Source organism: Pseudophryne corroboree, chromosome 2 (assembly GCF_028390025.1).
Source record: "Pseudophryne corroboree isolate aPseCor3 chromosome 2, aPseCor3.hap2, whole genome shotgun sequence".
NCBI classification, from domain to species: Eukaryota; Metazoa; Chordata; class Amphibia; order Anura; family Myobatrachidae; genus Pseudophryne; species Pseudophryne corroboree.
This window is the reverse complement of record NC_086445.1, coordinates 396,149,540-396,358,866: the sequence shown is the minus strand read 5'-3', so window position 1 is coordinate 396,358,866 and position 209,327 is coordinate 396,149,540. Positions and strand designations below refer to the sequence as shown.

Here is a 209,327-nt window from a genome sequence, read left to right as displayed (position 1 = left end):
GGTGGCCGATGCCCTGGTGTCCTTGGTCTTTGCTGGTACGGTTCCGCGACCGCCTCGTTGGGACTTCGCCACATATTTATCCATTATAATAAAAAGGAAAGGTGCCACATCACAGTAAAGAAGTAGATGATACCAGATATCCTGCCCTGCAGGGAGTAGTGCAGTGATTTTCAACCTTTTTTTACTCGCGGCACACCAAACAATATTTTAAAATTGCCAAGGCACACCATCAGTTCACCCACAGGAAAAACAAAACAAAAACACACATTGGCCCTCACAGCAAAAAAATAAATAAATTCATACATACATTGGCCTACACAGAAAATACAATCACATTGCTCCCCACATAATCCTATTGCTTCCCACATTAATTATTCACATTGTTCCTCCCATAAATACTATTGCTCCTCACAGGAGAAATAAGATAACAAATATAAGCCGTTACCGGTCAGCTGTCCTCCTCCCTGTCCATCAGTAGCAGGGGTTATTCATAGGGGAGTGCTGCAAATACTGAGCAGCGGGTGGTCGGGCAGGTGTGGATGTGGGTGGACAAGGAAAGCTGTGGATGCAGGCGGGAACTGGAAGTTGTATATGCAGGCGGGTGGGCTGACTGAGTGATGAGACGCGGTAGCCGTGACCTATGATATCACGCACCGCCGCGTCACAAAGGCATAGGTCATGGCCGGAGCATGACTGATCCTCTAAGAAGAGCCCGAGCCAACAGTTCATTCTGAAGGTGCAGGAAGCTGCTCTGGCTCCGCGGCACACCTTGCAACTGGTCGCGGCACACTAGTGTGCCACGGCACACTGGTTGAAAAAGACTGGAGTAGTGAATCAGTTGAGTTATGAGCACGCAGTCACAGCAGATGTTAGTGGAGCACTATGGAATATGTTCTGGCGGTGTCAGCATACAGCAGCCCCCGGAAGATAGATGAGTATCAGCGGTCTCTCTCCTCTCCCCGTTGGCGAAGATGTCGGCACAGGTGGTAGGGAGGCGTCTGCTCTAAGTCGGTGTCTGTAGGATCAAAAGTATATTTGCAGTATGTATATTCTCTCCCTGATTGGGGGGAGCGGATAAGGAGAGCTGCAATTATGTAGGGTCTGTGTTGTTATTGATGCTTGGATAGGTCTCAGGCAGCAGGGCAGAGGTAGCTGGGTATGGTGCAGCCAGCGGTGTCAGGGAGCAAGCTGCCGGTAATCATGGACTGTGTGGGCCCAGCTAAGAGGTCAGGTGCTGGTAGAGGCCGCAGACACAGCGGGGGGGGGGGGCTGCATGGAGCCCTCGTCCGTCCCCAGGCAGCGTCTCTTCTCGGTGGACGGAGCTCCCGCCCGTCGCCTAGCAACGCCCGCTACCACGAGCCAGAGCACGGAGGTGCAGGGAACCGCCCGATGTCACCCGCGCCGCTCATCCCAGGCAGCAGGTAGGACGGGGAAGTAGGGGAGCAGGGCGCCCAGCCACTCTCAAGATGGCGGCCGCGGGCAGTCAACGCCACAGCTGGCGTACGAAATCCGGGGAAAGGAGGCGGTGGGGAGCCGTGGTGATGATGCCCTCTTACCCACCTCTATCTCTGCCAGGCCCCGGGATATTTTGAGAGTCCGGGGCGCAGTGTATACCCCACTATTAGGTGGTAAACAGCAGGGGGACAGAGAGCTCAGCTAAAAATGCAGCCAGCCGTAGGTCCGCCCACCGTAAGTCCTACTCCTTATTCTTAAATGTTGTGAGGTATGGGGAGAGACAAGGAGGGAGAACAGAGGGCATGTGTTAAGATTGTGAGTATTGCTGTTTGGCTTTGACAAACAAGTGTGTTTCAGGGCATGTTTGAAACTCTAAAGTCTTACAGAGAGTCTTACAGAGCGGAGGAGGGAAAGAGTGCAGGAAAAGTCTTGGTTGTGGGAGTGGGAAAAGGTAACCTGATTATAAAAGGTACTACAGCTTTATGGGTATTTAGTAATGCTACTTTTACACCAAAATCCCGTATCCAACTCGCGATTTGGAACATGGTTCCAATGCAGGTCGGACCCAGGAATTACCCCGTTTACACTGCGGTGCCGACCCAGGATATTCCAGGGCTGGCACCGTTCACATGGCACATGGGTGCAGTGTCTTTAAAGTCAGCGCTTGGAGATGACATCGGGAAATCCATAGTTCGGGAACCCGGGGGGCCTTCATCACGCTGGGAGCAAGCCCAGCACTCTGGCAGCTGCTGGGCTGCCCCCAGCCTCTGTCTGTGCAGTTAATGGGCTCCGCACTCATGTGCGCGGCATCCATTCACCTTAACCCTGGCACTGCTGCTGTCTGCAGTGGAGACTACTTGCGCTATATCCCCCAACCTTTCGACTACCCGCAGGACGCTGCAGTTGGGATGTAAGGGCTTTCCCATTGCTGCAAATGGGTCACAGGTCGGGTGACGCATTTAGACTGCCCTGAACACGGGTTCTACCCATGTTTAACCCTGGTTGAGATCCGGGTAGGATTGCCGGGTAAATCGATCCAGCAATAATCCAGGTTTTTTACTTAGTGTAAAAGCGGTATAAGTATCTGACAATTGATTTGTATTGATTTATATGTAAGAGTGGGAGAGAAAAAATCTGAGACAAAATTATTGGCATACAGCTCATTAAATGTATTAAATTCAGCCCCTCACTCTTCCGAAATGGTTGGTTCCCCTTGAGCCATCTACACCATCCCAACCCTGTAAGAAAACATTGCACAAGGTCCGTAATTCCAGACGGCGACCCTATAGTGGCTGCTACTTTTATGGTCGCTAGAACAAGGACTCAGTTTCCCTATTGGGTAATCCTTTATTTTATTCAGTCCGACATGTTAGTTTGATTCTCTAGTATGTAGATATACTGTCTATTTTCTGTTCCATCTTCCGCTGTGGGAGATCATCAAGAAATTGTTGCATGCCTCTAATTGTCACATGCTTCTGTGTTGATAACTCTTTCAAAAGTGATGCTACCCTGAGCTATATTTTTGATGTGTTATTCTAATGTTTCTGTTTTTCTATTCCTGGGTTAGCCCTGCATACTTTTACAGATTATGTCTAGGCCTATTATGTGATGCTATGTGTTGTTGGTTTTTTTTTTTGGTCGCTAAATACTGGCAAGTCTATTCATAAAGTATTGAAAAGATTGTAAAAGTGAGCCAGTGGAGAAGCTGCCCATGGTAACCAATCATCTGCTACGTATAATTTTATTGAATGCACTTGATAAATGTTACTTCAATGCTGATTGGTTGCTATGGGCAACTTCTCCACTGGCCCACTTCTCCACTCTTTTCACTGCTTCCTGAATAGACCCATGGGTGTCATGTTCACCAGTATCCCCAGAGTCCCCCTTCTTTGCTGTACATATATTGATCATGGAGCCACACAAGGCTCCCATAGTTTTTCATACAGAGTATCTATGCTTTTACTTTCTCTCTATGCTTAATTTGTTTTACACTGTGGGAAGAGATATTGTATTACTATTCATGACAATTTGTTGCTATTGTTCGTGTGTGTGTGTGTGTGTGTGTGTGTGTGTGTGTGTGTCTATCTTACCGTCTTGTCTGTCCACCCTCTTATCTTTTCCCTCCCTCTTTTGCCTCCTCATTCATCCCGCAGGTGATATCACTGTTTTCTACGACTGATTTTTTGAGAATTGATAGTTGGAGGCTAGCTCATTTGTGGACTACTCTATTATAGCTTGTGAAAGGCCTCAATGTTCCCGAGAAGAGATCTCACTGTTAGGGTCTCCTGCCCTGTGCTGCCACGTCGTCATGGCAACCGGGAGACAAGTGCTAGTGGAGTAACCTGAGCGCAGCTGATACTCCGGTTCGGGTCTTTTGCTGTGCAGTGGTTATAGGCTCTGTGCACGGCAGGGGATCCGGTGCTGGTTTTTGTGCTCACAGTCTGTGAGGTCTGAGTGGGGCGTGGACAGCACCTGCTTTATAAGGCCTCTTTTCAGGGTAAGCAGATGCTGCTGAATCTTTGTTGGTTAGTCAGTTCATGAAAGTTAGCCAGTACTGTGTAGCTTTGTATTTGTTTGTTGCTTACTGCAAATAGGCCTGGGGATTTGGTATTACACTCTGCCAATCCAGACCTAGCAGTAAGACTGGAGTCAGTCGTTTAGCTTGCTGGTGTTCTGTTACTACTCTGTGAACTTAGCAAGTTTGCGGCTGTATTCTAAGACTTGCCTGTCTAATCCTGTCTCACTGTGCTAGGTGTCAGGGGTCAGTTTAGTGGCAGTAAGCTAAAACCTGTGCACCGCAAGTGAGAATCAGGATTGTGGAGACTCTCCTTGTGTCTATCATTCCATCTCTGACCAAGGAGTTTACTGCCACACCCGTTGGTAACCCTTTAGGGTTTTGCTGTTGCCCTTAGCAACAGCATTTCGGGTTCTCTACGTATTAAAACACAACATCTTGCTTTTTACATCTGAGCAGTTCTAATACAAGGGAGATACCCAGTTCCTTAGCCTCTGGGCTTCTCTGTTCACTTTGTGTGTATTGTGTTACCCTATCACCTTCTGTGTACGTTATGTCATATTCCCCAGTCTGTCTGTAAGTCCATTTGTTTTGCATAACAGTTCAAACACCAGTACATTCCTGCAGACACTGGAGTGCATAACAGTTCTGACACCAGTACTTTCCTGCAGGCACTGGTGTGCATAACATATTCAGCAGCCTAATACTCCTGTTGAAATTTTGTGGGAATATGGAGCATACCCCTCAAAATACGTTGCAACAGGTGGTCGATCAGGTGCAGGTTCTGACTCGACAATTTAATGATTTGTCCATTAAAATGCACACCTCCCAGGCTGCTGGCGGAGCTCCCGCAGCAGCAGCACCTGCAGGGGTTAAGGAGCCGAAAGTAAATCTCCCGGATCGTTTTTCTGGAGATCGCTCGCAGTTCTTTTGTTTCAAGGAGAGCTGCAAGCTATACTTCCGGCTTAGGCCTCAGTCTTCTGGGTCGGAGATTCAGCGGGTGGGCATAGTGATTTCCTTGCTACAAGGAGACCCACAGGTCTGGGCATATGGGTTGCAGCCTGACTGTCCGTCGCTTAAAAGTGTTGATGCTTTTTTTACGGCACTGGGCATGTTGTATGATGACCCTGACAAGACGGCCTCAGCCGAGGCTCAGATTTCGATCCTTAAGCAAGGGCGAAGGCCAGTTGAGGTTTACTGTACGGAGTTTCGGAGGTTGGCCCATGATACCCAGTGGAATGACCCAGCCCTGAGACACCAGTACCGAAGAGGTCTTTCTAACCAGATAAAGGACCAACTGGTACAATATCCCTTGCCTGATAGCTTGGATCAGCTCATGCAGTTATCCATCCGGGTGGATAGACGGCTGAGAGAGCGTAGGCTTGAAAGGGAGACTGAGATTTCCTTCCTTCCCAAGGGAACCTCAGACTCTGAGGAATTTTCTGAGGAGCCTATGCAGATTGGGGCTACCCGCCTCTCCTCGCGTGAGAAGATGCGGAGGAGACAGCAGGGGTTGTGTTTGTACTGTGGGAATAAAGGTCATGTGGTAGTATCATGCCCAGAAAAGCCGGAAAACTTCAGGGCCTGAGGGTGATGGGAAATATCCTGTCAGGCCAGAAGTCAGAATTTCCCAAGAAGACTTTTATCATTCCGGTGACCTTGAAGATCCTCGGTCAAACTGTCAAGACTGAGGCCTTTGTGGACAGTGGGGCCGACGGGGTTTTTATGGACCGCCAATTCGTTCTGAAACACTCTGTTCCCTTAGTACCCTTGGCATCGGAAATTGAGATTTGTGGGTTAAACGGGGAACCATTATCCCAAGGTAAAATTACCTCTTGCACTAGCCAGATTTCTTTGTTTATTGGAGCCACACACTCTGAAAAATTGTCCTTTTATGTGACTGTCTGTACTTTTGCCCCATTGGTGTTGGGGTTACCCTGGTTAAGGGCCCACAATCCTCAATTTGACTGGGTCTCTGGGGAGATTCTTAGTTGGGGTACTGATTGTTTCAGGAGTTGCTTGAGCCTTCCAGTCAGGCTCTCGCAGCTAAGTTTGCCAGGATTGCCAGGGTGTTATGCAGATTTTGCGGACGTGTTCTCCAAAAAAGTTGCAGAGGTACTACCTCCCCATCGCCCCTATGACTGTGCCATTGATTTGTTGCCAAATGCTAAGCTTCCCAAGAGCAGGTTGTACTCCCTGTCACGTCCTGAGACTCAGGCTATGGCAGAGTACATTCAGGAGAACTTGGCTAAGGGATTTATCAGACCTTCACAGTCTCCAGTTGGGTCGGGGTTCTTCTTCGTGGGTAAAAAGGACGGTTCGTTGCGACCCTGCATCGACTTCAGGGAATTGAACCGTATCACGATTAAAAACTCATACCCACTGCCTCTCATTTCGGTCTTGTTTGACCAGCTTCGTACTGCCACCATTTTTTCTAAGATTGACCTACGCGGTGCGTACAATCTAATCCGAATAAGAGAGGGGGATGAATGGAAGACTGCCTTTAATACCCACTCAGGGCATTATGAATATTTGGTGATGCCTATTGGGCTCTGTAATGCCCCGGCAGTCTTCCAGGATTTCATGAATGATGTGCTCAGGGAATATTTGGATAGATTCTTAGTTGTATACTTAGATGACATCCTAATCTTCTCCCATTCCCTGGAGGAACATCGGAAGCATGTACGCTTAGTCCTCCAGAAACTCAGAGACCACCGGCTTGGGGCGAAGCTGGAGAAGTGCGAATTTGAAGTTCATCAAATCGCATTTCTAGGATATATTATCTCCCCAGAAGGTTTCCAAATGGAGGGTTCCAAGGTACAGGCAGTCCTGGATTGGGTGCAGCCCACTAGTTTGAAGGCGCTTCAGCGTTTCCTGGGCTTTGCGAATTTTTATAGACGATTTATCGCTGGATTTTCGTCTATAGTGGCACCCTTGGTGGCACTCACTAAGAAAGGGGCGGATGTTGCTCACTGGTCTTGTGAGGCTAAAGCGGCTTTTGCCCGTCTCAAAAGGGCATTTGTTTCGGCCAAGGTGCTGCGACACCCAGATCCAGAGCGTCCTTTTGTGGTGGAGGTGGATGCCTCTGAGATGGGTATTGGGGCAGTGCTTTCTCAGATGGGAGTGTCTGATAATCGCCTTCATCCCTGTGCTTACTTTTCCCGTAAATTTTCGCCTGCCGAGATGAATTATGACGTGGGTAACCGGGAATTGTTGGCTATTAAGGATGCACTCGAGGAGTGGAGACACTGGCTTGAGGGGGCTAAGTTTGTGGTCTCAATTCTCACTGACCATAAGAATCTGGCATATTTAGAGTCAGCGAAGCGTCTCAATGCCAGGCAGGCACGATGGGCTTTGTTTTTTGCTCGCTTTAATTTTTTGATAACATATCGCCCTGGGTCAAAAAACATCAAGGCTGATGCGCTCTCGCGGAGTTTTGCTCCAATCCAGGAGACCACCGAGGAGCCGTTGCCCATTGTTTCCCCATCATGTATTAAAGTGGGCATTACCCAGGACCTCTTATCATTAGTCCTTAGAGCACAGGAGCAGGCTCCTCCAGACCTTCCGGTAGGTCTTTTGTTTGTGCCTCCTAGGTTAAGACAGCGAGTGTTCCTGGAATTCCATGCCAAGAAGTCGGCAGGTCACCCGGGTATTGCCAGAACTCGGGAGTTGCTATCTAGGGCGGTGTGGTGGCCCTCGGTGGCTAAGGATGTGGATCAGTGGGTTCGGGCATGTGACATCTGTGCCCGAAATAAGACTCCTAGAGGGGTTCCTGTTGGCCCATTACATCCACTCTCTATCCCATCTAAGCCATGGACCCACATTTCAATGGATTTTGTGGTGGACTTGCCCAAATCCTCGGGGATGACAGCCATCTGGGTTGTCGTTGACAGGTTTTCGAAGATGGCGCACTTCGTTCCACTGGTTGGGCTGCCATCAGCCAGACGCCTGTCTGAATTATTTATGCTGCATGTTGTGCGTCTCCACGGGTTGCCGCTTGATGTGGTCTCTGACCGCGGATCCCAGTTTGTGGCCAAATTCTGGAGGGCATTTTGTTCCGATCTCCAGATTTCTGTCAGCTTGTCGTCAGGCTACCATCCGCAGTCTAATGGGCAGACTGAAAGGGTGAACCAGTCCTTGGAGCAGTTCCTCAGGTGTTATGTCTCCAAGTGTCAGACTGACTGGGTTGCTCATCTGTCCATGGCGGAGTTTGCCTATAACAACGCGGCTCACTCTGCTACAGGGATCTCTCCCTTCCTTTGTGTGTATGGGCATCATCCTAAGGCCAATTCTTTTGACCCCCTGGACTCCACGCCTGGTGGTTCCTCTGTGGTTTCGGTCCTTAGAGGTATTTGGCGGAAAGTGAAGAAAGCCCTTGTGTCTGTGTCATTAGTGACCAAAAGGGTTTTTGATAAGCGGAAAAGACCTTGCAGCTTCAAATTAGGAGACTTCGTCTGGTTGTCTACCAAGAATTTGAAGTTGAGACAGCCATCTCATAAGTTAGGCCCCCGGTTCATCGGCCCTTATAAGATCACCAGGGTTATCAATCCGGTGGCATTTCAGTTAGATCTGCCCCGTTCTTTGGGTATCAATAAAACATTTCATTGTTCCCTTTTAAAACGGGCGATTAGTAATCCTTCTTCCAGTGGAAGACCTTCCCCTCTTCTGATACGTGGCCAGAGGGAGTTTGTTGTTGAAAGGATTCTTGACTCCAAGGTGGTTCGGGGTCGGCTGTCATTTTTGGTGCACTGGAAGGGGTATGGCCCGGAGGAGCGGTCGTGGGTGCGCAGTTGTGATCTTCATGCCCCCAGACTGATACGCTCTTTCTTCTCGCAGTTCCCCGATAAACCCGGTGGTAGGGGTTCTTTGACCCCTCGTCAGAGGGGGGGTACTGTTAGGGTCTCCTGCCCTGTGCTGCCACGTCGTCATGGCAACCGGGAGACAAGTGCTAGTGGAGTAACCTGAGCGCAGCTGATACTCCGGTTCGGGTCTTTTGCTGTGCAGTGGTTATAGGCTCTGTGCACGGCAGGGGATCCGGTGCTGGTTTTTGTGCTCACAGTCTGTGAGGTCTGAGTGGGGCGTGGACAGCACCTGCTTTATAAGGCCTCTTTTCAGGGTAAGCAGATGCTGCTGAATCTTTGTTGGTTAGTCAGTTCATGAAAGTTAGCCAGTACTGTGTAGCTTTGTATTTGTTTGTTGCTTACTGCAAATAGGCCTGGGGATTTGGTATTACACTCTGCCAATCCAGACCTAGCAGTAAGACTGGAGTCAGTCGTTTAGCTTGCTGGTGTTCTGTTACTACTCTGTGAACTTAGCAAGTTTGCGGCTGTATTCTAAGACTTGCCTGTCTAATCCTGTCTCACTGTGCTAGGTGTCAGGGGTCAGTTTAGTGGCAGTAAGCTAAAACCTGTGCACCGCAAGTGAGAATCAGGATTGTGGAGACTCTCCTTGTGTCTATCATTCCATCTCTGACCAAGGAGTTTACTGCCACACCCGTTGGTAACCCTTTAGGGTTTTGCTGTTGCCCTTAGCAACAGCATTTCGGGTTCTCTACGTATTAAAACACAACATCTTGCTTTTTACATCTGAGCAGTTCTAATACAAGGGAGATACCCAGTTCCTTAGCCTCTGGGCTTCTCTGTTCACTTTGTGTGTATTGTGTTACCCTATCACCTTCTGTGTACGTTATGTCATATTCCCCAGTCTGTCTGTAAGTCCATTTGTTTTGCATAACAGTTCAAACACCAGTACATTCCTGCAGACACTGGAGTGCATAACAGTTCTGACACCAGTACTTTCCTGCAGGCACTGGTGTGCATAACACTCACTTGCTGCTTTCATTATATGTGGACAGGTTTGATGTAGTATACCTGCAGGAGACACATTTTAAGAAGAGTTCCACCCCAGGTCTTTGCTGCCGTCACTTTCCTCAGAAAAATTACTTCTCTGGTGCTAAAGCTCAAGGGGTGGCTATTTTATTTTCTAAACACTTTAGGCTTACTGATATTACAGAGTTGCCCATTGGAAATGGTAGGGGGATACTGTTTAAAGCTACTGTTGCACATCAGAAACTCACATTTGTTAACTTGTACCTCCCTAATCAAGGCCAGTCCCACTTTTTCAGTGAATCTTTGAAATTAATTAAGCCACACGTAGAGAGGTCCTAGTGGTCGGTAGGGACTTTTATTGGGCTTTAGAACCCCTGCTGGACAGTGGACACCTCACTTAAAGAGGCTAGACAATATCAATTTCCCAGGATTTTCAATTAGCGGATTCCTGGCGATTGCTACATCCAGCAGAGAGGGACTTTACATTTTATTCACACACACACACACACACACACACACACACACACCCCGCCCCCTCCCAGAACTCATATTCTTGTGTAGACTGTTTTTGTGTGAACCACTAGTACTTAGATCTTTTTTTTTTTTTTTTTCTTTTTTCTTTTTTTTTCAAATATAGTTATTGGCTTTTTTGGCAGAGAGAAACATTAACACAAATAATCCCAAAAGGTACATAGTTAAGAAAATGCAATACTGCATAAAAAGGGGGGGAAGGGGAATTGTGAATACGTAGAAAGAAACAAACTGTAAATGACTTCTTTGAAATATACAGTATCTCAACATATCACTATGCTCAATAGACCCTATGCAACAAAAATAAGTTGTCTAAGAAAATCCACATTTGTCTCATATCGCTCTGGTTATTTTCTAGTAGAAACACACAATAACAATAACCATTCAAATACAAGAGTAAATCATAAAATGAGAAGGGGGGGGGGTTGGATTAGGGTATACAGTAGTTATCTGATCTGGTGGTGTTATAACAAATATAGTCTACCTAATCGAGCTAGAATGGCATTTAGCAATATAAGTAAAACATTCCAAATTAGACAGAAGAGCAAGAACCTGTATATACCTGACTTTTTCAGTTTCCAGGGACATTAAGCATCGGACCCACTATCGATACATCTATATGTCCACCAGTTCGTCTTATCAAAGAGTTTAAAGATCCGTGTTTGGGTATTATCATCTAGAGTGTCTATGTATGGACCCCATTTTTTATAAAATGAAATAGCTCCTTTTTCTAGATCAGGTAAAACTGTTTGTCTATCCATGAATAAAGTTTTTAACAGCAATGTCTTAAGCTCCGAGAGAGTAGGAGAAGTCTTTGCGATCCAATGTGACAAAATTATTTTCTTGGCAATAGTTCCTATATTGACCATTACAGGAACTACTGCTTTCGTCATACCTTCAGTAAGCCACTCAGTAAAATTAGCAAAAAGTAAAGGTAGTGGCAACAAAGATAAACTAAAACCAAAAGTATTATTTATAAACACTAATACTTTATTCCAAAATTTCTTTATTACCCCCCACCAAACTGATGTATATAATCAGTAGTGGCTCCCTTACATTTCAGGCAATAAACAGTGGAGTCAGGGTGAAGTTTATGGTAAATAGCTTGTGAGGTATAAGCCCTGTGCACTGTCTTAAAATGTATTTCCTGCAGATAGGAGGATTTTAAATGTTTCAAAGCCGTGTCATAATAGGATAAAACCTGTGCATGGAAATCAGTAATGGAAAGGTCTCGTTGCCATGAACTTTCTAAACTACACCATATTTTAGGAGATGATTTTTGAAGGAGGTCTTCATATAAATATTTCATTTTATATGGGACACTCTTAAGAAGATCAGTAAGTATTGACAATGAATCCGGGACAGATCGGGGATCAGAGGACGGAGATAGTGAATGAACATAATGCCTAATTTGAAAGTACGCAAAAGAAGTATTAGAGGAGAGGCCATATTTCTCTCTTAACTCCAAGTAATCATACATCCGTCCTTCTGGATCAAAAACATCTGCTGTAGAGCATATGCCTTTGTGTCTAAGTCTGAGAAGTGTGGTCTCCATCACACCAGGTAGAAACAACGGGTTTCCCCACAGAGCAATATGTTTAGAATAACCTGAGTGTCTCCCGAATTTTTTATTGATCATTTGCCATACTCTACATGTGTCTGAAAACAACGGATTCAGCAAACACTGAGGAGGCAGGTGAGTTCTAGGGGTGTGAAGCAAAGCATTTGGAGAGTAAAGCCAGCAATGCACAATCCAAATCATATAAAACAAAATTACTCCGCTCATATAACCAGTCCGTGATATAACGGAAGAAAAAAGCATGTGAATACAACTTAAAATCAGGTCCCCCATGTTTAAGTTTGAGACACAGTTTGGTTCTGACCACTCTAGGCTTCCCTCCCCTCCACAAAAAAACGACCAATCATAGACTCAAGACCCTTTATGTCTGCATTAGACAACAGAATTGGCAACAACTGCATAGTATAAGACATTTTTGGAAATATTATAGACTTAATCACTGCTACCCTGCCAAATAGAGAGAGAGGCAACAAGTGCCAAGCCTCAAGTAATTTAGAAATTGCCAAAATAAGAGTGGAAAAATTAACTTTATATAAAGAAGATAGGGTAATCGGTATGTGTATCCCGAAATACTTGTAGTGTGTCCGTACTACCTTAATAGATCGAAAATCAGTTACAGTGGATAGAAAGGAGAGATCGCCAGATAATGGCATTATCTCGGACTTATCTCTATTAATCCTATAGCCAGACAGCTTGCCAAATCTGTCGATTATGTCCAAAATAATTGGCAAAGAATGGGAGGGTTTGGAGAGAAAGAGCAACATATCGTCTGCGAATAAAGCCACACGTAAATCGATATCACCTATAACAATACCTTGAAACAAAGGGGATTGGCGCAAGGAGAGGGCTAAAGGTTCTAACGCAAGCGCGAAGAGAAGTGGAGATAGTGGGCAACCTTGTCTAGTACCACGGTTTATGGTAATTGGCTGGGTTAAATAGCCATTGCATGATATTTGAGTGCAGGGGTCAGTATACAAAGTAGATATAAATCCTATAAATTTAGCGGGGAATCCAAATTTCGACATGGTGTCATAGAGATGATCCCACAACACCATGTCAAAGGCCTTCTCAGCATCCAGGGACATAATTGCTCTATCAGACGTAACAGTAGGTCGTGTAGAGTCATAAATAGCAGATAATACCCGTCTAATATTAGTTATAGAAGTTCTACCCGTAATAAACCCAGTTTGATCACAGTGTATGATATCTGGGAGAAACAGCTTCAAGCGATTGGCTAAAATGTTTGTGAGTAATTTATAATCGGTATTAAGAAGGGAAATGGGTCTATACGATCCAGGATTATTGAGGTCCTGACCAGGTTTTGGTAGGACTTTTATTATGGCAGAATTAAAGTGTAAAGGCATCTGACCGGATCTCAATATATCATTAAATAGTGTTGTGAGTATTGGCGTAATACGTTCATCAAGGAGTTTATAGTGTTCTGCCGTGAGGCCATCTGGGCCAGGGGCTTTTCCAATTTTTAAAAACTTAATTGCTCGATGAACCTCAGTCTCAGTAATCGGAGAAATTAGGAATACTTCCGCCAAAGGTGACAATTGGGGGACAACTATAGTGCCAGCTACACATGACATGCCCCCCAGCAGTGCCAGCTACACATGACATGCCCCCCAGCAGTGCCAGCTACACATGACATGCCCCCCAGCAGTGCCAGCTACACATGACATGCCCCCCAGCAGTGCCAGCTACACATGACATGCCCCCCAGCAGTGCCAGCTACACATGACATGCCCCCCAGCAGTGCCAGCTACACATGACATGCCCCCCAGCAGTGCCAGCTACACATGACATGCCCCCCAGCAGTGCCAGCTACACATGTCATGCCCCCCAGCAGTGCCAGCTACACATGATAGTGTTCACTTTTTAGTGCAGGGTGCTGATCACAGGGAGGGCACATTTTTAAGTTAGGATGGCAAAATGATGTACATACTGTAATGCTTGGTGCTCCCCTACCTACATGCTAAAGCATGGACAGTGCGCGCCTAAGACGCGCAGCAAAAATTTAGGGGCGTTGCTTCGTGGAGAAGGGGTGTGGCCACATAATAGTGGCAATTCGCATTACACCACACAGTAGTGCAGCTAATACACATTGAACCAGGTAGAACCTCCTATACACACTGCGACAGGCAGAGCACATTAGACACTTTGCGCCAGGCAGAGCACTGAGACACATTGCCTAGCCACAGATGCCTAGCGGGAACACTACATGATATGCTCCCCAGCCGTGCCAGCTACACATGACATGCCCCCCAGCAGTGCCAGATACATAAATGCCCCCACAGTGCAGATATGCCCCCACAGTGCCAGATACATAAATGCCCCCACAGTGCCAGATACATAAATGCCCCCACAGTGCCAGATAAATAAATGCCCCCACAGTGCAGATATGCCCCCACAGTGCCAGATACATTAATGCCCTCACAGTGCAGATATACCCCCACAGCGCCAGATACATAAATGCCCCACAGTGCAGATATGCCCCCACAGTGCCAGATACATAAACGCCCCCACAGTGCCAGATACATAAATGCCCCCACAGTGCCAGATACATAAATGAACCCACAGTGCCAGATACATAAATGAACCCACAGTACAGATATGCCCCCACAGTGCCAGATACATTAATGCCCTCACAGTGCAAATATACCCCCACAGTGCCAGATACATTAATGCCCCCACAGTGCAGATATACCCCCACAGTGCCAGATACATAAATGCAGCCACAGTGCAGATATGCCCCCACAGTGCCAGATACATTAATGCCCCCACAGTGCAGATATACCCTCACAGTGCCAGATACATAAATGCCCCCACAGTGCCAGATACATCAAATGCCACCCACAGTGCAGATATACCCCCACCATTCCAGATACATAAATGCCCCCACAGTTCCAGATACATAAATGCCCCCACAGTGCCAATATGCCCCCACAGTGCCAGATACATAAAATGCCCCCACACTGCAGATATGCCCCCACAGTGCAGATATGCCCCCACAGTGCCAGATACATTAATGCCCCCACAATGCCAGATACATAAATGCCCCCACAGTGCCTGATACATAAATGCCCCCTCAGTGCCAGATATATAAATGCCCCCACAGTGCCAGATATGCCCTCACAGTGCCAGATTCATAAACGCCCCCACAGTGAAAGATAAACCCCCACAGTGCAGACATGCCCCCACATTTCCACATACATAATTGCCCCCACAGTGAAAGATATGTCCCCACAGTGCCCCCACATAGAGCCCAATCCATATACTGCTTCACGATACCTGCGGTGGTGGCGGGAGGGGGAGTGCCGCTGAGGACGCTGGCGGCTCTTCTAAAACTCGTGTGCGCGGCTGCCCGGCGTCTAACGTCAGACGCCGGCGCCACACAGCCGCATACAGGGAGCACTGCAGGCTGGCTCCAGGCACAAAGATGGCGGCGCCAGCGCGCGGCTCCCATTAAGGGTGGCGCCCCGCGCGGCCGATCTAGTCGAACGTGCCTGGAGCCGGCCCTGGTGGTCGGGATTCTGGCGCCGGTATTTCCACCGCCGGGATCCCGTCCAGCGGAATTTAGTACTGATCCCGAATAACCATAGGGGGGTTTTGGCCTTTCAACAAATTAGACAGCAGCTTACCAGTCTTATTACCAAATTTATAATATCTGGCATCTTTTTGAAATGAATAAGCCATTTCCATTTTTGTGAGTATTGCATCAAAATGTGCCTTTGCTGCAAGGTATGATTGTTTCGTAGCAGCGATCTGGTGGGTATGATAAGAATGGTAAGTAGAGGTTAACCTCTGTTGTGTCTCTATAGTATTGGGATAATGCCCTCCTCTGAGCAGTTACATAAGATATTATGGACCCCCTAATAACTGCCTTTGATGCCTGCCAATAAATTGCCGGTTTGCCCTCTAACATGTCAGAATTATGCATTTTATAGGTTTACCATGCCCCCTCCACCTTGTCTCTGAAATCTGACATTAGCGATAGACCAGATGGGTACCTCCATTGTCTGTATGGACCAGTGTCAATCCCTGTCGGCAATACCGCCCACAATATAGCATGATCTGATAGACATATCGATTCCATCTCAACCTGCTTCAGTTTAGGAAATAAAGAACTAGATGCCGCGGAAAGACATGAAAATACCTTTTCAGTTGGATGGAAAGAGCGCCATGAATCCAGCAAATGCAGCCGCCTCAAGAAGGTAGGAATACCTAACCTCGGGAGGCGTCGGCATCTGTTTGTTATATTTTGTCTGTCTAATGAGGACGAAGAAATCAAATTAAAATCACCACAAACTAAGTTAGGCTGATTACCAAATAATTGCAGTTCTGCTTTAAGTAATTGGAAACATTTTACAGAATAAATATTAGGAGTGTATACATCACACAATAAATATCTAGTACCAGCTACTTTCGCATCACAGAGAAGATAGCGACCTTCAGGGTCAGATTTAGTGGTAAACACTTCATAGGAAATATTTTTTTTAATCAATATTGCTACTCCCCTTTTCTTTGAAGAATAAGAGGCTGAGCCAAGTATAGTCCAGCCCAGCATATTAAAACGAATAACATCCTGGTCAAGTAAATGCGTCTCCTGAAGAAAAATGAGAAAGATTTTCCTATGTTTTTGTGGAGTATTCGCTCCCTCTATGGGGGTAATTCCAAGTTGATCGCAGCAGGAAATTTTTTAGTAGTTGGGCAAAACCATGGCCCTCATTCCGAGTTGTTCGCAGCGGTTCATCGCATCGCAAACGGCGGAAACCCGCAAACTGCGCATGCGCGGGTGCTGAACAGCGCGTGCGCAAAGGCAGCGATACGACGCCTGTGCAAAATTACTAACAGAAATTTCTCTCTTACTACACCACCGAAAACAGGGAGTGACGAAGGCGTGACAGAGGCGCGGCTTCGCAATCTGACGACATGGGCGTGAAAGTGGGCGTCTAGTGTGGGAGTATGCAACCAGCAGTAGGCGTGTTTTGAGCAGAAATGCGTTTCCGATGGTAAACTTAACACAACAAATGATCACTATCTTGACGCAGCATAGGAGTAGGTCTGCAGTTACTCTGCATTTGCGAAGTACTGTTAAAAGTGTGTTTGCAATAATTAGCAGTTAATTTGAGAACCCATTCATCTGTTGTCCAATTACTTCCTAAACACTGCTCTGCTGAAATACTGCAAACAGCAATTGTGTGGACACATTACATGTTTATTGTAAGCACCTATAAATCTGACACGCTGCCAAATAATAGGCCCTACACACTGGCCGATTTTTGGAAAGATATGAACGATCTCGTTCATAAATGAACGAGAACTCGTTCATATCTTTCAGTGTGGAGGCTCCAGCGATGAACGATGCGCGTCCCCGCGCTCGTTCATCGCTGGTCTCCCGTCGGCTGTGCATGCAGGCCAATATGGACGATCTCGTCCATATTTGCCTGCACTTCAATGCAGCCGCGTGACGGGGGGAGTGAAGAAACTTCACTCCCCCCGTCACTGCCCCCCCGCCGCCGGGTCGCTCGTCGGCCGTATCCGCCGTCGGGCAGCTCGGCGGCGGATCGGCTAGTGTATAGGGCCCCTAAGGCATGAATTGTTTTAGTTATTAACTAAACATTGATGTTAAATGCATGTTTTAATTTTGTCTTAAATACTACCAAATGCAAACAAGTGGAATTAACCAAACTTCAAAACTACATCAGCAACATCTAAACTACATAAAAAATATTCCTTTGTATATCACAAATATCATGAGCAACATAATGCAGCATACACTTTTTTTTTTTTTATAAAAATGTTTAACTTTGGTTCGAATATCTGACAATGTTTAATATTATGTCATGTTGCCCCTAGTAACCCAAGAACCTAGTTGTAAATACTATTTTAATATGGCCAGTAAAGTGTTGTGCAAGGCAAACCTGTTACATTTTGAAAGATGCAATGTTTGTATGAATAATCGGATTGTTCCCTTGTTCCACAAGTGTCTATATGCCATGCTAAACTTTACTGGGCTAAGTTTTACATAATGCATTAACTTTAATGAAGTACACAAACATAATTGTTTAAAATATTTTTTTACTGCAAAAATATATTCATTGGTCCAAACAACATGGCTACAGGTGAGCATCACAGGCAAAGATAGACATAGCAGCAAGCAGATGCCACTGACACAAATCACATAGCAGAACTCAGTACTAGGGAAACTCCATCTTCTGACAAAATAATAATTTTAATGTTAATAAATAATATAGTGTGAACACCCAGCCAGACATATTTTTTGGGGGAACTGAGTTAGATTCTGGAGGCAACACACAAACACAACAATACACAGCACGCTAGGAAGAGGAAGATGGCTCTGGTGTACAGGAAAAAAAGCTCACAGGCTACAATATACCAAAACAGAAATATATCTTTTCACTAAGAGGGAGTTTGCCATTCTGGCCACACAAGCCAACACAAAAAATACATCAAGCCAACATGAAAAACATGGGTGCTGCCCATCTGGAGAGACATCACTTTCTCTTTTTTTTCCCCGCCTGATGATGTTCTTCCTGGCTTGGTCTACGAAGCGACCTTCGAGGGTTCTGCCCAGTGGGATGTTCTTCCTGGGCAGAGGGAGGGGAGGGAGCAGATGTGGCTGGCTCTCTGCCACTGTGGGCAAGGGAGACAGCGATGTCCTGGAGCCCTTGCAAGATGGAATTTGCAACATCTTTGAAGGAGGAGGCGAGTTGCTCTTGGCCTTGCCTGATCTCTGCCAGACCTTGGCAGAGTTGAGCTACACCTTGCTCCACACTGGTTCTGTGCTCAGTGAGCTGGACAGGTATCTGGCTAACCTCCCGGATCATCCTGTCTTGAAACGCATTCAGGCTCTCACCATACCTTGCTATTTCAGACAGGATGGCCAGGATAGCAGAGGGTTGGGTGGGGGGTCCAGTTGGAATCTGGATTGGTGGGATTTGTGCCACAGTCACTAGGTCCCTCCACCTCAGCCTCAGCCACATAACCCTCCTCTGACTCTACCTGCTCACCCACCTGTGCTGTGTTATGTTCAAAGGAAATAGAAGAATGAGTGGAAAAAGATTTTTACAATTAAACATGAGACTTTTTGAACCACTTAATTAGTTGTTTATGAATATGTGTATAAACTTACCTGGCAAGTCATGTGCCGTCAGTATTTCAGGCAGGTCCATGTCCATATGAGACACCCCTACCCCCTCCTCGTAACTGACACAGTCCATCGCCACCTCCTCAAGTTCTGTGTACTCCACAGTGGCAGCTGGCCCTCCCCCAGTTGCCCTCGAGGCATTCCACTCCACAGACCTCTTGCCCTTCAGGTGGGATTTGAAGACGGCCCAACTACATATGTGGGGTAAAATAGGGGCAAGGTAGAGTAAAATAATGAATACCTGCTTTAATATATAGTACACATGTTATGCATTTGGTTGCTATAGGCAACATCACATCTAACTAACTTTTTAAGAATACTTGGCACAGATAATGGACTGGCAATATATACTTACCGTCTTCGAACTTCCTGTGATGTTCGGACTATTGAGCCGACTTCATTAACAGAATCAGTGATGTCCCTCCAAATTCTATCTTTGGTTGCAGCACCCATGTTTTTTGGTGCTCAATGTATTTTTGACATGGCCTGTATGACCAAAACACGCAACTCCCTCTTAGTGAATGCGGGCTGCCTTTTTTTTCTCTTTGAAGTAGCCTGTGAGCTTTGGTCCTGTTCCTCCTCACCATCTTCCTCTTCACTAGCTGCTTGTGTAGTTTGTGTTTGTGCGGCTAATGCAGAATCTCCCTCAGTTACCCAAGTATGTATGTCTGGCAGGGTATCCTCTCCTAACTGCTGGGTATCAGAAGTTGGAATGTCTCTAGTACTGGGTCCTGCTACTTCAGAATCCGCCTCTGCGGATTCCATCATCTGCCTACGCAATACTAGGCGCCTTTGTGTCAATGCAGACATCTGCTGCTGCACACCGTCCATCTCTGCTGCCAACTGCTCACGAGTAGCCATGTTGCTAGTGGCATGTCTGTTCGCACAGGTGTGTAGCTATTTATAGCTGCGTGTCCATTGCGGTAATTCACACAGGTGTAAATTATGCTAATTCTGAGACTAATTGTACTGCTTATTTAACAGTCTGGATTGCAGCCTGTGTGAGAGGGTGTATGATGCCAGAAGCAGCTTTGTGCTCTTTCAGAGAAGGTGGTCGTGTTTGCTTCAACTGTGCTGAGTGAGTTTTATTTTCAGTATATTGCAGACAAATGGGCGTTTGTTAGCTTAAAAATGTATTAATGTTGTGTTGCGTAGTGCGTATTTTTTGCTAAGTTTCTTTTGTTATGATTACTAAATTAGGCAATTGCCAAACCAAGTATGTATGGGTGTGCAATTGAAGTTTCTACTTTTTAAAACAGGGTATAACTATTTTGGTGGTTAACTGTTTGACATATAAATGGATTCTTATGGCATATGTTAGATTTTTGTTACCTGTACTTTACAGTGTGTCTGTTCCATTGTTCACACTGGATACTTCATTTATTATAGTCCTTTTCTGTCTCTTGTAGGTGTCTCTGTGATTATTAATTTCCATACATTTTGTAGGCCAAGTCGCCATTTTTCATTTTATTTTCAAACCCCAATTGGCTGCCTTAATATATTGAGCAGGTAAGTAGCCTATCTCAGTGTGTCCTGCTGTTTGTTGCAAGTGTCTATCTGATCTCTTAGACTCCTTTTCTGTCTCTTGTAGGTGTCTCTGTGATTATTAATTTCCATACATTTTGTAGGCCAAGTCGCCATTTTTCATTTTATTTTCAAACCCCAATTGGCTGCCTTAATATATTGAGCAGGTAAGTAGCCTATCTCAGTGTGTCCTGTTGTTTGTTGCAAGTGTCTATCTGATCTCTTAGACTCCTTTTCTGTCTCTTGTAGGTGTCTCTGTGATTATTAATTTCCATACATTTTGTAGGCCAAGTCGCCATTTTTCATTTTATTTTCAAACCCCAATTGGCTGCCTTAATATATTGAGCAGGTAAGTAGCCTATCTCAGTGTGTCCTGCTGTTTGTTGCAAGTGTCTATCTGATCTCTTAGACTCCTTTTCTGTCTCTTGAAGGTATCTTATTTTTTAGATTTTAAAGCATTTACTTTTGACAAATTATGGCTGATTTTTGCAGTATTTGCAAATAAAGGCCACCCATTTTATTGTTGCATATGTGTTTTTTTTTTTTTTCAATTTTGTTTTGTATTTGTTTTCATAAAATGAGTCAAACTTATTTTCAATACTATATATTGTTGCATTCATTAAATGGGTAGTGTTGTTTTGCATTTTTGATTTTTAATTTGTGATGTGAACCTATGTTGTGGAGAATTAGCAAATTTTTTAAATTTTGAATTTTATTTTTTTTCCAGATCCTAATGAAATTTATAAGAAATGGAGTACGCACAAGCAGTAAGTTAACACCTATACACTTTTATTTTGAATATGGGTGACAATGTTTTTTTTTTTTCGGTTTTTTTTTGGTGTCATGATTCTTACCTTCTTTTTAAGTTGGTGATGTCTATCCATGTTGGTGCGGAAGCACTCCCACCCCAACCCACAGAACCACTCCCACCCCAACCGCCGCAAGCCCTCCAACACCAACCGGCTCCTCATCATCCAAGGCAACGGAGGCATGCAAGGCCACCAATTTTCCGTACCCGTGTCCTTCTTTTTGGGATGCCTGATGATGTAGTGTTGCGTAGATACAGACTGCCACCTCATCTAATCCTAGACACTCTCTCCATAATAGAGAGTGATCTAGAACAATCCATTAGGTATCCTACAGCAATACCAGCATTGACACAATTCCTTGCTGTGTTACATTTTGTGGCCACTGGTTCATACCAGCATGTTGTGGGAGATCTGGTTGGCATGTCGCAGGGCCAGTTCAGTAAGGTCCTGCGGCGTGTCAGCCAGGGTTTCCTTAAGAGAGTGAAGCAATTTATTTCTATGCCTTTGGATGTTGGTGCCCTGGATGTGGTGAAGCGGCAATTTGAGGAAGGTGGTAGTCGCTTCCCACACGTTATTGGGGTTGTGGATGGCACACATGTAGCTATTGTACCACCAAGACATAATGAAGAAATTTTTCGAAACAGGAAACTGTTTCATTCTCTGAATGTAATGGTTGTTTGTGGGCCATCCCTCCAGATCCTGTCCCTGAATGCTAAGTTCCCTGGGAACTCCCATGATGCCCATGTCATTAGACAATCAGGGATATGGCAGAGATTAAGATCGATGGAAGGGCAAGACATGTGGTTATTGGGTGAGTATTGTTGCATATTTAAAAAAAAATTTTTTTTAATTTTTAATTATTAAAATATAATTTTGTTATTTTATTCTCATCAAACAGGAGACCGTGGATATCCTTGCACCCCCTGGCTCATGACTCCTTACAGTAAGCCCAGGCCAGAACCACAGACGGCATTTAACTCCGCGCTTACTGCTACTAGACAGCTGGTGGAGCGCACGATTGGTGTCCTTAAAGGGCGCTTTCGTGTGCTCCACCGCACTGGTGGCGACATCATGGCGACAGAGGAATTGCCTGATGAGGAGCCAGGGGTTGGGCGGACAGTCGGTGGGGGGAGTGTTTCCCGGAGGGGAAACGAAATAAGGGCACGCATTGTGCGAGATTATTTCAGGTATAGTGAATTTTTACATATTTTAAAATATTTCCCAAAGTCACTGTATGTTTATGTTCAGTTTGCTCAGATGTCATTTAGGTAGCTATTGAAAGTTCGTAGTGTAATTGTTTTGGTGTGTGTGTCTATATTATTCGTTGTTTATGTTAAAAATCTTACATATTAACCTTACAATGTATTATGAAATAATCTGCTGTTTTTTTTTTTTATTATATTTACTTTGCATAATTGGTTTAATAACTGTTTGATTATTGTTTTTTTTTTTTTTGTGCTTCTGTTTTCATTACAAAATACACAACATATGATCCTAAATGTTGTAAACTTTGTGACTTTGTGCAGCTGATTGTTCTTGTAAAATGTGGTGAGTACACAGATTGTAACAATTACTTTTCTAAAAATGTGTGTGTGTATGTGAGTGTGTGTGTGTGTGTGTGTGTGTGTGTATGTGAGTGTGTGTGTGAGTGTGTGTGTGTATGTGAGTGTGTATGTGAGTGTGTGTGTGAGTGTGTGTGTGTGTGTGTGTATGTGAGTGTGTATGTGTAATTGTGAGTGTACATATTTTTTTGGATGTTCTTCCGCGGCTGCGAATGTCCACTATAGCGAACTACCCCCGCCGTCCTTCACAGCAATGCACAAATCAATAAAGTTTATGCAATGCACACATCAATAAAGTTTATCATATGACACCATAAATCTACCACCAATCACATGCCACCACACACTATAAATATAAGCCCATATATGGAAAACGCCATTGCCATCATGCGCGCAGCAGCTTTCACACAACGCGAGCTGCACGTCTTGGTAGCGGTAATGGACCGCCGCATAGGCCGCGCAGGGCCCTTTATCCCAAAGAGGGTAAAGTGCGAGGCCTACGCGAAGGTCCGCCGCCTATTGCGAACCCGCGTCCGAAGCAGAAGGAGCATCATCCAGCTCGAGAGGCGCTGGAGTGACCTCCGCCGACGCACGCCGGACCTGTTGGCGGAACTCCGCCAACAAATCCGAAATAGACGTCGTTGCAGTAAGTTTCAGATTAATTACATAACACTGAAATTATTAGCATAAACTTTGCTAAATTACAATTAGTGATAGTGTGAAAATTTGCACACTGACAATGAACTCTTGTAGACTAAACATGACACAGTGTGTGTGGTTAGGGCAAGCAGTACTGACTGTGTAGCAAGGGGCTTCTGAAAATGTGAATGTTGTTGTCCACAGTTGCTACACAGCCTGACAACTGAACCCAATAACTTGCTCAGTGGGTTTAAATTTATAAGGTGGGAGGATTTTAGAACTGGTGATGTTGCCTATATCAAACAATCAGATTCTATATATTATCTGATAGAAGCAGCTTAATAAATGTTACGTATAATCTGATTGGTTGCTATGGGCAACATCACCAGTTTTAACATTAAAAAAAACTTATTAATGTTACCCCTGTCTCTTTAACATGGGACAAAACAGAGTAAAAGGAATATGCTGATGTTATAAATTTGTATGCTACAACCTAAATCTTACATATGTCATTCTAGGGCGAGCACAACTGCAAGCTGCTGCTGCTGCTGGGAGCCCACGCCAGTCCCCTTCTCAGGCCCCCTCCCCTTCTGTCGGCCCATCCCCCTCTCCTTCCCAGTCCCCTTCTCAGGCCCCCTCCCCTTCTGTTGCCCCATCCCCCTCTTCTTCCCAGACCCCTTCTCAGGCCCCCTCCCCTTCTGTCTCCCCATCCCCCTCTTCTTCCCAGGCACCTTCTCAGGCCCCCTCCCCCTCTCCAGCCCACTCCCCCTCTCCGGCCACCTCCCCCTCTCCTGCCCACTCCCCCTCTACGGCCACCTCCCCCTCTCCGGCCCACTCACCCTCTCTTTCCCAATCCCCCTCTCCGGCCCAATCCCCCTCTACGGCCCAATCCCCCTCTCCGGCCCAATCCCCCTCTCCGGCCCACTCCCCCTCTCTGGCCACCTCCCCCTCTCCGGCCCACTCCCCCTCTCCGGCCACCTCCCCCTCTCCGGCCCACTCCCCTTCTTCGGCCACCTCCCCCTCTCCGGCCCACTCCCCCTCTCTGGCCACCTCCCCCTCTCCGGCCCAATCCCCCTCTCTTTCCCAATCCCCCTCTCCGGCCCAATCCCCCTCTCCGGCCCAATACCCCTCTCTTTCCCAATTCCTCTCTCTGCCCCCCTCCCCCTCTGTGTCCCAAACCCCCTCTCCACCACCCTCACCCTAGCAATCTCAACCACCCTCTGTAAGGTCCTCCCCCTTCCATCCTCTTTCACAAATCGACCCTCCTTCCCCCATCCTGCCTCCTTCCCCCATCCAGCCTCCATCCCCCATCCAGCCTCCGGCCCACTCCCCCTCTCCGGCCACCTCCCCCTCTCCGGCCCACTCCCCTTCTCCAGCCACCTCCCCCTCTCCGGCCCACTCCCCCTCTCTGGCCACCTCCCCCTCTCCGGCCCAATCCCCCTCTCTTTCCCAATCCCCCTCTCCGGCCCAATCCCCCTCTCCGGCCCAATACCCATCTCTTTCCCAATTCCTCTCTCTTCCCCCCTCCCCCTCTGTGTCCCAAACCACCTCTCCACCACCCTCACCCTATCAATCTCAACCACCCTCTGTAAGGTCCTCCCCCTTCCATCCTCTTTCACAAATCGACCCTCCTTCCCCCATCCTGCCTCCTTCCCCCATCCAGCCTCCATCCCCCATCCAGCCAACCTCACCCATCCAGTCTCCATCCCCCAGCCAGCCACCTTCGCCGCCATCAGAATGGGCAGCAGAGGCCCCGGAGCCACTTGAGGGAGGTGGGCAAGTGGCAGAGGAGAGTAAGTTCACACACATTGGGGTAAATTTACTAAGATTCGTATTTTCCCGTTTCAGGTCAAAGTTCAATCACGAATGACATCGAAAGTGTAAAACTGCAACTTTTTGAATTGATTACGACTAATTTACTAAGCTGTCGTATTCGGGTTTTTCTTTTGTTCCGATGTCGATGTCATTCGTGGTTTTTTTTCTATTTTTACGGCAGTGATTAGCAAAACACTGCCGACTTTTTTTACAATCAATCTCGGCCGGATCTGTGTGATCCGTGCTGGGGTTTATTTTTTTTTTTTTTTTAAATTAAACACTGTAAAATAATAAAAAAAAATGCGTGGGGTCCCCCCTCCTAAGCATAACCAGCCTCAGGCTCTTTGAGCCGATCCTGGTTGCAAAAATATGGGGGGGAAAATGACAGGGGTTCCCCCATATTTAAGCAACCAGCATCGGGCTCTGCGCCTGGTCCTGGTCCCAAAAATACGGGGGACAAAAAGAGTAGGGGTCCCCCGTATTTTTAAAACCAGCACCGGGCTCCACTAGCTGGACAGATAATGCCACAGCCGGGGGTCACTTTTATATAGTGCCCTGCGGCCGTGGCATCAAAAATCCAACTAGTCACCCCTGGCCGGGGTACCCTGGGGGAGTGGGGACCCCTTCAATCAAGGGGTCCCCCCCCCCAGCCACCCAAGGGCCAGGAGTGAAGCCCGAGGCTGTCCCCCCCCCATCCAACGGGCTGCGGATGGGGAGGCTGATAGCCTTTGTTGTAAAAGAAAAGATATTGTTTTTAGTAGCAGTACTACAAGGCCCAGCAAGCCTCCCCCGCATGCTGGTACTTGGAGAACCACAAGTACCAGCATGCGACGGAAAAACGGGCCCGCTGGTACCTGTAGTACTACTACTAAAAAAATACCCAAAAAAAGACAAGACGCACACACCGTGAAAGTATAATTTTATTACATACATACACACATACATACATACTTACCTTAAGTTCCCACGCAGGTCGGTCCTCTTCTCCAGTAGAATCCAAGGGGTACCTGTTGAAGAAATTATACTCACGAGATCCAGGGGTCCAGGCTCCTCGGGAAATCCAGGGGTAATCCACGTACTTGAAAAAAAAAAAAAAAACGGTGTCCCGACCACGAACTGAAAGGGGACCCATGTTTGCACATGGGTCACCTTTCCACGAATGCCAGAAACCCACTTTGACTTCTGTCTAAGTGGGTTTCTTCAGCCAATCAGGGAGCGCCACGTTGTAGCACTCTCCTGATCAGCTGTGTGGTCCTGTCCTCACTGACAGGCAGCACACGGCAGTGTTACAATGTAGCGCCTATGCGCTACATTGTAACCAATGATGGGAACTTTCTGCTCAGCGGTGACGTCACTTTAGGTCAACCGCAGGGCAGAAAGTTCCCATCATTGGTTACAATGTAGCGCATAGGCGCTACATTGTAACACTGCCGTGTGCTGCCTGTCAGTGAGGACAGGACCACACAGCTGATCAGGAGAGTGCTACAACGTGGCGCTCCCTGATTGGCTGAAGAAACCCACTTAGACAGAAGTCAAAGTGGGTTTCTGGCATTCGTGGAAAGGTGACCCATGTGCAAACATGGGTCCCCTTTCAGTTCGTGGTCGGGACACCGTTTTTTTTTTTTTTTCAAGTACGTGGATTACCCCTGGATTTCCCGAGGAGCCTGGACCCCTGGATCTCGTGAGTATAATTTCTTCAACAGGTACCCCTTGGATTCTACTGGAGAAGAGGACCGACCTGCGTGGGAACTTAAGGTAAGTATGTATGTATGTGTGTATGTATGTAATAAAATTATACTTTCACGGTGTGTGTGTCTTGTCTTTTTTTGGGTATTTTTTTAGTAGTAGTACTACAGGTACCAGCGGGCCCGTTTTTCCGTCGCATGCTGGTACTTGTGGTTCTCCAAGTACCAGCATGCGGGGGAGGCTTGCTGGGCCTTGTAGTACTGCTACTAAAAACAATATCTTTTCTTTTACAACAAAGGCTATCAGCCTCCCCATCCACAGCCCATTGGATGGGGGGGGACAGCCTCGGGCTTCACCCCTGGCCCTTGGGTGTCTGGGGGGGGGGGACCCCTTGATTGAAGGGGTCCCCACTCCCCCAGGGTACCCCGGCCAGGAGTGACTAGTTGGATTTTTGATGCCACGGCCGCAGGGCACTATATAAAAGTGACCCCCGGCTGTGGCATTATCTGTCCAGCTAGTGGAGCCCGGTGCTGGTTTTAAAAATACGGGGGACCCCTACTCTTTTTGTCCCCCGTATTTTTGGAACCAGGACCAGGCGCAGAGCCCGATGCTGGTTGCTTAAATATGGGGGAACCCCTGTCAATTTTTTCCCCATATTTCTGCAACCAGGATCGGCTCAAAGAGCCCGAGGCTGGTTATGCTTAGGAGGGGGGACCCCACGCAATTTTTTTTAATAAAATAACAACTTTCCCACCCCTTCCCACTGATATACATGCACGGATCTCATGGATCCCTGCATGCCTATCCAATCACGGAAAAAAAAAGTAGGTCTGTTTTTTTTTAGCACTTTTTTACGAGTTGTAATTTTTCACGGCAGTGTTTGTTTTTTTTTTGCTGTGCACTTCTTAGTAAATGACCGAGATTCATACTTAAACAGCCGCGTTTTGACCGATGGTGTATTCATTCGTGATTTTTTTCTTGGACTTCAAAATATTACAAATGCCCTCATCACTGCCGTGATTATTGCTTAGTAAATTACCGAGATGACACTTTGATGAAAAAACGGCATCTCGGTCAAAATCGGGAGCTTAGTAAATTTCCCCCATTGTTTTTATTTTAAAAAAAGTATTTTACGACACATTCAAATAAATGCAGTGTTGTACTGTGGCCAATCTTTTGTCAAGGTTAAATGCTTGTCTTCTTCATCATGGTATGGATGATGCATTTACATTTGTGTGAGGAACATTATATGTACAGTGTCTACATCTGCAATGTTGAGGATGCCCACTCTGGGTCGCCAATCACTATGTCGACAGGTTTGCCTGCACAACAGGGTTTGTAAGTGAAACATTATATGCCAAACATTTAGACCTGAGTGGTAGTTTTTGTGTGGTTTTACTTTTACAATTGTGCCTGGTTATTGCAATATTTGCACATTAAAGTCGCAGGAGTCACTTTGTTAGGCAGGCTAAGGACACAGTGATTTGTGTTGTGAAAGTTACACTCCTACTATTTAGGCATTTTACTTTTTGAAAGCTGTTAGACCTTATGTTGTAAGGCAGGCTTTCATGGAGGGTGGGCATGCTAGGATATGTGGTCCTTCTGAAGATGTGGATATGCAGTGTGATGATGCAGGACTAAAAACAACAAAGAAAAGACTGCTTCGCTCCAGATGTGAATGAATCCCTGCATGAGGCTACATTTACTAAGATGGTATTACTATTTAAGTTGGGATGTTGCCCATAGCAACCAAGCAGATCATACTTTGCTTTTCTTTTGCACCTTCTACAAGATAATATGTTGATTTTGATTGGTTGCTATGGGTAACGTCCCATCTAAAATATAACTCCCATATTACTGTATGTACCCCATGGTGTTGTACACTTTGTTTTTTTTAAATACCCAAAAACCTTGCTGAGCAGGCTTGTGTGTTGTTCTGCTAATGTTTTCTCATTAAAACATCCATGATGTAGTTACTTGGCCATTAAAGCAGGCCTGCCAAAACTGCGGACCTCCAGCTGTTGAGAAACTACACATCCCAGCATGGCCAGACACAGCTTTTGCATTCTCTGACAGCAAAACTGGGTCAAGGCATGCTGGTATATGTATTTTCGAATCAGCTGGAGGGCCGCAGTTTGGACATGCCTGCATTAAAGTGTGCTTTGTGCCTTGTTTGTAGAATAGGTAATGTGAGGAAGTTAGTAATGTTTATTTTGGCTCTTAATTTCAGATGTTGCGGTTGGAGATCCCACAAGTTTTGCTGGAATTCTGGCCAGCATGAGCCAGCAACTACAACATTTAATTGAAAATGTTAACATGCTGGAAAAATGTGCATAAAAAAATTTACAAATTTCTATGTTAAAAAAAAAAATATGATTTACCAAAAAAATAAATAAATACATTTTTTTAGTTTCAAGTTAAGTGGGTGTTGTGTTTATTTATGCAATAAAGGAACTGCAGATTGGCTAGCAGAAATTGGTTAGCTTAAAAATTTCAGACATCTAACTTAAGAATGTTATTTTAAAATAAAAACCGAAAAATATAACTCAAAATAGTTAGGAGCTTATTGCTTTAAAAAACATGTTAACACATTTATTCACACAATACACCTCTACACAAAATAATTTAAACATAAAAACCAGCCACATATACCACATCTCTATTTCATTTTACTTTTTTTTTATGTTGATGGCCAATTATGCCTACAAAGTGTTCTTCAGGTATTCTTTGTAGACTTAATTGGTCATGACCATTAACATTCATTACACTAATTGGATTCGTAATTGAGGAAGGCTTGTGGAGCCTTATTTAACTTAAAAGAAAAAAAAAACATTGCTGTGCGTCTTTTAGCAAAAGCGTGTGCAATTTTAAGAAGAATGTGTAAATCTACTAAAAGTTAGTATTTTTACGATGAGGTTTGTGTTAATGCGATGGGTTCGCATTAGTGCGATGTCATTTGGCATACGCCCACTTTGTGTAATATTGCGGACGAATTAGCAAAAATACGTTGGAGGCGGATATTCGCTATTTTGCAACATGTTCGCAATTTTGCGCATACCTTGTGCGAACGAAAGAAATAGCGAACAACTCGGAATGAGCACCCATGTGCACTGCAGGTGTGGCAGATATAACATTTGCAGAGAGAGTTAGATTTGGGTGGGTTATTTTATTTCTGTGCAGGGTAAATACTGGCTGCTTTATTTTTACACTGCAAATTAGATTGCAGATTGAACTCACCACACCCAAATCTAACTCTCTCTGCACATGTTATATCTGCCTCCCCTGCAGTGCACATGGTTTTGCCCAATTGCTAACAGAATTCCTGCTGCGATCAACTTGGAATTACCCCCACATTCCATGATCCAATTTTAAGAACAGACATTGCAACAGGGTAAATGTGTAATAAAACAATAGCACATATAGAAGTACTGATGACAGGTGTGCTCAAACAGTATCTGAAATAAAGTCACCACCGGATCAAAAGAAACCAAGAAAAGAGGGTGGGGAAAGGAAGGGAAAAGGACAGATAAAACAACATATAAACAAAAACAACCAATGAACGTAGAACCAGTATGCTTCCAACAAGGGGAACAGAGGGCCTGAGAAGGACCATTGGAACACGTGTAATAGCATCAAACAGACTTCCCGGGCTTGCTAGCATCACAGCCAGCAACACTTAGCCCGTTGGGTCTTTCAGCCGGCCAACTGCCGGCAAATATATAGAAAGAACATCAGAATAAACCTAACCCCAAATAATTACTTATACTCAGTCCTCCCCCGTATCAGAGGGTATATTATTATGTCGTGCTTCTGTGTCAGCTTGTTGAAGATGGGCATCTGCATCCTGCACTGTGGTAAAGTCAACATGTGAGTTTCCTTCATATAAGCGCAGACGTGCAGGGTATAGCAACGCAAACTTCCGCCCTTTCGCCACTAATTGGGAGCACAATGGTGAAAATTCCTTTCTAGCCCTAGTCAGCTCAGCCGAACAGTCCTGGAAAAGCATTATCTTTTGGCCCTGCCACATGAGGCCACGTTGACGTCGAGAGGCCGACCAAATAGCATCTTTATGTAGGTAGTTAAGTGTCTTAAATATGACCACACGGGGTCTAGAATCAAGTTTCCGCTCCGGACCAATCCTGTGTGCATGTTCTATCACCATATCAGTACAGGATTCGGTAATATTCAGAAGTGAAGGTAAGGTAACTTTTAAGAAATTTAACAACTCTGTGCCTTTAAGGGATTCTGGTATTCCCACTAGTCTCAGATTATTAGGCCATGATTGATTTTCAATATCGTCGATCTTCAGCCACATCTGCTGCTGCGTTTTAACTTGTTTAGCATGAGAGACTTGCAAGTCAGAAACATCACCAAATAGAGCACCAACTTGACATTCAGACTTATGGATTCTTTTAGTGAGGGAATCAATCTGTTTGGCTATATCAGCTGTCTGAGCAGCTAAGAGGGGGGGGGGGGGGGGGGGCTATAGCAGCCCTCACAGCAACTACCATGTCTCCATATGTCACTGGCATGGTGAGTGCTGGCAGGGAAGTGTCTGTGTGCAAAGTATGCATAGTGGGTGATGGTGCAGTATACTCACTCCCTCACATCTCCAGCCATCTCTGTGAGCCCAGAGGGGAGGCACAGGCACTGTCAGTGTTCTCCCTGGGAGTAGGGGTCACCGCTGCACCCGGTGCCATGGTGGGCGCCATCTTGGAGTCCACCTTCCCGGACCTTTAATTCTTATTACGGGGCATGGAGGCACAGAGGAATTTATCCATGCAGTTCCCCTTGCTCAACGGGGGTTCCGCTGCAGATGGGTGAGGTTTGTGGAGGCTCTAAGAGCCTTGAAATAGCGGATGTTGGCGGCGTGTGGTAGGACCTGACCTGCTGCACTGCTTACTTAGACCTTCTTATAGATACAATCATTGGCCAGATTTCAGGCTTCTTGACCCCCCACCTTATCATTGTGACTCGACTTGCCGGACACAACTCGTGGAGGCCATTGATGGAGATATCGCCTTGAGCACCATCTTCAATGTTTCCACGGTCACAGTTTGGAACACACACAAGTGTGTAGTCAGGGTCAGGTATATACAGCTGGGTTATTTTCTCAAGAAACAAAAAAAAAAAAAGAGTGCAGAAATGCTGTGCTCTCCAATATTAAAGTCATTTAAATGGCCCACAAAAGTACCCTTGTCCCTGACACATACATTCTGCAGGGCTTCAAAATGCGGAGACTACCTTGAACAGTTTGCTTAACGATGGAATCTGGCGAACGTACCAATGTTGCCATCACAAATATCACCAGTGGGGCAACAAACCTGGCAGGATGTTAGCGAGAGCCCCCAGGGCTCAGAGGTTGCTCATGTACATTTCCAAAATTAAAGACACTACTCGTACTCTTTGTGTTATGGATGGGGCGATTTCCGGGGTTTTTCAGGCATATTACTTAGAATTATATAATCTGACCTCAGATCACTCGGAGTCTGAACAAGCTGACCACAAATTGGCAGCTGCAAAATTCTTGAACGAGCCCAGGCCCTGACGGCTTTCCCATTTCGTAGTATAAGGCCTTCCAGGACAAACTTATGTCCCTATTGCTGCGGGCTTGTAAAGATGTATCTCAGCAGACCCCTTTCTCTGACCAGTCCCTTGGTGCCCATATTACTGTCATACCGAAAGAGGGCAAGGACCCGTGCCTTCTGGACAGCTATGGGCCTATTTATCTTTATAAATGTTGAAGTTAAATTGTAGGCCAATCTTATTTCAAAGAGCTTCGGCCCGCTGCTTCAGAGCATGATCCATCCTGATTAGGTTGGTTTTGTCCCTGGCAGAGAAGAAAGGGAAAATCATTTCAAAGTGTTTGACATGATAGCCCATGCTCAGAGTACAAATGTCCCGATGATGCTTCTCTCTACTGATGCCGAAAAAGCCTATGATCGGGGGGACTGGCTTTATGGAGGCGAACCTGAGGACGCTGGGCCTGGGTAAAGTGTTCTTGCATAAGATTTTCTCTCTGTACCGGTCACCTTCGGCACAGGTCAGCGTAAATTAGACATTATCTGAAAGGAAATCTCTAATGATGCATGCCAGGGATGCCCTCTCTCGCCTCTGGTCTTTGTATTATATATGGAGGCCCTGTCGAGAGCGATTAGAAGCAATCCGAACATCACTGGGCTGAGAATTGGTACTAAAGATCACCCCTTGGCTCTTTTTGCTGATGACCTGTTAGCAATTATTAACAACCCGGTGACTTTTCTGCCTAACCTCATGGAGGAATTTGACCAATTTGGTTGGTTGTCCAATTTCAAAATCAACTACATGAAATCCATGGCATTAAATATTACCGCCTGAGTTGAGATTGTTTCTGCCCTTACTGCATCATTCCAGTTTGCCTAGCATCCTTCATCAAATATTTAGGTGTACTCATCCCAAAGAGTCCTCCTACAACTGTAGCCCTAAACCATATGCCTCTTAAGGAAAATACTACAGGAGCTGACACAATGACTTGGTGCGCATAAATATAGTTAAAATTAACATACCCCCCAGCCTTATACACCTCTTCCAAGCAGTACCCCTCAAACTCCCCCACACACACTTTTTGTTGGAGGCACACAAGGTTATCCGTAACTTTGGAGTGGAAGGTAACCCAAATTTAAGCATCTCAATCTTTTTAGACGTAAACTTCAGGGTGGCCAGAAACTTCCTATAATTTCAGCCTACTATTAGGCTTCAGTCTTGCACAGGATATTAGATTGGTACAGGGGATTGGGAGGGAAGCAGTGTGTGGAATTGGAATCCTCTTCTACTAATCTTCGCCTGAACAGCCTGACGTGGTGCTCTAAAATTATAAGATCAGCTCACTTGACGGTAGACCCCACTCTAAGGATAATCCTCTCTTTCCTCCTGAGACATCAGGCTGGATGAGGTCCTTATGGAGGGAAGCAGGTATTACCAGATTGGGTCATTAAATTACTAATGGTGTGCTTAGGTACTTTTCAGATCTCTGTGTGTCTGCTGGTATTCCTAAGGAAGGCTACTGGTGTTACTTCTCCATTCAATAGGTCAATAGGAACCTTACACCATTTGAGGCTACGTGCTCACACCCCACAGACCCCACCCATGTCATCTCTGGTATCTCTCAGATCCTTTTACAGCCCTAGAGAAGCACTCTGACTTTATTGCAACTTGGTTTCGCTGGATGGAAATTAAGTCTTCTTCCTGTAAAGCCCTAGTGCCTCGGCTAGGCTCCAGATGCAGTCATATTTTATTTAGCTCCTACCCTCTTTAACCATCATACTTCTTTAGCCTACTAATTTACCTGTGTTTCCTGCAGATATCCCATAACCCCGTTCTTCCCATTGGGTATAGTATGTTATGCCGGCGGTCGGGCTCCCGGCGGCCAGCATACCTGCCTCAGAATCCCGACCGCCGGCATACCGACAGCTGGGCGAGCGCAAATGAGCCCCTTGCGGGCACGGTGGTGCGTTACGCGCACCACACTATCTATTCTCCCTCCAGGGGGGTCGTGGACCCCCAAGAGGGAGAAAAGCTGTCGGTATGCCGACGGTCGGGATTCCAGCGCCGGTATGCTGGTCGTCGGGAGCCCGGCCGCCGGCAAACTGAAGACCACCCTTCCCATTAACCTCCTCCCTTTGGGCCTAATTAAAGGTTGATTGCAAAACATAATTTTCCTCTAATGGGCAAAACCATGTGCACTGCAGGTGGGGCATATATAATACGTGCAGACAGAGTTAGATTTGGGTGTGGTGTGTTCAAACTAAAATCTAAATTGCAGTTTAAAAATAAAGCAGCCAGTATTTACCCTGCACAGACACAATATAACCCACCCAAATCTAATGCTCTCTGTACATGTTATATCTGCCTCACCTGCAGTGCACATGGTTTTGCCCATTAGAGGAAAATGTTATTTTGCAATCAACCTTGAATTAGGTCCTTTGTCTCATCTTCCCCTTTTCCTTATATTTGGTTTGTTGTATGTATATTTGTTTTTCGATGTTTTGTATGTACATGTTGGTAAATCTAAATTCAAAAATAAAGAATTTCTAAAAAAATTAAATATTAAATTCAGTACATGGTACTCACATATACATATTTAAAAGAGAAAAAAGCACAAATATTGCTTGGTGAAAACTTTTGATATGTGAGGCCCAGGTGAAAATACTGTCACAGTCAACAACATTTGAGAGAAATGAGGATCAAACTACTACTGTCCAATAGAAAGTGAGAATGTCTCACCCAGAACAGAAGACGTTTGACCTGGGAGGTAACCACAAATAAGCATTACTGGTAATTACCCATTTCTAATAGTAAAAAAAATAAAATGAGCATGAAATAATGACTTCAGCCTGTGTTATTTGAATTGGAACATGAGTAAGAAGAGAAACTGTCCATTGTGATATGGGTGATATATAATCAGGGCTGTACTGGCCCACAGGTGCCCTGGGGAAATCCCAGGTATGCCCTACTGCCTGAGGGGCCCATCCCGTCTTCTAGGGTTCAGGCTCCAGACCATGCACTCAAATTACAGATGTGGCCCTGCACATTTTACAGTCTAATCGTGGCAAACGCGACTCGTTTTCTGCGATTAGCATGTCCGCGGACACTGCGCATGCACCCGCGATCCATAGGATTGCATGGTTTGTACTCTCCTGCAAACAGGTCTAATATGCGTGGCATATTCGTACACGTGAACTTGTTGGAAGGAGGGAGATGACCGCGGGCACATCTGTATACATTGTCACTCTATTAGAGGGTCAGTAACTTGGTGGAGCAAGACTATGGATGAACATGGTTGATTTGTTTATTTGAAAACTAGACAGATTAGCATATTAGTTCTCCTGCCAATCAAAGTGGGAGGTCCTGACGGAATGTAGTTGGGATCCTGGCGCTCGGGATCCCGCCAGTCAGAATGCCGACACCGGAATCCATACACCTGTCAGAATACAGACGCCATCATCCCAACAGGCACATAAGTATCCTTGGGAGGCTAGGGTTAGGCTGCAGGGGGGAGGTTTAGGCTGCAGGGAAGGAGGTTTAGGCTTAGGCTGTGGAAAGGGGAAGTTAGAGTTAGGCTGCGGGAACCGAGGGTTAGGTTTAGGCTGCGGTGAGGAAGGGTTAGGTAGAGGGAGAGGATTAGGTTTAGCTGTCTCCTGCACCCCTGTCAGCATTTACAACAGTCGGGATGCCGGGATCGGTAATATGACCGCCGGCATCCTGACTGCTGGCATCCCGTACCCAACCCGTCCTGATACCCTTGCCCCCTCCTTTATAAAGTGGCTCTATTCTTTGCAGGCTATGGTCTCTTTAATGGTTGGCCGCACCTCTAAATATAAACTAATTTACTGCCTTGCCCCGGGTGCCGAAAATCCTAGTTTCGGCCCTGCTATCAAATTCCTTTTGAATAGAATTGTAATGGATGAGATTGAACACTACTTTTTTGTCAAGTGGCACATTACATTTTTAGAACTTACACTGCATGCTATAAAAACACAGTATATAGATGCCAAGGCACAGTATATAGATGCACAGTATATAGATGCCAAGCAGCAGCAGCGGCCTCTTCTCTACTCCTGGCTGGGGTATGCAACAGTGCCCCCCCCTGTAGAGCGCGTGGCGCCATAAATACTAGTTTTAACTATATTTTACAGGAAGCAGGCATGGATACACACCCCATAGCCAGATTAAGGGTGGGGGGTATGCAGGGCATACTGTACCCAAGGACCCCCTTTGTCAGGGGGCCCGCAGGCCAGAGCACACTGATATCACTAGCTTTCCCTCTTAAGCAGCAGCAGCAGAACCAGCAGCAAGAATGTGAGCAGGACAGTATGCAGTGCAGGCAATGACACAGGAATAATAGAATTTTAATTACCTACCGATAAATCCCTTTCTTGCAGTCCGTAGAAGATACTGGGAATCCATTTAGTACCATGGGGTATAGATGGGTCCACCAGGAGCCATAGGCACTATAGAAGTTTGAAGTATGTGCTGGCTCCTCCCTCTATGCCCCTCCCACCAGACTCAGCCTAGGAAACTGTGCCCGAGAAGACAGACATATTTTGAGAGAAGGATATAGATGAGGAAAGTGGTGAGATTTCGAACCAGCACAACCAAAACAATAGGAAAGCCATGCTAACCAAACTTGAAAACCGGTACAGCAACCGCTGAACCAAACAACAGTACTGAAACAAGTAACCATGCAGGAAGAACGAAGCACCAGGCGGGTGCCCAGTATTCCCTACGGACTACGAGAAAAGGATTTACCGGTAGGTAATTAAAATCCTATGTTCTCTTACGTCCTAGGGGATATTGGGAATCCATTTAGTACCATGGGGAAGTACCAAAGCTCCCAAACCGGGTGGGAGAGTGTTGAGGTTCCTGCAGAACTGACTGACCAAACTGAAGGTCCTCAGAGGCCAAGGTATTGAACTTGTAAAACTTAGCAAACGTGTTCGAACCCGACCAAGTAGCTGCTCGGCAGAGCTGTAAAGCCGACACACCCCAGGCAGCCGGCTAAGGGGAACCCACCGACCTAGTAGAGTGGGCGTGAACAGATTTCGGAATCGGCAAACCTGCCGTAGAATAACCATGCTGGATAGTAAGCCTGATCCAGCATGCAATGGACTGCTTCGAAGCAGGAAACCCCATTTTATTGGGATCATAAAATAGGAATTTAATACTTACTGGTAATTCCTTTTCTCCTAGTCCGTAGTGGATACTGGGGTCTTGTACTTTAGTACCATGGGGTATAGATCGGGTCCACTGGAGTCTGGCACTTTAAAAACTTTTAGTGTGTGCATGTGTGTGCTGGCTCCTCCCCTCTATGCCTCTCCTATCAGACTCAGTCTAGGAAACTGTGCCTGAGGAGACGGACATAATCTGAGAGAAGAACAAAATAACTGCAGAGAGGCAATAAGCCAAAACACAACCATAAACGAAAGGAGGGCGCTAACCAGAACAGAGGATAGCAACACCAACCTAACCAGGATAGCACAACTATCCCAACACCAGAAGAGGACCGCAACAACGGTACAACCAAAAACTTACACAGGTAAGCAGGAACGAAGCACTGAGGCGGGCGCCCAGTATCCACTACGGACTAGGAGAAAAGGAATTACTGGTAGGTAATAAATGACTATTTTCTCTTACGTCCTAGCGGATACTGGGGTCTTGTACTTTAGTACCATGGGGAAGTCCCAAAGCTCCCAAACAGGCTGGAGAGTGCTGAGACCCCTGCAAAACCGCCTGACCAATCTGAAGGTCATCCTTGGCCAAGGTATCGAACCTACAGAATTTAACAAACGTGTTCGAACCATACCAAGTTGCAGCTCGGCACAATTGTAGGACCAAGACACCACAGACAGCTGCCCAGGAGGACCCCACCGACCTCGTCGAGTGGGCCTGAATAGACGTCAGCAAGGGCAGAGCACGCCGAAGTATAGGCCTGTTGAATGGTCAACCTGAGCCATAGGTTGCTTAGAAGCTGGCCGACCAATCTTTGAGGCATCATAAAGGACAAACAGTCAGATTTCCGATGACGTGCCGTCCTTTTGACATAAATCTTTAGAGCCCTGACCACATCCAAAGACTCAGGGCTCACAGAAGCGTCAGACAACACTGGAACCACAATAGGCTGGTTCGCAAGAAAGGCAGACACCACTTTAGGCAAAAACTGAGGAAGGGTCTGAAGTTTGCTCTCTGTCTTCATGAAAAATCAAGTAAGGGCTTTTATAGGATAAGGACCCTAATTCAGAGACACGTCTGGCAGACGCCAATGCCAATAACATCACCGTCTTCCATGTGAGAAATTTCAACTCCACCCTATGTAAGGGTTCAACTTCAAACCAATCTGATTGGAGAAAGGACAGAACCACATTGAGATCCCACAGAGCCGTGGAAGGAATAAAGGGTGGTTGCATATGAAGAACTCCCTTCAGGAAAGTGTGTACTTCTGGTAACAGGGCAAGTTGTTTCTGGAAGAAAATAGAGAGCGCCGAAATCTGGACTTTAATGGAGCCGAGACGTAGGCCCATATCCACTCCTGCTTGTAGGAAAAGCAGAAAACGACCACATTTAAACTCCACAGGAGAAACCTTTCTACTTTCACACCAGGAAACAAACTTTTTCCAGATACGATGATAGTGTTTTGACGTAATCATCTTCCTGGCCTGGACCATGGTGGAAATAACCTGATAGGGGAGACCTTTCTTTGCTAGAATCTCCCTCTCAACTTCCAAGCCGTCAAACGTAGCCGCTGTAAGTCTGGATAGATAAACAGACCTTGCTGAAGAAGAACTTCTTGGAGAGGCAGAGGCCAGGGATCCTTCAGAGACATGGTCAGGAGGTCCGAGTAAACACGCCCGTCGAGGCCAATCTGGGGCAATTAGAATTGCCTGAATGCTTTCCCTTCTTAGTCTTTTGAGAACCCTTGGAATTAGTGGTAGCGGAGGGAACAGGTACACAAACTGGTACATCCACGGTATCAGCACGTCCACTGCTACAGCCTGCGGATTCCTCGTTCTGGAACAGAAACGGCATAGCTTCTTGTTGACTCGAGAAGCCATCAGATCTATCTGTGGACAGCCATACCGGTGAAATAACTGTTGAAACACCTTGGGATGAAGGCCCTATTCCCTCGGATGGAGGTCGTGCCTGCTGAGGAAGTCTGCTTCCCAGTTTTCCACCCCCGGAATGAATATGGCGGAGATGGCCCTTGCGTTTGCCCAGAGGAGAATCTTCAACACCTCTCGCATCGCCGCTCTGCTTCTTGTTCCCCCTTGTCAGTTGATGTACGCCGCTGCCGTGGCATTGTCCGACTGAACCTGGATCGCCTGATCCTTCAGGAGATGAGAAGCCTGCAGAAGAGCATTGTAAACTGCCCTGAGTTTCAGGATGTTTATTGGTAGGGCAGATTCCTGTTGTGACCAAATCCCCTGGAACTGGGCCCCATGGGTGACAGCCCCCAACACCGGAGGCTGGCATCCGTTGTCAGTAAAATCCACGTGCGGATATTGAAACTCCTGCCCTCCACCAGGTGAGGAACCTGTATCCACCATAAGAGAGAAATCCAGGCTTGCGGGGACAACGTCACTTCCTGATGCATGTGAAGGTGAGACCCTGACCATTTGGCCATCAGGTCCAGCTGAAATGGTCGGGCATGGGATCTGCTGTATTGGATTGCCTCATGAGCAGCCACTATCTTGCCCAGTAATCAGATGCAAAGATGTATGGATACATTGCGAGAACCGAGCACCGAGCGAACCATAGCCTGGATAGTCAAGGCTTTGTCCCTCGGGAGAAACACCTTTTGAGACACAGTATCCAGTATCATTCCCAGGAACTGAAGACGTTGGGTCGGTTCCAGGTGAGACTTCTGAAAATTTAGGATCCACCCATGATTCGTCAGTAGTCGAGTCGTCAGATTGATGCGGTCCAGCAGACGCTCCCTGGACACAGCCTTTATTAGGAGATCGTCCAAGTAGGGGACTATGTTCACTCCCATCATGCGCAGCTGCAGCATCATCTCCACTATGACCTTGGTGAAAACCCTCGGAGCTGTGGATAATCCAAAGGGTAAGGCCTGAAACTGGAAATGGTCATTCAATATGGCGAACCTGAGGTAAGCCTGATGAGGGGGCCACATGGGAATGTGTAGGTAAGCATCCTTGACATCCAGAGATACCATGAACTCCCCCTCCTCCAGTGCGGACACCACCGCCCGCAAGGATTTCATCTTGAAATTGAATACCCGCAGATACGGGTTTAGAGAATTCAAGTTCAAGATGGGGCGTACCGAACCGTCTGGTTTGGGTACGACAAAAAGACTGGAGTAAAAACTCAGGTTGCATAACTGGGATGTACAGGCACCACCACCCCTGGCGGCAAAAAGCTTTTGAATAGCCTCTTGCAAGGTAACTCTTGTTGCGGGTAAAGCTGGTAAGTCTGACTTGAAAAACCTGTGAGGAGGGAGTGTCTGGAATTCCAGCTGGTATCCTTGGGAAATGAGATCCCTCACCTAAGGATCCTGGCAGGACAAGGCATCACCTGTAAAGTAGTGATGTGCACCGGAAATTTTTCAGGTTTTGTGTTTTGGATTCGGTTCCGCGGCCGTGTTTTGGATTCGGACGCGTTTTGGCAAAACCTCCCTGAAAATTTTTTGTCGGATTCGGGTGTGTTTTGGATTCGGGTGTTTTTTTTACAAAAACCCCTCAAAAACAGCTTAAATCATAGAATTTGGGGGTCATTTTGATCCCATAGTATTATTAACCTCAATAACCATAATTTCCACTCATTTTCAGTCTATTCTGAACACCTCACAATATTATTTTTAGTCCTAAAATTTGCACCGAGGTCACTGGATGGCTAAGCTAAGCGACCCAAGTGGCCGACACAAACATCTGGCCCATCTAGGAGTGGCACTGCAGACAGGATGGCACTTCAAAAAAATAGACCCCAAACAACACATGATGCAAAGAAAAAAAGAGGCGCAATGAGGTAGCTGTGTGACTAAGCTAAGCTACCCAAGTGGCCGACACAAACACCTGGCCCATATAGAAGTGGCACTGCAGTGTCAGACAGGATGGCACTTCAAAAAAATAGTCCCCAAACAGCACATGATGCAAAGAAAAAAAGAGGCGCAACGAGGTAGCTGTGTGACTAAGCTAAGCGACCCAAGTGGCCGACACAAAGACCCAAGTGGCCGACACAAACACCTGGCCCATCTAGGAGTGGCACTGCAGTGACAGACAGATGGCACTTCAAAAAAATAGTCCCCAAACAGCACATGATGCAAAGAAAAAAAGAGGTGCACCAAGGTCGCTGGATGGCTAAGCTAAGCGACCCAAGTGGCCGACCCAAACACCTGGCCCATCTAGGAGTGGCACTGCAGTGTCAGACAGGATGGTAGATTTAAAAAATAGTCCCCAAACAGCACATGATGCAAAGAAAAAAAGAGGTGCAATGAGGTAGCTGTGTGACTAAGCTAAGCGACCCAAGTGGCCGACACAAACACCTGGCCCATCTAGGAGTGGCAATGCACTGTCCTACTACTATATATATACTGCGCACAACTTAAATGCACCACAGGTATGGATGGATAGTATACTTGACGACACAGAGGTAGGTAGAGCAGTGGCCTTCTGTACCGTACTGCTATATATTATATACTGGTGATCAGCAAACTGTGCAAAACTGAAATGCACCACAGGTATGGATGGATAGTATACTTGACGACACAGAGGTAGGTAGAGCAGTGGCCTTCTGTACCGTACTGCTATATATTATATACTGGTGGTCAGCAAACTGTGCAAAACTGAAATGCACCACAGGTATGGATGGATAGTATACTTGACGACACAGAGGTAGGTAGAGCAGTGGCCTTCTGTACCGTACTCCTATATATTATATACTGGTGGTCAGCAAAATTATGCACTGTACTCCTACTATATACTACAATGCAGCACAGATATGGAGCGTTTTTCAGGCAGACAACGTATAATACTGGTGGTCACTGGTCAGCAAAACTCTGCACTGTACTCCTCCTATATAATACTGCTGGTCCCCAGTCCCCACAATAAAGCAGTGTGAGCACAGATATATGCAGCACACTGAGCACAGATATGGAGCGTTTTTCAGGCAGACAACGTATAATACTGGTGGTCACTGGTCAGCAAAACTCTGCACTGTACTCCTCCTATATAATATACTGCTGGTCCCCAGTCCCCACAATAAAGCAGTGTGAGCACAGATATATGCAGCACACTGAGCACAGATATGGAGCGTTTTTCAGGCAGACAACGTATAATACTGGTGGTCACTGGTCAGCAAAACTCTGCACTGTACTCCTCCTATATAATATACTGGTGGTCCCCAGTACCCACAATAAAGCAGTGTGAGCACAGATATATGCAGCACACTGAGCACAGATATGGAGCGTTTTTCAGGCAGACAACGTATACTGGTGGTCACTGGTCAGCAAAACTCTGCACTGTACTCCTCCTATATAATATACTGCTGGTCCCCAGTACCCACAATAAAGCAGTGTGAGTACAGATATATGCAGCACACTGAGCACAGATATGGAGCGTTTTTCAGGCAGACAACGTATAATACTGGTGGTCACTGGTCAGCAAAACTCTGCACTGTACTCCTCCTATATAATATACTGGTGGTCCCCAGTACCCACAATAAAGCAGTGTGAGCACAGATATATGCAGCACACTGAGCACAGATATGGAGCGTTTTTCAGGCAGACAACGTATACTGGTGGTCACTGGTCAGCAAAACTCTGCACTGTACTCCTTCTATATAATACTGCTGGTCCCCAGTCCCCACAATAAAGCAGTGTGAGCACAGATATATGCAGCACACTGAGCACAGATATGGAGCGTTTTTCAGGCAGACAACGTATAATACTGGTGGTCACTAGTCAGCAAAACTCTGCACTGTACTCCTCCTATAATACTGCTGGTCCCCAGAATAAAGATATGCAGCCCCCTGAAACAAAGTGAGAGGACGCCAGCCACGTGCTCTCACTATCATTTCCAATGCACGAGTGAAAAATGGCGGCGACGCGCGGCTCCTTATATAGAATCCGAATCTCGCGAGAATCCGACAGCGGGATGATGACGTTCGGGCGCGCTCTGGTTAACCGAGCCATACGGGAGAATCCGAGTATGCCTCGGACCCGTGTAAAATGGGTGAAGTTCGGGGGGGTTCGGTTTCCGAGGAACCGAACCCGCTCATCTCTACTGTAAAGAGAAGATTTTCTACACCCTTTTTGGAGTCAGCGTCAGCAGACCACTGACGTAACCACAGAGCCCTGCGTGCTGAAACAGTCATAGCAGTAGTGCGGCCATTTATATTGCACAACTCCTTAATAGCTGTGCTCATAAAGTTTGCAGCATCCTGTATATGTTGCAGCAGAGTAATGACCTCATCCCAGGGTAAAGAGTCTAAACCTTCAATAACAGTGTCAAACCACCTGACTACCACCCGAGAAATCCACCCACAAACTATTGTGAGGCGCTGTGCCACACCCACAGCCGTATAAATTGCCCTGCCTCCTTCAGGGATACAGCTCTTGGTACCGGTAGTACTAATTTTTTGGACAGTCTGGATACAGACTGTCCATATCTTCCTGTCCTCAGCAGGGAGGGGAAAAGTAGTTAAAAATCTCTGAGGTATCTTACATTTTTTTTTATCAGGGTTCAACCAAGCCTCCCTGGCCAGGGAGTTTAATTCCTTAGACACAGGAAAAGTTGCTGAGGTCTTTGATCTAACATTAAAATATAATTCCTAATCTGGTTCCGCCTCCTTATCTGGTATGTGGAGGACCTCTCTAATAGCAAAGATGAGAGCCTCCACTCCAGGGGACAGAGAGCTGTCCTCATCAGAATCATCATCATCTACATCCGGCTGATCAGAGTCAGAATCAAATTGTAATAGGCAATGAGTGTTTATGGGATACCACTAGAGGGGGCTGATAAGTCTTCTTGGCATCTGCAGCCTTAGCCACACAATCAATAGATTGTCTTAGCACCTGTCTCTCTCTTTTAGCAGCCACCAATTCTGAATTTACATTCTGAATCATGCTTTTGAAGCTATCTAGCCAGTCAGGTGCCTGTGAACTATGTCCCTGTGGTGATAAAGAACATTGGCCCTCATTCCGAGTTGATCGCTCGGTAATTTTCTTCGCATCGCAGTGAAATTCCGCTTAGTACGCATGCGCAATATTCGCACTGCGACTGCGCCAAGTAATTTTACAATGAAGATAGTATTTTTACTCACGGCTTTTTCTTCGCTCCGGCGATTGTAGTGTGATTGACAGGAAATGGGTGTTACTGGGCGGAAACACGGCGTTTTAGGGGCGTGTGGATAAAAACGCTACCGTTTCCGGAAAAAACGCAGGAGTGGCCGGAGAAACGGGGGAGTGTCTGGGCGAACGCTGGGTGTGTTTATGACGTCAAACCAGGAATGACAAGCACTGAACTGAACGCAGATGCCGAGTAAGTCTGAAGCTACTCTGAAACTGCTAAGTAGTTTGTAATCGCAATATTGCGAATACATCGGTCGCAATTTTAAGAAGCTAAGATACACTCCCAGTAGGCGTAGGCTTAGCGTGAGCAACTCTGCTAAATTCGCCTTGCGAGCGATCAACTCGGAATGAGGGCCATTGTTCACACATAAGTGACCCCGCTGATGAGGGGGTTGTGTTACAAGCAGTACACATAACCCTGTCCACAGACATGTTGAACAACTGTAATACAGCTTAGCCCACTGACTAACACCTCCACACAGACCCTAGGGAGCCCCTGGAGTGACACTGAGGAGCGGACACCATCACACAGAAACAGAGCAGCACAAAGTGTGAAAGTATGTGTATGACCTGATAGGAGTGCAGCGGCGCTACCGCTGGCGTGCTCCCCCCTTCTATGACCCCCTGGTACCAGTTTACAGTCTGTAGCAGTGTGGGTCCCTGGAGGAGCAGCATTTATGTAGCCTGATGATCTGCAGCAGCAGGAAATGGCGCCTTCCCACCTCTGTTCCTACTCCGGGAAGCCCCGCCCCCTGTAATGGCGTGCGGTCCCTGACAGTGATTTTTACTGGCAATGTTAAAATTAACATTATACATCCATATACAGTCCACACAAAGCCTTAAGACAGTGAGCACTGTGGGGCTTGTCGCCCAGAGCCAGTTTGTCCGCAGCGTGACCGCCGCATGACTTGCCGCCAGCACTGCACCGGGGACCCGCTAACCAGGACCCCGGTGTAATACTCACTGCACCTGGATCTTCGGCATCTGTTAGAGGATGGCGGCTAGCTGCCGGCGTGGGCACACACATTAACGGAGTGTGATCAGCACCTCAGGAGCTCAGTGTCCTGTCAACTGGAATTATGAACCATTAACTCTCAGGAGGTTGGTTCGAGCCTCCCTTTAAGTCCCACAAAGCAGGTAGTCTGGTTGCCAACCAGAACTAACTGAAAATAATAAACTTAAAAGAAAAATCTCTGAAGCTCCAGAGAAGCGCACCCGGGCACATTTTTCTAAACTGAGTGTGATAGGAGGGGCATAGAGGAGAGGAGCCAGCACACACTAAAAGTTTTTAAAGTGCCAGGCTCCAGTGGACCTGATCTATACCCCATGGTACTAAAGTACAAAGCCCCAGTATCCACTAGGACGTAAGAGAGAAAACGAATAGCGAGTCCGATTTCCTGTGACGAGCTGTTCTCTTCACATAGACCTTCAAAGCCCTTACGACATCCAAAGACTTTGAAGTAATAGAGGCATCCGTAACAGCCGAAACCACAATTGGTTGGTTTATGTGAAACACAGACACCACCTTAGGAAGAAATTGCTGGCAAGTCCTGAGTTCAGCTCTGTTCTCATGGAAAATCAAGAAGGGGCTCTTGTGAGACAACGCCCCCAGCTCCGACACACGTCTTGCTGAAGCCAAGGCCAACAGCGTGACGGTCTTCCGCGTAAGGAACTTTACGTCTACCTCCTGCAACGGTTCAAACCAGTCCGATTGAAGGAACTGCTACACCAAATTGAGATCCCAAGGTGCCGTAGGAAGCACAAAAGGAGGTTGTAAGTGCAGAACACCTTTCAAGAACATCTGGACCTCAGGGAGAGAAGCCAATTGTTTCTGAAAGAAAATAGACAAGGCCAAAATCTGAACTTTAATGGAGCCTAAGCGTAAACCCACATCCACTCCCGACTGCAGAAAAAGCAGGAAACGTCCCAGATGAAATTCCACTGCAGAATATTGTCTGCTCTCACACCAAGAACATATTTTTTCCAGATACGTGTCAGGAACTGGTGCAGAATCCGGAATTCGGGATCAGGTACCAAGTGGTTGACGTTACCCAGAACAGAGGCGCGGAGTCTAACACGCCGGAAGGTTTTAACCAGGGAACCCCGCAAGGGGATATGGGCTTTGCGGCTTCCGGCGTGCAGGTCGCGGCCCCCTGTCTGGGTCACTTGATACCTGAACTGGACTGGAGTTATGGTAGAAGTGTTGTATATGACCAACCGCAGGGATACACAGGAACAAACAGGAACTGGAGAAGGTGGCAGGGTGCACACGGCCAGATGGTACGCTGGGGCCGTGGAGATGGAACAGCAGCAGGCACTCCAGGGGTGACACAGGAGGTAGCGGCAGTCGGCAGACTAAAGTCGTCAGCAAGATGTTGAAGCTGGAATTCAACATTGGAACAAGGCAATACCCACTGGACAGATGAACTGAGACCAGAGAGGAACCAGGAAGCAGAACACCACATGGAGTAGTTATAACTGGCAAAGCCTCTTGGGATTGAGAGGCTTAAAAGAACAGGCTGGACCAATCAGTTGTGAGCACCAGACAGGCCCCCAGTAATTGATATAACATGCAGCTGCAGTGCAGACTGAGCAGGCTGACAAGCTGAATAGTAGTTTCCAGGTAACGAGCTGTAATTACAGAATCCAGACACCTGTGAAGTCAGTTGCTGAGTGCAGGAGCAAAGGCACTGGGAGACAACTATGCAGGAGCTAGCTGTGACCTGTAGTTCCACAAACTGAAGCAAAGGTAATTTATAACAAAAACAAAACATGAGTGCTCAGGATTGTAACAGTACCCCCCCCCCCCCCTTGAAGAGGGGTTAAGAACCCCTAGAACCAGGCTTATCCGGAAATTCACAGAAGAAAGACCTCTTAAGTCTGGGTGCATGAAGAAACCGCTCTGGTACCCAGGTTCTCTCTTCCGGACCGTAACCCTTCCAATGCGCGAGGAAATGAACTTGACCCCTCCTGAACTTGGAATCCAGAATCTTTTCCACAACAAACTCCTTGTGACCTTGAACTAACACAGCGGCAGGCCTTCTGGAAGGAGATCTTCTAAATCTCTGGGACACAAATGCTGGTTTCAATAAGGAACAGTGGAAAGTGTTATTGATCTTAAGTGATTTTGGTAAAAGGAGTCGAAAGGCTACTGGATTAATCTGTCTAATAATCCGGAATGGACCAATGAACCTAGGCCCAAATTTTTGAGAGGGCTGGCGTAACTTGATATTTCGAGTGGACAGCCACACCATGTCACCCACTTTAAGAGTACAAGGTCTTCGTCGTCTGTCAGCAAATTGTTTGGAACGAACAGAGACTTGGTTGAGTGCCAGACGTACTCTCCTCCAAATTTTCCTCAGACGAGCTACAGGATCAAGGGAAGAAGTCTGTTGCTGCAGGATGTCAAAAGCGTTAGACCTAGGATGGAACCCAGAGAGACAAAAGAAGGGTGACATGGATGAAGAAGAGTGACTGGAATTATTATATGCAAATTCAGCAAATGCCAGATGGTCCACCCAATCGTTATGGTACTTGGAAACATAACAACGGAGATACTGTTCAAGAGACTGGTTCACTCGCTCAGTCTGTCCATTTGATTGCGGATGATAACCAGAGGACAGACTAAGATTAATATCCAAGGCTGAACAGAAAGCTCGCCAGAATTGAGCAATAAACTGAGTTCCTCTGTCGGAGACGATGTCCTGTGGTAATCCATGTAATTTAAAGATATGTTGGATAAACAAGGTTGCCAATTCCCTGGCACTGGGGAGCTTGCGAAGAGGAACAAAGTGAGCCATCTTACTTAACCGGTCTACCACAACCCAAATGGTATTGTACCCCGATGACTTGGGAAGATCAACCACAAAGTCCATAGAAATATGGGACCAAGGTCTTGAGGGAACCGTAAGAGGCGTAAGATGTCCCATGGGAGCTTTACGAGGAGTTTTATGTTGAGCACAGATCTCACAAGCAAGAATGAACTCTCTAACATCTTGATAGGCCACCAAACTGAGCGAGACAATAAATCCAGAGTCTTAGAAATCCCTGGATGCCCAGAGACTCTTTTTACATGAAATTCAGATAAAACTGCTTTCCTGTACTCTTTAGGGACAAATAGGAGTCTTGAGGGAGTCCCCATGGGTGCAAGAGACTGTTTGGCTTGAATCTGGGAGACTAAATCTTGAGCAAGACCAGCATGGATATTGGAAACAGGAATAATTGGTTCAGAAGAGCAGGATGAATTTTGAATTGGAAGGAAGCTTCGTGACAAGGCATCTGCTTTAAGATTCTTCGATCCTGGCCGATAAGAGATCACATAGTTGAATCTAGTGAAGAATAATGCCCATCGTGCCTGTCTTGGATTCAGTCTCTTGGCTGACTCAATATAGGATAAGTTTTTATGGTCAGTGAGGATTGTAATCACGTGTCTCGCCCCTTCCAACCAATGCCTCCATTCTTCTAGAGCCCACTTGATAGCAAGCAGTTCACGATTTCCAACATCATAGTTGGCTTCGGCAGGAGAGAACTTTCTGGACAGAAAAGAGCACGGGTGAAGTTTAGAATCCACTGGATCTTTCTGTGATAGGACTGCTCCCACTCCCACTTCAGAAGCATCCACTTCCATAACAAAAGGCAGGTCAGGATTTGGATGACTAAGAACAGGTGCAGATATAAAGGCTTTTTTTAACTTGAGAAAAGCTTGTAGAGCTGAAGGTGACCAATGTGATGGATCCGCACCTTTCTTGGTCAAAGCTACAATAGGTGCAACAATGTCTGAAAATGAACGAATAAATCTCCTGTAATAATTAGCGAACCCAAGAAAGCGTTGTATAGCTTTAAGGTTAGTAGGTTGTGCCCAATCTTGAATTGCTTGAAGCTTACTGGGATCCATGGAGAACCCCTTGGGAGAGATGACGTATCCTAAGAAAGCGACTTCCTTCACTTCGAATTCACATTTTTCTAACTTGGCGTATAGATGGTGCTCCCGGAGCTTTTGCAACACCATCTGGACATGGACTCGATGCTGCTCAAGTGACCGTGAATATATCAGGATGTCGTCCAAGTAGACCACAACAAATTTTCCCAGGAATTTTCGGAGCCCATCATTGATAAAATCTTGGAAGACGGCAGGAGCATTTGACAATCCAAATGGCATAACAAGGTATTCATAATGCCCAGAATGAGTGTTGAAGGCCGTCTTCCACTCGTCACCGGCCTTAATTCGTATGAGGTTATATGCCCCCCGAAGATCAATTTTAGAGAAGATTACCGCCATCCGGAGTTGATCAAACAACACGGAAATCAAAGGCAAAGGATAAGAATTCTTAACCGTGATTTTGTTGAGTCCTCTATAATCAATGCATGGACGTAAGGAGCCGTCCTTTTTTGCCACAAAGAAGAATCCTGCTCCTACTGGTGATTTTGAGGGACGAATAAACCCTTTGCTTAGGTTCTCCTGAATATAGTCTTCCATGGCTTTAGTTTCTGGCAAAGAAAGAGCATATAATCTACCCTTAGGTAATTTATCTTCGGATACCAGACTGATGGCACAGTCGTAAGGTCGATGGGGGGGGAGAGTATCCGCCTCTTTCTTGGAGAAGACATCCGCAAATGAATGATATGGAGTCGGTAGCCCCTCTGGTATAACTTGAGAGCATCGCACTGGCAAGGACAGACATCTTCCTGTACATTCTGTTCCCCACTGTAAGAGTTCTCCTGTCTTCCAGCAGATGGATGGATTATGGGATTTCAACCATGGAAGCCCTAGGACTATGGAGGCCATGGGGCAATTGACAAGGAGGAAAATAATCTTCTCCGAATGCAGAAGACCAGTAGTTAAATGAACAGGAGGAGTTTGCTGAGACACTTGCCCACTGAGGAGGGGGTTACCGTCAAGGCCACAAATAGTCACAGAAGGCTTCATCTTTAGTATAGGAATGTTCCAGGACCGGGCGAAAGAGATATCCATAAAGTTGGCAGCTGCACCACAATCAACAAAAGCCTTGACTGCAACTTGCTGAGTAGGTAGACTAATTTGAACTGGAAGCAAGACTGAATTTTTTGGAGAGATTCCAGCCAGACCCAGGAGTAACTCCCCTTTTACCCCTGGGTCTTGTCTTTTCCCGACTTCAGGGTGCAAACATTAGCAAAATGACCCTTTGCTCCACAATATAAGCATAGGCCCATCGATCGTCTATGAGATTTTTCCTGAGCAGAAAGACGAAAGGCCCCAATCTGCATGGGTTCACTGGAATCTTCGGCTTCTTCCAAGGCTACTGCTGAGAGAGATGGTGACCCTCCACCTTTCTCCATCCTCCGTTCCCTGATCCGACGATCTACTCGAATTGCTAACTGCATGAGCTTGTCCAGGGTTTCAGGAGTAGAATACTGGACAAGGTAATCTTTAATTTGCTCAGTGAGGCCTAAGCGAACTGACTTCGGAGGGCTGGGTCATTCCAACCACTATCACCTGCCCATCTGCGAAACTCAGTGCAGTATACCTCGGCCGTGTTTTTCCCTTGTCTCAGGGCTCGTAAGTGAGCCTCTGCAGAAGCTGCTCGGTCCGGGTCATCATAAAGAATTCCTAGGGCGCTAAAAAAGGCATCCACTGTGTGCAAGGCGGGATTCTCCGTTTTTAATCCGAACGCCCAGTACTGGGGTTCCCCCTGCAGGAGGGAGATGATGATACCTACTCGCTGAGCCTCAGAACCAGACGATAATGGCCGGAGTCTGAAATATAGCTTGCAGCTATCACGGAAATTCTGGAACTGTTTCCGGTCACCTGTAAACCGATCTGGAAGATGCAGCTTTGGTTCAGGCCCAGGAGCTCTGGTTACAACCAATGACCTGCTAGTTTCTTCCTGGGTGGAAACTCGGAGCTTTAGATCTTGCAGTTGCTGCGTCAAATTTTGTATTTGACCAGCCAAGATTTGAGCCAGATTTTGCTGTGACGGGTCCATGCCCAGGAAGTGGTGGGCCAGTTATAATGTCAGGAACTGGTGCAGAATCCGGAATTCGGGATCAGGTACCAAGTGGTTGACGTTACCCAGAACAGAGGCGCGGAGTCTAACACGCCGGAAGGTTTTCACCAGGGAACCCCGCAAGGGGATATGGGCTTTGCGGCTTCCGACGTGCAGGTCGCGGCCCCCTGTCTGGGTCACTTGATACCTGAACTGGACTGGAGTTATGGTAGAGGTGTTGTATATGACCAACCGCAGGGATACACAGGAACAAACAGGAACTGGAGAAGGTGGCAGGGTGCACATGGCCAGATGGTACGCTGGGGCCGTGGAGATGGAACAGCACCAGGCACTCCAGGGGTGACACAGGAGGTAGCGGCAGTCGGCATTCTAAAGTCGTCAGCAAGATGTTGAAGCTGGAATTCAATACTGGAACAAGGCAATACCCACTGGACAGATGAACTGAGACCAGAGAGGAACCAGGAAGCAGAACACCACATGGAGTAGTTATAACTGGCAAAGCCTCTTGGGATTGAGAGGCTTAAAAGAACAGGCTGGACCAATCAGTTGTGAGCACCAGACAGGCCCCCAGTAATTGATATAACATGCAGCTGCAGTGCAGACTGAGCAGGCTGACAAGCTGAATAGTAGTTTCCAGGTAACGAGCTGTAATTACAGAATCCAGACACCTGTGAAGTCAGTTGCTGAGTGCAGGAGCAAAGGCACTGGGAGACAACTATGCAGGAGCTAGCTGCGACCTGTAGTTCCACAAACTGAAGCAAAGGTAATTTATAACAAAAACAAAACATGAGTGCTCAGGATTGTAACAATACGATGGTTATGTTTAGACGTTACCCCCTTTCTGGCTTGGATCATAGTCGGGATGACCTTGTCAGGAATCCCTCTCCTGTCTAGAATCAGCCGTTCAACTTCCTTGCCGTTAAACGTAGCCGTGATAATGTAGAGATGTGCCCTGTGTCCCAGGGCACATCAGAGGTGCAGTCCCTGGCTGTGGACAGCGCTGGGGCAGCTTGTCTGTTCCCAGCGCTGGGTGTGCAGCAGCAGCGGGTGTCTGGTGCAGGGATCAGACGTTTTCCTGCACCAGACTGTCGGCGGCGATGGGCAGCGGCGCAGCGGCGTTTTAAACTTGGCGCCAATCTGGCCGCCAATGAAAAGCGCCGAGGGGCGCCGGCCAATCAAAGACAGGCGCGGCGAGCCAATCGGCGCTCGCCGCGTCATAGGCCCGCCCCCGGCGCCTGACATCAGACGCCGGGCGGGAGCCGAAGAGGAGAAGCGCGGAAGAGCGCGGAAGAACAAGAAGAAGCGGCCGGGACCCGGAGAAAGAAGTCGGCGCGCAGGAGCGCAGAAGAGAGACCGGCGCGGAGGAGAAGACGACGGGCGTTTGAAGAAGAGCTCCGGTGGCCGCTGAAGAGGCCAGAAGACGGCGGGCTGCAGAAGGAGGATGTCCAGTGGCGGCTGGACGCTGGAGAGCGGAGGCGGCGCCGCTGGCCAGGACGGGTCAGCGGCAGAAGAGGGCGCCGGAGACCCCCGGATCAGGTGAGGCCTCAGTGAGGCTACTCGCACCCCCTCCCCTTTTCCTCCCTAGACCATCAGGGTCGGGCAATAGGCCCGGGGGCACAGTTCAGGCACTAGGCCTGTGGCGCAGATAGGAGTTTGGGGGTCACCATTCGATTTGGTGGTTTGGGCGTTAGGCCAAAGCCACCGTAAAGGTGTATTAGGCCGGAGGGGCAATTCAGGCAATAGGCCTGTGGGACATTAGAAGGCATTAGGCCCTAGCGTATTTTGAAGGTTAGGGATATAAGGTGACCCAGCGCAGTAGGTCCAGGTCACCCAACGGGCGACCAGTTAGGCGGGCGCTAGGCCCGTGGGTGATGTCAGGCCTCTGGCCTGTGCGCAAATAGGGGGCACTAGGCCCAGTCAATAAGTGGCCCTCCCCAAAGGTGGATAAAGGTGGCACTGGTCACTAGGCCCAGTCCACCGCAAGGTGTTTAGGCAGGCAGGCCCGCTCGGCCTGAGCCCCTGGAAAGACAGTGTACGGGAAGTGGGTGAGCTGTGCGGCCCCCATTACCTGGTGTTCTGATTCAGGCACTTAAAGGGACAGCACCGTGGTAGTTGCTTGCACTGTGTATTGTGATTGGATATGTGTGTTACCGTGCAGGGCAAAGTGTAAGTTTGTTAAGTCTGTGTTTAGTTTTGTTGCACCACACCCACAGAGCTAGTTTGAGGGCTCTGCCGTTGTAGTTAGTATAGGGGTGTGACACTAGGTTAGACTTAGGCCCTGCACGGCTGTTTGTTGTTTGTTTGCCTCCTTACAGGGACCTGTAAGAGGAGAAGACGTTCGCAGTGCGGAACGGACGGTGAGTAGCATCTGTGTACGTTTGTCCCTTTGTCTGTCCCCGAGCGCCGGAATAGGGGTTTGCTCACGGACGTGAGAACCCCTTCATCACACTACGCGTGAGAGTGCGAGTGTGTGAATTCTGGGTGGCTGAGGCTTTGTGCCAGTGATGACCTTTCACCCAACCGGTGAAGGTCGCCGTCACCCTTGGGGTATCCCTTTTCCGGTGGAAGAAGGGTTGATACCCCCCCTTAAGGTAGACTATTTTTTCCTCAGCTCGTTCGTCCGTCAGCTCCGAGAGGGAATCGCCGTGTCCGGATCCGACTGAAGATTGCCAGGTCCGTCGAAGGTTCCGGTACCTGAAGGTGAGAGAAGAGCGGCGCCTGGTGAGTAGCGAAACTACACCTGCACGGCAGCAGGCATCACCACACCGCACCGCCACCCCCCTCTCACAATAAGTCTTGATAGACAAACGGGCCCTGCTGCAGAAGATCCTCTCGAAGAGGCAAAGGCCACGGATCTTCGATCAGCATCTTGAGAAGATCCGCATACCAGGCCCTTTGTGGCTAGTCCAGAGCAATGAGGATTGCTTGAACCTTTTCCCTTTTTATTATTTTTAGAAGTCTTGGGATCAGAGGAATTGGAGGAAACAAGTACACCAGCTGGTAAACCCACGGATTTGTCAGGGCGTCTACCGCTACTGCCTGTGGGTCCCTTGACCTGAAACAACACCGCTTGAGCTTCTTGTTGAGGCGAGAGGCCATCATGTCGATTTGTGGATACCCCCACTGACGTGTTAACCACCGAAACACCCCTGGGTGTAGATCGTGTCTGCTGAGGAAGTTTGCTTCCCAGTTGTCTACTCCCGGAATGAAGATCGCCCACACGCCACAACGTGTTTTTCCACCCAGAGGAGAATTCTTGACACCTCTGACATTGCGGCTCTGCTTTTCGTTCCGCCTTCTTGGTTTATGTACTTTACCGCCGTCACATTGTCCAGCTGGACCTGAATGGACAAAATGCTCTCTACCTGCACTTCCTCTTAATGTATGATTGCAATCACCTGTATTGAAGTACCTTTCTTATCAATTAAATAGTTCAACACAAGTGACGCCAATCATATATTAAGAAGGAAGTCCAGGCAGAGAGCATTTTGTCCCCCCTGGAATGGGACCTGTTGGGATGTATGCACAATTTAATATGGTATCCGTTCACATGGTCGACCATGTTATGGTCGACAGTCATTAGGTCGACCACTATTGGTCGACATTGACATGGTCGACATGGACACATGGTCGACACATGAAAATGGTCGACACATGAAAAGGTCGACATGAGTTTTTTAACTTTTTTTTCTTTTGGGGAACTTTTCCATACTTTACGATCCACATGGACTACGATTGGAACGGTAAAGTGTGCCGAGCGAAGCGGTAGCGGAGCGAAGGCACCATGCCCGAAGCATGGCGAGCGAAGCGAGCTATGCGAGGGGACGCGGTGCACTAATTGGGGTTCCCAGTCACTTTACGCAAAAAACGACACCAAAAAAAGTAAAAAAAAAACTCATGTCGACCTTTTCATGTGTAGACCTTTCATGTGTCGACCATGTGTCCACGTCGACCATGTCAATGTCAACCAATAGTGGTCGACCTAATGACTGTCGACCATAACATGGTCGACCATTCATACCGGAACCCACTGAGCAAGAGCTGGTATTTGGCCGTGTCACCCCTTGGCAGGTGACACCCCAATGCGGCCTGCACCCCACATAGTTACGCCTCTGGTTACTATAGTGCGCATGTGCAGATCTCGGGAAACATGGCCTTTGCGCTAAGTTCCCGGTGATACCAGCGGCTCAGAGGGAGAGGTATTTTGAATGGGTGCAGGGTGTGCGGTGTGGGCTCCCCTGAACCCAGGGGCCCATGTGTACCACACACCCTCTATACATTATACAGTAGATACACCCAGGGGTTAAAGTGGGGGGGAACGAGGTGGAACTGAGTTCCACCACCTGTTATGGTAGGGAGAACTAGTTCCACCTCCTCCATTGCCCTGCACAGTAATTCCAACAGAAAAGCCCACCCCATCATCTGCGTCAATCGATGATACAGGCGGCACTAGTGTTGCTGATGAGCTGCAGCCATCTACTCCTTCCTCAGGTCCTGGTGGCTCCATGGTCCTCCTCCATGAGTTCCACCACCTCACCAGGACCACTTTAAGCCCTGGATACACCCATAGAATCTGTACACTGACCAGTGTTTGGGCATGAATTACAGTCTTGCGAGACAAGGAGATTTCTGCTGTATTTAAAGAGGTTTTTTTAGTAGTTGATGCCGGATAGCGAACGTATAGTGTATGTTGCACACAAAATAAAACGGCTTACACATGGGTGCAAGTGGAACGTAAAAGTGTCCATGACGTGTGCCTGGCATAAGTCAGTCACATATGCTAGCTACTAATGCTGACCAAAACGAAAATGCGCAATTTTTATGTGCAACAATTGCATTCATAAATTACTATTTTTGACCAGCTCTGCGTCAGGCAGTAACGTCAGTCTCTTTTCTTGCTGTGCAGGGACTGACTGCTCTCATACACACTACTAGTACAGTACTACGGGAGGCTGAGGACGGAGAGCCTGACTGTCACTGACTACATGTCCTGGCGGGACATGAGCCTCCTGTCCCCGGGCTGGGGCTCAGGCGGCAGGTGTATGCAGCAGTTCCACTATTTCCCCAGCAGGGAGGGAGCGAGTGCTCCTGGCAATAGCCAACTCCGTGTAGCCTGCCTGCAGTGTCTCTCATGTAGAGCCTGACCCCGCCCAGCGCCGGACTCTGAGCCCCAGCTGCTGCTCTCCCCGGTGCTGCCTAGTGTACACACAGTCCCTGCCGGACAGGGAGCCTCTTCCATACAGCCGCTGCAATGAGCTCGCCGCCTGGGCACTGACATCCCGGATCTCCGCTCTCGTAGGTTACCTGTGCCTGCCCTGCCGCCTGCTCAGGAACCAGGTGAGACCTCTGCCAGCCCCGCAGTGGGGGTGATCGATGTACGAGGCTGGTACTCCAGTGTGGGAGCGTAACAGGTGTCTCTGCTTTCTTGTATCATCAGATGCCTGCATGTGCTCTGACTTGTGAGTGGGCATCCTCTGTTACTTTTCCATCTCTCTCTCATGCAGAGTGTTCAGTAACAGACCCTATGCGTGTGCTTGCACAATGATGACATGGTATTCCTAGCTACCTGTACATGGGTGACACCTGTGTGTCTGACTGATGCACTTTGTTCTGTTATTCTCACCAGGAGCACAGGTGTCTACATAATAACACAGTCCTGCTGTGTACTGTGTCAGCCTGTGTTCAGGGTATAACCACCATCCAACATTCCTCTCTACCTATCTGTATTGCGGTCTTGCGGAGAGGTGGGGTAATTTTAAGCAGAACTACTCTATGCTGACGTTCACAGGTGGGAGCTATATAGACAGCTTCTTTTATAAGTAGTAGAGTGCACCTGTGTTTTCAAACATACACTACAGTATATAACTTGGATTTCCCTGTATTATTTATAACAGTATCTAAAATCCTATTTTTTTGTAAAGCGGTTTTAACCGCTTTCCCCGCATGTCACTTATTGATTTAAGGTTAATCTGTTTGAACTACCGAACTTGTGTATCATGTGAGATCGGAGTTCTGCCAGGCAGGAAACAATACACCTTTCACATTTATTCTGTCTGAATAGTGTCTGGGTTTCACTGGAGAACTTGCTCATTGTTTGCAAATCTTGAGAACCTGGTGCAGGCCTCGCATTTCCAAGTGATGTGAGATTTTTTTATTTTTATGCGGTCTAGTTGTTTGCCTAGATCTGTTACACAATACGTTGGTTTCTGTTGATGTTAATGACTACAGTAGTTATGGCTGTTCAGCAAATCATGTTTAGTTATTTTGGGATTACCTGACTCGCATATTCCACTTGAGAGTAATTTATTACCATGGCGTTTCTTAGTTTAATTACTTAATGTATGAAAATTGTGTTTAACAACATATTATGTGTAAAAAAAAAGAAGTTGCATTTATATGTAATAGCTTCTAGCCTTTATTATATAACGCAGTTAGTGCAGAAAATGCAAGAGCTACAGAAATAATTGCCAAGAGACACCAAGCTCGCTTAGAGAAGTTCAAAAATGGCATCTCACAGCGCACATTACATTTTGTCACATGATGCGCCAGTTTATGTACAAATGTGAGTTTTTACAGGAAGCACATTATCCTCCATGTCAGGACACTGACGTCGTATCTGGGTGCAAATGTTAGCAGTGTGTGCTGGAAGGAGCTAGGTCAGGGAACAGGGGTAAATTACCCAAAATGGGGTAAAAATGAAATTCCTGGGGGTAATGGACAGTCGCGCTGCCGAGACACAGCCCCGTCCAGCACCGGCTGGCTCGCATTATGACGTGCTGACGTCACACCACGCTCCCTCCTGCTGCCCTGTGCTGTGTTCCTGGCCGTGGTGTGATGTGCTGACGTCCCCCCTTTTCCCTCCCCCCCTTTTCCCTCCCCCCCTTTTCCCTCCCTTCCTTTTCCTTCCCCCCCCTTCCCCCCCCTTCCCCCCCCTTCCCCCCCCTTCCCCCCCTTCCCCCCCCTTCCCCCCCTTCCCCCCCTTCCTTTTCCCTCCCCCCCTTCCCCCCCTTCCTTTTCCCTCCCCCCCCTTCCCCCCCTTCCTTTTCCCTTCCCCCCTTCCCCCCCTTCCTTTTCCCTTCCCCCCTTCCCCCCCTTCCTTTTCCCCCTCCCCCTCCTTCCTTTTCCCCCTCCCCCTCATCCATCTTTCTTACATTCATTCTGGTGTTTTGGGGAGAAAGCGTTAATTAACCCATTCATTGTCAAAAAATAATTGGAGAAAATAATAAAAATGAAAATAAATTATATATATATATATATATATATACATACATATATTCTCAGAAATTCCATATAAACAGTGATAACCAGTAATATAATATAATTTCCTTCCTTTTAAATCAAGGGGGTAACGTCGGCATATCTAAATATATTTTGGGGTAACGGGTAAAAAAGTTCCCTGAGCTAGGTGGTTTAGGATGCTTATATCTAATGCGCATTGCTGCCAGTATGCGCCTCATATTACAGTATTATATGTAGTAATAAACTTTTTAAGGGAGGAGAATGCATATTATACATTTATTGGGGTGGTGATACATGAAATAAGAGCGGTCTCTACAGCTCTTTGTTTTCATGATCTATAAGAGACATAAGTATTTTAATTACTGTAGGGGCTGGTTATATAGGCAGTGACATGTTACATCTTCTGCAATGTGCTATTCTATCTTACCCAATGTCCAAACTGGGAGCGACCCCAGGGTCGCACACAGGTTCATTTGCTGCCCTGATGCATATATTTTGGTTGCAAACTATTATGGGGTATATTCAGTTGAAGTCTGATCCATTCCGACATTCATTTGACGGAATGGATCCGACCTGGGCTATTCAATGCATTATCAATTCAACTGTAAAAAAAAGTTGAATTGAGATGCGGGGGGAAGGGAGGGGGGATGGGGGAGAGCCGCAGGCAGACGGGGGAGAGCAGCGCTACAGCAGCGGCTATATAGCTGCTGCTTTAGTGCGGCTCTCCTCCGCCCCCCCCCCCCGCCCCCCATATCTCTGTCTCTCCCCGTCCCTCCTCTCCACGGCCCGCATCACGGCAGCGTCTACCCGGCTCCAGCAAGCGAGGTTTCGCTTGCTGGAGCCGGGTGGACGCTGCTGTGAGCGGCGGCTGTGACATCCTCCTGCTCTCCCCGTCTGGCTGCCCGCGGCTCTCCCCGTCACTGCTCCCGCATCCCATTCACTTCGACTTTTTTTAAAGTGAGATGGTCGAAAAGGGGGCCCCGTTTTCGACACAAGCGCATGGATCCGGCAGCTATTCCGCCGATCCACGTGCTTTTCGACAATTCGAATTCCTCGACTTGTCGAATATATTGAATAGGTCGGAACCCCTTCTGACCTATAAAAAAAAAAAAAAAGTCGAAAACTGCCGTCTTTTCGACAGATGGCAGCTTTTCGACTTCAATTGAATATACCCCTATATCTATATCTAGACTGGATTGGTACCTGCTCCCTTTGCAGTGGAAACAGGTAAAAGGAAGGCCATGTGGTCTTTACAGTATATTGCAATTGACTCTGTTTTGGGGACATGTTTTCATTTTAATTTACAAAGGAGATATTTAATGAAAGCACAGGAGCTAGCTCCTTTACCTCACAGCACTGGGGCCTTGTTCTCCATTTCAGACAAAGTGCTATCTGCTTTGAGTTAATACGCCCTGTTGTGTCTGTCTTAAATGGGTTTCTCTTAAAATGTAGTTAGCCCCTCTGAGTGCACCAAGCCTTTGATTCTGAGTCAGACACATCTGCAGAAGCCTACTTACTAGCTTACGCTAATGACTGACTCCGCGTGTGTTTTACCAACGATCCATGCGTCTGCCTGTGGAATTCCATACTGTCTACTGTATCTCCATCAGCAGACGCAAACATCATCATTATGTGGACATGCACCCACTCCATGCTGGGTGTCCAATCTCTGCATGCTACTGAAGTTGGCTTACACGCCACCGACACTCCCACTAGACAAAACAGTTCCGTGCGTCTGCAGTTAGAATGCCCATTTCACATAGAGAGTGCACTGCCGATCAGTCCGTCTCCACTTGAGATTTCCATTAGTGTGGAAACACCTGATCCAGCATATGCAGTCGTTGATTGTTTTCAGCGGTACATGCGCAGTATGCTGAGATCTGTCTGCAAACCCACTTGTGTCCAACTCAGAATCTGGCCCAAAATCTCTTTGTAATGTTAGCAAATCGCAGTAGACATCTGAATGCTGTGGCTGGTCTATGTTTTGCTCTAACAGCTGATAACTACAATTCAATGTCTTGCTCTATTCAGACAAATAGAAAACGACATCATGCAAATATTCTGTAATTGGAGGAGGCACATCATCTAGATGTTAGGCAGTGGGTACACTCATTCTCCTATTTGGACAGGTAGTTAATATCTCTGCACAGTTTCCAACCATGGGGGTATAGTTACTAAAGTGCGGGTTTATAGAAGTGGAAATGTTGCCCATAGCGACTCAATCAGATTATTTTTGTTGTTTATCTAGCATGCTGATTGTCGGGCTTTTAAGTGAACGGGATCCCAGCAGCGGTATAGTGTCCGCCGGTCACATAACTAGATCCCCTAATAACTTGTCAATACTTTTCTTGGCTTCTAAGTATGAAGTATGAGCATATTTTCTTGTAAATTGCAAATATTGATCTGCAAAAGAAGTAAGCGGTTAAATCATCTTCTTGCAACTATTCTTATGTATTTTTTGTGGCAATAGATGCTGTCCCAGTTATAATAGAAGTCCGAACGCACCAAAACTCTGTTAAATCACACCCTGGTGACAGGAAGCATTGCCTGTCTGCTGGCATTGCGGTGGGCCCTGGCTTCTACTAGGTGCAGGCTCATAAAGTTTGGAGAGACTGAAGTGATGTGTGTTTACAGCAACTGTGCCAGTTATTCTGGCCTCCAACTCGTCACAGTACAGTGCTCAGCAATTCTGTCTGGATGGGCAGTAAAGTGGCAGTAGCCATTATTAGCTGTTTTGGTACAAAGGCTGCCCTCCGCTGCTGTAACCTGCAGAGGATAACTTCTTACTGAAAATGGCAGTCACGGTTAGAGTCTCCTGGAACTACAAGCAGAGCAGGGTGAGAATGAGTAACATTCTGAACAAGGCCCTATTTTTGTGGAGTTTATATGTTCTGTGTTTTTGTGTGGGTTTGCTGCAGATACTCTGGCTTCCTTCCACACACTTAAAGTACAAATAACAAATAAGCAGGTGCGCGGCCAACAGCAGCAGGTAGGAGGAAGGTCAGTTCCTCAAAAGCTAAGTAGTAGAAAAGAAAATGGGTACCAGCGCTGGCTGAATGGGGTCAAGTTGATAAATTATCAACAATACTAAAAGTAATAATAGTAATAATCACAACAATAATTTATAATGATATTAATAATAATAATGCGGATGGTTTGTTCTATGTAAAAAATATAACAATTTAATAACATCTCATATAAGACAGTTCTAAAAGAAGAGGAATTCCTCTTGCCACTAGGTGGCAATAAAAACAAAAATAAAGCTTATCTGGACAAAATTCATAAATTCACATTCTCCAATATTGAAGTATGTCCAATCCTAAAGGCTAGGACAGCCTCCCTCTGTGCATTCACTGTACTGGGTGGATATTTACCAGATCCCCTTGTTGATGTGCATCAGCATTGGAGCAAGTCCATAATGTAGCTGTAGGGCAGGCCTGGCCAACCTGTGGCTCTCCAGATGTTGTAAAACTACACATCCCAGCATGCCCTGCCATGGTTTTAGCATTCCTTAATAGCAAAACTGTGGCAAAGCATGATGGGACTTGTAGTTTTACAACAGCTGGAGAGCCACAGGTTGGCCAGGCCTGCTGTAGGGGTATAGCCAGTTGAATGGAAAAATCCAGTGATGGGAGAAAGTCCAAATAGTGCCAAGGAGGACACGGCTTTTGCGGGCCGGTTAGGAGAACGGAGTCCAGATAAAGCAGATGAATTCAAATCCAGATAGGCAGGGCTCAACGCGTTTCGCTGGTACCATCCAGCTTCCTCAGGAGCATATGCTCCTGAGGAAGCTGGATGGTACCAGCGAAACGCGTTGAGCCCTGCCTATCTGGATTTGAATTCATCTGCTTTATCTGGACTCCGTTCTCCTAACCGGCCCGCAAAAGCCGTGTCCTCCTTGGCACTATTTGGACTTTCTCCCATCACTGGATTTTTCCATTCAACTGGCTATACCCCTACAGCTACATTATGGACTTGCTCCAATGCTGATGCACATCAACAAGGGGATCTGGTAAATATCCACCCAGTACGGTGAATGCACAGAGGGAGGCTGTCCTAGCCTTTAGGATTGGACATACTTCAATATTGGAGAATGTGAATTTATGAATTTTGTCCAGATAAGCTTTATTTTTGTTTTTATTGCCACCTAGTGGCAAGAGGAATTCCTCTTCTTTTAGAACTGTCTTATATGAGATGTTATTAAATTGTTATATTTTTTACATAGAACAAACCATCCGCATTATTATTATTAATATCATTATAAATTATTGTTGTGATTATTACTATTATTACTTCCTTCCACACACTGATAGGTTACAATATGAACACTTGTGTGTATGTGGTAGGGAACATAGATTGTAAGATCCGTGGGGCAGGCACTCCTGTGAATGTTCAAATATTTTCTGTAAAGCTTTTCATAATAAAGGTGCTATAAATGTTAACTACAGGAACATGCTGGGTAGGTAGGTGGGCATGAAAGCTGGGTAGTTATTTAGGCACCAAAGGTGAGCCAAACTGCTTTGCATAGACTAGAGGTGGGCAGAGCTGCTAGGTGTTAAAGGAAGCTCATGCGTTCTGGGCACCACAGATGGGCAGAGTTGTTTGCAGAGTTTGGAATGCTACAGGCAGCACAGGTAGGTAATTTTGTGTATGCTACAGGCTTTTGCTGGGTAATTATTCTGTGTGATATAGGCACATACAGGTCATTTTTCTGTGTGATATAGGCAAATACTGGGTAATTCTGGATCATTTTCCTGTGTGCTTTGCTAGACACCAGAGATAGGCAAATGCTTCAGGAAGCACAAGTTGAGATTTTGTTTGTGTGTATATGCTGGGTAGTTTTTCTGTTTGATATTGTCACTTTCTGGTTTCTGCAGAGCAACATTCTGAGTGCCACATACAGATATTGGGCATTGCTGGGTAATTGTGTCAGGCATTGCTAATACATGTTGTACACTGTTGGGTAAATGCGTTGGACACTGCTGCTACACTCTGCTATTGGTCGATTGAGTGTGTTGTTGGTACATGCTAGAGACATACAGATGTGTCCACATACATCTTTGATATATCCTGCCATGTATGGCACAGTTTTGTATGCCATAGACTCAGAGATTTAGCCATGCCTTGTGATTTTTCTTAATTTGCTTCTTTAATATGTTACTTTATACATATTCTATTATGGCAAGCAAAAATTTTAAAATTCATCCACTCGCTACTCGTGAAAAACAGTTTAGCCGTGTTTTGCATGTTGTGCCAAATTTGTAAAAAAGCAAAGATGTAAGTGGACACATCTGTAGGTTGTTTCAGTCTTAAATTTTATTACTGGACCAAAAAAGGGAAGTACCTGGGTAAAAGTTTATTTAAAAGAAGCACCTCAATCCAGAATCTTTTTTTTTTATATCTTATTTATTTGATTGGGCAAGTAAGTGTACATTATAAAGAATATAGGCTTCATACAAAGTTTGCAACATTGAGGCAGTGAAAATAATCTAAAAAAAATATTGTACAGTAATTAGGTTAATAAGGGGTGGGGGGTTGAGTGCAGATAGGATGCCCTGGGGCTGGGGAGGAGGTAAGTCTGACGTGATGATGTAGTGGACCAGACTTTTGAAGAAGTTAATTCGAGAAAGGCAACATTGTGGTGAATTATCCATAATTCCATGTTTTAGAAAATAGCATTGCAGAGTTGTTAATGCTGTCTGGTTTTCCATGCGGTAAGGGCACCGTAACAATTAATTACAGCTGTAATAGAAGGGGAATTTTGTTATAGTTCAGCTGCTAGTTGACAGTAGGTGGCGGCTAGTGTTACGTGATGGATGACCATAGCATGGTGCTTAGTTGTATCTGGGGTGGTCAGGGACAACTAATAGTATTTATCGGATAAAATTAGGAATTTTTGCACTCTCAATAAATCCAGATTATTGATCAGACCCCCTCCGTAAAAGACAAGCTTCCTTTCGTGGGCTTGTTTCTATCTGTATGCATAGGTCTCTGTCTCTAGTTTGCTACCTGATGTTCCAGTTCCTCACAAATTGGCATGGTAGTTGGACATTGGAAAACCTAATGATAGAGAGGGATGGCTGGAGATTTGGGAAAACCATGTGTGTTCAAATTAAAGTGTATGCTTACAAGCTCATGTATTGTCCCATTCGGGCCTAGCAAATGTCTCCTGATACCTTGGGCACATTGGAGAGGATGCCCGCCCTCTGGTACTTTTTTGATAGATCTGGTAACTAACTGGAAATTGTTCAGCCTTGAGATATAAGATTCTGTCCATCCTTTCAGTAAATCTTCTAATTAAATAGAGCTCTACAAATTGGAATAAAGAAGATGTACGAGTGAGGTCATTGGGAAACCTGATACCATCAGCCAGACAAAGGGGTCTATTCATGAAGCCATGAAAAGTGTGGAGAAGTGAGCCAGTGGAGAAGTTGCCCACGACAACCAATCAGCATTGAAGTAACATTTATAATTTGCAAACTATAAAATTATACAGAGCAGCTGATTGGTTGCCATGGTAAACTTATCCACTTGCTCACTTCGCCACACTTTTCACTGCTGCATGAATAGACCCCAAAATGTAAAAAAATCTGAGGTAAATGTAGGGTAACCAAAAATGTGAAAGAGTGGAGAAGAATCTGGAGCCATAGTGTAAACCTTACTGGCTCTGTCCAAAACTGACCAAGGGTTACTACTGGGTGAGATTTTAGTGTGATGGTTTGAGGAGAATGGGAGAGCCATTTATTATTATTATTATTATTATTATTCTTTATTTATATGATGCCACAAGGGTTCCGCAGCGCCCAATTACAGAGTACATAAACAAATAATTAAAACAGGAAAACAGCAACTTACAGTTGACAACAATGTTGGACAAGTACATGGTAAATAAACATAGCTACATCAGCAGATGACACTGGAATAAGTATCAGGTGGCAGAAGACTGCTGGATTTGGTGCAGTTGATGATTAGTAAAGTAAGAAAAAGAAGCACATGAGGGAGGAGGGCCCTGCTCGTGAGAGCTTACATTCTAAAGGGGATTGGTAGACAGACAGGGGTGACACAGACGGAGTACATAGAGAGCGTGCAACCATAGAAAGGAATAGCGTGAGGATACAGAAATGCTATCTGCTTCAATAAAGTCTCCTGTAGTAAAAGGAGCCACATTCCATTTGAATCACTGGGTGATATGTGCCTACTGGTAAATCTTTTAAAGTTGGGCAATCCCAGGCGAGTCTATATCTTTTTCTCTACCTCCAAACCTAGACCTTTATTGAAATGGTCACATTTTCCTGTGCAGAACAATTTGTGGTATTGCCAGTATATAGAAATTCTGTCCTTCCTTAAACAAGGGATATCCTCTGGAAATTTGAAATGCCTCTGGGATGAAACATTTAAAGTAATTATAGCAATCTTAAAATAATTTCATGACCTAAACATTTCTTTTCAAGTGTAAAAAAGTTATTATTACAATGTTTCCTTTTAACTACAAATATCCAGTGTAATTTACTTAACTGTGCTATTAGTCTCTCTGTACCAGTGACTTGTTCATTGGTTACGAGGAAGCTATTTATGACAACAATATTCAATTGACTAAAATAAGTAATCTATTCAATCTGAGAAATATTCAAGTTATGCATACAGGTAGGATTTAAGCCTGTGACTCGAAGTCCACAAGCCTTAATCATCTCATGTTCCCTAGAATTCCACAAAACTGAATCTTGGCAGTGAAGAGTTCTTCAGTACAGCATGTGTAGTCATTGGTAATCTGGTCTTCATAAATTAGAGAGTATTATCAGTTGTTACAAGCCTGGTATAATAACAATTAAGGAGTCTTTTATGTTTTTTCCTGGTGGCACATCAGTTGGTGCAGAACTATATTTCCACCTTGTTACAGACCTGTCTCAGCTATAACTGCAGTGCTAATAATAAAATGAATAATGTCTTCTTCATCATTCTTATTATTATTATTATTATTATTATTATTATTATTATTATTAGCTGTAGTATTATTTTCGGTAAGCATTTTTTTTTACTTTTACATTTTTTAGTCACTGTTTTCTAACCGTGTAAATAACGTTCAAAGGGGTGTTATACTAATGCAATTTTTTTTAAAATAAGGCATCTTTTCTTTAATAATGACTGAGAAAGCACCAACTCTAAATACAGCTCTATTTGGGAGTTGTAGAATAGAATAAGTTGAATTGGACGGGAGGCCATGTTGACTATGTAGATGTCTGCTGCTTAGGTAAGTATGCCTCATCCTAAACGTAGCTGCAGCCTAACCCTAAAATTTAAAAGAAAAAAAGTAGAAATTCTCGGATTGTAGTCATTTACACAATGTTGACATTATTAATGTATACCCTCTATTCATAGGTTACAGGATTGGGCCTAATTATTATCACTTTCATTTAGGCATAAAACTTGGCCGATTGATAGTGAATGGCAGCTGTAACCGCAGGTGTCATGTGTATGAGAGGATAGGTGTAAGTGTGACGTGGCTTATAGGTTACATACGTGGTGGAACTTGAAGCCTGGACTTGGTCTTCCGCTTCCACTTGATAGGACAACAGTATCTGAGATGGCTCTAGCGAGATGAGGATGGGGTCTGTGTTTGTACCACTGTAGTCCTTGTAAAATAGGCTTCCCCCTGCCAGTTTTACTGGAGAAAGTCAAGATAACATGGGGGGTAGGTAGCCTTTGATGGATAGAGAAGGAAGGGCTTTTCTCTGTTAGCTAGATATACCCCATAGAAACTTATGGATGAAAGAAGACCTTGTACCAATTGTATTTATCACTTGTGTTTGTGTTTTGTTACTAGTCAGACCACTACTTATTTCATTTACTGTGGACTAGAAACTATCATGTAGTCTAATCCCAAGAATACACAGCACCTTGTTTTTGCCGTTACTTTCTGTATCTCTCCTTGTTTCACCTGTTGTGATTGGTGACACTTTACAACTCTCTAATTATGCAATTGCCCAAATACCAGATTTGATGTACACTGGTATTGACTGAGGCTCATATTTACTTTGTATAGTCTCACTGATATGGAGTTAATTGCTACGCGATAGTGGGGGCTGAGATAGCATAGCTGACATGCCTGGCCAACCTGTGGCTCTCCAGCTGTTGTGAAACTACAAGTCCCAGCATGCTCTGCCACAGTTTTAGCATTCCCTAATAGCAAAAATGTGGCATGGTATGCTGGGACTTGTAGTTTCACAACAGCTGGAGAGCCACAGGTTGGCCAGGAATGGCATAGACGATAAAGAAATTTGGACTCTTCACCATATATAACATTTGGTGAGCACTTTGATCCACTTTGTTATTCTGGGAGGAACCTGAGCTGCTCGCGCAGCACAAGGGAGTAACCCATTTCTCACAGCTCACCTATACTAATGCCTTTTTAGTCTTATGGAGTGAAGACTTATTGTTCATATTCTGTATATCTGTCTATTCTTAATTATAAAATTGTCTTGAATCTAAACTGTTTTTTTTTGTGGCTAATTATGGTAACAGCATTCCAATAATGAACCCATTTTAGCAGAAAAATGACTGTTTCCAAATCACTTCTCTTTGATGTAATTTCTACACATGAAATATTTCTGAGTAGTATTACTGTAGTAGAGTTAATCGGCAAAATCGCAACTATGAAAGTAGCCTTTAGCTTCCCACCGATCACTCCCAGGCTGTATCCCCAGGCACTCCTTTTGTGTAGGGATTAAAATAGTTCCATGGTTGTCCGATCAGATAACAAACAGTTGATACGCTTTGGATTCCCGTTCACTGTAGAAATGCAAACTGACTTCAGAAATAACTCTTGAGGACTGAATTTGTCACCATGGAAGCATCAGAGTCTAATAAATATTTAACCATCTCTTTTGTCCCCGTACAATTTGATACCATTGTTTCCAATATGTTTTTTCATGGGTTTAGAATGGAGGAGAGTGCTTTGAAAGTTTGTGTGATGCCGCAGGTTAAAACAAGAATTGCCACGGCTACCACTGCATGCTTATACAATTGTGTGTTGGGGCACACTGGGAATGGAGACAACTTTCTCTTCTAGAACGAGCGTAGCCAGTGGAATCCTTATCTCCCTTGTTTATTGCAGAGTAGTGTGATGCAGCACAATAGTTCAAGGATAATAAAATAAAGTTTTTTCTATGTACATATACAGTAGGATCAAGGACATTAGAGACAAACAGTAAACACACATCTGTACTGCCTTTACCTTTTATCCTTACTGTACTTGGACTACTCTTGCACACACCTTCCCTCCCTTGTTCTTCCAAACACAAGGAGGTGCAAGTCCAAAGCAGGCAAAACATGTTGACCCTGGGATGCACCTATTTGATGCACATGCATAGTACAAAAACTTATATACCTATATTTTTCACTTATGTATGGGGTTTGCGCCCAACTCTGTAATCGCACACACAATTTACTGTTCGTCTTTGCTGAACAGTACCTAGGTAATCCCTGGAGGATATTTGTGTATATATACACACAGCTGAGAGATGGACTGTTGCTTATGAGCAAGAAATATTTACGTGAACAACGGATATGACTAATGCTTTCACTGCAAGTTTGGTGTATACTGTACTTATACAGTATTTTACTATCAAGAAGAGCTTGTCTGCCAACTGCTAATGACTGTACAGCACCTTTATTTGCTGAGTGCTACTTTAAAGCATTACTGTACCAATGCAAAAGTCAACATAGCCCAACTGCAACATAAACAGCACTGATATGTATGTGGAACAATGCTGTATCACATTACGTTCATACTGTACGTTCAGGCTGTTCAGTAATAATCAACCCTGGTTTACAAGGCCAGGGTGAACCTTTAAAGTTAGAAAATCACCCATATAACTTTTATCATGTATAGTAATAGGGGAGTACATATTTTAATCCTTTCAGTATTTGTGAGGAAACTCCAAGGGTTGGAAAGGTTAGGGTACCAGTCCCTATCCTCCTGCATCACATCAGTAAATATGCTCTCTCTAGTGAAATTATAGATAGCCTGGGAATATGAAGGCAGCTTTTGGGAAAGTGTGAGAGTCTGTATATATATTCACTAAATAGGTTTTGGGCCACCACATGCAAGGCAATACATTGACGAGCATGTTTGGATGTGCATGAGAGAATGAGTGTTGGGGGACTAACTGTTCTTTGACAAGTGGAGGTAAGTCATTGGAAGAGGAAGTCAGATCAGCACTCGTTGTACCTGTGCTTATCAAAGGGCAAGAACACAGAGACGCTGAAAGGAACAAGGAGCACTGGAAGCAAGGATAGTGCAGGAGAGGAACATGAGGGCGGAGGATACTGCTTGTGTGAGAAATGTACATGCTAAAGGGAGGTGAGACCAGTTGGTGTGTGAACTGGGGAGAAGCGAAGGACAGGAAGGAGATACAATAGTTGAGTCGGGAGATGATGATGAGTGCATGGGCAATGGTTTTGCTGGCATCAGTGGTGAGAAAGGACCTCATCTTAGACATATTTTGGGGATTGAAGTGGCAGGAATGACATACAGATTGAATGTGCTATGCAAAGTTAAGGAGGAATCGAGGAATGATACCCAGGCAGTGGACTTTGGCAAAAGCCTGGAAGGCAATGTTGACGACAGAGCGAAAAGTGGGTAGAGAGGATGGGGCTCTGGAAAGGAGGGATGAGTTATGATATGGATATACAGTATCTAATTTGAGAAAGCACTAGGAAATCCATGAAGAGATGGCAGAGTGGCAAGAAGAGACTTGAGCCAGAACTGGTGGAGAGAGGTCAGGGGAGTGAAAAAATGTTTTGAGTGTGATCAGCATAATGGTAGTAGTGGAGATCGAAGGTGCTGATGAAAGGGAGTAGAGGAGGAGCTCAAGGATGAATCCTTGAAGAACACCAACAGATAGAGGAAAGGGGGGAGTGGAGTTGTAGCAGAGAAAAAAAAGTAATGGTTGGTGATTTACGAGCAGAACCAAGAGAGGACCAATGGACTGGATGATTTGAAGAAGTGAATAGCAAAGCCCGCAGATAAGTAAAGTAGAATGGATTCGCCCTTAAACTCCCATTGATTTTTGGGAATGTGAAGGTCATTTGTAACATTAGTAAGGCGATTTCTGGAGAGTGAGGGGAGAGCAAAACCCAGTTTTGAGAGGATCTAGAAGGAAGTGAGAAGAGAGAAATTAGGTCAGAAAGAGACAACCAGGGTTAAGTGAGTGTTTTTAAAGGATGGGTGAAACAAGTGCATGTTTGGGGGAAGATGGTACACTGCCGAACGAGAGGGAAATGTTGAAGAGATGAGCAAGATGAGAAAGTGCTTCAGGGAAAAGAGAGTGAAGGCGATAAGGGGGACTATGTCAGGGGTATTCAACATGTGGCCTTCCAGCTGCTTTAGAACTACACATACCACATTAATTACTACTGACTCAATAGGTTCACAGAAACACACAATTTGACGGCAGATAATAATCACGTGGCCCATCTAATCTGACCATGTTTATACATACTAGGGTTATTTTCGGAAGTCAATTAACCTACCAGTATGTTTTTGGATTGTGGGAGGAAACCAGAATTTTTACCTCAGTGCAAAATGAGCCCCATTTATACACGTATTCAATATAAGGCTGGCAATGTATATTTAGATTTCTCTAACGTCCTAAGTGGATGCTGGGGACTCCGTAAGGACCATGGGGATAGCGGCTCCGCAGGAGACTGGGCACAAAAGTAAAGCTTTAGAACTACCTGGTGTGCACTGGCTCCTCCCCCCATGACCCTCCTCCAAGCCTCAGTTAAGATTTTGTGCCCGAACGAGAAGGGTGCACACTAGGTGGCTCTCCTGAGCTGCTTAGTGAAAAGTTTAGTTTTAGGTTTTTTATTTTCAGTGAGACCTGCTGGCAACAGGCTCACTGCATCGAGGGACTAAGGGGAGAAGAAGCGAACTCACCTGCGTGCAGAGTGGATTGGGCTTCTTAGGCTACTAGACATTAGCTCCAGAGGGACGATCACAGGCCCAGCCATGGATGGGTCCCAGAGCCGCGCCGCCGGCCCCCTTACAGAGCCAGAAGACAGAAGAGGTCCGGAAAATCGGCGGCAGAAGACGTCCTGTCTTCAACAAGGTAGCGCACAGCACTGCAGCTGTGCGCCATTGCTCTCAGCACACTTCACACTCCGGTCACTGAGGGTGCAGGGCGCTGGGGGGGGGGCGCCCTGAGCTCAATAAAAACACCTTGGATGGCAAAAAAATGCATCACATATAGCTCCTGGGCTATATGGATGCATTTAACCCCTGCCAGAATACATAGAAAAACGGGAAGATAAGGCCGCCGATAAGGGGGCGGAGCCTATCTCCTCAGCACACTGGCGCCATTTTCCCTCACAGCTCCGTTGGAGGGAAGCTCCCTGGCTCTCCCCTGCAGTCACTACACTACAGAAAGGGTTAAAAAAGAGAGGGGGGGGGGGCACTAATTACGCGCAGTATTAAAGATACAGCAGCTATAAGGGGAAAAACACTTATATAAGGTTATCCCTGTATATATATATATAGCGCTCTGGTGTGTGCTGGCAAACTCTCCCTCTGTCTCCCCAAAGGGCTAGTGGGGTCCTGTCCTCTATCAGAGCATTCCCTGTGTGTGTGCTGTATGTCGGTACGTTTGTGTCGACATGTATGAGGAGAAAAATGATGTGGAGACGGAGCAGATTGCCTGTAATAGTGATGTCACCCCCTAGGGGGTCGACACCTGAGTGGATGAACTGTTGGAAGGAATTACGTGACAGTGTCAGCTCTGTATAAAAGACAGTGGTTGACATGAGACAGCCGGCTACTCAGCTTGTGCCTGTCCAGACGTCTCATAGGCCGTCAGGGGCTCTAAAGCGCCCGTTACCTCAGATGGCAGATATAGACGCCGACACGGATACTGACTCCAGTGTCGACGGTGAAGAGACAAATGTGACTTCCAGTAGGGCCACACGTTACATGATGGAGGCAATGAAAAATGTTTTACACATTTCTGATAATACGAGTACCACCAAAAAGGAGTATTATGTTCGGTGAGGAAAAACTACCTGTAGTTTTCCTGAATCTGAGAAATTAAATGAGGTGTGTGATGATACGTGGGTTTCCCCCGATAACAACTGATAATTTCTAAAATGTTATTGGCATTATATCCTTTCCCGCCAGAGGTTAGGGTGCGTTGGGAAACACCCCCTAGGGTGGATAAAGCGCTCACACGCTTGTAAGGGCTCTACCCTCTCCTGAGATGGCCGCCCTTAAGGATCCTGCTGATAGAAAGCAGGAGGGTATCCTAAAATGTATTTACACACATACTGGTGTTATACTGCGACCAGCAATCGCCTCAGCCTGGATGTGCAGTGCTGGGTTGGCGTGGTCGGATTCCCTGACTGAAAATATTGATACCCTAGATAGGGACAGTATATTTTTGCCTATAGAGCATTTAAAAGATGCATTTCTATATATGCGTGATGCACAGCGGAATATTTGCCGACTGGCATCAAGTCTAAGTGCGTTGTCCATTTCTACCAGTAGAGGGTTATGGACACGACAGTGGTCAGGTGATGCGGATTTCAAACGGCATTTGGAAGCAACATGAGAAGACGCCGTATTATCAGGCGCAGTCTTTTCGTGGACAAGCGGGCAAAAGGTTCCTCATTTCTGCCCCGTGACAGAGGGAGAGGAAAAAGGCTGCAGAAATCAGCCAGTTCCCAGGAACAGAAACCCTTTCCCGCCTCTGCCAAGCCCTCAGTATGATGCTGGGGCTTTACAAGCAGAATCAGGCACGGTGGGGGGCCCGTCTCAATGAATTTCAGCGCGCAGTGGGCTCACTCGCAAGTAGACCCCTGGATCCTTCAGGTGATATCTCAGGGGTACAAATTGGAATTCGAGACGTCTCCCCCTCGCCGTTTCCTAAAGTCGGCTTTACCGATGTCTCCTTCTGACAGGGAGACCGTTTTGGAAGCCATTCACAAGCTGTATTCCCAGCAGGTGATAATCAAGGTACCCCTCCTGCAACAGGGAATGGGGTATTATTCCACACTGTTGTGGTACTGAAGCCGGACGGCTCGGTGAGACCGATTCTAAATCTAAAATCTTTGAACACTTACATACAGAGGTTCAAATTCAAGATTGAGTCACTCAGAGCAGTGATTGCGAACCTGGAAGAAGGGGACTACATGATGTCTCGGGACATCGAGGATGCTTACCTTCATGTCCAAATTTACCCTTCTCACCAAGGGTACCTCAGGTTTATGGTACAGAACTGTCACTATCAGTTCAGACGCTGCCGTATGGATGGTCCACGGCACCCCGGGTCTTTACCAAGGTAATGGCCGAAATGATGATATTCCTTCGAAGGAAGGGAATTTTAGTTATCCCTTACTTGGACGATTCCCTGATAAGGGTAAGATCCAGGGAACAGTTGGAGGTCGGTGTAGCACTATCTCAGGTAGTGTTGCGGCAGCACGATTGGATTCTCAATATTCCAAAATCGCAGCTGGTTCCGACGACTCGTCTTCTGTTCCTAGGGATGATCCTGGACACAGTCCAGAAAAAGGTGTTTCTCCCGGAGGAGAAAGCCAGGGAGTTATCCGAGCTAGTCAGGAACCTCCTAAAACCGAGCCAAGTCTCAGTGCATCAATGCACAAGGGTTCTGGGTAAAATGGTGGCTTCCTACGAAGCAATCCCATTCGGCAGATTCCACGCAAGAACTTTCCAGTGGGACCTGCTGGACAAATGGTCCGGGTCGCATCTTCAGATGCATCAGCGGATAACCCTGTCACCAAGAACAAGGGTGTCCCTCCTGTGTTGGTTGCAGAGTGCTCATCTTCTAGAGGGCCGCAGATTCGGCATTCAGGACTGGGTCCTGGTGACCACGGATGCCAGCCTGCGAGGCTGGGGAGCAGTCACACAGGGAAGGAATTTCCAGGGCTTATGGTCAAGCCTGGAGACATCACTTCACATAAATATCCTGAAGCTAAGGGCCATTTACAATGCTCTAAGCTTAGCAAGACCTCTGCTTCAAGGTCAGCCGGTGTTGATCCAGTCGGACAACATCACGGCAGTCACCCACGTAAACAGACAGGGTGGCACAAGAAGCAGGAGGGCAATGGCAGAAGCTGCAAGGATTCTTCGCTGGGCGGAAAATCATGTGATAGTACTGTCAGCAATTCCGGGAGTGGACAACTGGGAAGCAGACTTCCTCAGCAGACACGACCTCCACCCGGGAGAGTGGGGACTTCACCCAGAAGTCTTCCACATGATTATAAACCGTTGGGAAAAACTCGACAGGTATTGCGCCAGGTCAAGGGACCCTCAGGCAATAGCTGTAGATGCTCTGGTAACACCGTGGGTGTACCAGTCAGTGTATGTGTTCCCTCATCTGCCTCTCATACCCAAGGTACTGAGATTGATAAGATGGAGAGGAGTAAGCACTATATTCGTGGCTCCGGATTGGCCAAGAAGGACTTGGTAACCGGAACTTCAAGAGATGCTCACGGAGGACCCGTGGCCTCTACCTCTAAGAAGGGACCTGCTCCAGCAAGGACCCTGTCTGTTCCAAGACTTACCGCGGCTGCGTTTGACGGCATGGCGGTTGAACGCCGGATCCTGAAGGAAAAAAGGCATTCCGGATGAAGTCATCCCTATCCTGATCAAAGCCAGGAAGGATGTAACCGCAAAACATTATCACCGCATTTGGCGAAAATATGTTGCGTGGTGCGAGGCCAGTAAGGCCCGACGGAGGAAATTCAACTGGGTCGATTCCTACATTTCCTGCAAACAGGAGTGTCTATGGGCCTGAAATTGGGGTCCATTAAGGTTCAAATTTCGGCCCTGTCAATTTTCTTCCAAAAAGAACTAGCTTCAGTCCCTGAAGTTCAGACGTTGTAAAAGGGGTACTGCATATACAGCCTCCTTTTGTGCCTCCAGTGGCACCTTGAGATCTCAATGTAGTTTTTGGGTTCCAAAAGTCACATTGGTTTGAACCACTTAAATCTGTGGAGTTAAAATATCTCACATGGAAAGTGGTCATGCTGTTGGCCCTGGCCTGGGCCAGGCGCGTGTCAGAATTGGCGGCTTTATCCTGTAAAAGCCCTTATCTGATTTTCCATTCGGACAGGGCGGAATTGAGGACTCGTCCTCAGTTTCTCCCTAAGGTGGTTTCAGCGTTTCACCTGAACCAACCTATTGTGGTGCCTGCGGCTACTAGGGACTTGGAGGACTCCAAGTTGCTAGACGTTATCAGGGCCCTGAAAATATATGTTTCCAGGACGGCTGGAGTCAGAAAATCTGACTCGCTGTTTATCCTGTATGCACCCAACAAGCTGGGTGCTCCTGCTTCTAAGCAGACTATTGCTCGTTGGATTTGTAGTACAATTCAGCTTGCACATTCTGTGGCAGGCCTGCCACAGCCAAAAATCTGTAAATGCCCACTCCACAAGGAAGATGGGCTCATCTTGGGCGGCTGCCCGAGGGGTCTCGGCTTTACAACTTTGCCGAGCAGGAGCAAATACGTTTGTAAAATTCTACAAAATTGATACCCTGGCTGAGGAGGACCTGAAGTTCTCTCATTTGGTGCTGCAGAGTCATCCGCACTCTCCCGCCCGTTTGGGAGCTTTGGTATAATCCCCATGGTCCTTACGGAGTCCCCAGCATCCACTTAGGACGTTAGAGAAAATAAGAATTTACTTACCGATAATTCTATTTCTCGTAGTCCGTAGTGGATGCTGGGCGCCCATCCCAAGTGCGGATTATCTGCAATACTGGTACATAGTTATTGTTACCAAAAAATCGGGTTATTGCTGTAGTGAGCCATCTTTTCTAGAGGCTCCTCTGTTATCATGCTGTTAACTGGGTTTAGATCACGAGTTATACGGTGTGATTGGTGTGGCTGGTATGAGTCTTACCCGGGATTCAAAATCCTTCCTTATTGTGTACGCTCGTCCGGGCACAGTATCCTAACTGAGGCTTGGAGGAGGGTCATGGGGGGAGGAGCCAGTGCACACCAGGTAGTTCTAAAGCTTTACTTTTGTGCCCAGTCTCCTGCGGAGCCGCTATCCCCATGGTCCTTACGGAGTCCCCAGCATCCACTACGGACTACGAGAAATAGAATTATCGGTAAGTAAATTCTTATTTTTTTTACTTGGATGTGTACAGTTTAATACACTTCAATTCTAGTCTCTGAGCTAATAATTTTGCCTGTGTCTTTTAATAGGACATTGTTTTGAGATGTGTCCTCATACACTATTGCTGCAGTCACGCTAAACATCCCTTCTCAGCATGCCAGGTCCAATGCAACTCTACTTGCACCAGGCATCTTTTTCGTGCTTTTTTTTTTTTTACGGGGAGAATATACAAACTCCACACATTTAAGGCTATGGGGTATATTCAATTGATGTCGGATCCTTTCTGACGGAAAGGATCCGACATTTCAGTATTCAATTTTTTTAAAGTCGGATTGACATTGTCAGAAATGGGGCTAAAACCTGTCGGATTTGGCCACGAATCCGACAAAACACTTGGATCCGCGGCTAATCCATGGACAAGTCGGGTTTTCTGACTTGTCGGATAAATGGGAGTTTGATTGAATAGGTTGACTCTGGATTCGCCCTTAAACTCCCATTTTTCCGACAAGTCGGGAAATCCGACTTGAATTGAATACACCCCTATGGTGGAATCAAACTTATGACCTCAGTGCTGTGAGGCAGTAATGCTAACCATTATAAAGCACAGATGATAAGGAAATAAGGCTGCATCTATATAGATTAAGAAACCTTTTATTGATTAAAAATATACAGGAAAGGGTCTGATTTATACTTGGACGGAAAAAAATGTGGTCCAAACGTAGACTCAGGAATACCTCTGTATACTTCTGTCTGTATTTTCAGTTTTACACTACGTTTAACTGAAAATCAACTCCTGACTGCTAAGTACAGGGCTTGAGCTTTTTAGGGCAGTGTTTCCAAAATCTGTTCCTTGCGCATCCCTAACTGCTCATATTCTAAAGATTTCTATCTATGGAAACAGGTAGGATAATTGCTAATTTAGCCAAGTGGACAAAAGACCTCATTCAGAGATGGACACAGATCACTGCGGACACAGATCGCTGCGTACGCAGCCAGATCTGTGTCCATCTCATGTGCTGGTGGCCGCCCATCACAGGGCAAGGTCGCCCAGCAGGTTTGAATGGCCGCCTCTCAAAATTTCGGACGCATCGAATTAAGGTTGACCCCTGGCAGCGCAGCCTGGTTGCATTGTCAGACGGGCCTCCGCCATTTTTTAATCTGAGCAGCTGCGTGTGATGTCACGCAGTCGCCCCGAAAACACTCCCAGAATTCCCATTCGGCCCACCATGTCCCCCCAAAGCCACGTCGCCGCCCAGCGAAAGCCCGCCGCCGTCGATCATCTTGCAGCCGCATCTCCGCAGGGAGAAGGGTCACGCACTGCGGCCAGTGCGCATGCACAGACCAGATAGACGCGCCCATTGCATAAGGACGCGCGGCTGCATCCATCTCTGAATCAGCCCCTCAGTCACGTACATTTTTAAAGAAATCCTGAAACATCCTGGTGCATGAGGACCAAGTTTGGGAAACATAGCTAAAAGGGATGAGGAACTAGGGAGTGGTGGGCCCACGTGCAAAAATATGCTTTGCTTCTCCCCGTCTTCACTCTCACCGCAACCTTACAGCCTCCCCCCTGGAATTTGTACCTCAATGCAAAATGAGCCCGATTTATACACGTATTCAATATAAGGCTGACAGTGTATATTTAGATTTTTCTACTTGGATGTGTGCAGTCTGATGCACTTCAATTCTAATATCTGAGCCAATAATTTTGTCTGTGTCTTTTATAGGACATTGTGTCAGATGTGTCCTCATACACTATTGCTGCAGTCACGCTAAACATCCCTTCCCAGCGTGCCAGGTCCCATGCAACTCTGCTTGCTCCAGTTGTCTTTATGGTGCTTTTTTTGTGCTTCTTAATTGTGATGCGACAAAATTGCTTCACAAGACTGCAATGATTAATCTGATGTGCGACACTTGTATATCTGTGTGCGCCTGAATCTGTATATTTGAAGGGATACCATACAGTGTTTTGTTTTTTTTCATGCCTTGTTCTGTTGTACTTTGTATACTGATTCAGACACACACGGATATACAAGTGTCTTATATCTAATTAATTAACCCATTAGTTTTATAGGGGTGTAAGACACTCCTGTGTCCATCATGATTTATCCCCCAATTCCCGCACAACATTGATCACTCTTTCTCTACCCTACCGACACAGCTAACGTCTTCGTTGGCTGCTCTGCAGGTTCTCCTATGCTCTCAGAGAGAAAGTACACGCATGCATTTTAAGCATAGTTTGATTCGACTGCATACTAGATTTATCAGTCATCATTAGCTTAAGTAATTTAGCACTCATAGGGGATATTCAAATGTTTGAAACAAGAAAAAACAGACACCAAGCTGACTTTTCAAACAGTTGAATACCGCCCATAGTCTTGTCCCAGCCTATGTAGGGGGAAGAACTTCGGGACCTGCATATCCTATGAAGCATATCTAGAGATGGTTCTTGGTGAAACCAGGCCTCATTTTGAGGGATATGGTCGTTAGGTTGACACAGCTTAGGTCGACAGTCATCAGGCTGACCACTGAAGGTCGGCGTGGTCATTAGGTCGACATATACTAGGTCGACAGGTCAAAAGGTCGACATGCGTTTTTCATTTCTCATACGTCCTTAAGGATGCTGGGGACTCCGTAAGGACCATGGGGTATAGACGGGATCCACAGGAGACATGGGCACACTATAAGACTTTGAATGGGTGTGAACTGGCTCCTCCCTCTATGCCTCTCCTCCAGACCTCAGTTAGACTTTGTGCCCATGAGTGACTGGACACACACTAGGGGAGCTCTACTGAGTTTCTCTAAAAGACTTTATGCTAGGTTTTTTATTTTCAGGCAGACCTGTGGCTACAGGCTGCCTGCAGCGTGGGAGAGAAGCAGACCTACTTCTTCTTAGTTCAAGGGCTCTGCTTCTTAGGCTACTGGACACCATTAGCTCCAGAGGGTTCGATCACTTGGTTCGCATAGCTGCTTGTTCCCGGAGCCGCGCCGTCACCCCCCTCACAGAAGCCAGAAGAAAGAAGCCGGGTGAGTATAAGAAGAACAGAAGACTTCAGTGACGGCAGAAGACTTCAGTTATGGAGGTAACATGCAGTGGTCACACTGCGCTCCATGCTCCCACACACCAACGGCACTCACAGGGTGCAGGGCGCTGGGGGGGGTGCGCCCTGGTCAGCAAGTTACTGTAAGTTGTTACCGCTGGCATATGTTCTTTTTAGGTGCCTGGCCACTGTTTACGATACCCCCGCCGTATTCCGCAACGGCCGCGCTGCGCGCCATTGCTCCCACTCGCCAACGGTTGTTACAAGGGTGCGGGGCGTTAGGGGGGAGCGCCCTGGGCAGCTATATAGGTGTATATATACATTTGAGGCACCTATACAGTATGTGACACTGTATAGGCACCCCTGATTGCATAATTAAGGCTATATTGTTAGAGCGCTGAAGCGCGCCGAGAAGGGGAGGGGCTTAGCCCTCACTTCGGGATACAGCGCCATTTTCTATATGTCCCCGCCAAAAACAGTGCAGTTGTGGGGGGCACGGTGTTTAGTGCTACACAGTGTAAGTTATAACACTATTTTAGACATATAGGCATGTACACTGTATATTATGCGTATGTGTATAATATATATATTGGTGTGCTCCCTGTCGGTTATCCAATATAGCTTTAGTCAACATGTGTCGTCAGGAGTGAGTGCTCTGTCATAGATGGGGATCACTGTCGGCATCGCCGACGCCTGTTTTTCAGCGGGTCGGTAGTTGTGTACTTGTTAACAGTAATTACTGTAGGGGAGACACAGTTAGTATGTGGCCGACACTGTCGGCACTGAAGGGTTAGCTCTTCTGTCTTTGTAAATATTACTTTTTATATGATCAATTTCCTTATAATAAGTATAGTGTAAAAGTGAATATTTCTACCTCCCTAATGAAGGGTTAAACATGCTATATGAATTGTTATGTGTTTGAATAGACACGTACGCACTCTCTACAAGATGCCTTTGTCTGTTCATATAATATAAGGCTTGTGTGTGTCTTATCTTCAAGGACAATTACATACCAGATCAAAACTGTTACTTCTGTGTGTTACTAAAATATCCTGCATGTAATGTCGTATGCTACTTCTATTTATCCAATCATATGCTTGCACATATTGTATACACCCATGTTTCTTTTCTATATAGTACTCTGTAATTTATTAAATAAACAGTGTGAATTTTTACTGCTTGTGTTGTGCATGTAACTGATAGCGTAAAGGTTTACACTCCCAGACGTCTGAGAGGCCATCACATCGAGGGTTAAGGTATAAGGGCAAATCCTTTCAGCTGGGGGCTACGTCCGCGATTCAGTGATCGTCCCTGAATGGTAAAAATAGAGAATTTATTGTCTGTCTTTGCCATACAGGATTGCGGTCATACACTGAAGCTGAATCCGTGTCAGTGTTCCGGGAACACGTGACAAGGTAATATTTAAGTCCGGGACTTAATATTACGAAGTTTTATGTAAAAGCATAAAACAGGTATCAGGGATACCATAGAATCTTTAATGTCTGGGACTTAAAGAATACGTCTGAGAAAGGACCCGGGGTCCAAGCGCAATTCTCCAAAGACGTCAGTATCTGGGATACTTAAAAAAAAACATAGACCTGGGGTCTATACGTAACGTAGAGAATACCCCGATTTGATCGCCTATATATTTTTGTATGTTGTAGTGAGATAAGTTCTTATATTTGGTCCAGACGGCTGGTAAGTTTTCGTCTGCCAGATATCTTCACTCAAACACTTTTCTTGCTTCCTGTTTAAAACGCTGTATTTTTCTGACATCTTGTACGAAGGTAAGCGTACCCGTCAAAAGATTTCATGTTCTCACTATACAGATAATATTGTGATATTGTCAATGACTAATTAACTGGTTAAGCTGATGCATGTATAGTAAGTAGAGTGTTGTATATTTTAGATAATTTTCTTTTAAAAGTTGTATTGTTGATTTATATTACTGTCTGACAATGGGCTCTAGTCAGAGTAAAAAACTGCATATCCCCCGCCCCTCCCTGGTGAGACATGCAGGATGTATGTTGCCCGTAACTCTACCTCAGAGTATTATTTAGTTAACCCATGGGTGGATAATTTAGCGGGATGGACAGAGAAAGCAGGACAGGACCCATTCCTACGGGAAGGCAGTAATTACCTTTTCTATATGGAGATTTAAGAAAAAATGTCAGTTCCCAACAGCACAGAAGCGAGGCTGCAAAAAAAAAAAACCCTCTCCCTCCCCCCTTTGCATTCCAATGTATCCTGCGCTCAGAGACACAAATCTCTTGGCAGCAGTAACCCTTTCACACTAAATGGGATTGCCTCCAGCTCCACTGCTGGAGGGTGCGTCCACTAGCTCTATCCCTAGCACCAATAACCCAGAGTTTAGATAATAGTAAAACACTGCCACCATTACCCTCGATGGCTGTATATCTTATTTGCGCAAAGCTTGCAAAGGACGCAGCTATACACATATGAAGGAAGTCTTTAAAGCCTGTGCTTTTTGCCTGTCGCTGTAGCTTGTAAACAGAAACCTTCATAGTCTGTTACTGCGTTTTGGAAAAGGTTTAAGGACTGCTGGACAGATGACGCTGGCTTACCTTTGCTTAACTCAGAAAGCTTACTCACTTCCCCACTCACTCATAACTATCAGAACTCCAGACGCTTTGACAGACAGAACCAACCCCGCAGTCAGGGAAGATTCCAAAGACCCCGCGCACTGACGGGGCCCGGAGGAGGGTATCCCAGCCTTTATTCAACTCTCCCGTCATAGTAAAGATTCACCTCTGCTGCCACTTATTATAAATGGAAGTAAAATTCCCTTTTTAGTGGACAGCGGTGCAACAACCAGTGTTTTGTGTTCTGACTTATGCAGTGTCCCCTCTCACCAGAAAAGATAGAAGGTCTCCGCCCCGTGATACAGCAATTCTTACAACAGGGTATTCTCAGACATATTGTATCACCATACTGTACTCCTGTGAACCCTGTTGCCAAAGCTGATGGCAGTATAAGATTTGTACAGAATCTCAGAGCGATCAATCAGCCAATTGTCCCGATTGCACCAATTGTTCCAGATGTAAACTCACTCATTTCTGCAATCCCTGCAGATGCTAGTTCTTCTCTGTAATTGATTTGAAGAATGCCTTTTTTTCAGCATACCTGTAGATTCACAGACACAATTACTTTTTGCCTTTTCTTTTGAGGGTAAACAACTTACCTGGTGCAGATTATTGACGCACCTGTTGTCTCCAGGCCACATTGAGGCCCTGGCAACCTCACCATGGTTCAGTCCTGCTACAGTATGCAGATGATCTGCTGCTCTGTAGTAAAACTGAGGAGGCCTGCCGAGAGGATGGTGTTTCATTACTAAACTGGCTTTGTGAATGTGGACACAAGGTGTCCAAAATAAAAATGCAATGGTGTAAAAAGCATGTTGATTACTTAGGTTTTGTGCTCACTCAGGGAGAGAGGAAAATCAGTCCACAACGCATACAGTCTGTATTGGGCCTGGTCACCCCAACTACCCAGAGGGAACTACTGTCCTTCCTGGGTATGGTAAATTACTGCAGACAGTGGATTTCTGATTGCTCCTATTATGATAACATTTTGAGACAAGCCACACTGAAGGACAAACCTAAAACTGTACAATGGTCACAAGAAATGTTAACTGCATATGAAAGTTTAAAATGTATGTTGATGAAAAGTCCGGCACTTGGCCTCCCCAATTATGTACTACCTTTCCATCTATATGCAAGGGACAATTGTAAAACCATGGCGGGGGTGCTCACACAGTTTCATGGAGGGAAGTTGCGCCCCGTGGCATTTTTTTCCCAAAGTCATGCCAGTGTCTGTGCAAGGTATGCCTGCCTGCCTCAGGGCTTTGGCAGCCTGTGCAATGGTTGCAGAAATGGCCACTACCCTCACTTTAGGCCACATCACAGTACTCCACACCACACATGATGTCCTGGCAATACTTAAAGGCTTACACACACAGTACATGTCAGCACAACGCCTTAGTGGATATGAAGTACTCCTTTTGAGTAACCCTACCCTTACCATTAAGTACACTGCTGGTTCTTCTGGCCCTGCACCCATTCTCAATGCCCTTTTAGGCTTGAAAGGTCCCGAGGATGAACCACCCGACCTACATGACTGTGCTGCTTCCATTGAAGCTGAAACTTCTCCCAGACTTGACATGTCTCCCGTTCCCATACCAGGCGCAGACGTAGTTTTTGTTGACGGCTCATGTAGTAGGCCCAATGACAATACATACCAGGCTGGCTATGCCATTGTCACCCTCCCTGATACTGTGTTGGAAACCCTACCAATACCTTATCAGTCCGCGCAAGCTGCAGAACTCGTTGCACTCACTAGAGCATGTCCCTCCCTTGACAACGTCCATCTGCTCACTCAACTTCAAGCTGCTGCGACTAATGCTGATCTCTCCGACTGAACTTACCCAATTCTGCAGAAAAAATCCTAAATCAGGATTAATCTGCAAAGAGGGGAAACCCTGTATACCCCAGTCCAGTGCCCCTTTGCTCGTTGCCCAGTGCCGTGGTGTTGGTCACCGTGGTGAAGCCACAACACTCCTCCTACTAACCAATGATTTTTATGTTACTAATGCCAAATCACTTGTGGACCAGTATGTTAGCAGATGCATCACTTGCCTCAGGAACAACCCTAATAAAGCTAAACACCAGCATCTTGAATACCCCACAGAAAACTCTAGGATACTCACCCTTTGAAATACTAATGGGTAGACCCTTTTCCTACACCCTGGGCTAAGAAACCACTAGTAATACAGGAAGGAGATCTAGAACTCATCAGGGAAGAGTATGTCAGGTCCCTGATAACAAAACTGAATGAAATTGAACATGAGGTTGTTTGTAAAAACCCTTTGAATCCACAGGAACCTACACACCCCTTTAAAGTCGGAGACAGAGTCGTGGTGAAGGTGCTCCCCAGGAACAAGAGCCCAGGAGACTTCACCTATGGTCCAGAGACAGAGGTCGTAGCAGTTACCCGGACAGCAGTCCTGACAGAGGAAAGTCCTACCTGGATCCATGCATCCCGAGTAAAAAAGGTTCCTAGACCAGACCTAGAGAGGGAAGCAAGTGATTCCAGTGAGGTACGAACCGGGGCAGACAGCCCTGACCTCCCACCTAGCGAAGAAAGAAGAACAGAAGAAGATGAGGAACCTGTCCCCTATCTTTATCCTGGGGACTATCTCGATAGCCCTACTGGCCCTCATTCACCTCACAATATGTGAAGTCGACATCACACAAACAGATGGGGTCCCCACCTTGTGGTACAATTCCTCCAATACACACGTAGCCACATACATCCTTGATTATTTCATGTTCCCTAAACTTGCTGACAACAAACATTTCATACAGCAGAAAAGGAAATCAGGAATGTCTGAGACAGTATATATTTGTGTTACTGACGAATGGTACTATAGTGCAAGACAAATGTTTTATTTGTGGGACATGTATAAAAACCCAAAACAAACCTTTAAAGCCCCATATTGCCACTTCTAAAGATATGGTGGCTATTACTAACCCTACCTTTGAAGACACCCTAGCTATTGAAACTGGTTTCCCTGACATTAATTTTTGGTTGGAATGGATGAAGTATAGTGCTAACAAACACAATAAAAGCAACTGTTATGTCTGTGGCAAATCTAGGCCCCACCTAGGTACAGTGCCCCTTAATATACCCCTAGAACAGGAAAATTGTTTTTTCAGCCTTTTTAATGATCACCGATGACCCCACTCCTCCCTCTAATACTCCTGTTAATCGAAAGAAAAGAGCACTCCCAGGAGGTAGCTTTGACCCCCACGTATACATTGATGCTATAGGGGTCCCAAGAGGTGTTCCAAATGAGTTCAAAGCTAGAGATGAGGTGGCTGCGGGTTTTGAGTCATTGTTCCCTATAGTAACTGTAAATAAAAACGTAGCCTGGATTAATTATATATATTATAATCAACAAAGATTTGTTAATGATACCAAAGATGCTCTTAAAGGTATAGCTGAACAGCTAGAAGCCACTTCCCAAATGACATTTCAAAATAGAATGGCCCTTGACATGATCCTAGCAGAAAAAGGCGGTACATGTGTTTACATTAGTAAGGTGGAAGGCTGTTGTACATATATTCCTGACAACACTGGTCCCAATGGTAAGGTTACTTTAGCCATAAACGAGTTAGAAACCTTATCCATAGAACTTAAGAAAAATTCAGGTATTGATAACCCATGGAGCCAATATTTTGGGTGGTTTGAAAATTGGAAACAGGCTCTTGTGCAAATAAGCATATTTATACTTGTAACTTTAATTCTTGTAGGCATTATAGTTTATTGTGTAATCCCCTGTGGAAAGAAACTTACCTCCAAAGGCATTGATAAGGCCCTGATGTACTATGATATAACCACCAGTCCTGTCACCTCCTCTGATAGTAAGGGACCCGACGATTATGTCCAATATCTCAAGAACTGGAGGAACAAGAAAGGACCCTCACTCAAGAATCATGTCATATAATAATCATGATTCTAAGAGGGGATTGAAGGGTTAGCTCTTCTGTCTTTGTAAATATTACTTTTTATATGATCAATTTCCTTATAATAAGTATAGTGTAAAAGTGAATATTTCTACCTCCCTAATGAAGGGTTAAACATGCTATATGAATTGTTATGTGTTTGAATAGACACGTACGCACTCTCTACAAGATGCCTTTGTCTGTTCATATAATATAAGGCTTGTGTGTGTCTTATCTTCAAGGACAATTACATACCAGATCAAAACTGTTACTTCTGTGTGTTACTAAAATATCCTGCATGTAATGTCGTATGCTACTTCTATTTATCCAATCATATGCTTGCACATATTGTATACACCCATGTTTCTTTTCTATATAGTACTCTGTAATTTATTAAATAAACAGTGTGAATTTTTACTGCTTGTGTTGTGCATGTAACTGATAGCGTAAAGGTTTACACTCCCAGACGTCTGAGAGGCCATCACATCGAGGGTTAAGGTATAAGGGCAAATCCTTTCAGGCACCAGCTGTTTTTACTGGGTGTAAATTAACATGCAGTAACTAGCTTAGACCTGTATATATGTTTATATGTATATAGGGTGCGGTTGCCATGGGCCTGTAACCCGAGCACAGACATGGTAGTATAAGGAGGGGGGAGTGTAATTAAATTTATTTCTGTATACTTCCCTCGGTCCCCTCGGAGTCGCATGGCTGTTATTTTGCCTGCTTACTACTCCCTGCTGTCGACGAATACTTGTTTCTGTCGACCATACTGTTTACTAGTAGATCCACAACTGGGGCATTCAGTACATGGTCATACACATTCAGAACACATTAATGTCACTTGGGAACCGATGGTTCCGGATTATATGTAATAATAAGAATTTACTTACCGATAATTCTATTTCTCATAGTCCGTAGTGGATGCTGGGGACTCCGTAAGGACCATGGGGAATAGCGGCTCCGCAGGAGACTGGGCACAAAGTAAAAGCTTTAGGACTAGCTGGTGTGCACTGGCTCCTCCCCCTATGACCCTCCTCCAAGCCTCAGTTAGGATACTGTGCCCGGACGAGCGTACACAATAAGGAAGGATTTTGAATCCCGGGTAAGACTCATACCAGCCACACCAATCACACCGTACAACCTGTGATCTGAACCCAGTTAACAGCATGATAACAAAAGAGCCTCTGACAAGATGGCTCACAACAATAATAACCCGATTTTGTAACAATAACTATGTACAAGTATTGCAGACAATCCGCACTTGGGATGGGCGCCCAGCATCCACTACGGACTATGAGAAATAGAATTATCGGTAAGTAAATTCTTATTTTCTCTAACGTCCTAAGTGGATGCTGGGGACTCCGTAAGGACCATGGGGATTATACCAAAGCTCCCAAACGGGCGGGAGAGTGCGGATGACTCTGCAGCACCGAATGAGAGAACTCCAGGTCCTCCTCAGCCAGGGTATCAAATTTGTAGAATTTAGCAAACGTGTTTGCCCCTGACCAAGTAGCTGCTCGGCAAAGTTGTAAAGCCGAGACCCCTCGGGCAGCCGCCCAAGATGAGCCCACTTTCCTTGTGGAATGGGCTTTTATAGATTTTGGCTGTGGCAGGCCTGCCACAGAATGTGCAAGCTGAATTGTACTACAAATCCAACGAGCAATAGTCTGCTTAGAAGCAGGAGCACCCAGCTTGTTGGGTGCATACAGGATAAACAGCGAGTCAGATTTTCTGACTCCAGCCGTCCTGGAAACATATATTTTCAGGGCCCTGACTACGTCCAGCAACTTGGAGTCTTCCAAGTCCCTAGTAGCCGCAGGCACCACAATAAGCTGGTTCAAGTGAAATGCTGAAACCACCTTAGGGAGAAATTGAGGACGAGTCCTCAATTCTGCCCTGTCCGTATGGAAAATTAGGTAAGGGCTTTTATAAGATAAAGCCGCCAATTCTGAAACACGCCTGGCTGAAGCCAGGGCTAACAGCATTACCACTTTCTCTATCGTCCTAGTGGATGCTGGGGTTCCTGAAAGGACCATGGGGAATAGCGGCTCCGCAGGAGACAGGGCACAAAAAGTAAAGCTTTTCCAGATCAGGTGGTGTGCACTGGCTCCTCCCCCTATGACCCTCCTCCAGACTCCAGTTAGATTTTTGTGCCCGGCCGAGAAGGGTGCAATTCTAGGTGGCTCTCATAAAGAGCTGCTTAGAGAAAGTTTAGCTTAGGTTTTTTATTTTACAGTGATTCCTGCTGGCAACAGGATCACTGCAACGAGGGACAGAGGGGAGAAGAAGTGAACTCACCTGCGTGCAGGATGGATTGGCTTCTTGGCTACTGGACATCAGCTCCAGAGGGACGATCACAGGTACAGCCTGGATGGTCACCGGAGCCGCGCCGCCGGCCCCCTTGCAGATGCTGAAGTAAGAAGAGGTCCAGAATCGGCGGCTGAAGACTCCTGCAGTCTTCTAAAGGTAGCGCACAGCACTGCAGCTGTGCGCCATTTTCCTCTCAGCACACTTCACACGCAGTCACTGAGGGTGCAGGGCGCTGGGGGGGGGCGCCCTGGGAGGCAAATGTAAACCTATATAAAGGCTAAAAATACCTCACATATAGCCCCCAGAGGCTATATGGAGATATTTAACCCCTGCCTGTATTCACAAAATAGCGGGAGACGAGCCCGCCGAAAAAGGGGCGGGGCCTATCCTCAGCACACGGCGCCATTTCCTCTCTCAGCTCCGCTGGTCAGGACGGCTCCCAGGTCTCTCCCCTGCACTGCACTACAGAAACAGGGTAAAACAGAGAGGGGGGGCAAATTTAATGGCAATATCTTGATATATATAAAGCAGCTATAAGGGAGCACTTATTATAAGGCTATCCCTGTCATATATAGCGCTTTTTGGTGTGTGCTGGCAGACTCTCCCTCTGTCTCCCCAAAGGGCTAGTGGGTCCTGTCTTCGTTTAGAGCATTCCCTGTGTGTCTGCTGTGTGTCGGTACGTGTGTGTCGACATGTATGAGGACGATATTGGTGTGGAGGCGGAGCAATTGCCAAATATGGGGATGTCACCTCCTAGGGGGTCGACACCAGAATGGATGCCTTTATTTATGGAATTACGGGATAGTGTCAACACGCTAAAGCAGTCGTTTGACGACATGAGGCGGCCGGACAATCAATTAGTGCCTGTCCAGGCGCCTCAAACACCGTCAGGGGCTGTAAAACGCCTTTTGCCTCAGTCGGTCGACACAGACCCAGACACAGGCACTGATTCCAGTGGTGACGGTGACGAATCAACCGTATTTTCCAGTAGGGCCACACGTTATATGATTTTGGCAATGAAGGAGGCGTTACATTTAGCTGATACTACAGGTACCACTAAACAGGGTATTATGTGGGGTGTGAAAAAACTACCTATAGTTTTTCCTGAATCAGAAGAATTAAATGACGTGTGTGATGAAGCGTGGGTTGCCCCTGATAAAAAGCTGATAATTTCAAAGAAATTATTAGCATTATACCCTTTCCCGTCAGAGGTTAGGGAGCGCTGGGAAACACCTCCTAGGGTGGACAAGGCGCTAACACGCTTATCAAAACAAGTGGCGTTACCTTCTCCTGAGACGGCCGCACTTAAAGATCCATCAGATAGGAGGATGGAAAATATCCAAAAAAGTATATACACACATGCAGGTGTTATACTACGACCAGCTATAGCGACTGCCTGGATGTGCAGTGCTGGGGTAGTTTGGTCAGAGTCCCTGATTGAAAATATTGATACCCTGGACAGGGACAATATTTTACTGTCGTTAGAACAAATAAAGGATGCATTTCTTTATATGCGTGATGCACAGAGGGATATCTGCACACTGGCATCACGGGTAAGTGCTATGTCCATTTCGGCCAGAAGAGCTTTATGGACGCGACAGTGGACAGGCGATGCGGATTCAAAACGGCATATGGAAGTTTTGCCGTATAAAGGGGAGGAGTTATTTGGAGTCGGTCTATCAGATTTGGTGGCCACGGCTACAGCCGGGAAATCCACCTTTCTACCTCAAGTCACTCCCCAACAGAAAAAGGCACCGACTTTTCAACCGCAGCCCTTTCGTTCCTTTAAAAATAAGAGAGCAAAGGGCTATTCATATCTGCCACGAGGCAGAGGTCGAGGGAAGAAACAGCAACAGGCAGCTCCTTCCCAGGAACAGAAGCCCTCCCCGGCTTCTACAAAAGCCTCAGCATGACGCTGGGGCTTCTCAAGCGGACTCGGGGACGGTGGGAGGTCGTCTCAAAAATTACAGCGCGCAGTGGGCTCACTCGCAGGTAGATCCCTGGATCCTGCAGATAATATCTCAGGGGTACAGGTTGGAATTAGAGACAGATCCACCTCGCCGTTTCCTGAAGTCTGCTTTACCAACGTCCCCTTCCGAAAGGGAGACGGTTTTGGAAGCCATTCACAAGCTGTACTCTCAGCAGGTGATAGTCAAGGTACCTCTTCTACAACAAGGGAAGGGGTATTATTCCACTCTATTTGTGGTACCGAAGCCGGATGGCTCGGTAAGGCCTATTCTAAATCTGAAGTCCTTGAACCTGTACATACAGAAGTTCAAGTTCAAGATGGAGTCACTCAGAGCAGTGATAGCGAACCTGGAAGAAGGGGACTTTATGGTATCCTTGGACATCAAGGATGCGTATCTCCACGTTCCAATTTACCCCTCACACCAGGGGTACCTCAGGTTCGTTGTACAAAACTGTCACTATCAGTTTCAGACGCTGCCGTTTGGTTTGTCCACGGCACCTCGGGTCTTTACAAAGGTAATGGCCGAGATGATGATTCTTCTTCGAAGAAAAGGCGTATTAATTATCCCATACTTGGACGATCTCCTAATAAGGGCAAGGTCCAGAGAACAGCTAGAGATGGGATTAGCAATATCTCAAGAGGTGCTAAAGCAGCACGGATGGATTCTGAATATTCCAAAATCCCAATTAATGCCGACAACTCGTCTGCTGTTCCTAGGGATGATTCTGGACACGGTTCAGAAAAAGGTTTTTCTTCCCGAGGAAAAAGCCAAGGAGTTATCCGACCTGGTCAGGAATCTCCTAAAATCAGGAAAGGTGTCTGTACATCAATGCACGCATCTTCATCCGCCCAGCGAAAAATCCTTGCAGTTTCTGCCATTGCCCTCCTGCTTCTTGTGCCGCCCTGTCTGTTTATGTGGGCGACTGCCGTGATGTTGTCCGATTGAATCAACACCGGCTGACCTTGAAGCAGAGGCCTTGCTTGACTTAGGGCATTGTAAATGGCCCTTAGTTCCAGGATATTTATGTGAAATGACGTTTCCATGCTTGACCACAAGCCCTGGAAATTTTTTCCCTGTGTGACTGCTCCCCAGCCTCTCAGGCTGGCATCCGTGGTCACCAGGACCCAGTCCTGAATGCCGAATCTGCGGCCCTCTAGAAGATGAGCACTCTGCAACCACCACAGGAGAGACACCCTTGTCCTTGGAGACAGGGTTATCCGCTGATGCATCTGAAGATGCGATCCGGACCATTTGTCCAGCAGATCCCATTGAAAAGTTCTTGCGTGGAATCTGCCGAATGGAATCGCTTCGTAAGAAGCCACCATTTTTCCCAGGACCCTTGTGCATTGATGCACTGACACTTGGCCTGGTTTTAGGAGGTTCCTGACTAGCTCGGATAACTCCCTGGCTTTCTCCTCCGGGAGAAACACCTTTTTCTGGACTGTGTCCAGCATCATCCCTAGAAACAGCAGACGAGTCGTCGGAATCAGCTGCGATTTTGGAATATTTAGAATCCACCCGTGCTGTCGTAGTACTACTTGAGATAGTGCTACTCCGACCTCTAACTGTTCCCTGGACCTTGCCCTTATCAGGAGATCGTCCAAGTAAGGGATAATTAAGACGCCTTTTCTTCGAAGAAGAATCATCATTTCGGCCATTACCTTGGTAAAGACCCGGGGCGCCGTGGACAATCCAAACGGCAGCGTCTGAAACTGATAATGACAGTTTTGTACCACAAACCTGAGGTACCCTTGGTGAGAAGGGTAAATTGGGACATGGAGGTAAGCATCCTTGATGTCCAGAGACACCATATAGTCCCCTTCTTCCAGGCTCGCTATCACTGCTCTGAGTGACTCCATCTTGAATTTGAACCTTTTTATGTAAGTGTTCAAAGATTTCAGATTTAGAATAGGTCTCACCGAGCCGTCCGGCTTCGGTACCACAAACAGCGTGGAATAGTACCCCTTTCCCTGTTATAGGAGGGGTACCTTGATTATCACCTGCTGGGAATACAGCTTGTGAATGGCTTCCAATACCGCCTCCCTGTCGGGGGGAGACGTTGGTAAAGCAGACTTCAGGAACCGGCGAGGGGGAGACGTCTCGAATTCCAATTTGTACCCCTGAGATCCTACTTGTAGGATCCAGGGGTCCACTTGCGAGTGAGCCCACTGCGCCCTGAATTTCTTGAGACGACCCCCCACCATACCTGAGTCCGCTTGTAAGGCCCCAGCGTCATGCTGAGGACTTGGCAGAAGCGGGGGAGGGCTTCTGTTCCTGGGAAGAGGCTGCCTGCTGCAGTCTTTTTCCCTTTCCTCTGCCCCGGGGCAGATATGAGTGGCCTTTTGCCCGCTTGCCCTTATGGGGACGAAAGGACTGAGGCTGAAAAGACGGAGTCTTTTTCTGCTGAGAGGTGACCTGGGGTAAAAAGGTGGATTTCCCAGCCGTTGCCGTGGCCACCAGGTCCGATAGACCGACCCCAAATAACTCCTCCCCTTTATACGGCAATACTTCCATATGCCGTTTGGAATCCGCGTCACCTGACCACTGTCGCGTCCATAACCCTCTTCTGGCAGAAATGGACAGCGCACTTACTCTTGATGCCAGGGTGCAAATATCCCTCTGTGCATCTCGCATATATAGAAATGCATCCTTTAAATGCTCTATAGTCAATAAAATACTGTCCCTGTCCAGGGTATCAATATTTTCAGTCAGGGAATCCGACCAAGCCACCCCAGCACTGCACATCCAGGCTGAGGCGATTGCTGGTCGCAGTATAATACCAGTATGTGTGTATATACTTTTTAGGATGTTTTCCAGCTTTCTATCAGCTGGCTCCTTGAGGGCGGCCGTATCAGGAGACGGTAACGCCACTTGTTTTGATAAGCGTGTGAGCGCCTTATCTACCCTAGGGGGTGTTTCCCAACGCGCCCTAACCTCTGGCGGGAAAGGGTATAATGCCAATAATTTTTTAGAAATTAGCAGTTTTTTATCGGGGGAAACCCACGCTTCATCACACACCTCATTTAATTCATCTGATTCTGGAAAAACTACGGGTAGTTTTTTCACACCCCACATAATACTTTTTTTTGTGGTACTTGTAGTATCAGAAATGTTCAAAACCTCCTTCATTGCCGTGATCATGTAACGTGTGGCCCTACTGGAAAATACGTTTGTTTCCTCACCGTCGACACTGGAGTCAGTGTCCGTGTCTGGGTCTGTGTCGACCACCTGAGGTAACGGGCGCTTTAGAGCCCCTGACGGTGTTTGAGACGCCTGTACAGGTATTAACTGATTTGCCGGCTGTCTCATGTCGTCAACAGTCTTTTGTAAAGTGCTGACACTATCACGTAATTCTTTCCATAAGACCATCCAGTCAGGTGTCGACTCCCTAGGGGGTGACATCACTAACACAGGCAATTGCTCCGCCTCCACACCATTTTCCTCCTCATACATGTCGACACAACGTACCGACACACAGCACACACACAGGGAATGCTCCGATAGAGGACAGGACCCCACTAGCCCTTTGGGGAGACAGAGGGAGAGTTTGCCAGCACACACCAGAGCGCTATATATATATATATATATATATATATATATATATATATATATATATATATATATAGGGATAACCTTATATAAGTGTTTTTCCCTTAATATAGCTGCTGTATATATTTATATGCCAATTTAGTGCCCCCCCTCTCTTGTTTTACCCTGTTTCTGTAGTGCAGGACTGCAGGGGAGAGTCAGGGAGCCTTCCTCCAACGGAGCTGTGAGGAAAAAATGGCGCTTGTGTGCTGAGGAGATAGGCTCCGCCCCCTTCTCGGCGGCCTATCTCCCGCTTTTTTGTGGAAAACTGGCAGGGGTTAAATACATCCATATAGCCCAGGAGCTATATGTGATGTATTTTTAGCCATTTAAAGTATTTTCATTGCGTCCCAGGGCACCCCCCCCCCCAGTGCCCTGCACCCTCAGTGACCGTAGTGTGAAGTGTGCTGAGAGCAATGGCGCACAGCTGCGGTGCTGTGCGCTACCTTAGTGAAGACAGGACGTCTTCTGCCGCCGATTTTCCGGACCTCTTCAGTCTTCTGGCTCTGTAAGTGGGACGGCGGCGCGGCTCCGGGACCCATCCATGGCTGGGCCTGTGATCGTCCCTCTGGAGCTAATGTCCAGTAGCCTAAGAAGCCCAATCCACTCTGCACGCAGGTGAGTTCGCTTCTTCTCCCCTTAGTCCCTCGATGCAGTGAGCCTGTTGCCAGCAGGTCTCACTGAAAATAAAAAAAACCTATTTAAACTTTTACTCTAAGCAGCTCAGGAGAGCCACCTAGATTGCACCCTTCTCGTTCGGGCACAAAATCTTAACTGAGGCTTGGAGGAGGGTCATAGGGGGAGGAGCCAGTGCACACCAGCTAGTCCTAAAGCTTTTACTTTGTGCCCAGTCTCCTGCGGAGCCGCTATTCCCCATGGTCCTTACGGAGTCCCCAGCATCCACTTAGGACGTTAGAGAAATATATATATATATGTATATGTATTATATATGTATTTTATATATAATATATATATATATAGGGAAAAGAAGGAGCGGCACTCGGCGTCTTGAAAATAGCGAAGTGTATTAAAAAACACAGCAACAGATACCGACGTTTTGGGGGTTACATGCCCCTTTGTCAAGGTGTGTACAAATGTGCAAAGTGTAGAACATACCTTTATAGCGTGGAAGAAGCCCCATGTGTTCACTCCGTGTGCGCCAAACAGTCCCGTCGTCCGGCGCCGTTCAGTGACGTCATCAACAGGCGGCCGCCCGGTACCATGGTAACTGGGTACACGTCGTTGCCGCGCTGTATCGTGGGTAGTGTAGTGCACTAAAAAGACATAAAACATACATACAGTGCCCGTCATCTGCTAAAACTGCACTAAATCACAGCAGCTTGTATTGGAACTAATAGTGCCACTAAGTAACTATCAATTAAAGGCAATTAGTTTAACTGAGGGGGTGCGTTACGCTCCCTGCTTATCAAAAAGGTTGAGCCTGTGACTTCAATATTACACAAGCTCTGAGTAGCAACAATTGATCATCTGCTGGGATTGAGTGACAGGGGAAACAGAGGAAGTACTATAATAGCCAGACCCTTAGGAGGTATATTCGTGCGTAAATATATATATATACACCTGGTTTCATTAAGGGTGCTTAAAGTTGTAACAGAGCAAAAACAGAGCAAAAAGGGGACAGAAATAGAGAGGAAGTAGTGTCCTAGAAGAGAGGTTCCGCATATATATGTGTATATATAGAAAAGTCCCGGTTTATCTGTCAATGGTGTATGAACAAGTTCCAAGGCATCATCTCGTTCAATCCTCCTGGGCTGATGGTACCCAATCGGTGGATCCATCTAGCTTCCAATCTAAGGAGTCTACCCTCTCGATCACCTCCCCTTAACGATTTTTCCACATGGTCGATAACCAAGTGTTTAAGGTCATTGATGGAGTGTCCTGCTTCCAAGAAATGCCTGGCGACAGGCTGATCTGGTGCTTTTCCCACGCCGGCTTTTTTAATTGCAGAACGATGGAGGGCCATCCGTTCTCTCATAGTCCTGATAGATTTCCCCACATACATCAAGTTGCACGGACACACTATGATGTAAATGATGAATGAAGACGTGCACGTAAGTGTATGCCTAATAGCGATGTCTCGGTCGACATGCGGGTGTTTAAACGTGGATCCGGTAAGCATGTGAGAGCAGGTGGTACATTTTATACATTTGTAGCAACCAGGCGCTTTACCCCGCTGGGCATTCAGTCTTCTTGGTAAAGCCTGTCACGTCCGTATGGACTACAATGTCCTTAATATTACGTCCCCTGGTGAAACAAGCCATAGGACGTTTGTTTTTAAAGGTTGAAAGGGTAGGATCTGACGAGACCAGTGGCCACAATGCTCTAGAGGCACGTGGTACCACTGCGCTAGTGGTGTTATACTGCGTGACAAATGGAATCACTTCCCCTCTGGCTTTTTTGATGTTGGAGGACAATAGTGTGTTTCTTGGTATCGCCATGATTTCCAATTTTTGTTCCAGTAGTTTCTTGTGGTCGTATCCTCTCTGTAGGAATTTGAGAATCAAATGGTCAATTTCCTCTTCCAACTTGGAGCGGTCGCTTGTAATTCTGGCGATCCTTATCATTTGTGATCTGGGCAACCCTTTTATTAGGCCTTTGGGGTGATGGCTATTGGCCCGAAGGAGGGTGTTTTGATCAGTAGGTTTGGTGTAAAGTCCTGTGTGGATTCGTCCATCCTTAATGGTCACCTGAACATCCAAGTAGTTGATGGTAGAATCATCAGTGGCAGTGGTTAAAGTGGGCCGGAACGGGGCGGAACTGCGTTCCGTCACCTCTAATTGCAGGTGGAACCAGTTCCGCCTCCGCCCGGCCACAGCATCAGGTCCCAGCTGCATTTTAAAGGTGGCAGCGGCCGCCAGCCAATCCCGGTTCGCGGACCGACTGCAGCACCAATCAGAAGTAGGGGCGGCTATTTCAAGCCTGAGCCAATCACGGCTCGCGGACCGCCAGCCAATGAGAAGCTGCCAAGTGGCAGCTTCTCATTAGCTGGCGGTTCAGGAGCCGTGAATGGCGCATAATCAAAGTGCTCTCTCTCTCCCCCGTTGCCTCAGCCGCCGGAGTGTGAGCCGCGGGCTTTAACACCCGATCCCCCCCACCACAGCCGCCGGAGTGTGAGCCGCGGGCTTTAATACCCGATCCCCCCCACTACAACCGCCAGAGTGTGAGTCGCCGGCTGTAACGCCCGATCCCCTTCCCTGCAGCCGCCGGAGTGTGAGCCGCTGGCTTTAGCAGCCGCGATCCCCCCCCGCAGCCGCCGGAGTTTACTGTGAGGCTGAGCAGCGGGCATCCTTAAGGAGACTCTCAGTTCACTGTGGAGGGAGGTGAGGGGAGGGGTGGGTACTGTAATGGTGGGTACTGTAATGGTGGTGACAAAGGCTGTGCTGTGTGACACAGAGGTGGAGCAGTTCTGGGGGACACAGAGGGAGGTGCTGAATGCTTACTGACACTGTGGGGGTGCTGGATGCTATGTGACACAGGGGGTGTAGTGCTGGGGCAAACAGGGGGATGCTGGATGCTCTGTCTCTCTTACTGTGTTATGGGGGACTCTGCCTGCCATACTGTGTTATGGGGGACTCTGCCTGCCGTACTGTGTTATGGGGGACTCTGCCTGCCGTACTGTGTTATGGGGGACTCTGCCTGCCGTACTGTGTTATGGGGGACTCTGCCTGCCGTACTGTGTTATGGGGGACTCTGCCTGCCGTACTGTGTTATGGGGACTCTGCCTGCCGTACTGTGTTATGGGGGGCTCTGCCTGCCGTACTGTGTAAAATGGGGACTCTGCCTGCCGTACTGTGTAAAAGGGGTCTCTGCCTGCCGTACTGTGTAAAATGGGGCTCTGCCTGCCGTACTGTGTAAAATGGGGACTCTGCCTGCCGTACTGTGTAAAAGGGGTCTCTGCCTGCCGTACTGTGTAAAAGGGGTGTCTGCCTGCCGTACTGTGTAAAAGGGGTCTCTACCTGGCATAATGCCTGATAGGGGCTCTACCTGGTGTACTGTGTGTAAGTGGCGCTACTGTGCGCCGTCATTTGAATAATGGAGATTACTGTGCAGCATAATATGAATTGGTATTATTTTGTGACCACGCCCCTTCCCCCTAAATTTTTGTCACTGGTCCTATTTTAAATATGGGGGGGGGGGAGAACGCTGATGCTGTTTCTTACACACAGCGCTAAAATGTATGGACACATGAGGAGAGTGACAGACAAAGGAAACATGAAAGCAGAAGGGACACATAGAAGACCTAAGAGAGGTGAGCAAAGGTTGTTCAATATATACATTGTGAACCAAATCTAAAATTAGGAGGGGGAGGACACTGCTGTGGGCATTGTGTGTGTAAGTGGCTCTGCTATTGTGGGCATTGTGTGTGTAAAGGGCACTAGTATGTGGGGCGGGCAATGTGAATAAGATTGTGCTACCGTGAAGCATTATTTTGAATTGGTGGTACTTTTGTGTGGCCACGCCCCTTCCCTGTGAGGCTACACCCCTTTATGCGGCGTGCGCGCCTTCGGCGCGCACTATGCAGAAGGGATTGCGGGCGAGGTGAGTTCCCCCACCTCTCCAGGACCACTTTAAGCCCTGATCAGTGGTATACATAAATTTGATTGTTGAATCCCGTAAATTTACTGTGGCCATAAGTGTTTCAAAAGTAGCCAGAGGGCCAGTCCACATAATAAACAAGTCGTCTATAAAACGCGTGTATAAAAGAATATGCTGGGCTATTCCTGGATCCTTGAAAAAGATATCTGCTTCTTCTTTGAACATGAATATATTATAGTACTTCCTCTGTTTCCCCTGTCACTCAATCCCAGCAGATGATCAATTGTTGCTACTCAGAGCTTGTGTAATATTGAAGTCACAGGCTCAACCTTTTTGATAAGCAGGGAGCGTAACGCACCCCCTCAGTTAAACTAATTGCCTTTAATTGATAGTTACTTAGTGGCACTATTAGTTCCAATACAAGCTGCTGTGATTTAGTGCAGTTTTAGCAGATGACGGGCACTGTATGTATATTTTATGTCTTTTTAGTGCACTACACTACCCACGATACAGCGCGGCAACGACGTGTACCCAGTTACCATGGTACCGGGCGGCCGCCTGTTGATGACGTCACTGAACGGCGCCGGACGACGGGACTGTTTGGCGCACACGGAGTGAACACATGGGGCTTCTTCCACGCTATAAAGGTATGTTCTACACTTTGCACATTTGTACACACCTTGACAAAGGGGCATGTAAGCCCGGAAACGTCGGTATCTGTTGCTGTGTTTTTTTAATACACTTCGCTATTTTCAAGACGCCGAGTGCCGCTCCTTCTTTTCGCTTTATACTACAATTCATTTTGGAAAAGGCACCGGCGCAGCCTTGAAACAGTCCAGGGAGTGCCAACTCACCTATGTTCGTTATATATATATATATATATATATATATATATATATATATATATATATATATATATATATATATATATATATTAAATTTAGGATATGCGTGTAATTGTGTATTGCTTTATGTATATTCATATAATGATTTATAATGAATGCTGAAGTAACAGTATTCCTTGTCATGTGCTGGTCGCTCTGTTGATAAAGCTCTAGGTCGGCCGTGACGAGTTGGTCTCAGATCATCTCAAGGAGTCAGAATGGTTATTCTTTTCCCACCGCGGCTAGAATGCTGGGAAGGTCAGCTCCTGCTCGACACGGGGCCCTGTCTCAAAGGATCGTATACAGCAGGGGTGGGGAACCTTTTTTCTACCAAGGGCCATTTGGATATTTATAAAATCCTTCGGGGGCCATACAAAAATTATCACCTTAAAAATTAGCCTGCCCCCGGTCACTTGTCATGCCCCCAGTCACTTGTTATGCCCTGTCAGTTGTTTTGGCCCATTAGATATGCCCGGTCAGTTGTTATGCCCCATTAAACATGCCCCATTAGATATGCCCCCTGTAGTTATGCCCCATTAAATATGCCCCCTAGTAGTGCCGCTTATACACACACACACACACATTAAAAAGAAAAAAAACACAATGCTCACCAGCCCTGCTCCTGCTTCCGGACCGCTGCCCTCCCTCTCCTCGGAACTATGGGAGAGATGTCATGACGTCTCTCCCATAGTGCCGCACAGCCACACATGTACACTGCCTGAGCCAGAAGCTGGAGCTCAGGAGTGAGCTCCTGCCTTCGGCTGCTGCTGAGGAGCCGGGCGCCCGCTGGTGGTAAAATCTCAGCGGGCGCTCTGCATCTCCTCTCGTTTAGGTGAGCCTTGCTGGGCCGGATTAAGTGGCTTTGAGGGCCTTATACGGCCCTCGGGCCTGAGGTTCCCCACCCCTGGTATACAGGAAGCTAAGTGATATTTTATTTCTATGCTTTGATGTTATTTGCATTACATGCGCATGGGGGAGTGTTTATATTCGTATAGGCATCCAATAGATTTACCCTAAAAGGAGAGGGGATGTTCCTTATGTGGGTTCTTCTCTATAACATTGCGGCAGACTGCCGTGCGTATACAGGAGGTGGCCGGGGGACCGCTGAGGCTGACTCTGAGAGATACTGGAGTTTTTCCCTGGGACAGTGAACCGCTGTTTGGGGATTCCTCAGTTTAGTCAATCTCGGCGGATACTGCTGGTAAATCTAACGGTTGGTGACGCATTCTTTTGTGGGATGCAGTCACTTTAACCGGTTCGATACCATTCTTTTTTCCTTTTCTGTGCAGACAATGGAAGGTGATAAGGTAGGTGTTCTGCAGCCTTGTTAGGTTCGCAGAAGCGGATGGCGTTTTCTGTTTCTACCACATCCACCACATGGTGCTGAGTCTATCTGACTGGACCCCACTCGGGTGGGGACTCATCTACTACTTTTCCGTTAGTCCGGGAATAGACCAGGACCTGTGAGTTACTTGTAGAATCCAAAGGGGGACATTCTGGAGTTACAGATGTTCCCCTCACTGATTTTCTAATAGATCTTGCCGTTTCCCCTCTGGAAGGGGAGGTAGTACGCGACGCCATACCAGAGGTGCGTCAGGTTCAAGGCATTGTCCTGCTGTCCCCTGTATAAAAAAAAACAAAAAAACAAAAAAAACTAAGAGGTTTAAATGCGTTGTTTTCCGCATTCAGATTACCTGGCTGGAGATCCAGGATTGTATTTGCCATTTCACCAGAGTGATGGCAGTATGATGGTTTACTTTCAATAATAGGTATTCTGTACTGAGACGCTCTCCTGATTAAGGCGAGGTCAAGAAACAAGTGGTGCAAGGCGTTGTTTCTCTGACTGTTCTTCAACACAGGGAATGGCTGTTGTTCCCAACGACGCAGATGTCGGGGGTGGGTATCAGAGTAGATACTGAACGGTTGAGGTTCTGTGTTTTTCCTGTGGAAAGAGATCTGAGGATCCAGAGTCGGATCAGTTTTGCAGTGACAATCCATCATTATGTTCCGTTATGAAGCGGATGGGTGCGGCCTAAGAGGCCTTTTCGGTGAGCAGGTAAAATGCCAGAGTGTTTTCAAGGGACCAGTTGGAAATGTGGTCCGGGTCTCACCTGCACATGCACCGGAATGTGATCCTACTGGCCAGGACGTCGCTCCTGTGGTGTCTGCTCGGTTCTCACCTTCTGGAGGGACGAAGGTTCGGAATCCAAGATTAGATCCTGGTGTTCATGCATGCAGATCTCCGAGGCTGAGGATTAGTCCTTGCAAGGGACGTATTTCCGGAGGAAAAGGTCAAGCTGGGAAGCTTGTCTGTACTATGCTTTCTTGAATTAAGAGCTATTTTCGACGAACATGTTATTTGTGGTCTGTCCGTGTTACTTCTGTCGGACGACTTGACAGCAGTGGCGTAAGTAAGCCGCTAAGGCGGAACAAGGAGCAAAGCGGAAATGGCAGAAGGTGCAAATATTTGCCGCTGGGTGGAAAGATTGGTAAACGCTATATTAGTGGTCTTCGCTCCGGAGGTAAACGACGGAGAATTAGATTTCCTCTGCAGCTGCAATCTCCTTCCGGGAGAAATACAGTCGTCATCGAGAAGTTTTCACAGAAGTGACAAGTCTTTGAGGAGTACCTCAATTGGACATGTTGGTGTTTTGCCTCAACGAGAGGCCTCAAGGATATTGTTCCAGGTCAAGGGACACTCAAGCTATGGCAGTGGATGCCCTTGTGACACCTTGGGTGTTTTCAGTCTGTATAGGTGTTCCCTCCGTTTTCACCCTTTCTGAAGGGATAACCGTAAGACGAACAAAGGTTCAGGAGATCCTCATTGTTCCGGTCTAGCCAAGGAGTGCTTGGTTTACAGGTTTTCATGATTACTCATGGAAGATTTCTGGCCGCTTCGTCTACGTGAGGAACTGTTACAAAGATCCGGGAGTGTTTCAAGACTTACCGTGGCTGCGTTTGACGGCGTGGAGGATGAATGCCATATTCTAGCCAGAAAGGGTATTCCCAGTGAAGTCGTTTCCACACTTCTTCAGGCTAGAAAAGAAGTAACGGCAAAGCCTTACCACCGTAGTCGGCGTAAAGATGTGTCTTGGTGTGAATCCAAGAAGGCTCCTACGGAAGATTTTCAGCTGGGTCGTTCTTCTCCATTCCTTGCAAGCAGTTGTGGATACAGACCTAAAGTTAGGCTCCATTTCAGTGCAGTTTTGGCCTTATAAATATTCTCAAAAAAAAAAAAAGAATTGGCCACCTTCCTGGAAGTTCGGACTTTCGTGAAAGCAGTACTGCACATCCAATCTCCGGTTGTGCCCCCATTGGCACCATGGGACCTTGACGTGGTGTTGTGTTTTCTTGTGTCACACTGTTTGGAACCTTTATGAAAGGTTGTGTTAAAAATTTCTCTCTGTAAGAGTGGTCATGTTACTGGATTTGGCGTCCGCAAGGCGTGTGTCGGAAGTAGCGGCTTTGTCTCACAAGAGCTCCTGTTGGATCTTCCATGTGGATAGAGCGGAATTGAGAACTCTGATAATAGTTCTGCAAAGAAGGTGGTTCTGTGTTTCGCAGAAACCAGCCTATTGTGATGCCTGTGGTTACTTAAGCTTTGGCTGATTCAAAGGCTCTCAATGTCGTCGGGGCTTTGACTATTTTTGTCGCCATGTTGGCTCAGGTTGGGGAAACGGACTCTGTTTGTCTGGTATGCTCCTAGCATGATTGGGGCACCTGCGTCTATGCAGTCTGTTTTACGCTGTATCTGTGATATAATTCGGTGTGCTCGTTCTACGGCTGGATTGCCGTTACCGTTGTTGGTGGAGACCCATTCTGCTAGGAAGATGGGCTCTTCTTGTGGGGATGCCCGAGGAGTCTTGGTGGTTCAACTTTGCCGAGCGGCTACTTGGTCGGGTTCAAACTCTTTTTTGCTAAACTGTACGAATTTGATACCCTGGCTGCTGAGGACCTCATGGTTGCTCAATCGGTGCGGCAGAGTCGTCCGCACTCTCCCGCCCGGTCTGGAGCTTTGGTCCCCAGCATCCTCTAGGACGTATGAGAAAATAGGATTTTAATACCTACCGGTAAATCCTTTTCTCTTAGTCCGTAGAGGATGCTGGGCGCCCGTCCCAGTGCGTACTGTGTCTGCAGTTCTTGGTTATAGTTACACTCTGGTGGTGTTTATTTCTGTCAGGCTGTTGCTGACGTGGTGCTTGCCATGGCAGGCGGTGTTTTATTATTGGTTGTGTTGACACACTGGTTGTGTTGCATATTCTCTCAGCATGTGGCTGTGTATTTTTCATGCCGTTGGCTGGTATTCTATTGAATGCCACGTTCTGCGGTATGTTCGTGGTGTGAGCTGGTATGATACTCACCGTGTTTAAACAATAAATTCTTTCCTTGAAATGTCCGTCTCCCTGGGCACAGTTTTCTAACTGAGGTCTGGAGGAGGGGCATAGAGGGAGGAGCCAGTTCACACCCATTCAAAGTCTTATAGTGTGCCCATGTCTCCTGCGGATCCCGTCTATACCCCATGGTCCTTTACGGAGTCCCCAGCATCCTCTACGGACTAAGAGAAAAGGATTTACCGGTAGGTATTAAAATCCTATTTTTTTTTTTTTACTTTTCAGTCTTGACAATCCACGTAGACCACAATTGGGAACGGTAACCTGCCCAAAGCATGGCGAGCGAACACGGTACACTAATTGTGGTTCCCCGTCACTTTTACGAAGAAAGCGACACCAAAAAAAAGTCCAAAAACCCATGTCGACCTTTTGACCTAGTACATGTTGACCTAATGCATGTCGACCTTCCATGGTCGACCCAAAGACTGTCGACCTAAGTTGAGTCGACCCAATGACCCATACCCCATTTTGAGGGGGTATGTTTGCCATGGGCCCACTATACTGCTAGAGCAAGCTACTTTAATTTTAAACTCTAGCCATATTTCTGCGACCCGCAGTTTGACTTGGTCCCAGTGGCAAACGCAGGATTTCTAGAGGGGGGTTTCCAAATGCAGTTCACAATCTCCTACTCTGCAGAAGTCTGGGGGATGTACAGAAGAACCTAGTAAAAACCCTGGACATTAATGTAAACATTGGTCTTTTTATACACTGTATACTGTATGGAAAAGAGTATTAAAATGCAACATTATAGATGGTCTATAGTAAAGGCTGTATCAAACATATTTAAATAATCTAAATGGCCAGGAAAAGGTTTACATACCATAAATAAATAAATAAATAAATACACAAACATAATAGAACCAGCACTGCACTTTCTAAGAACACATTCTTCCACCTCATAGTACAGCTCCTGTCTTTTTCCTGCTAGCTACTCTCTGGTCCAGTGCACTGACTGAGCACTCAGATCCACACACACAGTAAACTCTGTAGAAGAAGCTGCTACCATTGGGCATGTGCAGCAGCTCTGCGCTGTCCCTTACACTGCATGATGTGGCAGTAGCTCTAGTACTCGTATTATATACCATTGCTGCTGTTGTCATAATTTGAGCCACTTGCCAAGAGGAGGTGGGTTTCTGGGCAACTGGAAACCCTCCTGCGTTTGCCTATGGGTCCAACTCTAAAGTAGGCCATATTTGTTATGAACAATGCTAAATTGTAGCACATACGGATCGCTGTATCTGCTTCCTGTAACTGGATACAAACTGCTGCTAGCTATGTCACAAAGGCTGGCAAGTTACTTAGTGCTACATTTCACTTAATTCTATACCCCCTCCCTTCCTTATTTGACTCAATAAAGAGCTGGAGAGAACAAGTTACAAATATATACAGGTGTTGATGTCACAATGTATGCTGTTTTGTTTGAGCTTTAATGACATAGTGGGTGTGGATCTCACTATGATGTGTCATAATATTTGTTGTCTCCTTATTGCATGTCATTGCTAGTGAATGGGAGCAGTGTAAGAATGGTGACCAGCTTCCTTGCCTTTTATACCTATTTGAGTATTTGTTTTTGCCAAGTTAAAGTGGACACGTCCTCTCTGTACAGTGCCTGCTGCCATTTTGATGGCTAAAGAGTCAATCCAATTCCGGGTGCAAACTTTGCCCGGCTGCGAGTCAGTGCAGTGCGGCAACAGTCACATTTTCCATCAGCCCAAGCACGCACAGAACTATTGGTCTGTGAGCACTTTTGAAAGAATTTGGGCTGAAATTTGGCCACGAGAGGGGTGGCGACTTTACCAAGTGACATCAGTGAAACCTCAAGCACAATGTGATATATCACCTTAAATAGCTGCCATCAGTGTGTCTACAGATGTGTGGTCATACCTCTTTGCTGCAATTATGCCAAATAGCCCCTTTTGGTACACTAGGTTGTGTGAGAATCTTCTAGTACCAGGTGTCTTTTTTGCTTCTTTGTTTTGCCAAAAATGCATCTTAGTCCAAATGTATGGCAACTAGTATGCACAAAGAGACTGTGCTGATTAATTTGATATGCCACTTGTGTATCTGTGTGCGACTGAGTCTCTCAGTCTCTACACTGAGTGCTACAATGTAACAGCCACAGGTTTTCTCAAATACAAGTTCTATTTTGCTCTGTATACAGACTCGGTCGCACACAGATATTTGTCATTAATCCTCAGTCTCCTTGTGCGTCCAAGTCGCTTTGCGTTGCAATTAAGACGCATTTTTGGCGAAAGAAGACACCCGATGTTAGCATAGTTGAACGGGACCTGGTGGCTCACTCACGCCAGGCATCTTGTGCTGCATGGCATATAGTGGCTGGATGTATGAGGACATGTTTGTAGGTGATGGCTCCACCTTTAAAGTTAAATAGGAAAAATTTTTAGTCACCACTTGAAGCTAGAAGCTAAAATGTCTGTCCTAAGAATGACATAGCATAGTTTAGTGCTTCATGGATACGTAATGGTTTAGGAATTGGTGATGTTCCAGCTAGAAACTGCTGCAGCACATTATGCACTTTGTAGATGACAGAATGGAAAGCATACAGTTGTATAGTCATTGTTGGGTGTTTTTGTCCTGTTACAGTGTACAGTGTGACAAGTAAAACAATAACACCAGGCATTCCATTCTGCTTCAGAGAGTCAGGACATCAAATCCCACAGATCTGTCCTGGAGTTGAGTTGGCTGCAGTCTGTGTTCTGTTTGCCTTGCATAACCCCCACTACAACCACAACCTCCCCCATCCCCCTACACACCCACATTTTTTTTCCTTTATACCACGCCAGACAACGTGTAGCAATCATTCACAATAACCTTTTCTATAATACCAATTTCCGTGGGTGGTTTGATGGGGATGGGGGGATTAAAATGTGTTCACTACTTTTTTTTAGTTGTCAGTAGGACTATAAACTAAAGCTAGTCAGTAACTTGTGCACTACATTTAAACACAGGCATCAGTTTCCTGTATATAAAAATACAGCTTGCCCCTCTTGTTAAGTGGTATCTAGGGGAAGATACAGAACAAAATGACAGGGGGGCACCATTACAGGGGAAGAGGTTGAGGGGATGTGTTTACAGCACAAGCACTAGTGCAGCATACCTTGCTTCTAGCCGGAACCCAGCACTAAGGTCGGCAAGCAGGATAGCCGGGAAGGACTGGAAACAGCCACAAGGTGCCCAGTGCAGCACTCCACACGGGGCTCCAGGACACCACCCACCAACGAATATATGTGTGTATGCACGAGCGTTAGCCAATAAACGTCTTAAAACACTCTTACAGTTGTTGGGTTGGGAGGTCGCATCTTACGTGGTGTTTAATAGTTTAAATGCCGATCCCATAGAAGCCTATACCCTAATACCCTATAGCCATTTTTAACTCAGTGGGTATAGGGTCATGGGGTCAAGCTGGATACACACTACAGGGCTAATTGTTAAGTGTGTGTATCACAGTAAACAAAATGTCTGATCTAATATAAGTCACTCGTGTAACAGAGTAGGTCATGTGATCATTATCTTGATGTTGGGGCAGATTTTCAAGTCTGTTCACTACCTACAACAAGTACATGATATTGAGGAGAGAGAATTCATATTAAAGTTGTGGGCAGAGAAGGAAATAGCCAAAGTTGTTATTGGCATAAAATGGCAATATTAAGGTACAACAAGGGTTTTCAGGAGCGTGTTTTCTAAGGATGCATTTCCAAGAATACACAGTGGTGTGCTATTTCATACTTGTCTCCATGTGACCAGTAATTATTATTCACAGGCTTAATTCACCACGTTACAAAAACAAGACATAAAGTTGAGCAACCATGGCTTTACTATCCGCATTAATCAAAACCCCTTTGGTAAGCTGTTACTAGGTCAACGTTAATGCTGTCAACGGGACGATGTTGATGCAGTTGTAAGGTTATTTCAAGCATCTTAGCCTTGTTTGGATTATAACGTTAAACATGAAAGCAAAGCAACAAATTCTAAGTTATAATGCCGACACAGTTAAAATGCTTGAAATAACTTGACGGGGAAATGCTGATGCAGTTGTAAACAGCATCATATATAATGTATCAATCAATCCAATCAATCCAATCAATCCAATCAATCCAATCAATCAATCAATCAATCAATCAATCCATATATTAGTGTTCTAAACCAAGTTAGTATTGCTACCATTGCCAGGTAGCATACCTTACCACCTGCCTAGTATTTACTCTATGCGCCTACCTGGAGAAGCATCATTCAACCTAGTTTCATACATACCAGTTCTAACCAGCCCAGCGGTCCCAGTAGAGTATAAAACAAACCCAGAATTTGACAGACCACTCCTAATTTGCGCTGGAGAGTGCAGGACAGCCTGGCAGAGATTGTTAGGCTGCTACCTGTGGACACAGTCAGACAGTCCAGGTCGGGACTGTACAATCAGAGCACGGTGTGCACAGAGGCCAGTGGGGGATAAGAAGTTGGGGTTCTTACCTCTAAGACTTTATTGAGAAGTTGTGGCAAACAAGCAAAGCCAGAGCCTGTGGATATACCTGCAAGACTGAGACGTTGTTATTGAGACTAGCTGCCTGTATAGTAAGGGGCAAGGAAGTGAGATAGTGCCCTTCACAAGGGCCAGGCTGTTTGTTATTTTGTTTCATTTATGCTACCAGTAAATAATTATTTTAATTTATTTAAACACGGAGAGTTGCATGTGGACCCTTTTCGATCACCTAGACATTGCACCACTAACCAATCTACTTAGTTAATTTCCCCAGATCACTACAATATATCAGCCAAACGTTAAAACCACTGACGGGTGAAGTGAAAAATATTAATTATCTCGTTGGAATGGCACTTGTCAATGGGTGGGATATATTATGCAGCAAGTGAACACCCAGTTCTTGAAGTTGAATTACATAATATGGAAATAGTTAAGATATGAGCAACTTTGACAAGGGTCAAATTGTGATGGCTAGACAACTGGGCAGGAGTATCTCCAAAATGGCAGGTCTTGTGGGATGTCCATGCAAAAGAGGTCCATGAAAGTGCAACCGGTTAACCAGCAACAGGGTCATGGACGCCCAAGGCAAGTGGAGAGCGGAGGCTAGTCCATCTGCCCCGATCCTACACATGAGCTACTGTAGCACAAATTACTGCAAAAAGTTAATGTTGGCTATGATAGGTTACTGAGAAAGAAAGAAAAGTATTCTGACTCCAATCTTATGGGTGCACCTCCACAATTTACTATTTTTATGCCTATATAAGCAAGATTTTTCTCGTATATGGAATTCCCTGCTTTATAGTTTTAATCCGTGTTGGTAACAATGCTTAGATCCCTCTTTTCCTCAATTCCCTTGGCATGTCATATGTTAGAAAGGTGTCAGAACACACAGTGCATCACAGCTTGTTGCATATGGAGCTCCGTAGCTGCAGACTGTTAGAGTGCCCATGCTGACACCTGCCCATCACAGAAAGCGCTTACATTGGTCATGTGAACATCTGAAGGAGCAATGAAAGAAGGTAGAATGATTTGATGAATCACGTTTTCTTTTATATAATGTGGGCTTGGCCTCCAAATTCCCCAGAACTCAGTCCATTCAAGCATCATAGGATGTGCTGGAAAGACCAGTCTGAGCCATGAAGGCTAGTATTAATGTTTTGTTGCCAGATACTGTCACGGTCCTAGGCACGACTATTCCCCAGATACGCCAATCTGTGAATCCCTGCCACGTGACACCATTACTGGATACCTGAGCGCATGCGTTAAATTCAACATGGTCACTGCCACCAGCCAAAGTACAAACGTTTAGGGTATGACCCAAGGCAAACTTACGGCTTTTGCCTGCACCCAGAATTAATATTTTGGTAACGCCTCTTTCGGAGAGCTGGGTTGGATACACAACAAAAACCAGATCCAAAATTAGATTATTTAATTTACGTAAAACACTTCAAAGCTTATGTTACAGAAAAGAAAGTTACAAGATATAATGATAAAAAGTCAGTCACACAAGTAAAGACAGTTTCAAGAAAAATAAAAATAGGGAGATAAAACCCACCGATCCTAACACATGCAGAGTGGAACGATAGGATGAAGTGAAGCCTCTTCAGATATTATCGGGACATTACAGAGCCAGGATGTTTCTCCTGACTTGTTTCTTTGATAATGGACAACTTGCAGTCTGTGTTTCTCCTATATAAAACTCAGGCTGCCCCATCAGCCCCCCTCACTCTGGAGAGTTTGTTTTAACCCTTCCAAAGCCAGAGAAGGTATTGAGTGTCAGCTCATACCGGGCTTCCCAGCCACTCTCTCAGGGGCAAATGGCCTTATCTTCTAATAGCCTTTGAAGCTCTAGCCATGGTTCTTGTGTAAACAAATGGCACAAAGACACAGAACAGAAAGGGCTTAACACCTTTCTGGCCATAGCTCTGGTTCTGGGGTAATTAAACCAGCTCTGGTCAGGAGGAATTTCACACCTGAGTTGCCAGTGTGTCTCTGAGTTCTGTGGCTGTAATGAAATGCCAGCAAATCAAGCTTCAACGATTTGACATGTAAAGACAGTTATCACACACACTGGTACATTGATACATCGATCAGAATAGTGATATCACATACACTGATTTTAACAGGCCTATTTCTACTTGTAATAGCCTGAATCATGGCACCTCCCCCTTTAAGATCAGCATGGGAGCAGTGGCACGTCAGGCCGCAGTCTCCTATGCTGTATTCTGACAACTGTCAGTACCTTGCCTGGATGGGCTGATGTCCTCTCCCTGACGAGACAGCCCGTCACAGTTCCCATGGCGTGCACCCTGTCTGTGCTGAATGGTGAAGTTATATTGTTGCAATATCAAGCTTCACTGAAGCAGTTTGCAGTTGTCACCTGCACCTCTATGTAACCAGCGCAACGGATGGTGATCTGTAACGAGATACTAGCCAGGCCAATACTATTCTTACATTTGTCCTGAGAAGGCATTTACAACACATACAATACAATTGCAGTTATGCACATTCTGGCATCAGAATGGCGTCCAATCATGAGATACCATCAGGGTATTTGTGGAGTCTGTGCCTCAATGGGTCAGAGTTGTTTTAGTGAGTGGCACCTACACAATATTAGGCAGGTGGTTTTAAAGTAATGACTGATCAGTCTATCTATCTAAAGGGGCCTACACACAGTGCAATATTTCTTCCGATATGGACTATATAGTCCATATCGAAAGAAAACATAGTGCATATCGCACCATGTGTATGCACCTTGTGATGCCAATGCGCGGTCCCACGAAATGGGCATTGCAAGGAAATTAAGTGGCTGCAGGCAGGACTGATACTGACTAGACTTAAGGCTTATGCCTCCGGCCACAATATAGTCTCTATTGGCTGCCGCACGGGTCGCACTGTGTGTACAGGCAGGGCCGGAGCTTCCACTATGCAGCTTTAGGCAGCTGCCTAGGGGCGCCAGGACCTGAGGGGGTGGCCTGCTACAGCTGCCTAAAAAAGGTAGCATAGTCCTTCCTTTCACAGCCACTGCAATCCCCCAGAATGCGTATCTTACAGTAGCCGTAGCTGCTAAGATCCCGTATTGCCGCCTCCAGCTCAACCTCCACCCGGCACAGGCAGTAACTTTGACAGCTCCTGGAGTCCTGGCTGGGGGTGACATGCAGCACTGCTCTTCATTCCAGGCTCTTTCACAGACTACTCAGTTCCAACTCTGCACTGCAGCCTGCAGGTAAGGTGGCTGCACAGTGCATTCTCTGCATTGATAAGGAAAGAGGGCGAGAGCATCGGTGTGGTGGTGGGGTGGGGGGGGGGGGGGAGATAAGGAGCAGGCATGCACACACTCTGGGGGAATGAGCAGCAGCATGCACACAGATTTTTGGGGGGATAGAACAGCAGACATTTAACAGAGTAGGGGGGTGGGGGTGAGCGCAGCATGCCTTTCACCTGAAGGGTGGGTAGGGGGAAGGGGCAGAAGGCAGAAGTTTTGCCTAGGGTGCCGAGAAACCTTGCACCGGCCCTGTGTACAGGGCATAATATAGAGATATAGTTAGACAGAGAGAGAGAGATATATACGCAGCATCTACGAACGGCGCTCCTGATATAACAAAATTGCAAATCCGTCCCTAAACTATAGGGTTTATAAAGTCATAAAATGTTGGATATGTAATTTAATCAGGAATCAAGATACTTGTAGAAAACGTACCTTTTTATATATTTGTTCTTTTACTCTAGTGCACAATTGCGGTGCCATTCCTTCTGTCTGAGATGCAGTGACACCATAACAATGTGTGTGAGCATCCCCACGGACTCCAATGGGTGTGGCCCTAATATATGTGTCCATCACTATAGAAACAAGTGTACAGACCTACTGAGATGAAAAGTACTGTAGAACAGCAGGCCATCTTACAGTACCAATCAATCACCCTGTTGTGTGTGTGTGTGTGTGTATATATATATATATATACATACAGAGGGGTCTGGCACAGGACCCCACCCCTCCACCAGTGCACAGTATGTGTATATATGTGTGTGTGTGTGTATATGTATATAGAGATATAGATATAATAGTGCTGAACCATTTATCTGTTTCCGCCTCACCTGCATCATCTGCAGCCCCACACGTCTATTAATTTAACAGTAAGTGGAAATCAAACGATTGGACATAAAATTCAATCAAATTTGAATATGAAAGCTCATTATAAGTAGCAACTGCCACACCAAAAACCTACCCCTGATTGTAAATGTGGTACTACATCTATATAACAGCCCAGATCTGTGACTCTGTGCCTGTGTGTCTAGCACTGGGCGTGGCTAGGAGCTCTCATTGGGCTAGCAGCTGATCTATCACACCCAGTCCACAGCTGATTGGGCAAGAAACGCCTTCCCACACAGGTTACATCCAATGGGAGACTCTGCCCTTTGGCTGCTGTGTGTTCCCAGGATTAACAATGGGGCTGATGGAGCTGCAGCTCCAGGTCCACACCCCAAAATAGGCCCACTGCATCTGCAGCAACATACCCTCCAACAATTTACACACAAAAATCGCTACACATTCGAAAAGGGGACGTGACCACGGGTTAAGTGGTGTGACCATTCCCCTTTTCCTATACTTTCAATGGAAGTTTGGAGAGCCAGAAATCTGTACAGACCATAAAAAAAGGTACTGTACCTGGCCAAAAAGGTACAGCGGGATGGTATGCCACTGCATCTGCAGCAAGCCTCTGCGCTGTAGATAGGGAAAAAAATCCTTTTACTGCAGCGTCATATGTCCTGCTGCCAGTCCGCCTGCCCCCTCCGGCATCAACACTCCCCACTCCCTAGCCAAGGCACAGGTGGAACAAAAGTTGCTGCTGCCACCGGCATAGATGTGTATGAAAGCGGCGCAGCGGAAGCATACATGCCTACATTGTGGCTGCTCCCTCCGGGAGGGAGCAATCTGTTCATTAGCGGGGGCATGGAGAAGGCGGTACAGGGCGCGGTGATGTGATTGCATCATTGTAACCCCGCCCCCCGCTTTACAATGCCCACATTACCAGGATTGCAAAGCGGGGGGGCACTACTATGACGCAATGTAACACGAATTGCATCATTGCCCCGCCCCCTTCTTCGTGATGGGATGCCGCTGTACCCGCCCCTCCCCCAATCACAGTACCTCCGGGCCCCATCCACTGCACCCCCACACCCCACCTCCACCACCTGCGGTGGCTCCGGACCCCCTCCCCCAACTGCAGCACCCCTGCATCGGCACCTGCCCCACATGTGGCACCACCGCACCTGCCCCTCCTCCACCCAATGCACACCCGCAACCGCTCTGCCCCCACCCACGGTGGCTTTGGACCACCATCCGCAGCACCCACACACCCGCCCCTCGCACACCTGCGGCACCCCTGGACCCTTTCCCCAATCCGCGTCTCCCCTCACCCGCCACTCCCCCAACCACAGCACCTACTAAGTGATTCATCAGGCCCTGCGTGCGCTGTTCACGCCGTTGCAAGGGGCTATGACCCCTTAACCATCGCACCCCCTTTATTTGTGCAATATTTAACCACTCGCACAATTATGATTGGAGGTAATACTCCATATAATAAACATATTGCATGCCCCAAGGGCGTGCAAGGGCTAAGGGTGGCGTAGTTCCTTGCGACGGTGTGAAGAGTGCCCGTGGGGCGTGATGAATCACCTGGTTTATTATATATATATATATATATATATATATATATATATATATGTATATGTGTGTGTGTGTGTGTGTGTGTATATATATATATATATATATATATATATATATATGTACAAATGCGGTTCAATCCGGCACTCAGTATATTATGGTCTCCTTGTATACTTGCTCCGGTGCCCTCCCTGGGTCAATAACCCTGTAATAGTAGGCAAGAAGGATGGGCGGCACTCTCCAGGCTTCAAAGTATTAAATAATGTCCTTTAATCCTTTTATATATATGTATGTGTGTGTGTGTGTATATATATATATATGTATGTGTGTGTGTATATATATATAATGTATGTGTGTGTGTGTGTATATATATATATATATATATATATGTGTGTGTATATATATATATATATATATATATGTATGTATGTGTATGTATATATATATATATATATATATATATATAATATTAATTACACATACACTGCTCAAAAAAATAAAGGGAACACTAAAATAGCACATCCTAGATCTGAATGAATGAAATATTCTTATTAAATACTTTGTTCTTTACATAGTGGATTTGGAGTCACACTCAAAATTAAAGTGGTAAAACACACTACAGGCTGATCCAACTTTGATGTAATGTCCTTAAAACAAGTCAAAATGAGGCTCAGTAGTGTGTGTGGCCTCCACGTGCCTGTATGACCTCCGTACAACCCACACAAGTGGCTCGGGTAGTGCAGCTCATCCAGGATGGCACATCAATGCGAGCTGTGGCAAGGTTTGCTGTGTCTGTCAGCGTAGTGTCCAGAGCATGGAGGCGCTACCAGGAGACAGGCCAGTACATCAGGAGACGTGGAGGAGGCCGTAGGAGGCCAACAACCCAGCAGCAGGACTGCTACCTCCGCCTTTGTGCAAGGAGGAACAGGAGGAGCACTGCCAGAGCCCTGCAAAATTACCTCCAGCAAGCCACAAATGTGCATGTGTCTACTCAAACGATCAGAAACAGACTCCATGAGGGTGGTATGAGGACCCGACGTCTACAGGTGTGGGTTGTGCTTACAGCCCAACACCGTGCAGAACGTTTAGCATTTGCCAGAGAACACCAAGATTGGCAAATTCGCCACTGGCGCCCTGTGCTTTTCACAGATGAAAGCAGGATTTCACTGAGCACATGTGACAGACGTGACAGAGTCTGAAGACGCCAAGGAGAACGTTCTGCTGCCTGCAACATCCTCCAGTATGACCGGTTTGGCATTGGGTCAGTAATGGTGTGGGGTGGCATTTCTTTGGGGGGGCGCACAGCCTTCCATGTACTCTCCAGAAGTAGCCTGACTGCCATTAGGTACCGAGATGAGATCCTCAGACCCCTTGTGAGACCATATGCTGGTGCGGTTGGCCCTGGGTTCCTCCTAATGCAAGACAAATGCTAGACCTCATGTGGCTGGAGTGTGTCAGCAGTTCCTGCAAGACGAAGGCATTGATGCTATGGACTGGCCCGCCCGTTCCCCAGACCTGAATTCAATTGAGCACATCTAGGACATCATGTCTCGCTCCATCCACCAACGCCACGTTGCACCACAGACTGTCCAGCAGTTGGCGGATGCTTTAGTCCAGGTCTGGGAGGAGATCCCTCAGGAGTCTATCCGCCACCTCATCAGGAGCATGCCCAGGCATTGTAGGGAGTTCATACAGGCACGTGAAGGCCATACACACTACTGAGCCTCATTTTGACTTGTTTTAAGGACATTACATCAAAGTTGGATCAGCCTGCATCTGCAGGGCTCTGGCAGTGCTCCTCCTGTTCCTCCTTGCACAAAGGCGGAGGTAGCAGTCCTGCTGCTGGGTTGTTTCCCTCCTACGGCTTCCTCCACGTCCCCTAATGTACTGGCCTGTCTCCTGGTAGCGCCTCCATGCTCTGGACATTACGTTGACAGACGCAGCAAACCTTCTTGCCACAGCTCACATTGATGTGCTATCCTGGATGAGCTGCACTACTCGAGCCACTTGTGTGGGTTGTACGGAGGTCATACAGGCACGTGGAAGATGCACACTACTGGGCCTCATTTTGACTTGTTTTAAGGTCATTACATCAAAGTTGGATCAGCCTGTAGTGTGTTTTTCCACTTTAATTTTGAGTGTGACTCCAAATCCAGACCTCCATGGGTTAATAAATTTGATTTCCATTGATAATCTGAAACTCCTACACACATGGTTGCAGTTTGAGAAATCCTCTGGATACAACTGTGGGTCCTATGTGGGAGTTCCAGTGCTTATAGCAATTATTGACTCTGTTTCTGGATATACCAGTTGATACACTATTGTACTTTTAAAATAGGCATTTTAACCGAGTGTACCGAACTAATCCATATGTTCAGGCGGACTTAGTAAAGTCTGACCATGAAGTCAATTTTGAAAGGAACATTACCCTTTTTTTATGCAATGAGTTTAATTATATAAAGGTTGATCATAATACTCTTTATGCAGAATTACAGAGTTTATATGTGTTTTAACACACAAATATTTTTTGTTACCCCTGATGAAGTCAAACTGACGAAACGCGTTGGATTTATCAGTCATTAGTCAGTATTCCAGATAGGAAAATTACTCCCTTTGCCAAGCGCACACCTTGCTAAGGTGAGGGAGTTTATACACCTACCTACTGGATGTCTCTGTTGTCAGAGTTATTAAAATCTATGTATAACCTGTTGTAAAATTCTCATGCTAAAGACTTTTATGAATTTCTTTGCATTAAATATTTTTATTCTAATTGGCCTTGGGCCATTTGTTTGACTTTCTGGTGAGGGGTTATCCACTGCAGGAACCCAAGAAATTCACTTATCCATAGTATAAGATATACCTACTTGGAAGGACTTCCGCTATATCTATACATCCAACAGAGCGCGCTCAGAATCTGTGTTTCTATCCTATGTATGTTTGAGATCTGGCAACGGAGGTCTCGCCTGTAGTGCTGCTGGTTCTATGAGCGCAAGATAAGGATATTTTTGTGTTATATATATATATATATATATATATATATATATATATATATACATACAGAGTGTGGTCCGGCTCTCCCTTAGATTCTCTAAGCGCCGGGTGCCCGAACGAGGAGACAGCAACAGCAAGAGGTAGAAGGTACGGCACTCCAGGCGACTTGAATAAAACACTCTTAAGCCAGTATGAAATTAAGACAACGTTTCAGGGCTTTTATTCTAGCCCTTTCGTCAGGTCAACATATACACAAATGATTTAAACATACCTTTATAGAAGTCATGTATCCCCCAGTGATTCGCGTCTTCCGGAAGGCGGATCACCCGCCCGCCCCGGCCGGCGCTCTAACAACGACGAGCCTCTAAGCTACGTCATCAGCGTGCTCCCCATCACCATAGCAACGCGGTACAATCTATTGAGACAGAATCCACAGCTAAACAGGAACTGTAGTGTACCATCCATAAACTAGATTAGACTAGCCTTGATTGCTAATCAAAGACAATAATAAACATATGATAAACACATAAATAACAATATGCTAAGCAATGAAAAAAATAGAATATAATCCTGGCAGTGAATAAATCATGTTTACGATTAACAAAACCAATTAGGTCCTACCAATTTTAGTTTTAATATTTACGAGTTATGTTAGTTTATTGGTAGATGTACTAATAGTACTGCTAAAGAGGTACAAATTTTTGAAAGCATAAAAAACATTTATTTCGGAACCAATTTTTTGGTATATCCTAGAAAAAACAACTAAGACCAATGGATTCATAGACTGGATACGGTACATCCGCGAGGGCTGAATGACCATATTGGTCTTAGTTGTTTTTTCTAGGATATACCAAAAAATTGGTTCCGAAATAAATTTGTAGGACCTAATTGGTTTTGTTAATCGTAAACATGATTTATTCACTGCCAGGATTATATTCTATTTTTTTCATTGCTTAGCATATTGTTATTTATGTGTTTATCATATGTTTATTATTGTCTTTGATTAGCAATCAAGGCTAGTCTAATCTAGTTTATGGATGGTACACTACAGTTCCTGTTTAGCTGTGGATTCTGTCTCAATAGATTGTACCGCGTTGCTATGGTGATGGGGAGCACGCTGATGACGTAGCTTAGAGGCTCGTCGTTGTTAGAGCGCCGGCCGGGGCGGGCGGGTGATCCGCCTTCCGGAAGACGCGAATCACTGGGGGATACATGACTTCTATAAAGGTATGTTTAAATCATTTGTGTATATGTTGACCTGACGAAAGGGCTAGAATAAAAGCCCTGAAACGTTGTCTTAATTTCATACTGGCTTAAGAGTGTTTTATTCAAGTCGCCTGGAGTGCCGTACCTTCTACCTCTTGCTATATATATATATATATATATATATATATATATATATATATATATATACACACAAAACTGATGAGGTCGGCACTCACTTATGTGGGCATCTGCCTGGGTGCCGTCCTAAGGTCCAATGTATATCAAATGTCGTTCTAATAGAGAGGGGTATGCATCCATCCACTCATCATGTATATAGAACAGGCGGCACTCTCAGGTCTTTGTGAAAAAAGTGTATTATCAAAAAAAATTTAATGAAATAATTGGCACATAGCGCCAACGTTTCAGCGCCGCACAGGGCGCTTTTTTCAAGGCTGTGTGCAAGAGGCTACAAGCTTGTAGCCTCTTGCACACAGCCTTGAAAAAAGCGCCCTGCGCGGCGCTGAAACGTTGGCGCTATGTGCCAATTATTTCATTAATTTTTTTTTTGATAATACACTTTTTTCACAAAGACCTGAGAGTGCCGCCTGTTCTATATACATGATGAGTGGATGGATGCATACCCCTCTCTATTAGAACGACATTTGATATATATATATATATATATATATATATATATAATATATGTGTGTAAAATAAATGTAGTACCACATTTGCAATTACAATCGCCATATCATACACAAACTTCTTAACTGGGTGACTAAAATTTTATATGTCTCCGACCTTAATCTCTCTCTCAGGCAATATAGCCTTATAATTTTGGGATTTAGGACCAAAAATTGATTCAAACTGTCATTTGACAGTCCAACAGTGGCGTAACTACTGCCCCCGCAGCCCTCGCGTGGGCTTGGGGGCGAGGGGCTGCGGGGGCGCCACTGACTTAGAACAGATTGACATGCGGACGAGCGTCCGCATGTCAATCTGCAGGTCTCCTTCCCTCCGCTGCTGAACGGAGGGACACGGAGCGCACAGCGCGCGCCTCTCCTGTGTCCCTCCCTGGCTCTCCGGCTGTCTAATAAAGGAAGTGCCGGTTCGTGAGCTCTGATTGGCTCACGAACCGGCACTTCCTTTATTAGACAGCCGGAGACCCAGGAGGGACACTGGAGAGGCGCGCGCTGTGCGCTCCGTGTCCCTCCAACACAAAGGAGGGGGGGGGGGGGAGAGCAGGCACTGTGGGGGAATATCTGTCACTGGGGGCATATACCTGGCACTGTGGGGGAATATCTGGCACTGGGGGCATATACCTGGCACTGTGGCGAAAATATCTGGCACTGGGGGCATATACCTGGCACTGTGGGGGAATATCTGGCACTGGGGGCATATACCTGGCACTGTGGGGGAATATCTGGCACTGTGGGGAGCAGGCACTGAGGGGGCATATGTGGCACTGGGGGCATATACCTGGCACTGTGGGGGAATATCTGGCACTGGGCGGAGCAGGCACTGAGGGGGCATATGTGGCACTGTGGGGGAATATCTGGCACTGGGGGCATATACCTGGCACTGTGGGGGAATATCTGGCACTGGGGGGAGCAGGCACTGAGGGGGCATATGTGGAACTGTGGGGGAATATCTGGCACTGGGGGCATATACCTGGCACTGTGGGGGAATATACCTGGCACTGTGGGGGAATATCTGGCACTGTGGGGGAATGGGCACTGAGGGGGCATATGTGGCACTGTGGGGGAATATTTGGCACTGGGGGGAGCAGGCACTGAGGGGGCATATGTGGCACTGGGGGGGTATATTTGGCACTGGGGGCATGTACCTGGCACTGTGGGGGAATATCTGGCACTGGGGGGCATATACCTGGCACTGTGGGGAGCAGGCACTGAGGGGGCATATGTGGCACTGTGGGGGAATATCTGGCACTGTGTGGGAATATCTGGCACTGGGAGCACGGCCCTAGCAACAAGCACTACCCTCTAGCAACGTGCATGACACCCAGTGCATGAAACCCCTGGCAACGAGCATGACACCCAGTGCATGAAACCCTTGGCAACGAGCATGACACCCAGTGCATGAAACCCCTGGCAACGAGCATGACACCCTGAGCATGAAAACCCCTGGCACCGTGCATGGAACCAAGAGCATGAAACCCCTGGCAACGAGAAGGTAATTTAAAAGTAATTAGAAGCCTTACTGTAGAACTTAATGTGTAATGGGCATTACGGTGTGTGGCATAATGTATCACGGACATTGCGGTGTGTGTCATAATGTGTCAGGCATTACGGTGTGTTGTTTACTATATCACGGGCATTGTGGTATAATGTCTCGGGGTCATTGCGGTGTGGCATAATGTATAACTGGCATTGCGGTATGTGTCATACTGTGTCACAGATACGGTGTGTAGCATAATGTATAACGGGCATTGCGATTCCTGTCATAATGTGTCGGGGGCATTACGGTGTGTGGCATAATGTGTCGGGGGCATTACAGTGTGTGCATATTGTGTCATGTGCATTGTTGTGTGTGGCATAATGGCTAAGGGCCATTGCAGTATGTGGCATAATGTATACTGGGCATTACTATAAGGAGGAAAAATGACAAATAATGTAAGGGGCATGAATCAGGATTATTTTTCTTTCCTGTGGTGGCCAACGTCTGGGCGTGCAGGTTGCAAAACTGGGGTATAAGGTAGTCTTTTCCTGCAATACCTCGCCCCTTTACGCGAAGCCACGCCCATTTCAGCGAAGTCACACCCCTTTTTTTTTGGCGGGCGCGCATATTTGTCCCTTTACTCGTGCCAATTATGGGGGGGGGGGGGGCAAATAATTTTTTGGCTTGGGGGAGAATAATTTCTAGTTACGCCACTGCAGTCCAGGTTGTGAGTACTTTCATGTATGTATTTAAATAGGGATTAATAAAATATTAATTCTGTCCAAATTAACTCTGAACTTTGAATCAAGTTATCCTGACGCAGTAAATACCACAAGCAAGACAGTAATAACAAGTGGACATTGCTTTTTAACTCTTTATCACACTCTGTAATTTCTTAAGCACATATTTGTATGTCTGTTAAGGGCCCTACACACTAGCAGATAACATGCAGGATATGAACGTTCTTATTCATTAATGAACGAGAACTGGTTCATATCATGCAGTGTATAGGCACCAACGATGAACGATGCGCGGCCCCGCGCTCGTTCATTGTTGGTGCCCCGTCGCTTATGCATGCAGGCCAATATGGACGAGATTGTCCATATTAGCATGCATTGCTGTGCCACCGGGTCGCCCGTCTGCCGTATCGGCGGTCGGACAGCTCGGCAGCAGCACGCCCAGTCTGTAGGGCCCTCTAGTCTAATTTTAACCTCTAATTTTCGCAGCTCTATCCAGCACAATTGTGAGTTACTATCACAAGATATTGCATATTGATGATAATAAAAGTTAAGTTTTAAAAAATTAGTCTTTTACGTGCACCTACTATATAGTACTTTTTCTCTCTCCTTCTTATGATACCTTTTATTGTATAGGATGGCTGCATAAATCTTGACTGTAGCAGCCTATAGTTGGTACATTTTGTATCCTTTTGCCTCTGGGTATTCAAATACCAGCAATTCTTTTTCATTATTTAGAATGTACATTTTCTTTGTACATATGCGTGTTGTCCTTCTGTTTGCATTGTTACATAATGTTGGACATTTTGTTATTTTTTTTATAACAGATTTAAAACTGTGAAAATAAATGACTGCTGTGTGTCATCTTCCCTGGGTTCCCCTAATTGTAAATCATGTTCTTTTGACATCAGCATCAGCTGATTTTACTTTGCTAAGCCTCTTTTTCAGAGGTTTGGAAAACTGGGCCAGGATTAGGAATCAGTTGAGCCACAGCTCATTTAAATCTTTAAATGTCCAGAATTTGGCCGACATCCCAGAAGCTACTGTAGTGTACAATCACACAGAGCAGCTAAAGTTACAGGGTTTCCTTTAGAGTTGGTCGGAAGTCCAAATGAAGTCAAGCTAATTGAAAATGTAAATTATTATTATTCTAACATTGTGTTTTGTTTAACTGCACATACAGTACAAAGCGGAATTAGCGTTACACATAACATAACAGCAGAGCCGGCCCTAACCAATATGATGCCCTAGGCAAGATTTTGGCTGGTGCCCCCTAGCACCACCGCTGGTTCTGCCACTGACCTTGCACCTCTTTCCCAGCACCATCACCCCTCACCCATAGCAGTCCTTGTACCCCCTATATCTTAAATAGGAACAGTTCGCACATTTAACGCACAGCCCAAAAAGGGGCATCTTCTTGCTGTGAAGGGGCATGGCCACACAATAGTAACCCCAATTCCAATTATGCCACACAGTACTGCAACTTTATTCACATTTTATCTTGCGATAGTGTCCATAATTCATATTACATACCACAGTAGTATCACTTTACCTTATAAACGTTACTCCTCACAGTAGAGCCACTTCTTCACATTACATCACACTGAATTGCTCCTTATTCACATTACACCACACCCTATTGCTCTTTATTCACATTAGACGACACAGTAGTGTCCTTTCTATACGCAATGCCACATAGTAGAGCACCTTATACACATAATGCCACACATTAGTAATGCATTTATACACATAATTCCACAGAGTAATGCCCCTTACACCTATGAGACACATTAATATCCTTATAAACATAATGCGCCTTACACATTATGACAACCTTTATTAATGCCCTTTTACACATAATGTCCCTTACACATATGGCGCACATTATTAATTCCCTTATACACACAATGACACATAGTGCCCCCTACACATTTGCTGCACATTATTAGTGCCCCTATACACATAATGACACACATACAGTAGTACCCTGTTACACATATGCCGCACATTATTAATGCCCTTATACACATAACGACACACATAGTGGCCCTTTACACATATGTTGCACATTATTAATGCATTTTTACATGACACACATAATGCTCCTTACACATATTCCGAACACTACTGCACAACCAACCCACTCACATGCACACAGCACTCACACTGCCACTAACACTGTGACCTCTGCCTCTGCTTGGATACAGAGGTGTCCTCACAAATCTTGCATCAATTCTAACGTCGGGCACCTTTTTTTTTATGAAAATGCATCTTATTTGCATTGCTATGTGGCTAGGATGCACAAGCAGCTTCTGCTGATTAAAATTATATGCAGCATGCCTATATACTGTGTGAGACTGTGGCTGTATCTGCATATGAAATGCTACATACAGAATATAGGCATGCCGCATATCATTTTAATCAGCAGAAGCTGCTGATGCCCCTAGGCATATCAAATGCCCTAGGCAATTGCCTAGTTTGCCTATGCCTATTGCCGGCTCTGCATAACAGGTTTGGGTACAAGTATTGGCATTAATGATGATGTTCTTTTAACCATGTCTACATCCAGTGTTGACCTGATGTTGACATAGGCCCTCATTCAATACTGATTGCAATAGTCCACAGACTTTCACAATGCAATCGCATACCGGAAGAATGCGTTTGCACTGTGCTTGACGGGACGGCTGTTGGAGGGAGTGGTCCGGACTGTTTTAGGGGAGACCACATGACGTCACATGCGGACGCTGCAGTGTAAAACGTGGCACTGATGTGCATGCATATGCAGCCATGCTGCGTATGCAGGGGTCTACCTCTAATTCCCAGTTATTGTGATCGCATCGCTGGGTGGTAATTAGTATGCTGTACAGCAGGCCTGGCCAACTTGGGGCTCTCCAGATGTTGTGAAACTACACATCCTAGCATGCCCTGCCAAGGTTTTAGCATTCCTTAATAGCAAAACTCTGGTAAAGTATGATGGGACTTGTAGTTTTACAACAGCTGGAGAACCACAGGTTGGCCAGGCCTGCTGTACAGCCTCGCCCTGTGCTATTTAGCAGAATCTGCTACTGAAGCTGAATGAAGCCATAGTCCTCTGACACATGGTGACTGCATACCAGGCATGGGTACACCCTATATGAGTGCTGCCTATATGGAGTGGGACATACAGTTTGTGCAATCTGATGGCCTGGTGTAAAGGTGCTGATAATAAGGAATATATCTTTGCTGTGTTTAAAGAAGAAGAATTAAAAACCTGGAGTTGATATTGAAGGCTGCTGTATCTTCATGTGGCTGTGTATTTACAGCGTATTTGGAGGTGCACGCAACTTAAAATACATATGTATGGGCAGTATGGACGGTATAATGGTTAGTATTACAGCCTCACAGCACTGAAGTCATGGATTCGATTACCACCATGGCCCTAACTGTGCGGAGTTTTTTTATATTCTCCCCGTACTTGCGTGGGTTTCCTCTGGGTACTCCGGTTTCCTGCCACACTCCAAAAATATACTGGTAGATAAATGGTCTAGCATGAATGTGTGTGCGTGTACACGTGGTAGGGAATATAGATTGTAAGCTCCACTGGGGCAGGGACTGAAGCGAATGGGAAAATATTCTCTGTAAATCGCTGTGGAATGTGTGTGCGCTATATAAATAACTGGTATTAAATAATAAATGTAAGGCCTCAATTGTTCATCTGTATTGTTACGCCTATGTTATTGCGTCAGAAATTCAGTCTACTCTGAATAGTAAAAATACAAAGTATTGATAAAAATGAACAGATAATCCTCTATGTAGTTAGCATAGATCCAGGAATAATAGCATTCCTAGGGATTTAATGGAATTACACATAGACTTCTGACCTCACATTGCATTTAGATGACATTTTGCACCAAATGATTGCAACCAATAAGCAAGTCTATTCCTAGTAAGTTTGTGCTTTAAAATACAGGCCAAAATCATAAGCTGTACACCTGTGTTTCTGCAATGACAGTAAATGTATGATTGTTTTGGTTTAATCCAAATGCAATGTAGTTTTTAATAGCAATGTATAGTCAGTGCGCACGTACACCCCTATCCGTTTGATAGATAGACAGTGTCTAGTTAGACAGTCAATAGATAGACAGCATATATTAGACAGACATTAGGTCGACAGGGTCAAAATGTCGACATGGTCAAAAGGTCGACAGGGTCAAAAGGTCGACCAGAAAATGGTCGACATGCAAAATATAGACAAATGTTTTTTTATGTTTTTGGATTATTTCATACTTTCTCTATCCATGTCGGCATAGAGTTTGTTATAAACGTTGTGGCGAGCGCAGCGAGCCACCGTGCCCGAAGCGAGCCCCGCGAGGGTATGCCTTTCTACAATTGGGGGTCCCAGATGACAAAACTATCCACACAAACCACAAAAATGCAAAAAACATGGTGTCTACCTTTTTCATGTCGACCATTTTCTTGTCGACCTTTTGCCCCTGTCGACCTTTTGACCTCGTCGACCTAATGTCTGTCTAACATATGGTGTCTATCTATTGACTGTCTAACTACACACTGTCTATCTTTCATACCGGAACCACTTATACCTACCTCTATTTGGAGCAAAAGATACGCCTGGAAGCAGTCATATTTTTGTTTATATCCTACGCTATGGAGACTTTAGTATTTGTGACCTGTTCTCACTAAACCTTGCCTATGTGAGAACACCCTGTTACAGCCCATATACGCCGCCTCAGTCAGTAGTGTACATGCAATTAAAATGCATAATCTGTACTCAGAGGTGTAGCCAGAACTTTGTGGGCTCTCTCTCTGGAGCAGTTGTTAATTTTATGACGCATATGTGCCCTGGTTCCGGTATGAAAGGTCGACATATGAAAAGGTCGACATGGATTTTTGTACTGTTTTTGGTGTCATTTTTTCTGTAACATGACCAGGAACTCCAATTAGTGTACCGTGTCCCCTTGCATGGCTCGCGCTACCGCTGCACTCTGCACAGGTTACCGTTCCAAATCGTAGTCCACATGGATGGTAAAGTATGAAAAAGTTTTTTAAAAAATGTAAAAGCCATGTCGACCATTTTAATGTGTCAACCATTTTGACCATGACCATGTCGACCATTAGTGGTCGACCTAATGAGTGTCGACCTTAACATTGTCGACCATCTGAACGGATACCATGTGCCCTAGTTTATATGACCTACAGTATAGTTGTGCCCTAGTTCACATTATGTCACATTGTAGGGCTGCCAGTACACATTATTCAACACAGTATCCCAAACTAACATTATGACGTACAATGTTCCCAGCTCATATTATGCCTCATTACAGTGCCCCAGTTCATATTATGTAACATTATAATGCCCTCCTGTTTATATTATACCACATTACAATGAGCAGGTCCAGGGGTGTAACTAGATATATTGTAGGCTACCAGCAAAAGTTTGTAAGGTCCCCTATGAACCGCCTGATGGTAAAACTGGGGCCCCATAGCAGCTGCACTCCCTGCACCTATGGAAGCTACGCCCTTGTCTGTAGTGCTTTTTTAAACTGTGATTTTAGTAAGTTAGCAACACCAAGTTGTTCTTTATGCATTACCTATATTTTTCAGATTTACCTTATATTAACATATTGTCTAATTAAGTTGATGTGCGACAACAGCTAAAGCTGCATTCAGTTTTCTAGGATGCTTAGGTGGATACAAGCCTGAAATAAACCAGTGTATTTTGTTGAGCTTTTCATGCATTATGGATGCAAAGTATTGTTTTTGCTGTTAAATAAAAAAATGTAAGTGGGTCATTCAATGTGACTCATGTTACATTTCATGTTGGTTTTTAGAAGTTTAAATGCACCACAAACAAAAATGAAGCTGAAATTCAACATTTTAAAAATATGACCCTAATATATGGGGTAGGTAGTCATACTTAATGCTTAGAAGCAGAACGAAAATGTCCACTCTCGGTAGTTACATTTTACTGTTTATATGTGTGACTCATGTTACAACAGAATGGACATAGGAACTGAGAGGACTTAAATATTTAAGTCTGCTCTCCTAATTATTTTTACAATATGATTGTTATGATATACACTAGTAAAACCCTAAACTTATGATTGACACAGAAACAAAAATATTAATGTTAACCAAACTGTGCAACTCCAGAGGCGGGGCTGCAGCGCAGTTCAAAATTCAGATTGGTCAGACCAGGCATTCCCAACCGCGGTTATCAAGGCACACCAACAGTGCAGGTTTTAGTGATATCCAGGCTTCAGCACAGATGGTTAAATCAAAATAACAGGTACTAATTAAGTCACCTGTGTTCAAGCCTGGATATCACTAAAACCAGGACTCTTAGGGCTAAAACACACTACCCGGCTTTTGCCGGCCGGGAAAAAGCCGGACGGCGTTTTCCCGTGCCGGCATTGTAGTTAACAGTGTGAGGGGTAGGGTCCCTTCACACTGCACGGCCCCGGCCCGGCTGCCGGGTTGCAGCCGGGTCTCGCCACTGGAAGGTCCGGCTGCCGGGCGGGCGCCGGGCCGTCTTTGTAGCCAGTAAACCGTGTGTGTGAAGGGGAGCTTTCACACACAACGTTTTTTTCTGAAGCCGTGTCTGATTCTGCGCATGCGCACAGCTTCACACACGGCTCAAAGCCGTCCTATGTGACAGACTCTGCCGGTTTCTCCCGGATGGCAAAAAGCCGGACAAAGTTTGTCTGGCTTTTTGCCATCCGGGAAAAACCGGAGTGTGTGTTACAGCCCTTATAGGCCCTACACACTGGGCGATTTGACTGCAAGATATGAACGATCTCGTTCATTAATGAACGAGATAACGTTCATATCGTGCAGTGTGGCGTTCATCGCTGGTGCCCCGTCGGCTGTGCATGCAGGCCAATATGGTCGATCTCGTCCATATTTGCCTGCACTTCTATTTAGCCGGGTGACGGGGGGGAGTGAAGAAACTTCACTCCCCCCATCACTGCCCCCCTCTCCCCCCCCCCCCCCCCCCCCCCCCCCCGCCGCCAGGTCGCCCGTCGGCCGTATCTGCCGTTGGGCAGCTCGGCGGCGGATCGCCAATTTTTCATCCACTTCAACAGGTTCCATATACTGTATGTTAAATGTTTACACATGCAGGAAATTGATACGTGATAAATATATATACATTTTTAAGCTGCAACATCCTAATGTAAATTGTGATGTAGTTGGGATCCTGCCAGTCAGAATACCGTCGCTGGCATCCTGACCAGCGTGATCCTAAATGCAAGCATCCCAGGGGAGGGTTAGGTTTAGGCTGTGGAGGGATGGGGGGGGGGGGTGCAGGTTTAGGCTGCGGGGATTAGGTTTAGCTGCCCCCTGTCATAATTTAAATCAATCGTGTTGCTGGGGTCGGTATTATGACCGCCGGCGTCACAACTGCTGGGAACCCGTACCCAACCCTGTAAATTACTGGAGCAGGTTCATTGTGGGTAATTATGAAAGGGAAACCCTCACATGTGTTTGTTCGCATCACCATGGGATGTGAGCAGATGCTAGCAAGGTTATCCTATCCTGATATAATACTTTAGCGTTCCACATAACCTTGCCACCAATATCATGTGTGTGTGTATGTATGTATGTATGTATGTATGTGTATATATATGTGTGTGTGTATATATATATATATATATATATATATATATATATTATATATAAAATATCTATAGCACTTTCCTCGTCTGGTCCGGCTATCACCGTACTGAATGATACCTATCCGGGTGCCCTCATGGAATATGTGATAGCCGAGTCCTCTGGTGAGGCACTCACAGACATGTCAATAAATCAAGTGTCAAGTGGTAAATTTTCAGTTAACATTTCAGTGCCCGTTTATTGTGCAGCGGCACTTTCCTCAGACAATCTGAGGAAAGTGCCGCTTCACAATAAGCAGGCACTGAAATATTATTGACGTGTCTGGGAGTGCCGCACCAGAGGACTCTGCTATGTATATATAACAAAATATCCATTTTAGTAACACTCTTTTTTAATATGATCCATTTTAATGGCACTGTATTAGAAGTTACCAAGCAAGCAAGCAACTGCCTAGGTTATTCCTTTGTTAAAGTCTAATATGAAGCCTATGTGAACCTCAGACATTGAGTCAACTAGTAAGGAGTTCATAAGTAACATCCTATTCGTGTCACTGGTTAATAAGTATCCTAGCAACTCCCAGATGGATGTGTTTCCTTACCTGATTACGTCATTTCTATAAGAGATACCATAAGTGTGTAGATGAGAATTTCACACGCCATTATCCCACATTCCCTCCCATTAAACATATTGCTTATCTATAAGAATTTATGGTTACCACATAGTGAGTGTTAATATTAATTTTATCTATCAATGATCTTATAGGCTATTGGCAGACACAAAGGGCTCAATTCAATTAAGCACGAATTGAACAGCGCCGGAAAATAGGTCTTGGAGCTATTCAATCCAGCACATCGTCATGTCCGACTGGAGGATTTTTTTCTTGTACCCTCCTGGGATGCGAGCAGGAATCCGACGAAACTTAATGGAACAATGCTGTATTCTGTCCTTAGCTTGTCAGAAACTCACCAACACTTAAGTCGTAGAATGCCGGTTCTCTCGATTAAACACCATGTTTAAGGCGCGAGAACAGACATACTCTGACATAACAGCGCATTGAATAGCTCCTTCCCGGCGCTATTCAGTTTGCGCTAAATTTAATCGATCCCATTGATTAGGTGCACCGTTGACCAATTTACTTTTCTCTTTAAATGTAAACTAAGATTATAATGTTGCTTCACTTGTAGCATAGCACCTTGAGAAAAACGCCTTAATGGCGTTGAAACATCGGTGATATGTTCTATGCCTGCACTATGCCGTAATACTCTTTAATACAATTTACTTGCACTGAAAATGCAGAGGAGTGCCGTCTGGTTCTTGTTTGAAGGGGATGCCAGTCAACCCAGGGAACACACACATTATTGTTTCTCCTGAGGAAGGCACCCCGGTCGCTGGTGATGGAAAGAGAGTGCCATAAGTAACTGATTGGAGTGAAACCAACATGAGGTGGTCCACTTGGTGCCTGACCAGGTTTTAGGGGGTTTGGGTTTTGGTTGGACTGACCATTGGTGTACGCTGGGCAGAACTTTGACCCGGGTTCCTGTTCTGAGCCTGCCACTAGATTGATTTGGATAAAAACTTCACAGAGTGGTAACATTGGATCCCAGAAGACATACTAGGGGCTTGAGGTTTGACCCGTTGGTATACAGCAGATAGAACTTTGACACAGGGAGCCTGTTCTGGGCCTTCCACTGGATGGATTTGTATGAAAACTTTAATGAACTAATAACTGACCGAAATAACCATAATTCAATGACCTGAAAAAACTGACTGAAATAACAATGAATCAATGAACTAAAAATGGAGGTGGGAAGACAAAAATGGAGAGAATGGGTAGAAATGGAGGACCAAAAATGGTGTGTACCCAATAGCCTTGGAATAGCATCGTTTCTTATGTAAGCTCCCCACTTTGGTTATATTGGGTCACAAGACAGGCAAAATGATTGTCCAACTAATCTATCTTAAGCAGGAATTTAGTTGCTTCAGTGTCCACTACGGCTATCATGCTCACAGTATACAGTACATGCTCCTGTTCTACAGTATGTAAGGATGACTTGTCCTCCATATACAGTACAGCTCCCATGATCACCATATTTAGTTAGTACATGCACTTGTACGCCGTAGAGATGCCATGCCCTCTCTATACTGTGCAACTCCCAGACGCGTGGTATACAGTACTTGCTTGTACTCTATAGAAGCTACTTGCCCTCAGTATATAGTACAGCTGTACTCAATATACATCATAGTTCCCATGCTTACAGTATGCAGTACATGCCTCTGTATTCCTTAAATATATCATGCCCTCAGTACATTGGGGATCATTCCGAGTTGATCGCACGGCTGCAAAAAGTAGCTAGCAAGCGAACGCATAGTCGCCGCTCACTGGGGAGTGTATATTTGCTGTGCAAGGGTGCGATCATATGTGCAGCCGAGTGGTACAAAAATAGTTTGTGCAGTTTCTGAGTAGCTCAGAACTTGCTCAGCCCTTGCTATCACTTCAGCCTGTCCGGTCCCGGAATTGAAGTCAGACATCTGCCCTGCAAACGCTTGTACACGCCTGCGTTTTTCCAAACACTCCCAGAAAACGGTCAGTTGAAATCCATAAATGCCCTCTTCCTGTCGGTCTCCTTTCGATCGGCTGTGCAAATGGATTCTTCGCTTAATCCATCGCATAGCAACGATACGCTTTGTACCCGTACGATGCATCTGCGCATTGCGGTGCATGTGCAGTAGTGACCTGATCGCTGCGAAAAACGGCAGCGTGCGATCAGGTCGGAATGACCTCCATTGTACGGGATCCGGTCAGGATCCCTGCTGTCGGGATTCCGCCAGAATAGGTTCACCATCCTGGCGCTGGAATCCCGACAGCCGGTATGCCGAACGAGCAGACACCGGCCTGCAGGAAAGGTAAGCCGGGGGTGGGGAAGGTACGTTTAGGCTGCAGGGGGAGAGTTAGGTTTAGGCTGCACAACTGGGTGGTTAGGTTTAGGCTAGGGGTTGTTTGGCTTAGGCACCACTGGGGTGGGTTCGGTTTATGCTGTGGGGAGGGTGGTTAGGGGACTAGGGGGTAGCAGAAAATCAAATCAAATCCAACCTCATTATACAGCTCTCATTTCCTTGTCTCATATACAGTACAGATTCAAAAGCGCTTAATATACATTAACACTACTCTATACTACTCTATACCAGGGGTTAAAGTGAGCCGAAACGGGGCGGAACGGCGTTCCGTCAGTTCCACTTGCAGACGGAACGCTGTTCCGCCTCCTCCGGCTCACCTAACCCATTGTGTGCTGCCTGGAAGGTGCCGGGCGCCCGCTGAGATTGTGTTACCAGCGGGCACCCGGCTCTCTCTCTACAGCGTCAGCCGGAGGCAGGAGCTCAGTACTGAGCTCCAGCTTCCGGCTCTGTCACTGTGCACTATGGGAGAGACGTCATGACGTCTCTCCCATAGTGCCGAGGAGCGGCTGCACAGTGGACTCTAGCGGTCGGACGCGGGAGCGGGGCGCGGTGAGTATGGTGATTTTTTTCCCTATGTGTAGCGGCGCTACTGTTGGGTGGCATTACTACTGGGGGCAAACTACAAGGGGGCATTACTAACGGGGGCTAACTACTGGGGGCAAACTACAGGAGGGCATTACTACTGGGGGTATAACTACAGGGTCATTACTGGGGGCATAACTATAGGTGCATTACTACTTGGGGGCAAACTACAGTGGGGCAATACTACTTGGGGCTAAACGACAAGGAGGCAAGCTGCAAGGGGGCTAACTACTGGGGGCATTACTAATGAGGGCATTACTAATGGGGGCTAACTACTGGGGGCATTACTAACGGGCTGACTACTGGGGGCAAACTACAGAAGGTCATTACTACTGGGGGCAAACTACAGGAGGGCATTACTACTGGGGGAAAACTACAGGAGGGCATTACTACTGGGGGCAAACTGCAGGAGGGCATTACTACAGGGTGGCTAAACTACTGGGGTTAAACTACTGGGGGCAAACTACAGGAGGGCATTACTACAGGGGGGCTAAACTACTGGGGGCATAACTACTGGGTGCTAAACTACAAGTGGGCAAACTACTGGGGGCATTACTAACGGGCAAACTGCATGGGGGCTAAACTACTTGGGTCATAACTGCAGGGGCATTACCACTGGGGGCATTACTACTGGGGCTAAACTACATGGGGCTAAATGACTGAGGGCATTACTACAGGCAACATTACTACTGGGGGCAGGAGAGTGGGGACTCCATTCGGAGTTGTTCACAGAGGTAACAGATCTTTAGGGGGTACCTCAAATCGACATGATGGCCTCTCGTCTCAACAAGAAGCTTCAGCAATATTGTTCCAGGTCGAGGGACCCGCAAGAAGTGGCGGTGACTCAGTGGGTTTTCCAGTCGGTATACGTGTTTCCACCACTCCCACTCATTCCAAGAGTGCTAAAGCTCATAAGGAGAACAAGGGTTCAAGTGATCCTCATTGCTCCAGACTGGCCAAGAAGGTCTTGCTACGCGGATCTTCTGGATCTACTGCTAGAAGAGCAGAGGCCTCTTCCTCTTCGGGAGGTCCTGCTGCAGCAGGGGCCGTTTGCCTAGCAAGACTTGCTGCGTTTGATGGCATGGAGGTTGAACGCCAAATACAAGCTCGGAAGGGATTATTCCTACCCTGATACAGGCTAGGAAAGGAGTTACGTCTAAACATTACCATCGTATTTGGAAAAAATATGTATCTTGGTGTGAGTCCATGAAGCTTCCTACAGTGGAGTTTCAACGGGGATGTTTTCTCCTCTTCCTGCAAGCAGGTGTGGATATGGGCCTGAGGTTGGGATCCATAAAGGTCCAGATTTCGGCCCTATCCATTTTCTTCCAGAAAAAATTGGCTGCCCTCCCTGAGGTTCAGACCTTTTTGAAGGGAGTACTACACATCCAACCTCCCTTTGTGCCGCCTATGGCGCCTTGGGACCTTAACATGGTGTTGCAGTTCCTCCAATCGGACTGGTTCGAATCTCTACAGGGGGTTGAGGTCAAATTTCTTACATGGAAGATTGTCACGTTGTTGGCCTTAGCTTCTGCTAGACATGTGTCTGACTTGGGGGCTTTGTCCTGTAAAAGCCCATACTGGATCTTCCACGAAGATAGAGCTGAGCTCCGGACACATCAGCAGTTTCTTCCGAAGGTTGTGTCGGCATTTCATATCAACCAACCTATTGTGGTGCCAGTGGCTACTGACTCCTCAATTGCATCAAAGTCCTTGGATGTTGTAAGGGCTCTGAAAATCTTTGTGAAGAGGACTGCCCATCACAGAAAATCGGACTCTCTCTTTGTCCTGTATGATCCCAAGAAGATTGGGTGTCCTGCTTCTAAGCAGACAATCTCTCGCTGGATCAGGTTCACTATCCAGCATGCGCATTCTACGGCAGGATTGTAGTGTCCTACGTCTGTTAAGGCCCACTCTACTCGTAAGGTGGGGTCTTCCTGCGCAGCTGCCCGGGGCGTCTCGGCTTTACAATTTTTCCTGAGCTGCAACTTTGTCTGGGTCGAACACGTTTGCAAAGTTCTACAAGTTCGATACTTTGGCCTCTGATGATCTGAAGTTCATTCAGTCTGTTCTGCAGGAGCCTCCGCGCTCTCCCTCCCGTTCTGGGAGCTTTGGTACATCCCCATGGTACTAATGTGGACCCCAGCATCCTCCAGGACGTAAGAGAAAATAGGATTTTGGTTACCTACCGGTAAATCCTTTTCTCGTAGTCCGTAGAGGATGCTGGGTGCTCGCCCATTGCTTAGTTTTCCTGCTATCGTTATCTGGTTCAGTACAACTTTGTTTTAGTTGAGTACTGCATTGTTACTTGGTAAGTAATGTTTCAGCGGTTGCTGAGTTTTCAAGCTCGGGTAGCTTGATGTGCCTTGTATGTGTGAGCTGGTATGAATCTTACCACTATCTGTGTTAAATCCTTCTCTCGAAGATGTCCGTTTCCTCGGGCACAGTTTCTAGACTGAGTTTGGTAGGAGGGGCATAGAGGGAGGAGCCAGCCCACGCTCCCAAACTCTTAAAGTGCCAATGGCTCTTGGTGGACCCTTCTATACCCCATGTTACTAATGTGGACCCCAGCATCCTCTACGGACTACGAGAAAAGGATTTACCGGTAGGTAACCAAAATCCTATTATTTCTCTTTCCCCCTATTTTAAATGATTGACCTATTAAAAGTTATCTGACATAAGAGATTGTACTGAAATGTAGATACCGAGCAACAAATGAAAACTTTGGTCTTAAGAAATGGTGATCATAACTATCCAGATATAAACTGAAACAATGTATGTAGTGATTTTGCCAAATGAAACAAAATTTTATCTGTTTAAGTCAGCTGAACTACAGGAACCAACTATAAGTAGTAGACTGCTGGACTTGGTGTCATCTAATAGAATAGATATTATAGCTAATGTACAGCTAATGTGGTATTTAGGGAATACTGATCACAGCATACTAAAGTCTAATGCTGAATTGCAGTTAACAAATTGTGGGGCAGATGTATTAAGCCTGGAGAAGTGATAAAGTGGAAGGTAATAACACAGCAGCCAATCAGCTCCTAATTGTCAAATTACAGGCTGGGTTTAAAAAATTACGGCTAGGAGCTGATTGGCTGGTGCGTTATCACCTTCCATGTTCTCACTTCTCCAGGCTTAATACATCTGCCCCTGTATGTCAATCTCTGAAGGGCCCCATACACTAGGGAGACGTATCTCAGCAATGATTTGAATGCAATTTTCCTGCAATCTAGCCGGGAGCTTCCCGGGAGGCCTGCGATTGCAATTTCATACTTGAGTGTATTTTTACATGTGATTTCTCATGCAATCTAATGTTATTGAACCTATTTCCATGGAATTGAGATAAATCCCACGTGCAGCACGTGATCTGCGATTGCGATGGGTGACACACGGGAGCGTGCAATCGTAAGAAAAGTACATGCAATTTGAAATTTTTCTTGTTATCCATCTCAGGAACTTGTCGCAATTGCACAAAAACGTGCAATATTGCACTAGTGTATGGGGCCCTTAAGTCTGTATTGTACTCTATAAATCCTAAGTATTCAAATTTAATATCTAATTTCATCCCAAAATGATGCAGTTTTTCTATTTTCACTTATTTAGTGCTCCTCTGGCGCTGGAGTGGACAACCAGTCAGAGGCAAAACTATCTGTAGTCAAGTTAAAGAGCCTATATCATGCGCACATAAAAATTGGGGCGTGGCCTAACTGGCACAAAGCAACGCCCCATTTTTGTGCGACCACCTACAGTATGACGTTTGTAGGAGCATGACCATGTGTCACACCCCCGTTTTTAGTCACACTCGGGGCGAGAAACAGACACAATCCAGATCCGCATAAAATACACTGAAACAAGCCAGCCTCCCCCTTTACTCTGTGTCTTCCAGCCTGCCCCCTTTCACTCTGTGCCTCTAAGCTGCCCCCTTTCACTTTGTACCTCTCAGCCTGACTCCCCTTTGCTTTGTGCCTCTCAGCCTTCACCCCTTCACGCTGTGCCTCCCAGCCTTCACGCTGTGCCTCCCAGCCTTCACGCTGTGCCTCCCAGCCTTCACGCTGTACCTCCCAGCCTTCACGCTGTGCCTCCCAGCCTTCACTCTGTGCCTCCCAGCCTTCACTCTGTGCCTCCCTCTGCCTGCTCCCCCTTTACGATGTGTGTCTCTCTCTCTCTCTGCCTGCTCCCCCTTTACGATGTGTGTCTCTCTCTCTGCCTGCTCCCCCTTTGCGATGTCTCTCTCTCTCTCTCTCTGCCTGCTCCCCCTTTGCGATGTGTCTCATCTGTAAATGCTGAAGGAAACCACATGAGGTAGCACCAACGGGTTTGGTATGATATACTGCTCGTCTTGATCCCGGCAGTCAGATGACCGACACTGGCACACCAACATGAGGAGTTAAGCACTTTTACCCCCCCTGCTACCCTAACACCCCCCAAAGGTGGCGGCCACTGGCGCTGGTCTCCAGATCAGTCACATGACCGCCGGCATCCCATCCAGCACCAACATATTCCACAACATTTTGCAGAGAATAGTTCAGACATTCACCTCTGTCGCTGTGCAAGTGGAGCTAGCAACATTGCCTAACATGCAAACACAGATACACATACTAGGGTTAATTTTGCCAGTAGTCAATGACCCTACAAGTATGGAGTGTTTAGGATATGAGCTGTTTATTAAATGGGCACAGCTTAAGCTCTGTGAAATCGTATTCCGAGAACAGCCTTTTGTTTCATAGTATTTGTTCTTTTTTTTATCTTTCTTCTTTTCTACTCTAATGTCAGGCTGGCAGGGCATATCTATTACCTTTCCATTACTTATGTTCCTTGCCAGCATTCTTCGTGTTTGTCTTCGTTTCTGTGTGCGTCAAGGTGGGGACACAGTACACTATTTTATTGTCCTGCTAACAGTCTTATTCTAAATATGCTATTGGCCATAGAGAACGGTTTATTGAGGGTTTCTATATGTTGAGTTTGAATGATAGAATATGATGAAAATTCAATGAAAATTAGCTGCACACACTACCATTTTAAGAATTGGTTTATGTCCACATTCATATACCAGTGAGATTTCCTATGATCTTGAATAAGATCCAGTACAATTTTATTAACTCTGATTGGACTGTGATTGTTTAGGATATGCCAATATACTGTATAAATGTTTATCAGCCCAAACCCAGTATCTTTCATTATGAGACTCTTTTTAGTTTCCATTGCATGTAGTTAATACAAATCATCTGCTACTAGCTGGTGTGCTTGGTTTCAACCAGGCTAAGGTTTGTTGGGCAGAACATTTAATCTCTTTTTACCCTCTAAGGAGTCGAATTTTTAAAAATCCCTGCTTAATGGACAGCTGCAAATAACTGTCACAGTTTCCAGACCTCCTAGCAGGTCACATGTTCCAGGTTACCCACTTGGTGCACAGGGAGAGTTCGCCAACTGTCACATTTTCCATAGCACACTAGTGATGCATTGTAAATGGCAGACAGTCATTTTGCTACATAACTCTGAAACGAAGCAACCAATTACCACGCTGATATTTGTTTGTGAATCTATGTACCAAGACCTTTACTTTGCTCTGCTCAACGGCATCATAGAAATATGTCACTCATAAAAGTAGTCATTCTGCTGTTAATATATAGGGTATGGGTATCTGTAATAGGGCGAGAATGCCCATATTTTTAAAGCACCAGTCATGTACAAGGCAAAACCAACCTTATTTTGCTTTGTAAATGATTGGCACTCTAAAAACACAGGCCAAAGTCCTGCACCTCTGATGGGTTGGGTTCGATATGCTGAAGCTTGGGATGTCGGCAGTCAGAATCACAGGGTACTTACCTTTCCCCAATGCCCCCCCAACCCTCCCTTCCTGCAGCCTAAACCTAACCCTCCCTGGTGATGCCTAAACCTAAGCCCCCCTTCCCACAGCCTAAACCTAACCCTCTCTCCCTCCCTGGGGGTGCCTAACACTAACCCCCCTCCCCGCAGCCTAATCCTAACCCCCTCCCCACCCCAGCAGTCGGCTTTCTGGTGCCGGGGTTGTGTCCCTAGATGGGATGGCGGTGCCATCATTACGAGCAGTGACGGGATTCAGGGGTCGGCTTCTCGACTGCCGAGACCACGATAGCAGGAATCCTGACCGGATCCCTCTCCGACCACTGGGACCCTCAATATGTATTGGCTACTGTATGCATGCAGATTATTTGTAATGGATCATTGCAATCTGATGAAACCTGTGAGCTATGTGATCATGCTTTGGTACAGGTTGCTACACTACTTTTTTAAGGATTTTTCTCTGACATGGCTCAGCAAATCCAGGGCACCAGGTCACCATGGGATCCAAGATTTTAGTCCTGACTACGTTTTACAGGAGCCAGGTACTAATAAAGCTAATGGTGTACAAAAAAAAAGTGCTGTGCTCCTCTGTGGCTTGGTACATGAGTAGGCGGGGACGTGCCTGTCACATGAGGAAAAGTCAATCCGTGTGGCTTCGCCTTCTCCCTTCAGCCCGTGAAACATGCCGTCCGGTTTGTCTACCTGCCAATGTAGACTGCTGACACAATAAAGGAGGAGTGTGATCCCTGGGGGAGCTGGACACTGCTGGAGCAGGAGCAGCTTGTTGATAGGATCCTTCAAAGAATGGCCTTCTTAACATACACAGTAATGTTTGTCTGCTGAAACAGATGTTGCAAGCTTCACTGTTTTGTCTGCCTTCATGGTTTTTGCTGTAACCAGTTGCTTTATTGTCTATACAGACAGCCACCTCTAGTGTTCTTGTCATTGTTGGGTTACTACTCTACTTTCCCATTTCTTCTTGGGTGGGAAGCTGTACTGTGTGGCATACTATGAATTTGGGGCATACTGTGTAGCATCAGTTTGGGTCATACTGTGTGGCATAATATCAATTTGGGGCCTATGGTTTTGCATAATATTAATTTGTGGCATACTGAGAATCTGAGGCTTTACTGTGTGGCGTACTGTGAATTTGAGGCCCTGCTGTGTGACATAATATCAATTTGGGTCCCTACTGCATGGAATATTTTGAACTAAGATCAGTTATGGGCATGGTAGAATTGTTGAACATTGAAGAGACGTGTGTGTTAGTCCGATGGCATGTGGAGCATTGACGGGGCATGTATGGTGGTCTATATAAGTTTTCATATATTTTGCATCCGGACGATGGTCTGGCACCTAGATTTTACTAAAATTCCAAAGATGGTCTACACTGCTGTGTGCTACTTAGATTATAAGTGCAGGTGTACCTCTTTCATATAACTAGCAGAATCTTAAAGCTTCTGCCAGCATTTAACATCACCAGCAGGTAGCCTAGGTACACACTACACAATTATCTGGCAGATAACCTGCCAGATTTAGCTGGTTGGAATGAAAATCTGGTAATGGATGAGAACAAATGGAAATCGACCATTTGCTCCCAAAACTGCAAAATGGACAAAAACAGTTGTTCATCCAAGTTGGTTAAATTTGTGTTTTAACCAATTTGTATGAACGGCAGGTTTTGTTAGTTTCTCTAACGTCCTAGAGGATGCTGGGACTCCGTAAGGACCATGGGGATAGACGGGCTCCGCAGGAGACATGGGCACTTTAAGAAAGACTTTGGATCTGGGTGTGCACTGGCTCCTCCCTCTATGCCCCTCCTCCAGACCTCAGTTTGATACTGTGCCCAGTGGAGACTGGGTGCTTTCAGGGAGCTCTCCTGAGTTTCCTGTAAAAGAAAGTATTTTAGTTAGGTTTTTTATTTTCAGGGAGCCTGCTGGCAACAGGCTCCCTGCATCGAGGGACTGAGGAGAGAGAAACAGACCCACTTCTCTGAGTTTCAGGGCTCTGTTTCTTAGGCTACTGGACACCATTAGCTCCAGAGGGATCAGTACGCAGGTCTCACCCTCGCCGTCCGTCCCAGAGCCGCACCGCTGTCCTCCTCGCAGAGCCGGAAGATAGAAGCCGGGTGAGTATGTGAGGAAAAGACTTCAGAGGTGGCAGAAGACACCTTGAGCTTCATAGAGGTAACGCACAGCAGTGAAGTTGTGCGCCATTGCTCTTATTCACCTCACACACATCGGTCACTGTAAGGGTGCAGGGCGCAGGGGGGGGGGTTGCCCTGGGCAGCAATAAAAACCTCCTGTGGCAAATACACATATATACATGTACAGCTGGGCACTGTACATGTATAAAAAGAGCCCCCGCCATGTTATTAAGAAATTTGAGCGGGACAGAAGCCCGCCGCTGAGGGGGCGGGGCTTCTCCCTCAGCACTCACCAGCGCCATTTTTCTCCACAGCACCGCTGAGAGGAAGCTCCCCGGACTCTCCCCTGCTTGACACACGGTGAAAGAGGGTTTTAAAGTAGAGGGGGGGGGGGGGGGAACATAATTGGCGCATATACATGCTACAAAAGCGCTACTGGGTAAACATTCTGTGTTTAATTCCTGGGTCATATAGCGCTGGGGTGTGTGCTGGCATACTCTCTCTCTGTCTCTCCAAAGGGCCTGGTGGGTAACCTGTCTTCAGAAAAGAGCTTCCGTGTGTGTGGTGTGTCGGTACGCGTGTGTCGACATGTCTGAGGTTGAAGGCTCACCTAAGGAGGAGGGGGAGTGTATGAATGTTATGTCTCCGTCGGCAGCGCCGACACCTGACTGGATGGATATGTGGAATGTTTTAAGTGCTAATGTTAATTTATTGCACAAAAGATTAGACAAAGCTGAAGCTAGGGTACAGTCAGGTAGTCAACCCATGTCTGTCCCAATGTCGCCGGGACCTTCGGGGTCTCAGAAGCGCCCACTATCCCAAATAGTTGACACAAATACCGACACGGATTCAGACTCCAGTGTCGACTACGATGATGCAAAATTGCAGCCAAGGGTGGCTAAATGTATTCGATATATGATTATCGCAATTAAAGATGTTTGCATATCACTGAGGAACCCCCTGTCCCTGACACGAGGGTACACATGTATAAGGGAAAGAAACCTGAGGTCACCTTTCCCTCTTCACATGAGCTGAACGAATTATGCGAAAAAGCGTGGGAAACTCCAGACAAAAAACTGCAGATTCCCAAAAGGATTCTAATAGCGTATCCTTTCCCGTCACAGGACAGAATACGGTGGGAATCCTCCCCTAGGGTAGACAAAGCTTTGACACGCTTATCAAAAAAGATAGCGCTCCCATCCCAAGATACGGCTACCCTCAAGGATCCTGCTGACCGCAAGCAGGAGGTTACCTTGAAGTCCATTTACACACATTCTGGTACGTTACTCAGACCGGCAATTGCGTCGGCCTGGGTTTGTAGTGCTGTAGCAGCATGGACAGATTCCTTATCAGCGGATATTGAGACCCTTGATAAGGATACCATTTTAATGACCCTAGGGCATATAAAAGATACTGTCTTATATATGAGGGATGCTCAAAGAGACAATAGATTACTAGGTTCCAGAATAAACGCTATGTCTATTTCTGCTAGGCGAGTCTTATGGACCCGACAGTGGACGGGTGATGCCGACTCAAAGAGGCATATGGAGTTTTTGCCTTACAAGGGTGAGGAATTGTTTGGAGAGGGCCTCTCGGACCTCGTCTCCACAGCTACGGCAGGTAAATCTAATTTTTTGCCTTATATTCCCTCACAATCTAAGAAAGCGCCTCATTATCAAATGCAGTCCTTCGTTCAAATAAGAGCTAAAGAGTACGGGGATCGTCCTTTCTTGCCAGGGGTAAGGGCAGAGGAAAAAAGCTGCACAACACAGCTAGTTCCCAGGAACAGAAGTCCTCCCCGGCCTCTGCAAAATCCATCGCATGACGCTGGGGCTCCCCTGAGGGAGTCCGCTCCAGTGGGGGCACGTCTTTGACTTTTCAGCAACATCTGGGTTCACTCACAGGTGGATCCCTGGGCAATAGAAATTGATTCCCAGGAATACAAGCTGGAATTCGAAGAGGTGCCTCCTCGCCGGTTTTTCAAATCGGCGCTACCAACTTCTCCCCTGGAAAGGGAGATAGTGTTACATGCGATTCACAAAGTGTGTCTTCAACAAGTGGTGGCCGAGGTTCCCCTGCTTCAGAGAGGGAAGGGGTACTACTCAACTCTGTTTGTGGTCCCGAAACCGGACGGTTCGGTCAGATCCATTTTGAATTTAAAATCCCTGAACCTTTACTTAAAAAGTTCAAGATGGAATCGCTCAGAGCGGTCCTCGCCAGCCTGGAAGGGGGGGATTTTATGGTATCTCTGGACATAAAGGATGCATACCTGCATGTTCCCATATATCCTCATCAGGCGTACCTGAGATTTGCGGTACAGGATTGTCATTACCAATTTCAGACGTTGCCATTTGGGCTTTCCACGGCCCCGAGAATTTTCACCAAGGTAATGGCGGAAATGATGGTGCTCCTGCACAAGCAGGGTGTCACAATTATCCCGTACTTGGACGATCTCCTCATAAAAGTGAGATCACGGGAGAAGTTGCAGAACAGCGTATCCCTTTCACTGAAGGTGTTACAGCGACACGGCTGGATTCTCAATATTCCAAAGTCGCAGCTGAATCCTACGACTCACCTGCCCTTCTTGGGCATGATTCTGGACACAGACCAGAAAAGGGTTTTTCTTCCGATAGAAAAAGCGCAGGAGCTCATGACTCTAGTCAAGAACCTGTTGAAGCCGAAACAAGTGTCCGTACATCATTGCACTCTAGTCCTGGGAAAAATGGTGGCAACATACGAAGCCATTCCCTTCGGCAGGTTCCATGCAAGGACTTTCCAATGGGACCTATTGGACAAATGGTCCGGGTCACATCTGCACATGCATCAGCGGATCACCCTGTCCCCCAGGAGCAGGGTATTTCTCCTGTGGTGGCTGCAGAGTGCTCATCTTCTAGAGGGCCGCAGGTTCGGCATTCAGGATTGGATCCTGGTGACCACGGACGCGAGCCTCCGAGGTTGGGGAGCAGTCACACAGGGAAGAAATTTCCAAGGCCTTTGGTCATGTCAAGAGACTTGTCTTCACATCAACATCCTGGAACTAAGGGCCATATACAACGCCCTACGTCAAGCGGAGACCTTACTTCGCGACTGACCAGTTCTGATCCAGTCAGACAACGTCACCGCAGTAGCTCATGTAAACCGCCAAGGTGGCACATAGGAGCAGAGTGGCGATGGTGGAAGCCACCAGAATTCTTCGCTGGGCGGAGAATCATGTAAGCGCACTGTCAGCAGTGTTTATTCCGGGAGTGGACAACTGGGAAGCAGACTTCCTCGGCAGACACGACCTGCATCCGGGAGAGTGGGGACTTCATCAGGAAGTCTTCGCACAGATTGCAAGTCGGTGGGGACTGCCCCAAATAGACATGATGGCGTCCCGTCTCAACAAAAAGCTACAAAGGTATTGTGCCAGGTCAAGAGACCATCAGGCGGTAGCTGTGGACGCCCTAATTAGTGTGCACTCTAGGAGTAAAAAGGGGCATGGCGCCGGACTCCGGGGGCATATGTGTGGGAGCGCGGTGAAGCCGCGCACGCGCCCAAAACGAGGGCGCGGCCACGCAAATTGGGGGTGTGGCCACGCCCACTTCATTTTAGGGGGCGGTGCGGCCTACAGATGCTACTATAGAGAGCGTCTGTGGCCGGCGACGTCACTGTTGGGGGCGTGCCCAGCACCTCCGTCGGTGCTGGGCTTCCCCCAGCTCTCTCCCAATGCGTGAATGGATGCCGCGCGCATGCGCACGGCATCTATACACGCCGGGAGGGCAGGAAGCGGGCGGCTGTTCTAGCAGGGCGCCGCAAAAGGGGCAGGGCGGGTTTTGCCTGCTAAAAAACGGGCAGGGCGCGGCGTCCTGCTAAAACAGCCTAGAGTGAACACTACCCTAATGACACCGTGGGTGTTCCAGTCGGTCTATGTATTTCCTCCTCTTCCTCTCATACCCAAGGTGTTGATAATAATAAGAAAAAGAGGAGTGAGAACAATACTCATTGTTCCAGATTGGCCACGAAGGACCTGGTATCCGGATCTGCAGGAAATGCTCACAGAAGATCCGTGGCCTCTTCCTCTAAGACGGGACCTGTTGCAACAGGGTACCTGTCTGTTCCAAGACTTACCGCGGCTGCGTTTGACGGCATGGCGATTGAACGCCGGATCCTAGCGGAAAATGGTATTCCGGGTGAGGTCATTCCTACGCTATTAAAGGCTAGGAAGGACGTGACCTCTAAACATTATCACCAAATATGGAGAAAATATGTTTCTTGGTGTGAGGCCAGGAATGCTCCTACGGAAGAATTCCATCTAGGCCGTTTTCTTCACTTCCTACAAACTGGAGTGAATTTGGGCCTAAAATTAGGCTCCATTAAAGTTCAGATTTCGGCCTTATCCATTTTTCTTTCGAAAGGAATTGGCCTCTCTGCCTGAAGTACAGACTTTTGTGAAGGGAGTACTGCATATTCATCCTCCTTTTGTACCTCCAGTGGCGCCTTGGGACCTTAACGTGGTGTTAAGTTTTCTTAAGTCACATTGGTTTGAACCACTTAAAACAGTGGAGTTGAAATATCTCACTTGGAAGGTGGTCATGTTGTTAGCCTTGGCTTCGGCTAGGCGAGTTTCGGAATTAGCGGCTTTATCACATAAAAGCCCCTATCTGGTTTTCCATATGGATAGAGCGGAATTGCGGACCCGTCCGCAATTCCTACCTAAGGTGGTCTCATCCTTTCATATGAACCAACCTATTGTCGTGCCTGTGGCTACACGTGACTTGGAGGATTCCGAGTCCCTTGATGTGGTCAGGGCTTTGAAGATTTACGTGGCCAGAACGGCTAGGATCAGAAAAACAGAAGCACTGTTTGTCCTGTATTCAGCCAACAAGGTTGGCGGCCCTGCTTCAAAGCAGACTATTGCTCGCTGGATCTGTAACACGATTCAGCAGGCGCATTCTACGGCAGGAAGGTGGGCTCGTCTTGGGCGGCTGCCCGAGGGGTCTCGGCACTACAGCTGTGCCGAGCTGCTACTTGGTTGGGGTCAAACACCTTTGCAAAGTTCTATAAGTTTGATACCCTGGCTGAGGAGGACCTCCTGTTTGCTCAATCGGTGCTGCAGAGTCATCCGCACTCTCCCGCCTGTTTGGGAGCTTTGGTATAATCCCCATGGTCCTTACGGAGTCCCAGCATCCTCTAGGACCTTAGAGAAAATAAGATTTTAAACCTACCGGTAAATCTTTTTCTCGTAGTCCGTAGAGGATGCTGGGCGCCCGTCCCAAGTACGGACTACTTCTGCAAGACTTGTATATAGTTATTGCTTTCATAAGGGTTATGTTATAGTTTCGTTGGTTTTGGACCGATGATATGTTGTTGTTTCATACTGTTAACTAGATAGTATATCACAGGTTATACGGTGTGATTGGTGTGGCTGGTATGAATCTTGCCCTTAGATTAACAAAACTCCTTTCCTCGTACTGTCCGTCTCCTCTGGGCACAGTTTCTCTAACTGAGGTCTGGAGGAGGGGCATAGAGGGAGGAGCCAGTGCACACCCAGATCCAAAGTCTTTCTTAAAGTGCCCATGTCTCCTGCGGAGCCCGTCTATCCCCATGGTCCTTACGGAGTCCCAACATCCTCTACGGACTACGAGAAAAAGATTTACCGGTAGGTTTAAAATCTTATTTTTCCAGTGTTTGGGAACAAATGGTCGATTGTCATGTGCTCTCATCCATTACCAGGTTTTCATTCCAACCAGGTAGATCTGGCAGATTATCTGCCAGATAATTGTATAGTGTGTACCTAGCTTAAGACCAGCATTAACTTGTCCAAAAACAGTGTGAACCTGGCATCCACTGACTAACTGGTGGCCACAGCTGTCAGCATCAGTGCGTCACTTTGTTTCCATGCCCCCAGTTGTGATTGGCAGGGTGGTAATTTCAGTTGCATTTATTTAGCCCTGGTTTACATACTATTCCCAAATAATTACTGTATATCCTCCAGTCTGGTGAATTTTTCTTAAAACAATTTGTGAATGTCACACAGAATGCATTTGGTTCCAATCCGACAAAATACAGTGCAAACCTGCTAAGTTTTGTGTTTTGTCCAATTGCAGCCTTACTCCCATTTACTTCCCATCTTAATAATTAGTGCACAAGAGCAAGGGCAAACTACGGTGGGCGAAGGAGATGTGGTCTGTACAGAGCCGGCCTTAGCTATAGGCAGGCTAGGCATTTGCCTAGGGCATTCAAGCATGTCTAGGGGCATCCAAGCATGTCCCTGCAGCATCTAATGCTGAGAGGGACAGTCCGCAAACTAACTGTTACTTTCCAAATGTATTCAATCAGTACTTGTATACACTGCTGTTTACATTTGTCAAAAAAAATGCACACTGTGCCTTAAACTTCCTCCGACATGCTTGAATGCCCCTGACTTGTGAGACCTCAGACAGACAGCAGAAGCCCAGTAAATGCAATTCCTGGACCTGTGACATTTTTACTGACTATATAAGGTTATTACTGGATGGCTTCTTATGATAACACATGTGTATTTTGGAAGACTGCTTCACAGAAACCTGACATCACCTATACTGCTTGTGCACATGGGGGAGGGGGACCCTGCCATCCTGTGTGTGTCCCTTATCCCTGTGCAAACCCCAGGAGTCTGCAGGGACATAACATAGGCAGTGTTCTCCCCACACTTTATTTCCTAGTCAGTCCATACCGTAAAATGCCCCTGCCATCTAGCACTGTAACGTGGTCAGTAAGTTGCGTTGTGCTATTTCTATATGAAACATCAGTGCAGCGTGACTTTTGGACACATCAGACTGGAGGGCAGAGCATTTAGCTCCCACAGTATAAAGTAAAGTGCATGCAGTTAACGGGAGTAACAGACACCAGCAAACACACTGAATAGTGAAGAGAATGGACAGTTTCTACATGTTTGATACTGATCTTTTTGTATAACCAGCAAGTGTGGCAGTATCTGTGGCAGTATATGTGTATTATGGGCATTACTAATGTGGGGCATATGTGTAAGGTGCATTACTGTGTGGCATTATGTGTATTATGGGCATTACTAATGTGGGGCATATGTGTAAGGTTCCTTTACTGTGTGGAATTATATGTATTATGGTCATTACTGTGTGGCATTGTGCAGAGTTGAACTGGCCCACAGGGTAACCCCCCGGTGGGCCCCACTACCTGAGCGTTGCAGGTACAGATGCAGAACTAGCGGCGGAGCTAGGGGGCACCAGACAAAATTTTGCCTAGGGCATCAAATTGGCTAGGGCCGGCTCTGGGTCTGTACGAGGAAAGACAAGCCCAGAAATGCCTGATTGCCCCCCACCATCTCCACTAATGGCCCCTGCTCTGCACTCAGAAGAGCTGAGGACTTTTTTGAGCAGTGGGCTCAGGAGAGTACAGCAACATCAACGAACCCCTGCTCAAATTATGCTGTGTGGTTTGGCAATGATGCACTGTTCTGCCCCTGCACATGAGCATCTGTGGAAGATATATGCCAAGATTTATCAAGCCTTGGAGAGTGATAAATAGCATGGTGATAAAGTATCAACCAATCAGATCCTAACTGTCATTTTTCAAACACAGCCTGTAACATGGCAATTAGGTGCATTTATCACTCTCCAATGCTTGATAAATCTGGGCCACTATATGCTTTCAATGGGAAAAAGCTTAAAGAATGAATATGTTGTGCTTCAGGAGTTGTATGCATACATATTTTGTAATGTATTGGGGTTTCACAAGTTTCTGGAAAGTAGCTTTGAAAAGAGTCATGGCAAAGTGTATTATTTACATATTTAGATGTAACTGATATATATGTTCTATTATACAAACGTATTAATTTGAATATCCAAAAAAGAAAAATCATGGCAATTCTTACCTTTACAAAACCTGAATTCTTCTGATCATTTGTTTTTGCTTTGTGGTTTTAAATGATTTAAATTTTTAGATTTTCTTTAATACAGAATTGGAGGAAAATATAGTCCTGTTCATGTTCTTTGAACAGATCATCATTGCACCATTGTGCTGCTGTGGGCGAGGCAGGGGTGGGCTGCTGTGGGCGTGGCAGGGGGGGGGGGGGCTGCAGTCGGCGAGGCAGGGGTGGGCTGCTTTTCTGGGAGTAGTGTCTCTGTGAATGATACAGTGCTAAAATGTCTAGTTACGGCACTGTTGCTAGGTATCCATTTCTCTGGCCCTGAGCAGGTCCCCCTCACCAGATCCTCTCCAGGGGTGAGGGGGTGGACTTGAATGGGGGGGGGGCAAAGCATTTTGTCGCACCTGGGCCCACCGCTCGCTAGTTCCGCCACTGACTTATTGACATTGGTTCAGTGGTTTCAGAGTGCAGGGTGTATTCAATAAGAGTCAGAAACTGCCGTCTTGTCGGAAAGACTGCAGTTTCAACAGGGGCACACTTTTTCCGACAAGTCTGGAATACCCACCGATCCACCTGCTGCTGTCGGAAACGGTGCCAAATCTGACAGGTTTTAGCCCCCTTTCCGACAAACTCAATCCGACATGAAAATAAGTCAGATTGAGGTGAGGAGACCGGGGAGCGGTGCGGCGGGCTACGGGGATGAGAGGTACCTTGATGACTGTCCCCCGGCCAGGCACCTCTCTCCATGTAGTGCCTCCCCCGCTGCCGCAGACATCACTCCCGCTGCCAGCTCCGGCCGCCGATCGCCATACTGCTCCCCCCGCCTGCTCTCCCCGCCGGCCGCCTCACGCTGCTCTACCCGCCGGCTGCCTCACGCTGCTCTACCCGCCGGCTGCCTCACGCTGCTCTACCCGCCGGCTGCCTCACGCTGCTCTACCCGCCGGCTGCCTCACGCTGCTCTCCCTGCCGGCTGCCTCACGCTGCTCTCCCTGCCGGCCGCCTCACACTGCTTCCCCCCCCACCGGCCGCTTCACGCTGGTCCCCCTGCTGGGCGCTGCACGCTGGTCGCCCCCCGCTGGGTGCTGCACGCTGGTCGCCGCACGCTGGTCCCCCCCCCCCCCCGCTGGGTGCCGCACGCTGGTCCCCCCCCCCCCCGCTGGGTGCCGCACGCTGGTCCCCCCCCCCCGCTGGGTGCCGCACGCTGGTCCCCCCCCCCCCGCGCTGGGTGCCGCACGCTGGTCCCCCCCCCCCCCGCTGGGTGCCGCACGCTGGTCCCCCCCCCCAGCTGGGTGCCGCACGCTGGTCCCCCCCCCCCACTGGGCGCCGCACGCTGGTCCCCCCCCCCCCCCCCACTGGGCGCCGCACGCTAGTCCCCCCCCTGCTGGGCGCCACACGCTGGTCCCCCCCCCTGCTGGGCGCCGCACGCTGGTCCCCCCCCCTGCTGGGCGCCGCACGCTGGTCTCCCCCGCTGCCTGCCGCACGCTGGTCTCCCCCCTGCCCGCCACTCTCTGCTCCCCCCACCGCTGCTGACGGCAGGACAGGACACAGGGTATGGCCAAATCCGACAGTCGGATTTGGCCGCTCTTTGAATAGGGGTTGTCGGGTACATTCCGACAACTGCATGAATATACCCCTGCATCTCCATTAGACTAACAGACAGACTTTCATTTATAAGAAATATAGATAAAGTAAAGAATAAGGCAGTGATCAGGACGATGGGTTAATATTAGAGATGAGCGGGTTCGGTTTCTCTGAATCCGAACCCGCACGAACTTCATGTTTTTTTCACGGGTCCGAGCAGACTCGGATCCTCCCGCCTTGCTCGGTTAACCCGAGCGCGCCCGAACGTCATCATGACGCTGTCGGATTCTCGCGAGACTCGGATTCTATATAAGGAGCCGCGCGTCGCCGCCATTTTCACACGTGCATTGAGATTGATAGGGAGAGGACGTGGCTGGCGTCCTCTCCATTTAGATTAGGGTTGAGAGAGAGAGAGAGAGATTGACCTGAGGCTGTGATACTGTAGAAGAGAGTGCAGAGTTTAGTGACTGACGACCACAGTGACCACCAGACAGTGCAGTTGTTTGTTTTATTTAATATATCCGTTCTCTGCCTGAAAAAAACGATACACACAGTGACTCAGTCACATACCATATCTGTGTGCACTGCTCAGCCCAGTGTGCTGCATCAATGTATATATATATCTGACTGTGCTCAGCTCACACAGCTTATAATTGTGGGGGAGACTGGGGAGCACTGCAGTGCCAGTTATAGGTTATAGCAGGAGCCAGGAGTACATAATATTATATTAAAATTAAACAGTGCACACTTTTGCTGCAGGAGTGCCACTGCCAGTGTGACTAGTGACCAGTGACCTGACCACCAGTATATATAATATTAGTAGTATACTATCTCTTTATCAACCAGTCTATATTAGCAGCAGACACAGTACAGTGCGGTAGTTCACGGCTGTGGCTACCTCTGTGTCGGCACTCGGCAGCCCGTCCATAATTGTATATACCACCTAACCGTGGTTTTTTTTTCTTTCTTTATAGTCATACTAGTTACGAGTATACTATCTCTTTATCAACCAGTCTATATTAGCAGCAGACACAGTACAGTGCGGTAGTTCACGGCTGTGGCTACCTCTGTGTCGGCACTCGGCAGCCCGTCCATAATTGTATATACCACCTAACCGTGGTTTTTTTTTCTTTCTTTATACATACATACTAGTTACGAGTATACTATCTCTTTATCAACCAGTCTATATTAGCAGCAGACACAGTACAGTGCGGTAGTTCACGGCTGTGGCTACCTCTGTGTCGGCACTCGGCAGCCCGTCCATAATTGTATATACCACCTAACCGTGGTTTTTTTTTCTTTCTTTATACATACATACTAGTTACGAGTATACTATCTCTTTATCAACCAGTCTATATATTAGCAGCAGACACAGTACAGTGCGGTAGTTCACGGCTGTGGCTACCTCTGTGTCGGCACTCGGCAGCCCGTCCATAATTGTATATATCACCTAACCGTGGTTTTTTTTTCTTTCTTTATACATACATACTAGTTACGAGTATACTATCTCTTTATCAACCAGTCTATATATTAGCAGCAGACACAGTACAGTGCGGTAGTTCACGGCTGTGGCTACCTCTGTGTCGGCACTCGGCAGCCCGTCCATAATTGTATATACCACCTAACCGTGGTTTTTTTTTTCTTTCTTTATACATACATACTAGTTACGAGTATACTATCTCTTTATCAACCAGTCTATATTAGCAGCAGACACAGTACAGTGCGGTAGTTCACGGCTGTGGCTACCTCTGTGTCGGCACTCGGCAGCCCGTCCATAATTGTATACTAGTATCCAATCCATCCATCTCCATTGTTTACCTGAGGTGCCTTTTAGTTGTGCCTATTAAAATATGGAGAACAAAAATGTTGAGGTTCCAAAATTAGGGAAAGATCAAGATCCACTTCCACCTCGTGCTGAAGCTGCTGCCACTAGTCATGGCCGAGACGATGAAATGCCAGCAACGTCGTCTGCCAAGGCCGATGCCCAATGTCATAGTACAGAGCATGTCAAATCCAAAACACCAAATATCAGTAAAAAAAGGACTCCAAAACCTAAAATAAAATTGTCGGAGGAGAAGCGTAAACTTGCCAATATGCCATTTACCACACGGAGTGGCAAGGAACGGCTGAGGCCCTGGCCTATGTTCATGGCTAGTGGTTCAGCTTCACATGAGGATGGAAGCACTCAGCCTCTCGCTAGAAAAATGAAAAGACTAAAGCTGGCAAAAGCAGTAGCACCGCAAAGAACTGTGCGTTCTTCGAAATCCCAAATCCACAAGGAGAGTCCGACTCCAATTGTGTCGGTTGCGATGCCTGACCTTCCCAACACTGGACGTGAAGAGCATGCGCCTTCCACCATTTGCACGCCCCCTGCAAGTGATGGAAGGAGCACCCGCAGTCCAGTTCCTGATAGTCAGATTGAAGATGTCAGTGTTGAAGTACACCAGGATGAGGAGGATATGGGTGTTGCTGGGGAGGAAATTGACCAGGAGGATTCTGATGGTGAGGTGGTTTGTTTAAGTCAGGCACCCGGGGAGACACCTGTTGTCCGTGGTAGGAATATGGCCGTTGACATGCCTGGTGAAAATACCAAAAAAATCAGCTCTTCGGTGTGGAAGTATTTCACCAGAAATGCGGACAACAGGTGTCAAGCCGTGTGTTCCCTTTGTCAAGCTGTAATAAGTAGGGGTAAGGACGTTAACCACCTCGGAACATCCTCCCTTATACGTCACCTGCAGCGCATTCATAATAAGTCAGTGACAAGTTCAAAAACTTGGGCCGACAGCGGAAGCAGTCCACTGACCAGTAAATCCCTTCCTCTTGTAACCAAGCTCACGCAAACCACCCCACCAACTCCCTCAGTGTCAATTTCCTCCTTCCCCAGGAATGCCAATAGTCCTGCAGGCCATGTCACTGGCAATTCTGACGAGTCCTCTCCTGCCTGGGATTCCTCCGATGCATCCTTGCGTGTAACGCCTACTGCTGCTGGCGCTGCTGTTGTTGCTGCTGGGAGTCCATGGTCATCCCAGAGGGGAAGTCGTAAGACCACTTTTACTACTTCCACCAAGCAATTGACTGTCCAACAGTCCTTTGCGAGGAAGATGAAATATCACAGCAGTCATCCTACTGCAAAGCGGATAACTGAGGCCTTGACATCCTGGGTGGTGAGAAACGTGGTTCCGGTATCCATCATTACTGCAGAGCCAACTAGAGACTTGTTGGAGGTACTGTGTCCCCGGTACCAAATACCATCTAGGTTCCATTTCTCTAGGCAGGCGATACCGAAAATGTACACAGACCTCAGAAAAAGAGTCACCAGTGTCCTAAAAAATGCAGCTGTACCCAATGTCCACTTAACCACGGACATGTGGACAAGTGGAGCAGGGCAGGGTCAGGACTATATGACTGTGACAGCCCACTGGGTAGATGTATGGACTCCCGCCGCAAGAACAGCAGCGGCGGCACCAGTAGCAGCATCTCGCAAACGCCAACTCTTTCCTAGGCAGGCTACGCTTTGTATCACCGGTTTCCAGAATACGCACACAGCTGAAAACCTCTTACGGCAACTGAGGAAGATCATCGCGGAATGGCTTACCCCAATTGGACTCTCCTGTGGATTTGTGGCATCGGACAACGCCAGCAATATTGTGTGTGCATTAAATCTGGGCCAATTCCAGCACGTCCCATGTTTTGCACATACCTTGAATTTGGTGGTGCAGAATTTTTTAAAAAAACGACAGGGGCGTGCAAGAGATGCTGTCGGTGGCCAGAAGAATTGCGGGACACTTTCGGCGTACAGGCACCACGTACAGAAAACTGGAGCACCACCAAAAACTACTGAACCTGCCCTGCCATCATCTGAAGCAAGAAGTGGTAACGAGGTGGAATTCAACCCTGTATATGCTTCAGAGGTTGGAGGAGCAGCAAAAGGCCATTCAAGCCTATACAATTGAGCACGATATAGGAGGTGGGATGCACCTGTCTCAAGCGCAGTGGAGAATGAGTTCAACGTTGTGCAAGGTTCTGATGCCCTTTGAACTTGCCACACGTGAAGTCAGTTCAGACACTGCCAGCCTGAGTCAGGTCATTCCCCTCATCAGGCTTTTGCAGAAGAAGCTGGAGACATTGAAGGAGGAGCTAACACGGAGCGATTCCGCTAGGCATGTGGGACTTGTGGATGGAGCCCTTAATTCGCTTAGCAAGGATTCACGGGTGGTCAATCTGTTGAAATCAGAGCACTACATTTTGGCCACCGTGCTCGATCCTAGATTTAAAGCCTACCTTGGATCTCTCTTTCCGGCAGACACAAGTCTGCTGGGGTTCAAACACCTGCTGGTGAGTAAATTGTCAAGTCAAGCGGAACGCGACCTGTCAACAACATCTCCTCCTTCACATTCTCCCGCAACTGGGGGTGCGAGGAAAAGGCTCAGAATTCCGAGCCCACCCGCTGGCGGTGATGCAGGGCAGTCTGGAGCGACTGCTGATGCTGACATCTGGTCCGGACTGAAGGACCTGACAACGATTACGGACATGTCGTCTACTGTCACTGCATATGATTCTCTCCCCATTGAAAGAATGGTGGAGGATTATATGAGTGACTGCATCCAAGTAGGCACGTCACACAGTCCGTACTTATACTGGCAGGAAAAAGAGGCAATTTGGAGGCCCTTGCACAAACTGGCTTTATTCTACCTAAGTTGCCCTCCCACAAGTGTGTACTCCGAAAGAGTGTTTAGTGCCGCCGCTCACCTTGTCAGCAATCGGCGTACGAGGTTACATCCAGAAAATGTGGAGAAGATGATGTTCATTAAAATGAATTATAATCAATTCCTCCGTGGAGACATTGACCAGCAGCAATTGCCTCCACAAAGTACACAGGGAGCTGAGATGGTGGATTCCAGTGGGGACGAATTGATAATCTGTGAGGAGGGGGATGTACACGGTGATATATCGGAGGATGATGATGAGGTGGACATCTTGCCTCTGTAGAGCCAGTTTGTGCAAGGAGAGATTAATTGCTTCTTTTTTGGTGGGGGTCCAAACCAACCCGTCATATCAGTCACAGTCGTGTGCCAGACCCTGTCACTGAAATGATGGGTTGGTTAAAGTGTGCATGTCCTGTTTATACAACATAAGGGTGGGTGGGAGGGCCCAAGGACAATTCCATCTTGCACCTCTTTTTTCTTTTCTTTTTCTTTGCGTCATGTGCTGTTTGGGGAGGGTTTTTTGGAAGGGACATCCTGCGTGACACTGCAGTGCCACTCCTAGATGGGCCCGGTGTTTGTGTCGGCCACTAGGGTCGCTTATCTTACTCACACAGCTACCTCATTGCGCCTCTTTTTTTCTTTGCGTCATGTGCTGTTTGGGGAGGGTTTTTTGGAAGGGACATCCTGCGTGACACTGCAGTGACACTCCTAGATGGGCCCGGTGTTTGTGTCGGCCACTAGGGTCGCTTATCTTACTCACACAGCTACCTCATTGCGCCTCTTTTTTTCTTTGCGTCATGTGCTGTTTGGGGAGGGTTTTTTGGAAGGGACATCCTGCGTGACACTGCAGTGCCACTCCTAGATGGGCCCGGTGTTTGTGTCGGCCACTAGGGTCGCTAATCTTACTCACACAGCTACCTCATTGCGCCTCTTTTTTTCTTTGCGTCATGTGCTGTTTGGGGAGGGTTTTTTGGAAGGGCCATCCTGCGTGACACTGCAGTGCCACTCCTAGATGGGCCCGGTGTTTGTGTCGGCCACTAGGGTCGCTTATCTTACTCACACAGCGACCTCGGTGCAAATTTTAGGACTAAAAATAATATTGTGAGGTGTGAGGTATTCAGAATAGACTGAAAATGAGTGGAAATTATGGTTTTTGAGGTTAATAATACTTTGGGATCAAAATGACCGCCAAATTCTATGATTTAAGCTGTTTTTTAGGTTTTTTGGAAAAAAACACCCGAATCCAAAACACCCCCGAATCCGACAAAAAAAATTCGGTGAGGTTTTGCCAAAATGCGGTCGAACCCAAAACACGGCCGCGGAACCGAACCCAAAACCAAAACACAAAACCCGAAAAATTTCCGGCGCTCATCTCTAGTTAATATTCAGTAAACTGCATGCAGACCCTGAGCTCCATGTTACCAATCTCTGCTCCAAGGCCTCCATATGCATACCCTCCAACATGACCCCTTCCATTAGGTACAAAATGCTCTGTTCCTGGACTTCTTTGCTAGTGACCGTTACAGAGATAAGGCTACACCACAGTCCAAAATTCAAATAGGGGAGCAACACCAACTGCCATTGAGTCCTGGCCGGTGATGTCTGACAGTGTTTGGTGTGGCTCCCGTATTTGAATTTTGGACTGTGGTGCAGCCCCACCTCTGTAACTGCCACTGGCAAGAAAGTCCAGGAACAGAGTATTTTGTACCTGATGGAACGGGTTATGTTGGAGGGTAGGCATATGTCTTTGTTCTCTGCTCCAAGGTCTACATACAGTACACCTTTGTCATACCCTCCAACATTTTACACTTAAAAACCGGTACAAATAAAGAAAGGGGGCGTGACCGCGGGTAAAGGGGCATGGCCACGCCCCCTTTCCTATACTTTCAATGGAGATGCAGTAAGTCAAAAATCGGTACACAGCCCTTTTTGGCCGGTACAGACCTTAAAAAAAACGGTACTGTACCAGACAAAAAGGTACAGTTGGAGGGTATGCTTTGTTTGTAACAATTTATAATTCAGTCTCCTTGGGAAGTGCGGTTTATAGAAGTGGAGATGTTGCCCATAGCAACCTATCAGATTCTAAGTATTCTACACGGTACAATATAAATGATAAGTAGAATCTGGTTACTATGGGCAACATCTCCACTTCTATAAGACTGCACTTTAGTAAATATACAGTGTCCAATTGAGTTAATGTTGTACCTTAGTAAATCTAGATCCAGAAATCTGTGAACATTCATCTGATTGATCTGCAGATATCACCGTTTTCTCTGACGTCCTAGTGGATGCTGGGAACTCCGTAAGGACCATGGGGAATAGATGGGCTCCGCAGGAGACTGGGCACTCTAAAAGAAAGATTAGGTACTATCTGGTGTGCACTGGCTCCTCCCTCTATGCCCCTCCTCCAGACCTTAGTTAGAATCTGTGCCCGGCCAGAGCTGGGTGCTCCTAGTGGGCTCTCCTGAGCTTGCTAGAAAAGAAAGTATTTGTTAGGTTTTTTATTTTCAGTGAGATCTGATGGCAACAGACTCACTGCTACGTGGGACTGAGGGGAGAGAAGCAAACCTACCTGCTTGCAGCTAGCTTGTGCTTCTTAGGCTACTGGACACCATTAGCTCCAGAGGGTTCGAACACAGGGCCTGACCTCGATCGTCCGTTCCCCGAGACGCGCCGCCGTCCCCCTTGCAGAGCCAGAAGACAGAAGAAGAACGATGAAATCGGCGGCAGAAGACTCCTGTCTTCATTAAGGTAGCGCACAGCACTGCAGCTGTGCGCCATTGCTCCCACTGCACACCACACACTCCGGTCACTGTAGGGTGCAGGGCGCTGTGGGGGGCGCGCCCTGGGCAGCAATTATATTACCTTTTGGCAAAAAATACACATAATACAGTCAGTTAACTGTATATGTGTAAAAACCCCCGCCATTAAGTACAGAAAACGCGGGACAGAAGCCCGCCGCTGAGGGGGCGGGGCCTTCTTCCTCAGCACACCAGCGCCATTTTCCCTTCACAGCTCCGCTGGAAGCACGCTTCCCAGGCTCTCCCCTGCAGTATCCAGGTACAAGACGGGTTAAAAAGAGAGGGGGGGCACATAAATTTAGGCGCAAATTGATACAGACAAGCAGCTATTGGGAAAATCACTTATTAGCAGTGTAAATCCCTGTGTTATATAGCGCTGTGGTGTGTGCTGGCATACTCTCTCTCTGTCTCCCCAAAGGACTTTGTGGGGTCCTGTCCTCAGTCTGAGCATTCCCTGTGTGTGTGCGGTGTGTCGGTACGGCTGTGTCGACATGTTTGATGAGGAGGGTTACGTGGAGGCGGAGCAGGGGCAGATAAATATGGTGTCGCCCCCGACGGGGCCGACACCTGATTGGATGGATATGTGGAAGGTCTTAACCGACAGTGTCAACTCCTTACATAAAAGGTTCGATGACGCAGCAGCCTTGGGACAGCCGGGGTCTCAGCCCGCGCCTGCCCAGGCGTCTCAGAAGCCGTCAGGGGCTCATAAACGCCCGCTAGCTCTGATGGTAGACACAGATGTCGACACGGAGTCTGACTCCAGTGTAGATGAGGATGAGACAAATGTACAGTCTACAAAAGCCATCCGATGCATGATTACTGCAATGAAAGATGTATTGCACATTTCTGACATTAACCCGGTTACCACCAAGAGGGGTATTATGTTTGGGGAGAAAAAGCAGCCAGTGACTTTTCCCCCATCTGATGAATTAAATGATTTGTGTGAAGAAGCGTGGAGTTCCCCTGATAAGAAACTAGTGATTTCTAAGAGGTTACTGATGGCGTACCCTTTCCCGCAAACGGATAGGTTACGTTGGGAAACATCCCCTAGGGTGGACAAGGCGCTAACACGCTTATCAAAAAGGATGGCACTGCCGTCTCAGGATACGGCCGCCCTAAAGGATCCTGCGGATAGAAAGCAGGAAGCTATCCTGAAGTCTGTGTATACACACTCTGGTACTCTACTGAGACCTGCTATTGCTTCAGCCTGGATGTGTAGTGCTGCAGCAGCATGGACTGATACCCTGTCAGACAACATTGATTCCCTCGACAGGAATACTGTTTTGCTAACCATTGAACATATAAAAGACGTCGTCTTATATATGCGGGATGCACAGAGGGACATTTGCCTGCTGGCATCTATAATTAATGCAATGTCCATTTCTGCCAGGAGAGTATTATGGACTCGGCAGTGGACAGGTGATGCTGATTCTAAAAAACACATGGAGGTTTTGCCTTATAAGGGTGAGGAATTGTTTGGGGACGGTCTCTTGGACCTCGTATCCACAGCAACTGCTGGGAAGTCGACTTTTTTACCTCAGGTTCCCTCACAGCCTAAGAAAGCACCGTATTATCAAATGCAGTCCTTTCGGCCTCAGAAAGGCAAGCGGGTCAGAGGAGCATCCTTTCTGGCCAGAGGCAAGGGTAGAGGAAAGAATCTGCACCAGGCAGCCAGTTCCCAGGAACAAAAATCCTCCCCTGCTTCCACTAAGTCCACCGCATGACGTTGGGGCTCCACAGGCGGAGCCAGGTGCGGTGGGGGCGCGTCTCCAAAACTTCAGCAACCAGTGGGTTCGCTCACAAGTGGATCTCTGGGCTGTACAAATTGTATCTCAGGGATACAAGCTGGAGTTCGAGGCGACTCCCCCTCGCCGTTACCTCAAATCAGCCTTGCCAGCTGCTCCCAGGGAAAGGGAGGTAGTACTGGCGGCATTTCACAAGCTGTACCTCCAGCAGGTGATAATCAAGGTCCCCCTCCTTCAACAGGGCAGGGGTTACTATTCCATAATGTTTGTGGTACCGAAACCGGACGGTTCAGTGAGACCCATCCTGAATTTAAAATCCTTGAACACTTATATAAAGAAGTTCAAGTTCAAAATGGAATCGCTCAGGGCGGTTATTGCAAGTCTGGAAGAGGGGGATTTTATGGTGTCGCTGGACATCAAGGATGCTTACTTGCATGTCCCCATTTACCCACCTCACCAGGAATACCTCAGGTTTGTGGTACAGGACTGTCATTACCAATTCCAGACGTTGCCGTTTGGTCTCTCCACGGCACCGAGAATATTTACCAAGGTAATGGCCGAAATGATGATACTCCTTCGGAAGAAGGGAGTTATAATTATCCCGTACTTGGACGATCTCCTCATAAAGGCGAGGTCCAGAGAGCAGTTGCTAATCAGCGTAGCACACTCTCAGGAAGTGTTGCAACAGCACGGCTGGATTCTGAATATCCCAAAGTCGCAGCTGATTCCTGCGACGCGTCTGCTTTTCCTGGGCATGATTCTGGACACAGAACAGCAGAAGGTGTTTCTCCCGGTGGAGAGAGCCCAGGAATTGTCATCTCTGGTCAGGGACCTCCTGAAACCAAAACAGATGTCTGTGCATCACTGCACGCGAGTCCTGGGAAAGATGGTGGCTTCTTACGAAGCAATTCCCTTCGGCAGGTTCCATGCAAGGATCTTTCAGTGGGATCTGTTGGACAAATGGTCCGGATCGCATCTTCAGATGCATCGGTTGATCACCCTGTCCCCAAGGGCCAGGGTGTCTCTGCTGTGGTGGCTGCAGAGTGCTCATCTTCTCGAGGGCCGCAGGTTCGGCATACAGGACTGGGTCCTGGTGACCACGGATGCAAGCCTCCGAGGATGGGGGGCAGTCACTCAGGGAAGAAACTTCCAAGGCCAGTGGTCAAGTCTGGAGACTTCACTACACATAAATATACTGGAACTAAGGGCCATTTACAACGCCCTGAGGCAAGCAGAGCCCCTGCTTCAAAACAAACCTGTACTGATTCAGTCAGACAACATCACGGCAGTCGCCCATGTAAACCGCCAGGGCGGCACAAGAAGCAGGATGGCAATGGCAGAAGCCACAAGGATTCTTCGATGGGCGGAGAATTACGTGCTAGCACTGTCAGCAGTGTTCATTCCGGGAGTGGACAACTGGGAAGCAGACTTCCTCAGCAGACACGACCTCCACCCGGGAGAGTGGGGACTTCATCAAGAAGTCTTCACACAGATTGTAAATCGCTGGGAACTGCCACATGTGGACATGATGGCGTCCCGCCTCAACAAAAAGCTAAAAAGATATTGCGCCAGGTCAAGGAACCCTCAGGCGATAGCTGTGGACGCACTAGTGACACCGTGGGTGTACCAGTCGGTTTATGTGTTCCCTCCTCTTCCTCTCAAACCCAAGGTACTGAGGATAGTAAGAAAGAGAGGAGTAAGAACTATACTGATCGTTCCGGATTGGCAAAGAAGAACTTGGTACCCAGAACTACAAGAAATTATCTCAGAGGACCCATGGCCTCTGCCTCTCAGACAGGACCTGTTACAACAGGGGCCCTGTCTGTTCCAAGACTTACCGCGGCTGCGTTTGACGGCATGGCGGTTGAACGCCGGATCCTAGCGGAAAAGAGCATTCTGGATGAAGTTATTCCTACGCTGATAAAGGCTAGGAAAGACGTGACAGCAAAACATTATCACCGTATATGGCGAAAATATGTTGCTTGGTGTGAGGCCAGGAAGGCCCCTACAGAGGAATTCCAGCTGGGTCGATTCCTGCACTTCCTACAGTCGGGAGTGTCTATGGGCTTAAAATTAGGATCTATAAAGGTCCAGATTTCGGCCCTATCTATTTTCTTTAAAAAAAAACTGGCTTCACTGCCTGAAGTTCAGACGTTTGTTAAGGGAGTGCTGCATATTCAGCCCCCTTTTGTGCCTCCAGTGGCACCTTGGGATCTTAACGTTGTGTTGGATTTCCTGAAATCACACTGGTTTGAGCCACTTAAGACCGTGGAGCTAAAGTATCTCACGTGGAAGGTGGTCATGCTGTTGGCCTTAGCTTCGGCTAGGCGTGTGTCAGAATTGGCGGCTTTGTCATGTAAAAGCCCATATCTGATCTTCCATATGGACAGGGCGGAATTGAGGACTCGTCCCCAATTTCTCCCAAAGGTGGTATCAGCGTTTCATTTGAACCAACCTATTGTGGTGCCTGCGGCTACTCGGGACTTGGAGGATTCCAAGTTGCTGGACGTAGTCCGGGCTTTGAAAATTTATGTTTCCAGGACGGCTGGAGTCAGGAAAACTGACTCGCTATTTATCCTGCATGCACCCAACAAGCTGGGTGCTCCTGCTTCAAAGCAAACTATTGCTCGCTGGATCTGTTGCACGATTCAACAGGCACATTCTGCGGCTGGACTGCCGCATCCTAAATCAGTAAAAGCCCATTCCACAAGAAAGGTGGGCTCTTCTTGGGCGGCAGCCCGAGGGGTCTCGGCTTTACAGCTTTGCCGAGCTGCTACTTGGTCGGTTTCAAACACGTTTGCTAAATTCTACAAGTTTGATACCCTGGCTGAGGAGGACCTTGAGTTTGCTCATTCGGTGCTGCAGAGTCATCCGCACTCTCCCGCCCGTTTGGGAGCTTTGGTATAATCCCCATGGTCCTTACGGAGTTCCCAGCATCCACTAGGACGTCAGAGAAAATAAGAATTTACTCACCGGTAATTCTATTTCTCGTAGTCCGTAGTGGATGCTGGGCGCCCGTCCCAAGTGCGGACTCTCTGCAATACATGTATATAGTTAGTGCTTCACTAAAGGGTTATTGTTATGAGCCATCCGTAAAAGGAGGCTCAGTTGTTGTTCATACTGTTAACTGGGTATGGTTATCACAAGTTGTACAGTGTGATTGGTGTGGCTGGTATGAGTCTTACCCTGGATTCCAAATCCTTTCCTTGTTGTGTCAGCTCTTCCGGGCACAGTTTCCCTAACTGAGGTCTGGAGGAGGGGCATAGAGGGAGGAGCCAGTGCACACCAGATAGTATCTAATCTTTCTTTTAGAGTGCCCAGTCTCCTGCGGAGCCCGTCTATTCCCCATGGTCCTTACGGAGTTCCCAGCATCCACTACGGACTATGAGAAATAGAATTACCGGTGAGTAAATTCTTATTTTCTGAATGGCCTTTATTACAGAACTTTGTCTAAATGTGAATGGCTTAACTCTATTCAAGCATAATTCATTGGGGTCAGCCATGGCACTACAGTATATCTGACCAATGGTGAATTTCCCATTTGGCACGTGTCTATGGGTGGCACTTGGGTGCTTGTGTTGGCACTGTCAGCCTGAAATGTACCAGTAATTGCAAAATATTTCCACTGTACTGTACCATATTCTTGAATGGAGTATAAATGGGTAAGACATGCACATACTGCCCCTGTAAGCTGTCCTTCATAGTAAATATGTATACATCACAAGGTTGCATAAAAATCTGATTTTTTTTTTTTATAAAAATCAAAAAAGTCGGATTTATTTGATTTAAATTGGTTTTTATTTATTTAAATCAGGTTTTTGGAATTTAAATAGGAATTTTTTATTAACATGTTTTTGAGTAAACTGTTTAATTTTAGATGTTTACACCTTGTTGTAGTAAAACATGAACAAGTTTTGACGTGAGAACAGAACAGAATGATCACAGTAATAGAATAAATACACACTGAACAGTTGCATCAAGAAGTACAATTAGGCACTGAATTTCACTCAATCAGTTGTTTGAGTCTGAGTCGTACATGTACATGTCTTTGTCCACGTTCTCACGTTTGTCCTCAACAGAAAAGGCTCTGTAGCATGCAACCAGCTTAGCTGCTTTTTAATTTCCCAATCTGTTGCATGTTTTGGATTGTACAAAACCGTACGTTGAAAAAAATCCTTTCAATTCCTGCACTTGATGAAACTGCAGTGAACATCTGCTTCAGAAGATTTCCTGCCGAAGTGTCTATCTGAAGTTGAGCTGCATAGGACATCCACCAGGCTAGAGGAGATACTTGGCGTAAAGATTTACAAACATGTATGTATGTATGTATTTACAAACATCAAACATGTATGGTGCAAATGGTTTCATGGATGCACGAAAGTTAATGATGATCGGCATAATTTGACGATTATTGACATGAGCATACTGTATAGCAGTCTCAATTTCAACAGAACTAAGCTTTTTCCCCTGTCCCTAGGATCAAGTAGATTAGCCAGCAAGTGTGCATCTGTTAGCGCAGTTTTAGCTCTTGCTTTTGCCATCTTTACTACATTGCTGTGGTATCCGATCTCTTCAAGTTCATCTAACAGCTTCTTCCACACTTGTACGTCCTCACTGGTTGTACAGATGCGTTTTTGTGCACGATCCAGGGCTACAGCTACAGGTTTCAGTCGAGCCAAATAATCTTCAGCACTCTGCTTAATATCAAAGTTATTAACTTTGTTAATAATGTCTTGTGGGATATTATTTTTGTTTTCATCACATACTCTAGCAAGAATGGGCCAGTTTTTCAGAAAGGACTCCAAACAGTCTGCCATAGTATTCTAGCGTATGTCACTTGGCAGTATATACTTGATAGAATCTCCTATATACCATCCATTATTCTCCCTAACAGAGCTAAAAAAAAAAAAAAAAAAAGATTGCCCCCACCTACACGTCTGTCTCTTTCTAAGCAAAAGTTGTAGTTTTTTAACGTTTTGATTTAAATCATAATTTAATCATTTGTTTTAAATTGTGCAACCTTGATAATTAAAGATAAAAATAATTCAGTTTAATGGCTTATTTATTTTTATTCTATTAAGTTCGCTATAATCAAATGAAGGCTTATAACCAATAAATTATAATAATACAATTAGGGAAGGGGGGCAGCTGTTACTGTTGTGCCTGTGGGCACCCTCCCCCCCCCCCCCCTAAATCCGCCCCTGGATCTGACCATTAAACATGATTATAATACAGTTCTGTTGTAATATAAATAGTCATCATTAGTTGCAACTTAAGGGGGGTATTCAATAAGTGCAGTTTTTTTTCAACCAGTTTTTAGGTCGGTTGAAATTACATTCGACCTATTCAATGCCCGTGCCATTTTTTTGACTGGTCGAATTCGCCGCTGATCCACATGTTTTGTCAAATTTGTGGCCGTTTTCAACAGTTTTTGGGTCCGTTTACGCCCATGCCGAGTCGACAAAAACAAACAAACAAAAAGGCATGGTTGAAAATGGATTAAAAAACGGGCAAATTGAATACACTGAGGTCGAATTAGTGCCGATTTTCCTACTGTTGGAAAATTTGGCACTCATTGAATATACCCCATAGTCTAATAATAAACAAGGGAATGGTACTGTGCTGTTTGTCAGCATCATAAAATACAATGTACCGTTGTCCCTAGAAACAGATGGCAGATGGAAACTGCAAAGTAAAGATAGGGGGTGAGTGGAATGATAATGTGTAACAATAACTGATTACATACACACTGACACGGATATGAAGCACGCGGTGCCCAAACACTTTGTTGCTATAACCTGATGGTGTGTACAGTGTGTATTGTTCTCCATTCTCTGCTGCCAAGATAAGCATGTTGCACCTTCCTTGCACAGCACATATGTTTGCCAGTGTTGGAGAATAATAGCTGCCAGTCTCAAGGTTGCGGTAATCTCTATGGACATGGTCCAGGTGTTACTTAGCAGTATATATTTATAAATAGCCAGAAGGTTATTGTGCAGGTAGAGCAGAAAAGAGAACAGCATTGCTTTAGCATATTAGCAGCTGTCTCACAGGTGGTAGGGCTGATGCAAAGCATGGAGTTAGGGCTGTTGCACACTACCTGGTTTTCCCCGGATGGCAAAAAGCCGGACAAACTTTGTCCGGCTTATTGCCATCCGGCAGGGTCTTTCACACACCACGGCTTTGAGCCATGCGCTTGCGCAGCAGCAGCGGTGGCTAAAAAAAAGGTTGTGTGTGAAAGCTCCCATTCACACAGATTTGGGTGGGTTATATTGTTTCTGTGCAGGGTAAATTCTGGCTGCCTTATTTTTACACTGCAATTTAGATTTCAGTTTTAACACACCCCACCCAAATCTAACTCTCTCTGCACATGTTACATCTGCCCCACCTGCAGTGCACATGGTTTTGCCTATTAAAGATTTTGCCTTTGTGATCCTTGCTGAATTAGGCCCACACTTTTAAATTTGAAATAACGTGCATTCATGCTTGTGTTATAGAATATATTGGGAGAAGGGGGAGGGGCATTCTGGACTGCACACCCTAGTTCTAAATATAATAAGAGGCACTACCATGCTGAGACTTGTAGTACCACACAGAAAAAAGGAAAAAATGCAGGTGCACAATCTAAACACTAAGAACTCTGGTAATCAGAACAATTATAATAAACTCTGCAATAAAACCTGGCGTAAAATCGAGGTTCTTGGCGTAATGTGTGGCCAAAAAATATGGGCCCACCTACTGGATGACCTTATCAGGTGGGTCCGTGACATTCCTATAGTTCAAGTCCAGAGCATGGGGCCCTCTTGGCCAGAACCACTTAACCACCACAAGGCATCACTCTAGTGAGAAGTAGCAGTTTAAGTGTTAAAATGTGTTACATTAGTAAGAAACAGCAGTGCTAAAAGCGTTACATAGGTGAGAAGTAGTAATTAGGGTGTTAAAACTGCTACTAGTCCTTGAGATAATGTATACAACTTGGCTGTACTTCCGTCAAATTTTTTACTTATTTTTATTTTGCTCTTGTTAAATAAATAAATAAATAGTAGAGATTGAGCGATTTATGACCACGTGGTTAAATACTAGCTGAGGTTTGACTTTGAGTGCACTGTGTGTACGTCAATAAATGAATACATTAGACCAGTAGAGATGAATTGTCCAGAAAAGAAGCAAAACCACTACTTAGAAAATCAACAGTAACACACTGATTTAGCAAAAACTATTTCACACAAACAAGCCTCTCTTTTTCTGTTTCTAGTAAAGTTTAGCAAAATAAAACAAAATATTTGGTTGCTATGGTAACTGAACTTTTTACTGTGAACCAATGTTATGACATAATGTCCCGTTGCAATTTGTTTGATTTTTACATGCAACCAAATCCAACTCCATTCCAGGCTGTATATACCCAGATATTGGCATGGTAGAGCCCTGTAAAGTACCCACTGCCTGCTAAGTATTGGGGTCTCAGATTTTGTCTATGGAATGTTTACGCTTACATTTTTATTTTGAGTATTTTGTGCGATTTATTATTATTATTTTTTTTTAAGTACACTCTACATACCATAGTCTGCCTGTACATACAGTATGCAGTTGCATGTGTTGCAATTTTGGACTTATCCTTATTTCCTCAGAAATCAAAAGAACAAATATTAAAGGTGGTTTACAAAAATAGTAATTCCCTCTGAATGAAAAGCAAGGTCATATACTTATTTAAGAGCTATACTTTAGAGCTGTATACAGTATGTGTGCTTTGTCACAGTGTAATGAGCACCAAGTAAGTCTGTGAGCGCACATAACTGTAATAGAGCGCATTATTGTTTCATTGTGTGTTTTTACTATATTGTTATTTATATTTTTTAGGTCATTTGGTTTGGACATAACGAGAAATGGATTCCAAAGTGAGAGAAGGGGATAGCCTTGTAGATGATCATTCAGGTAATTACCTATTTACTGCTACAGAAAGGACAACTTCTGTATATCTTGTATTTATCATATAAGAACACAAGGTGGCAGCAAGCATCTGCATATATGTATGGCGTATGGATCAGAGTGCGGCATGTACTGCCGATGATCCCTGCGCTCAACCTCTGTCATGTAAATATAGTAACAAACCTATACACACACACACACATATCTAGTCACACATGTATACATACATACATACATACATACATACATACATACATACATGGTCACACATATATAATAGTCACATACATACATATGTACAGTGCCCCTTCCCTGAGTCACACTAACTGTTTAGGCTGGCTGGCTGGTCCTGGATTCATCAGTTGTTTATGAAATTCCTTATTCTGCCTAAAATATGTCAGTACTTTGTGGGAACTATTCAGCTCTGTCTGTCGTCTTTTTTATTTTGGAGTTCACCTGTGCAAAATTGATACATTTATCTTTTTTTCTCTCTATTCAGCTGCATGACCTTTTGCTTTTGAATGGGAGAAATATATGCATTATGCATGCAAAGCTTCTGTTAATTGAAAGACATTAGATACTTGCAAGAAAGCCTATTCAATTCATTGCTTGCATAAGTTTCCCACAATTGCAGTGAGTTTTTCTTGTCTGGATCGGCTGCTCACCATATTGGCGAACAATAAAATTCAGGAACAGTACCTTTCACCCACCAACGTGTTTCAGTCCCACACTTCCAAACATATACTGTATAGTTTACATGTGTATGTAGCTGCGAGATCTTGTAGATACACAAAGGACCTTTCAGGACTCTATACTTCATTATTATTACAAAAGGACTATATTACATCTCATATCAGAAATTCATCTTAATTATTTGAAGCATATGAATAAATTATACTTTGTATACATATCATACTTTGTTAGAGACTCACAAATTTGGGAGAGTCACTACTGTATACAGTCTTAACACTGTCTGATCTGTAGCCTTCCATTTCAGATTACAATCTATGTTTTCATGGAGCTCATTTTGAAATAGATGCATTTGGACACCAAGTATATAGATGTGTCCTCAAACATTATTGCTGCAGTCTCGCCAAACAGCAGCTCTCAGCGCACCAGGTCCTGCGCAACTCTGGTAGAAACAGTCGTCTTTATTGCAGCTTTTATAGGGGGTAATTCAGACTGCATCGCGGCGGCAGCGATTGCAGTCTGAATTACTTTGTGGAGTGCGCACGCGCCCCCCTGGGAGCCAAGTGCTAAAAGCATCTCTGGCTTGCGATCCCCTCTGCCTGATTCACAGGCAGAGGCGGTCGCGAGGCATGAGGGGGCATGCCAATGGCGTTAGAACGCCGTTGGGGGGGCAGGCCGTGGCGAGTAGTGGCCTGCCAGTGCGTAGGAGCTGTGCTGGCAGGTAGCTACTCGTCAGGTACAAAAGCATCGCTGCTGTGCAGTGCTTTTTGCACCTGTGCAGGGCGGGTTTGGGGGGTGTCTGTGAAACTGATCATAGATGTGCTCAGTTTAGCACATCTAAGATCAGATCTGAATTAGGCCCTTAGTCACAAAGTGATATGACTACGACGTAACAGGAGACTGATATTAATTTGATTTGCAACACTTATATATCTGTGTGTGACTGAGTATGAATCTGTATACGAAGTTCTACAATACAGTGGCCCTTGCTTTATTTTATGCCAAGTTCCGTTGTATTGCATATACAGACTAAAGTCGCATACCAAATTAATTAAAATGAATCAATTTCTAGCGCTCACCCCGCTGCTGGCATACTGGTGGCCGGGATGCCGCTGTTGTATCATGACAGCCGGTAATAGGTATGTATTCAGTCACATGGCATATTGAGGATAGTTGCATGAGGAGACATCTGTATGTAGAAGATACACAAAAGAGGAATGTGTGTAAACAGGTGTTTCCTCTTACATCCTTGCTGCAGTCACGCTAAACAGCCCTTGAAGTTGCGCCATCCCATAGCGGGACTCTGTACCACTGAGCACCTTTTTTTGTATTTTTTCCACAAAAATGCATCCTAGACCCAAAGTAATGTAATAGAATGCACAAGCGGCTTCTGCTGATTAATATTATATAAAGCATGCTTATATTCTGTGTGTAAATGCGGCTGTATCTGCATTCGAAAATTCCACGTTAGTGTTTTCCAGGAAAACACTGTAGCATAGCATTTTGTATGCATATACAGACACAGTCACACACACAGTACTTACACATTGAGTAATGGGCCCTACACACTGGTCGATACCAGTGAAAGATATGAACGATCTCGTTCATTAATTAACGAGATACCGTTCATACTGTATCTTTCAGTGTGTAGGCACCAGCGATGAACGATGTGCGGCTCAGCGCTCGTTCATCGCTAGTGCCGGATCGTTTAAACATGCAAGCCAATATGGACAATCTCGTCCATATTAGCATGCAGGGCTATGGAGCCAGGTGATGGGGGAGTGAAGAAACTTCACTCCCCCTGTCACCTTCCCCCGCCGCCGGGTCGCCCGTCTGCCGTATCGGCCGTCAGGCAGCTCGGCGGCGGGTCGCTAGGTGTGTAGGGCCCTTAACAAAGATGTAAGAGGACACATCTGTATGGTTGTAACAACTCTTCTTATACATCCAGTTAAATAACATTACCATTTTACCAGACACGTAAAATAGCAGAATAGCTGATGGCCTTGACTAATAAAATGACTCATGACTCTCATATTATATATATATATATATATATATATATATATATATATATATATATATATATATATATATATAGTATATTCTATGATTTTAACTTGTCATTGACAAAAATGTTATTATATGCCCTGTTTTTGTTTTTTAATGAACACCTTCTGTGATGAGCATAGAAAGAGGATATAATTTAACATTAGACATTTTTGTTATCTGCATTTCTTAGTTTATTCTTGTGCATTATATTTTACTAAACAAATTGTTTAGAGGACTGAAGTACAAAATAAATAGCCAAGAAGTGTTTCTTGAATTCTGAGATCTAGTAAGTGGCTACATTTACGATCATTATAAGCCGTTTTGTTTCCAAATCCTGTCACTAAAGCTTATTTTTCTTGTTTTTGTATTCTTGTTGCTTTAATAGAAAGAAATTGCATATTCGTATATTCATATAATACAAGGGAAATAATAATATAAGCACTGCTGTTTCAAAAAATGTCAGTTAGCCGTGGTAAATTACCTGGGCTAATTGAATATCCCCTAATATGCAAATAAGACTTTAAAATGTATTATGGCCCTCATTCAGCTTCAGTAGCAGATTCTGCTAAACCGCAAAATCTGCTACTGAAAAATCTCCTGCTGGGGGACACCCAGTATTAGAAGCGCCGCCCAGCGCTGCGATCGCAGTCTAATTGTGATTGCATCGCAGCAATAATGGTCGAATCTGGTCTATGCAGCCTGGCAGCGAAAGCAGGTACACCACTGGCATGTTTCCGACCGCAGGAAATGCAGGCAACGTCATCAGGTCGCCCCTAAAGTGGCCATAACACACGGCGTAGGGAGGCTCTCCTCCCCTCCCTACGCTGTATGGTTTCATACAGTTCTAACTGGGCATGTGAGAGATGGTATTCACCTAGCAGCATCCTGGGTCAACCTGCTGGTGCTCCACTCCAGCAATGTCCTACTTGTGCCCTCCGCAATCACTGTCCTGCCAACGTGTTTTCTCTTTCAAGGCAATGCATTCATTGGGATGCTGCTGGGTAAATACCATCTCTCACATGCTCAATTAGAACTGTGTGAAACCAGGTCTATCCTTTCCGGCAATGTCATACTTGTGTGTGTTTTTTGTGTGTCTTCTGTACCATTAAAAAGCGTACTATGCCATGTGCTTTTTTTTATTGCCTCTTTTTGCATGTATTGGAACATTTATGAGACATCTTTGAAAGATTACTAAAGACACAGGATTTGAGTGGAAAAGAACCTCTGGTCTGCACCGTATAAGGATGAAGATATCACTATAAGGAAAGATATATATCAATACATCCTTAGCGCTGGTGAAGAGATCACTGACTCCTGTTTCTTTTGTGTTTGAATTGGTGGTATGAGGATTGCCCCACAAGTGTAACTCTATTCCAGCTGATTTTTGATTGGTTTGCGCATTGTGACTCTCCTAATACTTTGATTGTATTTATTGGTAATCTCCATTGAAACAAAATTATCTTACTTGGGTTTTTTGGTTTTTATTTTCTAGCAAAAAAAAAATTTAAGTTTAAATCTTTCAAAAAATTATTTGGAATAAAGAAGAGGAAAGAGACACTGGCACCATTGAGTAGTAGTGGGCTGAAGCAGAGCCAGTCTGCAAGCGATGTCACCATCCCTGAGTCCATGCGTGCGGATTATGACTCTGAAGATGACATTGAGTAAGCGGTGTTGGTGATCTCCCGGCTAAACAGATATTTCTCCATCCTTCATTTAACTTTCCATTTTTCTTCCCATGATATGTAATTCCTTTGTTTTCCTCCCGTCACTTCCTGCTTTAAATCTTTAAAAGCATTTCTTCCTCCCTTTTGCCACTGAAGACCTAAAAGTCTTCCTCTAACACTGCTTCTTAATGTATGTGTAGTAAAGACTGATGTCTGCAACAGGCGTGTTCCAAGCTGTACATAAATAAGGCACTGCTCCTAAACTCCCTGCATGGAAAAATAATCTGTATAGTAGCCCAGTGGTTCTCAACCTCGGTCCTCAAGTACCCCCAACAGTTCATGTTTTCTAGGTCACCTAGCAGTTGAACAGGTGTATTCATTACTCACTGACACATTATGAAAGACCCACAGGTGGAGCAAATTATTTCAGTTGAAATCCTGTGAGGAGACCTGGAAAACATGAACTGTTGGGGGTACTTGAGGACCGAGGTTGAGAACCACTGTACTAGCCTGTACGCAGAGCTGTGTATATCCTGTGATCCCCCTGTGCTCTTACATAAGTGTGCTCACACACCTCCCTATACTAGCTACAAGAGCTGTGCCACGATATAATCATATATTCTCACACCCTACTCTGCATATGCCGCACTTGAGTGTATACGCCCTCACTCGTTCTTCTCTTTGTGAGATGTCCTATTTGACCCTATTGACACCTCTTCAGCATAGATGTAAGTGAAATACTTACATCCCGGCATCACATATACTTACGTACGCTCAGTTTTGTCACTTGCGCAGTGCGAAAACACACACAAGATACACTCCACCCCAATGGTGTTCATTTATCTCTGCATCAGCACACTTATGTTCTAATAACAATGTATGTTCTGTGTATGTCCAGTATACTAGACAGCTTCACAGGCAGCATATTCTTTTGCCCAGCATATTCTAGCCTATATTTGGTGCATTATAAAAAAATCACAGTATAATGCATATTTTATATAATTTATTTTTTTATTTGAAAGAATGAGAAAGTCCAGATAGAGATGATCCATTTGAATTCCCTGTTGGACATATTCATGACAGGAAATAAAGAAGACAACTGCCAATTCTATTTGTGGGGGAAGGTCACTAAGGGATATATTCAATTAGTGCCGAATTTTCCGACAGGCAGAAAATTGGCACTAATTCGACGTCGGTGTATTCAATAGCGGCCTTTTTCGCCTGTTTTTGAATCCATTTTCACACATGCCTTTTCGGGGTTTTTTTGGGCGAATTGACATTGGGCGAAAAACGGACACAAAAACTTGTCAAACGCCCGGAAAATTTGACAAAACACACGGATCGGCAGCCATTCGCCGATCCACGTAGTTTTCTCCCGTGCGGATTTTTCGACCAGTCGATAAAACAGCACAGGCATTGAATAGGTATAATGTAAATTCAATCTACAAACGGGCAAGAAGTGCCGTTTTTTGGACTGATAAAAAAAACGGCAGTAATTCAATACCCCCCTAAAAATTTCTGTGAAGACAGTAATTCACTCTACATATAATTACAGTTCTAATGGGCCTATTTATTAAGGTCATTTGTTCTGAAATTCGTGTGATTTGAGTATTAATTCTATTTAAGAAAAGACCAATGGGAGATATCAGGGATATCTCCTGGGTTCAGCGAACTGCAGACAGCAGTCCATATTATTCTCAGCAGGGACTGCGGTCTGTTCCAGTTCGCCCCGTCCCATGAATTTTTTTTTTTCAATAAATGTTTATTAGATTTTAACACAAATCATCAGAGTCATACAAACATGAGCAGGCATGTCAGGAGAACACAGTACACTTAAGAAACAGCAGCAAATATCAAGTAAGGATATTTCAACATATACGTTAGAACCCAATAATCAAGACAATGATCTCCATAAATCAATCAACCTGGTAAACACAGTACAAATCCTGCCTGATCATTAGTAAATCCAATACAAATTGTTTAAACAAAAAGAAAGAGAGAACAGGAGAAGAGAGCAGAGAAGAGCAGGAAGGAAGGACAAGGTGGGGGGGGGGGTCGTTGTTCGGAAGATCAATTTGTCAAGTGAAACCGACAGGGGGAAGATTCTCCTCATAACATTGGAAAATCGAGAAATTACCAAAGGAAAACTCAGTGTGTGAGACTTGTACACATTACGAATGCAGTAAGTACGTCTGTGAGGACTTGAAGTCTAGCCAGGGAAACCAAGTAGCTGTAAACCCCTGTTGGTTTTCAGGTGTCGCCCGTAATTCCTCCATTGACATGTGCATGTCTATCCTAGTAAACCACTCTTTCACTGTGGGAGGGGCAGTGTTACGCCAACGAACAGGGATCACCGCCTTAGCAGCACTATTGAGATATTTCAAAAGGGATTTTATATATGCTATCAAAGGGCCGGTAACTAGATTAAGGATCCAGAAAGCAGGATCAGAGGAAACCTCAGGTCCCACAATCAATTTAGAAATAGAGATCACATTATTCCAAAAGGGGCGAAGCGATTGACAATCCCACCAGATATGTAATGGGGAGCCTGTTTCAGTGTTACAGCACCAGCACAGGTCCGGTACACCAGGGAACATTTTGCCAAGCGTTAGGGAGCATCTGTACCATCGCGTCAAAACTTTGAAGTGTGTCTCGAGTACAGAGTAACTACTCGAGCTGACAAAGGTGGCCTGAAAATGGTGAGTTCAGTCTTCCTCCGTCAGCTCAATCTTCAAGTCCTTATCCCACTAACTAATGTATTTAGGAAGGGTCGGGAACTTATGTTCAATCAGGAGTTTGTAGCATTTGGACAAAAAGTGCGCTGGACGGGATGAATCGAGACACGTACTTTCAAATATAGTTGTGGGTATAGTGGTGTCAGGACGAACCATGCTCCTCGCTACAAAGTGCTTCAACTGAAGGTACCTCCAAATTTCCGAGGACGGAAGACTCCATTTCAACTGTAAAGTAGGGAAGGGGAGGATCTCCCCATTCTCCACCAGCTGGCTGTCCCATGAATTTTACCTTTTTGGGGCTGTAGTTAAGCATCTTAAGATCAAATCAGCCACTCTAACCCTATAGGTAGAATATAGATGTCGATGGATCTTCTAATTCTCCCTCCCAGCAGGCTTGGTGCTGATGCTCCTCCTGTTGCAGATATAGCAATTTTGTACTGTGCATGCATGGCCTTCAATGCAAAGTAATGGGCGTCCGTAGGAGCAATTAAATAATTTTGCCAGCCGGGCGCCCATTACTTCTGACCTGCCCCAAAGCACCAGGTTTAGCCACGCAAAGAAGTTAAACCCAACTAAAGATCTTGCCGGGCCACGAAAAGTGATGTTTGGGTGCCCAAACAGAATACACTTTGCAAATTTCTGCTCACCATCTCAGGAGGCTGTGAGCATAAATGTCGGCGCCGGCAGCTTCCGCGCCCAAATGGCAGAACAATTGCATAGCTACCAGCGGGCACCCTCTAGTGGTGGGGTCCCAAACAACAATTGAATTGTCATATTTGGATAATCATCCTTGCCCTTTATAATAAGCTACATATCTTGGGAACAGATGATAACTTTCCACTTCAGATAAAGTAACCAGTTGGGTTATATAATTACAGGGCCGCTGTGCTGGGGAGCAGAGCTGTTTCACACGACAGCATCTTTATTCCGGAGATTGTGCAAGAGGCTGCCCGACCTGTACGTGTCTTCTCACAGGAGAATGTGTCCGACCACATTAAGGCCTTGCAGGTATAGCACACAAGTGTTTATAATTTGTGTCCTAGATCAGATTCATGTGCTTCATGTATTTAAACATAAATGTACACTTTACACGATCCAACCTGCATTATTTTCCTTATATACACATGTGCAGTAAGAAGATGAGTTTCCAATATTTCTAATAGCAGCTGTCATTGGTGGCAGGGCAAAATTCCTGATCGCAGGTGATCAGGGATTATATAACCGTTTATCACTGTGCTATCCAATGTACTATACATAGATTTAGGAATTTAGGAAAAATACTATTTTTAGAATGTCAAAAGCTATATAGAAAAAGGGTAGATCGCATATGCAAAGACCAAATTCCTATTTCAGGTGCAAAGTACTGTATATGCACCAAGATTGCTGGATAGACCTGGTGTAAATGTCTGCAGCCTTACACAGCACAGTTATCATAGACACATGTCGCATCTGTCACAGAGGGGGTCATTCCGAGTTGTTCGCTTGTTAGCTGCTTTTAGCAGCATTGCACACGCTAAGCCTACGCCTACTAGGAGTGTATCTTAGCTTAGCAGATTTGCTAACGAAAGCTTCGCTAATTTTCTCGTAACTATTACCCCGCAGTTTCTGAGTAGCTCCAGACTTACTCAGCCATTGCGACCAGTTCAGTCCTTCTCGTTCCTGGTTTGACGTCACAAACACACCCAGCGTTTGCCCAACCACTCCCCCGTTTCTCCAGCCACTCCTGCGTTTTGCAACTCGAACGCCTGCGTTTTTTTCCGCACACTCCCATAAAATGGCCAGTTTCCGCCCAGAAACACCCACTTCCTGTCAATCACACTACGATCAGCAGAGCGATGAAAAAACTTTGTTACGCCGTGAATAAATTACCAAACTTTTGTGCTAATTTACTTGGCGCAGGCGCTCTGCGTACATTGCGCATGCGCAGTTTGCGACTAATCGCTCCGTAGCGAAAAAAAATAATGAGCGAACAACTCGGAATGACCCCCAGAGTGCACAGGAACTGGTCATGGACAGTGGTCCATATAATGAGATTTGTATGGAAAGGCATACAATTATTTAGAAGTTCTTCTTTTCAGCTGTCCAACACTGAACTATATATAACAGGTTTTGCAGTATGGTGCGGCTGTTCATACACCGAGAATAAGAGCAGACACTGAGAATTACATACCTAATACAAGAGAAGAAGACATTTGCAGTTGACCAAAAATAAAGATGTAATTTTCACCAGCACTCGTTTTCCTTTCTCACCGTTTCCCATATTTTTTCCAGGTCCCCCTCATATCTTCTCTTCCACACATTCTTCTTGTCCCACTCCCTGCCGTTTATCCATCTACATGAAGGTTTCTTTTCCCCCCTTAGTATTTTTTTCTTCCAATTTCCCATCACCATGTCTGTGTTTCCCTCTTTAGGGGTGAATTCAGTGAACTGTGGTAATTTACAGAAAGCTAATTGATCCCCCAGGGCTATTAAATCAGTCCCCAAAGGCAGCCTGCAGGTTGCACTTAACAGGGATTTCTTTTCGGGTCTGAACAGACCTAAAAAGACATTTCTGATAAACAGCGTGTTTTCGGGTGCTGTGACCATAACACATAGGTATGGGAACTCATCCCAGATTGTATGGTTTAATGCCCGAAAACAGATTAATTTAACAGGTGAGGAAAAAGGGGCCTTGTGCGTTTTTAAGCTCTAGACTACCCCCTCTTTTCATCCCCATTAAATTAATGGTGTTAATTGAATTTCCCCCATTCTCTTTCCCCTACATGTTACTGCAACTGTCATTATCTCTTGATACAATAGGAAAAGTCCATATTTGGAATGCATGGATTGCATTAAAATTGCCAAAAACTCCATTTCAGTTAAAACTCCAGTCCAACATAAGAGCTGGACCACCTCCATTTGGGCTCTTCAGTAAGCGGCCTGACGATACAGGGACCAGTTCTGAAGATGACGGACTACCACACAGCCCTCCAGAGATCTCTCTTATACATGAGGCTATTAAAACCAGGGCAAGTACTTTATCACGGATTACTTAATGTTAACCACAATATCAAATAAACTGAAATTGTAACACAGGGTGACATAGTAATACAGCCCTTTTACAATATTCCATTCTGTCACATAGGGCAATTTATAGTTATTCAAAATGCATCACTTTGGCAAGTATACCTCTGGGCACAACTCTTCCCCTTAAAAGAAGTTATTGTAAGGTTTTCATGTGCTTAGCCAATCATGCTTATAGAGCGTAGGTTTTTATAAATGAGCATTGTGTAAGTTGGGGACTGCACAGTGGACCTCCTTGGTGTTCCATATAAAAGGGCTGCTGTTTAGAAATGTTACTAATTTAAGTCAAAGTCAAGTTGGCTCTTTTAAGTACACAGTGACCGTGTAAGATCTGCTTGTGCTACAGGGTGTTAGCAAATGTGCACAGATATAAGCTGTATTTCACAGTGGTGACTAGGAAATATTTTGAGACCGATTCTTTGCAAAATATTGCCATGTGTGCGAGTTTGACATTTGAAAAAAAAATTTTTAGTATGAATTAGTTTTTTGTTAGGTTTTTTTAATATAATTGTTTTCTATTTGTCATATTTCAGTTATCCGACAAACATAGACATCACAGTTCCCTGAGCTTAGGTGGCACAGGCAGTGAAGATGATGATCAGGTAATGTACCTCGATTCTCATTAAATATATCTCTGAGATGAGGGTTATTTACTAACGTTACTGAAAAGTGCAACTCTGTGCTAACATCATATTAAGCAATTACAAGTAAGTGACTGCTATACCCCTCTGCATTCACAGCCAGTGAGAGAATAATATATTGATATTTCTGTGTTAGACAAAACTTTTACTAGCATTTTGGAATTTATACTCTTTATTTATACAATTTATTTTATATGACTATATCGGAAACACTAGCCATAAGATAAGAAAAAGACCTGTGCATTTAACTAGGTTAAAATATACTTTTTTATTCATCTTCATCTCCTGATTGTCTTTGTACCACCATTTTGGGAGTGGGTAGACATAGAACAGTTTACAGCCAATTAGATCTTGAGAATTCAGTGCAGATTATTTCACAGAGAAAATAGCTGATCTTGTGAGAGGTCATTTTTAAAATAGAGTGATGGCAAGGTTATATCTGGCAGGGAGAGGGTCATAACGTGGAGAGGAGTGGATGTAAAGGGGGGTACTCACGGAGCGATAATCTAAGCAATCTGACTAGATTGCTTAGATTTTCAGCAAGATCGATCCGTGTGTAGTCCTAACAGCGATAGCGATGCGCACATTAAAAGTCAAATATATATTTATGATAAATAAAAATTATACCAAAGTTTGGATGTTAAACACCTTGATATTGAAGGTATATGAGCTGGAGGTTAACACCTTCAGTGATGATGAGACAATATGTCCAGTTTCAATCTCCATAAAATGTGTCCACAGTCAAATAAACGGCCGATCAGTTAATGGCTGATATAGGAGTGCCGTAATTAATTTATTACGGCACTCCTATATCAGCCATTAAACTGGACATATTGTCTCATCATCACTGAAGGTGTTAACCTCCAGCTCATATACCTTCAATAACAAGGTGTTTAACATCCAAACTTTGGTATAATTTTTAATTTATCATAAATATATAATTGACTTCTAATGTGATAATTCAATGTCATTAGTATAATAAATTATTTTTGTCGTTTACACGTCAGCTCTTATTTTTATATTGCCCTAACACATTGCGCAGCCGTTTTCTCCTTTTTTCTATATTTGTTTCTAACTAAACACCTACACAGTTTTACGGCAGCGCAGGTGTCAGAGTAATTACAATTAATTACTTGCTATATCATTATATTTTGAGGCGCTATACAGCAGTTCCTTGTTGTTTTTTTCTTGTTTCTATAACAGTAGCGACTATGGCTATGTACATAATAGGGCGATGTGTGCATGATGCAACATCGCTAGCGACAGGACCAGGCATTGGCAAGTGTATACACACATGCGGTTGTCGGGACAAACGGGGGTGGCCATGCTGTCCTCGTTAGCAACATCTCCTGTGTGTAGGTACAACAGGTGATGCCGCATACAAACAGCGGGAGCGCAAATCCACGATATAGTGTGTAATGTGAATGATACTGCGTACGATCAGGCCAATATCGCCTGGATCATACGTGATAATGACAATACAGAAAAAAGAAAATGCAAAGATGGCACTTCACTCCAAAGGTGCAGCAACCCAACAGACAGGACAGTCACCTCAGTCCCTTAATAACTTCTAAAATGTTCTCGTATTTGCTGTGGTGCGCTCCCTGGGTTAATTATCAACAGTCTTTTCTCAGTCCAATGGTAACGGATATACGTTCATCAACACTTGGTCACAAAGGAAAACAACGGGAAAGGTCCAAGTATCTTCTCTCCAAAAATACTTCACCAATTCACCAATATAGGTATCCCCAAAAATATAAAGAGAAGGTTTGCATATAGTGAAGTACAATTTTTTATTCTGACAAATGTGCAAATTTGCATAAAACATTCAGTGCAGGTATGAGCTAATTCATAGGGTGTAACTTCCCATAGTGCAGATGGCATAAACACAGTTCATGCAGATAGCAGCAAAAAATCGAACAGTAAATATAAAATAATCCATGACCAGAGGGGAATAAAACCAGCCGAGAACCCGCATTGGTTGACTGTTGCTGCAAATCCCGGGAAGTAACCTCTCATGCGATCTTGGGTGGGCTGTTTGATACCCCACTAAATCTGGTACGCAGGTCCGCCTAATCTGTGGTGGATTATTTTATTTTATATTTACTGTTCGATTTTTTGCTGCTATCTGCATGAATTGTGTTTATGCCATCTGCACTATGGGAAGTTACACCCTATGAATTAGCTCATACCTGCACTGAATGTTTTATGCAAATTTGCACATTTGTCAGAATAAAAAATTGTACTTCACTATATGCGAACCTTCTCTTTATATTTTTGAAGATACCTATATTGGTGAATTGGTGAAGTATATTTGGAGAGAAGATACTTGGACTTTTCCCGTTGTTTTCGTTTGTGACCAAGTGTTGATGAACGTATATCCGTTATCATTGGACTGAGAAAAGACTGTCGATAATTAACCCAGGGATCGCACCACAGCAAATACGAGAACATTTCATACGTGATAATGCCTTGTGTACGCACCCTAAGTGTAGTGGTACTGAACTTGTGCTGGAATAGCTCACAGTTAAGTCTGGGTCCATAAGACATTTGCTTTTGCTGACAAACTTGCCCTACACAGGTAAAAGTTAAACGGTTATGAAGAGGTACAGCACATTTTTCCCTTTGAGCAAAGTTCGTAAATAACCCACATAATACTTCACCAGAGAAAAGAAGAAATCTTTAATGTTCCTGGCTATAAAACTAAGCCATCAGGTCCAATGAAAGATACAAGATATTGTTTCCGAAATTAAATGAAGGTGTCAGCCAAGGTCTAGTCTAAGCATTTTTACAAATTAATCCAATAATAAAAAAAAATACAAAAACTTGTGACCCCCTATATCTTTCCATAAACTTAAATAAATTAGAATAATGGAATAAAGGTAAACCATAGTTGTGCGCTAGATGAGTAATAATAGTCATGGGTAGAATATAGAAAAAGTTGAATATATGAACTAGTTTTCAAGTAGTAGAGTTTTTAATACCCCAATCTGCCTGTATCAGTTTGGTAGGAACTTATTACTACACTGTGCTGTTGGGAGATCCTGACCCTTCCTCCACATAACTCTCAATCTGTGCTGTCCCACTTAAGGCCCATATGGACGGGCCGATGCAGGAGAGATGTGTGCTGAGCGAACCGCTCAGCACACATCTCTTCCGCCGCTCAGCAGAGCGAGATCTGTGCTGAGCGTGCGGGGGGAGACGGGGGGGCCGCTCACTTCACCCAGCGGGTGAAGTGAGCGACCCGCTAGAATGGCCTGCATGCAGGCCAATCTAGCACCAGCGATAGCGTCGGCTCTTATTTTTATATTGCCCTAACACATTGCGCAGCCGTTTTCTCCTTTTTTCCATAGTCGCTACTGTGATAGAAGTCCTGTTGAGCTTTGTGATAGGTCTTATCATTGGCATTTAGTGGACAACTCAGTGGAAACCATATTTCCTAGGCAATTTTGTCAGTTTAAGTCTCCTGCCACTGCTTTTTGTGTTTTCTCCAGTTCCCATGATTTTGTGCTCTGATATAAGGGGAGATTTACCCCCCTCTTCTGCCCTGGGGCGAGTGAAGTTTCTTCACTCCTCCTGTCACCCAGCTCCATAGCAGTGCATGCTAATATGGACGAGATTGTCCATATTGGCCTGCATGCATAAGCGACCCGGCACCAACGGTTAACGAGCGCAGGGCCGCGCATAGTTAATCGTTGGTGAATACACACTGAACGATATGAACGAGTTCTCATTCATTAATGAACGAGAACGTTCATATCGTGCAGTGAGATCTGTGAGTGTGTAGGGCCCTTTAGAGATTGTGACAGTGAGTTGGGGTTGCTTGGCTGAATGAAGTCTTGTATACATCTTATTATAAAGTGCGTTAGTCTACCAAATAGATTTACTTTACTTGAAATATTCACTTATTAGGAAAAAAAGTTTCAAATGCTGTAATTTTGCCAATGTTAGATCTCCTCTGAAACCTCATCAAGACCTTTGTCTCCAGAAGAAAATGAGTTGAGAGATGCACATAAAGGACTCGCTGAGAAAAAAGACAGCGCCAGCCTCTCTCCATCAGCTGATTTCAACACTCCTGCTCAGTTTTCTACCTTTTTGGACAATTCTGCTGCTAGACATAGGCTCTCGGTGAGGCCGAGAAACCAGAGGACAAGCACGTCTAGGAGGCCTTCTGCGGTAATCTACAGTACTAACCCACTGCTTTCCTCATATTGGTGTTAATACTGTATTAAGTCATTTTAATGCTGGATTGTTTTCCGTTAATATAGTTTTGTAAAAGTTTTTTTCTATCATTATATATTGTTAAAACAACTAGTATGTGAAGTGCTATCTTGTTTCACATTGCAAACAATCAAGCGTTCCCAGAGCACTGGACTTGAATACAAATTCAATCAATAACTCAAGTTTGTTACAAGGATCAATCCTAGGACATTGAAATCTACTTTTCACTCATTAAAACATACATGTGAATGAAGGCCAAATTATATTTCTCTTATGTCATTGGGGATACTGGGAATCCATTTAGTACCATGGGGTATAGATGGGTCCACTAGGAGCCTCGGGCACTTTAAGAATTTGATAGTGTGCGCTGGCACCTCCCTCTATGCCCCTCCTACCAGACTCAGTTTAGAAAAAGTGCCCGGAGGAGCCGGTCACGTCGCTGGAAGCTCCTGAAAAGTTTTCTGCATTTATTTTATATGTTTGTTATTTTCAGGCAGGACTGGATGGTACCAGCCTGCCTGCTTCGTGGGACTTAAGAGGGGGACGGCCCAACCTCTTGAAGGGTTAATGGTCCCGTTCCCCGCTGACAGGACACTAGCTCCTGAGGGAACTATTTGCAAGCCCCACCATGGCTAGCGTACATTCCAGCAGCATGACGTCACCCCTAACAGAGCCAGAAGACAGAAGAGTGGTGAGTACTAAGCCGGAGTCCCGGTTAGCGGGTCGCTGGCCATTATGGCGGCATAAGGGTACGGAGATGCACGGCTTCTTCATGGGGCGGCTGGGTCTCCAGACTCAGTACATAGTGTAGACGCACCACTTCCGAGGGAGCAAACTGAGTCTACTACATGTGTACACAGTACCCAGACTGGCACTACGGACTTAAAAGGGGGCTGACTCTATTTTAGGCACTTAAATTACCTCAGCCAGTATAAAAAGTGCGGGAAGACCACGCACCATTGAAGGGGCGGAGCTTCACTATGAGTGGATCCAGCAGCTCATCAGCGCCATTTTCCCTCTGCAGTGGACACAGATGCTGACTGACAGGGACGCGCAGCTCCTCCAGTGTGACTCCAGATTACCTCAGCGGTACCAGGGGGTCATAGCAGGGGGGGAGCGCTTGCTAGTGTACTAAGGTGGTCATTCCGAGTTGATCGCTCGCTAGCAGTTTTTAGCAGCTGTGCAAACGCTATGCCGCCGCCCACTTGGAGTGTATTTTAGCTTAGCAGAAGTGCGAACGAATGAATCGCAGAGTGGCTACAAAGTTTTTGTGTGCAGTTTCAGAGTAGCTCAAAACCTACTCAGCGCTTGCGATCACTTCAAACTGTTCAGTTCCTGTTTTGATGTCACAAACCTGCCCAGCCACGCCTGCGTTTTTCCTGGCACGCCTGCGTTTTTCTGAACACTCCCTGAAAACGGTCAGTTGCCACCCAGAAACGCCCACTTCATGTCAATCACACTGTGGCCACCAGTGCGACTGAAATGTTTCGCTACACCCTGTGCAAAACTACATCGTTCGTTGTGCTCGTACGACGTGTGCATGTATTGCGCCGCATGCGCATTGTGCCGCATGCGCAGAACAGCCATTTTTTAGCCTGATCGCTGCGCTGCGAACAAATGCAGCTAGCGATCAAGTCGGAATGACCCCCTAAGTCCCCAATCTGGGCACTTAGTCTGCGACCCAGCTTAGCTTGGCATTAGCAGTAAGGACGCTGTGTGCTGGCTCCATACTATCTCTGTGTCTCTCTGGAAGGGCTCTTTGTGGGTTGATTGTGCATTTAACCTGTTCCTATGTGTAGGGCTCTTTGTGGGTTGATTGTGCATTTAACCTGTTCCTATGTGTGTGTGCTGTCACTTTCACTGTATGTCAGCAAAAAGTGTGTTTCATGTAAGGCACAGTGTTCCTCTTCTCCAGGGGGTTTACTGCAGTGTACTCAGTGCAGTGTACCCTCCCAGGCTAGCGGAGCAGAACCAGCTTGGCTGGATTCCATTAGGGGAATGATTTCCAATATTTCTACTAAATTGTCCCGCAATGAGAAAGAGATGCAATACTTAAGGCAATCGATGACGGTTTATGAACAGAGACTCAGTACACAAACCAGCGTCTCAGTCCGCTGCCATTTGTCCTCAAAAACGTCCTTTGGCCCATATCCTGCAGTCTGACTCTGATGAGGAGGGGGTCACACATGGAGGAGGGGGAGGTGGACTCAGAGGTTGGGGGAGGCTACTCTGTCACAGGGAATAGAGGCTCTCATAGAAGTTATCAGAAAAGTTCTCCATATCCCTGATAAGGTAACAGAGGAGACTGTGGAAGCTTATTTTAATATAAAAAAGAAATCCTCATTTACTTTTCCTGTGTCAAAGGAACTATGGGGGGTCATTCTGACCTGATCGCACGCTGCAGTTTGCAGCGGTGCGATTGGGTCAGTACTGTGCATGCGCCGGCACCGCAGTGCGCCAGCGCATGCCAGACGGTCGAAGCATTCAATCAGGCAGAGGCGGTCGCTGGGCAGGAACAGGCGGCACACCGTTTTTGGGGTGCTGTCTGGCCAGCGCAGGCAGGTGTGGCCGGACCATGCGGGGGGCAGGCCGCAGCAGCTGCGTGACATCACACGCAGCCGCAGCGACCTAGGGCAGCGACAAGTAACTCCCGGACAGCCGCAGGAGCTGCGCTGGCCGGGAGTTACTCTTCAAGTACAAAAGCATCGCTGCTCTGCGGTGAGTGGTGGCCAGACATGTCTGTGTCAGTGATCGTAGCTGTGCTAAATTTAGCACAGCTATGATCAGTTCGGAATGACCCCCTAAATGCCCTGTTTGAAGAACCGTGGGTTAATCCTGGTAGGAAATTTAAAATCCCTAAAAGGTTGATATCATCTTTTCCTTTTCCTCCTGAGGATAGGAAATAATGGGGAAAACCACCGGTAGTGGATGCATCAGTATTCAGGCTGTCACGGAAAATTGTATTGCCTGTCCCAGGTGCAGCTTCCCTAAAAGACACGGCTGATCATAGATAAGGCCATCGCCAAATGGTCGGGTAACCTACTTGAGGGGTTAGGTACCTTGCCTCAGGGGGAGATTATTTTACTCCGGCAATATATACTGGACTTTGCAAATTTTATGGTGGAAGCCATAAAAGACATAGGCTTGCTTAATGCACGCACCACTGCTATGGCAGTGTCAGCACGCAGAGGCTTATGGCTACACCAGTGGACTGCTGACGCGGACTCCAGGAAAGGCGTGGAAGGCCTACCCTTCACAGGAGAGGCCTTATGTGGAGATGAATTAAACAAATGGATCTCCAAAGCTACTGCGTGTAAGGCCACGTATATTCCTTCTGCAGCTCCCCCGGTCAGGAAGGCCTACTCAGGACCTAATCTACAGTCCTTTTGGACTGCCAAGTTTAAGGGCAAAACCAGAGGTTCTTCTGCAGCCACCAGAGGCGCTAGAGGTAAACCACGCAAACCAGCATCTGCTGGTTCACAGGAACAGAGCTCAAGCTCTCCTTCCTCAAAGCCTTCAGCATGACGGTGGACCGCGATGCATGGTAGAACAGGCAGGTGGGAGCCCGACTAAAAGTTTTCAGTCACATCTGGACAGGTTCGTGCCAGGATCCCTGGGTCATAGATCTTATTTCCCAGGGCTACAGACTGGAGTTTCAGGAGCTCCCACCTCACAGATTCTCCAAATCAGGCTTACCAGTTTCACAAGAAGCAAGTATAACCTTACAGGACGCCATTCAAAAACTGGTACAGACTCAGGTCATTGTTCCAGTTCCACCTCATCTGCACAACAAGGGATATTGGAGGTAATTCTGAGTTGATCGCAGCAGGAACTTTGTTAGCAGTTGGGCAAAACCATGTGCACTGCAGGGGAGGCAGATATAACATGTGCAGAGAGAGATAGATTTGGGTGTGGTGTGTTCAATCTGCAATCTAAATTGCAGTGTAAAAATAAAGCAGCCAGTATTTACCCTGCACAGAAACAAAATAAACCACCCAAATCTAACTCTCTCTGCACATGTTATATCTGCCTCCCCTGCAGTGCACATGGTTTTGCCCAACTGCTAACAAAGTTCCTGCTGCGATCAACTCAGAATTACCCCCATTATTCCAACTTGTTTGAAGTACCGAAACCGGACGGTTCGGTAAGACCGATTTTGAACCTCAAGTCCTTGAACCCGTATTTACGAGTGTTCAAATTCAAGATGGAGTCTCTGAGAGCGGTGATCTCGGGTCTGGAGCAGGGGGAATTCCTAGTGTCTCTGGATATCAAAGATGCGTACCTTCACATTCCGATCTGGCCGCCTCATCAGGCTTATCTACGGTTTGCACTGCAGGACTGTCACTACCAGTTCCAGGCCCTGCCAAACGGTCTCTCCACGGAACCGAGACTGTTCACCAAGGTGATGGCAGAAATGATGTTTCTACTCCGCAAACAAGGAGTGTACATAATTCCGTACCTGGACGATCTTCTAATAAAGGCACTGTCCAGTGAGCGGTTGTTGGACATCATTGGCCTCTCAACCAGACTACTCCTGGATCACGGGTGGATTCTGACCTTACCAAAATCTCACTTGGAACCGACGCAGAGGCTTCCTTTCCTGGGAATGATACTGGACACAGAGTCTCAGAGAGTGTTCCTTCCCTTGGAGAACGCTATGGTAATCCAGTCGATAGTTCAGGCTGTCCTCAAGCCAACCCGGATCTCGGTGCATCTATGCATTCGCCTTCTGGGGAATATGGTGGCCTCTTACGAGGCGCTTCAGTACGGTAGGTTTTATGCATGGCCCTTTCAGCTGGATTTGTTGGTCAAATAGTCAGGATCGCATCTTCACATGCACCAGAGGATCTGTCTGTCGCCAAGAGCCAGAATCTCCGTTCTGTGGTGGCTACACCCATCTCTCCTTGTCGAGGGTCGGAGTTTCGGATTCAGAAATTGGATGCTTCTAACCACAGATGCAAGCCTCAGAGGTTGGGGAGCAGTCACCCGGGGGAAAACTTCCAGGGAAAATGGTCAAGTCAGGAAGCCATCCTCCCAATAAACATTCTGAAACTAAGGACCATATATAATGCCCTTCTACAAGCTGCACACCCAGGGGGTGCAGTTTCAAGGAAGATGGTCAAGTCGGGAAGTCGTCCTTCCAATAAACATCTTGGAACTCAGGGCAATCTGCAACGCCCTTCTGCAGGCCTCATCTCTACTTCAGAATCAGGCCATTCAAGTCCAGTCGGACAATGTAATGGCGGTAACGTACATAAACCGACATGGCGGAATGAAAAGCAGAGCAGCAATGTCAGAGGTGTCAAGAATTCTCCTCTGGGCGGAAAAAAAGCAGTGGTGTTGTCGGCAGTCTTCATTCTGGGAGTAGACAACTGGGAAGCAGACTTCCTTAGCAGACACGACCTGCACCCGGGGAGTGGGGCCTCAACCCAGATGTGTTCCAGTGGTTGACACGTCGGTGGGGATATCCACAGATCGACATGATGGCCTCTCGACTCAACAAGAAGATCAAGCGGTATTGTTCCAGGTCGAGAGACCCACAAGCGGTGGTGGTAGATGCTCTGACAACTCCTTGGGTCTACCAGCTGTGGTACGTGTTTCCTCCACTTCCTCTGATCCCAAGAATTATAAAGAGAATAAAAAGGGAAAAGGTTCAAGCAATCCTCATTGCTCCGGACTGGCCTTGAAGAGCCTGGTGCGCTGATCTTCTTGGGATGCTGATCGAAGATCCGTGGCCTCTACCTCTTCGCGAGGATCTTCTGTAACAGGGCCCATTTGTCTATCAAGACTTACCACGGCTACGTTTAGTGGCATGGAGGTTGAACGGCTGATTCTAGCCAGCAGAGGGATTCCTGACAAGGTCATCCCGACTATGATCCAAGCCAGGAAGGGGGTAACGTCTAAACATTACCACCGTATATGGAAGAAGTATGTCTCATGGTGTGAGGGCAGACAATATTCTGTGGTGGAATTTCATCTGGTACGTCTCCTGCTTTTTCTGCAGTCAGGAGTGGATGTGGGCCTACGCCTAGGCTCAGTTAATATCCAGATTTCAGCCTTTGTCTATTTACTTTCAGAAACAATTGGCTTCTCTCCCTGAGGTCCAGACGTTCTTGAAAGGTGTTCTGCACATCCAGCCTCACCTTGGGATCTCAATTTGGTGCTGCAGTTCCTCCAATCGGACTGGTTTGAACCATTACTGGAGGTTGACGTAAAGTACCTTCTGTGGAAGACCGTCACACTGTTGGCCTTGGCTTCAGCAAGACGTGTGTCAGAGCTAGGGGCACTGTCTCACAAAAGCCCCTACTTAATTTTCCATGAGGACAGAGATGAACTCAGAACTCGTCAGCAATTCCTTCCTAAGGTGGTGTCCGTGTTTCACATCAACCAATCTATTGTGGTTCCTGCTGTTACGTACACCTCTACTACTTAAAAGTATTTGGATGTTGTGAGGGCTTTGAAGGTGTACGTAAAGAGGACAGCTCGTCATAGGAAATTTGACTCGCTTTTCGTTCAATATGATCCCAATAAAATTGGGTGTCCTGCTTCAAGCAGTTTATTGCACGCTGGATCAGGCAAACTATCCAGCATGCTTATTCCACTGCAGGATTGCCGGTCCCAAAATCTGTACAGGTCCACTCTACTAGGTCGGTGGGTTCTTCTTGGGCGGCTGCCCGGGGTGTCTGCTTGGTCAGGTTGGAATACATTTGCAAAGTTTTACAAGTTCGATACTTTGGCCACTGAGGAACTTCAGTTTGGTCAGTCAGTTCTGCAGGAACCTCAGCACTCTCCCACCCAGTTTGGGAGCTTTGGTATTTCCCCATGGTACTAAATGGATTCCCAGTATCCCCAAGGACGTAAGAGAAAATAGGATTTTAATTACCTACCGGTAAACCCTTTTCTCGTAGTCCGTAGGGGATACTGGGCGCCCGCCCGGTGCTTAGTTCTTCCTGCACTATTACTTAGATAAGTATTCTGGTTTGTTCAGCAGTTGCTGTTCATGTTTTTAAGTTTGATTAGCATGGCTTTCCTATTGTTCTGTATGTGCTGGTTCGTAATCTCACCACTTTCCTAATCTATCCTTCTCTCAAAGTATGGGGGTAATTCAGAGTTGATCGTAGCAGCAAATTTGTTAGCAGTTGTGCAAAACCATGTGCACTGCAGGGGGGGCAGATATATTGTGCAGAGAGAGTTAGATTTGGGTGGGGTGTGTTCAAACTGAAATCTAAATTGCAGTGTAGAAATAAAGCAGGCAATATTTACTCTGCACAGAAACAATATAACCCACCCAAATCTAACTCTCTCTGCAAATGTTATATCTGCCACACCTGCAGTGTACATGGTTTTGCCCAACTCTTAATAAATTTGCTGCTACGATCAGGTCTGAATTACCCCCTATGTCCGCCTCCTCGGGCACAGTTTCCTAGACTGAGTCTGGTAGGAGGGGCATAGAGGGAGGAGCCAGCGCACACAATCAAATTCTTAAAGTGACTAAGGTTCCTAGTGGACCTGTCTATACCCCATGGTACTAAATGGATTCCTAGTGTCCCCTACGGACTACGAGAAAAGGATTTACCGGTAGGTAATTAAAATCCTATTATTTAAGCATGTATGAAGCGGTTACAGATCAAAAAAATCCTATAGTAACAATATAAGATGTTAACTTTAATTTTTTAAACTGCACAAACTTACAATTAAAACCTGATTGGTTACGATGCCTTACAGTATATTTTCAGCTTCAGCACCCATTTTTATATATGTACTGCATCAAATCTGCCATGGCTGTGCTTGTGTGAGCTTCCAGATAATAGATACAGGAGTAACAGGAAAGGAAATAAAGAGACCCGTAGCCAAAATAAAATCAGACTGTTTTAAATAATAAATTAAAATTAATGGAATAATCGCTCTGCTGCTGCACTGTGGATTTGTCATATTCCCATAATGGATAACATCAAATAACTAAATTGACGTGCTAAGTGATCATTCACTTAATAACTAAAAATACCCTTTGAACCAGACATAAGATCAGCAACTTACTAATTCACATACCGAAATGATTCCTGATAATCACTCGCTTAGGATAGCCATAGTAATCTGCATAGCAACCACTTTCTAAACCTGAAGTTGTATATTTAGTGTCCTGAATCCAGAGGGTGCATGTTTTACATCTTGATGTTTTTATATAACCTCTGTACATACAGTAATACATTGCTGATCTTATGTCAAGTTCACTGGGTATTTTTAGTTAAGTGTAGATTACTCTGCTTTCATTTAGTTCCTAGATATAAGAATACACTGGGTGTGGACAATATAGAAAGATAAAGGGCTTGCCAAGTGCGGAGAATGTGCATGGGAGCTATATAAGGGGCGGCAGACGTAGAAGAACTGCTGCAGAAGAAAGAGAGGATTTATGGAGGCAAAAAGCCAGTGTTTTTGAAAGATCTTTTGATGCTCGTTTTCAAACTGTAATGTGACTTACAAAACCATGCAGTATACGATGCAAGTTCTCAGTACACATAATGCCTAATAAATACAGAAGTGATGGCATCCATAAACATCTGTTATAACATGTGACAGTGTATTCATTCAAAACTTCTATTTACCTTTTAATAATCAAGAACTGAAGTTAAGATAAAACTAAACTTACAATTCCATTGCTAGAAATAAGTGGATGCGTATGAAATACATATATAATAAATTGTTACCAATCTATTTTGTCCCAAATTTCATTTGAAACAGTTCAAAGTGGCATAACAGTTTTTTGTTTTTCCTTTTTCTCAGACACTGCTGGAAGACTCACTGGACGATTTGACCACTATGGAAGAGGAAGATGTTACAACATATACATTAGAACAGGCAACTGTTACTTCTGTATCAGCAGAGTCTCCTGATAAAATTGATGATCTCCGTCTACCCAGTAATGACAGCGTAAATGTAATCTCTACTTCACCATTGAACTTAGTAGAAGATGAAGTCGTCTCTTCGGGGAACATAGTAGCAGATAAATCACAAACTCTCCCGGAAGTAGTGCAAGACCAGTCGCCTGAACTGGCCGTAGCCACCATATTAACTATGCAGTCTGAAAATGTCACACGCACTACAAATCCAGCATCAGATGGAAAGATCAATGATCAGAATGAATTAATGGGTCAGACAAGTAGGAGAATGATTGTTGGCTCTGCAAACATTACTGCCATAGACAAAGAGGTCTATCCCATAACACTTTCTGCTAATAATGAAAAACGCTTCGTTAGGGAGAACAAGGTACCAAGTGAAGTTAATGACAAGCCATCTATTGCACAGGAGATAGTAGTCCCAATATCAAGGACTGCTCCTCTCAGACATTCCCAGGAGTCATTAGTTACTAGGAGAAGACACTTTCAGAGTTCATTATCTGAAAAGAGCCAGCATATCACTGACCCACCTCTCTCTGACAAAGAAAATAACCAGCTTGGGAATACAGAGAAAAAATCTGAGAAGTCACCCACAGAAGCGGGCGCACAAAGAAAGTTTTCTGTATCCTCAGCCTGGGAAAGGCCTCGGACTGGCAGCTTTTCATTAAAAGCAAATGCTGAGGGTGATGCTCTGAAAAACATTAAGTTGTCTGTCCTGAAACCAGGTATGTCTAAAAAGGAGACATGGAAAGAGGAATCCAAAACTGCTACCACTCATACTGAAAATCAACCCACAGGTAGGAAAAAGGAGACCTTGGCTGACCCTGAGAGTATGCCTACTGTAGACAAGGCAGTCTTTAGTAACGTTACACCGTTCCAGAGTGCCGTGCCAGCTACCACTGATTTATCTGTGGTTACTGACTTACAAACAGATACTGAAGACAAGAACCCTTTTTTTGTAAAGCTAAGATCCACATCCATGTCGTTACGATACAGGGATGGCATAAACCCAACAACAAGCACAGTGAAGAGACACAGTGCAGAGTTTAAACAGGAAAAAGCAGGGTATTTGCCATTCTCCAAGGATGAATTAAATGAAGCGGGGCACACTGAGCACAGTTCAAAAATGGAGAAAAGTAAATGTAAAATAGATGTAAGTGAAGTGTCACAGTCAAGACCATCAGTGGCCAAAAAGCCTGTGTTGCAAAATATTACAGTTGCTGATAATAACACAAATAAAGAAGCAGCCGAGTGTGGATCCAGTCAGGAGACAAAATTAAAATCTCCTGAGGCCAATATTGAAAAGAAGATTCCTGAGAGAAGACCCAGTTTGCATAAAACCATTGGTAAGATAGTCTCCACATTCTATGGGGGCGCTTCTGTTTCAGGTGAAGTCCATGTTATGTGCGGTAGCCCAACATGCCTCTTTTTCCAGCACACCACTATGGAATGCAAGGCGAAAGGGATGCTGACCTTCAGTTGTCAGTGTTAAATGCTATCTGACTGCACATTCGGGTGGTCTTCTGTATGCCGAATGTCGGGATACCGGCGCACAGTATACCGGCGCCGGAATCCACGACCCCCCTGGAGGGAAGAATAAAATAGAGTGGCGCGCGTAGCGTGGCGAGCGCAGCGTGCCCGCAAGGGGCTCCTTTGTGCTCGCCACGCTGTCGGTATGCCGGCGGTAGGGCTCCCGGCACCGGTATGCTGGTCGCCGGGAGCCCGAGCGCCGGCATACCGTACGACACCCGCACATCACATATAGCCCAACTACACTTTTCTCTTCTGTACAATTCTTTTTATTATAGTTATTTTGAATGTTAGGACAGATCAATAGTTTATAGAGTGGCACCACACAGTATCACTTTCTGAAATATTCTCTTCACTTACACTCACGGCTATGTATGTAGCCCAGGGTGTTCCAGGTAAAGAGAAAGTAAGTTACTTGGATGCTTTTGACATACAATTTCACTAGTATTGAAATTGCGGTGTTGCCAGGGGTAACCAGCAAAGAGAGGTGGCCTAAAGCATGAGTATTCATTAAAAAAATTATAATGCTTGCTTATGTTTTTAGAGCTTGCTTGCAAAGCATTGCGAAAGTTTGTGTAAACTCGCCATTTCAGTTGCTGCCTCATGCAGAATAGGGAGTCAGATGAACTTCCTCATGCAGCAGAATAGATATATGCACCCCTTATTGCAATGCACTCGTATAAAGGCAGTCAGATGAACTTCCTCATGCAGCAGAATAGATATATGCACCCCTTATTGCAATGCACTCGTATAAAGGCAGTCAGATGAACTTCCTCATGCAGGAGAATAGATATATGCACCCCTTATTGCAATGCACTCGTATAAAGGCAGTCAGATGAACTTCCTCATGCAGGAGAATAGATCTATGCACCCCTTATTGCAATGCACTCATATAAAGGCAGTCAGATGAACTACCTCATGCAGCAGAATAGATATATGCACCCCTTATTGCAATGCACTCGTATAAAGGCAGTCAGATGAACTTCCTCATGCAGGAGAATAGATCTATGCACCCCTTATTGCAATGCACTCATGTAAAAGCAGTCATACAAACTGTTCACTAGATCTCCACTGTGAGATACTGCATTGTGAATATTTTATTTAGGTAACCCAACACTATGAAGTTTGTTTGAAATGTTTAGTATTTAACACTATTAACTGGTTAAAGCTAACATTTGTCAAAGAACCTATGGACAGAGACAGCAGGGTCTCAAAATTATTTTTTATGTTATTGTCTGTTTTCCCTATATTACTTTACTGTATTGATTTAAACAAAATTGTATAAAATTTCCATAACTGCTGATATTTCCACTACAAATATAAGGACAGTCTAAACCACGTCACCGTTTTCCCCGTCACACCCATTTCTGTATAAGGATAAAAGGTTTTTGGTCAGCAGAAATTCTGACTGTCTCACAGACATCTTTACTAATGGCAGACTCTCCATTATTAGAAACACTCCAGTATACAAATTGCAGCAAATCACAGAAAAAACCCACTGAGTTTGCTTTGAGTCAGGCAAAAAAGTTGTGCATTTAGCCATGTGTAGTGCAATACATAGAGCATCCATGATGTTACACAATGTACTGGTTTTTATGCTAAGGCATTAACATTATATTGATGTAGAAACACAAATGAAAATACTCTCTTACACAGTTGTAATATTTCATAAATGTTGCAGATTGCAACTTAATTTAGAAGACAGTAAGTTGACCTCATGACTGTGCGTATAAACAACAAGCTGTTAGACTGCCCTCAGTCTATTATGGGGGTAATTCCAAGTTGATCGCAGCAGGATATTTTTTTAGCAGTTGGGCAAAACCATGTGCACTGCAGGGGGGGCAGATATAACATTTGCAGAGAGAGTTAGATTTGGCTGGGTTATTTTGTTTCTGTGCAGGGTAAATACTGGCTGCTTTTTTTTTTTTTACACTGCAATTTAGATTGCAGATTGAACTCACCACACCCAAATCTATCTCTCTCTGCACATGTTATATCTACCCCCCCCTGCAGTGCACATGGTTTTGGCCAACTGCTAAAAAGTATCCTGCTGCGATCAACTTGGAATTACCCCCTATATGCAGAATATTCAAATCTGCCAACACAATTTCTGTGCCACATTCTAGCAAGGAACTTTGTGGGGGGTTTCCATCATACAAAACTATCCAAACTTTCTACAAACTATCTTCAGTCCACAAAGACCATCCAATATTTCTGCAGAATGCAAAACTATTGACTGCTCTTTCTCGAATGTACTTTACCAAAAGTGTAAATTATGTGATTCCAATGGAAGAGCTCAGTTTTTTTACTTAACTTGTCTCCATCCAAAAGGCAGTTTCAGTAAAAAAAAAAAGATCCCCCCCCCATTTTCCAGTGTAACTTTATCATATGATTATGTTTTCATCAGGAGGAGCTAGGTAGCACAATAAGGACCATAAATAATGACATAATTAATACAATTTCCAGAAGAGTAAATATAGCTATATACAGTGATAACTTACCATGCAATATACAGCTTCCTAAAGCGTTCAGTTTGTATCCGACTCAAAAGTAATATTTTCTTTAAACGTGTTGTGAATTTGTTATTGAAAATGGCATACTGTAGCTTAAAAAAATAGCATACAAACAATGGGGTGGTGCACTGGCAGAACTAGTGGCGGTGCAGCTGGTCCATTGCACTGGGGCCCGCTGCTATTAAGGTGCCAGCAGCTTTATCATGAGTCAAATAGACTCAGTATGCCGCCGGGTCGCCCTTGATCTAAGAGGTGTGGGGACATTCCAGATGAACGGAGGTCAGGAGGAGGGGCAATGAGACCTTCCCCTGTCATCTCTCCCCGGCTCCTCCTCTCTGCTTCGTGAGTGACACGGACTTGATGAATGCACAGGAGGATGCAGTGCTGTAGGGATGACGATCCCGGCCAGGCTGATAGAAGGAACAGCCCTACCTGCAGAGCCAGACCATCTCACAGACGACTGAACTAGCCAATGCACGCTGATATGAAGTGGCCCCAGAAGTAAGTAAATCATCCTGCAACCGATCTGCCAGTGCAGCCTTGGGAGGGAGTCCCGCTCTATTCCCAGCCAAAGCAGGCTGTGTTCCTGTTCTCACTCTCACATATGCAGCCAGACCCCAATCACATTTATGAAAGTAAAGGTGGCCCCCACGGGCCCCTGAGAAATTATGCCATTCACAGACATCAGGTCCACCCCTCCTCCAGAACCCACGCTTTAACATCCCCACTCCTCTTCCCTTCTCGCCGACCTCATAATGCCATCCAATTTCAAAAATGTTTGGGGAGAACACAGTTGTCACCCACTACTTCTCCCCGGTCACCCACTGCCTTCTCCTTGTCACCCACTGCCTCTTCCTTTCACCCTCTACCTCTCCCAGTCACTTCTACCTGTCACTACCTGCCTCGCTCTCACCCACTGCCTATCTCGCTGCCAACCATATTCTTTCTCACTGACACCCTCTGCCTTCTGCTGTCACCCATCTGCCTCTTCCTCTCACCCAATGACACCCCAGTCACCCACTGTCTCTCCTTGCCACCTTACTCTCTGTCACCCTCTATCACTCCGTCACCCATTGACTACCCATTCACCATCAGTCACCCTCTGCCTGTCCCTTTCACCGGCTGACTTTCCCCATCACCCTCTGCCTCCCTATCTGCCTCTCCCTGTCACCCTCTACAGCTCCCTGTCACTCACTGACTTTCCTGTCAACCACTGCCTCTCCTCTGTCAACCACTGCTTCTCCCTGTCACCCTATGCCTATTTGTCACTCAACTTACTCCCAAGTCACCACCCACCACCCTCTGCCTCTCCCCATCACAGATTGCCTCCTCAATGACCCATCTACCTCTCCCTGCCATCGACTGCCAATCCCTGTCACCTGTCACTTTTGCCACCTCTACCCTTCACCTACGTGCTCCCCAGTCATCACCTGCCTCCCTGTCACCCATGGCCTTCGCTGCTGTCACCGACTGCCTCTTCTAGTAAGGCGAAGGAGGGGGGCAAAGAGCATATTTTTGCACCTGAGCCCACCACTCGCAGGTTTTCCCACTGAGGTGGTGTTAAATGTGGTCTGTGGCTTCTCTACAATAAAACTTCTATTTGGTGGGAAGCTATTATGTACATCTTGAACCAATTTCTTTTTATATTTTTTTTATTTACAGTATTATCATTAGTGCCACCAAGAGTCATTCCAGGCCCTGTTGTAGTTGTTGTTACTTGGGTTCCCATGCTGTGCATGCAGCCTCAGGTGTGAGGCATATGTGGATCACTCCAGTTTATGAGCAGCGTTTTAGTAAGGGCCAAGGCTCTGCATGCAATCTACAAGGGCTAGTGCCAATAGCAGTAGGGTCACTTTGCCCAGCCTTTATTGTTGCTCACCTGAGGTCACTGATGCGCTACAGACCCATCCATCCCCACCATAATATTGTCAGACCTAAAGTGAGTGTGAGCCTGGGCATTATGTAGAAACCCTACTCCCCTTGTGAGATCCTCCTAATTTAAATGTATTCAGTGGCTTCATTTTTTTAGAACCGTTGACTAATATTCTTCTAGAAAAGGAAATGTAATGCATTTCCTTTTTAATTTAAGCATGACTAAGTACCTGTGAGGAGGAATTATTACTTGAGCTATTTATGCCAAGTTTCTAGTCCTTTATTATACCTAATCCTACATATTGTCTGACTGTAGTTAGGCATGTAAATGGCACACTTAGTCACGCGTAACACAAGGTGTACGTTTCCATAAAGGTTTTCTCAAAATGTTGTTATATTTATAGAATTCATAAATAGCAAGCAGGGCTGATAATTAACTCATGCAGACTGAATCAGATTAGCAATTTTGTGACTGTCACTTAAGGATCTAACAAATGTAATATGGAGAGTCCTACATATTTCCATCCGATTTGCACTTGTGCCTAAGGAGGCGGAATTGGTTTGTGACAGGGTATTCTTCCGTAGGCACAGGTCAGTAAAGTTGTGTTCCTGCACACGCATCCTATGCAGTGACAATACGCCTATCTGGTGGTGTATCTTTTATATTTCGTATGTGACTGAGAAAAATACATGCTGATGGTGAAGACAAGTAGCAACCAGGCGCATATGCTACACATGAGATGCTAACAGCTCTGTATATTGGTGTATCTAGGTATTTGTTATGTGCGTTCTCCTTTTGAGCAATGTACACCTGATTTTCTTCCAAGGCTGTATTCTATTAATGTGTACAAGGTTCCTCCATAATTCAATATTCCTAAAGTTTCTAATGACCCCCACCACAAGTAATACCTTAGTCACCTTTTTAGCCAGTAAGGAGCACTTATTAATAACAGGATTACTTTCATCCACGCTCTCTATAAAGACTACAATAGTAGACAATACTTCTTCCCTTGTATGGTTTGTGAACTCCATGCGTAGCTGGCCTTTGCAAATCCAGGGCCCTGTGTGAGATCTGTTGTGTCCCACCATCCCAGTGGAAGGCCCATGTACATTATAATATCTTATATGATGTGGCTGCTCACACAAATACTAGGAAAAATAAAAAAGCTTTTCTTGGAAATATGTTTAAATAAATATGGACTGATGTCCATAGTAGCAGCCAGTAGCAAACCATGTACAGCAGCAAGCATAGTGATTGGGGCTCACATAATTTTGCCCTTATATTGCAGTGATTAAAGCCACTACAAGTAGGAGCAGTGTGGGTATAGCATCAACACTGAAAATACAGCGATCCTGTGTATGAAAACATTTTTCTATGGAATCCACTAATTATATTCGACTGTGCAGATAACCACACACACGCACACACACACGCACACACACACACACACACACACACACACACACACACACACACACACACACACACACACACAGTTTACCCTTTATAGACATTACATTCACTTTGATACACATTATAACCGTTGATATAAACTTCTATTGCCACCTCAATCCTATTCGTCCTTTCACTACCGATTCTCAATTTCTAGGTTTGCTCTCACTCCTCAAGTCCTTTCATCCCTCCTTAGCATCATCCTACTACCGTCTTGATATTCTGAACCCTCCTCATCATCATCCTACCCTTTTCATCTTCACCCTGCATATAGTACAGGAATAGACGGGAGGCAGTCAATTGACCTCTCTTCCTCCTATTCTAGTCTCCATGCATAGCTCTCTTACCCTCCACTGTTCCTTCACTCCCAAACAATGGTCTTAGCTTAGGCTTCAGTCCGAGAGACCAGGCAGCGGCTTCTCTTCTATGTCATTCTGGGCAAGATGCTGCAAAGCTTATAAAAGGGGGAAAAAACCCAGTGGCTCATTTATTATCTCTGTAGGTCCACCATATTACTAAAGTACTGACTGTACCTAGTGCTGGGCTCTGACACCCACACAATAACTAGTCCTGTTTTCTGTGTGTAGTAGGAATTACACAGATGATGGCCATTACCATACCAGTTAATGCATCTACTCACTATGAAGTTGGTTGTAAGATTAGGTTATCAAATAAATGCCAATATTTAAGATTATGTTGGCTGCAGTTGTTATGCAGTAGACCTATATATATTCAGATAACCCCCAATGACTGTATCTTTGATGACTTTGTTTGATCATGTTGTAACTCCATCAGTGTAAAGGTGTAGAACACATGCTGACACTGGTTTTTTTTTTTTTGTGATAGCAGAGAAAAGCACTCCTCCTGTAGTGACAGCAGAGTCTATTAAAGGAGCTGAGAGCAAAGCACAGCCTGCCTGGAGGTCCATGGCACTGCAGAAACAGCGAAGCCTGAGGGAAGAGCATCCCATCTATGCACAGAAACTTGGAAGCCAGGAGCCAGAAAAACAAAGCAAAGACAGGATTGAGGTAATTCTCCATAGAGTTTCAAATAATAAAACAAATGTCTTCTTGGTTCTTATGGAAATCTCCATTGCTTCTGCCTAGTTAGATGTACAGTAGTGTGATATGTAATTCATGTTGTCTAACAGAAAATGTACCCCCTTCAATGTCTTTTTAGGTTCCTCGGAAGCAGCAGGCTGACCTAATCCAGAACAAAACAGCAAACACAGCTGTTGCAGCTTCTCCTGATACCAAACCCACAGAGCAGAGACAAAGAGCAAACACACTGCCACATCCTGCCCATGGTGAGGAGGGGCTGTTCCCTGAGTTGTTTAGTTTCACAATAAGACCTTTCGGTGGATATATTGCACATTGCTGTTCTCAGTTATTCTCCAACACACAGCACAAGCATTGTGAAAGGAATCGAGCACTTTATTTAGTTTTCACGTTTCTAGTAATTATTCCCAGTAGGCAAAAGGTTAAATTCTGCTGTCACCACCATGTGTTCTACACAGTGTCATTTCATATCTCCATTTTAGTACTGGGTGCTCTACATACCTGTAAGACTGAACACAAATGTATCTGTTAATGATCACAGGCAGTCCATAATTTATAATTAAATTGTCTTTGAAATCTGTGTTAATGTGGACCCATCACAAGAAGTTATTTTACTTCCTATCCTACGCCTCATCAGTCCTGAGTATTTTTCCTGTGAGTTACTATCAGTCACCAACTTACAGGTGTATTCCGACGGAGAGTATCCAACAGTGCAGTATTCAATTAGCTGCCAATTCTGACAAGTTTTCCCCGTTTTCGGCAATGCTGATCCGACTTTTTTTGAAGTCTGATCAGCATTGTTGCAAATGGGCCAAAAAACTGTCGAAATTGGACGCTAATTTGACAAAACACGTGGATCCGCGGCTAATCCGCAGATCCACGTGTTTTCCGACAAGTCGGAAAAGAGGCAGCTCCATTGAATAGGTCGAATCTAATAGGTCTTCCCGACTTGATGGCAGTTCCGACTTCAAGTGAATACACCCGTTAGGGGTAAATTTACTAAGATGGGAGTTCTATTTAAGATGGGATGTTGCCCATAGCAACCAATCAGATTCCAGGTATTCTATTCTAGAAGGTACTAGATAAATGAGAAATAGAATCTGATTGGTTGCTATGGACAACATCTCATCTTAAATAGAACTCCCGTCTTAGTAAATAACATGGTTATAGGTAGGAGGAAGGAAAACAAAACGGGGCTGATCCTGAGTCAGACCCAAAGCCAGTAGTCACGCATATGGTTGATACTGTTCATCTGCATATGCATCTAAATTGCTAATTAGTCGCATAGCACATGTGTCCCATGGTGTCTGCGCACAGAGTAGCAGGACCGATCGAGAGACAGTATATATGTATTTGCCATTCCTGGGTGGTGCTGGGAGATAACTATTCAGATGTAAAAATATATACACTGCTCCAAAAAATAAAGGGAACACTAAAATAACACATCCTAGATCTGAATGAATTAAATATTCTTATTAAATACTTTGTTCTTTACATAGTTGAATGTGCTGACAACAAAATCACACAAAAATTATCAATGGAAATCAAATTTATTAACCCATGGAGGTCTGGATTTGGAGTCACACTCAAAATTAAAGTGGAAAAACACACTACAGGCTGATCCAACTTTGATGTAATGTACTTAAAACAAGTCAAAATGAGGCTCAATAGTGTGTGTGGCCTCCACGTGCCTGTATGACCTCCCTACAACGCCTGGGCATGCTCCTGAAGAGGTGGCTGATGGTCTCCTGAGGGATCTCCTTCCAGACCTGGACTAAAGCATCCGCCAACTCCTGGACAGTCTGTGGTGCAACGTGGTATTGGTGGATGGAGCGAGACATGATATCCCAGATGTGCTCAATTGGATTCAGGTCTGTGGAACAGGCGGGCCAGTCCATAGCATCAATGCCTTCGTCTTGCAGGAACTGCTGACACACTCCAGCCACATGAGGTCTAGCATTGTCTTGCATTAGGAGGAACCCAGGGCCAACCGCACCAGCATATGGTCTCACAAGGGGTCTGAGGATCTCATCTTGGTACCTAATGGCTGTCAGGCTACCTCTGGCGAGCACATGGAGGGCTGTGCGGCCCCCCAAAGAAATGCCACCCCACACCATTACTGACCCACTGCCAAACAGGTCATGCTGGGGGATGTTGCAGGCAGCAGAACGTTCTCCTTGGCGTCTCCAGACTCTGTCACGTCTGTCACATGTGCTCAGTGAGAACCTGCTTTCATCTGTGAAGAGCACAGGGCGCTAGTGGCGAATTTGCCAATTTTGGTGTTCTCTGGCAAATGCCAAACGTCCTGCACGGTGTTGGGCTGTAAGCACAACCCCCACCTGTGGACGTCGGGCCCTCATACCACCCTCATGGAGTCTGTTTTTGATCGTTTGAGTAGACACATGCACATTTGTGGCTTGCTGGAGGTCATTTTGCAGGGCTCTGGCAGTGCTCCTCCTGTTCCTCCTTGCACAAAGGCGGAGGTAGCGGTCCTGCTGCTGGGTTGTTGCCCTCCTACGGCCTCCTCCACATCTCCTGATGTACTGGCCTGTCTCCTGGTAGCGCCTCCATGCTCTGGACACTACTCTGACAGACACAGCAAACCTTCTTGCCACAGCTCGCATTGATGTGCCATCCTGGATGAGCTGGACTACCTGAGCCACTGTTGTGGGTTGTAGACTCCGTCTCATGCTACCACTAGAGTGAAAGCACCGCCAGCTTTCAAAAGTGACCAAAACATCAGCCAGAAAGCATAGGAGCTGAGAAGTGGTCTGTGGTCACCACCTGCAGAACAACTCCTTTATTGGGGGTGTCTTGCTAATTGCTTATAATTCCCACATGTTGTCTATTACATTTGCACAACAGCATGTGAAATTGATTGTCAATCAGTGTTGCTTCCTAAGTGGACAGTTTGATTTCACAGAAGTGTGATTGACTTGGAGTTACATTGTGTTGAAGTGTTCCCTTTATTTTTTTGAGCAGTGTACCATCTTATAGGTGTTATGGGCGAGTTGCAGAACTGTGCTTAATCACTTATATTGGCGACCATACTCTGTCGGAGATTCTGTACCGATCATAGGGCTTGTGCTGGATTCCATGGAGTGTCCAATCGTTGCATCTAAAGATTCACCAAGCGGTATTGTTGCATATAAAGGCGCACAAAGTGGGCGTCTCAGTCATTGCACACTCAGGGGTGTACACTAGGGAAGGGTTTACACTAGTATTTTGCATAAAGTCGCAGATGCAGCTCCGTCTGATTCTGAATGCGCCCCAGTGTGGGCAATACAAGGCGACCTTGTTTACAAAGGTATTTTTTTTTTCTGAGAATGTAACCGTTTATCTAGGATGCCTTCTCCATATAGTTCAATCCAGTGTTTCCCAAACTGTTTCCTCAAGGCACCCTACATTCCAGGTTTTAAAGCTATCCATGCCTAAGTACAAGTAACATAATTATTACCTGAGTCACTTTGCTTTAACCACTTGTGCTCATGCATGGATTTCCTTAAAATTTGGACTGGCCTTGGTCATGCAACTGCCTCCCCCCTCATTGTGTCCCCAGTTTTTGATGCGGAGATTCATTATGCAGAGGTGCATAATATACTATTTAAATATTAAAAATTTTTTTTTTTTTACTAAATTAAACATTTAGAAAAAAAGCAAACAACTATATGAATGGTTTTAAAGGGAAAAATCATTGGTTAAGGAGAGATTTCACCAGGCTCTGGGACAATGATGTTTGGGAAAGATTTCACAGCCCCTGTGCATCCAAATCATTCAGAGCTGATCGGCGTATCATACATTTTAGGCTGATCCATATTCTCATAGAAGTATTGCATTTACTTCAGTAGATATATCTTATCATAATCCATTTTGGAGAAATTAGTTTGGAAAGCTACAGTGGATTACTCTTCTGTCATCTGAGACTTGCAGTAACACATACAGGTGTAAACTGAGGTGACCTAGGCATCATCAGGACTGGTTACACTGTAGTTATACAGCTTTTACCACAGCACAGACGGTTATTGCCACTCTGTTTATGGGCTGTTAATTCTATAGGAGACAACATGGAATTCCTTCCTGAATAAATCTTAATCAGTGTTTCATTTCTATCTATATTTTGTTTTGTTTGCCCTTTGTGCCACGTGGGTCTGCAGACCATCATTTTGAGATCTTTTTCTATGAACCTTATTTTAATAGTTATTTCATCCTAAAATATGGAGTTGATTAGCTAAATTGTGGGGCAATAGTAAAACCCGGAGCCATCCCTAGACGTGACATCTTGATGTTACAACAATGAAGTGGGAAAAGCAAGAGGGGGAGGTACCCTGCCAGCTAAATACCGGTGCCAAAGGGCAGCAATGGTGCCATCCCCTAGTCTCTGGGTAGCAACACCGCTCGTATACTTCTAGTTACAGATCTGCTGATAAGATGTATTTCATGATTAACCATAACTCTGCATTTACCCTTTATTTTATGTTTAACTCAGTTTTTCAGATCCAGACATTTTGTCAGATTTATTTCTTTCTCTGTTGTATGGTATAAGTCACAGTGGGATAAGGGTTTCATGTAACATGTTCATACGGTCCAGTAACATCCCAATTTTTATTTCCCTGCTTTTAATTTGTGTCACATACATGCATGGGGTGGAGTAGCAGGGAGCAGACATACTTGAGTGAACCTTTCACTGGGGCCCAGCTTCTACTATAATTTGTACCCCTAAACCATCTGGAGTAGCCCAGGAACAGCTTCCCAGTTCATCCACCTGCCTCTTCTCCACTTCATACTGCAACTTTATTACCTCCATAGCGCTGTACCACATGACTAATTATTCCAGCACCTATTTGAAAGCATGGCTTCGGCCTATTGACCTTTCTCTACTTTCTCAACGATGATCTCAAAGGGTGCAACATTAACACCAAGCCAGCCTGATGATTCCACTGTGGGGCAGCGTTCTCATCTGTGGTGGTTACAGTCTCTGTGCACGCACTGCTGGATATTCACAAAGAAGTATCCCCTTTCAGCGCCTCTAAGCCAGCAGCTCGTCTCATCCTCCTGGTGTACACCTGCACCAATTAACACATATGTACAAAGGGGATGAAGATGAGCACTCAACGCTTGACTTAAAGCAATGTAACCTTACACCACAACCTTCAATATTACAAAGATCAAACCGGTTTCTCCAATGTCAGAAATAATAAACACCGACTGATGGTTAATATCAGATGTGTCCTTCCCTTTTCTTATGAAATGGTACTTACTTTAAAAACACTTGCTATGTTCCCCAAAAGGTGTCTTTAGTGGTTTCGACCTTCAATCACAATCATAGAGCCATGACCCAGCTTGTCATCTTATAAAATACCCATGAACACATATGGGAGATACCACTGATCATAGATATTATGCTAATCAGCATGAAAGGGCCAAAATTACAAAATTAGGAGGACCAAATTTCTCTTGATGTTCGTATTGGCGGTGCACCCTGAGTCAGTATGATACTAAACTAGAGGAGGAGGAGAAAGAGAAGGACTCTTTTTTGAATGTTTGCTCCCTCAGGGCAGGATGCCCCGCCTCATGTTCCATGTCTGTCCACTCTTGTCTTTCCAGTATGCACTTTAGTCAAGCTGCATCCTTCTTATTTTGCATATCTGTTGTGTTCATGTTTGTCAAGTCTTTTATGGGGATGCGGTCAAGATCCTGCCGGACGGAATCCCGGCGGTCGAAATACCGACACCGGAATCCCGACCGGCACAATCCCGACATATTCTCCCTCCGTGGGTGTCCTCGACACCCATAGAGGGAGAATAAAATAGTGTGCCGAGCATAGCGAGCCTGCAAGGGGCTGAGTTCCGCTCGCCACCCCTGTTGGGATTCTGCTGGTCGGGATTCCGGTGTCGGTATTTCGACCGCCGGGATCCTGTCCAGCGGGATTTCGTACTGATCTCCTTTTATGTTTTATGCTGAATTCTGCTGTTGGCTATGCAATTTGGTTGAACTTTTATTCTGTTTAATTATATTTGCCATGTTATTGTTTTTGTAGTCTTGTATGCCCCTGTGCGTCTCCTGCCCTGTGGTTTTATGTTATGCTATGTACATATACAGTTTGTATATTGTACCTATGCACTGTTATTCTGCAATGTTATGTTTACCATGTATGGTGCTATGTATACTTTTGTGGCACCTTTAAAAATCAATGATGATGATCATAATAGAGTTCTTTGCTATTAAGGCATATTCTATGTACATACGGGATCACTTGGAAATACCGATGGCCGGGATTCCGGCCGTCAGTATACCGACAGCGGGATCCTGGCTAGCGGTATGCTGGCAGTGGGGTGAACGCTGTGCTCGTCATGCTGCGGGCCTGTGACACCGGGATTCCGGCGGCAGTATTTCACTGCTAGTCGGGATTCCGTTGTCTGTATTGTGATGTCTGGTATTGCAACCGCATCCCGTACATACAGCATACCTGACTTTAGACTCAGATGTTATAAATCCTTATTGCAACATGAAATGTGTTTTGTTAATAGTTTATTTACAGTTTCTAATACCTGTTTTTCCATCTGTGATCAAAATGTTTTTTCTTTATTTTATAGTATTACTATACTTGTCTACGGCTCATTCAGCACTGTCTAATAAACGTTTTGCCATATGGCATATGTGAAACAGGCTTGAATGCATACCGCACACACCATTTCTATTAATATTCTTTTTTTTGCAGCTCCACAGTTGTTCTTGATGACAGAAAAAGAAGAGAAGACGCCACAGAAACGTCAAACTCTTTCAGTCTCTGAGGAGCCATCTTGGATGGAACTGGCCAAGAAGAAATCCCAGGCGTGGAGCGACATGCCTCAGATCATTAAATAAGAGAATAAAATGTTCCTGTTACTCATTTATACTTTCACACTTGACTAGGCTCGAGGCCTTATACAAGCACAAAAAAAAAAAACTATTGAACATATAGAGACAGAAACCTCCAGACATTTTACAGAATCTGTTCTGTTATTAAAGGATAAAATGATTATAAAATTAATTTTAGCATACTAGCCTCTAAATGTGTATTAGTTTTTGAAAATACATGTTAGAAAGTGAAATCCCTACACACTGAGCTACTGATTCAAATGGGTGTGATATTGTATACCGGTGCTTGGTATGCCAGCGGTCATAAGACCAACACCACCATCCCGAAGCTCATTATCCCGATTATACCTAGCCACTCCTCCGCACAGCCTAACCGCTCCTCCCTGCAGCCTAACCTTAACTGCGCCTCCCTGCAGCCTAACCATAAACCTCCCCCCTCCCTGCAGCCTAACCCTTCCTTCCCCACAGCCTAACCCTCCCCGCAGCCTAAACCTATCTCCCCCCGCCCCTCCCCCCCCCTCCCCGCTTGGAATGTCGGGTGGGTCGGGATTCCGCTGGGATGTTGCACGCTGGCATCCTGACAGCATCCCGATTCAAATGCTGTAAGTATTGACCCAAATGTTGTTTTTTTTCTGTTTTGATTTTTGCTTCTTTTTATCTTTTAGTTGGTATTTGTGTTTGAACTTTTGTGGCTTAAGAATTACTTGTTTCTGTTTTCTCTGCCATATATTATGACCGAACCAGCTGCTGAAATATAGATAAATGCAAAATAATGAATGCCGGAATTGTCTATGTTCTAATATAACACTTGTGGTCAACATACAATCCCCTTGTATTTCAGACAGCCATTTTGTGAACAAAATCAATATTTATGAAAATGCCTATTCACTTGGAACCATAGACTTTATTGAGCTTCTCATTGTTGTCCCCAGTTCATAGGTGTAAAGTAAAATTGTATGGTCTGTACACCTTTTATACACTTTAGTATGCAACAATTTACTAAATTAATAAACAGTGTACAATACCATTGGATTTTACTGTGGATTACACAAGACCGTAGTCTCTTACGTTTTTTTAATCCCAGGTCATTATGAACTACAGGTGTGTGATCTAAACAGATTTTGTAATAGGTACCTACATATTGCTAGGCTTAATTTTTATGATCATTATTTTAGCCAACAAAATGTTTGCCATTACTGCACACATACAGTAGAACACTATAAGATTTCTTAAAGAATAACAAAAGAACACATGTAGTACACACACAAAGGCCTAAATATGTTAATGTACATGTCTCTGACTATCTTTGTAAAGTAATATTTATAGGAGAGAATAATTCCAGAACCTCTCGATTTTTTTAATTAGATTTTATATTGCCCAAAGCAGTTTCCCAAATTCTGCCATTACAGTCCATGTTTTAAAGATGTCCAGATGTTTAAATCAAATTGACTGAGGTACTAATTAAGTCACCTGTGCTCAAGCATGGATATCCATAAAACGGGTATGGGTCGTTGGGTCGACTCAACTTAGGTCGACAGTCATTAGGTCAACATGCATTAGTTCGACTGGGGAAATAGGTCGACATGGTCATTAGGTCGACATGGGTTTTTGGACTTTTTTTGGTGTCGTTTTCTTTGTAAAGGGACTGGGAACCCCAATTAGTGCACCGTGTTCGCTCGCCATGCTGCGGGCAAGGTGCCTCGCTCCACTAACACTGCGCTCGGCACAGGTTACCATTCCCAATTGTAGTCCACGTGGATCGTCAAGTATGAAAAAAGTGAAACATTTTTTAAAAGCTCATGTTGACCTAGTACATGTCGACCTAATGACCATGTTGACCTTCAGTGGTCGACCTAATGACTGTCAACCTAAGTTGTGTCAACGTAATGACCGTATCCCTATAAAACCTGGACTGTAATGGTGGAGTTTGGGAAACTATGGCCCAAAGTATCTGTGCTATGTTTAAAAAGTATATTCTAAAATGTTATACCAAATTAGAGGATCAGTGTATTTAGATTACAGTATAATGACTGAACATAGCCTATAACCTAGTTGCCTTCTGGGACATTGATATTGGGTACATCAATTGTGCATAGTTTAATTAGATATGTATTACATTTAGATTTGGATCAAATTGGATTTTTTTTAGCAACAGTGCATATATAATATTTTAGCTTGTATAAAATTCCAATGTAAATTATTTTTAAAAAAGTCATTTTTTTCAGTATGATTTTTGTAGATATATTTGTTATAATAGCCAGCCAGGATTTGTGTATTGATCAACTTTTTTTTTTACAAGAAAGCAATAAAACCAGTTGTTGGAACATGTTGTTGATTATCTGTACAGTAATGTAGATGTATATTTACCACACTTATCTATGCTGTTCCTGATCTTCAGTAGTAGGACCATATAGGGTCTGTAATATCTAATTTCTCTAACCTGGTAGGTCAAATTGGTACATACAATGTGAAAATATTATATACAAAGTATGA

The 209,327-nt window shown here is 45.7% G+C and overlaps 1 protein-coding gene across 2 annotated transcripts; it reads left to right on the top strand.

Moving 5' to 3' along the window:
* The first annotated feature begins 56,954 nt into the window (after positions 1-56,954).
* CRACDL (CRACD like) lies at positions 56,955-209,125 on the top strand. 2 transcript variants are annotated; one of them, XM_063953348.1, is made up of 11 exons: positions 56,955-57,276; positions 167,525-167,599; positions 171,825-171,993; positions 175,610-175,739; positions 177,590-177,739; positions 178,328-178,396; positions 182,387-182,611; positions 191,438-192,896; positions 199,768-199,946; positions 200,098-200,224; positions 206,695-209,125. In XM_063953348.1, exons 2-11 carry the CDS (start codon positions 167,551-167,553, stop codon positions 206,838-206,840), a joined length of 2,703 nt encoding a protein of 900 aa, XP_063809418.1. In that variant the 5' UTR covers positions 56,955-57,276; positions 167,525-167,550; the 3' UTR covers positions 206,841-209,125. The 2 variants fall into 2 exon arrangements, with proteins under 2 accessions (XP_063809418.1, XP_063809417.1); XM_063953347.1 differs by having other exon boundaries at positions 56,957-57,276; positions 199,765-199,946.
* Positions 209,126-209,327: the final 202 nt, after the last annotated feature.

What these genes read in the sequence shown, in the direction of transcription:
- CRACDL (XM_063953347.1), top strand. Translation starts at nt 167,551, where the DNA reads ATGGATTCCAAAGTGAGAGAAGGGGATAGCCTTGTAGATGATCATTCA. An exon ending in ATGAGGCTATTAAAACCAGG is followed by an intron (nt 177,740 to 178,327) that starts GCAAGTACTTTA and finishes GTCATATTTCAG; the next exon opens with TTATCCGACAAACATAGACA. An exon ending in GCAGTGAAGATGATGATCAG is followed by an intron (nt 178,397 to 182,386) that starts GTAATGTACCTC and finishes TGCCAATGTTAG; the next exon opens with ATCTCCTCTGAAACCTCATC.